A 288,358-nucleotide genomic window follows, 5' to 3' on the forward strand; every position below is an offset into this window, starting at 1 on the left:
TGCCTTCCACTATAATGACTGTCTTGCTGGGGTAGTGCTTCAGTCTGCCATTCTTTATCAGTAACAGCTTTTCAAGCACTTTTAACCATTCTTGTGGCAGTGGAAGTCTTATGCGACATAAGGACAAAGCAGAGCTATATGTTATCATTATAATGTGAGCACTTGACTGAATGTCACTTGAACAGTTCTCCTACTGACTGCATGTAAACATTCAATATGATAGCTTAAAATCATAGATCTCACTTCAGAGTCCTATGGGATAGTCTAGTGGTAGATACACAGTTTCTCATACCTGAACTCTCCTCCTCCAGTTAAGCAAGGCTCACACTTGTATAATATTTCCCAGGTCTCGGACATATTGTTCAGACAGGACGTAAATACAACCTGAACAAAATTGTAAAGCATAACTCATCTGTGGTCATCTAAAACTGTGATATTATAGTGTATTGTATGTCCTTGTAGAATTTTTTTACGCAATTAAAAAATTGATATTCTGCAGCAATTAGCCAAAATAAGTAGCACATCCTTGATGTATTTATTAGTTTGTATTAGAATGAAGGGACGGGGGAAGAGGAAAAGCACCACCTTTTCGGGTTGCATGAACAACTGTTTGAAGAGGGAATTAAGCCAGTCTATCTGCTTGACAGTTTAGGGAACTAAAACAGCTGTTTGACAAATCTTCTCTGTCGTGTTCAGTGAAGTAAGAAGATCAACACCAAAGGTTCAATCAGCACCAAAAACTGGCAGAACAGTTTAATCCTATAGTTCACTGGCAGGTTTACTGAATGATAGGGGAAATATTTTTAAGGTCTTAAGAAAAGTCATAGCCAAGGAATGAGGATGAATTCTTCATGTTTCACTAAGACTGTACCAACCTTCTATTTCCATCAGCTTGAATCCAAACATTGTTCTTCTTTGGTCCAGAAGGCATAGCCAGATGGCTTTCTGCATACAAAATCCAATGTTTTTATAGAAAAGAGAGCGATAAATACATAAAAATAATTTCTTGATTTGCAGTGTCACAATTCTGAAACTGCTCCTAGTTATACATAAACCAGCAAGTTTTGGAATAGAAACCTGTTCCTCCTACAATAAACTGAGGGTCACTTCTTTTGTTTGAATTTATCTTTGTACAATCAGGACAAGAAGGACTAACTTTCAGTCTTCTCAAAATCAATGCGAGTAGTCTATTACTAGTTTCAGGTAGTCTATCAGATACGTGCCATCTGAGGAAAAACATCTAAAATCACCTGAAGATATGAACCACCTATCTTATGTGAGATAGACCGTATGGTTACACAGTACTTTAAACCCTTACTTGCATTTAAATTCTTTAAAATTTCATTGGAAACATAGATATTTGTAAATTACAAAACCAAAAATACCAAACATATGTTTAGCACACCATATAGAACACTTGTCTGTTTAAGGTTTGAAGCCAATTTGAAGCATGTAATGAATTTATATCTGGGGTACAAATAGATATCTGAAGTGACATCCTGAGGCACAGTTAATGAGATTGTCTTATGTTAGGCTATCTGGTAATATGATAATCTCTAATGAAATTACTTTGAAGTAATCCCTTTATAAATTAAATTAATGAATGATATACATTCACAATGTAAGAATACAGAACTGAAATGTGCTCAAAACATTTTAAGGTTAATGTAATAGGCTTTTTCTATCTCTCTTAGGGCCAAGTTATTATGTATATAATAATGCCTTGCATTAACTCAGAGAAGGCAAAAAAAAAAAAAAAAAAAAACCAAAAAAAAGAGACACACAGGAAATAAAATGTTGCCAAGAATAATATACAACCTTTGTAAGTGTCACGTCTTTTGGAAATGATAACAAATAATTAAACAGAAAACACCTCCTGCCTCAAGCCTAGTACTGGATACTGCAGATACAAGATTCAAAGAGAATACTAAAAATTATTATTGAATCTTCTGAGTTGGAGAGGAAGGTCAGGGGAAAATGATTTCCCAGTCTGCTGAAAGACAGACACATAAGGAGAAGAGAGAGTAGGCATCAAAAAAGTACATTGCAATGAGAGGTTACATTCAGCTCTGTCAATCAGAAATGGAGGTGGGTGGGAGCTTGAAAATGGAAGGTTAAATTGGAGGTAAGGGAAGATGGATTTCAGTCATTACTGGTTTAAACTTTTTATCTATATGCTGTTTACTGTTACGAAAAATGAATCTGGCTATAATCTTATTTCAGCCACTTGATTGTTGTGCTATTAGGATCTGTAAAGGCTATCACACAAGCTTTGGTAGGGATTTTGTGAAGATCTTGTATTTATGTCATTGATAAGCTTGAGCAACCATTAGGACACATAGCACAAAGTGTCTCTCTTGTAAATTTTCTGATATAGTATTCAGTGATGCATTTAATTTCCATAAAGGCAGGACCCAGTATGCTGTGAATATCCTGACCCACCTCCAGTTTTGCCTTGCTGGAAAATGTTCAACAGCATTGTTGTTCTTCATGTAATAACTGCACAAGAGCATTTCTGCCTTGGTGGGTAATGCTTATTCTCTGCCTGTTTGTCAGACTGATCTGAAGGTGCTTAGTATTAGAGACTTTTTTTCCCTGATAGTAGAGGCATTTACCCAGCAAGGGAGTTGAAATTCCCTCCACTTGAAGCATTTGAAATATCATTTAATCTGGCTTTGAAGAATTTAAACCTAAGCACTGAAGTGATCTGTATCATACAGCCAAAGTCAGACATCTAACAGAATATTTTGGCTCCTGGGGTGCAGTATCTCCTTTCTTCTCCTTGGCTTCCTTCCAGCTACCAGAGAACCCATGCTCTTCCCTGTGCAGGCAGGAGGGCCAGTGGCAAGCAGGACCCCTGATATTTGTCATCCCATGCAAGAGTCTCTTTGTAGGTATCGTTACCCTGATTCTACAATAGGTTTATTTTAGGTTCTCTGGTGACTGCTTGGTTAAAGAACATTATGTTTTACTACATAAAAGTGGAAGATTCAAAAAATCTCCAAGTGAAAGAAAAAGTAGCTAATAAAAGCAGCAAAGGGTGTCAATAGACAAGAATATATAGGAGATAGCACCATTTTTATGTGCCAACTTTCACAGAATTTTATGTGTTCAGTCACTCTAAAGGGCAGGCAGAAAAGGACAACTGCAACACTGCAAATTGGTAAGTGGAGGATAGTGTCCTCCAGATGAAGTGAAAGATTACATGGAAAGAAAGCCGTGAAATCTAACGATGACTCTGAGATTTTAGTTTTCCAGTTGGGCAAGGGACTTTAAAGCTTTCATCACTGTGCAATACCATCTGAAACAAGGCAGTAGGCAAAGGACATTGCTTTCACACATTGGTATTTGGTAGAGATGTCATGTAACTATGACACCAGTATTAAATTAAATCACTTCAAATTAATGCCAGCCTGCTTCTGTGAGTGGACTGCCTGTCATAAGACATTAGGTGTGGTCCTGGAATGTGTCTCTTAATTTATTATCTTTTCAGAAAAAAAAAAATCCAGTGCATGAAGCTCTGCAGCTGCTGGGTGACCCTAGACAAAGCACACCAAATGGAATGGTGGGGACATTTGCCTGATAACTGCACTCCTGATCTCAGCTAAAACATTAGTGTAAAAACACCCCCAGAACTGCTGAGGTGCAACCAGTTAAGTTAGCTCCTTTTTTGATTCTAACGCTTTAGTAGGAAAGAAAAGAACAGCATTACTTCTAGTACAGGAAAGTGACTGACTCTATCCTCCCCTGCAATTACAGGACTATTCTGAAGTCAGTTGTGCCTAAATGCTACATTAAGCAATTTTCAGATCCCTAAAGCTGGCTCATAAGGCAATTTTGCATATGATTTTTTAAATAGAATTGGTCAACAGTATTAATTTAAATCAAAGCAGGAAGATTATAAGAACCAAGACAGATTTTTTTTCATGCCTGTAAAAAGATGTTTAATATGACAGGTAGGAATCTTCTCTCTGAATAGCAAAGGAAAGGGCTATACACTGTTTTGAGAGCCTATGGCATCAATAGTACTTGCCAGTCATGACTCTGCAGGTGGTATTTGTATTGAGTGTACAGTTGTCCGGAGATAATGTTCTTATTCAGTCCTAGGCAATAGGCTACTGAAGTAGTGGAATGTTTAGGTGTGGCAGAGAATGATAAGACCTGTCTGCTTGGCTTCCTTATTTACTGCCCGTTCTGTGACAGTGAAATCACGGCAGACACGGTAAGTAACAAGACTTCTCTGTAACTGAGAACTTTCTCTACCTAAACTAATTCAGCTTGCCACAAAGCAAAGTACTTGCCTAAACTAATTACATTCTGGCTTAATTTCTGCCCCTTTGCAACTACTCAAAAACCAAAATCTAATAATAAATTACTGTAAAACATAAAATATTTCTGTAAATGTTAAAAGTATAAAAAAATATTCTAAGTAATAATCAAGAATAATTTTCTATTTCTCTGAGAATATCCATGCCCAATTTGCATTACTGGGAACCCCCAAAAAATGTAGTCTATCTCGGTATCATAGTGGGTTAAATAATTACATATGTATTTGGTCATATTTATGGCTACTGATCTGTCCTGGTTTCAGCTGGGATAGAGAAATTTTTCTTCCTAGTAGCTGGTGCAGTGCTGTGTTTTGGCTTTAGTCTGAGAATAATGCTGATAACACACTAATGTTTTAGTTGCTGCTAAGTAGCAGTAAGGACTTTTCAGTCTTTCATGCTCTATCAGTGGGGCAGTGCACAAGAAGCTGGGAAGGAGCAGAGCCAGAACAGCTGACCCAAACTAGCAAAAGGGATATCATACCACAGCACGTCATGCTCAGTATATAAACTGTGGGGAGTCACCCAGAAGAGAATGACCACTGCTTGGGACGGGCTGGGTATAAGTCAGTGAAAACTTTTATTGTGCATCAGTTGTGTTTTCTGAGTTTTCATTTCTCTTTCTTCTGTTGTTCCCTCTTATTCTTATTATCATATTGTTATTGTTGGCATTATTTCCAGTATCATTATATTTTAGTTTATTTCAATTATTAAGCTGCTCTTATCTCAACCTGCTGGTTTTACTTTTTTCCGATTCTCCTCCCCATCCCACCTTGGGGGAATAGGGGTGGAGAGTGAGAGATCATCTGTGTGGTACTTAGTTGCTGGCTGGGTTTAAACCATGACATGGTAATTGCCTTAAGAGTTCCTGCACTTAGAAAGTGGCCAGAAACAGGACTGTATCTCAGGTCTTATTGACTGTTATAATAAAGCAGGCATGAATATAGAGCAAACATATATCCTACAACAACTGGACAGCTATTCCAAAGAGTTTGCTCTCTTGTGAACAGAGAAAGCAACTGACATGCTTACATTTCTTTAGAATGAATGCACGTTGACATTATAAGGGTTTAATGCCACTTGCAGATATTTCTTGGTAGAAACTGAAATGAGTCGAGGGGTTTGTAACAGTGTGCAACGTGACAGCTGGTATCCCTGAATTTTTTGAATGGTACAGCAATCACCTAAATAGACAATTACTGCCCCTTTACCTGATAGATTTTTGTGTATCCAAAAATTTTTTCCATTGTTGTGCATGCCATAATATTTATAGTCATGGTTCTACCCAAAATTTTATTTACCAGTAACATCAAAACCATGTACTCTGAATGTGACAAAAAATTACACTAAATGCAAAGTAAAATAATACTGTTTTCTGCTGTGGTTGCAAGTATCATTTATGCCTTTAATTTAAAGTCAGCTAGATGTTCACCACTGCAGGATGACTTTTGCCTCATTCTTGTGCCCACCTCTTTGAAGAGCAATTTGCAAGCTGGTTTTGAATTGTTGTCCCAGGAAAGTGTCTGGGAATGCCATCAGACAGAACTAAAACTGAAAGGTCACCAGCACACTCAACAGAGTGGAGGGTGCCAAGCATTTCTTTAGAATGTTGGACAGCCATGCCATGTGTTACCTAAAGAGGTCACCCCACTACAATCCCTCTTGTTCTCTGAGTACAAAAAAAAAAAAAAAAACCCCCACACTTCCATGCTGGATTATTCTCTTCATCAGTCTTAGGGAAGACTCTGCCTCCCACTGTAACAAGATTAAGCCCATTCCATAACTATCTGGACACTACCTTGGGATCTTGGCTGGCTTCCTTCCATCCTGAAATCAAGACGAAGCATCTTCTGTGCCATTATCCCGACTTGACATCTGCATCCCTTAAGAGAGGATGTTGTGACATAACCAGTGGTGGTGCACAAAAGCCTTTACTGATTTAAAGAGCCAAAGGGCTATTGCCATCTGTTTATTAATTAGGTGCACTAGGTCCTGATTGTTAGATATGGAATGAACCATGCTGTTGGTGTTGCTGTCCGCCTGAATGCTATGATTATAAGGAAAGGAGTTTCAAGAAATGGGAAAAAAATGCCCTTGTTTGAGTTGTTTGAATGTCATGCATAACTATGTCTCCCAATGTTTAAAATCCAAATCATTATTCCACTCATCTACTAAACATGTTGGATGAGCCCTCTGTTCCTATCTTGCTGTAAGATCTATACTTTATAAGGGAACACTACTAAAGGGTAGCTTGCTAGTTTCTTACTTTCATGTTTTTATTCACCATGACATATTAGTGGGTTTCTTGGTTTTAATCAGTCAAGACCATCATTACTGCCATGTAGAATCTCTGCCAATTACTCATCAAGTGAAAAATAAAAACTACCTCAGAGAATCTTTGGATATTACAATATATATCACTATATATTCTTTGTTTGTTTGAAGGACATGCCCAGCAATGCTGCAAACTATTCGCATATCTCTCCTCGGTCACTCTAAAACCAGCTGTAGGTGTTTTGTTAGACTGATTATTATTAAAGTTATATTCCTTACATAAACATATAACTCTCATAGTTCATGATATACTCACTTTGTAACTTACATCCTCTACCCCTTGGAAGACAGGGTTCTCTGCTAAAGAGGAGGTGTCTTGTCTCTTGAGTTTTTTAGGAGTATCCTTCAGTGTAACACGAAGACAGTGCCATTTCCAATTGGCCCTTCTCTCTGTCCCTCCAGGTCAGACAGAGCTTCCATGTGGCCAGAAGGTAGATCACAGAGTCATGGAATCATGGAATGGTTTGGGTGGGAAGGTACTTTTAAGTATAATCTAGTCCACCTTCCCCTGCAATGGTCAGTCATCTTTCACTAGTTACTGTGTATACTCCACTGCACAGTAGGAGCCTAACAATTGCCATATTTTTTTAAAAACTTTTAAGTAGTAGAGTACTTCCTTATAGCACCTCTCTAGATAAATAGTTATGATCCTGTATTACAGTGGTATAATTCCCAAACATCAGCCTTTCCTATAAAGTTATGGCAAATACTGCAGAAAACACACATGTTACTGCAGAACCCCCTTGATGTTTCGTTCAGAATAAAGGCAATTTTAATTATTTCAATGTAGATGCATTCTGACCTCAAAAATATTGGCTGATTTAAAACTCCTAAAGATCTTTCTTAACTACCACACTATACTATCTCAGGTACGACAGATTATTAAATAAACCAATCCATACTGCTACCTCCATAGTATTTTTATTTTCAAGATCTAAAACAGTTCCACAAACCCTGGAGCAAAACAGAAGGAATCTTGAAACATAGCAAGTTTGAACTTTAAACCTCTGTGGAAATGAATTATGCATATGGGTTGTGTGCACAATTTTTAGCTTTGGAAATAATCCTGTATACCGCTATTTATGATAGAGATGTTGATCTATACGATTAATGTGAGTTAACATGAGTCTGTGGGAGTTAACATTGCTAAGGAAGGGAATGAGACAAATAAAACTGGTACTAGATAGGAAGGGATTTTTTTCCTCTTGTAATTGGAATAGGAGATATATGAAAATAAGGAACTTCAAAGAAGGGGAAAAGGATAGCCTGTTAATTTATCAGCTGTTTAAAACGAGCATGAAGAATTTTGAACTATTGAGTCAAAAGAAACAGTCAGCATGCACTCTGATTTTGAAGAATTAAATTGCCAATAAAAGACCCAAATTGAATGGGGGAATGGGGAGGGGAGGAGTTTTAGAGATTTTTGCAGTGAGGGAGATAAAAATATTCTCAACAGGTTTGAATAATATTTTTATTGTAAAATAGATGGAACTGAAATCCATACTTTCTACTGAAATAGGAAAGCTTGTGTATTGTTGTCAGTACATTGAAATTTGAATAATAAATCCCTACAGGTTTAACCCTCAGCCTCTCACTGGTCTATTTAGCAGGTGAAAAGTATTTTTTTTGTCAGAGAAAGGTGGTGTACAAGCTGCTTTTTCAATTGCTTCTTTGTTCTAGTATGCATTTAGGAAAAACTTTTTTTTTTTCCACATGAATCAATGCATCTTTAAATCAATATGAGGCTTTTTTTGTAAAATAACTTTTGTTCAGGCTCTGTGGTTGCGTATATAGAATAAAGGCCAAAGTGCCCACAGTGTACAAAAGCAGTTGTCCCAGGACTGTGCATTTCAGTAAGAACATGGTGCTGATTACTTTTGCTGTTATGGAAATATCTACCTGTAGATGAGGTTTTCACTTGTCATATTTGTTCATATACTTCTTATCTGTAACCCAACTACAAAAATCGAGTAGTATTCAGGATTTATCCCCCTTAGACCTTTCCACAGACAACTGAAGGTTGCTCTGTTCCAGTCAAACTTTCCAGTCTTTAAAGTATTGGGAAAATATTCTAATGTCCAGCAATGATTACTTGTTTAACTAAAAGGCTTTGTACGGCCATACCATGATACATTTGAGAATAATGCTGTAAATTTAAAGGCATATTCTACATCACAAAAAGCTTTAGGCAAACTTAAATTATTCATTTTACTTGTAACTATTTGTGCAAGTATACATATATATAACCCTTATAGTTTAAAAATAGATTATTTATAAAACATTTTCACCTTATAGCAAACTAATGATTCCAGAAAAGTATATTCGCAAACCTTCCAAACAAGAAAAGCAATTTTTAAAAGTGTATTGATTTGTCTAAAGTGTTACATGACATAATAGCCATACACTAAGGCATTGAATAATTTAAGTAAATCAATGCTTTCTGAATTTCATGCAACTACAAACTGTCTTGGGCGATAAAAAATAAATCAATATAATAAAAAACTTGTGTAATATATAATGATGAATGTATGGGCTGATAATAACCAGAGGTAAAAACTCATTTTATTATTGTAACAAAAAACTTCCAGTCATCTTTTCGCTATAATTTCCATCAGAAAACATGATACTCCATAGCAAATTGATTTTAGCTCTTAAATAACTTTGCATTTGAAGGATGCCTCACTGAAATCTAAGTATAACTTTTTTTAAATTACCAACGCGGATATCGAATGGTTATGCAGATTTACTGCTATTAAAGGTGTTTCATACAGTTTAAGGTTCCTAAACAATGACATATTCTGTAGATACAAATAAAGCATCATTTCCATTCTTGAATGAGTGGTATAATGTTTTCTTTAATTAATATCTCCAGGGCAGAAGGACACTGTTTCATACGTTGTAACTTTTTAAATGTTATATTTTTTACATAGACAATACTTTTAGATACCTTCCAGAAAGAGTTAAAAAAGAGTTAAAAAAAACCCTAAACTAGAAATGCATATATTTTAAAACTGTTCATAACGTCAATTATGCTGGTAACTGTTCATAACGATCAATTACTTTCTAAAGTGAATAGAGATAGTGTATTTGTAGGTAACTGTTGATGATGTTTGTTATAACCATATTTGTGAAAACTATTAAATTCTTGATCAATGATAAAAGACACTTAATGGAAACTTTTGTTTATAAATTGCATAGTAGTGTATTGATTGAGAAATGTGTAGATTCAAAAGTCTTCCAGAAACACAAGAGGAACTTAGATACCTCTGAATACAGGTGGACACACTACCAGAATAACTAGAGTATTTTGCCTTTAAGATCCACATCTGAAACCATGAAGAAAACTGAACCAACCCTTGGGATTCTGTGATTCTGTGATTCTGTGAATAGCTGATTCTGGGAAGCCATATGAAGGAGAAGAATGGTTTGGGGTTTGGTTGGTTGGATGGTTTCTGCTTTTTTTTTTTTTTTTTTTTTTTTTTTTCAAACGAAGAAGCCTTCCACATTAATACTGGAAATATATCCAGCGTCTACATTACCCATATTTTAAATATCCATCCCAAGCTGTATAGAAGATGCAAAAGGATTTCAGACCGAGGATTTGCGCTTTTTTTCAGCAAATTTTATTTTTACAAAACCCTAATTAATCCTTAAGAATTGAATGGTACTTTTAAATATAAATCATACTTTCTGCCTCATCTCTCTGTGGATTCTATAAGATTCAGCAGAAGCTAGTCACATCAGTTTAATGAAAGAAAGCTGTTTTGGCTTTATTTCAAAGGAAGGAATAGAAATACTATATAAACATGAAGTATCTGGGTTTTGTTCTTATTCAGTGTTCCTTCATATAAACAGTTCAGGGCAAATTTACGGCAGTAAAGGTGCTATATAAAAGAGAAGATAACAATTCAGCTTGAAGTGTCTTGGAGTTTATATTAGATGAAATTCACTATTTATAAATGCAAAATATCTGTATTTACTGTTATTTTTATAAAATGCACTCTTAAATAAAATACCAAGAAAGATTATATTAACCTTGTATGAAAAAATGCTTTATAATTTACTTTCTAGAAGTACTATTCAAATTTTTTTATTAGATTTAGAATGAGAAATTAGGTCTATTTTTCAAGCTGTTGATAGTCAAAACACTTTGTTACAATCCTTCTACTGAGAAAGATGAACAAAGTAGTATCAACTATTTCTTAGATTAAAATCTTGCTTGAACTAAATACATTATGCTATATATAATTTTGAAAGGTAGATGTAGTCTTTTTTTCTATAGATAGGTAATTACAAACCTATTTCTGAAGGATCCTATTATCCCTGAATGCCAAGTTATTTACTTGCTTCTCTACACGTTAAGTTTTTATTTTTGGATTATTGCCATCAAATAGTAATTTTTCTATTTTCTTAGCTAATTCTGTACCCAGAGTTCATGTAATTAGATGTGAATTTCATGCAGTTATCTCACAAAGATTTAATATAGGCATGCAAATGTGGAATCCATTTAAGAAAAGGTGGAAAGTCTTCATTGGACCCAATTGGCAGCAGAAACAATATTATGCTTGTCAAAAAAAATTATGTACTCTTTCTAAAAAGGCAGCAGAAAATTAAGTTGTTTCTGAAGTGACAGATTCTAGAGCTTGCTTGCTTTGCCTCATCATGTATTCCTTTGTAATTTAGCATTTACTTCGTAAGTCAGTGCAATTCGTATCCAACCAAACTTTACAATTGAAAATGAAATTTTGAAAAACTGTAAAATTCAAAACATCGATATTTCCAGTTTAGCACAGACATATGGCTTCCTTGGAGATCCAATATTGTAGTCTTCAAAATATGTTTGTCCCTGACAATAGTGGGGCTAAACATTAAGTTTTGTGACAGGACAGCCAACTGTGAATAGTGGAGAGCATTTTAAAAGAAAAATGGGCCGTATTCCTTAGTTATTAATTTCCATGAATTCTAATGTATACAGATATTTTTTTTTTTTTACTTTGTATTACACACAAATAGAATTTTAGTTTATCTTTGGTAGAGATATATCTGGATTAACCAGCCACAATTAGTGAGAAAGACCATCACAAACATCAGTTTGAAATAGTCAAGGACTCCATACAGCAGCAGCAATTTACTTCAGTTATTTGTTTGGAAATTCCCTATTCCTGTGAAAATACTTACCAGTAGTAAAAAACTTAACATGGAAATTCAGTGTTAATAACAGAACATATAAAACCATTGCACGAAAGTTTAATATACCCGAACAAACAAACAGACAAGAGTAAGCTCTGCAAATAATTTTGAAGAATATGACACAAATGGGACTAGTTAATTTTACCTTTATGATGTATGGGTAAATAACAAGGATGAGAATCTTCCTGTTCTAAATTAAAGTCACTACACAGCAGCTCTTGCCTTCATAGCCCAGCTTGTGCTACAGCTACTGATAAAGACTGTATACCTAGGACAGAATAAGAGAAATAAATTCTGGCAAATCTTCTAGCTTCCTTCGTTAATTCAACCAGCATAAAATTACCAAGATGTCTTGGGTTTTCAGTTTGGTTTTGTGCTGGTTTTGGAGATTTTTTTTTGTTGTTTTATATCTTGGTTTATATCTTTCATAACTCACATTCATTATGAATTTTTAAAGAATTCTGTAGGTAGCACTGACTTTGTTATATGAGCTGTACAGTTATTTGTTTATTCATATGTCAAATAAGCTTGATTGATAGGAATCCTGCCAGGAAATACCCGTTTTCAAACCTAAATATATGTTGCTATACCTAGTCATTCATGTGACTGTGGAACTTTGTTTCAGGCAGTACTCACAAATCTTGATCTGGCTGCACTGAGAAGTAGGACATGACCATTTTATGGTAATGAAAACCAATTACAAAAATTATCACTGAGCAATATGAAAAACAATATAACATTTCGTATACAAATAAGAGAAAATATTTATCAACCTTTATACACCTGCTATGAATCCAGTATATATTGCCTTTAAGAAGATTTCTCATTTATTTTTCACAAACTATTTCCTTTCATTTTTTTAATAAAGAAACATTCATCAAATTATTTGACTTCTGATTTATTATCTTGGCTTTACAATTCAGTTGCACATTCAAAAATATTATCCCTGTTTGCCTTTTAAGCAGCTATTGTAACACAAATACTACCAAAAGCTTTATGTCTTTGTCTTCCAAACATAGTCTACTTAAATGCTTATCATGTCTTCTTGTGCTTATCAAAATTTTTTCTGCAGCTGATCATGGAAACAAAAAAGGCTCCATGTTACCAGCATAAAAGCCTTCTGTCTTGCTTTTTGATTGTTCCCTTACACTTTCCCTACTTACTCCTTGGCTCTTTACTGAAGTATTTTATGATCTATTATTATAAATATTTATTATGAGTTAGAAAAGGGATTTTTAGTTATGCTCATTTACTTAATATTTTTTCACTTCATCATTTTTTTTATACTGAAAGTTGAATGTGTCTTTTACAGCCTTCTTTTCAAAGATGTTGTTTTCAAGAGGATAAATATGCAAGAGCATACCTAGATGCATTTTAGTTGCCTTTATGTTTATAGATTCCTATCTGTTGGTAGTGAAATGATAAAGACAAGCTAGGTGATTAATATTTCCACTGTGGTAATCACATCGATTTACTTCATATTCATGACATTTCATATTGTTAACAGTCAATGACCCCAAATTAATATAGGAGCAGTTTTGGCAAAACAAAGCACAGTCTGACAATGCATTTACAAAAGTGATTGTGTTTTTACTGTGCTGAGACCAAAATGTCAATTATATTGGGAATGCAGGAATAGTGCATGTATAGGAGAAAAAAAAAAAAAAAGACATATACATTTATACTTGAAAGTTAAAAAACCTGCATTCTAATCATAGTGCGTACAGTGACTGAGAACAAATAAATACTAAACACAAATATTTTAGAAATACAAGAGAGCATAGCACAAGTATAGAAAACCTATCAAAAGCCATAAAATGTACCTTAAACAATTAATGAAGCAGTGTGCTATCACTTACCTCATGCTCTGCAACCATAAATCACACTAATGATGGTGACAATAATGTTACACAAAAATAAAGTTTCTAATCAAGCTTTTGGAAGTTGAAAACCAATATAGTCACTTCAGAAATTTGGGTTTAGAGCAATGAGTCAAATCCTTTGCAGCCAACAACTGTAGAGTAGCTACACATAATTTTTGTACATTTCACTGTGGCTGCTGTTTGAGAGCTGTTATCATGTACTTAGTTTCTGTGTGCATTACACATCCATCTGTTCATCCTTCTGGCAAAGAAAGAAAAAAAAGAAGAAAGAAAAAAAAAAGCATAGTAGGGCTCCATAACTTCCTTTCACCAACACACCAATTGTTAGCTTCCTGCTGGTAGCCCTGGTATAGGCTTCATTGGGTAATTATTTCAATCAGGAAACAACCAATCCAGATGTTCAAAAGTAATCACTAGCTCAATTAGCTATCTAGAAGCAGGTGATTTTTTCTTAGGATGCAGAAACAGAAATATTATAATACTTGCATATCTTTAATGTTAGCCTTTAGATAGTATCTGTGCGACTTATACACCTGAACATATTTTTGTAAATAAAACAAACATTTAATAGTAATAGACAAACATTTAATTAAAAAACATTTAAATAGTAATATAATAGCTCTATATAGATAATAAATCATAAATGGTCACAAAGACATTCCTAGGTACTTTTTGATTCAGGTCTAATATTAGTTTTGTTGTTATTTAGTATTTTCATTAATGATTTGATGGTAAGAAAACAGCAGAACTAAATTCACATATTAATTTGGGAAGTACTATACACTCAACTGAGGACAACAGCAGGGACACAAGAAGACTGAGAAACACAGACAGGAAATAGCTACATAGACATAAGAAAAGCACAGTCAAATACATCTGGGGAAAAATAAACCAAAACCAGGACAGTATGACTGGGAGGAACTGTGAAAGCTGGCACACCGAAAGAGATTTAGGGGTAGTAGTGAACAGCAAACATGAAAACAAATCTGAGACAGAAATAATAAAGATACACCTTATCAAGGGCTGTAGTAATCTACTTGCTTTCTTTGAGCAGTTAATTCCCAGCAGATACCATGCTTCTCTCCATCTACTTATCTCTATTTTTTGCATATTACACTGAAGGAGAAAGTAACATTATTATCAGAATACAGGCTCTCATGTGGCCTTGTCTTGACTGATTCATAAAGTTTTAGATGGTATAAGCTTCATTTTGTAGGGTCCCAAATAACAGAAGAATGAGCTACATCATCCACTATAAGTAACAATGCAGTATCAATGCACTGAGAGACAGCCTTATTAGCTTACCTCTGAAATCTACAGCTCTTCGTTCAGCACTTTTTCACTTCAGAAGCTTGAAAATGCAGTTGTTACAATTATTTTGCTCAGTGCTAAAGGCACATCCAGATTCTTAACCTCAGAAAAAAAATATGCTTTCTAATATTTTATTTGGGATTTGCAAATAGAGAATGACATTCTCAGGTGATGCTATATGTGGCACAGAATGAAAAAAGTTTCAATCCTTGAGAGAATTTCCCTTTTCAAAGCAAATTCTTTTTAATTACTATGAAAGCATTTAAGCCTGCCTATTCTGCACTTTAGCTATCAGGCAGTCAGCATTTTAAAACACATTTCCACATCTTAGTATTTTTTTCAACATTTAATTTCTGTGTGATTATATGCAATCTATTTATTTGCTTTATTGGTGCTCCAATTGCATAATGTTTTTATAGTTCAATGATATTGAATTTATTCTCTTCTATGCCGTCTATCAGGTAAACAGATTTAACATTTGATACACACCTATCCAAACACTATCCCATGTGACTTTTTTTTTATAATTAAAAATAGCTACAAGACATAATTTAAGTGAGATTTGTTCTACAACATTATGAGAAGAAAGTTTCCTCATCCACTTGCCAGCAAGAGAGAAAGCTAGGAAATATCTGAATAATGGATCTGGTGCAAGCTGTCACAATCATCCTATATATTCTAATTCATCCAAATGCAAGAGACCTCTCATCCAGAAGGTGATTAAATATACAAGTATGTAACTGTGCCCATAATGGTGAATTTTATCCCTCTATAAATGATGAGACATAGCTTACTACAAACTAAAATTAACTTCCTAGACATTTATAAGATTTGATTCACACCTATCTAATGCTTTACTGAGCTGAATAAGTAAGTATCCAAAATTCTAGTTTGGCTGCAATGTAGTGTAGGAAAGTCCAAGTAGCTTCTAGTTTAGTAGCAATTAAACTAACTAATTTGGCTACTAGATGAACTTCAGGTATAGGACTGCACAGATTCATGTGGGATACTCGAGTAAGAACAGAATTTCAATTTCAGTGTCAATAAACTTTCACCATAATAAAAAAGGTGAAAGTGAAAATTTTTCAAAGAAGAAAAGTGAAAAACAAAAACATCTTTCAAATAATCAGAGTTTTAATATGATTTTGAGAAGGTAGGTTTAGAGGAAGTGAGCACTTAGAAACCAAAAGCTAATCACTTGCAGCAGCTTTGAGAAAAATCTAAGCTAAGGTTCCAGTCCAGTGCTTTCCTTTCTCCAGATATAGTTTAAAGAGCACATGCACATAAGAAAGGCGATGAAATTGTTTGATACACCAATCTTTATTTCTGGCTGAGATATGCCACTACATCGTAATGTCTATTCTTAATCACTTGAGAGGTGTGCTGTTCCAAGAGCCTCTGTTTTTGTGGACTCATTTGCTTTTTCCCAAAAATACTTCCCTTCTCATCATAAAAGCTTCCTTTCAAAATGGAATCCTCTGATCTCAGGACTGAGGTTTATTTTCTATTCTGTTCATCAGTGAAACTAAGCTATTTAATAAAACATCTCTTTTTTTACTATTTTAACTGGCTGTTTTTTTGCAAGACTTCAATATGGACAGCTTTTTCCAAATGATAAAAAAATATTTTGTAAATATCTCACAAGCCATAGTCTAGCATGGCTCTTCTAGGTCACGAAGCCAAATTTGTGTCTAAGTTACCATCTGATGCCTTTCATGGTTTTAATAATCTATAGCCTTGCTTTTTAACCTGCTGTTCCAGTGCATCTGGAAACATAGTTACTGATCTGCATAGAATACGTATGTGTGTGTGCATGCACAAGAGTGAAAGAGTATGCATATATAATTTCAATTTCACCCATTCATTTTTTGTTTCACTTTAAAAAGAAACTTTTCAGAAATACAAAAGAAGGTAGTGCTAGAGAAACAATTTTCATTATAATTTCTCCAAGAATAGACAATAAGGGTAGAAATATTATCCTGCTAACTTGTTCAATTAATCTAGATTTAGTTACTGTATAATACAAACAGCAGCCACAGTGAGACTTCATCCTTGTTTTATTGGTATGCGAATGAACAGACTGCTTTTGTTTTGTTTATTCTGAACCATCTAGTGGATTTCTCTGGCCAGGATTGCCTGAGTCACCACTTATCTTGCAATAGCACAGACAGAGCATATCCCTGCCGTGATCTGTGCCATGGGAAGAATTCAGTATGACTGAAACAGATGGCATCTCCTGTCAGAGAAAAGTTAGGTCTTGCCTGATCATTAGCTCTTCTCCTATCCAACTTTTTCCATCACACTCAACTAGTTGTTCAGTTGCAGATTGATGATCAGATATGACACAAACTGGTGGAGAAACTCCAGTCTTCATGTATACCTCACAAGGTAAAATCTTAGCTTTGTAGAAGAACCTGAATGAGACCTTTGTGAGCAGTCTCAAAGGAAGGGATGAACACCAATTGGACTCAGAAGTTATTCTTTCATCTGCAGAGAAATTTGCCTCAGCTTAGGCCTTTGGCAAGGAAGGGGGGAGAAGTTTTCATTGTTAGTGCCTATTGGACTTTCTTTCTTAGAGGGTCAATCTTCTGAGTTCAAGAAATTGCTTGTAAACTCAGAATGCCTTTTCAGACTCCAGATTCTATGCATGGATTGAAACACGAAGAGGTTTATAAAATAAAATACTAACAGTGTGAAAGAGAAAAAGATAGATACTGAATTTTTGAAAAGTATCAGTTACCTTCAGCTTTCTTTTGTTTCACAGGTAGTCCTAGGTCCTTGAGATATTTCAGTAAGGAGATTAGGTGACATTGGTGCAGAAGACAAGTAGTGCCACTAAAATATCTGTCCAGTACTTCTGTTGCTATGCTCTTCCCTTTGCTAAATGACACACACCCTAGTGAGATTGAAATTGAACATCATAAAAAAATTAAAGTTTAGAACACAATATAGCACTGGAAAAAACCCATAAAATTTTATAATTTTGTAATTGCTTTAAAATTTAATTGTGAATTTGAGAGAGAAAACCTTTTTTGTGTGACAAATTTCAAAGCTTAAATAGTGAAATCTTTCATTATATATTTATAAGGAAATTTATTAATGTACTTATTCATGTTTTGTGGTGATGCCTGAAGTGCTAAATAGTGCATCAGGCAAGCAGAGAATGCTTAAGAAGGCACTTAGAGAAGCCTAACTGCATTTAAAATACCATTTTAACTTACCATTGCTAGCAAGATGGTTTGGCTGGGGCAATTATTTTTCTCCACTTTACAAAGCATTTTCAAACTCTATTTAATTGTACTGCTTTGTGCCTATCTTGCACAGAAAGAGTATATCCTTTCTCACTGTCTTACAATTACTAGTGATAGGTGAATGAATTGCCAACCTGGTGCATATTGTAAAGGACAGAGTTCCTGTTCCAGAGGACAAAAAGCCTCAACATTGTATTGTGTCTTTTCAATAAGCTCTCCATGGAAAATTGTCTGAGTGCACATAGAAGCAAAGCAAACTACCATTGAGATGACAATGAGATTCTGGGGAAGCAGCTCAGTTAGACCAAGGTCCCTTGGCTAGAAAGATCATGCTTCAGATTTCTTCAGATCATGTGGAATGTTTCAAATGAACAGCTGGGGAGAATACTCCAGGCAGTTCTTTCACTGTTATGGCTAATTTAAACAGTTTCCATAGCACAGCACACCACACAACAATATACGTTGGTGCCTGCAGTTTAGGAGTCAGTCCTGCTGTTGTTTTATTTGCTCACCATTAGGAATGTACTTTTCACTTCAAGGGTACTACAGCAGTGGCCTGGCTGCCCGTAGAGTCTGTGGAACCTCCACCCTTGGAATTTTTCAGCACTTATATACACAAAGCCTCATCTGACCTGCCTTCAGGAGGTAGCCAGGAATACAAGATGCCCAGATGTCCCTTCCAAACTTTCAATGGATTCCATAATCACTAATTACCTGCCTGCAGCCTGCAGGGAGTCACTAGTGTAGGTGTGTTGCTCGAACACATGAAAGACACGAAACATTCTTTTTCCTTAAAAAAAAAAAAAAAAAAAAAAAGCTAGAATCAGGTATTTTTTAAAAAATAACAGATAAATACAGACTGCTTTGCCTCAATAATAGATAAATACAGATGGTTTTGGGAAAGTTCAAAGCAATATAAAAAGGAGAATTTAAATACATGGAATCAGAACAATATTTTGTGATCACAGCACAGACAACTCATGATAGTAGTGTTTTATGGTACATTACAGTGAAAGAGATATCCATTTTAATAATATTTTCTCTTTCTAGCTAGAATACTGTAGGATTAAAACAAAGAATTTTAATCTCTTTCTCACTACAAAGATATTTTTCTAAACATAGTTAAATGCAATGTCTTCCTGACTGGACAGGTAAATGTACTGAAAATACAGTTGAAATGACTCTTTGAGCTATCTGAAATTATTATCAACTCTATTACTCTAAACTCTTGAACACAGTCATCTTGAACCCACATTGGTCAAAATATATTTAATTGTGAAAGAAACAGTTGCAGATACCATGAATCTGCCACTGTTCTAACTATGTAATTCATCCACTTTTTACTTTATGGAAAGGAAAAACATACCTTGACAGCAAAGATTACAGCTACAACCACAATTTCACTCTAGATCAAAAAAGTAGCCTTTAGGCCAAATACTTCCTCCCACTCTCATACTCAAAATAAAAAATGTATACTCAATTGTGTTCAGAATTATCTACATCTAGATGACACTCTTCACATCATCATGTCAATGAAAGCCAAAAGCAACTGTCAGATATGTGATTAAAAGAACCCCAGCAGTATTTTTTTTTCTTCTTTTTTTGACATTGTAAATTAATGGATCCATCTGGGTATGTTAGGATTTCACTAGACAAACAAAAGAAACTGCTTTAGGTGAAGCTGAAAGTTTTGCATCATGTTATGAATTTCATTGATAATGTGCAAGTTAGTAAAATAATTAACCCTAGCCTACACTGGCAAATAATGGCTTTAATCCCTTAGACTGTATTAATTTCATTTTATCTAATTAACTAGATTTAATATGAAATTTAAGGTAGGGGAGTAACATTAACACACATGACCTACTGAATCCATTAAGATTAACTATTTCTAATTAGCAATGCTGTCAAAAATCATACTAGCAACATTTCACTTTGCTTTTTACTATTCAATAATAATAGATTGAAGAAACAATTATTCATTTACAATTCTGAAGAGGTAGCATTTAAAATTAGTATATTATTTGAAAATATAAATTACAGTTGACAACATCTGTATTAATGCAGGTTGATACGACACTGATAATAAGATCAAGGTTATAGATATTGACGTAAGTCTTCCATAGAGAATAAAAATTAAATTTTATATTTTTTAATCTATGACTAAAATGTACTGTATCTTAGTACTCTTTGAACTCTTTGAGCTGTTTTGCTCCTTCTTAGTAACTGGTGCAAGCTCTGTGTTTTGACTTCCAGCCTGGGAAGAGAGCTGATAACACCGATTGTTTATTCTGGCCAAGGACTTTGTGAGTCTCATGCTCTGCCAGGGACGAGGGGAGGCTAGGAGGAAGCAGAGACAGGACACCTGGCCCAAGCTAGCCAAAGAGGTATTCCATACCACAGCACGTCATACCCAGGGAGGTAACTGGGAGTTACCCGCAAGGGCACGGTCTCTCTTCAGGGGGGTCGAACTCGTTTGGCGGTGGTATCGTATTCTCTTGTTATTTTCTCTTATCAATATTATCACTGGTGGTAGCAGTAGTGATTTGTGTTATACCTTAGTTACTGGGCTGTTCTTATCTCAACCCGTGGGAGTTACATTCTCTCGATTCTCCTCCCCATCCCTCCAGGAGGGTCGGTCGGGGGGGGGGGGGTGAGTGGACGAGCTGTGTGGATCGGTTTAAACCACGACACCATGGTACAGTAGTGGCTTTGAAAAGATTTACACCAAAATTGTCTTAACACTGCAGATTTAACAGTTTATCATGTATTATTGTAACCTGTCTTTATATGCTGACACAGGGTAAACTTTAAAAAAAAGAAATAATTGGTCATCTCAATTTTTATAGAGAATTATTAAAATTCATAAAGCTACTACCTAATTTATTATGATCTAATTATGCTAACATTTGGCATACTCTAGTATGCTTTATAAATAATACTTTGGGAATTAGCAGGAAAAGATTAGTCATTAATTCTTAGACCTCAATATATATATTTTTTTCATGCTAAACAAGACCTTGTCTTTGATTGATTATAAAATGCAAAACCACAGTTTTATGACAGCACAAGTGACCATTTTATGACCACACTTCACCGGTGAAATTCTAGCATAAAATGAGAGAGATAAAAAAACCCAAACCAAAGCACTTCCTTTCCACCTTCTGTCATTAATATTTACCTAAAAAAACCCACAAAACTATAGCTAAAAAAAGCTCTTCTCAAAGCTCTGCTACTTTAAAAGGTTAAATTTCAAGAAAAAAGTTAAATGAGTAGAAATGCATTGTCTTTCTTAGTTATGTTTATACTGACACATTTTTTGAGCAAACTGCTCAAGAAGAAATCACTTCTTCAGTGATCATTATCAGTATGAACTCTATGTTGTTAGTGTTGCTTGTGTAAGGTTAAAATAATTTTTTTTTGTTATCTACCTAAGTAAATGTAAGTATTGAATACAAAACCAAATTTTCCACCAAAAAAAGGTAAATGAATATGTACCAAAACTTAAAAGTGTTCCATTCTGCTAAAATTCTATCCATCTGTTTACAAGTTATTAGAGGTTTCAATATTTTCAATGTACTCTTATGAACAATGGTAAGAGCATATGATTTTTAAATGATTTAGTAGGAATCCAGAGAGACAGGAAAAACAAAGGACGCAATTAGAAGTGGCAACTATTGATTAAAAATCCTTAACCAGTTCACTTAAAGAATGAAAAATGATAAATGACATCATTTTCTCATTAGACAGACTGTCAAAAAAAAAACATTGTTGTTTCCTTTATCTCTAGTGTGAACTTCTCAGGAGAAGTTCAATAGGCTTTTTCATGTTTGAGAAAGACGAAAAATAATGTTATTGGTTTTTCGCAACAGAGGTGTGGGACATTAACATCATGAATGAAAAGATAGGAAATTAAAGGCATAGGTAAAAAATCTGACTGATTCTATGACTCTACAGAGGCCCCTTAAATAATATTTTAAAGAAATAGACTAGTGAAAGGATGGATTATTATTGCTAAATATTTGTTGATTTATTCTATTTTACAACTTTACTAAGAAAGTCATGCAGTTCCAAGAGTACAAATCTTAATAGTTTGTTTTCATTGCCAAAATAAGAACTCAGGAAGTCAAATAAATCTCTGGCATAACACTAATGAATGCAGTGAAATAGCACAAGGGGTGATTTTAAGTCATAATGTTTGATGGATTCCAATTTTTGCCAAAATAATTTATCCCAAGCCTAATTATTTAAAATGCAGCGTGGAAAAACAAAACACCCAAACCAAAATAAAATTAAAAAAAAAAAAACCACAAAAACAAGGGAACTAGGAAATCAACCAAAGCTTTGGGGTTTTTTTATTATATTAAAGCAAAACAAAAGAAATAAAATATGATACAGCCAAACCTCCCAATTCTAGTTTCTAAACAAAAAAATGGCAAATGAAAAAAAATAAGACAAAAAGTTCAGACTTAAGCAGAAGTCTGGATATACTGATTCTCTATAGACCACTGTTAATCATATGCACTGTTTTGTAGCCAAGCAATAAAACCAGTGTAGTGGGCCAATAATCCATAAAAAAAGGTGAACTGTAAATTTCTCATGCATAACTGAATCAGGTCTAGATTAAATGATGGTCAAAATATTTCTCCATGTCTAGCTTATTAATGCTGAATAAATGTTTTTATTATTATTTCTCGTAATTTAATAACCTCTTCTGCATGACAAGAAACAGTGCCGGAGTTGAGCATAACCTGCTTCATTTCCACTTCAACTAGTGCCATAAACAAGGCAGTCCCTGGAACATGCAAGGACAATTTGTTCTTCCTTGAAAACTCACAGTTTAGAAAAACACAAAATAATACAATAATATCTTAATCAATACTTATGTGGAATTAAGTCAGTTTTTTGAGTGGGTCAGCAGTGGGTTGGAATCATCCAATTTATATTTGCAGCTCAGTAGAGGAAGCAGTTCTTCCATACTCTGCATTAGGTGCATCATTCTTTACACATTTTACACTTTTTTTTTTTTTTTTTTTTTTTTTTTGTGCATCCAGATCTTGATTATGGAGACATTGTAATCTAACACCACGATCAATGCAACTAGGCATACTGATTTGAAAAACAGTTGCTAGTAGCATGGAATAAGCTAATGGAGGGCTTAAAAAGATCTAATTTGAGTTTATATTCTGGCATGTTATGCATTATTTCAGTGAAATGTCAGTATTTCTGTTACCCAATTGTAAAATGGAGATAATACTTCTCTGTACCTTTAGACCACTGTGCAAAATTCTGAAGTGCTACCATGCTAAGGCAAAATACCTTAAATATATTTGGACTCTTGTTCAGGCACTTAATAGGCACTGCTGTTAAGTAAATAGTATGGGAACCTGGATATTACCCAGATGAGGTCTCCCTCCATCAGCATTCAGAAAAAGGCAGAAACTTGCCTTTCAACCTGCTTGATTATGGCCCTGAAGAGGTGCACCACTTTTTATACCAGAATCTGCTAAAATAGCCTCCTGGCTTCTCTGTCTAAAATCAAGGCTTCAGCACCCATGAAGTACAGTGACCATCAGAAGACTGAGTGAAATTCATAAATTCTTTCATGCATACCATGTCCAAATGCATTAGTTCCTCTTAATTTATGCTTAAACTCCCCCTTTCCCTGCTGACAGGGAGTGGGTAATAATCATAGCCTCTATACTCAGAGAGAGACTTGTACAGCACTGTAGCAAGCCCTAGAAAGACAGAGTGCTAGGAATCAGTCAGTGTTCATTGTAATTTCCAGCAAAAGAGTTTCAGCATGATCTAGTCGGTGTTTTTAAGTGTACTTAAACGGTTTTAAATGCATACAAGGGAAATGCTTGTGATAAAGGAAAAGTTACTGCTCTGAACTTGCATTTACCAAATTTTAAGTTTTTCGTAGTGTTTTTCAGCAAGAAGAGGACGGAAATGCAAATACTTCAAAAAGAAATAATTTCCTACATTGAAACCTTGAAAAATATTTATTCCTTGTCATTATCTTCAGTACTTAGTTAGTGAGGAATTTTCACTGACTTAGTGAAACTATCTTTATTACTATTAGAAAAAAATATTAAGGTTTTGCATCTCTAAAATTAGTTTTTTAAAAGTACTAGATTATATTGTAATTTTTTTTTAGTATGCCATGTGTGATGTAGTAATCATGTAGTTATTACATCAGTTATGTTGCTCAGTGTGATTTTCAAGCTCAGACCCTTAGAGCAATTGTTAAGCTCAAAATGTTGTACATGGGCAAAGAAGTACCACACCTTGTGTCTAAGTAAAGTGAAAAATGTAGTTAGAATAACTGAAACTTTGATAGTCTAATCAGTATTAGCCCAGATTAAATTGTAACAAAAAAAAATTAAAATAAATCAGTTAATTTTTTTTAGTTTCTACTTTTTTCCTTGTTATGTCCCCCTGCCTGTACTCCTCCATGCCACACCCTGAGTTTTCTCAAGGCTCCCAGTGTCATACCAGACCTGTACATCTCTACACTAATATGCGATAGAGTAGTAAATACCTTATTCTACCTGCAACTGCTTGTTACTAGTTCCCACATGAAACTAACTGTATACATGCTAACTGCATAAAACCATGTATGGCTGTAACACACACAGCTAAAAAGTAAGAGAAATTAGCCTCAGACTTCTAGTCAATTAGAGAAATTGCTGTCATGGCCAAACCAAGTAAGACAAAGCTGCAGGAGGGTCAAGAAAAGTTCACATGGAGCAAGACTGACAAACCCAGGCCTGAGGCCTTGCAAGCTCAGTGCAAAACTTACAACCAGTATCAAGCCATGGCAGTACTGTATTACAGAGCTACATGGTTACAAACTGCATATTTTCCTAGAGCTATTTCTGATTCTCTTATTTATATTAGTTCATTAAAGAAATTGCATCATATTTCAAATGCTAAATTAATTTTGTGTGTGTGTGTGATTCCTCAAATGCTGCAACATTGATTTTGGCCATTTATTGTTGTTTTGTTTAAACTACCAAAATAAGTATTTACATTTGTCTGTACAAGAAATCTTTATCCTCAGTATATTGTAATGGGGCTTTGAGCAACCTGGTCTAGTGGAAGGTGTTCCAGCATACGGCAGGAGGGTTAAATGCTGGAGATGGATTATTCATTAGGGACTGTAATGATAGGATAAGTGGAAACGGGTTCAAACTTAAACAGGGGAAGTTTAGATTGGGTATAAGGAAGAAATTCTTTACTGTTAGGGTGGTAAGGCACTGGAACGGGTTGCCCAGGGAAGTGATAAATGCTCCACCTCTGTCAGTGTTCAAGGCCAGTTTGGACAGAGCCTTGGGTGGCATAGTTTAGCGGGAGGTGTCCCTGTCCGTGGCAGGGGGGGTGGAACTAGATGATCTTAAGGTCCTTTCCAACCCTAACTATTCTATGATTCTATGATCTTTAAGTGCCCTCCAACCCAAACCATTCTATGATTCTATGATTTGAAGACTCCAGCCAATAAGTTTGAAAGAGTTAAATCATCTCAAGGGTACCAGAGACATCTTTGCTGAATCTAAAAAAATATTTTTGCTAACATTGGAACATAAATACTGCTTAATAAAACTTGGAACGGAAATTTTGATGCCAGCAAGGCTGTCACCTCTGAGGGAGGAAGGAAGACATAAGATAGAATCATAGAATAGTTAGGGTTGGAAAGGACCTAAAGATCATGTAGTTCCAACCCCCCTGCCATAGGCAGGGACACCTCACACTAAACCATCCCACCCAAGGCTTCATCCAACCTGGCCTTACAGAGATCTTGAAAATAATGACCACTTCTGGAAAACTCAGGTCTGGTTAACTTAAATAAAATCTGCTTCATTACTAACAATTTTTACTTGCAGTGCAAAAGCTAGACTGTCACATCACTCTGTATTTCAGAAAGAGACAAACCAGGCAAAACTTGCAGAACTCTGGAAAACTTCATGAATGCTTAAGTTCTAAAAAATAGGAAATCTACTACAAAGAACCAGCAAGATTTCTGTTAAATTTTCAATAAATAATGCAAGGTAAAATTAGCTTTTTCCTCTTTGTTTTTCACATCTTTTTTTTTTTTTCTTTTTTTTTTTCATGAATTCATTAGAACCAATCGTTTTGTTATTACTATTTCCTACATGGGACCTTTATGTCCCACAATGTCAAAAAATGTTTCTCTAACTGTACTTTAACAGACAGACTTTTTCCCCCTAATCAAAGCTCTTTGCTGTACTCATTCTTCTACAAGCCTAGAAGTCCAAGCAGACCACTGAAAGACATATTTTTTCCTGCCTAAAATCCTTTTCTTTTAACCTCCTGTACCACCTAATAATTTTTGTTTTGAGCATCTCCCTCTTTCCCACTTTCTCATCTGATTATCACCCCTAATGGTTGGTAGTACTTTCTTTCATAAATACAAGCTAAGCAAAAGGAAATATCTGCTACTAAATAGAATATACTTTCTAATTTCAAAATATACATGCAAGGTAAACTCAATATATGGTTTCCTTTGTTTAAGAATAAGAAGCAAAAAACACCATCTTGGGACAAAGAAATTAGCCTGGGAATATGTGTTAATACTGAGTCTTAGTAGATGTTTTTATTATTTCTAGTCTCCCAGGTATGCACTGCTTCTTCCAAATAGAAAACAGTGACAGACCTCTGTCATTTGGCTGTTACACTCTAAATTAAACATTGCAAAGATCATACTTCATACCTGTATAGAAAGAATCTATAGGGAGAAGGAACATGAAGGTTAAAGCAGTGAGAAGTTGTGAGCTAAGAAATTAAAATCATTCTTGTGAGTATATTGAAAAAGTTGGAAAAAAAAATAGATCCTTTGTATTTATTGCAAAATCATAGAATCATAGAATCATAGAATGGTTAGGGTTGGAAAGGACCTCAAGATCATCTAGTTCCAACCCCCCTGCCATGGACAGGGACACCTCTCACTAAACCATCCAACACAAGGCTTCATCCAACCTGGCCTTGAACACCGCCAGGGATGGAGCACTCACAACCTTCCTGGGCAACCCATTCCAGTGTCTCACCACCCTAACAGGAAAGATTTCTTCCTTATATCCAATCTAAACTTCCCCTGTTTAAGTTTGAACCCATTACCCCTTGTCCTGTCACTACAGTCCCTGACAAAGAGTCCCTCCCCAGCATCCCTATAGGCCCCCTTCAGGTACTGGAAGGCTGCTATGAGGTCTCCACGCAGCCTTCTCTTCTCCAGGCTGAACAGCCCCAACTTCCTCAGCCTGTCTTCATACGGGAGGTGCTCCAGTCCCCTGATCATCCTCGTGGCCCTCCTCTGGACTTGTTCCAGCAGTTCCATGTCCTTTTTCTGTTGAGGACACCAGAACTGCACACGATACTTCAGGTGAGGTCTCACAAGAGCAGAGCAGAGGGGCAGGATCACCTCCTTCGACCTGCTGGTCACACTCCTTTTGATGCAGCCCAGGATACGGTTGGCTTTCTGGGCTGCGAGCGCACACTGCCGGCTCATGTACAATACATATACATATGTATATGCAATACATAGTACAGTATAATAAAATGAAGAGTATAGTAAAATGTCCTACGCATTAAAAAAAAAAAAAAAAAAGAAGAGTAGATGTCTCAAATAATATCATGCAAGTAGATACATGGTAGTATTAGAATTAACTTTTTAGTTTATATACTCTTGCTATGCAGTAAGGAAATGGGTGGCAAAACCGGTTATTCTTAGGTACAGCAGGCTGAAACTGAGCTATGCAGTGTCTTCCCATCTTCTGTATTTCTACAGAGAATGCTCTTCAAGTCAAAAATAATTTCTATCATGAATTCTCCTTTTAGCCTATACTAACTTTCTAAACTTTGAAATCCAGAACAGCATGCACAAGATGCGTAATACTGTTGTGCCTTTAAATTGAGCAGCCAATTTATAGAGGATATCATGGCAGTATAATTGGATCTCCTATAACAAGCATCATTAAAGATTATAAAATACAACATTACAGATTATAATCTGTAACATTTGACTGCCTTTTTAGAAGTGTACAAGTAATTAATAAGATGTAGTTTAATTAATGTGGTTCAGTGTTAGCAATTTACGTGTTTGCATTAAGGAATCGTTGAAGATAATATATTAATGGCTCAAATTATCTTCTCAGGAGTGTGTGCAGTTATGTTGGCATAAACCTGGAAGACCTTGATTGACCTGTCAATTTAATAACTAATACTTGCTGAAGTATATTATGCGCAGTTATAATTTTTTTAATGTTTTCCTATGCTTACTTAGAGAATTCTCATGCATTCAGTCTTAGCTCTCTTTCACATTAAATCAAACTATGTGCACAGTGTGACCAAAGGACTGGGAGCAGAGGCCCAACCTGAATATGAATTGAGGAGAATACAGTTACTCCACTGAAAAAAAGACTTTTTTCTCTTCCATAAATAAAGGCTTGTAAGATCAAATAATCCTTCTTTCTTATAACCTTCTTTTTTTTTTTTTTCTGAGTCTTTCGCAAACTCTGTGCAATTACTTCTTCCATTAGATTTAAGAAATAGTAAAAGAGTACTTCAGAAGAATGCTTTAGGCCTCATTTTTATTTTCAAGATTTATGTTCAACTTAATTTGGTTCTAATGCTACAATGAAAGAGAAATGATAAATTTATCTCTACTGATAGAAGTTACTTTGGCCCATATTTTTTTCTTGAAGGTACAAGTACCAAATATCCATTTCTCTATCTCACTCAGCATCTTTTTTCATAACACTTAGCAAGCATCATACAAGCAGTCCTTCATCTGTATTGATCGGAAACGAAACAAGTTTATTAACTAAATATAACACAACAGAATTTTAAAAAGGCATTAGTGCCTCAGTACTATCTGGAGCCCATTTGACAAGTAGATTCATAAACAAAACCCTCAGCTGTATTGATCTGCAACTCAGAAGAAAAGAAGGAAAAGAGAGGTGACCTGATCGAGAATTCCAGTAAAAAAGATGAAAGACTATCTACTGGAGAAATTGGATACACACAGGCTGAGCCTTTCCACAGTCAGAGTCATAACCTTTTCCAGCCTTGACCCGTAACAGAAGAGGAACAGAGTGCTATTTAATTCTACAAAACAACTTGCCATCTCTGGAAATGGGATCACCCATTCTTTTGGTTGAAATAATACCTCTGGTACAAACTCTCCCATTTTCCAAAGGAGACTCTTAAAGTTTGACTGGCTTGACTTCTTGATATTACATTTCTGTCTGCTTGAATTTAGCAAACTGCAAACTAAATAATAATTTTAACAAATTCAGAGTATGAGAAATACTTTTGCCAAATCCCTTTTTTAGAAAAAAGTAAGATAGTTAAATACTTCAAATCATCTTTATTTTGTTCTGATTTTCAGTCATGTTTGATATGGGAGGGATGAAGGAAGAGGAAATAAAAAAGAGAAGAAAAAACAGGTCTTAACATTGTTCAATTTTTTTATTTTTAAAGAATCTTTAAATGGAAAAATAACGTACTTCGATATTATTATCAAAAAATAATAAGATAAAATATTAAGTGAATTAATAAAATTATTTTATTTAAATACTTATTTATTTCTTTAAATATTTATTAAAATGAAGTATAAATCAAAAAATGTCTAATGATTGTAAATATTAAAACCTAAGTGGGCTCTATGCAATATTTCCTTCAGCTGCAGACAGATTATTTTACTCAGAAATAAAAGGAGGAAAAAAGAGTTTTAGCCTGAAATAAATATTTAAAATATCTGGAGCTACAGTGAACTGAGTTCCACAAAACACAGTAATAAAAATCTATCTTTATGAGAAGTACTGTTCTCATCTGGAACACAAGAGCTATAGCAGGTACTGCTTCATCATATACTCTAATAGAGAATCAGCTACACTCTCAATTACATTTTAACTTTACATTTGAATTTGTGTGGCTTCATCTTCCTGATAGCTGTCTTTGTTATGCCTTCTCTTGTTAAATTAATGAATCTTTTATTTTCACCCTGTGAAAATATTTATGGACTGTAATCAAATCACCTCTTAATTTTGACAAGATAAATAGATGGGGACCTTTCACCATCATTTCTCTTCAAATCCATCAAACTAATGTCCGTATGTTTCCTTTTTTACCTTATCAATTCTTTTAACAGTAATCATCACAAATAGATTTCAATATTGGCCAGATGTATACTATACATGTATATGCTATATATATATGTGTGTGTGTGTGTATGCGTATATATATGTATATACTATATATATATTAAGCATATAGATAGTAAATATTTATGTATAAATATTTAGAGATAAAACCAGGTAATTGACTCCCTAGTGCTATCCCCTGCTTATACACCCAGAGATTTCATTAGGCCATAGCTATGTGATCTGACCGTCAAAGTGTGACACACAAAGTGTTTTATATCCTCACTGGCCCTTAATTTCAGTTTATGTATGCTGCATTCCTTTCTGAAAGTAGGACCATCATTTCTGTGCATGGAACATAGCTTTGCATTCAGCTACTTTAGAAGTGCACTTGGGGTTTGTTTGTTTTGTTTTTTTTTTTTTTTTTATCAAAGAACTGGCTCATCAGATGGCCAGTGACATTGTGAACATCATGCCCCCGATAAAGTCTTAGTCAGCCGGCAGTCACAATCCCAAAATGTCAAACTGAAAAATTTCATAAACTGCTTCTTGACCCATTCTCCTCAGATTCTGAGAATAGAGTGCTTCTTCCTGAAATTCAGTGGCTGACAATCCAAAGGAGTTATAGACAAACACTTATACATCACTCAATTCATAGGAAATTCACTGCAAACTCCCTTCTGAAGCTTGCTTACTGACATAATTTGCTGACATTTAAAATTACAAGCATAATATAGAATTGCCACTTTTTTTACCACAAAAAGATTTCAATTAGAAAATGCAGTAGGAGGGAGAGTGGAGTCTCAGTAGGAAGAGATAATATGTGCTGCAATGTCTTGGAACAATAGAATTCAATCTCAATAGGAAGTCTTTATTTAGAACATTCTCCCTTTTGTGTGAATATCTTAAGAACGTTATTTAAATGTTTCTTTACAAAGGGGTCAAAATTAAAAATGTGCTAGATTGGGCCAAAACCTATTTACTCTATTCACACAAGGAGACTTTTTCCTCTGGAAGCCAATAAAACATCTCTGCTATGAATGTCAAATACAGTGCAGTTCATAATTAATTGATTTATTTTTCTATGGTCACCTTAGTTTGCAAAGTAATATGTTTTGGATTTAAAAATAAAAATAGTTAAAATACAATATTGTTGCTTACTCTGCTGTAAATGCAGAAAAACCACTGCCGTCAAGGATCTCCTCGATTTTAATCAAGGTAATTCTGGACTGGTGTAACTGGCCTCCCATTTCCAAAAACATTTGGTGAGAAATGGAACGTATCAATGATAGAAATAATGAAAGAAAAAAACAGAGCAACTGAGTATGCTTAAACCAGTAAATTCACATCATATAAAAATCTCCCATTTTTGTCACCAGAACACTTAAAAGCTTATAATTTCAAAATATTTGTAATATTTTTGTTGTGTAGAGAAATATTAATGCCTGTTTTGTGAAGCAGCAGCTAAGGCACATGCACTAGGCAAGCAGATAGCACAGCATGAACTGGAAATTATTGGCAGAACAGCACTTTCAGCCTATTTCTTTAAACCTTTGTTTGTCTCCAAAATCACTGGCTTGTCACTGGAGTACTGATTTTTAGCTCTGTCTGAATGGAGAAGCAGAGGCAAAAGTTGTTGAAAAGTGTAGCCTTTGTTTTTACTGAAACAGTCTTCAAAATATTTCAAAGTGTTCTCAAATGTGGTAATTAATTTACTTAAATAGCCTTGTGTTCAGATTCTATTCCTTATTTTTCTTTTTCCAAAGAAAAATAAAATCATCTTACAAGGAAATTTTTTAATGCTTTTTTGGTATGTTTCTCTTTTTCTCACCAGTTTTGCGCTTTTTTTCTTCAGGAAGGTTGTCTTCTCTCATGCAATGATTAATTTATTTCTTCGGGAGTAAAAGAAAAGGAAAGGCCATGATGGAGGTGAGGCATGAGACCACGAAATATGGGACCAAATCTCACAATTAAATACTTTCTGAACTCATGTGAAATATAATTGGGAAGGCAATGTAACACTTCCAAAAGCTTTACATGATTTTGGCTGACTGTCTTTAAATAAAATTAACAAAGAGCTTTTCAGGGAAGACTTGTAGTTGTAGTTTGGGGGGGTGGGGGATGGAAGAGCATACAGAGTCCATTGAAGTTATTTTAGATTACTTTTACAAACAAGCAAGATTCTCCAGGAACTCGGTTAGAAGAGCATTGGCTGAGTTTTCTTTTTAAAGACTGGCAGATTTTTTATCATGCGCTGATACCTATTGTTCCGCAAACATTTCAGCAAGTGATAAATATACTGAGATATATATTTGCTGATTCTGAACAAAATGTCTTTTTTTTTTTTTTTTATTTTTACATTGATAGATTCTTCTCCCAGAATTTTAAGCTGCGTAGGCTGCTAGGATCCACACTTGCTTTAGAGTTGAATCACATGCTCTCCAAAGAAGTCTCTCCTGTTTTTATTCTGAGTTTATCCCTTGATAGTTACATTGAGTGGCACCTAGTTCCTGCACCAAAGAGTCAATGAACAGCTCATTCCTGTTCTCCTTCTCAATGGATTTAACGAGTTTCTAGCTTTATATCATATCTTTATATCAGACCTTTCCATGTCTTGAAAAGTCTATTTATTCACTGTTCAAGGGAAGCTCTCTACATTTGATCATTTCATTTCATGTATCTTTTCCTTTATTATTATTATTATTTTTATTATTTCTGCTCCACCTTTCATTACGGCACACACTAGTCAAGCTGCAAACACACTATAAATTTATCCAGTGACATAATCATGTTTCCCATTCTGCTCTCCATTTCCTTCAGTCCTCACTATCACATCAGCTTTTTAGCTACTACTAAAAAGCCAAGCCTACGTTTTCAAGTTCCAGTTCTTGACTGAAAAATTTTTCTGTGAGGTATGATTCAAAAAAGTAAAGTATATGTTTCATAAAATCATAGAACACCAAATTGGAAGGGACCTCAAGGATCATCTGCCACCTTTCTTGGCAAAGCATGATCTAGACTAGATGTTCCAGTACACTGTCCAGCTGATCTAGTGTCCAGTGTTGGGGAATACATCACTTTCCTGGAGAGATTATTCCCAATGGCTGATTGTTTTCAATGTGGAAATTTTTCCTCTAGTGCCCAGTTGGAATATCCCCAGGAGTAAACTTGTACCCATCAACCTTCATGTCTTCCATGTGACTCCTTGTATAAAGGGAGTCTCTGTCTTCTTTGTAACCACTTTTCAAATACTGGAGCATGGTGATAAGGTCTCCCATGAGTCTTCTTTTCTCCCAGCTGAACAAAGCCAGCTCTCTCAGCCTTTCCTTACATGGCAGGTTTCCCAGTCCTTTGATCATCTTTGTGGCTCTCCTCTGGATCCTCTGCAGCCTGTCCACATCTTGTTTTGTATATTGAGAACCAAAACTGAGCACAGTATTCCAGGTGTGGCCTGACAAGCCCCAGATAGAGTGGGATAATGAATTCTTTGTTTGTTCTGGTGATGCCTTTGCTGATGCAACCCAGCATCCTGTTGGCTTTTTTTGCCACAGCAGCACACTGTTTACTCATATTGAGCTTGCTGTCCACCAGGACTGCCCAGTGCCCTGTCCACAGAGCTGCTCCCCAGATGGGTAGATCCCAGCCCGTGCTGTACTCTTGGATTGTGTTTATCAGGTGCAAGACCTTACACTTGTCCTTGTTGAACTTCATAAGGCTCTTCTTAGCCCACTTTTCCAGCCTATCCAGGTCATCCTGCAGGATGGCTCTCCCTTCCAAATAAAGGAAGTCCCCACTTCTTAATAAATATTTATTTTAAATATACTAAAGAGCTAATTAAAACTTTGAATTTTATATCATTCTTCAGTCTTGGATCAAGTATTTAATACTTTCTCACTTTTCTAATATTTACTCTTCTTCGTAATATATTTGAATTAATTTCAAAACAACACAGGAGAAAATTTGGCTAAAGGAAAACAGAGGACTATATACTCTCCTGTTAATACTGAACACACCTCACTATAAAAAAAAAATAAAAATTGAATATAGAGTACTTAGTTTGGCAATACTATTTTAAAACTATGCATTTGGGTCCTTAAAAATAATTCTAATAGATTTACTAAATACAAAATTAATTTCTTGTCATTAAGGTCATTTTCAGACATAAATGTTTTGAGGTTACACAAAAAGCCATTTATTCGAGATACTTCTCACAAGCATAGCTGAAAATACTTTTTAAAAGCCTTTTAAATTTTCAAAATTATTTAATCATTCCTAAAAGAAATTACTGTTTTATTTGATATGACAGTTATGACACCTTAACTTTAAATTGTGGGTTTATTCCCAATTGCAATCATTGTGAAGAAGGCCAGAAGAAAATCCCACACAGAGAATAAACCACAGGAAAATGTTTAATCCAATACCACTGCCTTCATCGTTAATTACCTCTCAAGGGGCTAGGATGTCAATAGATAGCGATCTGGTATCTTGGAGTCTTTGCTGTTAAATGCGTGATCAATACTAAATAGAATTTTAACTGCCCATGATTTAATTAGGAGTGGTTCCTTTTATCCTGCACACAATACCAGAATCTCACTCAATAAAGTACGAAGAAAGATTGCCATGTTTGTTTTGTATTTACCACATTCTGGGACTTTGCACAGAAATTGGGAGACTGTGTTGTTACGAATTTGTAATTGGCCTATCAGATGAAAAGAGTCAATCTTCTTCCCTTCACTCTAAATTAATCTAGACATTTGCAAGTACAGAAGACTGAGAACTACAGTTTTATATCCTTAATACTTTGAAGTTTCAAGAAAGAAAATTCAAATAGTATTTTAGATGGAGGCAATAAATTTTAAATAGAGGTTAGATGTATTTTCAACTGGAAATAACATATTGCTTGAATATTCACCCTGTTCCTGTCCCAGTTGGGCACTGGAAAATAAAATCTTATTACTAGCTGTGGAACATCAGGTCTTTTATCATGCATAGTACAAATACGTTCAAACAAGACATTTTGATCATCCTTCTGCATGACTTACCTAAAGACCTAGACTGTTTCTGTAGAAGGTAACTGCAACAACTAAATAAAAAAGAAACATACAAGAGTTACAAAAGGGACTGAGGCTATTTCTTCAGGAATATAATTAAGGGAGCACATATTACCAAAGATAAATCCATGGACTGCAGGACTGCAGAATAAGAGGTAAATGTGTGAAGAATATGACAGCAAAAACATATTAAGAAATACTAATTACTGGAATACAATCATAAGGCAGTTGATGGAAGAAAATAGTAGAGTTCAATATATTTTTCTATTATTTACTCAGAAGGAAACAGCATGATGAATCTTCTTATCACACAAGGAAGACAAACTGCTTTCCAGTCCACTAGTAAGCAAATAGGTATAAAACAATATCTACATGTTGTAAACATTCGATGATGATATAAATTTTTAATAAATCTTGGAATACCATGGAATTTCCAGCAGAGTGAAGACTGATAGTATTATACAACACCTTAAAAAAGAAGGGAAGTGACCCAAGTAAAAGAAGGGAAGTGAGCCAAGTAACTGAAGTCCATTATTCTTTCATCAAGTCTGAGGTAAAATGATGAAAAAATGGAACTGAGGTTCAATTAACAAAGATTTAAGAATAGCAACATACTTAATCTTATTCAACAAAGTATTTTCAAAAATAGCTGAAGTGAAACAAAGTTCAATATATAATAGACTGGGAACTCCACATGCACTTAATAGCAATCTGATTTAAAAATAAGCAGCGTATAGCACTTCCAGAATATTAAAAACAAGCACTATGCTAAGTGCTGCTAACTGACAAATCTTAAAAGTTATTGAAAGCTATTTCAATTAATTGATATGCTAAATATTTTTAAGTAAAATAGAAACAACCTGAACTAACTAAACCCTGAAAGTTTTCTTTCATAAAAGTACCCACAATGTAATTTATTTTGAATAGAACAAAGGAAAATTCATTTAAGAATCTAACTTTTAAGTTTGGGGGGGGTTCTTTAAAGATTTAAAAAATTGTATTTCAGAACTGTGTTTTCCTTTACATTTTTATTTTTACAAATTTGTTCGTGAAAGTAGTTGACACTTACTACTGATTGAAACATATGTGGTTTAGAAATCTAAGGCTTTGTTTGTCCTGCAAGCAGCAAAGATGCTTTGATAAACATTCTGGCAGAATGTCAAGTTATTTTGTTCCATGACAAACATGCTTTGATCCAGAAAAATATGTCTGCCATGTCCAAGTAGCAACTGTCCCTTAGTACTAAAAATTAGAATGTTCAGCCATTATGGCTCATCAGCACTTTCACTGCTCTAACAAGAAATTTTATATTCACAAATTTCTCAAATTAATGTTCCCTATAATAATTTTTTTTTGTTTTTTACTCAATATCATGTAAATAAATGTGACTTAGGGATTTTTGTATAGAAGGAAATTTATCTTACTATTTTTCATCTGCTTCTTGTTTTACCAGTAGTCCTTCCAGTTTTAACACAACCATTGGAAATTTCAACAAAAAGAACAATTGACCATGATAGGAGGTCATGAAAATGGAAGCTAAATGTACAGCCAAATATTTTTAACATTATTCCAAATTAAGAAATATAACAACCTGTCAGACTAAATTGGGAATTTCTTCTTCTTTTGTCACTAATGTGTCTCTGAAAGTTCGGTTTTAGAAAAATACATGCTATGCTTTTTCCAGACAACACATTTAATACAGGTGTGGATACAAGGATAACTATGACATTTAGGCCCCTGTAAGCACAAGAGAACTCACAAAATGATCTAGAAACCTGTCTTTCCAGTCTGTTTATTAATAGCCTAAACATGTTTTATTAGATAGGTATGCAGGAGTGGGAAAAGACTTTGTAGTAAAAAATTATGTTAGAACTTTTCAACTTCAGGAAGTTAAACAAAAAGAAAGAAAGAAAACAACAAACTTTGGGATTGTAGGTGGCTGATTAATATTTTCTAAACTTTTTCTGAATTATTCAAAAGCTTTTATTTTTGCTCCCTCAAAGGACAGGGAAGATTTGCAGCCTCTGGATACAGTACACACTGTCTATATTGTTACAAAGTTTTACATACAGGATGTATGTAAATCCTTTTGACATAAAGGATTAAGTTTTACATACAGGAAATTAATTACTTTTCAGATAGCATTTTGATACATACAGAAAAACAAGCAGATCTTTTAAAGGAGTACTGATTTTGACACCTTGCACGAATGAGAGGTACAAAAATCAGACCACTGTTTTTCTTGTAGTAAATCATTTTAAAGTTAAGAGGGGAGACAATTACTTCTGCAGCCCAAGTGATTTTGGGTCAATTGCTGAGGTGAGCAGCTCAAGAAGACGCTTTCAATACCTGATCAGGGGGAAGATCAGCGTCCAGGAGCCTCAACTCAGAGCTGCAAGAGCCACCGGGCGAGCCCCAAGACCACGACAAGACCTGGCCAAGCAGCCGGCAGCTCAGCTGACGCGAGCAGCTGACTCACAGGGGGGCGGAGCCAGGAGGAGCAGCACCAGCCCTGACTGGTTAAACACCTGCCCAGGGAGCGCAAATGAACCAGAGCGTGGGGATGAGGGTGGGTCGAGGCAGTTTGTGCGGGATGGTGAGCGGGATGGTGAGTGGGATGGTGAGCGGGATGGTGAGCAGGGCCCGGTCTAGGAGCTCTGCTCCGGCTGCCTCGGCGGTGGCCAGCGTAGGCACCCAGACAGAGCCGATGAGAGGAGAGGCTGCAGCGCAGAGCTTGGAGTGTAGAGGGTGCCTGCACTGGTCCGGTGAGGGGAGGGTGCACCATGGGCAGGGCTGTGCTCGGTGCTCCCTGGTGGAGGTCCTCCTGCAGCAGGTGGCTGAGCTGCGGAATGCTATTAGCAGGCTGCAAGATGTCAGGGAACCTGAAAGGAAGCAGGGCTGCTTGCTCCAGGCCCAGACTGTGCAGGGGCCTCAAGCATCCCCTGTAGCTCATGGAGGAAAGAAGGAGGCCATTAGCCCAGGGAGCTGGGAAAGAGCAACAACAAAAAACTATTATCCACTTCTAGTGATCCATGTGGATTCTAGTGATATAGGCAGCAGCAGAGTTGAGAAGGACTACAGAGCTCTGAGAGAGGTGGTTAAGAGCTCTGGAGCTCAGACAGGCTTTTCGTCAATTCTCCAGGATACAGGGAAGGACCCTAAAAAGGCTAGGAGGATTGGCAAGGTTAATAAACGGTTAGAAGGGTGGTGCGATAGTCAGGGGGTTGGGTGTCTTGAACACGGGACCCAAGTTAGTAGGCCAGGTCTACTGGGGGCTGATGGAGCTGGTCTAAGGAAGTGGAAGAGTGGTTGTGGTAGGAGGCTTGCCAGTCTGGTCAAGGGTGCTTTAAACTAGATGTGTTGGGGGTGGGGGGCATCATTCCATCCCAACACTCCCAGTCAGTTGCCAGCACCTATAATAAATGCTCGGAACAATGTAGATATATTCCAGCCGCTCCAGCCAACGAGCCGGCTTCAATTGGAGCTTGGCTCAGATGCCTCCATACAAACGCCCCTCGCATGGGGAACAAACAAGAGGAATTAGAGATGTGCACACATCTACGGCGGTGTGATGTAAGAGGCATCACAGAAACACGGTCTGATGGCTCCTGTGAGGGAGTGTTGGGATGGAAGATTACAGGCTCTTTAGAAAAGACAGGCCCGGCAGACGGGAAGGGGGAGTTGCTATTTATGTTAAGGATAGGCTGGAGAGTATGGAACTCTGTCTGGGGACAGGTGAGCAGTCAACAGAGAGTTTGTGGGTCAGGGTTAAAGGGAGAATGGTTATGTGGGACATTATTGTGGGGATCTGTTACAGACCTCCTGATCAAGAGGAATCTGCGGATGAAGTGCTTTACAAACAGGAACAGCCTCACGCTCACAGGCCCTTGTTCTCATGGGGGACTTCAGCCACCCTGATATGTGTTGGAGCGACAGTACGGCCTGTCACAAGCAGTCCAGGAGGTTCCTCGAATGTGTGGAAGTCGATTTCCTTCTGCAAGTAATAGTGCAGCTGACAAGGAGAGGTGCCGTGCTTGACCTCGTGCTCACCAACAGGGAAGGGCTGGTTGGAAATGTGACGCTCCAAGGCAGCCTTGCTTGCAGCGATCATGAGATGGTCGAATTCGAGATCCTCAGGACAGTGAAAAGAGCGTGCAGCAAGCTCAGTGCCCTGGACTTCAGGAGAGCAGACTCTGGCCTCTTCAGAAGCCTGCTTAGTAAGGTTCCATGTGGTATAGCCCTAGAGGGCAGGGGGGCCCAAGACTGTTGGTTGATATTCAAGGATCACCTGCTACAAGCTCAGGAATGTTGCATCCTGACTAGAAGGAAGTTAAGCAGGAGGGCCAGGAGACCTCCTTGGATGGATAAGGAGCTGCTGAGGAAACTTTGAAGGAAAAAAGAGGCTTATGACAGGTGGAAGCAAGGACAGGTGGCCTGGGAAGAATACAAGGATGTTTTCTGAGAACCTAGGGACCGGGTTAGGAAAGCTAAGGCCCCGGTTAGAATTAAATTTGGCTAGGGATGTTACGGATAACAGGAAGGGATTCTATAGGTACAAAGCGAATAAAAGACAGACTAGGGACAATGTAGACCCCCTCCCGAAGCTATCAGGAGAACTGGCTACCCTGAATGTGGAGAAGGCTGAGGTTCTTAATGACTTCTTTGTCTCGGTTTTCACCGGCAAATGCTCTCACCATACCACCCAAGTCTTGGAAGGCAGACGCAGGGACTGTGAGAATGAAGACCCTAGGCCCACTGTAGGAGTAGATCTGTTCCGAGACCATCTTAAGAACCTGAACGTACACAAGTCCATGGGACCTGATGAAATCCATCCGTGGGTCCTGAAGGAGCTGGCAAATGAAGTTGCTAAGTCACTGTCCACCATATTTGAAAAATCATGGCAGCCAGGTGAAGTTCCCAACGTCTGGAAAAAGGGAAATATAACCCCCATTTTCAAGAAGGGAAAAATGGATGACCCAAGGAGCTACAGACCATTCAGTCCCACTTCTGTGCCTGGCAAAATCTTGGAGCACATTCTCCTGGAAGGCATGCTAAGGCACATGAAAAACAACAAGGTGCTTGGTGACAGCCAGCATGACTTCACTAATGGGAAGTCCTGCCTGACCTATGTGGTGGCCTTCTATGACAGGGCTATGGAAGTGATGGACATGGGTAGAGCAGTTGACGTCATCTACCTGGACTTGTGCAAAGCGTTTGACGCTATTCCACGTGACATCCTTGTCTCTAAATTGGAGAGACATCAATTTGATGGATGGACCACTTGGTGGATAAAAACTGGCTGGATGGCTGCACGCAAAGACTTGTGGTTAACAGTTCAATGTGCAGTTGGAGACCAGTTATGAGTGGTGTCCCTCAGGGATCGGTGTTGGGACCGGTTTTGTTCAACATCGTTGTCAGTGACATGGACAGTGGGATTGAGTGCGCCCTCAACAAGTTTGCCAATGACACCAAGCTGTGTTGTTCGGTTGATACGCCAGAGGGAAGGGATGCCATCCAGAGGGACCTTAACACACTTGTGAGGTGGGCTGATGCCAACCTTATGAAGTTTAACCATGCCAAGTGCAAGGTCCTACACCTGGGTCGGAGCAACCACAGGGACAGCTACAGGTTGGGCAGAGAGGAGATTCAGAGCAGCCCTGTTGAGAAGGACTTGGGGGTGTTGGTCGATGAGAAAATGAACATGTGACAGCAGTGTGCGCTTGCAGCCCAGAAAGCCAACCGTATCCTGGGCTGCATCAAAAGGAGTGTGACCAGCAGGTCGAAGGAGGTGATCCTGCCCCTCTACTCTGCTCTTGTGAGACCTCACCTGGAGTATTGTGTGCTGTTCTGGTGTCCTCAACAGAAAAAGGACATGGAACTGTTGGAACAAGTTCAGAGGAGGGCCACGAGGTTGATTAGGGAACTGGAGTACTTCCCGTATGAAGACAGGCTGAGAAAGTTGGGGCTGTTTAGCCTGGAGATGAGAAGGCTGCGTGTAGACCTCATAGCAGCCTTCCAGTATCTGAAGGGGGGCTATAGGGATGCTGGGGATGGACTATTCATTAGGGACTGTAGTGATATGATGAGGGGTAACAGGTTCAAACTTAAACAGGGGGAGTTTAGATTGGATTTAAGGAAGAAATTCTTTCCTGTTAGGATGGTGAGGCACTGGAATGGGTTGCCCAAGGGAAATTGTAAATGCTCCATCCCTGGCAGTGTTCAAGGCCAGGTTGGACATAACCTTGGGTGCCATGGTTTAGTGTGAGGTGTCCCTGCCCATGGCAGGGGGGTTGGAACTGGATGATCTTAAGGTCCTTTCCAACCCTAACTATTCTATGATTCTAAATTTCAGAATCAGATAAATCACTTAAGATGTCTGTTTTGTTCAAATAACTGTAATAGAAGCCTAAGATACTTCATTATCTGCAGAGGTCAAAAGAGTTAAGAGGAACCCCACCAACTGTGCCTTCCTGAGGTATCTGTTAGTACTCCCCTACAGCAGTACAGTGATATACTGCCTGCTACAAATATACCCTGCTCTTTAATTCTACATACTGTCTCTCCATGTAAAATTCTGAAGTTATTTTTATTGGTTGCCATTGAATATTTATATAAAACAGCTGGTCTAGTTCTGTTGATATTTTTTGTGAGACTGTGTTCCTCACTTCGTCTGTCACATTTCCTGTGGAGCTGAAACACTACCAGCAAACAGAGACCTTCATCTGGGTGGTTCTGGAACATTAGGCACTATATTATTATTATGGCTTTAATAATATGCAGCACCTGGGAGTCCTAGTTATCACCACCTACTGCAAACCAGGAGGAGGAACTCCATACTCCCAGCGTACTGCTGCAGAGTTACTTCTTAGATTTTTCCTCATTTATCAGGGATCTGTGTGACCGCTGCGTACTAATTCTGTGTTATTAAACCAAGAAAACCAAAACAACAGCAAAAAAAAGAAATTAAAAAACCCCAGCACTGTATGCACTTTAGAATATTGGGATTCAAAATTATTAAATTACAGTTTTATAGATATCATTAGCATTGTAGACTTTTCAGAGAAGACTAACAAATTCTACTAGAAGAATTATAATCTTTTAAACTGGTTGATTGCAATATTAGGGATTGAATGAGAAAAAGCTGTAAATTGAAGCAATCTCTTCATGTGTAAACACGTTATTCCTGTATAGATCCTCGTATTTATCAGTTTTAGCAAAATATATTTGTTATTTATGAAGGAATAGTTTCTTCCTAATAAAAAAACTTTGTGAGGAGGTTGAGCCTGGAAATCACCATTATTGCTGCAAAAGTATGCTATCTCCTTCCAGAAGGTCACACCTGACCATTTTCCATATTGATATATGAGCTGTCTAATAGAAATATTATTCCTGTTAAGAAAGCAACATTGTATCCACATTAAAAGGCTGCCCTCCAGGCCACTGATACCAGATCAAACACCTGGTAATTTAGAAATGTCAAGAATTTACAGGTAGTCTAAGTCTAACATAGAGTCTGATCATAGCATTATTAGTAGTATTGTTATGATTATATTAACATTTACAATTATATTAACATTATATTTCTATTAACATTTACAGTTCAGATTGTCGAGTTATGCAGCTCATTCCCAATAGTGGCACAGTGAAAACTGATATGCAGAAACTTTCTAACGTCGACACATTTCTGCAATGAATTCACCCCTCCTGCACTCCCAGGAGTGCTAGCAGGACCTGCAACATACCAAAGTTAAGTCCCATGTTTCCTAAGAGCATAAATATTTATTTATTTTATTAACACAACCTTATCGTACATGCGTCCTTTCTCTGAAGTCATTAATAGTTCCCTCTATGAGAAATAGTGCACCAGACAATATGCGTGCATAAAACAAGCGCATAGAAACTCATAGTGCTATGATAGGCATTTGCTAGCAAAATGTGGTTTCAGTTATTTCTGTCATATTACCAAAACAGCTCAACACCAGTAGTTATGGCTAATATATACCTAACACTTATGACTCTATATCTAATGTAATCATAACATTCAAGATATTTTAAATATTTCTTGGATTTCATAGCATTAAAGAGGAAGCATACAGGAGGGTGCTGACTACAGCAATATAAAGAATAGCTACGTGTGTTTCACTGGCAACCATCTGGAACCAGCATACTGAAATAAATCACATTTTCCACTGGTGAAGTAATTATAAGTAGATTGAAAAGACCATTTGAGTAAACCTTATCAAATGAAACAGTTTTATTGAAATTAACAAAATGTTACTTGCAACTAGGAGATAAAATTCACTGTAACATTATTCTTGTTGATTGCTGGAAATAAATTCCATATATATTATAAGGATTGGCCTTTCTTAGAGGAGGGCCTAGTCAAAATAAACTCCCTCCGTGACAAATATAGTACCAATTATAAAATTTATTATTTTATTATAGTCACACTTTTGAGGGAAAAAAATAAGTTTATAAATAAAAATAGTTTACTGTTATACTGAAATACAGATGGAGCCTGTACTGGAAGAAAGAAATGCAAATGAAACACAGGAAGCATGAAAACATTGCTGCTGATGTTTATATGACTGGTGTAATACTAACCACATAATAAGGACTCTGTAATAAGTGTCAATACAGCTTTAAAAAAAAATTCTGAATGATGCAAAAATCAGAATTATTTTCCCAGTAAATTCAAAAGACCTTGGTGTTCTTAATACCATTCATGATATTTGATGAAAATGACTCATCCTGCACACAGGATTTTGTAATAGGGTTATGCAGTAACTTCATTAAAAACTTTGTAAAAAGAAAACTATTAGTTAATTAGGTAAAAGAGGCTGAAAAGCTAGATTGGAAGCTATGGAGAATTTAATGAACCTAACCTGTTTGGGAATTCCATTGCGAAAGCAGCAGAAATCTGCTGAATAACTTCCATGTAAACAAATCCAATGAGGAAGGAGAAGTCAATATATAGCATTGCAACTTTCAGAAAGTAGTGCTTATTATGGCAGCTAGCATAGCTTTTCTTGGCCTATTCCTAAAATTTTCTTGAAAGATCTCTTATTAGTACTTTATTTGTGATAGTTAGAACATATAAAACTTATATGCCTGCTTTCCAAGATTCTGATAGACTCTGCTGGTATTCCAAAATTTTCCGTTGGCTCTATTTCTTGAGAAGTAATTATGACTTTTATCTATTTAATTAGTTTCCATATTTATTACAAAATGAAATATCCACTTGAATTAATTTGTTCCACTCCCAATATATTATCCAGTTTATGATATCCCAACTTAACATTACGATTTTTTACTAATCAAAAGTCTAACAAGCCAAAATTCCAACTTATATCCTGTTTCATTTACATTCAGCAGAAAACTACTATTCCGGATAACAGACTTATATTTCAGTCTACCAACAACTCAATTCACTTTGCTCAAGGAAACATTTCAGAAATGCAAGCAGCATACTGCCAGTGTTCAAAGTTAGTAGAACTCAGTGGAGTCTAAACATACTAGCAGTATTTATGCCAGTAGATATGCATTCTTCCATTTTCAGTACAGCCTGTTTTGTTGGCAAAACTTTCACAGTATTTCAAACACCACTGATATTTAGAAAATGCTTCTTCCGCTTGAAAGTGTATGCAAAAGCAGCTTTCAGTATCCTTCAAAAGTTTGAGTTGGAAATTACACTTTTCTTAGCTGCAGCTGGTTTTGAAAAATACTTATAATAAAAGCTTGCTTTACATTTGATGGATTGTGCATCTGGTTTAACAGTCTGCCAGTCCCTTAATTCTTCAACAGAGAAGTAGTTTGTTTTTATTCTAATTAGAATTCTTACATTTTTCTTGGTTTTCCTGTGATGGCAATGAAAGAAATGCAAAGAATTCTTTGAAATAGAATGTACCCCCTCTTAATATCTATCATTCTAACAGTGTATTTCATCCAATATTGAATCATAATAAATTACCAGAAGTTTAACAATGATATTCTGAAAAAAACCCCCTAACTATAGTTGAAGTATTAACTTTTTGTCAAGTTACAGCCATAGCTATATTGTTAAAACATCTCTTGTCCATACTAAGAAGTAATGCACCTGTTAGTGAATGCAGTGCAAGCAACAAATTGTTGTCATAGTGCATAAATAAGCTAAGCTTGGAAACCCACTTTATTGAACATTTTGCAAAAATAACAGAAATAAGCAGACGAGACAGAAGTGGGAAGGGACATCATTAAACGGCATATTTAAGAGGTATGCATCGTTTCAATCGCTGATTTGGGAACCTGGAGGTGGGGACTCAGTAGGCATGGGGAGGTGTGATGGAGGCAAGGTTTCCTGGGATGAAGCCAGTGGCGTGTGCCTTTCCTGATGGCCACACCAGAGCCACTAGCCTGGCCTGGCGACAGCAGCAGGCTGCAAAGAGGGAGACCCTAAAAAGCCTGCTCCGTGAAAGCCAGTGAGGGGAAGTGGGTGGCAGATAAGAACGTGTTGAGGAAAAACATAAACCAGAAGCTCCTGAGGAATTTTGGAAAGGAAATGTGGAATTAACTCCAGAAAGGGGAGGGTGAGGGTGGGAATGCAGAACAGTTCATGGCTCACAACAAATAGTCTCACCTAACTTCTCAGTTTTAATATAGGCCAGTATTTGTATAAGTACAAAAGTTAAAGAATTAATGAAAAAGTGAGTTTACAGTGAGTATAAAAAACAGACTTCAGGACTTACAGAGCAATTTAGTTACAGGTTTTGCTGCTACATGTCTCCATAGAAGATGTCAGGAAGGTGAGAAGAGATAAAAAGATGCAGAGCTTATACAGACAAAGTCTACAGAGCAGAAGACAACTTAGTGAGCTACTTTGGGAGTCTGAAGATATTAGTGCTTAAAAGAAGTTCAAGATGGTAAAATATTATAAAATGATATACCAAGAATACAGTGGAATTCCTAGGGAAAAAAAGATGTTTATTTTCAAAACCTATGTTTATCGTCACCAAAGCAGGAGCCTGTTCTTTTTTGCAGACGCAAAGAACAGATAGTATAGAATAGAGGGGGTGACTGGACTCTTTCAGCGGGGGTATGTAATGAAACTTAGAAAGGAATGCCTACAACTAACTGGAAAGCATGTGATTTTAGGCCATCTAAAAAAAGAGAAAAAAAGTTTTGTTTGTCTGTTTTACCTCTTTCCTTATCACTTCTTTTGTCAGAGTGTACATTTTGCAACACAAGCGCTTGCTACATTACTGAGCATACCGATGTTACAGGAATGGAAAAGGCTGCTAAGTAATGACAGTGCACCTTCAAAAAAATGTTTCGTTATTAAAAAGGATTTAAATTCCCACAGCATGTACCATGTATAGACAGATACATAGTATCATGATATACATTAAGATACTTTATAAATAGGGAGAAACAGAAGGAGTTAAAATACCTTACTTGTTTTACTACCCCAATGTTTGAATACCTTCCATACAAAGAAATAATTTACACAGTAATTTTAATGTGAAAACATATCAAAATATACCAAGTGTAAACACAAAGCTACAGAAAGCATTTTTTCTGCAGTCAACAATTTTTAGAGAAGGCAGAAATTCCAGGCAGACTTTCCAAGTATTAAATAATAAAGAAAAAAATGTTGGTGAAATATATGAAAGAAATTCTGTATAAATACGATGTTTTTTCAGACAAAATTACAGGTATTTAAGGAAAACTTGAGAAATTAGTCTGATGAGAAACCAAATAAGACCATGCTGTTTTAACTGAAGCTTAGACAAAAGTTAGAAATATACAGAAAAAATGGATCTGTAAATTCAGCAAAGAGCAGCATTGGCAGAATGGTAAACAGAAAGCATCATATTTCAAGAAAAAGAGTATGGAAATACTGGGAAATGCAAACATTTATTTCACTTCATATAAATTTGGTGGAAACAAGGACAGGTGACCTGGGAAGAATACAGGGATATTGTCCGGGAAGCTAGGGATCAGGTTAGGAAAGCTAAGGTCCAGTTAGAATTAAATTTGGCTAGGGATGTGAAAGATAACAGGAAGGGGTTCTATAGGTACAAAGTGAATAAAAGACAGACTAGGGACTATGTAGGCCCCCTCCTGAAGCTATCAGGAGAACTGGCTACCCTGAATTTGGAGAAGGCTGAGGTTCTTAATGACTTCTTTGTCTTGGTCTTCACTGGCAAATACTCTGACCACACCACCCAGGTCTTGGAAGGCAGACGCAGGGACTGTGAGAATGAAGACCCTAGGCCCACTGTAGGAGAGGATCTGGTTCGAGACCATCTTAAGAACCTGAACATACACAAGTCCATGGGACCTGATGAAATCCATCGGTGGGTCCTGAACGAGCTGGCAAATGAAGTTGCTAAGTCACTGTCCACCATATTTGAAAAATCATGGCAGCCAGGTGAAGTTCCCAACGACTGGAAAAAGAGAAATATAACCCCCATTTTCAAGAAGGGAAAAATGGATGACCCAAGGAGCTACAGACCATTCAGTCTCACCTCTGTGCCTGGCAAAATCTTGGAGCACATTCTCCTGGAAGGCATGCTAAGGCACATGAAAAACAACAAGGTGCTTGGTGACAGCCAGCATGACTTCACTAATGGGAAGTCCTGCCTGACCTATGTGGTGGCATTCTATGAGGGGGCTATGGAAGTGATGGACATGGGTAGAGCAGTTGACGTCATCTACCTGGACTTGTGCAAAGCGTTTGACGCTATTCCACGTGACATCCTTGTCTCTAAATTGGAGAGACATCAGTTTGATGGATGGACCACTCAGAGGATAAAAACTGTTGTGGTCAACGGCTCAATGTGCAGTTGGAGACCAGTTATGAGTGGTGTCCCTCAGGGATTGGTGTTGGGACCGGTCTTGTTCAACATCTTTGTCAGTGACATGGACAGTGGGATGGAGTGCGCCCTCAGCAAGTTTGCCAATGGCACTAAGCTGTGTGGTTCAGTTGATATGCTGGAGGGAAGGGATGCCACCCAGAGGGACCTTGACACGCTTGTGAGGTGGGCTGATGCCAACCTCATGAAGTTTAACCATGCCAAGTGCAAGGTCCTACACCTGGGTCGGAGCAACCACAGGGACAGCTACAGGTTGGGCAGAGAAGTTTTTCAGAGCAGCCCTGTGCAGAAGGACTTGGGGGAACTGTATCCTGGGCTGCATCAAAAGGAGCGTGCCCAGTAGGTCAAAGGAAGTGATGCTGCCCTTCTACTCTGCTCTTGTGAGACCTCACTTGGAGTATGGTGTGCTGTTCTGGTGTCCTCAACATAAAAAGGACATGGAACTGTTGGAACAAGTCCAGAGGAGGGCCATGATGATGATCAGGGGGCTGTATGAAGACAGGCTGATAAAGCTGTCTGTTCAGCCTGGAGAAGAGAAGGCTGCGTGGAGACCTCATAGCAGCCTTCTAGTATCTGTATGGGGCCTATAAAGATGCTGGGGAGGGACTCTTTATCAGAGACTGTAGTGATAGGAGAAGGGGTAATGGGTTCAAACTTAAACAGGGGAAGTTTAGATTAGATATAAGGAAGAAATTCTTTACTGTGAGGGTGCACTGGAATAGGTTGCGTGGGCAAGTGTTAAATGCTCCATCCCTTTCAGTGTTCAGACCAGCTTGGACAGAGCCTTCAACAACATGGTCTAGTATGAGGTGTCCCTGCCATGTCAGGGATGTTGGAAATAGATGATCTTAAGGTCTTTTCCAATCCTAACTATTCTTTGATCCCATGATTCTATGAATTACAATACAGAATATATTTCAAAATACATTAAAAGGTATGTAATCCTTGTGTATATTTCTCCAGTGTTATGCTCATCCTTCCACTGTCATTCCAGGTCTTAAATAAAGTTGATGGTCTGAGAAGGGTCTGTACAGTGAGCTGTGAACATCCGAAGTCCTTCACCAGAGGAGTATCATTCCTACGTTATCTTTTTCCTCCTAAGACTTATTCTGGCTAACATGCACTATAGCTTTTTCCTTTTCAGTCTGTAAATCCATTTTGCAATTGAATTTTTTATCTATGGTGTATTTTACATATCTGTATATTTATGTGACTTGTGGGTTTTTTTAAATCTTTTTGTGACCTTCACACTGTTTTTACACAGCTTTTAACACTAAATCTCTTTGATAACTAGTAATGTCCAGTGGCGAGGCCGTATGGCATCCAGTATTAACTGGTGCCTGTTCTTTTAAAGTTTCTGCAATAACCCCATGTGTGTACTTAATGCCGTATTGTAACCTAGAATTATGCACAGTTCTTGTTACATGGAGAAAATGACATCTATCACTGTTAATTACAAAATATATGTAGCAAGGCATTACGCCAAGTTTTACCAGAGTAAGCAAAAGCTAAAACCAAGTGTATAATAATAATTTGATCATTAGATCATTGCTATTACAAGCTATAATACAACTCCAAGCTGGTCAAGACCAGTCCTGATACGTGTGAAGCCTGTGTTGTTAGTTTAACACAAATCCTGTAAGCCTGTTACAACCGTACCTCAGTATTCCCTGGGTTACAAGGCTATGCTTGCACACTTGTCAAAATAGCAAAGGTAACTAACAGTGAAGGAGATAACAGGAACAAGAAGAAAAACACAAGCAGCCTGCTGTCCTCAGGAATTGCCTCTCAGTACTGAAAGTCTCACCTAATGCTGTATTGCATTGCACTTAGAAATGTCACTGAAACTAAATGTAAAGAAATTTATTTCAGAAATATTAAAACTGGAAAAATTCTGATCAAGTTGTTTTTCAGGTTAGGAAAACCTATAAATTGACAGAAAATATTTTTTAAAATAAATGCACTGACACATATACACAATTATAATAGATGAATGACTGATAATAATGTTGCTACTTCATATATATGCCTGAAATTAGTGTAATGACCTTTAAGATACCATTACAGTAAACCTACCAAACTGACTTCTCTGTTTAAGTCATTTCAGACTTAAATGAAAAGTGAATGAAAACCTCATAGTGAAAGTGAATAAAGCGTTACAAAGGTGAATCAGAAACATTTAGCCAGAAACAGTTTAATTCCTAGAAACCGGTTGAGTTTTAGGAATGGTGAGATAATTAATCTAATGGCAAAGAATTCATTATAATCTTAATATTAGAAAAGATAATTTGCCTTTGAGAGCTTTATTACATCATCTAAAGAATATTAATTTCTTCAGTCCTCAAGATGTTTATCTTTTTGTCTGACAATTTCCAAACTGACCCTTTTAACTCATCGAATAAGGGTTTCCCATATATACACTCAGTATTTTTCATTCTGAAAATGCTTTTCTTTAGTCAGCTCACCAACTATCTCTTCATAGGATTAATCAAATAAAGATAAACACCATTCTTTGTAACTTTAATGCTAAAAATAGCTAAACACAGGTCTTTTCTGTGTTTTCTAGAAACATACATCTTTACAAGGAACTTAATATTGATATGTGTTTCCTTTCCCTCCAATCAGTTTTAGGATGACTGGAGTAATCGTTACAGAAATACTGCTCTAAGATACAATCATACCCTCCAAACCGTGGCTGTCACATTTTGCACAGAAGTGTTTGGGTGCTAGTAGCTTCATTGAATCACAGAATGGTTGAGGCTGGAATGGATCACTGGAAGTCGTCTAGTCCAACCTCCTTGCTCAGCCAGGGTCACCTTGTGCACACTATTCAGGACTGTGTCCAGGCTGGTTTTTAAAATCTCCAGAGAAGGAGACTCCACAGCCTCCCTGGGCAACCTGCTGCAATGCTCAGTCACACTCACAAGAAAGAAGTTCTTTATGTTCAGGTACACACATACATACACATGTATATGTGTACATACACACATAAACACACACACAGATATATATATGTGCAGCTTCCCCTGCATACAGCATTTTCTGACTCCTCATGTCAGTTACAAACAATGCTTTGGAGCTCTAGGTACCCATAAACACTGTTCAGTATTCATAAGCATGAAACAAGGCCACAGTGGGACATGACACATTAGGGCTTTTTCCATCTTTTACCTGTGCAGTTCATTGTTTTTCTATCTGTCTTTTATTGCTGTTTTAAGCCTGGTTTTATTTTCTGATTCATCTTAAGCCTCCCGAGTCTTCATTGTTGTTCAGCTTACATTTTAAATTGCTTCATTCATTAAGACAGTGGAAACCTTGTATATCATTTATTGAAATTACTATTATCATATTCTTATATTCTTGTACATACAATGCCATCATCATCCTCAACTGAATAATGCTGATCTTCCAAATTAATTTCAAATGTATGTGCAGTAACTTTCCTCGTACCCTAAGAACTTGGGTATTCATACAATACCATACCTTCAAAGACATACTGGGTGATTGACTGAATTTGTTGTGAATCATTTATAAATCCAAAGTAAAGCCAGAGCTGCAATGCGATACATATGAATGTTATCTCTGTGTACACAGGACTCGAGCAATACATAAAAGCAAGAACACCAAAGCAACAAAGGCCTATAGTACTAAATAACACGGAGTTTCTGCCATGGCAGCATTAATGATGTTGCTTTGTCAGAGCTGCCAACAGTTTAATTATAAAATGGGAACATTTCTGGTGGCAATCGATGTCTCTTACAATTCAGAGTTTTTTTGATAACAGGACTAGAGTGCTGGTTAAAGTGAGTGTGGATGTAAGTTACAGATGGCAACAGCAATAATAATTCTGAAATACAAACATAATCCAGGGTAATTTTTGAAATAACAGTTAAAGATTAAAAAAAACCAAACAAAACAATATAGAAGCTGAACTAAATTCAGTTCCTACTGTGATAAAAAATTCATTCACATGAGTATAAATGAACCTTTATCTGTCTCTAGCTGACCAAGATGCCTTGAATTTAGCAGTGTTCTTTACTAAATCCATGTTCACTATTGTATGATTTAATTAAAATATTTTCTAATGTAGAATTGTATCAGCAGGAACTCAGAGACATCTCTAAAATCAGCTACCTTGCAATCAGAGATAATGAAGTATATTATGAGAATTTATAGAATAATTCTATAACACTAGAAATTTACTGCATAACTAGTAGACAACTTAAATTTGGTAATAGTTGATGAGGATTATATTGTCTTTTTAGATTTTGATAAAATACGCTAACAACTTGGAAGACTTGAGGTGGGTGTATGCTCAATAAGGAGATAAGCCAGAATTGCCTTGCCTGAAGGGCAATATCAGGACTTATACTGCTGTTGCAAAAAGAAATAGTTCCTAGGTCTTAGGAAAGTATGATGAATTACTGAGTTTTCTTCTTCTTTTTAAAGGGTATAGTCAGGTCTTTTTATTTTAAAATCTTCCCAATACACTTTATTCTAGTTTCTAAAGCATTACTTTGGAAACTAAACACCAGCATGGCTGGCTGGCTGGAAGACTCTTTTTTTTTTTTAAAGTCCTATTCTTCTTCTTCTCTTTCTACCTTGAATTCAGTTGCAGCTTTTTCCTTGTACGTAAGTGGAACTCCAAATACTTTAAAAGCATCCAGACCTTTTCTTTGTGCATATATAAACACACACACACACACACACACACACACACACACACACATACACATGTATGGATGTATACATAAGCTGGGATACACTAAGAAAAAAACAAGAATCATCCTTATAATAATAAAATGAGGAAAAACAGCGGTTGCTTAAAATCAAATATAATTAAAAATAGAATTGAAAGCAATTATCTCAGCTGAAAAAATGAAGTGGAATGTATACAATTATCACTTGTACAGATGTTTCATTACTTCAGTGATAAGGAAATGACTATAACTGAATATACTACATGAACTTCACCATATCTGGATTAAAGCTTTGACAAGGAAGATGTACAGTGTGGTACTTCATGTCCTGCAAAAGGTCCCACCAGCAAGAGGATTCTCTTTTCGCAAAACTGTAATATGTACATCATATGTGTTTTCTGAGGAAAAGCAAAAGAATTTGTCCATAAAGGAATAATAACTGTCGAGTTGGTTATGTAAAATACAGTCTATAGTCCCTATAGTCTTCCAACACATAAAAATAAATGGGTTTTCTGTTGTGTATTTTTTTTTTTTTTTGGTGGTGGTGGTAGTGGTAGTGATTTTGTGGTTTCGTTTGTTTGTTTGTTTTAAATAGTGTGGTTAAAAACTCTTACCACTCATAGAATCATAGAATAGTTAGGGTTGGGAAGGACCTTAAGATCATCTGGTTCCAAACCCCCTGACATGGGCAGGGACACCTCACACTAAACCATGTGACCTGATTTGGAGAAAACTCCAGGAACAAACTTGCCAACAAAGTTTTCAAGCTGACAAGCAGGTATTCTTTATTGAGGCACCGGGAGACACGGGGGATAGCTCCTCCTAACGTGTGTCCCCGTGTTGCTACACGAGCTGTCCTTATATAGTCACTGGGCATACATACATTACGTCATTTTCCAGAAAGTTCCCCGCATGTGTACAGAATTGTGGTGGTGGTCTCTGAGGGTCGTTTACTTCTTCCAACAATCTTCATCACTTCTGGCAGCCTTTGGAGCACGCACAGTAGATGTTCATACCAGTTTAATTGGTTCGTTAGCACAAGAGACATAATAATCCTCCTGTCCTCCTACTTACCAGTTAGTTTAACTGTGGCCCATTCTGCCATTCCCAGATACTCCTTATCCCTGCTTCCTGTTCTTCTAGGCAGTTTTTCTTAAAACTATGTCAACTATAACGATTTATCTTGTACAAGAATTCTCAGTATATTCTCTAGCTGTACTCTATTTTTTTTCTATATATCATGCACCTCAGTAATTTTCCATTGCTACTGTTACAAAGCCATCAAACTTAACATTACTTAAAACTGATTCTAAAGGTTTATATATTCCATTTTGTGATTTTCTGCCCCCCTTGTCTCACTCCTAAGGCTCTGTCCAACCTAGACTTGAACACTGCCAGGGATGGAGCACTCACAACTTCCCTGGGCAACCCATTCCAGTGCCTCATCACCCCCACAGTAAAGAATTTCTTCCTTAAATCCAATCTAAACATCCCCTGTTTAAGTTTTAACCCATTACCCCTTGTCCTATCACTACAGTCCCTAATGAATAGTCCATGCCCAGCATTCTTATAGCCCTCCTTCAGATACTGGAAGGCTGCTATGAGGTCTCCATGCAGCCTTTTCTTCTCCAGGCTGAACAGCCCCAACTTTCTCAGCCTGTCTTCATAAAGCACCCTGATCATCCTCGTGGCCCTCCTCTGGACTTGTTCCAACAGTTCCATGTCCTTTTTATGTTGAGGACACCAGAACTGCACACAATACTCCAAGTGAGGTCTCACAAGAGCAGAGTAGAGGAGCAGGATCACCTCCTTCGACCTGCTGTCACGCTCCTTTTGATGCAGCCCAGGGTACGGTTGGCTATCTCAGCTGCAAGCGTACACTGCCGGCTCATGTTAAGTTTCTCATCGACCAACACCCCCAAGTCCTTCTGCACAGGGCTGCTCTGAAAAACTTCTCTGCCCAACCTGTAGCTGTCCCTGTGGTTGCTCAGACCCAGGTGTAGGACCTTGCACTTGGCATGGTTAAACTTCATAAGGTTGGCATCAGCCCACCTCACAAGTGTGGCAATTCCTCCCCTCCGGTGTATCAACCGAACAACACAGCTTGGTGTCATTGGCCAACTTGTTGAGGGCGCACTCAATCCCACTGTCCATGTCACTGACAAAGATGTTGAACAAGACCGGTCCCAACACCGATCCCAGAGGGACACTACTCATAACTGGTCTCCAACTGCACATTGAACCGTTGACCACAAGTCTTTGCGTGCGGCCATCCAGCCAGTTTTTATTCACCAAGTGGTCCATCCATCAAATTGATGTCTCTCCAATTTAGAGACAAGGATGTCACGTGGAATAGTATCAAACACTTTGCACAAGTCCAGGTAGATGACGTCAACTGCTCTACCCATGTCCATCACTTCCATTGCCCTGTCATAGAAGGCCACCACATAGGTCAGGCAGGACTTCCCATTAGTGAAGCCATGCGGGCTGTCACCAAGCACCTTGTTGTTTTTCATGTGCCTTAGCATGCCTTCCAGGAGAATGTGCTCCAAGATTTTGCCAGGCACAGAAGTGGGACTGACTGGTTTGTAGCTCCTTGGGTCATCCATTTTTCCCTTCTTGAAAATGGGGGTTATATTTCCCTTTTTCCAGTCGTTGGGAACTTCACCTGGCTGCCATGATTTTTCAAATATGGTGGACAGTGACTTAGCAACTTCATTTGCCAGCTCCTTCAGGACCCACGGATGGATTTCATCAGGTCCCATGGACTTGTGTACGTTCAGGTTCTTAAGATGGTCTCGGAACAGATCTACTCCTACAGTGGGCCTAGGGTCTTCATTCTCACAGTCCCTGTGTCTGCCTTCCAAGACTTGGGTGGTATGGTGAGAGCATTTGCCGGTGAAAACCGAGACAAAGAAGTCATTAAGAACCTCAGCCTTCTCCACATTCAGGGTAGCCAGTTCTCCTGATAGCTTCGGGAGGGGGTCTACATTGTCCCTAGTCTGTCTTTTATTCGCTTTGTACCTATAGAATCCCTTCCTGTTATCCTTTACATCCCTAGCCAAATTTAATTCTAACCGGGGCCTTAGCTTTCCTAACCCAGTCCCTAGGTTCTCAGAAAACATCCTTGTATTCTTCCCAGGCCACCTGTCCTTGCTTCCACCTGTCATAAGCCTCTTTTTTCCTTCAAAGTTTCCTCAGCAGCTCCTTATCCATCCAAGGAGGTCTCCTGGCCCTCCTGCTTAACTTCCTTCTAGTCAGGATGCAACATTCCTGAGCTTGTAGCAGGTGATCCTTGAATATCAACCAACAGTCTTGGGCCCCGCTGCCCTCTAGGGCAATACCACATGGAACCTTACTAAGCAGGCTTCTGAAGAGGCCAGAGTCTGCTCTCCTGAAGTCCAGGGCACTGAGCTTGCTGCACGCTCTTTTCACTGTCCCGAGTATCTCGAATTCGACCATCTCATGATCGCTGCAAGCAAGGCTGCCCTAGAGCGTCACATTTCCAACCAGCCCTTCCCTGTTGGTGAGCACGAGGTCAAGCACGGCACCTCTCCTTGTCAGCTGCACTATTACTTGCAGAAGGAAATCGACTTCCACACATTCGAGGAACCTCCTGGACTGCTTGTGACAGGCCGTACTGTCGCTCCAACACATATCAGGGTGGCTGAAGTCCCCCATGAGAACAAGGGCCTGTGAGCATGAGGCTGTTCCTGTTTGTAAAGCGCTTCATCCACAGATTCCTCTTGATCAGGAGGTCTGTAACAGATCCCCACAATAATGTCCCACATAACCGTTCTCCCTTTAACCCTGACCCACAAACTCTCTGTTGACTGTTCACCTGTCCCCAGACAGAGTTCCATACTCTCCAGCCTATCCTTAACATAAATAGCAACTCCCCCTTCCCGTCTGCCGGGCCTGTCTTTTCTAAAGAGCCTGTAATCTTCCATCCCAACACTCCCTCACAGGAGCCATCAGACCGTGTTTCTGTGATGCCTCTTACATCACACCGCCGTAGATGTGTGCACATCTCTAATTCCTCTTGTTTGTTCCCCATGCGAGGGGCGTTTGTATGGAGGCATCTGAGCCAAGCTCCAAATGAAGCCGGCTCGTTGGCTGGGGCGGCTGGAATATATCTACATTGTTCCGAGCATTTATTATAGGTGCTGGCAACTGACTGGGAGTGTTGGGATGGAATGATGCCCCCCACCCCCAACACATCTAGTTTAAAGCACCCTTGACCAGACTGGCAAGCCTCCTACCACAACCACTCTTCCACTTCCTTAGACCAGCTCCATCAGCCCCCAGTAGACCTGGCCTACTAACTTGGGTCCCGTGTTCAAGACACCCAACCCCCTGACTATCGCACCACCCTTCTAACCATTTATTAACCTTGCCAATCCTCCTAGCCTTTTTAGGGTCCTTTCCTGTATCCTGGAGAATTGACGAAAAGCCTGTCTGAGCTCCAGAGCTCTTAACCACCTCTCTCAGGGCTCTGTAGTCCTTCTCAACTCTGCTGCTGCCTATATCACTAGAATGCACATGGATCACTAGAAGTGGATAATAGTTTTTTGTTGTTGCTCTTTCCCAGCTCCCTGGGCTAATGGCCTCCTTCTTTCCTCCATGAGCTACAGGGGATGCTTGAGGCCCCTGCACAGTCTGGGCCTGGAGCAAGCAGCCCTGCTTCCTTTCAGGTTCCCTGACATCTTGCAGCCCGCTAATAGTATTCCGCAGCTCAGCCACCTGCTGCAGGAGGACCTCCACCAGGGAGCACCGAGCGCAGCCCTGCCCATGGTGCACCCTCCCCTCACCAGACCAGTGCAGGCACCCTCTACACTCCGAGCTCTGCGCTGCAGCCTCTCCTCTCATCGGCTCTGTCTGGGTGCCTACGATGGCCACCGCCGAGGCAGCCGGAGCAGAGCTCCTAGACCGGGCCCTGCTCACCATCCCGCTCACCATCCCACTCACCATCCCGCTCACCATCCCGCACAAACTGCCTCGACCCACCCTCATCCCCACGCTCTGGTTCATTTGCGCTCCCTGGGCAGGTGTTTAACCAGTCAGGGCTGGTGCTGCTCCTCCTGGCTCCGCCCCCCTGTGAGTCAGCTGCTCGCGTCAGCTGAGCTGCCGGCTGCTTGGCCAGGTCTTGTCGTGGTCTTGGGGCTCGCCCGGTGGCTCTTGCAGCTCTGAGTTGAGGCTCCTGGACGCTGATCTTCCCCCTGATCAGGTACTGAAAGCGTCTTCTTGAGCTGCTCACCTCATCGAATCATAAAATAATTAAGGTTTAGAAAGAACATTAAGATCATCTAGTTCCAACGCCCCTGACATGGACAGGGACGCCTCACGCTAAACCATGTTGTCAAAGGCTCTGTCCAGCCTGACCTGAACCTTGACAGTGATGGAGCATTTACAACCTCCCTGGGCAACCCATTCCAGTGCCTCACCACTCTCACAGTAAAGAACTTCTTCCTTATATACAATCTAAACTTCCCCTGTTTAAGTTTGAACCTGCTACCCCTTGTCCTATCACTACAGACCCTAATGAAGAGTCCCTCCCCAGCATCCTTGTAGCCTCCCTTCAGATACTGGAAAGCTGCTATAAGGTCTCCACACGGCCTTCTCTTCTCCAGGCCGAAGAGCCCCAACTTTCTCAGCCTATCTTCATACGGGAGGTGTTCCAGCCCTTTTTCATCCTCGTGGTCCTTCTCTGGACAGTTCCGACAGCTCCTTGTCATTCTTATGTTGGGGACACCAGAACTGCACACAGTGCTCCAAGTAGGTTCTCAAGAGAGCAAACTAGAGGGCAGGATCCCTTACATTTTATTTGTTAAATATCTTTCTTATGTAATAATTTGTTATAAACAGTACATGAGACAACAGAATAAATGACGAATTCTGAAGCATTTCAGGTGCTGAAAATGGATCCTATCTTTACGGTATTCAGAGGCATGACTTTTTTTTTTTTTTTTTTTTTGCATGAAGCATTTGCTTATAGCACCTTCTTTTTCACATTTTTTTTTCATAATTGTACATTCTATAAGTGAAATTAATAACATAAGTTGTCGTGGATAAACAAGTGCCACCACATAAGCTAAATGAATCAAGCTGCTAAAATGGCTGGTAAATGAAAGTAAGTGATGAATGAAAGGGAGAATCTTTGCAGGATTTAAAACCAAATGATGCGAAAGCCTTTGGAAAGCAGTATAGCTCATATTTAGCAACCTGAAAAAGCATTTTATCAAGAAGACCAGCTCTAAGATATAGGGTCTGTTAGTAGGTGTTCTAAACTAGTTTCACCATTCAACATTCTGCTTATCTTTCATGGAGTATCTTCTTTCTTAACTTAAAAATGTTTATACTCATTTGGCACGGCTGTTAATTCAAGTACCTAGTAAATGCAGAACAGAATGCAACTCAGACACACATCCTGCACATGCGGTTGCAGTACAGTTCCACTTCAGTAAATAGGACTAGTTCCATATTTTAGACCACATGACTCAATGAAGGAACAAATAGTTTGAAGCAAAGGACCATGATTCTTGAGTAGCCACATAGTATACCTCATGAGTGTGTTGGAAATATTCATGTAAATATTTATTTATGAGGAAGTTAAGACATTTTTTGTGCTACATGTACATGTCTGCGTATATACTCAAGACAAAAATATTTTATTTATTTATTTTAGGGCAGAATATGTTATGCACTATTTTATTTTAGGAGAAAACATAGACTAGCAGGAGAAAAAAATAAAACACGGAAGCATAGAAGAAAAAAGCAGTGGAGCTTGACTCACAGTGCTAGCAATGAAATTTGATTATTGAAGAAAACATGCACGTGAGATAAAGAATTCATCTAATGTGAAAAACAGCTTAAGTCTTTCAAGCTACCTACTGAAATGTTAATCATAAATGGCTCAAAATGATTTTCAAAAAGCCTATAATTTTTCATTAATGCTACAGCCATTATTTTTCCCCAAGGTCAGTCATTCTCATGTTAATAATTTATTGACAACTTCTTACCATAGAAACCAGAATTAGTGCTACTTAGTTATTTTTTCATGAAGGCAACTTAAAAAACATAATAAAAAAAAATAATGGCCATTTGCTTTCAGTCTAAACCAAGACTCAAAGATAAGTTTCTGAAAAAGGAAATGAATGTGCAATAAGCGACATGATGCCTATAAACTATTTATGAGAAGAAGTTTAACCCACAAATTAAGAGCTAATGGGTCAGATATTGCTAAGCTTAGTCAGGTGAGTAATGTCATCTATTTCAGTGCAACTCATACAAGTAGCACTATACAATTTGGCTAAAATTAAACCTTGAGCAACATCCGTGCCAACACTAATGTGTGATAGATGATCACCACAACAGCAATTAACTACTCTGCAGATTACCTAGTACTTTGAATATCTGTCTTATGACTAGAAAACAAATGTGTTCTTTTTTGTAGTCCATCTACTTTTTTTTCCCCACTTGCTGACTTTATTTTAAAGGCTTCACTTTTGTGACTAATTTCAGTGCAAGTAGTTTTCCCACTCTCTTCACTTTACTTTTGAGGTGATAATTAGAGACAGTAAACTGTAGCATACTTTTAGATATAAATCCAATCATATTTTTGCCTCAAAACAGACAGGTGTTTTATCCTTTGCTACTTTAAAATTAATCTTCTAGAGATTTTGTCTTGGTTTAATTGTTTACTATCATTATAATTTCATTGTATTGTTTGATAGAAGATAGGATCAAATCTCAGACCAATAAATCTTGTAGTCAAGCTTCCTGCTCTATCTGTTTCTGCTTCAAAATATAGGAAAGAAATTAGGTTGGGGAGCTTTAATTTTTTTGGTGCCATTGTCGCTTTCCTTACTGGTGAGTTAGACCCACTTTCTTGTAGAGCTACTTGTCTAATGGTTCTATTACATTTATTTTCATTTTTGTTTGTGTACAGTTCAGGAGTATTTTTAACAATGACACACTGTCATTTCAGACTGCTGTAGTGAAATTAATAGTTAAGAATTTTGAACAGCTAACTCAAATTCTGAAAAAAATATTTTTTAAAATAACTCTTAATTTCAAGTTTGCTGATTTGAGAATGTTCAGGTTCATATACTATATTCATTTAAAGGTTGTCATCAAACTGTTCAGACAATATTATTCAGTCACTTTTAAACCACAAGAACTGTTCTCCCCAATCAGTTTAAGCTGCATTTTTCATTAGTGAAAATTCTGAAGACCTAACTGGCTACACTAATATTCTGATATGAAGATAAAAAAACATTAATACACGCCAAGTTTAAAGCAGTTGCTCCTGTAAAAAAAAAAAGCTTGAGAACAAAGTGGAACTTCAGGAAGTGTGAGCTAGATATCATAAATAAAATGTAAGCTTGTCTTAGGACAGTTGGAATTGTTTCTCTAGAGGTTAGATGGATGCATCTACATGGTCATTCATTCCTTGAATCAACTTACTACATGGTCATTCATTCCTTGAATCAACTTAAATATTACTAGCAAATGTTATCTAGCTCAAGTAGTAATCTCTTTCGATAAAGATGCAAGAATCACATTGTATACACAGAAACAGCAACAAAATAAAAATAACAACAACAAAAAGAAAACAAACAAACAAACAAAACAACACAGAAACCTGGTACTTCATAATAAATCTGGAGAATCGGCACTCCGTAACATATTTGCCATTTAGCTAACCTTAGTGTTCCCAGTTTTTCTTAAAGAGCTCAAATATTACAGCATATAGTGCAGTCACTCTTACTTATTTTCCTCATGAGTTTTATCAGAGCTATTCATTACTGTAATATGGACTAGAAAGCTATATATAATAGCAAGTCAGCTTCTCACATTAATTCAATATAAAGATTTTAAGTGATCTTGCCTGTGAATTCTTTAGGACAAATACAATGCCTTTGTTTTTTCTTCACTTTTTAGTTACTCATTCATAGTTGGAAGGTATAATCTACAGAACACCTCAACTTGTGCATAAAGCAAAACTTAAAAGGTGAAGTTCCCCCCATCCCCCCCCCCAACAATCATTGACAATTCTCTTTTTAAGAAAAGCTGTGACCTCTGAGAGAGAAACAGTTCTATGAAGCTATTATTTTCTGACACCTCAGCCTGAGTGTTTTCAATTCCGTCTTAAGCCTGCATGTAATGACTGTTGCAATACCACCTAAAAGTATGAGGTTTGTTCAATTTCATGAAAATATATAGTTCACTCATACAGATACCAACATTCCTAAAAATTGCATGCATTAAGCCTATGCTGCCATTATTTTTTTCATTTTAGCAGATACATTTGAGACAATAGCCAATACACATATACTTACACATTCTGTGAACTTTGATGCCTCTCTTTCCCTAATTAAAATTGAAGTCAAATGGGTATGAACTATTTTACAATTAATTTTCTTTTACTGCCATGAAAGCCTGTGACTTCTGGTTGTGTATTTGTCCTGGGTTCAGCAGTAGCAGTAATTTTTCTCCTTCTTAGTAGCTGGTGCAGCTGTGTTTTTTGACGTTCAGCCTGGGAACAGCACTGATAACACTGATGTTTTTAGTTGTTGCTAAGTCATGTTTACTCTGACCAAGGACTTTCTGAGTCTCATGCTCTGCCAGGGAGGAGGGGAAGCCAGGAGGAAGCAGATACAGGACACTTGACCCAAACTAGCCAAAGAGGTATTCCATACCACAGCATGTCATGCCCAGTATATAAACTGGGGGCAGTTACTTGGAAGGGCTAGATCACTGCTTGGGTTGGGCTAGGTATCAGTTGGCAGGTAGTGAGTGGTTGTATTCTCTTCCCTTGTTATTTCCCTTATCATTATTATTATTGGTGGTAGCAGTAGTGATTTGTGTTATACCTTAGTTACTGGACTATTCTTATCTCAACTCGTGGGAGTTACATTCTTTCTATTCTCTTCCCCATCCCTCCGGGAGAGGGGGGAGGAATGGGGGGAAGTGAGAGAGTGGCTGAGTGGTTCTGGGTTACTGGCTAGGCTTAAACCACGACAGTATTCAAAATATTGCCATCATTCTGCATTTGGCTTATCCACGCATGACTGTTTCTGATAAGATTGCTGTGAGTGTCAAGTTGACAGGTGCATTCATCCCACAAGTGCAGAGACTATTTGAAAGGCACCTTGTCCCAAGCTCACATGTAGTAAGTCTGGGAACATAGGACATGCAGGGAGAGAGGTCAGACTTGCTATTTCTGTGCTTCTGCCTTAGACTTGTTCATAAGTGGCACACAGGGCTTGCATTGAGCTAAGCCTTTGAGGCCTGAAGACACAATTAACTAAGTCAGACAACACACACATATGTGATGCCCAAATATTCCCATTTAATAGGCTTTTACGAATTGTTCAGAAATAACTTCATCAAGTAACAGGTTATGGAAACTGCTTTGAGTTAAATTTCCCACCTCCCTGCTTCAGGGCTCCACTACTTCCTTTTAATAATGCAATAAAAACCTTCATGATCAAAGAATGTCTAAATGCAACGAAGCAAAAGGATGTCAGTCTGATACTGCTGAAAGAGTCACTTGCAATTTTGTATTCTAGGAGACCAGGGATTTAATGTCTGAACAAAAATTTTTGAGAAAGCAGGGAATTCATGTGTCATCAGGATTCTTAACCCTTTCTGAATTTTGTAAAACTAAGAAATAGCTTTTAAAAAATTTCAGTGTTGAATTACAGTAAGGTTTATTTATTATTTATTTAAAAACAGTCTTTCAGGATGGTGTTGTATTTGAACTTTCAGGGGCATAGCATTTAATAAAACCGTGGTAACCTGTTTAGTAGGCATAACTGATTTTCTAAGGTCAGAACATATAATAGCCATGGGCAGAATTCAATGATGTCAAGAAATGGCTCTTTTAAAATAATGAATACTGTCTTGGGTTCAGCAGTAGCAATCATTTTTTCTCCTTCTTAGTAGCTGGTGCAGTGCCGTGTTTTTACTTTCGACCTGGGAACAGTGCTGATAACACCGATGTTTTCAGTTGCTGCTCAGATGTTTAGATTGACCAAGGACTTTCTGAGTCTCATGCTCTGCCAGGGAGGAGGGGAAGCCAGGAGGAAGCAGAGACAGGACACCTGACCCAAACTAGCCAAAGAGGTATTCCGTACCACAGCATGTCATACCCAGGATGTAAACTGGGAGTTACCCGGAAGGGCTAGTTCACTGCTCGGTTGGGCTGGTGTCCTGGGTTCAGCAGTAGCAGTTATTTTTCTCCTTCTTAGTAGCTGGTGCAGTGCTGGTTTTGATTTTTGGCCTGGGAACAGTGCTGATAACACCGGTGTTTTTAGTTGCTGCTCAAATGTTTGGTCTGGCCAAGGACTTTCTGAGCCTCATGCTCTGCCAGGGAGGAGGGGAGGCTGGGAGGAAGCAGAGACAAGACACCTAAGCCAAACTGACCAAAGAGGTATTCCATACCACAGCACGTCATGCCCAGGAAGTAATGGAGAGTTACCCAGAAGGGCTAGTTCATTGCAGGGTTGGATGAGGTATTAGTTGGTGGTCGGCTGGGGGGAGTGGGGCGAGTTGTAGTCGGCTGGTGTTGAGGTGTTGTATTCTTTCCTCTTGTTATTTCCTTTATCATTATTATTATTGGTGGTAGCAGTAGTGATTTGTGTTATACCTTAGTTACTAAACTGTTCTTATCTCAGCCCGTAGGAGTTGCATTCTTTTCGATTCTCCTCTCCGTCCCTCTGGGAGTAGAGGGAGGGCAAGAAGCTGGGGGGAGTGAGTGGACGAGCTTTGTGGCTGGGTTTAAACCACGACAGTGTATTGGTTAGCGGGTGGTATTGTATTCTCTCTCCTTGTTATTTCCCTTATCATTATTATTATCAGTGGTAGCAGTAGTGGTCTGTGTTATACCTTAGTTACTGGACTGTTCTTATCTCAACCCGTGGGAGTTACATTCTTTCGATTCTCTTCCCCATCCCTCTGGGAGCAGAGGGAGGAAAGGTGGGGGGGAGTGAGTGAGGAGTGCATGGCTGATTTACAGCTGAGCTTAAAACCACAACAAATGCTTACCACATAGGATTGAAATTATCAGGATAAAACCTTCCTGCAATAGCTAGAATGATCTCCTTATATGTCAATTACTGAATTTTGCAGAATTTAACAGAAAAGAATTTCTCTAGCCCATGTCCTATAAGCAAACAAAAGGAAAAAAAAAAACCAACAAAAAACCCCAAACCAACCCCTCCACACCCCCCCCCCAAAAAAAAAGAAAAGAAAAAAATACAACAAAAAAAAAGCCCCCTAACCCCCCCAAGAAACCCAACAGGTGCACAGATCAGGAGAAGCTGGGCAAAGTATAAACAGATTCTAGTGGGATTTGAACCACAGAAAAAAAATGTAGGGAAAAAAGAAACCTATAATATTCACTACATGAAAAATCTACTGCTATCAAGTTTCTGTAACAGAGCAATAATTCTGTGTAATCCTCTATAGATCCATAAGAACATTATGTATTTATCTCATACCTACATATCTGTAAGGAGCAAATAAATTTTGGGGGAGCTGTTAAGCTGCAGCTCTCTGTGATCTATAATTGGATTAATAAATATATTCATTCATGAATGATTAGCCAGAAGCTGAAGTCACAGAGCTGAAACTCAACTCCACAGCCACCCATAATAATATTCTTATATTGCTACTTAAAGGCAAAGGATTTAAAAGGTGTCAGGTTGTTGTAAATTTCTATTTTTATATATATGTATATATAAAATATATATATTAATTTTATAATATATTCATTTTATTTTTCCACCTGAAGAAAAAAATAGATTAATATAAACACTGTTGAGAGCTTTTTAACAAACAATGGGCATGTGGGCGATCCAGGACTCTTGCCATTAGTTAGAGTTTGTAGTAATGGTTAACAACCTAGTTCACCAATTACTTCAGAGCAAAGTTGTGGCCACGTATGCGGATGTTCTGCAGGAGGGAAACAACTCCCGGATGCGGAAGAAGGAACCGATCAGCTAGTGTTGCTCCCAGATGCTGAAGAAGAGACCAATCAGCTGTCTTTGCATTGTGTGTAGAAACCGATTGTTATAAAGCTTAAGCGCGGGACCAAGCTTGGAAGCTATAAAAGGCAGTGCTCTGAAGTGAATAAAGGTCAGTTTCTGATTACATTAATCAGCATGCTGTCCATTGATCTTCCGCAAAACATGATTCATAAGATAATACTCTGCTTTTCACCCTACATTTTAAACACGAGTTATTTATGTTTCATGGAAAAACACCAGCCCATACTTCTTCTTCTCCTTCATTTATTCTGCATTTTTGTGAGAAATTTAAAAAGTCTTTTTTTAATTTTTTTTTGTTAACAGAATTTTATTAATTGAGCTGGGCAGGTTCTGAGAAGAGTAAACATAGAAAAATTACAGTAGGTTATAGTCACTCTTTTTGGAGTCATTCATATATCTAATGCTGCCCTATTCAGTGAATAATGAAAACTGCTCCTGAATACAAAGATTATAAATTGAGATTCTTCTTTTCATTAAGAAAAAGGTTTAAAAATACTGTGGTGAAATGTGCAGCTTTTCTTTGTATATGGTTTCATTATAGAAGCAGTATCAGCACAGGATTTTTATTTTATTAGTTTTACAAGGCTTTTTACTCTAAATAATTTATTAAAATCTTCAGTACAAAAAAAAAATAAAGAAAAAAAGCTCAATCTGTGACTTAAAGATAGAGGCGAAGGTGTCCTAATCTTTCCATTAGATGCTGAGAAAGAAGTTATTGAATTATTACAGCAGTCAGGAAGTACAGCGTAAGTATTGTTAACAAAAGTAATCTCTAAAGTATTTATGAGCAAGTGAACTTTTGTGTCTGATAGATGAGCAGACAGCCATAAATTAGAGTTGGAATTGTACAGAGAGATCTGATGGGACCATATCTGAATTGACAGCATCACAAAATCTAATACAAGTTTATTGTCAAGGCTACCAGTTTTGAGTTCATACTTTGGTATTTTTGAGTTCATACTTTGGTATTTTGGGTTTAAGTCAAGACTTATGACCCTGCAACTACTAGGCACTACATTATTGATTAGTGTTGCTCCTTGCACCACAGCCAGTTTGGTTCAGCTCATGATCTGTGACAAAAGGAAGTAATTTTTCTGAAAGACAAACCCAAAAGACAGGTATAGGATTTCATTCCTGCTGTTTTCTTAATGTAGATAATTATTTCATCTACCCAGGTCAACTGGCCCTTTAGAGGCTTGGGCTGAAATGAAATAAAGTGTTTTGTCTGAGACACAGTTCATTGGTATGTGATGGAAGTTTGAGGCTGTATACGCCAAGTTCTGCGAAACAATGACCGTGGTTGTGTTGAGACAAACACTGCACACATTTCAGGATTTTGTTTAGTTGTTGATGGACTTCATTTGTTTTAAACTGGCTATAATCATTGACTGCCTGCACATTTGAAAGCAACATGCAATGCACCTCTGAAGCACAATTAATTAAACTTTATCCAAGACAAATGCAGTTCATGTGTTTCAAGACCAATGTGAATTAAAGCACAGAAAGTGAGAAAAATCAGGAAAATTGCTTGAAAAGTGCTCTCTGTACACTAAAGGATATGCAGCCTTCCCGCTTAATGTAGACATCCTTCCTCTTTCTTCCTTGACAAAGACATTTCTTTGCTGTATGCTAGTTTTACATTGTATAACCAGAATGGGTTAACAGCTACCAGCTTAATAAATTCTCATTGCCAGCTGCCTAAAAAACAATACTAAGTTCATCACAGAAACAATGGTAAAAGACTACTCAAGAAGGAAAGAAATAAATCTGTCATTCTCATTTTTCAAAATAATTTTTGGAGTTATATTCCATCTTTCTAAGCCCATGAAACAATCCTCAGTGTCTGATGCATATTCAGACCAGTGAGAACTGGGCACACAGGCTCTTTGCCAAAGGCTGAAATGGAAATCTGTGCAGACTGTTATGACAGAATGGATACAAGTGCCACAGTCAGTGCCACAGGTGGCACAGTCAGTCAAGTGCCACTAATGTCACAGGGATTCTGGTTTATTTTCATATTAAAACAAAAACTTTGGCTGGAAGTTTGGTGCTCACTGAAGACAAAAAAGCATATGCAATCACCGCCTGACACATGTTAACTCCCACAGGAGAATTATGTCATAGAACTGTCTTTTAACGTTAGAGAAAAAAGTGTCTCAAGACAATGGTTTAGGTCCAATGTTTTGGAATTATATAAATGCTTACCGCTTTTATGGTTCTAGAAATAGAATGTTCTCACTGCAAAAACTCTCACTGTTGCTGTTCTAGTGCTGCCTTTCACACTCTACCTAAAAGCTGAACTCTCTATTTCACTCTTCACTGTCTAGCAGATGCTTCTGCCCTGGCACAAATCTCTCTGTCCCCCTGTATTCCAAAACCTGGTTGTCTCTTCTTCTGGTTTCTCTATATTTTCTCTTAAGTACCTCCTTTTTAAAACTATCCCATGACTTCAAGGGTATAAAACAGTTGGTTTCCTCCCCAGTCTTTACTGGACATTTTTCCCCTCCTCTTATGGAAAGAGATTTGCCACCAGGTCTAATAATCAATATTAAGAAAAGCCAGTACTGTTAACATGCAACATGCACATTGTGCCTTCCCACACACCCCCAACAAAACTCAAAATATTTTAAATACAGCAATCGTTCTGTACTTTAACACCCAGAATCATAAAACATGCTTACACAAAAGCTGTGATACTAGCATGTCATTTTCTGTTGCTGTGGGTGCCAGGAGAAAACACTGGAAAGTGTCTGAATCCCTCCTCCAAAAATCTGGAACTGTGTGCATTCAAAGAAAGATTTGGAGAAAGAAATAAATACTTACATACAAATATATTCCAGACATGGTAAGGGTTTTCCTCTGTCTGTTTCTCAGAGGCAGAATAATAATTCAGTACTATATTCTGTAAATAAAATTCTCTATCCTATCTGATAAAGACTACAGAATGAAATATTTACACAGAAGTTTTAATTTATGACTACTAACTTATAAGTGACATGAAATGCTTTTATAATCCCAGCAGTTAAACAATTTACACTACAGACAGAGCATATCCCACAGACTCTGAACTGAGCTCTCTGACCTGAGGGCAGCTTTGGTGCAGTACAGCCGGGTGACCTTGGCTTAGTCTTGCTAAAAGGTTGTCGTTAAACTTTGAGAGTACATGAATGGGAACCACGTGAAATAAGTAATAACATAGGCAGCACAGTAATTGTTGCAATGACAACAGCTGGCAGCTCAGGGAATTACAAAGGGGGGGGGGGGGGGGAACCCAGACATGGAAAATATAACATCTTAAGGAAAAAATAGGCAACTTGAACACGAGAAGTCAGCAAGATCGAAGGTCAGACATTTCCAGGATTATGTGAAGTGACATTACACACCTGACTGACCGCTTACTGTCCAGCAGAGATTACTCAAGTTCTGCAGCTATATCAGCAGAACTGATAAGTATATTAATGCTTAACATCGAACCACATCTAGCAACTATATGAATTAGCCACACACATAACTGCTGTGTTTTTAAGTTGTGTATACCTTCCTTGCACAGGGCCTCTTTGCATACACTGGACAAACATGCATGCCTAGAGAAAAAATCGTCTCAGCCTGAAGGGTTACAGAAATGCTTAGAGAAGGATTACAGACCAAGTTCTTTGGGCTGAAAGCTAGACACTTCAGAAGTAGCATAATGCAACTTTGAGGAAATTCACATTTTGGCAGAATTCCTGCGCTTGTACAGTACTATACAGCAATTTTCCTCAGTGAAATTATGAATCCTTATTGTCTTAAATCAAAACTTATTGGAGAAAGGATATAAAGAAAAAAAATCAATGTAAATACAAGCTAAGCAGATTAAAACATGTCTGCCAGATGTTATGAGGTATTTTGCTAGAAAAGAAAAATAGCATAATAATCCTGTGTTGATTTAAGTATGATTTAAATTCTTGAATTTTGAACATCCTTTATTGCGCTCATGAAAGTGGGTACCTCTAGATGCTGACAAGTCATTGAGCTGCCACATTTTCTTCTTTAATTAAATATGGAAAATCACTGAACATTAACTCTCCTCTAACTCAGGTATCATTCATTCAAATTATTCTCAAAAGTTATTGAATTTAGTTTATTACTGTTCTCCTCAATCTCAATAGAGATTATCTTGCAATAATTTATTCTGTTCTACACACCAAGCTCTTTGATGAGACATAGTTTCAATAAGTGGTGATAGTTTCACTTCATTCAGCGAGAGAGACTACTATCATTTTTTAAATGTCTAATTGCTTTTGAAACATAAGTACACACATTTAATTTAAAGAAACAAATCAAACCCAAGCCTTTTTCTTCTTGTCTCCCAAAAGAATTGTGCTCCTCAGATTGCTGAAACAAAATATGCCGAATCGAAGTGATTCACCAAACCCTACCACATCTTAGCCATCAGATAATATTGACTAAATGTTTCCACTGGTTCTCTCCAAGTGAGAAAGAAATATTTCCATGCATCTGATAATTCCAGGGCTAACTTCTTAATTCTAAAAGTGCTTTTTATGAAGGAATTGTGGATAGTTAGCTGGAAAATAAATAATTTAAAGCATAAACTTTTAGTGTATTTACAAGCTGTTTGAATGCAGATGTCACAATATCTGACATCAAGATAGAATAATGTTTCTTGTAACAAAAAGGAATAGGTGTCCTGGGTTTACCAGTAGCCGTTTTGCGCCTTCTTAGTAACTGGTGCAAGCTCTGTGTTTTGACTTCCAGCCTGGGCAGAGAGCTGATAACACCGATTGTTTTTAATTGTTGTTAAATAACGTTTATTCTGGCCAAGCACTTTGTGAGTCTCATGCTCTGCTGGGGACGAGGAGAGGCCGGGAGGAAGCAGAGACAGGACACCTGACCCAAACTAGCCAAAGAGGTATTCCATACCACAGCACGTCATGCCCAGGGAGGTAACTGGGAGTTACCCGGAAGGGCACAGGCTCTCTCTTCAGGGGGTCGAACTCGTTTGGCGGTGGTATCGTATTCTCTTGTTATTTTCTCTTATCAATATTACCATTGGTGGTAGCAGCAGTGATTTGTGTTATACCTTAGTTACTGGGCTGTTCTTATCTCTGCCAGTGGGAGTTACGTTCTCTTGATTCTCCTCCCCATCCCTCCAGGAGCGGGGAGGGTCGGGGGGGGGGGGTGGGGGTGGGTGAGTGGACGAGCTGTGTGGATAGGTTTAAACCACAACAATAGGATATATTTTTAATTTTTTCATTTTTTTGAGTAGGAAGTGAAATTTGGGGGAAAAAAAAAAAACAAACAAAAACAAACCCAAACCACAAAGAGCCTTTTTCATGTTTTTCAAGCTTCAAACAAGGGAAGAGAATTTCCAATATGATGGAAACATAATTCTTTCAAACAGAATATACAAAGCCTCAATATTTTACAATTTCCACATGATGTTTTACTAACTAGTGAAATAAAAATAACCACAAAAGTTCATTGGTTTTGTGCTAAACAAAACAAAGCTTAAAAAAAACCCCAGCTTTCCAGCTTTACTAAAAAAGAAGACATGTACTTCAGAGTCATATAAGAAGAAGAAGACTTACTGACTGCAGACAAATTTTGGACACCACTAAACATTCTTCATTCTTCCAGTAGGAAATGTGTTAATGTAAAAGACATATTCAGTCTGGAAACATGCTGGTAGTGCTGCTTACTGAAGAGAGCTGCAATACTATTAACAGTAGCATAATAAAAGCTCCCAATAATTAGTGCAAAACAATTAGGAGGCACTTGAGATTAACACTTACCTGGTTTGTATCTGTCTCCTCTTTTTGCGTTTAGATTTCTACAGGAACTAATGTGTTTGACAAACATGGACTAATTACTTAAATGGGGAAGTCCCCTACATAATGTGCCCTTTGGAAGCCAATATAATTAATGCCAATTAAAAATCCTGACTGAAAGCTATAATAGTCCTCTTATTTTATTCCACCTTTTACTAAAGCTTATGGCAGAAAATAAACTGAAATTAAGAAGCTGCCTAATGCCTCTTTGCAAGTGTAGAACTCCAGAAAGGTCACAAGACCACTTCAGTATGTGCATATGTCTAGCTGGATGGCCGCACACAGAGTTGAGGTTAATGGCTCAATGTCCATCTGGAAACCAGTAACAAGTAGTGTCCCTCAGGGATCAGCATTGGGACCGGTCTTGTTCAACATCGTTGTCAGTGACATGGACAGTGGGATCAAGTGCACCCTCAGCAAGTTTGCCAATGACACCAAGCTGTGTGGTTCAGTTTATACACTGCAGGGAAGGCATGCCATCCAGAGGGACCTTAACACACTTGTGAGGTGGGCTGATGCCAACCTTATGAAGTTTAACCATGCCAAGTGCAAGGTCCCACACCTCAGTAGGAGCAATCCCAGGCACAGCTACAGGCGTGGGCAGAGAAGAGATTCAGAGCAGCCCTGTGGAGAAGGACTTGGGGGTGCTGGTCGATGAGAAAATGAGCATGAGCCATCAGTGTGCACTCGCAGCCCAGAAAGCCAACCGTATCCTGGGCTGCAACAAAAGAAGCGTGACAGCAGGCTGAAGGAGGTGATCCTGTCCCTCTACTCTGCTCTTGTGAGACCTCACCTGGAGTATTGTGTGCAGTTCTGGTGTCCTCAACAGAAAAAGGACATGGAACTGTTGGAACAAGTCCAGAGGAGGGCCACGAGGATGATCAGGGGACTGGAGTACCTCCCGTATGAAGACAGGCTGAGAAAGTTGGGGCTGTTTAGCCTGGAGAAGAGAAGGCTGCGTGTAGACCTCATAACAGCCTTCCAGTATCTGAAGGGGGGCTATAGGGATGCTGGGGATAGACTCTTCATTAGGGACTGTAGTGATAGGACAAGGGGTAACAGGTTCAAACTTAAATAGGGGAAGTTTAGATTGGAAATAAGGAAGAAGTTCTTTACTGTTATGGTGGTGAGGCACAGGAATGGATTGCCCAAGAAAGTTGTGAATGTTCCATACCTAGCAGTGTTCAAGGCCAGATTGTATGAAGCCTTGGGTGACATGCTTTAATGTCAGGGAGTTTGGAACTAGATGATCTTAAGGTCCTTTCCAGCCCTAACTATTCTTTGAGTCTATGTTTCTAAGTAATGAAAATTAAATTATTATTTACTACCTTTAAAATATTCTTGAATTAAAACATTTCAAAATGGAATAATTTAAAAGTAGAATCATAACTATATTTTATAATCATATATAGATAATGATGATGCAGAGAAATGCATTGCTAATATTTTTAAATAAAGTAATCAACCTATGTTTCCCATCCTATGCTTTCTATCCAGTAGAGGGACAACACAATGCTTTTTTCTAATGTTGTAGATGCTTTACATATATATATGTTTTAACTAAAATACGTATTTTTAGAAGATGTGTTGAGACTTTTAAAGAATAAAAATATTTCAGAGTAGAGCTAAGTGATTAAAATGCTAATTATTTAATTAAAACAATTAAATTACTTAAGAAAAACATGACAAAACTGTGTAGTTTAATTTGGCTCAGCTTTTTCTAGGTTGTCTGACACAAAAGGTAAATACAAAACACAAGGAATAATGCAACTTAAGTGATGGATTTCTTTTTATATGCACACTCCTGCAATACAACTATTACTTTTCTTGACTCTTCATGCCCTATATTCTCTTATAACAACATTAGTCATCAGCTTCGCTGCTCTTTTATTTTTTCCTTGACCTTCAAGCTGTACAAGCACTGTTGTCATTTCTTTATTATTATCTGCTTCTATCTTTATCCCCTTGGCCAAGCCCTGGCCAGCTTGCTCATTTTTATCATTGCTTTGTTTTCTTTCCTGGCATAGGATGCATCATTATAAATTGGACAATTCTATTTACACTCAGTATGTAAGGAATTTAAAAAATGGTGACAGAACCCTGTAGGTTCAACTATAGGCAGTTCATTTCCTCATTTCCCTTCCTGTCCCTCAAAACATACGGGTAAGAAGCAAAAGAAGTTAACATCCGCCTGTAACAGGGATTGGATTTCAATCATCTTCTAGAAAAAGCCAAGACTGTGGTAAAAGAATAAAACTGAGACTGGAACAAAGAAAATTCCATCCAAAATACTGCCACGTCTTTCTTGAGCAGTGCTGAACAAACAGCTACTGTGTCCCGCATTAATATTCCTCTGTAAAATGGATACAACTTTTGTGACTGAATCTTGTGATTCATTTCTGTAAATTAGCTCATCAATTAGAAAGTGACAGTGCCGTATACAGTATGGGAAGGTCTTTATGAATGCCTGAACCAAAGACTGAAAAATATACAAGTGGGCAGTGGAGCATGATAGGCAAACTTGACTTGCAGGGACACTGAAAACTGAACAATGTTTTTCATTTGAAGGTAACAGAAATAACATTAAGTAGGTCAGATTTTCTGTCCTGTTTTCAAGCCATTAAGGGGGAAAAGTCCAGTTTAGACCTAGCTGCAAGAAGGGAAGACTGAGATCATAGAATCGTAGAATAGTTGGAGTTGAAAAGGACCTTAAGATCATCTAGTTCCAACTTCCCTGTCATGGGCAGGGACACCTCACACTAGACCATGTCGCCCAAGGCCCTGTCTAACTTGGCCATGGACACTGTCAGTGATGGAGCATTCACAACTTCCTTTGGCAACCCGTTCTAGTGCCTCACCACCCTCACAGTAAACAACTTCTTCCTTATATCTAACCTGAACTTTGCCTGTTTAAGTTGAAACCCATTACCCCTTGTCCTATGGCCTGATACTTTTAATTGCATTTAAGCATTTGCCTGATACTTTGCATTTTATTTAAGTTTTTTCCAATTCATCATCATCACATATGGTCCATCTTTACTTCGTGTAGCAACGTTTTTTATGTTTCCATGTAAGAATGTTTTCATTACTTGTTTTAGAGACAGCAGACTTGTACCCAGCCATATAGTAAACTCCCAGAAACTGTGACCTGGGTGACCTGAGTGGATCTCATCAGCAGCATGTGGTATCTTGTTCAGACAGTGACTAAAACTACCACCATGTTCACTGACTTTACTGCCTTTCTGCTTCATAGAATTCACTGTGGTGCTACTGGAATAGTTTTATTTGTGCTTTACACACAGCACCAAGCAATGCTTTCTTGCTACAGCAGTGACTAGCCATTTATCAAATGTCAAGCTTGGTCTATGTCAATATTCCCAGAGTCTGCTGTTCCTACAATTGTCAATAGGGTAAGTTTTGACAACCTCATTTTGCAAGAGTGCCATATAATACGGTAGCATTTTTGAGTGTGCTATAGCTGGTTTTTATGAAACAATATCTAAACTTTGGCTACAACTGTCTTGCCTACATAAAAATAGAGCTTCTTGAATACTGTTGTGTTTTTGAATGTAAAATAGCTTCCTAGGTGATCCATGGTAACTTTCAGGTAAGACATTATATTTCTATTCTTAATGCTTTGAAATTCTGTTAGACGTCTGGTTCAGCAAGCTGCAACAACAGAGTCCTGCTGACTATCATTTGTCACTTCTATTGCTTTTGTTAAGTTTAGATTGGCTCTTACTACTTTTATACACGTTCCTTCTGATGATGGGACTGTTCTGAGTAATTGAAGTCACCAGAAAACTTTATCATATCTCAGTTTTCCATCATATTTATAGTTTGCACTTTATGTATCAAATTACTAGTTTTATACATACACTAAGGTATAATTTTTTTTTTTAACTAATTAAAATCAAAGTTTGTTGAGATTTAATGAGTAGTCCCTTTCATGACCTATTCTTGTCTACTAGAATTTGAGTTAGAATTAGAAAACATTTTGTCTTTACTTTACATGTCATTATTTAGGTTCCCACCTTCTACAGCAGCACTAACCTCTGGAGCACTGTTCTTGCCTTTGCTCCCTTATAATTAATCAGACAATAGTTGATTAACCAAGGCTCTGAAAGTACATCTGTCTTAACACTGTCTACTCTAAGTTACATACCTATATCTAAAACTCTATGAGCTAAATAGATATAATAAATATATTTCCTATAGGAATTTAGTTATCAGTTATAGCTCCTAAGCTCTTTCTTCAAGGTGACTTAAATCTGTTCCAGTCAGTTTAAATCAAATTAGAAGAATGCTACTTTAGCACTTAACTAGAACATCCAGAATAAATTCTGTAATGGCTTAAACAAGCAGTTTACTTTCAAGTCTTCATGGAAATCGGTACAAATGTTCTCATATTCTTTCAGACAATTCAACAGATGAAGCTTTCAGGTATTCAGGGCTCTCTAACAGCAGCTGTAAGGAAGATTTAAAATTTCTGCTTTATATATACCACAAATATATTTCTTCCTTTTATATATTGTATTTCTTTTCTTATGCTGTTTGAAGTTATTTCCAGCTCAGATTTTGAGTTTGATGCCGTTTGTCTGTTGACTTCTGATGGATCTTGCTTGAACCCAGGTAAACATTATGGAACCTCACCACACTTTGGCAAGAAGGTCTGTATGGCTATCACCTATTTAGTGATAAACTACATTAGTTTCCTAGTTTTGTGTATTATTATACTGGCATCTAGTTCTTGTGAATGGTTGCTCTTTAGCCTTTCTCTCCACTACAGTCCTGTTTTGTAAACAGCCAGTGAGTCACATCTGTTCTACTTTGCAGAGTCTTGGCTTACCCTATCAGCTCTTGTATGAAAACCATTCCATTATTCTGGAACCTCTCCTGGACCATCAGTCTTTTCCAGTTCTTTCATATATACCCTGAGATAAAGGAAAGAATAGTACACATTCCTTTAAGGATGAGCAAGCCAAGAATCTAGAAAGAGGTGTATAAGGAATCTATAATCACATCTTTTGAATGTGGTTCAACAGTATTAGGTATGTTGAGCCAATATATTGTAAAAGCTTAAAGCTTAAGGCTTAAAGTTACAGACAAAATTGTGACATTGATCATCTTGCTGTAAGTTTCTTCCTGTTAATCTAAAATAAAGGCATAAGGCAAGCTTTTCATTCCAGTATGTTATGTGTGCCTCCCTCTTCAACATTCTTCATGTCAGTGTTGTGCTTTAAGCCCAGATGGCAACTAACTATCTGAGCTGTTCTCTCACTTCCCTCCACCACTTCCCAATGACCAAAACCAGGACAGTCAGGAAACTCAAGGTAGCATCTGTTTGTTGTTTTTTTTTTAATTTCATAAGCCCATTCCTCCAGTTCACCAATGTTCTTATTAGCTTGACTCCAGCCAACAGCTGCACCCATATGGCCACTTACTCACTTCCCAACCCCCAGTAGGATGGGGTAGAAAATAGGAAGAACAAAAGTGAGAAACTCATGGGTGAAGAGAAAGACAGAAAAAAAAAAAAAAAAAAAAAAGAAGAAAAAGAAAAAAAGCCAGCAATACAAACAACAATAAAACCAAGTTGTGCAAAATCAATTACTCACCCCATCCCATCAGCAGACTAATGTCCAGCCTGTCTCTGAGCAATGGCCACTTTGGAAGAAAAAACCTTCTTCCCCTGCCCTCTTCCTCTACCCTATCCTCTACCTTCTTCCTCTGTCTTTTATTGATTTGATATCCCTAACAAACACCTAACCACCAGTTAGGCTGTTAAACTGTTGATTAGTCCTTAAGCCCAGTGATGTAGTCAGTCTACACCCTTTATAGAACACGTATCCAAGCCATCTCCCCAGTTTGGCTACTGTAATGCTATGAGCTATCTGCTATTAGCTAAACTCCATTGTTCTCCTTTTGCTTATAGGGCCAGTCACCCTGAGGATTGAAAAGAAGCTCACAAAGTCTGTAGTACCTTAGATACTCCTTTTTTCTCTCCTACAAGAAGGGTGTGATATTTATGCCTTTTACTGTCATCAGTGAAATTGCAGGCCCCCATGATCTTTCAAAGTTAATAGCCTTGCAATGACATCAACCATCTCCTTCAACAGAACACCAACTAGTCTTATTTCATCTGTGGTCTTCTGTATGCCCAGTTTGCTTAAGCAGTTCCTAAATTAATCTATATCTCCTTCCAACAGGTATTCAAAACAAAGTATTAATATATTTTGAGATGCTATTCATCTGAGTTTTTAAATGCTTCTTCTATCTCCAAATAGTTTTGGGATCATTAACTGAGAAAAATATAAAAACATTTTCTATGCCACAAATAAATAAAAAATCTTCCTGTACGAACATACTATATCAAGAAAAGTATCAGCCAACATTATGCCATATATAGGAATATCTCCATCATTTGATTTTAGAATCATAGAATAACAGCATAGTAAAGGCTAGAAAGGACCTTAAGATCATCTAGTTCCAACCCCCTTGCCATGGGCAGGGACACCTCACACTAAACCATGTCACCCAAGGGGCTGTCCAACCTGGCCTTGAACACTGCCAGGGATGGAGAATTCACAACATCCTTGGGCAACCCATTCCAGTGCCTCACCACCCTCACAGTAAAGAATTTCTTCCTTATATCTAATCTAAACTTCCCCTGTTTAAGTTTGAACTTGTTACCCCTTGTCATTCTTCTTGGGGTAACATTCAAGTTAATTTTAAGTTATACGAAGCACAACCTGTAGATGAAAACAACTTTGTAAAACAAGCTCACTTGAATATCAAATATACACAAATGCTGTAACACATTGCTAAATTCTCAGCTTCAAAATATATTTTACTAGAGTATGTTTTCAAATATATTTCTGTTTACACTTAAGGAAACTTCACATTTTAATCTGCTTAAAAGCAAATAAAGATTCTAGCTGTGGACACCATTCTGTGCTCAACATGATTAGTCACATATTGATTGTTAGGCATAGACACAGCATGTCAGCCTTTGGATTCTTTTTCCCTAAAAGCAGTTTATTCAGACTTAGGTTGCTGTAATGCACTACTGATAGTTGTTGTCCAATTCAATTTTTCTTCTTTATTTCCTTTTAGCCAACTTTCATGATGTTTAAGAGTACAGTATATTTATCTTCACATACAATCTTATTAACTAGTGTTAAAACTAATCATCATTTATGTCTGTAAATCTCATAAATCTGTTTTGAAATCTTCAGCACCATTTCTGCCTGCAGCTGCATCAGTGATATTTTAACACCACAGCTTCCCCAATTCAAGGTAAACACTTATAAGAGTAGGTTAACATCGTCTATGAGGCCCAAAGATTGTTCTTTGGAAAAACATCATTACTTGGCAAATTGTCCACAGACAAATTAAAAACTCAGAAGATGGAGAGCTAGGACACTGCTGACACTGATTAAGAAAATGAAAAGTAAGGAGGATAACACAACATTACTTGAACTGACTAGTTGGGCTTAAAGAGTACACCTGTTGTGTTTGTAAGACTGATGCCATAGGAAAATCATGCACTATCCATGCCCAAAGCACTAGATGTGGATAATTTTTGCCTTCTTTAAAAAGACTGAATCAGAAAAAAAAAAAAACCCACACCAAAAATCTTCCCAAAACCAAGCACAGCTTTCCAGTCTGCAGCATGATATTTACCCCTGACATAAAAAAAAATTAAAATGCATGGGACAGCTCAGCTCTCTTTCAGTCTGCATTCTGCCATCCGATTCTGATTATGTTCACTAGAAATCTTTCATATGAAGGCTAGCAAATACAAAGGAATCTATCAATTGGTAGATAAATACATAGGTAAGTGAAGAGAGAAAGAAGAGTAGCAAATACTGCAGAGTCAGGCATGTGGTGCTGTTTGCTACTGCATGAACTCCTGCTATGGTTTATCAGGTTTTACCAGTGACTTAACCATGAGCCGTAGCTCTAAAAATCAATAGAATTATGCATGATCTTAAAAGTAAAGCTACTTAATTTTTTTACTGTGGATTACCTTAAGCCTGAACTTTCTCATGTTGAAGTTATTAATACTAACCTTCTTAAAGCTCCTCTAAAACTGGGAGTGTAGAGAGCCCATCGGGTAGTCTTGAACATAGGTTTTACACTATGTAAATGGTCATGTGCAACCCTTGCTTGTCCCGGTGATTACTAGAAAACTCTGAACCTTTACTGTGCACGTTCCCATAGGATGTATAAAAATACAGGTGTGGGATCCAGGAAACAATCCAACTCTGTACTCTGTCTTTTGGTGCTTTTTCTCCCTGATGATTATAAAGCTTTGCAGCTGTCAGTTCTTGGACGAGAAAGGCTCCTGGAAGCAGTGCACAAAAAATTTCCTCCAAAACTGAACACTGAATAAGCTTTCAGTACTTTTTTTTTCTCCTTCATAATTTCTTTATGTTCTTTCCTGAATTTCTTCCCCTATTATTTAGACAGTCCAGCATTTAAGCCTTTCTGCTCTGTAATAGAATTGAGAGAATAATGTTCCTTAATATGAATGTTAGCCCTTCTGTATTTTCTTACTGTGCTTTTATATATAACTATTTGACAGCCTGCGAATCTTGAGCAATTTGATACTTTCTGTGTCAAAAAAAAAAACAGTAATTATTTACAGTTACAGACAAAACTGTGGGAATTAAGTAATGGAACACAACGATGTTGTATGGACTGGCCCCACCAATCAGAAAAAAGCAGCAAGATATTAGAGACACAAAGATTCACTTCATGTGATATCTCAGGACATCTCAGCAATTTAAAGGCTATACTATAGTTGTGGAAAAAAAATCCATAAAAAGACACAAACGTGTTATGCCCTGCTTATGAAGAACATATATATGCTACCAAAATTAAGCTTCAAACCTCATGAAAGGAAATCAAGTTCGAGCTTTGACAGAGATCTAGCTCACATTCTAAGGTGATGTAGATCCAGGGGTAAGTTTTCTTTCAATAGATTTATTACAATTTATGTGAGTTTAATATCTGTTGATTGGCTGCCTATCTAACCCCATTTAAAGAATAAATTTAACAAAACAATGCAAGTTTGAGAGTAATCAGAATGAAAGGTGAAAAAAAAATCAAAAATCTGGTGACTAAGAAAGTTTGAAGATAGAGATACTATCCGATAGAATGCAGTGTCTAAAAAGACCCAAATAAAACCAAAATAAATCTAGGTGCAATTGTGATGGTACCTTTAAAGCCATCAAATACAAGGTATAGAAATATAATTGAGTTTTGGAGACTTTAAAAAATATACAGTATACCAGTAGTAGAAGCAATCTACTTAGTGAAACATATTTTAAACATACATATTTGCCTTTTTCTTCTAAAATATGCAGGTTTTTTGGAAAACTGTCATCTGAGGATTTTATACTTTAAAAATTTATGCAAGGATCTTGCCTTTCAGAGGACTTCCAGTTCCAGAAATTTATACAAAAATGGTATCAAGTAATTGATTTTCCATCAGATATGCAACAATATTAACGTATATAAATTATATGTATATATATATATGAGTTGTTACACATTTTATATCAGTGAGTTTCTTGTTTGCTTTCGGTTGGGTTGGGTATTTTTGTGTGGATGTAGGATTTATCCTTGCTATTCTGGTTTTGACTGGGATAGAGTTAATTTGCTTCTTAGTAGCTGGTGCAGTGCTGTGTTTTGACTTTAGTCTGCGAACAATGCTGATAATGCACCAATGTTTGACTTGTTGCTAAGTAATGCTTACCCCAACCAAGGACTTCTCTGTCTCTCATGCTCTGCCAGTGAGGAGAGGCACAAGAAGACAGGAGAGATCAGAGACAGGACAAACTAGCTAAAGGGGTATTGCATACCACAGTACACCATGCCCAGAAGAGACACTTGTAAGGGACCGACCACTGCTGAGATCAGGCTGGATATCAGTCAGCAGGTGGTCAGCAATTGTATCCTTTTTCCTTTTTAGTTTTATGTTTTCCTCCCTTGTTATTTCACTTACCATTATCACTATTAGTAGTAGTATTAATATTATACTGCATTTTCTTGTACTTTATTTCAATTATTAAACTATTGTTCTCTCAACCCATGGGGTTTACATTCTTTTGATTCTCCTCCCCATCCCACTCAGGAAAGGGGAAAAGTGGGGTATGAAAGAGTAGCTGCGTGGTACTGAGTTACTGGCTGGGTCTAAATCGTGACATTTGCTTAGTTTTTTGTGGGTTTTTTTTTTGTTTTTTTTTTTTGTTTTTGTTTTTTTTTTTTTTTTTTTTTTTTTTTTTTTTTTAAGGAAATTCACAAGATTCATAAAAATCACTTAAGTCAAATCACTTAATATCCTGTTCCACAGTGTTTTCTATTTATCCTTCTTTAGTTCAAGGGCAGGTTTTATAAGCACAGTGTCTATTCCATCAGGTTTTTCTTGTCCCACGGTTTAGGAGTTGAAATATTTAAGATAAGGGCATACAAGGAAAGTATGCTGAGATGGTGTCATATAAATTATGTAGTAGGATCTATCAAAACTAATCTTGAGTTACTAAATCTCTTGCTTTGCAGGACTACTTCCCTTACATGATGTTCTAAGGAAGACCTAGCTTCAATCAACATATACAAACCTTTAGTATATCCTGAAGTTAAAGCAGTCCTTTGTTACAAGTGGCTGCCAGAGTAGAAGCTGCCAGTCCTCTACCTTATATCAGTCATCCAGATTGCATTCATTTGCAGTGGATGAATTCAGATTCCATTTTTCTTTTTGATTAATATAATTTTAATGCATTTTCCCAATCCACAATGAACATCCTAACCAGCGGGTGTGCTTTGAGAGTGCCACAGAGGCAAGATAGTTGGTGAAATACATGACAGGATTATATGAAATAATCAGAAACAGAAATACGTGACATGAAGGGACCTTTAAGGTCCCTTCCAAAACAAACCATCCCACGATTCTATGATTTTTTGGCTTACTGCTATTAAAAGCAACAGTTCTTTAGACTGGATTCAGGCTTACTTTGGGTTACCCTAAAATGATCACGACTCATCTGCATTCGTTCAAATGCAAAATAGCAGTTCCAATGAAATGAAAGTTCACTCTAAATGATCTTAAGTGAAGCTTACTGCCAGCTGAAATACTCCTCTTTTCAGATGACAGTGTTTTTTGATGAGTAAATCATAACTTTCATATTTGAAATAAGAAAAATAATAATAATAAATCTCAGCACTACAATACTAGAGAAACCATCAGACACCTTTAGTGTACAGAGAAAAGAGAAATCTATCCATCTTAGTCAGGAAGGGAAACAAATCATACCTCCCACCTGTCAGTACAGATTATTTTCTTTGCATCTCCAACATGATGGAGAAGATCTATAAGACTACAATGCAAAGTAAATTCTGTATGATAAAGTCCTTAGGCATATGCTGTCCTTCAATAAAAAAAGATACTTTCATATATTATCCAAAATGAAGAGCTTGACATGCTGCAAATATAATAAGGAGAGGGTTGCCAATGCAATATGATAAAGTACTACGTTTTCTTTTTCCTAGAATCTCATTTTAATTAGTACACATACAAGAACTCTGCACTTTGAAAAAACTGTTATATAAACACAAGGTTAATTGTTTGCAATATCCAAATTAAATAGACTTCTCATATAATTTTTGGAAAGAGGATGTAGCATGGTTTATCCTCAGAACAATAATATTTAATACATACAAAACACTGTAAAGTAGTGCTTGACATTCTCCAAGGAAGAGTTAAAAGGAAAAGCTGTTAGTCTGAAAGTCTGCTGATAGTGACGCAGGAACTTCCCTCTTTATTGCTGCTACTTAAAGCTCACAAAGCATACTGAGTTATAACATAAAACACCTTTGAACTTCAATACACACATAGATGCTTCCCCTCTTGCTCACCTCTAGCAATTTTTGTTTAGAGATAGGAGCTCAGCCGTTATGATGTTACACTTCAAAACAGTACGTCGTTTAGCATCTTCAAACTTTCAGAAAAACAGGAACATACTCCAGAGCTCACAGTTAGCTGTGAAAAAGCAATCCAAAACTTCTGCGCAAAGTTATTCAACTACTGGGATCAGTATTTAAAAATATATCCACTCTCAGGATCTCCATATAACACTCACTGTATCCAAGTGCTGCCTCTTCATTTTATTCAATTCTGTCTCTGATTTTCATTTTTAGCAGAAACAAAATCATCTATTAAATCAGTTGGTGAACTATTTCCCCAACATTTTACAACTTGCAACATCTTCCTTCTCACTAGCTTAATAAAAACACACAGTGGTCTACCAAGTATTCTGTTCATAGAAAGCAACTAAAGTCTGAACAGCAGTTCCCTCTGTGCTATAATGCTATAGGTCTTGGAACCAATCTGTTGGTGTTACATAAATCAATTACAGTTCCTGTCTTTGTATTTTGTCCTTGGTTCTGATTGTCTCTGATCTCAGAAGGCACCTCAATGTAATTTGTTAGACAATTTCCTTACAGTGAATTCTTTTCTACAGTGTCAGCAACAGTTGTTGAGCTGTACTACTTCTACGTGACCTGAAGCTTATGTATGAATTGCAGTTCTGAAAACTCAATTAAAAAAAAAGAAAAAAAAACCCAACAGTAACAACAACAACAAAAAAGAGTAATCTTAATAAAATGAGTATGGGGTTTTTTCCATCTATTCCTTTGACCTGAATATACAAACTATTTAGAAAGCATGTGGATCATAGGATGAATAAGATATTATTAACCAGGTACAACTAAATGTTCTTTTTGATCTGCTTTTACAATTCTCAGGGTGCTCAGGTTTTGTCAATGAACAAACAAAAGCTTCCTAAACTCACAATTTCTGTTAGTAGCAGTAGAAGAAACAATGGTTTCTGTTTACAAGCCCATGAAGCTGAGATTCCTCTGCTTGTTTGTTTTTTGTCTCCTACTATGTCAGACACTCTGAATTAAACATTACCAAAACAGCTAAGGTAATGTAAATTTGATGAGTGAGAGTAAAAGTTCTTGGGGTTTGGTTTTGTTTTTTTAATTGGTTTTGGTTTTTTAATTGCATGTGCAATTAGTTTTGTTTGTCTATTTCTACATTTTGATAAACTGAATTTGATTTGGTAAATTTAGCCTCACTTTAAATGCTTAGGCTACAAGTGCATGGGAAAATCATCAGTAAAGAAACCCAGCCAGCTGGGAAGTTGTTTAGGATGAATTAGAACTTACATACTAAAGTCTGGTAAACACTTTTTGCTTAGTTTACTTAGTTTATACTACAGTTGACATACCATGAAGGAATGTCAGCAATATATTACAACAGTATTGAAGTTCTTTTAAAAAATTAAAAACCCTCGATTTATTTTGGTTTTAATTTTATAGGCTGAATTACCAATTTGGGGGGGGGGGGTTGCCTTCGAAATTTTTGTTTTATGTACTCTTATGCTTATGGAAACTAACTTGAGATTTATTTTTTGTTTGCTTTTCAATGTAGTAGAAGTCAAATTACCTAAGGATGCATATAAATCTGATTCCACTAATTCTCATGAGAGCAGAAAATTTGGACCCAACCTTTTCATATGTTTTCTTGTATGTAGCAAACACACTAAAAGAAAAGTATCAGTGAATTCTGGAAAAGAGGCCACAGACCTATAGGATGAAAAGTTATATAAAGAAATCTGAAAGAATAAAAAGGAGAAAAATGGAAGAGAGTTCTAAAAAAGGGACAGGGGTTTAGTGTTTGGTTCCATTAATCTTGATAAGACGAAATAATTCTCTAATTTAGTTAGGGGAACTAAATTAAATTCAACTCAACATTAAAAATTAGGCTAAATAGAGTAAATCTGGGGGGTTTGATAGTATTCCCTAAAATAAAAAAATATATATTTATTCCCCCCCAAAATAATAAGTATTTATTTGAGCAACAGGAGAATTAGTAAAGGAGGACACTTCTTCTTCTTTGAGTATTTTAAATTACTTCTAAAAATGATAGAACTTTTTGGGTTTCAAAGGTTTTGACATAATAAGCATTTTTTATTTAAAATTTAATTAATTACCTCAAAAGTTAAGTTTAAAATTGCTCCAGATTTGGTGAAATTCTACAAGTAGAATACTGAGTACAACTCTAATTATTGCAATTGCCTCTATATGTTTACTGTGAGGCATCCCTGCTCATGTTAGGGGAGCTGGAACTAGATGATCTTAAGGTCCTTTCCAGCCTAACTCTTCTACGATTTTATGATTGTATGTACTTAGCACAGATTATTTATCTACCAGAGCATGGACCCAAAGTGTGAAAGAGTTCTGTGCAGTACAGTTTCCTTTGCCACTGTGGCTCACCAGGGTAGACCAAGCACTGATACAAGCTGCAGCTTTCAGTAGTTTTATTTTTACTGTATAAAATTATTCACATTTTTCTTACTATACGCTATGAAAAAGGGTATGCAATGTTCATATAGGCTATTTCTAAAGCTCCAATATTGTTGGAGCTAGGCAAGGATTTTATTTAATGAAATCTCCCAAGTATCTAGGTAAGATAATGAAATTAAATCCCAATAAATTCTGAAACTTCAAAATGTGTTTGTTGCAGTCACATTTCAATTTTACCTTGCTTCCCATTTATTCTTGTCACTCTGACATGAAACAAAGCTACTGCTGAGAAACACTGCAGTGGATAACTGACTCAGTTGCTGCTGTAGTGAAAGGAGAATTTCTCTGCTGTTTTTGGTTTGCATCCAAATAACCTTTACCGTTATGGTTTACTGTTTTGTGTTCATTCCACAAAGGTGCCATAAGGAGAAAAACTTCCAATAGCAATACCAAACCTCCACTCTAGTCCAACTTTTCATATCATTTTTTTACAAGCAGTTGCTTGTGTCCCTTGAACTACGTGAAGAGAATGTGGAATATTTTCATTAAGTATGTCCCAGTAAGAAATGAAAGAAAGGATAAAAAAAACACACATAGATGAGAGCAGAAGAACACAAGACATTTTGATTAATTCATAATGACATATAGCTATGTAGAACAGAAGCTTTTATTAATGCAAATATTCACTTTTGCTTTTACTGTTCCTGCCCTTTCTAATATAATTAAGGATATTCATTTGAAGTTATGCTTATTGAGCTATTTGTTTAAAAATCAATACTCTCTGAAAATAATATCTCTGGTTTCTACATAAGGTTCTTTTGGATTAGAATTCTTTTTTGTATTAGGAAGAGTGAGGAAAAGTCAAAAAGCTTTCTTTAAATTGAGGACGCTGCTGTTCTTATGGAAAGAAATTGCTAACCAAAAGAAATGCAGTGGCAGTTCAAATAAATTATAAAATACTTGATTATTTATTTTAATCCATAGTTTTGTCTGAACACGTTGTTAACTCAAGAACATTTATTTAAAAAATACATTTTTCCTGATGTCTAGTGTGTCTCAGTTTAAATTACTTAAGCTCACTCTGTTTGATAAATTTATGTCTAAAAGTGAAAATAAATATGCAGAATTTCATAAATCTAGGTGATTGATTATTTGTTCCCAAGCTGCTGTGTTAAAAAAGAACTATTTTGGGATAGTACATTTAATACAATTTTTCAAGAAGTGAAGCATTTATTGGTATTTGTACCTGCTACCAGAACATACATCTTTTTCTTACATTTATTTGCAATTTCTACTCAAACAGGATTATTTACTCTCACAAAATCAGGAGATTATCTTTACAACTCATGAGACACAACCATAGGCTGAAGAAATTACTATTTCTTTTGTTTCTGCTTTGGGATTTGTACCTAATCTTTTCCTTCTTAACATGTTCAGCTTAATTCAGGTCACTCTATAAAACTTTCCCCATCTATATTAGAAGCATTCATGTCTTTGGTCTAGTTTTTTAAAAGAATAAAATAAAATTGATTCATTTTTCATCTAACATCATGATTCCTGGCCATGTGATTGAAAAATCATTTACGGAACTAGCTGTGCATCTATTGAAGCAGTTCTCACAACCCAATAATTCCATGCCTGTTAACACCCGAGTTTTTAACCATTTTTGATGTTCTCTAGATTGAAAACTAAGTTTCCTACACTTTTCAGTCATTTTTTTCCCCTAATACTGACTTATATGTATTAGGAAGTTCAGTAATTGGTTTCTTATCTCATAACAGCATCTCATTCCACTAAAATATAGACAACTGCATGATTTTCAGTCACATTTTTTAAAGTGTATTGAACATGGAATTTAATGATAAATAGCTATATAGTATTCAGCAAATAGAGAGTATGTTCTGTACTTGCACAGTTACACAACCTTCATGATAAATCATGGTCTTGAATAAAATTAGGTATATAGGTATTGTAACATGACATAAGTAGTTAATTGCTTTCATTTGTTCTTGAGGAAATCACATTCCTACCTGCAATCTTTGACTGAAATAGTATTTGTATGCAATTCAGTTACAGAAATTCTGTGATTGAAAGGGTTAGGTAAACTCTTGTGCTACCTAGTTTTTTAAAAGCAAAATCTATTTCAGGTTTACCTGAAATCCTTATTTTATTATCATAAGAATTACCAGGATAAGGATATGATGAATATATTTTTGAATACTTTTCATTTTCCATACAAAATATGTAAGAGTTTGTTTCTGAATAAAATAGATGATGTGTAAGTCTGTATCATGTAGGTACTTATCCAAAAACTACTTCTGCTACTTTCCTTTAAAAGGAAAAGAGTATTAGGCATATTTAGATCAAGATATACATCTTATAACTCCTAGTGATCTCAGCATGAGTCAGTTACTTATGACCGCAAATATTTCAATTTTTTAGGTATTTATTTTTAAGTCATTTTGAGATGGATTTTTGGTTGTTGAGAAATATCTGAAATAATACAGTCTCTATTACTAAGGCCCATATAAATGGCATTCCAAAACCAAATTTGGCTATAAGTGTCAATTTTTTGAGAACTCTATATCTGAGGCAGAAATTCCAGATTCTGTGGTGAAACTGGAAGTAGTATGATGGTCTACCAAAATCTATTTCTGTGATCTTAAGTCACTGAAGCTAAAATTCACTATTTATTGATTTTAGTTCTTCTGAGTAAAATTATTTCTGCTTATGAGATATTTTTTCATGTATTCTATAGTGTTTGAGCTTGTAAAAATGCTAATTTTTATAAGTTTCACTGAAAATTACAGTAAATCACCTGCAACACAACTCTCAAAAACAACTGTTATGAGTCTTTCTGTTGCTAGTACAATATCTTTTACTTCTTTGGTCAGACCTAAGACTGTTAGAATGCATTACATCTCTTGCTCCAGGACTATGCTGAGTACGCGTGATTTCATAGATGATCACAGGTATGTGGTTAAGTTCCATTCTTTATGAAGATGGCCTGTGGAAAGTTTAGCTAAAGTTGACTTCTGATTATTGAAGTTATTTCATTTCTTGTTTAAGCAGAGCCTTTTCCTGAGCTCTCACACCATCTTCAGAGAAGAAAAGCATATACGAGAAAGAACACTGCGAGAGAAATCTGGTCTTATCTTCTGTCAGTCAAAATACATAATCATAGAATCACAGAATAGTTAGTTTTGGAAAGGACTTTAAGATTATCTAATTCTAACCCCCCTGACATGGGCAGGGACATCTCTCACTAAATCATGTCATCCAAGGCTCTGTCAACCCTCGCCTGGAACACTGCCAGTGATGGAGCATTCACAACTTCACTGGGCAACCCATTCCAGTGCCTCACCACCTTTACAGTAAAAAACTTCTTCCTTATATCCAATCTAAACTTCCCCTGTTAAAGATTTAACCTGTTACCCCTTGTTCTATCACTACAGTCCTCATGAAGGGTCCCTCCCCAGCATCCTTGTAGGCCCCCTTCAGATAATGGAAGGCTGCCATGAGGTCTCCAGGCAGCCTTTTCTTCTCCAGGCTGAACAGCCCCAACTTTCTCAGCCTATCTTCATACGGGAGGTGCTCCAGTCCCCTGATCATCCTTGTGGCCCTCCTCTGGACTTGTTCCAACAGTTCCATGTCCTTTTTATGTTGAGGACACCAGAACTGCACACAATACTCCAAGTGAGGTCCCACTAGAGCAGAGCAGAGGGGCATGATCACCTCCTTCTACCTGCTGGTCATGCTCCTTTTGTTGCAGCCCAGGATACGGTTGGCTTTCTCGACTGCAATCACACACTGCCAGCTCATGTATATTTTCTCATCAACCAACACCCCCAAGTGCCCCAGCTACTTCAGAGTAAAATGTCTTACTCTTTCTTGATTTACAATCGATAGAAGAGCAGGACAGATACATCTAGTAACAACAGAAATATTCCTTCAACAGAAAAAAAATCTTTTAGTGAAGAAGCACTAGTTAAACTACAAGGCACCAGCAAATTGCAGCATACTCCAGTCGCTTACTGCCATTTTTAACAGAATCCTACTCTAGCTTTTAACACCATGCTTCAGGACATCCTAAGGCACAACGACAACCAGCAGAACTATTGATACAATTACCATCCTTACTCTGCTGTCCTCCACCACACTCTCCAACTAGAAACCTTTTATATCATAGAAATCAGGGAAAACCTATGAGTTGCTAGTAGTTCTCACTATCAGTGCAAGATTCCATCTGAACCCTCGAGTTCCAGTCTTTGAAATAAAAGCCTCTTGAAATAATACATGTTGTCCATTTACTTTGCAATTTTTAAGATTCTGTCTAAAAAAAAAAAAAAAAACCACAAAAAAAAAACCCTAAACCCAAAACCAAACAAAACCCACAAAAATCAACACATAAAACACCAAAAAAACCCCAAACCAAAAACCCCACAAAACCCACAGAAATAACCCCAAACAAACAAAAAAAAAACAACCAAACATAGCCTTTTCCCAGTTCCTTTTCTATCAAAAAAATTCATAAAACAGTAAGGTCAAGAAAGATAGGATAAGTTGGATATTTCACACATATCAGCAGATATATGTGAACTTAATCAAAGAAAAGATCACTACAAAAACAAATCAAAGAAAATCAGCCTATTTTCAGTTTATCATAGGAAATTACGAACTTTCTGCACTCCTTGAAGAGGATTGGCAATACCAGGAGAATATATCCCATGTAAGCCAGGATAATGAGAAGAGTTGAATTATCATCTAAGTATGAAGTTGTCTTCAAACCCATAGGGAATGTCTGTTACTAATCCGCCATTACTTGTCCGGACCAAGAGAGAATTCAGAAAAGACTGTACATTCTCACTACAGTGTACATTTCTGTTGGCTTTGGAAACTTTTTGATCCAAGATTCCGGGTTATCTCTGTACATTGCAGAAGTTGGCTTTGAGCTGCTGATAGTATTATATTTTTCTCAATATTTTTTCATGGTAGACTGAGCTCAAACGCATTTAGCATATAAAAACATCTAGTTTTAACATTAAATAATAATCAGAGTAGTGTTATTTTTAATGACTTTTTCACCAGAGTCCAATATGTAAAATTACACAAAGCACAAAGAAAGTGATACTTTCTAAAAAAAAACAAAAAAGAAAAAAGAAAAAAAAAAACCCCGAAACAAAAAAAAAAAAAAAAAACGCACAAAAAAAAAAAAACCAAACAAAAAAACAAACAAAACCCTACACTTTTTTTTGCATAGATTTGTCCTGGAAACTTTTTTCTCCTGGAACTTTCTTTTTTTTTCCACTGCCAAACTTTGTGAAAATGGCTCCACAGATCATATCATTGTCACATATGTTATCTCTGTGGAAAACGAAGGATGCCTTATGCTAGTTTATAGACAATTGCTTGATGTTCTGGGGCATCCAATATGAGAAGGACATGAGCCTGTTGAAGCAAAGCAAGAGCAGGGACACAAAAATTTTCAAAGGGCTGGAGCACCTCTCCTATGTAGACAGGCTGAGACAGTCGGGCTTGCTCAGCCTGGAGAAGGTTCAGGAGAGACCTTAGAGCAGCCTTCCCATACCTAAAGGGGGCCTATGAGAAATCTGAACAGGGACTTTTTACATGGACATTTAGGGATAAAACATGGGGGAATGACTTTAAACTGAAAGAGAGGACATTTAGGTAAGATATTAGGAAGAAATCCATTACTACGAGGGTGGCAAGGCACTGGAACAGGTTGCCCACTGAAGTTGTGGATGCCCCATCCTTGGAAGCCTTCAAAGCCAGGCTGGATGCTGCTTTGGGCAACCTGGTCTAATGGAAGGTGTCCCTGCCTGTGGAAGGGGGTTTGGAACTAGGTGATCTTTAAGGTTCCTTCCAAACCAACCCATTCTAAGATTCTAGGACACAAATATTCAGTACAGACAATGGGCAACTGTATTCCTGAAATTCACAACTGACTTCCTCGAATCAGTAACTTCCTTATAAACTACCTGTATCAAAATATATCAATTGTTTTATTGATATGTGAAATTAAAATCCCTTATACTTCCAAATTTCAAGAGAAAACAGATTCAGTTTATGAAACAAACTTTGTTTATTTTCAGAAATTTTGACTCATTAGCTGTCCAGGTATTCTAGGTATTTTGCTTAGGCACCCACAAGGTTGTATATGAGGTTCCTCAGTACTCAGAAAAAAAGTTAAGATCAGGCAGATTTGACAGCATGCACTCATCGCTTCCAATAAATTGCAGCAATGGTTGTATATTGTCCTGTATCTGAATGGTGTGCATCATATTTTCTTCCTTGTAATTATCACAATGTCATGTCACTGCTTTTCCAAAATTCGTACAAAAAACCCCAAAAACCAAACCCCACCCAAAACTCTAATAATTTTACAAAGGTCAGGTGGTACCTGCTGCAAAAGGAAACAGATAATGTAAAATTCAAAGAGATAAAGAAGGAACATAGCTTGGAAAAATGTGGTAGTTTTGTTTCCAAGAGTCCCTTGTAACACTGATTCAGCTATGCTGGTATGCTCCAAGTGTTCCTGACAATTCTAGTGAAAGTTGGTTTATTTGGCCAAAATATACCAGCAACTCACCACAGCTTGCTTCGTATTGTAGCCTAATGAGTTTGTTAGCCCTAATTTTTTTCAACTTTGAGTTCAGAAGTTGAGAGAGTAGCTCACAGCAGCTAATTCCATTCTGTTTGTGTCAAAGCATCTTTTTCATAATTTAAGTACAAAGCTATAAATCAGTATTATTGCACTAAGAAAATGGACCCAGAGTCACTCTAAAGATTTCTGAAGCATAGAAAATGTTTTGAGGATGGTCCAGAGGGCCTTTACTAATGTCTCAAAGTGAATAGGCTACTCTGTTAATTTCAATTTGATGTTGGGAAGGCCATAGTGATTATAAGCTTTTACCTCATAAAACATCCTAAGGCAAAAAATGCCACTTTGAAGTTGTTTGAATATTTGCATGATGGGATTTGGGAAACTGTTCAAATACTATATACAACCTTTTATCAGAAGACAACCGAATATATTGGTTCCTCAAAGTCAACATTACTGTTGAAGCTAGGTTACATTAGAGACTCACAGCTGAATTTTTCTCATTTATCTGCTTCTAAAAGTCAGGCTTCACATACTGAGTCATACACACACAGAGTTCTTAATCAAAAGAATTTTCAAAGATCAAAAGATAAATCAGTGGAATGAATTACTACCATGAGTTACTTATTTAGTAAATAACCTTGATGATAAATAACTAGACAGTTGTGTCAGACTAATGTAGCTTCTGAAGATCTGCAGAATTAGTGGTACTCTTTAAAACAAAGGAATTTCCAGTTATATAGGGAAACTTGCACCTATTTCTCTTTCCAGTATGTGAAAAAATCATTTAGCCTTTCTATATCTTCTTTCCTAACTTGTAGAATAAGTATAATGACACTTCCCCTTTTCTCAAGAGTTGAAAATATGCAATACTGTGGTCATGAGATATTTATAAAATTCATAAAAGTAATATAAAACTTAAAAAAATCTGTATTAATATTTTTCCCATTATCTTTCAAATTACATATTAGGAAAAGTACTTCAGTGTTTAACTCAGAATCAGAACTGGAAAATGACCTTTTTTTACATAATGAAGGTTTGTCTGTGGTCAGTGTCAGCCTTCTTTAATGTTCTGCTTTTATAATATTTTCATATAAATTTTGAATTTTTGATTTCTGATGATTTCCAGGAGAGATTTTTTGTTTAAGAAAAACTGAAATATATTAATCAGAAAAAGACTGCAGTTTGCCTTGAATTCTGTTCTCAGGTTTGTCTTTTAGTCTGCATTTGAAATTACTGTCAAAATGACCTCATGTTCTTACCTAGCAAAAACTTTTGTTTTAACAAAGTGCTTCCTCTGCTTTACTGTATGTCGTTCAGGCTACTGTTTAACAAGATACAGTATAGTCATATTTTGGCAAAGGGATGAGGATTAGGTTGTGGCAGTTTATTTCCTTTTTAATTATTTCATTATTGAAATTCTGTCATGCTATGTAATTTTGCTATATTTCTTTGCATGGAAAAGTTCATGCCAATTAGTTTGTATAGGTCAGTCTTGGGTAAAAACTGTACTGAATGACTCACAGAAAAGAACGAGGGGGAGCAGACAAATGTCCTTGATCACAAAGAACCTTGGAGTGTTAGTTTACTAACAGAGAGAGTGTCAGAGCACAGAAGAGTCCCTTGTGATGCACAGTTACTGTGTTTAGAGCTGAAAATCTCCACACACCATTTGCATAGCCAAAGTGACGAAAAAACAGCTGAAGGAAGGAGCAGGACAGGCCATGTGTATCTTAACAATATAAGCACTCAAGTATCCTGCAAAGTTCCTCAAAATGCTAGTAGATGGTATCTGAGACCTGTGACATGTTGCCTATCAAAATAGCTTTTCTGCCCTCAAAATGTGAATGTATCTTCCCTGACCTGTGTGTTCTTTGATTTTTAACTGCTTTGTGCATTCTATGGAGGCACATGGCATTATTCGTTAAATATAGTGAACAAGGGAACCAGACACTTGCTAATCATCCTAATCTACATTTAATGATCTCCACCGACAATTTTACCCAAGTTATTCTCTGAAATGTCAGTGACTGTGGTGGTAGGACAAGGGGTAATGGCCTCAAACTTAAATAGAGGAAGTTTAGATTAAATATAAGGAAGAAGTTCTTTACTGTGAGGGTGGTGAGGCACTGGAACAGGTTGCCCAGAGAAGTGGCAAATGCTCCATCCCTGGCTGTGTTCAAGGCCAGGTTGGACAGAGCCTTGGGTGACATGGTTTAGTGTGAGGTGTCCCTGCTCATGTCAGGGGCGTTTGAACTAGATGCTCTTGAGGTCCTTTCCAACTCTAACTATTCTATGATTCTATGATACGGGGCTAGACAGGCTTCTAGTCTGTTTAAGTATGGCACTGGTTATGTTCTTTTGTCTCATTGACTCCATGGTATAGGATTCAAAAGAACTAATTGAAAAAGCCTTTTAAACTACTCATTCAAGTTAAACTTTAAAAAAGTGTTACTCTTTCATATTAATCTATAATGACGTCAGTCTGCTTACATCTTCAAAGCCTATGCTTGCTTTTATTTTTTTGATATTTTCCGCTTTTCAAAGGCTCTCTTCTTTTAATAGGTATATGATATAAATTTCTGTCAAGGTATCAGACACAATAAGTCTAAGCAGAAAAATGTGTTTGAGCATTAGTTCTCTCTGGTCTATGTTGCTTATAAGGAAAGACAGCTCATATATTGCTTGTTTTAATATCCAAGAGTGCTGAATAGCAAAGAAGGAAACTTTTCTCTTACAGAAACCCTTTATTTTGACTCAGCTGAAAGTTAATATTCTATACTCTCAGTTAATAGATGATCAAAGATGCAACCTAGTGTGGGGATTAAAGAGAGTTCTACTGTGACCATCTTCATATATTCTGCACAGCAAGGTATTAATGCAAGCGAAGATAAGTCCAAAAAGCCAATATTGATTTTAGAAATGAAACCATCGTTTCATCTAAAATAGGTGAATATGACAAAATGTCACCATGCACTTGAGAAACAACAATGAAAAGACAGCAGCAGGAAATTAATTAGTTTACAGAAAAAGTAAGAATTTATTATATTAGGTTCTGTTTAGGAAGCCATTCCTAGTCAGCAAAACACATTATTCTATGTTTAACTAGAAACGTATTCATAAGTTCCATGAACTTTGATAGGCTATAACACATTCTTAAAGTTTAATAATAAAGCAGTGATTAATGCCTAATATTGTTCTTGCTAAACTCAATAGTTTTTGCCATGAACTTCAAAGGAAAAAGAATTATCCTTCTTGATTCTTGTTTATAATTTCCCTCATAAAGCTAGTGTGCTTCTGCTGTTCATACTTAGTCTTAGGCTGCTTTTCTTTTATTATCTGAATAGGAAAATAAAGTATTATGACAATATTTGTTTTTTTTTATTTTCTTCTAGATAATACTTTTTTAAATAAAAAGGCTGACAAGCATGTCATCTTGAATGTGAAATGTATGAATTCGTTTGCTAGAAGATCCATGTTTTTAAATGAAAGCCTAGAAGTTTTTCAGGTCTAAAAATAATTTCCTCCTTTATGCGCTTTATAAAGAATTCTATAATTTTACTCATAAAAATGGGGGGAGGGGGATAATTGAGGCTCCCAAATACCTACTTTTGATGCACGTATCAAGGACAGATAGATGAATGTGTAAATTTTAAAGGAATTACACCATGGAAATAATTATTGTAGAGAAATACTACTGTATGGAAAGCAGAGAAGTCAAGATAAAAATACAAAGGGGATGGCACTATGAAAAAGTTAACATGAGGCAGTTAGACTGTGGGTGGATTTACAAGTAGCACAGAATCTGTGGACATTCTTATGTCACAGTGAAACAGTATTTGAGACAATGAATTCATTACTGTAAATACAATATGCTCCTTTCACTATTGAAGATGCTGAGCATATGGACAGACAGATATTCTGAAGTAGCCAGAGCACTGGAAATACTTAAAATTCATAATTTTATTGTCAATTACTTGTTCAGAAAACCACCTTCTAAGTACTGTATGCCAAAGACTTAGACTCAAAAGAATTCAGGTATTCCAGTTATATTCAACTGACTAATAAAAGTGTTTTAGAACAAATAGATCCTAATAAATTTTTAATTTTAATTTTTATGTTTATGCACAATGCATACATGTATGTGTATATCTGTATTATGTAATTTTTTAATGATTTATATTATATTAGAATATTATGAAGCATGAGACTAAGCAAGCAGGAAAATAAAAAGTGTTGAGCAGACTCTATTCGTGAATGTATGTGTAATGGACATTTCAGTACCAATATACAATAGTGACGTGATACGCTAATCAAATGGGCAAAGCTAATATCAGTTGAGTACACCAAAGAGCACTGCCACAAAACACTCAGCTATATCTTGGACAACCTTCGTTTTTAAAAGCTGGAGAGGCTCAGATTGGTAATAATGTACTTTCTAAAATTAATTGTCCTTTGTGTTTTGAAGTTCTGTGATGAAGTAAGGCTTCAGAATATTGTAAAAGTTGCTGGAATTTTGCCAGTGAAAAGCTGTTGGAACAAGGTTCATGTATGTGTTTGAATTCCTTTCTCCACAGGACAGAACATTTGCTAGAGATTGCCAAGGAAAAGCAGTGTATGAAACATGCTTATGTTTTGTACACCAGGCTGCTTACAAACCTAAAACAGGACACCTGCTGATAGGAAAAGCAGTTTATCTTTTAGTTCAACAGATATTTCTACTGCTTTTGAATACAAAGGTGACTGCTTCCATTTTCCTGCAAGCACTGATTCCTAATAAATAAGGCTAATCTTTCATCTGATATTGTCCCAGTTACTTACTTTGGTGTAGCCTCCACTTTCTACATCAAGCTTTGTGATTTCTGCCTGTAACTTCTTTTCAATTTTTCATTTCCCTTCTTTTATTCACATTTACATAAATCATAACATGAATCAAAGGGTTTAGGTAATCAGAGCAAGAAAATGAAGTATTTAGAAATATTTTATTGCCTTTGTTTTCTCTTTGGATAAAGGTTTTGAGCTATAAAATGGTAGGTCTCATATGTATTCAATTATTCATTTTGGAACTAGATGATCTTCAGGTCCTTTCCAACCCTAACTATTCTATGATTCTATGATTCTGTTTTGTTTGGAGACATGTGGATAAAAAAAATGAAATTTACATTAGAGATTTTGGTAAAATTGTAATACCTCTGACTTCTGTTGCATATATATTGACTGAGACTTCCTAGGCGGCTGTTCTCAGAGAATTCACATAGATCAGAGGCCCTGATATATAATATAATCTTACTATATTATAAAGTGTATGAAATCTATTATATAGTATTTTATCATTCCAAGGAAAGCTTACCATTTTACTCAATTACTCTGTTTTGACTTGTTTTCTAATGAAGATGAATAAACAGATGTCTGTTCCAGATTTAAATGGAGGTGCTTAAGAAGGAGGGATTCCAACTGTTAGTGTTGACCTGGAGGAAGCCCAAATATAGTTAAATTAACACTGAACTGGATTGAGACCATTCACATAATTGGTAACTGTGGCTCAGCTGCTGAGAAGGAAATCAGTCATTACCGAAATGATTGTCTGCATCATATCTTAAATTTACATGATTACACATGGAAAAATTTTTAATCCTCTTTTGTGTAAAGAGTAACAAAATGGACAGGTTCTGCTCCTGTACACATGCATATATATGCATATACATAGAATCATAGAATCATAGAATAGTTAGGGTTGGAAAGGACTTTAAGATCATCTAGTTCCAAGACCCCTGACATGGGCAGGGACACCTCACACTAAACCATGTCACCCAAGGCTCTGTCCAACCTGGCCTTGAACACAGCCAGGGATGGAGCATTCGCAACTTCCCTGGGCAACCTGTTCCAGTGCCTCACCACCCTCACAGTAAAGAATTTCTTCCTTATATCCAATCTAAACTTCCCTTGTTTAAGTTTGAACCTGTTACCCCTTGTCATATCACTACAGTCCCTAATGAATAACCCATCCCCAGCATCCTTGTACGCCCCCTTCAGATACTGGAAGGTTTCCACGCAGCCTTCTCTTCTCCAGGCTGAACAGCCCCAACTTTCTCAGCCTGTCTTCATATGGGAGGTGCTACAGTCCCCTGATCATCCTCGTGGCCCTCCTCTGAACTTGTTCCAACAGTTCCATGTCCTTTTTCTGTTGAGGACACCAGAACTGCACACAATACTCCAGGTGAGGTCTCACAAGAGCAGAGTAGAGGGCAGGATCACCTCCTTCGACCTGCTGGTCATGCTCCTTTTGATGCAGCCCAGGATACAGCTGGCTTTCTGGGCTGTGAGTGCACACTGCCGGCTCATGTTAAGTTTCTCATTGACCAACACCCCTGAGTCCTTCTCCGCAGGTCTTCTCTGAATCTCTTCTCTGCCCAACCTGTAGGTGTATACATTTATATTTATATACATATGCTGCCTGACTTTTCTCATTAAACTTATGTTCATTATTCCCTACTAATTGTAGCTCTGAACAATGAGATTATTTCTGCATCAGAAAAATACATTCAGCATATCAGCAGTGGAAGTCCTGAAACAACTCTTCCATCTAACATCTTAAGGTAGCATAGCAATAACTTTTTCAGAAAAGTTAGGTAGCTGCACTTGTCCTATTCTGCTTATGGAAATCATCAAAACACTAGGAAATTTCTCTTATAAAAGAAATTATATCAAAGCTATTTACACCAGGTATAGTTCTAAATATTTTACCACGATTCTTCAGTATAGTTTTCATGTTCTGGATAGAAGTTATAGACTACAAAGCCTCTTCAGTTAATGAATCTGTGAGAAATATTTTATTATATCAACACAAACATTCTGAGGCTATTCGCTTTTATCTGCCATGCCACATGCCAAACCTTATATATAAGAGATTTGCTACAGAAGTAGCAAAACTATCAAACTCTAAGCAAAGAAAGGAACTATCTGCCATATTCTTTTAAAACCAGCGTTGTCTTACATTCACTACCACTTGTTTAACAGAATTTTGAATGTGTGATCTCCATGAGAACAGCATATGACAGATTATTTTCATAGATTTTTAGTTAAGTTGCTTCTCTCTAAGAAATCACCTGAAATTACCCTTCTTTCCAATTACTTATTATAAAACTTCCATTTTAACAAAACTGAATAAAAAGGTTTTGCCTGTCATTTTCATATAATGAAATCACTGATATTTGATAACTTTTACTGCCTTTCCATACTTCTAGGTTGTTGCAATATTTGCAGAGTTCTCCTGACATTTTGGACCTACTTCTCTACTGGCTTTGGACTAATGCAAATTGGAAGCAAAACATGACCTCTCAAAATGATTGTGTTTCATAAACTACTATCTACTCTGAAAATGACTGAAAAGAATGAAGCTGAAATCCTCAGAGTTCAATGAAGACTGTCTGGATTCGTGTGTGCAGCATTTCTTTTTTTGTTCCCCTTCTTTTCATGTTCCTTTGTCTGAAAATAAAATTCTAAGTATAACTGTTTCCTTTTTGTCTGTATGAGAACAAAGAAATGTCAGCCTGTTGCTTCACAACAGAGACACTATGAAGTTAAAAAAAAAATCCATAGTGTCAGAATAAAGAACTAATTACTTGAATTCAAGCAGAATGAAAATATTAGGTGACCATCTGCCAATATAGATATCTCCAACTTATGAGAAATATGAACAAGTAGAAATAAAAAAATATGACTAGACGGGATCTTGAGAACTTAAACTAAACATTCACCTTCTCAAAGCAGGACTAGTAATCCCTAGATGATTACTGTCATGGTTTAAGCCAGGCCAGCAACCCAGAACCACGCATCTGCTTGCTCACTCCACCTCCCTTCCTCCCACCGCTCCTGGATGGATGGGAAGGAGAATCTAAAGAATGCAACTAACTGCAAGTAACTACTACACATCATATTAATTGAATTAAACTCAATTTGTACCTTTATGTTTAATAACCATACATGTGAGTACCACTTTCATGGGAGTTTCTGCATAACTGTTCAACAGGTTTTTCTTTTCTTAGTATGAGAACAATATACCCTACTGATGATGTGTTGTTGCAATAGTAATCCTGCTCAGTACGAGAGGAACCACAGGTTCAGACTGCTGGTGCGTGTGCTTGGCTGAGGAGCCACTGGTGCAAGGCTACCATCATGACAGAACGCCTCTAAGTCAGAATCATGCCTTGACGCTTGATGTTGTGCTGTTGCACCATCTTTCACTTGAGATGTTCAGAATGCATGGGTTAAAGCCCTTCCTGAATCTTAGTTAGCGAAGACAGGCCTTCCTCACGGGAGAAGGAAAGCTATTGTCAAACCTGTGTGGATGGAGCTCATCTAGCCTTGTAAGGTCTTCCATCTAAGAGAAGGACACTCTTATAAAACCTACAACCTGAGGACTTTTCAGTCACCATCCTAGCTAGCTAGGCCATGGCAATTAAACCTCAGGTGTAAAGGGTGAGGCCAGTTCTGCGCACGCTGCCGTCACCTAAAAAAATACACTGCGCAGGCTGGAAGGGCTTATTCTCATTTGTCTGTATGGACAGGAGAGGGTCGAAATGGCAGGTGATAAAGTGCATGGGAAGCTGCAGATCCAACCTTACTAGCAGGTGGACCAGGGCATGGGTCGCTTGTGATTGCCCAGGAGATGTCAGTCCTGGTCATTCACTTCCTGATTGCCTAAGCTGCCTTTTTTCCAATCAGTTTTGCATATCCCACATGCCCTTGGTCATCATGCTTGTAGTGAGCGTAGGTAAAGCCCTTCCCAAATCTTCATTCGCCAAGCCAAGCCATCAATCAATCAATGAGAACAATGATTCCTGGTCAGCTGGTCAAATACCACCTCATTCAGTCCTGTTGTTCTCCAGAAGACCCCTGAAATGAGATATCAGAAATAGACACTGGTTTTCTACATTTTTATTTTTATTTTATTTTTAACAAAATAAAATGTTTAAAGCCCACATACCACAAGTTCTTTTAAAAAGTTATTAAAGCGAAGCATTAGAATAGCCAACTTCAAACGCCATAAAACATTCTTCCAATGCAGTGGCCAAATTATGAGCTGAATTTGCAAAGTTTGGGTTAAAAATACCTAACATCTTTATTTGCTACCTGAATTCTGCTGTCATATTGCTATTGCAATAAGATATTGCTAAATACTCATCATGGATATGTTTTTATAAATTATTCACTACTAATACTCAATTATCAGATCCTGTAATACTATGAACAAATAATTGTGCAGATATGAAAAAATAATTATTCTGTCACATATTAAACGTTGACAAATATTGTATCCTGAAAAGGTGATCACAAAAATTAATATTAGTTGACATAATTTTAGCTGATGTTCAAAAGGTCACATTAAAAGCTGGAAAATATATCTTTTAAGACTTAAATCCAGGGATAGTAAAATGTATACTAAATGAAACACATAGTAAATTAAAATTTCTATTGTAAAGTCTGCATTAAGTTGCTAGGAGTTAAATCATATTCCTAGAAGCAAGAGATACTGACTCACTTGACTCTTGTCTGTATTATCAGGGTATGCAACTGACTACTAAATACTGTTTGAAAGCCCTCTACATGACTGTTGTTGATCATTTAGAGAGGAGTCTTCTGTGTTTTCACAACTCTCACTGAAGGTATTTCACTGAAGTATCCATGGAATGATAAAAACCATTCATGTTGTCACAGAATCATAGTAACATCATAGAATGGTTTGGGTTGGAAGACATCTTTCACTAAACCAGGCTGCTCAAAGCCCCATCCAGCCTGCCCTTACTAGGCACCTAACAAATAAAGATATTTTCCTTGTAAAAAGAAAGTTAAATTTAGTGATGAAAATGAAGTTAGAATTCAGACTACTGTTTTGCATTATCAACGTATTTCCAAGATTATCGAGAGAGCATAGCATGGAGTTAGACTGACATGTGACTGATGAGGTGGAAGTATGAGTATGAGAGCCATTGAACACCATGAATTTTCATAATAGATCATCATTATGAAAACACCTGTGCTGAAGGCCATTCTGCTCATGCAGAAAATCTTTTCTATGGTTGACAATTTTTATTTTGCCCTGCAATAGTTAGAAAAAAGGACTGTAGTGTCTGCTAGACAGAGTATTTGTAGACTATGTAAAAGCCTTCTACACTGATAACACATTGTAGACTTTTCTAGCAAAGAAATTAAGCTGAAGGAAATCTTCCCTGTCTTTCAAGTCATTGAACTGAAAAAGAGCTGCTTCAGCAGCTGTTTTTGAATGACTTTGCAGTTCTCATCTTCTGCCTGTCTGAGAGACGAAAGGACAAAGGTATTGAAAAAAAAAGAATTATTCATTATCTAGATGGGACAAAGTGCATCCTCAGAAAATTTGCAGATGATGCAGAGCTGCTAAAGTGGATGATGCACAACATGGTTGCCATTTTAAGGACCTCAATAGGCCGGAGATAATGAGCTACCAGTAACCTGTAAAGTTTAACAAAGGGAAATTTGAAGCCTTGCACCAAGCTAGTGAAACTTCCATATGCCCAGACAAGCTGGAGGACACCCAGCTGGAAAGCAGCTTTATAGAAAAACACCTGTTGATTGTGATGGACACCAAGTTAAACATTAGACAGTTTGCTCTTGCAGCAAAGAAAGCCAACAGCCTCCTGAAGTGCATTAGGTAGAAAACCACCAGCAAATTGATCCTTCCCCTCTACTCATCCCTGATAAGCCCAAATCTGAAGTCCTGTGTCCACTGCTAGACTTCTCAGTGCATGAGAGGCATGGAAATTTTGGAGCAAGTCCAGAGAAAGGTCACCAAGACGACCAAGGGATTAGAGCATCTCTCATATGGGGACAGTCTCAGATCTGGGGATGTCCAGCTTGGAGAAGAGTAGGCTCTGGGACAACTTTGTCAACATGCATAACTTCCTGATATGGGAGTAAAGAAAACAGAGTCTAGTAGTCATCCAGTGACAGGATAAAAAGCAATAGGCACAAACTGAACTACAAGAAATTCAAACATAAGAAATTTTTTTTCTACGATCAGAGAGGTCAGACACTGAAACAGGTTGCCCAGAGGTGGATTTCCCCTCATTGGGAGTGTTCAAGGTAAGGCTGGATGGAGCTTTGGGCAATCTGGTCTAGTTGAAGATGTTCTGCTCACTGCAGGGGGATTGGGACTAGATGTTCTTTAAAGTCCCTTCCAGGTCATAATCATTCTGTGAAACACTGGAACAGTTAGAGTGAACATGGAGTCTCCACACCTAAAGGTATTAAATAAGCAAGTGTATGTGGTCAGAAACCAACTGTATATGGTCCCGGATAACCTTTTGTACATGGCCCTTGTTTGAGCAGCTATGTAGGGTTAGGCAATATCCCAAGGTCCCTTCCAACCTCAATTATTTTATGATTCCATGAAAAAGAGGTTCAAATCCCAGCATTGCCTGGTGCCATTGAGCTGCCTGACTTCAATACAGTGTTTACGTGGACTTAAAAGAACATTGTTACTGTACATGTTGAGTCCTCTGTGTTGAAAATAAGGTGTAAAGCACTCCATTTTCTTCAAGGTTCCTTCTACACAAAGATCACAAAGTAACAAATAAGAGAGAAAATTAGAAACAGCAATATAAATAGACATATCCATTCTTTTAATTTTTTTATAGATAAATATGCAAGACTATTTCCTATTTGAGCACTGATCAAGAAACTACAAAGCTTCTTGAATATTCTGATCCTGTAGTCCAGTATCTGCAGAGAGCAGGATAATGAAGATCATCCATTGTTTTAACACCATCATTTCTGGATATGATTATGTGTTAAGCTAAAATATTGTTCGTTAGACTGAAAAAGTTGTGCTGTTGCTTCATAGATGGCATCTACCTTATCAGTCATCAGTAAAAATTATATATATCTTACTTTGGAGATGTTCACCAAATTATTTCCAAAAGTCATTTATTTCACAAGAGTGAATATAGAGAACACCCTTTCTTGGATATCAGACCAGGAACAAGGCACTCCTGGCTATAGTAAGAAAGAACACTGGTTCAATTTCTGTGCTAGCTTGTTTACCTACTATATTCAAGCAGTTTTGATTGATGGACTGGTCAGGAAAACACAAAAGAGTTATAGCTATAAGGACAACAGAACAAAAATACCCAGACAATTTCATATTTCATCACCAATGGTGCTTAGCTGTTAACTATAAAACTGGACTGAGGAGAATTAAATTATCGCCTGTCTTAATACTCCATGTATACGCTGAAAGTAGGACAGTAATTGTATATGAGCTCAAAATATTATAGGTGGTTATCAAAAATATTGAAGGTTTATATAGCTTTGCAGTCCAGAATTCAAATGCCAAGAGCTAACTGGATACAGATGACTGTAAACATCCACCACAGTTTCGTACTTAATTAGACAGTGACAGACATTTTGCTGTTTCATTCTAGTCATAGAAAGACTGGTACTAATTCTATGAACAAGTACTTCATAATTTTGCTTCTTTATGTCCAAAACATAGCCCTATCATAATGACAGGTAGCTTAATCATTTTTTTCACTCAATTTGTTGTGAAGACAGAATTATTTGCTATTCATGGGTTTTTATGATGTCCATTGCCAAAGAACGCAATGTTTCCCAAACTTCCCATCAGCTTGTGACCAAACTATATAAAATTATCCCATCTTCAATAACACAGATGTATTGAGGTTGTCTCTCAAATAGAAGCAGGCTTCTAATGTGAGACAACCTGGATGTCATTTTTAAAATACTTAGCTCTTTTGCTGTTCACAGCACAGCTTTCTTATTTGCATCATAAAGAGGGGGAGGAGGAGTATACTTTTGACTATATCTGGTATGCTTAGTGTCACATAAACCCTTTCATCAAAGCAGCAATGAATTGCAGTTTCCTGCCAAGAATCAGTAGGAAGATGAGAAGCGGCCCCTGTGCAGTTTGTTCAATAGCATGATACTCCTCCTGGATACACAACTCCTCCTGGAAAATCAGCCATGTGTCTTTTACTCCTTTCAAATTAAGATGAGCCCAGGAACTAGGTCTTTCTCTTCCTAGTTTAGTGCTCTAATGAGTAGGTATTTGATTAAAGGCTAGATTCTGGACTGCGGGAGCCTCTATCCTGAGTAAATCGGGGCACTTACTATTTGAGTCAAAAGTTTGTCCTTTAGGGAGATGCAGTACTTCTAGATAGCTTCCTACAATGGATTTCTGAGGATCCTTATGCTGACCTGCAAAGCTCGTTTAATTCATTATATATTTTTCTTTTGGGGCGTTTTCTTCCCAATTTGCCTGTTCAAGAAACTTATTCTTTCCTTCATTTGTCTTACTGGCATAAGTCATTGTGTCCCGTGATTTGTAAATGCCAGCAGAGTCATTCTGTAATATTGTATAAGTCAGTCTTTAACTATATATATAAGCATACATATATATATATGCTATACAACCTGTAACTTCTCTGAAATCACCATTCTGCTAAAGCAGAATCCATTGCTTCAGACTAACAAATAAATAACATCATACTTGTTGAAATTCTGTTTAAGAGTGATTTTATTAAAGAAAACAGAAATTGTCAGGTTAACTGTATTTGGTGCTATCTCTCTTGCTGAAAGTATTCTGATTAATATTTCTTCGATTGTGATTTTTACAATTTAAACACTTCATTCACTCAGAATAGGTTTCTAAGCTTAAGTGAAATAACTTTTATCCTGTGGCAGAGATCCAGCATATTTTACAACTGATTCACAATAAAAGCTTAGAACACAGCTCATCCACATGCCACATTTCACACAGTGTTTACCTCATTAGTGCCAGTGGAGAAAGCCTAAGAGCCAAGGTATTTTCAATATATTATTTTCCAATAACCTAGTTTTTTTACTAGTATAACATGTAGAATTAATACATGTTCGTGGCCAGAATATATCATTAATGCTTTCCTAAGTGTTCCTTTGTTATTATCCTAATGAGCTAACTTCTAGGTTGCTGACTTCCCTTGCCATCACATAAGCAATTCTAGCATCGCAGATTTATATGACTCTCTAGCATGACAAGCTGATTCTGTTGATAGGAAAGGGGAAGAAAGATTAATCATGTAACAGAAGATGTTGACAGAATCATTCCCACTTGGTATGAAGGTTATCTGAAAAATAGAATTTTTCTGAGTCAACCCACATCTTTTCAGTTTATACTTGTAACAGTCAAGCCCAGTCCTGCTAAACACATGCTCTGCTTCTGCTGACTTCAAAGTTCAGCATTTTTCAGGATCAAAAACCAAGGTAGCAGAATTGAAGATTCAATCCAACACAAAGCTGCTTTTTTTTTTTCATTATTATTATTTTCGTTCTGTTTCTTTTTCTATTCTGAGTTTCCATCAAGAATTAAAATATGCCAGTATTTGTGCAATTTTTATGCAAATATATATATATAATATGTATAAACACACACACAAACAAATTAACCCAAGTGACATTTCCTAAACATGCATAGATAATAAAATAGATAAGTCATTGCTGAATAATACAAGGAAATTGCACTAGTTGAGGAGACAGAGCAAGAACACTCCTGATACAGAAAAATTGTTAAACAGTCATTCAGAGAAAAAAAAAAAGTCTTTTCATTGATCATATCTGCTGTGATATTCTTAAACAACTTTCAAACTGAAGACTAGCTGAAATAAGCATATGTCTCCAGCTTAGGGACAATAATGCACACTGGATGAAATCGTTAAAAACACAGAGATATGGATTTTTTTTATGCCTGCCATAATTTAATAATGTAGACATACTGAATACCTGTCTTATAGGATAATACTTTTAGGGTATTACCTTTTACAGATAATCAAGTTTTCTTAGGTCTGTTCTCTCTTAACTGATTATTCTGAAAATATAAAAAAATTATGATGATAATACAAAAATGTATCATTTGTTTGGATATTTTCATTTTTAAGGTAATTTGCTTATACTACAGAAACTGACTACAGAAAGTATCATGGTATGCAATAAAAGCACATTTGGGTGGTCTCCGGTCTTGATGCTACTTCAGTAAAACAAAAAAAAAAATGGAAAAAATCCATGATCCCCTCCAGAATAGTTGTTGTCAGCCATACATAAATAAAAACAATTGAACACTGTTCTGTGAAAAATGAAAAAACAGAGCAGTGAAGAGCACTTAGGTCTGGTCTACAGGAAACCATACCTGAATATTCATATCTAGTCAACAAAACTAGCCACACATATCAGAGCTTATAAAGTCAATAGAAAAAGATGTTTCTTTAAAGAGTTTTTATAAGGGTACCCCGAATACTTGTGTGTTTCTATCCTTTTCACCTCTTATCTTCTAGTTTCAATATTTTCCAAACACCCTTAGTTTCTCTTTCTTCATCCTTCCCATAAGATTTGCAAAGAAATTAGAAATATTTGAATACAATTCCCATTTCTGAGTAAGTCTTTGTAACCTGCCCAAAGGATAAATTTTAAAACAAGGGATGCTGACTACAGAGAATATTTAGTTCTGTCGTATCTATGTTTCATATCAAAACTCAGTGACGGAGGGCAGGAGCAAAGTTCTCCCATGAGCTAGCAAGATATTTTCAGAAAAGTTGATTCCTTCTTTTTCAGAAATACCTATTGTAGCCACCATCAAACTTCATGGCTCACCAATCTGAGACAACTCATAAAGTCCAGAATCATGCTTTTCTGGAGCAGTGTTCAAAATAAATGCAAAAAGACTTTTGCTTGAGACCAGTCTCAATGCTGATTCGGAGAAAACTCCAGGAACAAATTTGCCAACAAAGTTTTCAAGCTGACAAGCAGGTATTCTTTATTGCAGCACCGAGAGACACAGGGGATAGCTCCACCTAACGTGTATCTCCCTAGTTGCCACACACGCTGTCCTTTTATAGTCACTGGGCATACATACATATTCATGAGGCCACGTATTGATTACATCATTTTCCAGAAAGCTCCCCGCATGCGTACAGAATTGTGGTGGTGGTCTCTGAGGGTCGTTTACTTCTTCCAACAATCTTCATCACTTCTGGCAGCCTTTGAAGCATGCGCAGTAGATGTTTATACCAGTTTAATTGGTTCGTTAGCACCAGAGACATAATAATCCTCCTATCCTCCTACTTATCAGTTAGTTTAGCTGTAGCCCATCCTGGACACCTGCCGTTCCCAGATACTCCTTATCCCTATGTCCTGTTTTTCTAGACTGTTTTTCTTAAAACTATGTCAACTATAACAATTTATCTTGTGTGAGAATTCTCAGTATGTTCTCTAGCTCTACTCTGTTTTTTCTCTATGTATCCTGCACCTCAGTAATTTTCCACTGCTACTGTTACAAAGCCATCAAACTTAACATTACTCAAAACTAATTCTAAAGGTTTATATATTCAATTTTGTAATTTTGTGCCCCCCTTGTCTCAATGCAATATAAAAAAGGCACCTAATTTGTAGTTCATGTACTAAGTTTCTACTAATACCTGCTCAAGCCTACATGAATTTACACAGCACTTTGTAGAGTTCACTGAATTATTTGTAATCGTTATTTGGCTACAGAATAGCATGATTAGTTAAGTAATATTGAAATTATGAATAAATAAATAGCAGCTTATTATATTAGGACCAATTTAACAACTTAAATATTAATTCTTCTGTTACAGATTTCTGAACAGATTTTTTTTTAAAGCAGTATTTTTCCTAATAATATACAAAATATTGAAATAACTATGACTCTGTCCTGGTTTCAGCAGTAGCAGTCATTTTTCTCCTTCTTGGTAGCTGGTGCTGTGCTGTGGTTTTGACTTTCAGCCTGGGAACAACACTGGTAACACTGATGTTTTTAGTTGTTGCTAAGTAATGTTTAGTCTGACCAAGGACTTTGTGTCTCATGCTCTGCCAGGGAGGAGGGGAAGCCAGGAGGAAGCAGAGACAAGACACCTGACCCAAACTAGCCAAAGAGATATTCCAAACCATGGCACATCATGCCCAGTGTATAAACTGGGGTAGTTGCTCGGAATGGCTAGATCACTGCTCAGTCAGGCTGTGTATCAGTCGGCGGGTGGTGAGTGGTTGTATTTTCTTACCTTGTTATTTCTCTTATCATTATTATTGGTGGTAGCAGTAGTGATTTGTGTTATACCTTAGCTACTGGACTGTTCTTGTCTCAACTCATGGGAGTTACATTCTTTCTATTCTCCTCCCCATCCATCTTAGAGCAGAGGGAAGAATGGGGGGAAGTGAGCGAAGGCTGCGTGGCTGAATTGACAGGCTGGGTTTAAACCATGACAGACTTTTTAGAGAAATCAGCCATGACTTTTATCTCAATTTCATTGCAATTTACTAAATTATTAAATTAATAGATTTCTTACATCACTTATATGCGTAAAGTATTATCACTTTTTTCTCAGTGTTATAAAAATAGCAGCCAGATAGCAATTATTAATAGATGTAATAAAAAAAAGTTTATAAAAAAATAAACAAGAAAAATTAGAGATTGGTTATGTGTGCTTTTCAGTGAACTATTTTCAAAGTACACGTGGCTCTCAAAACTCTTCAGATAGCATGTCATGTGGGTCTGAAGACCTATTCACACAATTAATTGCTTGGACCTGGGGAAATTTTGAGAGAGATAAAAATGTTATCTCTATTTTTCTGAAGTGGTCTTTGCTATATTGACTGTGGCATTTAATTAAGCAAAATTGCTGCTAACGATCTAACTATATATTTGCCAAAACAGGCTGCAACCTTCTAAACTAAGTTAACAATGAGAAGTTTTATTCTTTTCTCATTCAGGTATTTCTTTTCCTCTAGTTTATATAGCTAATGAAGTATACGCTTCTATTTCAAATGCAAGGTACTTTAGCAGTCCTTAAAAATGTAATAAGACAAAGTAAATAATGCCTGGAATTTTCCCAGTACCTTATTAACAGCTTAAAATCTGAAAGAAACCTAGAAAAAAATGATATAAAATTGTTTCTTTTTTTTTGTCTAAATACTCAGTCTTATGAAATCCTTCTTCTTTCTGGAAGTAGAAGTCATACCAGTATTTTACTTCTGTGGAATCTATTTTAAGCCTGTAAGTTCAACTTACTGTCTTTTTTCTCCCTGATACACTTCTATGGATACCAAAGTTAGCTGTACAAGTATAATAATCATAAAAATTAAGAAAATATTTACAAAAGTTGCATCTCTAGAATATTTTTAAAAAGCTCAAAGGGGACTTAAATTGAAGTCCTGCAATAAATTTTCCAGGTTCCTAAAGCTTGCACCTAAGTGCAGCCACAGAAGTAACTTCTTGTCAATGTCACTCCACTGGAAAGCTGATATTTGGAATTTCTTTATCTAACCATCTCTTCAGTATTCCTTATGAAAACTGATTATAAGCCACAAAAAGGTGAAAAGATGTTGTAAGATTTGACTTTATTTGTATTTAAATGGTAGCATAATGCTATATCTATTATATTCTACCTGAAGTTCCTCATTCCACTGCATACGGACTCAGCCCTACAGAAGGGAAGAAAAAAGTTACCTAGATCTGTGAAATTATTGCCCTCTTCTATGAAGAGTGCAGCCTGCATGTGACAAAATATTCTGACCTTTGTGACTATGCCCACTATAGGAACACTTAATCAGGAATGCAGATGAACTGGGAGAAAGATGATCAGGGGAGTGGAGCACCTCCCATATGAAGACAGGCTGAGAAAGTTGGGGCTGTTCACGATGGGGAAGAAAAAGCTGCTTGGAGACCTCATAGCAGCCTTCCAGTATCTGAAAGGGGCGTACAAGGATGCTGGGGAGGGACTCTTCATTAGTGACAGTAGTGACAGGACAAGAGGAACAGGTTTAAACAGGGGAAGTTTAGATTAGATATAAGGAAGAAGTTCTTTACGGTAAGGGTGGTGAGGCACTGGAATGGGTTGCCCAAGGGAGTTGTGAATGCTCCATTCCCAGCAGTGTTCAAGGCCGGGTTGAACAGAGCCTTGGGTGGAATGGTTTAGTGTGAGGTGTCCCTGCCCATGTCAGGGGGTTTGGAACTTGATGATCTTAAGGTCCTTTCCAACCCTAACTATTCTATGATTCTACGATTATACGCTTGTTAGTTAAAGTCCAACAGCATTTCAGCAAATCATACTACAAACAAATTGTCCTTTAATATTAGTGAGCCTTCAAGTGACTATATGTTTGCACTGGAAGCAGAATAGCAGTAAGTTTCCAGTCTGACAACTGATCCACATATTTTTTGCTATCTTAATTCTATGTGAGCATCATTTTAGTATCTCATATATTTAGTAAGAAAAATTAAAATATACTATCAGCCTTAATGAATAATAAGAAGCAATATCTGTTAGTAATGTTTGTATGGCTGTGTATTAAGATAAACTTTAAAACTAGAGTATATTACTACTCCAAACTTATAATTTTGTATACTGAATAAAGTCAAAGAAAAAAATCCATATAACTTATAAAAATAATTGGTTTGTTCATTTTTTGAAAGCTGTGCAGGCTTGATAGATTTGTTCTCCAGTCTCAATTTTTCACTGTATGGAAAAGTTTTAGCTGTTAGCTTTGCCTCAGGAAGAAAACTTTAAAGGATAAGTCTGTCTGAAAATTAGTATTTTTCAGTTACCTCTGACTATATATTTTTATAATCATATAGGCAGGATCAAAACAATCTTCAGATGTTTAATGCTATAAAAGTTACTTTAAAAATTCACAGCAGTAAATGAGCAGGAAGATTCTTAAACAGTCTTCCCTCTGATAGAGCTCCTTTAAAAGTTGAAGTATGACTTGTTGAAGAAAAATAAACACTAGCATCTTGCTACACAGACTTAGTATGATTCTTAAGAATAAAACCCCAGAGTGAGTTTCTGGAAAGTTCTAACTAATTGTAATGAAACAGAAACAGAATAAATTTTGTCGTTTCCTTACATTTTACAAGGTTTTATGAAATAAAAAAAAAAAAACCAAAAATAAACCTTTTTCAATGAGAACCATTTTCTTCTTGAATATTCCATTTTCTCAAGTGTGGTTTTTTTTTGTTTGGTCTTCTGTTTTGTTTTGTTTTGTTTCACCAAATGACTTTTTTATATAAGGAAAACATAAATTGGTTCAAACGCATAGGAAGAGGCATTAAATAATTTCTGATTTATTAAAGAGATGCTATCAATTTAAAAACATTTGCATTTTCCTGAAATATCTGCACCATCTACTGCCCTATACTTAACCTTGAGTCATATGAATATGCCTATTAAGTTGTTGTACCTTTTTTTCCAGAAGTAGTAATTTAAGATTACAAGAGCGTTCAAGACTATGCATTCTGAAAATAGTTAAAAGAGGAAAAATCAAAACTAAGAGCCAAGACATGTATCTGCAGTTCCATTTGTTCACTTCATAATTTTTGGCAGAATCTGTGTAAGGCCACTTTCTTTTTCTAAAGGCCACTAGAACGTACACCTCAAAAACCATTTCTGATAACCTCTCAACCACTCCACAAAGCTAAGATGATAGGCACACCAAGCCTTACTGAGAATTGTGCTTTTTCAATTTACATTCATCCTCCTACAATTTCTCCCCCTTCATATCTTATCTCTTGCTATATGTTTAAATACAAGCCCGTTCAAGTTCAGTCTTGATTTTTTCATCTGGATAACCAGTATAATGGAGCCAGCATGAACAACTGAAATCATTAAATAACACAAATGATACATGTCACCAATGATCATTCCTTGCTTGTCAGTTGGTTGATGGAAAGTCATCCCCAGTTTTTAGTTTGAGTTAGGTTTTTTGTTAACCAAGTCCTGATTAGTTATACAAGTCTTAATAAGTTTGCTATATTAACTAGGGAACTTTGAAAATTGTAGAAAAAGAAACTTTTCCCTTAAACTGACATGTTTGATTTTCTTTCTAAAGACTTATTTCCCACGTTGCTTTTCACTGTTATCACTGTAAACAAACACATCACTGAGTGTGGTCCAGGAAATTCTGGGTGTTTTGTCCCACTTTGTTGTCACTGCTGGAAACAGATCTTCATCTCTTGACAGCTACAGCAATGACAAAGCAATGCTAAAAGATTGAGAAAGACAGTAGCCATGTCACCAACACAACAAAATCTTCCAATGTAACTCTCACGTTATCTTAGAGATTTCTTCTAGGCCTTTCAGCAAAGTTAAAGCTTACATTAGGAAACCCATAGTATCAAAACTGGTAGTGAACAGTACAGTGCTGGCCCTGTGACAATAGATGCTCTAGCAGCACAAAGGTAATTATAAGACTGTCTTGGAAATGTATCTCCATGCATGTACTGCTGTGGGGCTCAGTGTTCTACAAGATTTTAAAAATGTTTTAAATGGGTTTAAGTTTTACTTCAGCTACAAAACCCACTGAATTTTATTCACAAAACTTTCATTTATCTTTGGGTATCTAAACTTCTGCTGCTAGAGAAGCAGCTTGGAGCCAAGGTTGATGTGTAATGCAAAATTTTTTCCCCAGTCTTAAAAGGAATGCGGATGAATTGCCCTCCACCTCCTTCATACTCTTTTCGTTCAGCTCTTCAAGTAGGTCTTACAACAGCATTTATTCCCTGATTCTGAGTCACAGCTAGATTCCTCATTTTTTTTTTGCTGTTACATAGGGCATAGAGAGATGGAATTAAATATAGACAGGTATCTCTAGGCTCTATAGGTAACGTTTAACTTTTCTCCAGAAGATGACTAGAGAACCAGAGTTCAGAAGGATGTGAATGGTTTAGTGGAGCTGTACTTTCTCTGCAAACAGGATGTATATTAGCAGTTTTGATCAACTCTACTTGAAACTGTGACTTTTTCTTTCTTTTTTTTTTTTTTTGGTTTGTTTTGGTTTGTTGTTTTGTTTTTTTTTTTTTTATTTTCTGGTGTGCTTATTATGATCCAATAGCCTATGGAAGAAAATTAAAAACTGAAAACTCATTGAGCTATAACAGTCATGTAAGTTAAATAGTACTAAGTCTGATAAATATTTACATGCACCTCTATTTTCTCTCAACATGAAAACATTTAAAAAGAAAAAAATACTATAACCAATGTTACATTGAAAAATAATTTGAATGATAAAATTTAATTAAATCTTAAAATTAGAAATACCATTAAACCTTAACATTAAAATCATAAAAAAAATAAATTTCTGTTAGCTCCTTAGGAGCTTTAATCCAGTGTAATTTCAGTGCACTTGAAGGGGACAATGCTTACATACATAAACAAATAACAGCTGTTTATTTCTTTAGTTAAGCACTTTTCATACTAAACCAGTAATAGTTATCTTGGTACATACTCTCTTAAGAGGTAAGAGTTTGTAATTAAAACCCTATGTAAGATGAAGAGAGGTACCTCTTCTTAAAGTGAGCACAGGCTTTAGATATCCTTCTTATTTCATGACAGTATGAAGATCCAGGTGCCAAGTCATGGAAATAGTCTTCCAGGAGCAACACAAGGCATCTTGGTAAAGTTATTTAGAACTTGTATCAAAGACTTGCTTTTTCTTAAGTATGGATGTTTTTGACTGACATGGGTAGTACAGTTTGAATTTTGCCAAGATGGAACAGATGATCCTTGAGGTCCCTTCCATCCTGGTATTCTATGATTTTAGGATTTACTCTGGTGAAGGCACTTTCCTTAGATGCAGCATAACTTCAGTTCCAAGCAAATCCTCTACTTTAATCTGACTAAGAATCAATGATGTGCAGAAAGTTTTCTTAACCTTGCAATAGTCTAAAGATTTCTAATCTATGGCCAGAGGGTACAGCTGGCAGTCATACAATTTGGCAAAGAACAATAGTAGTTTATTTAGCTGTCCTTCCTAGCAACACTTCCAAATGTGTATCTTTCTTCAATTTTAGAAAAATATCATCTGTCCCAGCTCCCAGTGTACTAGCTTTATCTTCACCAACAGGAATAACTTTTTCATTCAGAACATAGCTTATACTAAAACCAGAACTGTAATCTTGTCTGTCCACCTGAATAAAATATAGAGATATTCCTGTAGTACATCTCTAGATAAATATATTCCAGCACAACAGATGAGAAACCCAAACAAGAAAGGTGTTTAGGATTATGTTTTCTTTTTAAAGTTCATGTAATGTTCCATGACAAAGATAAAAATTCTGTTTGTATCATTATGCGACAGCACTTATTGTTTACAACATACCTGACTAGGAAGGAGAGATGCTTTCTATTTATCAAAACTTCTAGGTTCATATAGGAGAAGATCAGCAATTATTTATAAAATAAAAAATATGCATAGAAGTAAGGGAATAAAATTTTTATGCCCTCAGGTTATCTTCTGTATTGAGTGAGAGGGAAAGAGAGAAATAACCCCCAGATAACAAAAGCCACTGGGGAATGAACAGAAAACAGAAGAGAGAAAAGATTAAAGAAGAGTTGAGAACAGAGTCTGAGAAGTGAAGAAATTTCGTAGTTACTGTAATCAAAAAGGAAAACCCTAACTGACTGGAAGCCAGGAGTGGTGCATGAAACAGAAAAGAAATACTTCTTAATTTACCTGCTTAGATATCTCAACAGATGAAAGAGTGGGATGGTTAAAATGCTATGTCCCAAACAGATGCCTTCAAAGACACAGCTCATTCTCTCTCTCTTTTCTTCCACTATCTATCCTTAAACTTATCTATCTATTCATCCGTATAAAGCATTTTTCAAGTTATTATGGGAAGATTGCTTGTCTGCTCAAGCTAGTATGAAGTAATAAAATAATAGAGACTACAGCTTTAGATCTCCTTGACATTCATGAAGGGGTTAACAAGGCAGAATGTGGTGTTATTTCTGAGAAAATAAAACAACATGAAAGTGACTGTGTCATCATTAGGAAAGTATGTGAGAGCATTCTGAAGCATAGTAAAGCATAGAGTAGTTGCAGAATTACACTGAAAACCAAAATATTTAATTCTAAGCCATCCAGTCAAAATAAAAAATAACTATCTTATCTTTTATTTAGGTCATATTTCTTGTCAAATCCTATGATATTATACATGATAAAGTTAGAATTATAATTGATGGGAACTATTTCGAGGATACTAGGCAGAACAAAATTATCATATCTGTATATTAAAAGGATTGAAAATTCTGCACCCTTGCAACCACATAAAACCTATCCCACCATAGTATGCTCAGTAATATATGGTGTAGTTCAGCATTAATCTCTTTTCTGGAATAATATGTATAATTTTTCTTTGCAGAGGAAGTTATGTCAGAAAACAGTATCAGAGGGAAAGGTAAGACTTAAGGAGTGCATCAGAGATGGACACCGTCACAGCCCTGACAGAGAAGACATAACAGGAAGTCTACAAACTAGATACATTTCCTGGTTCTTTGGTCTTGTATTCTCACTAAAATCCTGACGAATTTATTTACAACATTCACTGCTCTCAGGGGATTAAGAGCTGTATGAAGATGCAAGCTCTCTCACTTCATTGCATGCTGCTGCTAGGACTTCATAATAACATGCTATTAAGACTTTTTTTATGTTTTCTTCAGAACACCTATGGCAGGATATCGTATTGTACAGAAATTAGACATCCAGAAAGACAATAAAATACAACAACAATCAAAGAAGACTTTCCACTTATAACTATCAGATTGATGCATGTTCTTTCCAAAAGTAGATAATACAGTAACACATAATTGATATACCCTCTTCGGACAACCCACTCTCAAGAAACCCAGAGTATGAGTTTTGAAGTACTAATAAGCTTTGCGAAGTTAAGAAACTAGATGACAGACCAAAAGGGATCACATCACAGTGAAGACTCCTCCTGAGAACACCCTGCTGGCATTCATTTCTCATTTAAGATAAAGTAAATGGCTTGAAGTCACACCATGAAATTTAGATGAATCTACTTTGTTTTTTTATGTTCATATTAAATAATAATAATAACAAAACCAAACAACCCCTCTTATTGTGAAATTAGCCAGGAAAAAAAAATTAATCTGTGCTTCCTGAATTCACCATTCATTGGGAGAATGGAACAACTGCAGCAAACATTATACATAATTCAAACTTTCTGCAACACAGTATAAAAGCCATTTTTGAATCTGTTCTGCCTCTGTTTCATTACCTGTCATAGACCAATAATCATGGAACTCCTAAAGATCCTGGTGAAAGCGGAGATCTCAGAGCGTTTAGACTCTTTCTTGTCCTAGACTAAGTCACACAACTCACAGTCTGTCAAGGAAGCAAGAATTTTGAAAGCTTACTATTAGCATTGCTATATACTGTTGAATCTCACCCAAGTTTTGTTGAAAACTCCTTAAAAACTATGAATGTCTACTCTGCATCTTTCTAACGAGTTTGACATAGGAATGAACACTGATTTGCCATTAATTTCCTTGGCCAGTCTAGATGGTAGAGAAGAATGGAACTGAAAATTACTGTATTTCTAAATAATGCAAGAAAATTCACTGTACAATATGTGATCACATGGCTGTGTGTAGCTCAGAGTGCACTATGCAAAAAAGAAACTTCAGATCTTGGAAAGAGTATACCTGAATTCATTTTAACAGAATAGGACTTTCTGCATGACAAAAGCTTATTTAAAACAACATTGAAAACTACACATGGCAAAGGATGCTATTCTCACATAGAAGTAGGAGGGAACAGATTTAATCTGTCGTTTATTAGTTTTAAATTGCACTCATTTTATTTCACTTTCAAGAAACAACAGTACAAAGAATTTAGTTAATTAAATTTATTTACTTTTTAATTAAAAATGTTTCTGGTTCATCACTAAAAATCAGTTAACAAAACTGGTGTTACCAGTTTTATAAAATATATCATTGCTGATATGCCTGTTTCATGGAGGCTGTGACTGACAAATAAACCCCTAAAATGGAAGAAGGAAATAGGGAAGGGTGATGTACCTATGGAGTTCAGGGAATAATATAGTGCATGACTGACCACATCTGTTGAAAAGGAGGCTGACTTTATTTCAGCACAGAAGGGACAGGAGGGTGGCCTTTGCTTTAGATAAATAGCTATGTCAGTTGAGTGGATTAATTGACTATATCACAATTGAGTGGATCAGCTGATGGTGTAAATGTTTCTCCCTGACTTAGACACACCACATTGGGTAGGTATGAATATATGGCTCATCTGAACATAGAGTTTAAAAACTTAATGATTAAGAAAAGAAATTTGAAGAGAACAATAGGCTTGAGCTGCCTTCTACCCACAGATTCCTTCCTGGCATTTGGGGATCCCTAGCACTGTGGCAGTGAGCATGTTACAGAGACCTGTAATGGGAATCACACTAGTATTGTGGCTGAACTTATAGCAATTGCTGTATTTCACTAAGTGCAACTTTTATTTGTGTTTTATTGTGTTTTCGGTATATTTCACTCTAAATTAGAAATCCCATGCAACATCATTTATCTTTAAATAAGTAAATGTTATATAAAATATTGCACCCTTCACAAATTAAATATCTAAAAGAAGCTTGTCAGAGAGCACCGAACTTTGACAGAAGCATGTATCTATGGGCTTCTTTCAGGAGAAAATGCACCTATTGGTTGCATCCAGCCATTTGAAAACCATACTACGGTATTCCAAGATATATGCCATTCCTGGATTTGTTATATTAACCAGATAGAAGGATGCTTACATTTTATCACATTGTATTATACATAGTTATGTTATAAAAGAACACCACCTTACTTTCCTTCAAGAAAAAGGGGTTATAATAGCATGTGTACTTCATGCCTTTTCATGGCTTCTTCCTATAAAATGTTCTTCCTAGAGGATACTAGGAAGGTATATGAAGCTCTGCACATCATCTTTTTTTTTTTTGTAATTCGAAAGTAAGAGGGTGAACTGAAAGCTGCATCACAAAGCTACAAATGGAGCTTCAGAATGACAAATCTCCCAAATCAAGAGAGATAATATTCCTATTTATTGGAAAGGAATATAAAAAGGACCTTAAGAGAAAAAAGGTGATACTAAGAAATAGGGGTGCTGATACTAAGAAATAGTTATTATTAGGCACACATGAACATACTATCAAACAAAGATAATTTTGTTAAATTCACTTAATATCATATTTTATTTTCATATTTTTGCCTCTTTGTGCTTTAATTGTAACAAAATATCAACAATAATATAATAGTTATGCCTGCAATATTTACACACAGTAGAGGGTGCCAGACAGTAGGCAAAACCATTTCCTATGCTAATAATTTCTACAACTAATGATTTAAAGTGGTGGAGAACGCAGATTAACATAAAAATATTTCTCAGTTGTAGCAATGTTTTCTAAGGAAAGACATAGAAAATCATGTACTCTTTTATATAAGTTGCTACAGACAACATGTAATAAAAATGGCAAATTTTTAGGACATAGATCTGAGATATTTTTGGTGGTTGCGTCACCATCTGTTTTTCCAGACATGTTAAAGCACAACTACTTTTTCCATTATATAGAACATTAACTACAGGAGTTAGGAGGAACATTTAATAATCTTACAACAATTATTTGTTTCTGTGAAGAAAATACTGGATTTGAGGAGATCTGCACTCTAGTCCCAGCTGAGGTTCTGATTATCTTATTATCCTTTGTGAGGATTTTTAACGCCCTATGAGGTCACCTGACTTTGTCAAGTATTTTTCTTGGGCATAATGGTGCTGAATGCTTGAAAGTACCAACGAAACCTCCACATAAAAGTTAAATATTATTACTGTCCTTATTTTATTGTTAGTATCTTAACAGCAGACCAATATAGAATCATAGAATCATAGAATTGTTAGGGTTGGAAAGGACCTTAAGATCATCTAGTTCCAACCTGCCTGACATGGGCAGGGACACCTTGTATTAAACCATGTCACCCAAGACTCCCTCCAACATGACCTAGAACACTGCTAGGTACGGAGCATTCACAACTCGCTTGGGCAACCCATTCCAGTGCCTCACCACCCTCACAGTAAAGAATTTCTTCCTTATATTTAATCTAAACTTCCCCTGTTTAAGTTTGAACCCATTACCCCTTTCTCCAGTAATAGGAAAGGTAATCCACTAATTAAAAACAACTTTAGTGAAGAGTTTATATAGTGCATGGTACCATGTTTTCTTCTAAAATTTTTAGTCATGCTGAAATCTCCAGGAAACAAGGAATAGAGACCTCGAGTCTGAATTCAAAGCTTTTCAGACCAAACATGTTTCCCAGCTATCCTCAGGGTAATGACCCAGCCCACTCTAAATAGGCACCCATAGCCCATTCTAATTTTTTAAGCAATTTATATTATTCAGGAGAAGGTGTTCAAGTCAATTTGTAAAATTAATTTCAACACTTCCCTTTGGCAGAGTAAATTTGGGATTCACATAACCAGTGCTGCATCAGAGATATATCCAGACACCCACGTAACCAGTGCTGCTCCAGAGATATATCCAGACTCCATCAATGATAGTCTCAAGAAATAATTTCTTATTTGCTGAATCGTGTGCTATCTTTCCCTTTCCTACAATCACTCCTACACAGTTAGTAAATTAATTTTTACCAGCCCCACAGAAAACTGCTGTATCTCAGCTCTCTACTTAAAATTTGAACACTAAAGGAAATTTATTTCTGATTACATATAAACCTCAGTTCTGAAATGAGGCACAGTGGAACCCTCTATGTTGCTGTATCACACACGGAATGGAAAAACAGCCTCCAAATCTGGTTATTTTACAATTGCCATGCTTCTCTAAAAATCCTTCACCTTTCAATATATTTACAATTTACATAGAAGATGTGATGAGTGGAGAAAACTGTTGGTGACAGTTCATATCTTGAAGTGGGTGAAAGAAGGTGGCAGGTTTAATTTTGTATCGCCATATATCTTAGCTTTGAATAATAGCAATTATTTTCAAATATGTGTGGTCAATGTGAGAAATCTAAGGGTCTGGAGGAGGACATAAAGAAAACTTAGACTTGCAGGAAATGGTCAGACCAGCTTAATGCATGCAAATATACTGTAGCAAATTTCTAAACAATCTGTAAGCATCTAGCAGACAATAAGATTATAAGAATCAGTCAACACAAACTTTAAAATTGTGTTGACCTAGTTTCTCCTTTTCTTATATTATTGGCTTAGGGTAGCAGAGGAATAACGGATCTGGTTAACAGCTTTGTTAATATCATAATGTAATACAATCTGATACAGAATTGACATAAAGAATAAAATATGATCTAGATCAGATGACTTTTAAAAGGTTGCATGACTACACAAGAGCTGAAAAAGTATTATTAGTAAATGTGCCTCAAACCGGATTGGTATATCAGTGGCACTATCAAAAACTTTAACATTGGGTTTGTAGTATTCAATATGTATTTAATACACTGGAAAACAGAAAGTTAAAGCCTGCACTTATGTACAGATGATGCTAATCAGTTTGGAGAGCGGTGTTCAATTCAAATATTTCTCATAAGTTAGTGAAATTGTCAAAAAGAAGAAGAAAATTCAATTCAATAAAAAAAATAATCATACATGCATTCTCTTAGAAGCAAACAATAACTTTTTGGAGTTCAAAATGGGAAGTAACAGTTGGTATCCAACTTGGAAAGTATCCAAGGGCACAGTTATAGTGAATCACAAATCTAAGAAGTTGTATTATGTTAATGATAAAAAAAAAGAAAAGGTAATGGATTCTGCTTCTTTATATACAAGAAGATTAATATCTGAGTTGACTTTCTACATGAGGCTTTGGCTATAATATGTTGCTATAACTTAGAAATACACAAGCAAGTGTACACAAGGAAAATCCAAAGAAAAAGAAACAGAAACCACTTTTGGTTTCTAAACCAAAAGGAATTTTCACAAATGGGTAAAAGAAATGTTCTGCCTATTCCAATATCTATTCCTCATGAATCATACAGCTGATGAAACACCTGCAGTGCAAATTCAGCTCTTTGCTCACAGACATTTTGCAAAAATGAATAAGCTGTTGAACTTTTGTTTTAACTTTGTTCAATATTTACCAATATAGACTAATATTTCATTGAGGCAAATGTTAGTCTAAGACTGACACAGCTCCTTACTGATCTTAGGAACTATTCACTATAAAGAGTAATTGAGTATTTATTATGCATTACTTAACCTAACTGACTTACCCAGATTCAGAAAGATTATTCTTCTGACTGGCTAGTTTTAATTTTACCTCCAATAATACTCTTTTCTTTGCATATTGATTCACAGAGTATAGTTGCACCCAAGTATGTTCTTTCATGTGTTAGCGACCTCCAAACAATTATGTAAATTAAGCTAAATCTACTTTAAATATTGGGAACTTGAATGTATTTGAACTGGTCTTCTGTTGTTGTCCTTATTGCCTCAAATGTTTGTAGTTATGTATTATTCCTCTTGTGAAGACAAATTGCTGACCACTCCATGCTATTCAAAACAATGTTGTAGATAAGTGCTTATGCACAATCTTAAAATGGTAAAATTTTTCATAAACATGCCCAGTTCTGTCTTATTTATCTTACTGAAAATGGTGAGAATTAACATTTTCACTCTTACTGTTTGAATTTACCTGTGCCTACTACGATGGTAAAAGTACATTTAAAAAAACCATACTGAAAGTATGCATATTTTTGCTGCATAATTGGCAGGCACAATATCATGTTACCTAATATCTCATGAATTTTGTACTTGCAAATTAGCTAGATACTATTTGTCACTGAAGACATGGAACTATGCTACCAGTTACCCAAAGATCAGGGCAAAAGCCAGGGCAAATGTACACTGTTTCTAACATGCTCTTTTGATTGCCATGCAGCCAGTCAGTCATTACTTGTTTGAAACCTGTTATCCAAAGTTCATTCGCACACACACAGCTATTCTCCCAAATGTTAGGAAAACGTGTTTTTACAAACCTGCTCCAGCTCTTATATTGATTCACATTCTGTCTCTAAGCATTCACCTTTGTGAAAATCTCTTTTTTTAACTTCTTCTTAGACAAGTGAAGGGCTTAAGGTAGAGAGAGTTCTCACAGCATGTACTGAAATGTGTACATGCTTGCAGCAAAGTGTAAAACAAAAGGATTTCCAAGCCAGACAGTTCTGCAGAAAGCTGTTTCTTCTTCAGGTGGCACATAGTCGTAGCCCCCATTATAGTTCTAGCAAGAACTGCCTCTGTGCACTGATGAGTCTCAAATGAACTGAGACAAGGAAATAAAATCCAAAAAATCTATACTTCTTTTTTTTCCTCATAATTGAAAAGATAATTGGTAGGTACTACAGTTAGCAGTCTACACTTGCCAGATTTGCTAGGACTACTATCCGAGACTGAAAAGAGAGCTTTATAAAGAGATTTGGATTCTTTATGTTTATTCTGTTTCTTCAAGGAAAACTTCCAAGTTTTTTCCATAAAATTCGAACAGTTAAGTCAAGCTTCAAGGTGTCAGCATGTTGATGATGCCAGCTGCATGCCAGTGCAAGTGAAGCTTGAAACCAGAAGTAAGCATTCAAGGTGATAAACACAGCATCCTGGTTCACTGGCAAGTACACAAAGAGTGTACCTACCTGTGAGACTGCTATTCTAAAACTTGAACACAATTCCTTTCTGACATGTAGACACCATCTCCAGCATTCCTGATACATCCAGGGAAGGGTTTTTTGGTGTTTTTTTTTTTTTTTGGTTGGTTGGTTGGTTGGTTTTTGTGAACAGAAAGACATTAAATTATGCAATCATATAAGAAATTTATGTAAAAAACAGTGTGTAAAGTCTATTCTTACCAGCTTGAAGGTAGCATAGGTTTTTGCAGTACCTTTAATGAAACCATATCCTTTAATCTTTGGTGAGTTCTACAAATACGAGACCTGAAAAATTATTAAGATATTGGCATTGAGAGCTGCTGCGTGAAAATAATTTGATACTGTGCAAGAGCAGTGTAAGATCTTATAACATCTAAATTCCTAATTGCCCTTCACACAGTAGCAGGAGTTGACTACTATGTTCTGGCAGTAATGGTAGACTTGTGTCTACTTTATTAAGCATTTTATCTGAAAGACTGCTTCCCCAAGTCCACATAGACCCATAGAAGTGGTCCCACATGGTCCCTATTTGGTCCCACAAGACCACATAGAAGTGCCCAGCAGCATTTCAGTTCCTTCCAGACCAATATATTACATATTTAACTAATAACTGGATTACCATGCATCAGGGCATAATGACTGAAATCATTTTGATATACTAAATCAATGGAGTGAATAGAGGACAATAGCTGTGATTTGAACAATAAATTACTTGTGATTCTTGTTTAGGTAGGCAGGCACTGCAGGAGAGGTGGGCCTGAGCTAAAAATTCAGACTCAAATTCAGAGATGTACCAGAATTTCTTCCAGTGTCTGTAGCAGCTGAGCCAAAGATTTTGGGTTTGAGTGATCTTTATACACAAAAACCCCCACAACAATATTCTTTAGGCTGGAATGCTTTGTTGCCAGATTTTGTTCTTCCATCTTGCACAGCACCCTTACCACAATAAGCTATGCACAGCTGTTTCGAAGGAACAGAAACTCCAGTTTACTGATATACTGGGCAAAGAACAGCAGTTTATGAGGAAGGGATAATTGACAACTGTGACATCTTAGGCACTCTTTAAAAACTTAGGTCCTGTCTAAAATGTATGTCTCAAGAATTAAGTATTACCTGTCAAAAAGAACACATTTAAATGTAATTCTCCTGGCATTAGAAAAAGCTTAGCAAGAAACTGTAGCATAAAGCTTTTCTGTTCATTAACAGAAATCTAAAATCCCATGTTTAGGACAGGGAGAAAAAATGCTCCTTTTCTACAATGTTTCATCAACTTGATGTCTTGAACTGAACAGTCCCACTATCTTTCGTTTGCTGAAGCTATGAAAGAGAAAAAAGCTAACTATTTAGACTATAAGTTAACATTACTCTTGGGGTTTTGGAGGGGTTTCTTCTGTTTCGGATAGAAAGTGGGATTAGAAGCTACTTCCCTCAAACTACTTACTTCTTTGTGAAAAGCAATGGAAAATCTAATAGCTACTTTTTGTGGAAAATATATTTGACAATTTGATTTTTCATTTGATTTCATTTCAGTGCAAAACAACATGGACTTCTGGACTAAAATCAATGACAGTATGTTCAAAGTTACATAACAAAGAAGAGTTGATGGCTTTTATTCTCACCATAGTGACACACTTCTTAGAAGTACTGGTCTGTGTGAGTGTATCCAAGCAGTCTAGAAAAAATACTTAGCACCACAGCTGAAGAAAGCTACTTATTTAATTGTAAAACTCTGGTAAACATATGGGTGATTTGAGACAGTCCGTTACAACCTACACTGAACTATTTTGGCCAGGTAAACTAATAACTACTATTTCTAAACTCAAATATGCCTGTGTAGCACCGCAATGTATATACCCTGTAAGATTTTTTCTTACTGTTGAAATATAAATGTTATTTTTTATTGTATTTCTGATCCTATAAAAGGTTTTAATGCTGAAATAGTTATATCAGCAGACAGCAGTAAAAAAAATGATACACAGTACCGCTGTTTTAAAGCTTCTACAGCAGCAAATATTCAGGTTATTACAAAGATTATGCTAGTATTTAGTTATTTAGAAATGTCTTCGAGGAAATAGGAGCCTTTTGGTTTTGAGAGTCAAACCTTTGGGTGATGCATTAGAATATAGCATAAAAATATTCTCGTCTCTTCAGGAGGCAAAAAGATGTCTTCAATGAAATAAAGGCACCAGTAGAGACATTGTGTAATACCTTTATCAATTTACGGAAAAGACTTTGCTCAACTACTTTGTGAAATTTATATTATTTCCTATTTTAGATGACACTGAATGGCATATTTCCTACCTACAGCATAAACGTCAGTTATTGTTTGCCAGTCGTACTTATTAAAAGCCTTTCAACACCCAGCTGAAAGCAGAAGTAATAGTGCATGAATCAAACAGTACTAGTGTCTGCTGTGCTCTTTTATTCCTCAGACAATAACAGGACATCAAGTAATGTATCCTCAATAGATGAAGAACTTCTAAACACTACTGAAAAACAAAATAATTATCACTGACTACACGCTACACATTGTTTTTATCTAGCTTTAGTAAATGATTAAGCTATTTAATATAATCACATGGATCATTTAAATTATGTGGCTACTATATACTCTAGAATGCAGCTGGAAAAGTGTTTCTTCAGATTAAATTGTCACATTAGATAAATACTTATGCCAGATATAGTAATAAGCATCCAAAACATGTATGTTTAAGTCAGTGAGTAGCAGTGTACTAATCTCTGGTATAACATCTGAATTTAGGGCCTCCAGATAATAAAAGAAAATCTATTAGACCTGAATGGTTGTCAAGAAATTCTTATTGTTCAAGTTGTGAGAGGCATGAAAGAAAATCTTTCTTATATTTTAGAATGATTAATTTTTTAATATTAAATAATATTTACAACTTAGAAAAATCTGTCACTAATGCTTTTCTTTAAAGAGTGCACAGTTGTAAAACTATCAATATCCCTCACAGTAGGATGATTGTGAGCAGCAAAAATCCAGCTGACTTACACAAAACTATTCTGTATGCTATGTTAACAAATACTGAAATCGCACTACATCTCCTGGTGGAGAATCATTATATTTCGGTGTTATCTCCCATTTTTTAATCTCCTTTACCTAGGAATATATGATGAATCAACTGTTCAGATTTAGCCTCTGTTATTCAAGTATAAAGCATAAAAGGATGTGATGACCTTAATGGTTTTGCCATTTATTCCTCCATATTTGTTGCCCAAGCCAGTGGTAGATCTGTTTTTCCAGTGGGGACTGTTTTTACACAATTGCTTTTATCAATTTCACAGCTGGGCTGGCTGAAGAACAAGGAGGTCAAACATCTTGTCAAAGCTTGCAGTCTATGGATCAGTTAGGATTATAATTTGCTCTGGGCAACTGGTGCCTCTGCGGTTTGCACTAAACATTAGATAATGGGCACCTGGGTATTTTGAGATGCCCAGATATACTTACGGATTGTAACACCAGACTTTCATATTAATTACTTGCTACTACTGCACAGTAAGGTACTTTGTAACTGGTCTAACTTCATTCCTAGTGAGCTGTGTAAACATGTATGCTTAATGTGACTAAGATTCATGTTAGAACTTCAATGACTAAAGAGTTTTGAAAGGCTAAAAACTGGACATTTACATAAGAATTAATGTCCCTCTACTCATCCCAGGAACAGTGATACCCTTAATGATGTTCAGCTATTTCTTTCATTAATTTCTTATGCTTCACTAAATTCTTTATTTCTGCGGGAAAAAATCAGAATGGCAAGGCAGTCAGCAAATCAAAACCCCAGAACAACTGAAGGAAGTATCCTTGACTATTTGTTCTTCAAAATCAGTTTATCTTTTTACAATCACTTTCTGAAAGCACTCAATTGTTCCGACTTTACTGGGTATACTTTTGGCTTGATTGCTTGAGTATTTGCTGAAAGTAAATTTTAAACTGAACATCTGATTATCAAATTTATAGTTTGCCTTCATGCTGGGTTGGTTAGTTACCATGAGTCATGTGATATCTGGATTTGATTGCCTGGCATACATTGCTAACACCTATTATAATCAAACACAGTTGGAAATTCAAACTGAATTGCTTCAGTTAGTCAAATACATGTGTTACTGCACAGAAGTTAGAGCACAAACTGATTGTAATATTCATAATTCACAATTAAAATGACACACCAAGAATTATTTGCTAAAGGAATTACTGAATCACTGAATAATGTATAAATTTGAGAAATTACTCACTTTCAAAGAGAGAAAGGTGAAATTCATCAAATAATTTGTTCTGAATTACTTTTAATTTTCAATGTTAAAACTTCATGATAATGATATAGGCCAATCAAATAAAGCGTAAAGAACTGGCTACAAGGAAGAAGTTCTTTACTGAGACAGAAGTGAGGCACTGCAACAGGTTGCTCAAAGAAGTGGTAAATGCTCAATCCCTGGCAGTGCTCAAGGCCAGGGTAGAGAGAGCCTTGGGTGACATGGTCTAGGGTTAGGAGGGCTTGAACTAGGTGATCTTAAAGTCCTTTCCAACCCTAACCATTCTATGCTTCTATGATTCTCTTATAATGCTCTGAATACTCCAAAGTGAAGGTGAAGGCAGAGATTGATAGCAGAATTGTAGGAAATCATAAACGTTCCTTGCCCTGAGCTACAATGTAAATGTTTTAGTGTTTATCTACCCTGTAGATTTACTTCTTTTTTTTTTTTTTTTTTTGGTGGGTGGGGAGCAGGGGGTGGGGGATGCAGGACATTTTGTAGTCTTGTATACATTCTAGAAATTTTTATTTGATGTGTAATTAATTATAAATGTGTGCATTATGCAATTTTACTTGATATCCTATATCAAGTATGTAAATATTCCTTTTCCAGAATTGTCTCTTGTGGAATATAGACTAAAAGCATGGTAAATACAGTTCTTAACAACTTGTAGCTCATGTAATGCACTGTGTAGATACTTCATACCACACAAAATTTTTTTAAAAGTATGTAATGGAGGAGTTATAAATTTCATCATCCTTAATAGACTTTTTTCTCCTGATCAAGCAGACTGCTGTAAATTAGACTCACTGCCTAATAGCTACCTACAAGTCACTACTGAACTAAAACCCAGTAAATCTGCCATTTATGTCTTCAACAGAACTAGTAGCACTTTTATGATAGAACATTTGAACAACTGGCAACTTGGCCAGGATCCATAGAGATCTGTGATTCTGTCTTTAAAGTTTACAGATAAAGCCAGGAAAAAAAAAACACAGTATAGTTCAGAACTTCAATTAAACTAATTTCTATCTAACAATTTAATGGTTAATCAAAAACATAATGCTTTTAAAACAACCCATGCACGTTCAACTTCATACTGAGCCTACACAGATGACAACTTCCTCATCAATAAAAATGATGTATACAGCATGCTGTGGAGTTATTCAATCAACAATTCCCGGAGATCATCTTTGCTATAAAGTATGAAAGATCTGGGAATCCTTTTCTAGGATGTTAGGCTTTATGGAGCAGCACCAGCACATTTACAAGTACTTGATATGAAAACGGTATTCCTTCAAACACGTCAGGGAGCATTTTCAGCACAACACACTGAGATTTAGCAGCTTGATTCTCATTAATGTTAATAGGAGTTGCATGCTGCGTCCCAATGGACTTAACTAAACTGTTGCCCCTTCCAGTTCACATCTGCATACCACGTGTCTATTCAGCACTGACTATTAGACTAGTTCTTCACAGAAGATACAAATCCAGGAGCTTGTGCTGCATTAACTGAATAGAGATCTCATGAAATAAAACTTTAAAAAAGTCATTGAGAAACATAAGCAAAGAATAGGGCAATGTAACAGAGAAATCCTCAATAAATGTGGATAGTTGTACTTTGAACAGAAGTCATTATTTCAGGCAGTTATTATAAACGGTATCTTGGCCACTGTGTACAGCAATAGGCTAGGACTAGGATGACCTACTCTCTATTCCTAACCGTGTAACTTTAGATAATTAATTTCATTTTCACTGCTCTGCTTTCTGTAGTAGTGAAACAGGAATAGTGAAACTTGCCTCTTTATTGTATCACTCATGAGAGAATTCTATAAAAGATATTGTATTTATCCCTAACTCGCCTGAATGTTTGTGTTCACTGGTGTGGTAAAGGTAAGAGAAAAAAATAGACTTAATGGTAACAATACAGAATCATTGAAAACAAACTATTCTGAAGTCAAATTCTGGCATAGGGAACACAGAGTTAGGTGTAAAAAAGATAGTCCTACAAAATACATGCTTTAAGCACAACACAAAAAATTCTAAATTTTAACACAGCACTACATGAATGTCACTGTACTCAGATCTGCAAATATTCTTTAATCAAACCATTTAAGAGCTGAAACACTCAAAAAACTTAACTTGGGAGAAAATCTGGAAAAATCTAAAGATTAGAAAATTAAAAAGAAATAGTAAGTATGTAATATTTATGGCCTATATCTATATATTATGTACTGGAAGTTTAGGTTAGCATTGTTTTATCAAGAATGAGTGCAAATGAACTTTAGAGGACTGCCTATTCTTTATGATGTAACTTCAGACCATTTTGCAAAGTTACAACTTTCATTACATGTTACCCAATATTTCTTTTATTAAGAAACTATCATCAGTTCTGTTGGGACCTCAGACTTTAGGCTGCAGAGTATTCTAATTCCTCTTGTCTGTAATAATTGCGGGTTGCCATGCACAGTCTGATTCTTAAATATTATTAATTTTTCAGCTTCCTTTATTTATTTGAGGGAAACTAGATATATAAAGAGTAATTCAGAATTACATTTACAGTCTCACAGCAAGTTCTTTTGCGATAAATACTGATCACTAAAACAAAGGTCAACCAACCAAGCAAACAAACCCTGCATTATTAATTAAATCAAAAATTCTGGAAAATACTTTATCATCCCTTCTCCCATTTTCTTAGAATACATGATGTATTTCATATGTTCTAGCTATATTAATTTTGAATTAGTCACAGCATACCATAAAAACAAGAACATTACCCAATTCATTAGAACACAATGAATAAAAAGATACACAATTTATTACTGATGTTACCAAGCTTATTATATTCTACAGAAAATAGTTGAACACGTATAAAATGAACAAACAGTGGGAGCTAGGTATACTTCTAATTAATGAAGAGAACAGAACACTGCCCCAACAGATTTTATTACAATGCTATAAATCTACTATATGTACATAAAAAAAGAGCACCCCTCTCCCCCCCCCCAAAAAAAAAAAACAACAAAAAACCCCAAAACAAAACAGAAAGCAACAAAACAAAACAGAAAACCTTCATGGATTGAATAGAACTTTGATCCATCGGCTTTCATTATTTCTCTTCAGTTAAACTACTTTGACTTCTAACATAATTTGCATAGATTTTTAACTGATTTTGAACTTATGCTGATAACTAGTTGTTGCTCACATGGGAAATTTACAATAATGAGACAGCTATACCCAAATTATTCACAGCAAGCCACATGTTTGCCAAATATGTTTTGGTTCTTTTCCTCAACAACTGGATAGATTCAGAAATGTAATTTTGTATATGATGTGGTCCTACTAGCTCCTAGAGGAGCAGAACTAGACTTGTATAGGTTTAGAATATAGAAGGCTATCAAAGTATACAGACATTTTGACACACTACTGAGAAAGATAGCTACACATTACAAAGTAAGCTTGAAAAAATGTAAACCTTGAGCATTCAGAAACTGTTGCAGAATCTGTGCCCCTACATTAAGTGCTAAGGGTCTGTATGCAGTTTATGAGTCAAGTTACCTGATCAGACAAGATTTACCAACATCTTATTGCTGCGTATGGACCTGTCTAGCCTAGATACTAGGTAAGTACTTGAAAGAGATATGCTGGCCTCATGTACACAACATGCATTGGATGATATTTTCTCTTCTGCTGACTTGCTGCCTAGAATTCGTTGATGAAGCTAAGCAGCTATGAACTTTTTTTTTGGAACAGAAGAATTTACTCCTATCCAACTGCAGTGGAAACTTCTCTTTCTCACATATCCCTGATTTCCCCACACATTCTACTTCTTCATCAGTTCAATAGCAGGAGTTATTGTCCAAAGTGTGGTAGATTCCCATTCATTTTCTTCCACTGCATGAGTTCACAGCCTCCCTAGAAAACATCATCCTTCCCTAGAACACTAGCCTTAGGCTGTTTTTGTAGGGAGAGCAGCTGTGGTACTATTCACTTTTTCCTGTCTTGCACTTGCATTCTACTTGTATAGTTGCATCTTGTGCGTGGTCCCAAAACACCCATTCAGCTGAAGCCCTTCATGTTCACTTTAGTAAAATAATAGCTACTTTTATGATCAAATTTGGCCTGAATTTGAAATAAAACTGCTCAGGTCTACAATATCATCTCAGGATTGAAATGGTTCTTACTTCTTGCTAAAAGAGAATATTAGATTCTGGAAGAATTCTAAATTTGAAAACCAGCATTGAATTACACCTTAGATTCAGTTGTCTGCTTTCCTTTTTTTTTTATTTTCATTTTCTTTTTAATCTGGTTTATTTATCAGAGTAAGGTCTTACTAGGATAATTAGGATATACTTAATATTTCCTATTCCTTCTTGAAACCTCATTGCAAAGAAATGTAATTTATTTTAATAACTTACTTGATAATATCAATTTTGGTGCATCATGTCCATCCTTTAATTGCATGTGGAATGCATATGCATTATGAAGCAAATGACAAACCTTGAAAAGGTGATATTTTTACAATAATCGGACCAACACTGCCACTTTAATATCTTAACATGTTTAAATAAATTTTGTGCCTTACTTAATTTATATGTGGACCTCTTACTGTCACACTAGCCCAAAATCTAATTAAGCCTACTTCAACTCAAAATATGAAATATAAAATCATGTGTCACTTAAACATGTACTCACATTTCAGACACAAACTATTACCAAAATCAAAGTTAATTTTCCAAATCATTGTGTGACTCTTACAGGAAATTCAGGCCAGTCAAGATACACAATAAATTCTCCAAAGGATGGATAAAAATTGTATTTCATTAGAATGAGAATTATTAACACTAGTTCAATAAGACAGCATGCTGGGACATAGCAAAGTGTTTTGGCCCTGAGCCTGTACATACCATGCTCTAATGTCTGTACAGCATTTTCCCACCTCAATCTCCACCCAGTTTAAAGATCTGATTACATTTTGAAACAGTGTCTTCATTTAAAGTCAAGAAAAATCTTCAACATGTTAGTCAAAGTGAATACTTATTGTCATATCTCAATTCTGACATTTAAAAGGAGCTTCATGTAAATGAGTTATGGGACTGAATTACCAGAAAAGGCTATCAGAAACACAACTATATTGACTGAAGTCCTTCATGTTCCTCTTCTAACATGCAAATTAGACTTAGATTTGTAAACTTTGAAGTTTAGGAACCCTTGGATGTATATTCCTTAGTGCATACTGATGTTCGTACTAAATCAAAATTAAATATTTACCTTTAAAAAAGAATCTTGCTGTTGTGTTTCCTGTGCTTGCAGACTGAGAACTGAAGAACTGTGTAAGTTGAACAAAGTTGTCTGATAACCCTGAAGACTGTCTTTAAAAGAACCACATCATTTTGTGCTGATTTCCTTTTTAATATTTGTCTTTATTATCTTCCACTGATCTGATTTTATTAATCATAGAATTACAGAATAGTTAGGGTTGGAAAGGACCTTAAGATCATCTAGTTCCAACCCCCCTGCCATGGGCAAGGACATCTTGTATTAAACCATGTCACCCAAGACTCCTTCCAACCTGGCCTAGAACACTGCTAGGTATGGAACATTCACAACTCCCTTGGGCAATCCATTCCAGTGCCTCACCACCCTCACAGTAAAGAATTTCTTCCTTATATCTAACCCAAACTTCCCTTGCTTAAGTTTGAACCCATTACCCCTTGTCCTACCACTACACTCCCTAATGAAGAGTCTCTCCCAGCATTCTTGTAGGCCCCTTTCAGATACTGGAAGGCTGCTATGAGGACTCCATGCAGCCTTCTCTTCTCCAGGCCCAACAGCCCCAACTTCTCAACCTGTCTTTGTATGGGAGGTGCTCCAGCCCCCTAATCATCCTCGTGGTCCTCCTCTGGACTTCTTCCAACAGCTTCATGTCTTTTTTATATTGACGACACTGGAACAACGCACAATACTCTAAGTGAGGTTGCAAAAGAGCAGAGTAGAGGGTCAGGATCACATACATTTATGTTCCATAAATTAAAGATCCTTAATGAAAGGACCTATCTTCCTTTGGTGCATAGACCCTTCTTTTTGGTGCTGTTCGTGGATCAAAGAACTCCACTGAAGACTCCTACATAAAACAGTTAGCTAAGAACTAAACTCAAGTTTTCTTTAGTTCTTAATTACTTTATTTTTTTTACTTGTTCTGAAGGTTCTATTAATAGGTAATATTGAATGCCACTCTTTTCCTTAATTAAATTATGCTTTAATAAACTTCAATGTCAATTATTGTTAGCTATGGTCATCTTATCAGTAGTTAATTAATTACAGCTACGTGTCTGGTAATATTTCCTCTTATTTACAAAAAGTAGAAAATACACAACAAAATTAGTGTCAGTTGCTTAAAAGTGTTTACTATAAAAATGTTTTTCTTTTTCCTTGAGGAATGACAGCTTTTAAATAAGAGTTTTACTCCTTCAGGAGTATAAAAAATATTTATTAACAACACAGTTGTGAAGGTTGGAATTAGAGCTGGCACACAAAGAGAAACACACAGAAGCTGAGGAACGGTAAGGCTAACAGTACTCTGACTTAAAAGCCTTCAACATACACTCATAGATATTCTACACAGCTGGAGATTGTAAATGTGGTTTTCAGCCTAAGCAAATTATCACATTTAATAGCTATTGTTGAACCAAAGGTATTTACTTCTGTTAAGATTTACAGAAAATGACTCTGTTGTAAATTATAAAATCTATTTTACTAGTAAACACTTGAATCTCAACACAAAATAAATTAACATGACTAGGATGAAAAGTAGTTCATAAAGAAGTTTTTGGAAAGTCATTGCATGGAACACATAAGCAATAGGAAAGTAATCAGAAACAGAACTCTGGTATCATTAATAATAGGTCTTCTAGTAAAGCATGAAAAAATATTTCATTTAGTATGTTCAAAGACCACTAAAGCAATCTATTTTCTACCAGTTTTACAGCGTCTAAGAGCAAAAATGTTATTATAGTCCTAATTCTAAAGGGAGAAAACTCTGTGTAAGATGAGAGTTAAAAGCCATCTCAAAATATTAAAGAGAACATTCCCAGGAGCCATCAATCTTCTGCTTTGTTTGGATTAATCTGATTTGCTTATCTGTAAATTTACAATACAGAAATACTTCCTATAAATTCAGTAAAATATGGCTAGCAAATTCTAAGTGTGATTATCTTTTTTCGCATTCTTTTCAGCCAATAGTGTTTAACAACAGATAAAGGCATTGCAGAGGTGATTTAGAAGACAGAATCCCTGGCAGAGACAAACTGAGATGTTAAGGCAATATTACAGATGGCTGAACACTGCACTAGTTTAGATATGTTCTCACCAACTCTGCAAATTGATAAACATGTTCATCATATAAAGATGATACAAATCTGAACCAATGTCCCTATTTCGTTCAGTGTCTACAATGACATAAAATTCTGGCTTAAATTAAGTATCCGAAGCACTCCATCACTAACGCCCTTTTCCTTTTGACTGCCAAAGGCCACATAGCCTTACTCATCATGATTTACAATTATAAAAGCTTTCTTTGTAGATCATCATTCTGTGATTCTTTGAAACTTCTACATGTCTACAAAATTGACCATCACAATGTTTCTTATAATAAAGGCAGAAAAATCTGATGGCTTTATGGATGAACTGGTTTTGCCTGGAATAGAGTTAGTTTTTATCATAGTAGATAGTATGTGGCCATGTTTTGGATTTCTGCTGGAAACAGCATTGATAACAAGGATGTTTTAGCTGCTGCTGAGCAGTGCTCAAGGCCTTTTCTGCTTCTCACGCTGCCCTGCAAGTTAATTGGCTGGGGGTGCACAAGAAGTGGAGAGGGGATACAGCCAGGACAGCTGACCTCAACTGACCTAAGGGATATTCCATACCATAAGATGTCACGCTCAGCAATAAAATCTGTAGGGAAAGGTGAGTAGGCGGCTGGCATGTTCATAGTTAATGGCATTTGCCTCCCAAGTAACTGTTACACATCATGGAGCCAAGCTTTCCTGGAGATGGCTGAACATCTGTAAGGAAAATAGTAAATGAATTCTTTATTTTGCTTTGCTTGCACATATAGTTTTTGCTTTACCTATTAAACTGTATTTATCCCAGCCCATGAGGTTTTGCACTTTTACTCTTCTGATTCTCTCCAATATGCCATTGTTGGAGAGTGGGTCAGCAGCTATGTGGTGCTTAGCTGCCAGCTGGGGTTAAGACAGAACACCAGAATAATTCTGTATTTGTGGGTTACATATGCTTGTATTCTTGTACACAAATAATAACAAGATATATTTGCAATAGCCAGAAATATTAATAACTTTCAAAATAGAAGGAGGAAGGTCAGATATGGTTCTACCAAACAGCAAAATTCTCAACTGATATTAAATATTAAAAAAATGTAAATTAAGCCTGTAAGAAGGAAAGCAGTAATGGGCCAGGTCACAAGTAATTAAACTGTATTCTCCATGCACACATCTACCTGTGAAAATGACATATTGGGATATTTTATAGATTCTATATTTTAAAGTTATAGAACCCATATATATTTATACTGTCATCCCTGCCTTGAAAAAAGGAAAGGAGAAGGATGCTGGGACCTACGGGCCAGTCAGCTGCACCTTAGTCATTGGAAAGGTGATGGAATGGCTCATCCTGGAGGCCATCTTTAAGCACATGGAAGACAAACTGTTCAGGGGTAGTCAGTATGGATTCACCAAAGAGAAGCCATGCTTAGCCAGCATGATTGCCTTCTAAAATGGGACAATTGCTGGTTAATGACAGGAAAGCTGTGGATGTTGTCTACCTGGGCTTCAGCCAGGCTTTTGATATTGTTTTCAAAGATATTGACACAGGCAAGCTCAGGAAGTACAAGCTGGACATGTGGATAGTAAGGTGGTTGAGAACTAGCTGAATGGCAGGTCTCAAGAGAGTTGTGATCAGTGGCACAGAGTCTAATTGTAACTAGCAGTGCACCCCAGAAGTCAATGCTGGGTCCAGTATTAACTTACTATCCTGGGTTCAGCAGTAGCAGTTGTTTTTCTCCTTCTTAGTAGCTGGTACAACACTGTGGATTTGATTTTTGGCCTGGGAACAGTGCTGATAATGCCTATATTTTTAGTTGCTGCTCGAATGTTTGGTCTGGCCAAGGACTTTCTGAGCCTCATGCTCTGCCAGGGAGGAGGGGAGGCTGGGAGGAAGCAGAGACAAGACACCTAAGCCAAACTGACCAAAGAGGTATTCCATACCTCAGCACGTCATGCCCAGGATGTAACGGAGAGTTACCCGGAAGGGCTAGTTCACTGCAGGGTTGGACAAGGTATTGGTCGGAGCTCGGCTGGGGGGAGTGGGGCGAGTTATCGTCGGCTGGTGTGGAGGTGTTGTATTCTTTCCTCTTGCTATTTCCTTTATCATTGTTATTATTGGTGGTAGCAGTAGTGATTTGTGTTACACCTTAGTTACTAAACTGTTCTTATCTCAACCCGTGGGAGTTGCATTCTTTTTTTCGATTCTCCTCTCCGTCCCTCCGGGAGTAGAGGGAGGGAAAGAAGCCAGGGGGGAGTGAGTGGACGAGCTGTGTGGTTTATGGCTGACTTTGTTTAAACCACGACACTTAATCATCAGTGACTTGGATAAAGGCATAGAGTGCCTCCTCAGGAAGTTTGCTGACAGTACGAAACTGGGAGGGATGGCTGACACCCAGAGTGCTGCACTGTCATTCAGAAGGATCTCGACAGGCTGGAGAGATGGACAGAGAGGAACATTTTGAAATTCAACAAAGGCAAGTGCATGGTCCTGGACCTGGAGAGGAACAACCCCAGTCATCAGTACAGGCTGAGGTCTGACCTGCTGGAAAGTAGTTCTGCAGAGAAGGACCTGAGGGTCCTGGTGGACAAGTCCATGAGCCAGCAATGCATCCTTATGGCCAAGAAGTCAAATGGTATCCTGGGATGCATTAGGAAAAGCACTGCCAGCACATCAAGAGGGGTGATCCTGCCCATCTGCTCAGCTCTGGTGAGGCCTCAGTTGGAGAGTTGTGTCCAGTTCTGGCCTTCCCAGTACAAGAGAGACATGGAGCTCCTGAAGCAAGTCCAGCAAAGGGCTACTAGAATGATTAAGAGTCTTAGGCATCTCTGATGAGGAAAGGCTGAGGGAGCTGAGCCTGTTCAGCTCAGAGAAGAGAAGGCTCAGAGGGCACCTGAGCAATGTACGTAAGTATCTGAAGGGAGGGTATTAAAAGGATGGGGCCAGACTCTTTTCAGTGATGTCAGGCAATAGAACGAGAGGCAATGGGCATAAGCAAGAGCACAGGAAGTTCCACTTGAACATGAAGAAGAGCTTCTTTACTGTAAAGATGACTAAGCATTGGAACAGGTTGCCCAGAAATTTGTGGCATCTCTTTCAGTGGAGATAATTCAAGAGCCATCTGGACACAATCCTGAGCAATGAGGTTGAACTAGATGACCTCCAGTTGTCCCTTCCAACCTCAACCATTCTGCAATTCTGTGATTCTGTGATATTTAAACAACAGTTTCAAATAAGCAATGGAGTAATCAGAAGATTATGCTATGTATTAGATCCATTCAAGAAGAAGGGTGAAGTAAACATCTTGCCAAAAAGACCCAGCTACAGTTGTACACGGTTTTTAGTGTCAAGAAACTCTGAATTTCCTTGGGAGTCAACAGTTAACTGGCAAGGCAAGATTCAGTTGAAAGAACATCATCTTTGAACCTGTTTTTCTTCATAATTCTGTTCCTTTCTGCAAAAGGAACCAACTACACTTTTGATTGCTAGAAGGGACATGTGATATTCACCTCAAACATATTCCAAAGTAATTAGAAGAACTCAGAACCGATTCAACTGTTTCACTGCAAACACAAATAAGTATTTTAGTCTAGAAGGGTTTTTTTCAGTACTAAGTAGCAGATGCTCTTCATGATTTAAAAAAAAAAAAAAGAAAAAATTACAGACTATCGTGGTTCAAACCGAGCCACACAGCTCGTCCACTCACTCCCCTCTCCTTTTCTCCCTCTTTCTTTCCTTCTGCACAAACGCCATTCAAACCCTTCAGAACTCTGAAATGATGCTGCTGTACTTGTCCCTGGGGCTGGTGTAGCTGTTGTGCTTGCCGGCTCTCCCACCACCAGCTTTTCTTTTCCTGAGTGCAGATCTTCCTCCTCTGCCTTGCTAGGAAATGCTGCGTGCACTCCTGCATCTTCCTGGGGCTCGGCGGGTGGCTTCCGGGGGATGCTTTCAGCCGCCACTGGGCTGGGCTTGGCCGCGGGGCTTGGCTCCTCCATCACCTCCTCCTGCTGCTCAACAGCCGCTTCCTTCCCGGACTCTGGCCCCACTCCCACCGCCGCTTGGTCCCTGGGGCCACCCTCCTGGGCCACTTCGGCCGCCGCCGGCTCCCGGGGCCGCTCCCCCTTGGCTCCCCACAGCCTTACAAAGGCGGAGGCAAGGACAAGGGCCTGGATGGTGAAGAGCAGCGGGACAGCCAGGTACAAGTCCACGGGCACGTCCATCCTGCCCTGCTGCTGAAGCCCACTTGTATTACAAGTCATTGCCATAAGGTACAATGAAACAAGAACCTTAGCCCAAGCCCCACACTTGATAAACACTAACACAGCAAATACCGGCTCTAAGTAATGTACAATATTCTGAAACTGTGAGATCAAGAGAAACAACTTTGAGAGCCAATAAATTAGCATTGTGACGAGTGACTATTAATCTAAAACAATGCATGCTTATCACAAATATGATTAGACACACTCTGATCAGATCTGTTGTTGTCTCAACCCCTCGTGCCCCATGCTGGGTGTCAAAAAGAACTGTCATGGTCCAAACCAAGCCACATAGCTCGTCCACTCACTCCCCCCCCCCCTTTTCTTTTTCTCCCTCTTTCTTTCCTTCCCCCGACCTCTCCCCCTACCCTCCTGCTCCCGGAGGGAGGGGGAGGAGAAGCGAGAGAATGTAACTCCCATGGGTTGAGATAAGAACAGCCCAGTTACTAAGGTATAACACAAATCACTGCTGCTACCACCAATGATAATAACAATAAGAGAAAATAACAAGAGAAAAGAATACAATACCACCGCCGAATGAGTTGGACCCCCCCGAAGAGAGACCATGCCTTTCCGGGCAACTCCCAGTTACCTCCCTGGGCATGACGTGCTGTGGAATGGAATACCTCTTTGGCTAGCTTGGGTCAGGTGTCCTGTCTCTGCTTCCTCCTGGCCTCCCCTCGTCCCTGGCAGAGCATGAGACTCACAAAGTCCTTAGTCAGGGTAAACATTACTTAGCAACAACTAAAAACATCGGTGTTATTGGCTCTGTTCCCAGGCTGAAAGTCAAAACACAGCACTGCACCACCTACTAAGAAGGAGAAAAATGACTGCTACTGCTGAACCCAGGACACAGACTTTATTAGATTTAATTAGATGTGCATCACTGCTGCTGTCATGTAATAACACAATTTTTGACAATTTATACTATGACATGACAATGAAAGCACACCATCAGCTAGATCTAATGCATTGAACAGAAAAATAAAGACAAAACAGCGTTACAAAATTCTTTAAATTTTTAAGACAAAGTGTTCTAGAAAGCAAAAGGGATGATTTCAAAATAAATGCTCTCTGCACAACTTTCACAAAAAAAATAGATTTTGACAAATTGAAGATTTCAATGAAAACAGATTTTTTCATGGGGAAAATTCCTAACTTTCTGACACACAAAAAATCTAACTGCTCCAGTGAGAGCCACTTTAGGGTTTACTCTTTAGGGTCTAATCAACAGAGTACATGTTGTTTTACACACAAGGTAACATGCTTTAATTAGCTGATGTAATATTATGACTAACAGATGGGATGCATAGAACAGTGCCAACAACACTTCAGCAATTCTTATTTAATACATTCACCTTTAGGAAAGTCACGAAGATTCAAGGATAATGTCATTACCTTTTGCTTTTATGTCTTCAAATGCCCTGCTTTAATACTGATATTTAACTGTGAAAATGATGTTATTCAGAACATTGAATTCATTTGTTCAGTCTAGTTGGTAAATTATGTCAGCAGTATAAAAATATTGATTATTCAGAGAAAAAATACCTGTGTTAATATAATGCCCCATGTAAATTTATATCTTTCTAAGAACATTGCTTTCCTCTGCATTTCAGGCATAAATGTTGGTATAGATTTCAAATTCAGAAGGGAGCCTCAACTGTGAAACTTTAATAGATGTTTGTGCTTAGTTTGAAACCAAAAAAATGCTGGTTATACTAGCAGCTATTATTGCATTACAGGTGGTCAGAGACATACATGGGTAAGAGAGAATGAAGTGAATAAACAGAAATGGACTAAAAGCTGCAGTAAGTTCCATGGATGATTTCCAAACATATTTATTGCAATAAAATACTTATTAAATGTTTCATGCAAATATTCAAATTTTAGAGAAGTAAACCTCTGAGAAAACAAGACTGCAAAAGCTTTGCAAACTATAATCTTATCCACTGACTGCTAGGAAAACAAAATACATAAAATAAAATCTGGGAATGCCATGGCATGAGGGTTGGAACTGGATGATTTTTAAGGTACTTTCCAACCCTAACTACTCTATGACTTTATGATTCTGTGATGATATGAGCAGAGATGAGACTTTTCCCTTCCAAACTGCAGCTCACAGGCTAAATGTAGGTTCTTCTTAGTCATCATGTTCTGGTCCCACTTTGCTCATGGATAGAGCAGGATGAATGGAATGCTCCTATCTTTGCTTTTAGCTAACTAGGAAATTATGATAACGTCACCAAACTCTTGTACCCAAATTACAGCATAGTCTGCTTGAATTACATGCAAACTTGCATGTCTTACATGCAAACTTGCTATCAGGAAACGGAACACACTGCATATGCAAAGGCAGTAATTTATTGTTAATCTAATTAAAGTCCTTTTTGAAACTCTAATGAAAGAATTCTTATTTGTTCTCCTCCAATGATACTAACATTGATACTTTAAATAACACAGAATCAAAATGAAACAAACACAAACTATCTAGTGTCTTCCTCTTCCTCTAGTGATATCTTCTCGCCTTCCACTGTCCCCTTGGATTTTAAAGTAAATGACCAGTCCAGGGGTGAAAAAGTGTATTGCTAGTTATCAGCATTCTAATTCAATGAAATTGTCTTATGGAACAATCTTTATTTCATCCAAATAGAATGTTTTCTGCATGTAGATATCTTTGTTTCAGGAACCTACTCAGGTTCAGATTTGAGCTGGGCACCTATAACATCTGTATATCCAAAACAAAAAAGTTCCCAGGACACATCAAAGTCTAGTTTCAAACAAGGATGATAACATTTTCAGTGTATCCAGCAATTGTCTGGTTTTGTCTATTTCTTATTTTGTTTTAGGCAACTTTGCTTTTGCTGGATCTAGTCACAAATAGGTTCCTGCCCAAGATACAGGTGTTTGTAGAAATGTTAACCTCACCCTACATTTGAATTGCAGGCTATAATCCATTGAAAAGATTTTTTCAGAATGATAAAGCTTTCTTTATTGGTATCAACTTGTACTGCATTCATTTCCCTGGATTACTGCAATCCATAACTAACATTGTTGTACAAAAGTCTGCATATTTTACCCTGGTGTTCCCTTAGCATGACAAAACAGTGTTGATTTAAAGTTATATGTGCTTTAGAAAATGTTCTTTCATAAAGACATGCCATAGAACTGCATATATATAATAAAGTAGTTCTATTAAGATGGCCCTGCACGCTAAGTAGTTCTTTTAAAAAAGGTAAAGGAATGAACATTTGAGGTGATCGCTAGTTTATAAATGTTCATGAAACACTTATCTTTTTATAAATCAGCTTTTTGAGCAATTCACTTTGTTTTTCAAATACAAGTAAAATATTTTAACAGAACAATTGTATGAATGTAAGAATAAATATTCCATTTGGCTGAACGCCCTTTTGAAATACCATTTAGAAACTCAGAATTAGGTTGAATCTAATTAATTACATCATTTATGTTGAGTTAAATAAGTGTTTAAATTATAAATTTGAGGTTTACCCCTTTAATGCTTATCCCATTTATAGGGATAAAGTAGCAGAACATTTCAAAAAAAGGAGAAGAGATGATATTTGTCCCTCTTAATGGTAAAGAATGTATGTATTTTAAAGTATAAGATGTACTCTAATTTTGATTAATGATTTAGATCATCTTGAGCAAGATTAAAAAGTAAGGCAGATTATTAAGATATTAATTTAACGCATATTTTATGACTTTTTCTTAATGAAGAAGAATATATAATTGGCTTAGAATGGAAGGCAATACAAATCAATAGCTATCATATATTTAATGAAAGTCCCAGTTCAATTTTCTGTTACTATCTGAATCCTTATTTTAAGTGCCTGAGGTCACAGATCATTCCAATTAACCAAAATGTGCAGGACATTTCCCAGTTGTGGTTAAAATTTGCTTCTATTTGTACAGTTTATACTTCCAGTACTAGTTCTATACAGGGGCAGAATTTTGCAAATTTCTCGCAGTTTCATCAATTTCTATGTGAAAAACAGGTCTGAATGAAGAGAGCTTCAGATGGACAAAACTGATGAACTTTTCTATGTAAACTTATAAACAACAAAGTGGCTGCCCTCTATGCTATTACCAGTGAACACTTCACTATCTAAAAATTGGATTCACATTCAAAGTGGTCACTTCCCAGAATTTACTTTAATGCTAATTTCAATTTACTTTAAAACCAATTTCTTGCAAGGATTTTGGATTCTTGTTGCTAACTTCCTGTTTACTCCATGCATCTGATTCCTTTCATTCATTAATATATCTAAAAATATAAACATATCCTTCAGACACTACGGATACTTTTTATGTCATAGTTGCAAGAATTATGCACAGGGAAATTAATGACATATCTTAAGACACATAAGGAAGTATTTCCCATAATTCCTGAGCATCCTGTCTCCAGAGTAAATTGGTTACTAAAAATAAAATATTACCTAGGAGAAATCACCAGTTACCTCAACACCTCCATGGAAATGCAAGCTTTAGGCCTATACATTTAGAACACATCATCCATGAGGCTCAGATCCACAAGGATATAATTCTTTAAAACTGAATTTGAAGGTTATAACAAGCACTACTCCCTAAACATGTCAAAACTTTGCAAGGACCTCCATTATTTTTCATGTGTAAATGCCTCAATGTTTGCTTCAGCAAACACATCAATTTGCCATGTAAGACCTATCACAGGACCAAGATACTCCAGCTGAGCAGCAAGGAAACCTGATCTAGGGGAGAGTCAATGAACGCTGGCCCTGCATAAGCATGGCAGCTACCAGGATGCTACTACCCCTTAGAAGGATGTTATAAAACAACTCAATTTTTCTCACTTGCTTGGCCAATGAATCTTCACATTATTTATTTGTGTGTTTTAGGTTTTTCTGCTAACTTATTTAGTTTCATCAGAACAGATTTAAAATAACTGCCAAACACCACAAGTGTCACTGTGAGGGTTAATGCAGGCCTTGGAGGGTGGGGAGAAGAGCAGGTCTGGCTGCAGGCTATGGCCCCCCATTCACCCAAACTGGAGGAAAACACACCCCTGTAACCTTGCCCAGGTACCTTCACAGCACCGACCCACAGGTCACTGGGCTAGACATGGCATTTTTCTGCTGCACATTTCTATAATTCAAGCACGCTAATTAAATTTCATTCCTCACAAGGGTTTTGCAATACTGTGCAGACTGCCTTCTGCACTTTGCTCTCCGTGGGCTCCCAGCATCCATACTAGTGCACAATCAAATCCATAAAACCCACAAAAGTCTAATTACAAGATTCACAGATGTATTCATTAGCAATAGCGTGGGGTTAATTTCTCAAGTATGCAGCTTGAAAACTAGTTAGCTACTTTTCCTAATGTTTACAGAAACACACACTTGCTCTTGCTAGGAATAATTTAAGAATTCAGGTTTGCAATGAAAACTAACAGCACTTAAAAGTGAGGGCTTTTTACCTCAGGACATGCTCGAGGCATGGGACTGTCCAGGCAGAGTAGCTGGGTGGGACATCAGGGGCAGCAGAGGCAGTGCTGCTCTCCAGGGTGGGCTGCCATGAGGCAGCTGGGCTGTCTCCTCACCCCCAGGCACAGTCCCACAGCTGGAGGCAGGCAGGCAGGGTACCTGGCTGGCGGTAGCAGGGCAAGTGAGCATTGGAAAGGACAGGAATAAGCCACGTCTGAGATTAGTGCAGGAAATCAAACTGCCCAGAGACAGGACTAGAGGCAGGAAGGACCAAGGTGCTGCTGGGGCAGGAACGGAAAGCCCAGCTGAGGGAGGCCAGCCAGTGTCAAGAAGGCTTACCATTGTACTGGAGGCCCTGAGGCAGAAAACGATCTTGTATGGAGTTATAGAATCATAGAATGCTTTTTTTTTAAGTTCATCAAGTTCCAACCCCTCTGCTATGGGCAGGAACATCTCAGACTAGACCAGGTTGCTCACAGCCCCATCCAACCTGACCTTGAACACTCTGTCTCTGAAGGTCCTAATAAGGAATCTGTAAGCTATAACGTCAAAGCATTGTGGAGCCCATTTGCTCAGCTGGCAGGGTTTCCTCTTCAGGTATATGTTTTCTTAACATATATTTTGCCAGACAATCCAGCATTTTCTTTTTCATCACTCAAAGATCATTTGCAGAAATATGGACTTGCCTAGCTTACAAACAAAAATGTTAATTATTTTGAGAGAAATATTCAATAAAAGTACATTAATATTTATTTCCATTAAAAAAGACTTTTAGAAATTACTTATAGTTATCTAAAAATAGTTTAACTAGCTTATCTTGAAATATCTGTTTCTCAGAAAGTGTTAAGAATAAGATATTTGGTCATGAAATGTAGCAGGATAAAAATGTTTGCTGTCTTTTTTTTTTTCATCAATAGATATAACAAAAACACTGAAACGGAGTTATGCAGATTTCATATCTGCTTTACTTTTATTTATTTTATTAGTGCGAGGTCCTACACCTCAGTCGGAGCAATCCCAGGCACAGCTACAGATTGGGCAAAGAAGAGATTCAGAGCAGCCCTGAGGAGAAGGACTTGGGGGTGCTGGTCGATGAGAAAATGAACATGAGCCGGCAGTGTGCGCTCGCAGCCCAGAAAGCCAACCATATCCTGGGCTGCATCAAAAGAAGAGTGACCAGCAGGTCGAAGGAGGTGATCCTGCCCCTCTACTCTGCTCTTGTGAGTCCTCACCTGGAGTATTGTGTGCAGTTCTGGTGTCCTCAACATAAAAAGGACATGGAACTGTTGGAACAAGTCCAGAGGAGGGCCACCAGGATGATCAGGGGACTGGAGCACCTCCCGTATGAAGACAGGCTGAGGAAGTTGGGGCTGTTCAGCCTGGAGAAGAGAAGGCTGCATGGAGACCTAATAGCAGCCTTCCAGTATCTGAAGGGGGGCTATACGGATGCTGGGGAGGGACTCTTCATCAGGGACTGTAGTGACAGGACAAGGGGTAACGGGTTAAAACTTAAACAGGGGAAGTTTAAATTGGATATAAGGAGGAAATTCTTTCCTGTTAGGGTGGTGAGGCACTGGAATGGGTTGCCCAAGGAGATTGTGAATGCTCTATCCCTGGCCATGTTCAAGGTTGGATAAAGCCCTGGGTGGTATGGTTTAGTGTGAGATGTCCCTGCCCATGCCGGGGGGTTGGAACTAGGTGATCTTGAGGTCCTTTCTAACCCTAACTATTCTATGATTCTATAAGCCTCCATGGATGTATAAAGAGCTGCTGAGAAAACTCAGAAGGAAAAAGGTAGCTTATAGAAAGTGGAAGTGAGGAAAGGCGGCCTGGGAAGTATACAGGGACATTGTCCAGGAAGCTAGGGATCAGGTCAGGAAAGTTAAGACCCAGTTAGAACTGAGACTTGCCAAGGATATCAAAGATAACAGGAAGGGCTTCTATGGGTTTGTGGCGAACAAAAGAGACTAGGGATAATGAGGCCCCTCTCCAGAAGGAAACAGGAGAATTAGCTACCCTGGACTTGGAGAAGGCTGAGGTTCTCAGTGTCTTCTTTGCCTCAGTCTTCACTGGTAAGTGCTCTAGCCACACCTCTCAAGTCTTCGAAAGCAAATGTAGGGACTATGAGAATGAAGACTTTAGGTCCACTTTAGGGGAGGATCACCTTAGGAACCTGAATGTGCACAAGTCCATGGGAGCTAATGAAATCTATCCACAGGTCCTGAAGGAGCCAGTGAATGAAGTTGCTAAGTGACTGTCCATCCTATTTGAAAAACCATGGCAGTCAGATGAAGTTCCTGATGACTGAAAAAAGGGAAATATAACCCCTGTTTTCAAGAAGGGGAAAATGGAAGACCTGGGAATCTACAGACCAGTCAGTCTCACCACTGTGACTGGCAGGATCATAGAGCAGATTCTCCTGGAAACTATGCTAGGGCACATAAAATACAACAAGGTGGTTGGTGACAGCCAACATAGCTTCACCAAAGGCAAATCTTGCCTGACCAATTTGGCAGCCTTCTATGACTGGGCTACGGAACTGATGGATAGGGGCAAAGCCATGTAAGTCATCTACCTGGACTTGCACAAAGTGTTCGAAACTGTCCTGCACAACATCCTTGTCTCTAAACTGGAGAGACATCAATCTGATGGATGAACCACCCCGTGGGTAAAGAATAGCCTGGATGGCCACACACAGAATGTTTTGATCAATGGCTTGGTGTCTAACTGGAGACGGGTAACGAGTGATGTCCCTCAGGGGTCAGTGTTGGGACCTGTCTTGTTCAACATCTTTGTCAGCGACATGGACAGTGGGATTGAGTGTATCCTCAGCAAATTTGCCAACGACACCTAATAAGCTGGAGGGTAGGGATGCCATCCAGAGGAACATTGACATGCTTGAGAGGTGGGCCAATGCCAGCCTCATGAATTTCAAAAAAGCGAAGTGCGAAGTCCTACACCTGAATCGGGGCAATGCCAGGCACACCTACAGGCTGAGCAGAGAAGAGATTCAGGGCAGCCCTGCGGAGAGGGAGTTGGGGATATTGGTCAACAAGAAATTCAACATGAGTTGGGAGTGTGCGCTCATAGCCCAGAAAGCCAACTGTGTCCTGGGCTGCATCAAAAGAAGTGTGACCAGAAAGTCAAAAGCTCTCTACTCTGCTCTCGTGAGACCCCACTTGGAGCACTGTGAGCAGTTCTGGTGTCCTCAACAGAAGAAGGACATGGAGCAGTTGGAGAAAGTCCAGAGGAGGGCCATGAGAATGATAAGGGCTTTAGAGCAGTTCCCATATGAAGACAGGCTAAGAAAGTTGGGTTGTTCCGTCTGGAGAAGAGAAGTCTGCGGGGGGACTTAATAGCAGTCTTCCAGTATCTGAAGAGGGCGTATAGGGATGCTGGGGAGGGACTCTTCATCAGGGACTGTAGTGACAGGACAAGGGGTAACGGGTTAAAACTTAAACAGGGGAAGTTTAGATTGGATATAAGGAGGAAATTCTTTCCTGTTAGGGTGGTGAGACACTGGAATGGGTTGCCCAGGGAGGTTGTGAGTGCTCCATCCCTGGCGGTGTTCAAGGCCAGGTTGCATGAAGCCTTGTGTGGGATTGTTTAGTGTGAGGTGTCCCTGCCCATGGCAGGGGGGTTGGAACTAGATGATCTTGAGGTCCTTTCCAACCCTAACTATTCTATTATTCTATGATTCTATGAGAAGAGAAGGCTGCATGGAGACCTCCTAGCAGCCTTCCAGTATCTGAAGGGGGCCTACAAGGATGCCAGAAAGGGATTTTTCATCAGGGACTGTAGTGATATGGGTAATGGGTTTAAACTTAAATAGAGGAAGTTCAGGTTAGGTATAAGGAAGAAGTTTTGTACTGTGAGGATGGTGAGGCACTGGAACAGCTTGCTGAGAGAAGTGGCAAATGCCCCATCTTTGGCAGTGTTCGAGGCCAGGGTGGACAAAGCCTTGAGCAACATGGTCTAATGTGAGGAGTCCCTGCCCATGGCAAGGGATTGGAACTACACGATCTTAAACTCCAACCCTAACCGTTCCAGATTCTATGATTATGGCTTGGGACCTGTTGCCTCTCAAGATGCATCTTGCAGAGGTTCCTGATTCATACCTTTTGCTGAGGGTCCTGAAAAAAGCAGAATTTACACCTGCTACTGAACTTAAAACCCTACCCTTACATTTTGCCCTGCCTGCAAACACCAAGAAAAAAATAGGAGCTTTCAAAGCAGGATTTGAGGAAGCAGGACAAATTTCCTCTTAATTAATCAGGCAGGTCTTTAAATACCATTTTCATGAGGGAATGTTTTAGATTAACAAAACTGATGTCATTGAAACTCAGAACATCACTCTGTCTTCACATTCCTGTTTAAAATGATAAGTGGCTAATTGTGTTTCTTTTTGACAAGGAAAACCTTTAAACATATGTATCAGAAGAAATAGATAATGAGTTTGAAAAATTAGTTACTCTAATTGGAAATATATTATCGGTAGTTATTCAAATGCAATTTTTCTTAATTGCCATATTTGTACTATAATTTCAACTACTAAGTCAGTGATCCAGATTTACAAACACCCCTTTCTGTGTTTGCTATATCCATAATTTATGTTCCCACATGCTTCTGTCCTTATGCTTCACAATACTTCTGTCTTTCTTATAGCCTGAATCACATAGGCTGACTCAATCATTAATCTAAGCCATCCCACCCACCTGCAAAAGATAAATAGCTGCTGAAGCTGCTTATCTTAAGGTTTAAACTTTGATCCTGGTCTAAAGGTCAACAACAAAGCCAAGCCAAAAAGCCTTATGCACCAGACTAGGGGGTACAAAACTACCTATCAACAATTAGTGTTTTTCCTAAATTCCTCATGTTTATCTTCTAGCTTTATATGTGTACGCTGATAGGCTACCTAAGACTGTTTGATGAACAGTCTTGTCCCTATTGTCTTCCTTCCAGATGTAAAAGTACTCTCAGTAGCCAGGAAAAATTCTGCACTGTGACACATACAATAGTTAAAAAATTAAGATATTATTTGTACAAATTTTGTAATAAATTTGTTTGTCACTTGCATGTATAATATTTTTATTTTCACTCCTGAACTACTGTGTCATATCTGGAATACTGTTTCCAGTTCTGGACTCTCCAGTTCAAGAGAGATATGGAGTTATTGGAGAGAGTCCAGCAAAAGGTCTTTTCCAACCTGGTTGATTCTATGATTCTATGAAAAGACTGACAGTGTAAGGGACTGAGGCGTCTGTCATAATCAGAGATAAATCTTACGTTATACCGTTCTCTGACTTTGACAGCTCTACAGTTATGTGTCTTTCAGTGTCTTTCATTCTGAACACTGATTTGAAAAAATAATTCTAATTCAAGTTAAAAATCTAGAAATAAATTATTGCAACGAGAGAAATATAAAAACTTCTGTATACTTTTAACATAATAGAAAGGATAGCAATATGGTACCACCATATTTCAACCCTACACTATTAAAAAAAAAATAGTACATGTAACAGACAGACATTAAGATAGTTAACTTTCTCTGTCAAAAGAATTGAAAGCTTTATGAGGCCTGAAGTGTCTGTGTTTCATTTCTTTTTTTTTTTTTTTTTCCCCTGCAAATTCAGACTGAGAGGGGCTATGACTGGCTTTTTAAATACATCACTGGGTAACCACTTAGGAGGAAAAAGAGCTATAGAGGCCAAAGCATGTTGTTGGCATGAAAACAAATGTGTAAGCACTAACTAAGAATAAATTTATGCTATAAATACGGGAAAAAAATCTCTAGTCATCAAGGAAGTGATTCTCTGGAACATTCCAAGAACAATACCTGGTGACCCAGCAGATCACTCTTCATCCTCACTCTGCAGTTTTCATATATTTAAAACATTGTGGGCTGTGGTGTCCCAGCACTCCCAAACAGCTGTGGCTTCTTGCTACATTAGCTAAACATCACTTTAAAGAGTAGAGGAATAGAAATGAGAAAGAATTCATGCAATACAAAAGGAAAATATATTTTCAGAATAACACTAAAGCTGAAAACCTCATTTTTATGGATTTCCAACTACAGTTTTTCAAGCTTTTTAAGTATTTTCCCTGTTTTTCAAAGGTAATGTTGTCCTTGAGGATTTGCCCTGCAGTTTTATAGCTACCAGCTTTTCTTATTTACAACTGCATTAAGCATGTCACCTGATAGTAGCCGAAATGGGTATGAAGCAGTAGTGATATTTAGTCATTCCTAATAAGAATGCTGGTTAGGAGATATGTGTTCCAAGGGGCCAAGAGAATGCAGATGAAGTATATTCTGGAATACAGAGCATGGAAACCCCAAGCAATCAAATTCTCAGTGGAAAGAATTGTAGATTATCAACAAGAGTAATTATTCTGAAATGCTAATGTTAAAATCTCTGGTAGACTATTAGGTGTTGTCTGTGTTAGACAAATTTACTGGAACAAGGAATGTTTGTGGAAAAGGGAGATGTTTATCCTCCATGCTAGCACTGGCTTTTGACAGGGCTGTAGCTGTTTATGCCTATGTATCAGTAGTTGGCACACCAGTCTCCTCTTTATAAACAATCATTACTTTTATTGTAATCACCACTACTTATCTTTGGTTGGTTGGTTTCATATTTCTACATAAGAGGACACTTGGGCTCCAACAGGACACTGAGAAGCAAAAAACGGGGAGATTGCCTGAGTTAAGACAGCTGCATTGTAAGGGTCTTGGTCATGCCATCCATCTAGGAAGGCACCCACAAATGCAGTGCATTTATGGAGCGACTTGATGCAAAGCTGCAACATCCTTCACCTCTTCACTCAATCCAGAAAGGACAAGGGCTGTGTGAAAGCACTTTTGTGTTCCACCCACACATATTTCTGGCAAGAAATCACAAAAGGATGCTAACATCACTAGCTTGTTCTAATGTACAGCATCTGCAGATTTCATTCCCTGGGGTCATTGTCTTAAAGGATACAGATTCCCAGCTCCCCATCATCTACTTGTATTTTCAGATCTAGAAAAGTGCAATAAGCACTGTAGTTGCAATTCTCATCTTAATTGGCAGTCTTTCAAGTGCAATTATATCTAAAAGATTGGCCTTTAATCTTGCTACACTGCTACTTAAAATGCCTGATTTTCTTTTAATACACTGACCATATTCACTCATTTTAACTATCACTCTGACAGCTCTATACAACAAAAATCACTGGGTTTGAGAAGTTCATTCAATAAATGGTTTTAACATTTAGAGAAATACAAAGTAGATATTTTTCCTGTAAAAACTAAAATTGTTTGGTTCTTTCACCTAATTAGCATGAAGTCAAGGAAAATAAAGAACTGAAGATATACTTTGTCCTTTATCCAGAACACTTTGAAAATAGCTATTTTCTTTATTTTGAACTACTTTTAGATTATTTATTTCACAGAACACAGTTGCTGGAAAAGCCTCTCTTGTTTTTTTCCAGTTGAGGGCAAAACAGGTAAAATATGGCTCCTGTTCAGGGTGTTGTAGTTGCTGACAGGCTCTGTATCTTGGTGACATTAAGCATAAATACACTATCTCTATGTTTCTTGAGTCATATTTGCATAAGATATTCAGTTTTCTTTAAAAAGAATGACACAGCCCTGAGTTTGAAGATATTTTTTCCCACCCTAGAAAATATGTTTCATCTAAACAGGTAATTTCAACTGGAAGACAGTTCTATTGAGACCAAAGTATTTGAGTCTAATGTTGAAAAAAATTAAGACTACAAATTGAAAAAACAAAACAAAGCAAAACAAAACATTTTTACAGACCCAAAGTATCTTTTAAGCATTTTTCGAGTTAGAAGAAATAGTCTTATTTGGTTTTGTTCATGAAAATATAAACAATGAAAATATTTCTGAAATTTCTAAAAAAAATGTAATTTAATTTTCTTTAACAGGTCAAAATAATTTGTATGAATAATGCTCAACTACTGCTACAGAAAGTCAAAACCCAACAATTCTGCAAAGTGTAAACTGACATATTTATCTCATGAGTATGTTAATTCTTCAACTTATTAGAATTCCTCGACCTACTACAGCATATCACAAGACTCCATAAAACTCAAATAAACGTTTCCATAGGGGGAAAAAAGAAATCAAGATGAGTGACCTTCATAGACAGCATGCTGACACCTCTCTGCCTTTGCAGGGTAGAGACAAACATATACACCAACAGCTGAGAAGAAAACTGAAAGATCTCCAGAGATAGACAGAGGTTTGTCTGCACGGGTGGTGTGGTAAGTTTAATTTAACATTTCCAAACCCTCAGAAACTGAGAGACAATTTATCTGTTATCCACAAAGTTGTTGCAGTTTTGATTTATCACCTTCTGTTCATTTTGTCTTTTCAAAGAGGCTTTACTCTGGCATTTTTTTTACTCTATGCCCACTACAAGATTATTGCGATGGATGTATTGCTTTTAAGCATGGGGGGAATAATAATTATAATAATTTTAACAGACAGTACACTTGACATAAGGGATCTAGTTTCATGCAGGTTATTCTGCATAATCCTGCAAGTACTAAGAAATTCAGATTCAAAATCAAGTGAAGTGAAGCAGCTTGAGAAAAAAAAAAAGAAAAAAAAGTTTACAATTTGTAAGGGCAGGTGTATGTAAGAATGAAAAGGAAAATTATCTTAATTTGATAAAGGTGATTCATAAATTGTTCTGAGAATAATAGTATCCTTCTAACATAGTAATTTTGCTTTCCAAATAATGTTTACAATAATGAGGAAGAGATGTGAAATCACAGGTTTTACTCAACATATTACCATTCTGTTTCTTCTTAAATCCAGTTGTTTAGAGATGTGATACAACTATACTAATGGAGTACGACAATTATAAATCAAAACATTACTTCGCAGTTCCATTTTACAGACAATATTTGCTATTTGTCTTGTAATCTTATTTATTTCTCTTTCTGTGTTGTTTAAAGGAATTTATCCCAATGTGGGTTCTTGTCTGTTTCAAATAGTACTGCTGAGATTTTGACAGTAAAATGAGAAATAGTAAGAATCATGAAGCCTGTCTGTTCATCTACCTGAGAGCTGGCGATATATGATTTTTCTATGATCAAGTATGATTGCTCTCAGGAACTGTCTCTCTTGAAAAGCCATAGTCTTTCTCGAAAGCACTGATCACACTGGGTTCTACAATTCAACCATATTTGTCCATACATCATCATATATAAAAACATCATAGCAGCCTTCCAGTATCTGAAGGGGGCCTATAGGGATGCTGGGGAGGGACTCTTCATCAGGGACTGTAGTGACAGGACAAGGGGTAATGGGTTAAAACTTAAACAGTGGAAGTTTAGATTGGATATAAGGAGGAAGTTCTTTATTGTGAGTGTGGTGAGGCACTGGAATAGGTTGCCCAGGGAAGTTGTGAATGCTCCATCCCCAGCAGTGTTCAAGGCCAGATTGGACAAAGCCTTGGGTGAGATGGTTTAGTGTGAGGTGTCCCTGCCCATGGCAGGGGGGTTGGAACTAGATGATTTTAAGGTCCTTTCCAGCCCTAACTCTTCTATGATTCTATGATTTCTGCATAATGATTCCAAATGTAATGCTATGCAATCTTATTATTATATCCTTGTGATCAAATAATGAAAGAGCAAAGAGGACAGACTGACTCACTTGTAAATATCTCCAAGTAAGGTCAATAGAGAAGCTGTTCTTGAATAGTTTCCCAGAACGTATCAAAGAGCCCTTTTTTAGAAAGTTAACTACATTATTTCACTCTTTTTAACTGCCTTTCATTCTTTAATATTCTTGTTGACCTGTCAGCAAGAACAGGCCTCACATCCTAGATGACATGACGCAAGTAGTATGACACAATGCCTTCAAGGCATTAAGTGCTCTTAGACTTCATAAACTCAGAAACAACAGCTCAGGTTTGTCAACAGTGAACTATCTCAGAGAAAACAGAAAGCATTTTATTGATCTGTTGTACAAAGAGTAAGATATATAAAGTATAATATTTTTCTTTTCCTTTATAACCAAGCAAAATGAACGCATCTTCTGAACATATCAACTGTGATAACAAAAATAGATGAATTATTATAAGGTGAAAAAACATCCTGAGTATGCTCAAGTCCTAGAATCATGCTGTCATAAAAGTCTCTGGTTTTAAACTTTTTTATTTATTGTAAAATAAGTTCTGAAATTCTTATGACCATGAAAACAACTTGAAAAAAGGACCACGAGGGATAAAAGATAGAAAATGCGTTGCAAACAGATGGTAGATAAATGATCAAAACTCTTCTGTAGTTTTGTGTGCCATGAGAAATAAAATATTTTCAAGAATGTAGGGACTTGCCTTACTAAATGGAGCACCTACTCAGTGATGTGAATATTAGTAAACTTCTTGCTAAGTACCTCTTACAGGAAGATAGGTTTGAGGTTCTGTTGAACTTTTAGGAAAGGAGGCTGCCTGAAATATGTGGATCTTCAAACCATCTCCCACCTCATCCTAGAAATTCTTGGTCCGGTATTCAGCCTCCCTCTTTTCCTGTGTTCAGGAGCAAAGTTCATCAGATCATAAAAGTTGACTGTACTGAAGCTAGCAACAAAAAAAAATTATAATTTACTACAGCGGGGTCAGAACTGATTTCTTCTTGCTTTGCAATTATTAAAGCAATTTAAAGACACTGTGATCACAGCACATTTTATATTTTCCTGTATAGTGATATCCCTGTGCCCTGTGCAGGGGGGATAGAACTACATAATCTTTAAGGTCCCTTCCAACCCAAACCATTCTATGATTCTACGATGCTGATGGTGATGAAATGGCCTTAAAAAGAGGTCTTTTTAAACTTATTTAGAGAGTACATTATTTAGATAGTATTTCCATTTGTCATATAATAACACATTCATTTCTAATTAAAAATATGTGGTCAGCTGGGAAACTGAGCACTTTTAAACTAATGGTGTACTTGAGAACAAGAGAAGGCCTCACTGAATATTTTTATTCTCAAAGTATTCAACCTATCATATTTAAAAACAGTCACACTCCAAAGAGCAGCAACTGCTGTAACTATTCAATTGCGTTTTATCAATAATCTTACATAATATTTAGCTAATATGTCAGTCCAAAGGTTACCTCTAAAGATATACAAGATTTGCATAATAATTACTCATCAGTTCAACAAAAAGGAAGAAATAATGAGCCTTTTAAAAACCTGAAAATTTCAATGAGGTGATAAATCCAAGTCTACTAGCAATATACTTATTGTGCTTTCTTCCAAGTCTTCCCAAAAGTTCTTTTAGAAGTCTCAGTACAGTATACTCTTAAAAAATAAATCACCTGACCATAAGCTTTCTTTTCTTGTCTTGGGAGATTCTTTGAATTAATTAATAATGATAATACTCCATGCTTTCATCTTACTTTCCCTCTATGATTTATGAAGTGTTTCATAGGCATTATTAAATTAAATCTCTTAGTACCCTGAGAGATGAGTAAATACTATTATTTCAGCTACAACATACAGAAGAGAAGTTAGGTATGGAAAGGTTAAACAACCTGCCCAGCACAGTGTGAATAAGAGAGTAATTCCCACCCCTAGAATTATGAGATGGGTTTAAAATCACATGGCTTATATTTCTTAATTCTAGGCTTTTTTGCTTTTGCTCCCCTGGATTGTGGCCTTCAATCATTTTTCTAATAGTTCTTTTTAAAGGTTCCTCTCTACAACTGTGGAGTCTACAGTTTTTTGTTGTTTTTTTTTCCTTAGACTAGAGAGAGAAAGAGATAGATAAAATTCTAACATAAAAACTCATCCCCAGGGGCTTAGACTTCAAGCAGAAAAACAAATAATTTGAGAATGAAACAAAAAATAAGAAACACACGTATGCACATGCACACACCCCCCCACACACCAAGAATCCAGTTCAGCAGAACTGAAAACAAATAATTTCTTGATTTTTTTTTTTCTTAGGTCCTAAATGCGAGCTTTTACAGCCATACTCGGGGGTGTACAGAAGCAACTTGACTTTTGCAAGCTAATTATACACACAGTGGTTTTCCTTGAATTAACTGGAATTTAATGAAGGCTCAGAATAACCGAGCACTCAGGCCACTTTTTAAGGTGTGCAATTAAAGGGTTCTGGGCTGAAGTTTAGGTTTTGGTTTTGAAAAATTTTAACCTGTATCTCCTGACTTTTACTTTTGGCTTAATGGAACATTTTTCTTCATCACATTTTTATTTATATTGCACTTGTCACCATAGCAGATTAGGGCAAATTAAATTCCACATTAATCCACCAAAAGCTGTGAGTTCTATTTTAAGATTAAAAGCAGTTGGTTCATTAAAATAAAATATTTCCATATTAACTACATTGTCTAGGAAATGATGAAATTATTTTAACAACAAAATTAACACTTTTGACACACACACCATAGAAACCAGAAAGGAGAAGTTAAATAAAAAAACGTTCTTCCTGAGGCTGTAGATGCTTTGTGAAGCCTTTGTTTATACAGTCCTTCTTGATGGATTTTTTTTTTTTAGAATGCTCTCTGTCTAATTAAATTCACTTTCCTCGTCTGCAGTGTAAACAAAACACATGTAAATTCAGGAGGATCATGATAACATCTGAGGCAGAATTGCTCGGCATGATGATATCCTTTAGTCCCAGTATTCCCTTCAGGCCTTTTATTATAAGTTCCTGTAAAATAAGGAACAGATAGCTTAATATTTTTGACCTCCAGGAAAAGTTTGAGTGGAAACTGTATGAGCTCAAGCACAATTAAGCACTAATATAATTGTCTTCACATAGCATAAATAAATTGTCCTTTCTTTGTAATACTTCTGTTTTATACTTGAGAGAAAGGTCCAAAAGGAATAAGGAATGCTTGCTTCAATGACCATATAGATCAAATATGAACTTTAGCATGGAAGTAAGCACATATCTAAAGGACTGTGCTCCTTGATTTACTCTTGAGCCTAGCACCATCAAAAATATGAGGTCAGTCTCTTTTTCAGAGTCTGAACCAGCCATTACTTTTTACTTTATGAATTGTATACTCCATCTCTGCACTGTATAGGAGTAAACCTCATTTTTCTCTGTTTCCTAAATAATTGATACACAGCCATTAGCACAACAGAGCTCTTCCACAAAAGTGTTTTCCAATACAGCCTCTCCACAAGCAATTTGATCTGCACTTGCAAAATAGTGAGGTAATTTATAATCCATTGAGGCCATTTTCCCTTCTAAATAAAATTATTTAAAGACAGTATAATCCAGATGAAAGCATCAACACCTGGCAGTTAAAAAAAAGAGAAAGAAAATTATCTGTATATAATAAATAATTATAATTTCTTGAAAATATATACATATTTTAACTTGATTTTTCTTGGAAAAATATGCCCTACATAATGATAGTGCAAATCAGATTTACTCCCTTAATCAATATTTAAACAGACCTCATTTAGGGATTCCATGTTTACCTTCTACTCTTTTGGGTCGGGGCTTTTTTTGCATTTCAGGAACTTTTTGCAACTGGATTATATTCCCAAGCCATTTATTTGTTTCTTGGATGTATTTCTCAGTGGGACTGGAGCTTTTTTTATTATTTATATTTTTTGGTAGGGACTATGTGGCAGTGAATCGCAAGTTCTACGGCTAAATTCAACTGAAAACAAAAAGATTGTCAACAGGCAACCTTTCAAATAAATAGGAAAACAATACATTTGACAGAGTGACACATGCAGCACCCTGTTCTGATCTTCTCCCCTTCCCATACAGCAACTCTTGATTGTTTTTTCCTCTTTTTCATCTTTCTCTACCTCTTTCATTCTTCATTGATGTTGTTCCTCTGGTCTTGTGTTTCTTCCTCTGCACCATTTCATGGTCTGTTCTCACAACTTACCTGCATTTACAGAATTATCTGCTTCCTCCAAGCTCAATGATTTACTGAAAGGAATAATGAAATATAATTATACCTCCATTTTACAAATTTTTCTAATTGTACTGTGTAATAATCAAATTGGCCTTCGTGTAATACTGTAATATTGCCATACAATTTGAAAAATCACCTATTACACAGGCAGGCATATATAAGAACAAAAAGTCTTTCCAAGATACACAGAGATGCATTTTGCATAATGATCTCAGACAACAGGATTAAGAACTACAACTTTAACCTCAGTGAGTGGTACCATAAGGGAAAATTTAAAACTGAAATATTAAAATGTCTTTAAAAGTCCCTAAGCCGTGTTCTTGCTATCCATACTAATAAGAATTCAAATAAGGATTTAGCTTTTAGCCATATATACATATATTTGTCTTTCTCATTTATGTTAAAGGTTCTGCAGTAAAAATCGATGTGTGGAAGGGTAACACATGTAACACCATCAATAACAATAAGTCTTATATTCTGCTAAAGGCCAAACCACTGTCAAAATGGGATTTCATATTATGCTTTCAACTTCTTTCAGATAAAAAACTATCCATTACATTTCTGTAGCATATATATTGTCATTTGTTACAGTTCTGCTGCATGTGCAACTGATGCTGTTCAAGCATTATCTGTTACAAAAGTAACCTCATCAGCTAGAATGTGATATATGTGCATATGCTGATAAATTGGCTTATTGTGACTTAGGTATAATTTATTTCATCCAGTATAAAAGGAAAAAGTAGAATATAGGACAATATTACAGATGTATCAAGAGCCTACATATACCCTAGGCAGGGTAATATTTATTATTAACCATCAATGTCTTTAGCATGCACAGATGATTCAATCAAATAAGCAACCCCATTGTCTTGGATGTTGTACAAATATACAGGGAAAACATACTCCAGTCCCACCAAACTCAAAATCTGAAGAAGTCTAGAAACAAAGGCTGGAAAACAGCTTAATGAAGCAAAACAGTTGGGATATAATGAATACAATCAGGTTGTAATCAATAATTTTCTATTGCATTTGTCTTCTTTTTTGCATGATGCATCCATTCATTTTGTTAACCCTCAGTCAAGACTGATGGGGGAAACCTGCTAATAGTAATGACAAACAGGCATGGCAACAGCAGATGTGAAAAGAGGGAGGAGAGAAAAAGGCCTGGCAGCTGGAACTGGTCTTCTGGTATATTTCAATCCAGTTGTAGCTTATGTGTGCAGTAAATTTTTCAACTCCTCTTACCATTGCTTTTCAGTGTTGCTAGAAAAACAGAAATTCCTTCTGCTTTAGTAATGTGGATAAATAAAGATAAAACCTGTTCCCAGTTTACCAGCTTTTACTTTTCCAAAGTTTTTGTATACAGACAAATAAAGTTATCTCCAAATTATCTAGATAACAGGAAAGAAAAGTTTTCCGTGACTACATACTATGACAATGGAAGAAATCTGAGATATTGAAGACTTTATATAAACTACAAAGAATGGTTTCAACATCTTTGTTGTGAACAATGCAATTATTTCTTATTTCACCTACTGTTGACATTAAGAGAAATAACCCTTATCATCTCTGTGTAATCAATATAAAAATATTGCTACATTTCTTTTTCTAAGATGTACAGTGGATGCTCCTCACTCTGCAAACTTAATTAAGCTTCTCTCTAGCACCAGAATGCAACAAAAGCCATTTTGTACAGCTCTTCTAATAGTATACCAAAACAATGTCACAGAGATATTATTTCTGAAGCATCAAACTTAGTAAGGCTGCTCAGTTTAAACCAAAAACTTAATCACTGTATGAAGCCAGAAATTATATGTAGTCAGATTAGCCCTTGTGGATTACATGAATTGTTTAAAACAGGAGGAAAAAAACCCTCAAACTGAGAAGCTACACATAAATGAAAGCCAAAAGGCTGTGATGTGTATATTTGACATAAAGTGTGCACCATTTCACTTTTTAAAAAATACTCCTAATTTCACAGTGATAACTCTAGAAGCCAGTTCTGTGGCACAGAAAATACAGTAGGCCAAGCAGTCAAAGGCCACATTTAATTACTAAAGCATGAACTATAGAAATTAAGATAGATAGGTTAATTAATGCTTTTACATGTTGACTGCTATGGAGTGGACATCTTGGAAACATGCTGGAAGGATATTAATGAGTGAGATGATGTGAATTCAAGTGAGTAAATAATGCAAGAATAACAGAACATTTCACAGGACTGTTGGACAAACACGCACCACTAAGAATTTTTCTAAACTATTGCTACATTTCTCAGTCATGCAGAGAAAGTAGATTGCCCAGTTGAAAACTGATCCACAAGCAAGAAAACTGTGGCTGTCCTGTCATTTTCTACCATAGCATTTTCAGAATACCTATTATGTTCACAAAAACCCCTCGTATCTCTAGACAAGACTGAGCTTTTCCAAAACATGTTGCGTGTCCTGCACAAACTATAACACCTGTCAACACCCTCTGTCAATCATGGCAGTATCATTACCTGTATAAAATGCCTACAAAAATAAGACCAACCTACAGATTTTCAATCCAACCATACTCAGGCCAACACTCCTCCAAAATTAACTCACATATGCATCCCACCAGGAAGCAATATTTTCTGTAAACAAAGAATCACAGCTGTGAATATGAAGATGGATTCACAGTGTGACAGTATCTTCATGAGTTCCTTGAATAATTCCATATACTTGAGTACCAAATTATGCTGTATCTAAGACGCAGAGATGACATCTTCTTGATATGAATTTAAAATCTGGAATTTCTTAATCTAGCAGAAATTACATAATTATGGGTACTGCCCTATACAGATAATTAAGCTAAAGCTTAATGTACCTAGCTAGATCTCTACACAGTTAAACAAGCTGAGAGTAGGAAGATGGAAAAATAGCTCTTCCATCATGGTTTTTTGATATCTATCTCATGTCCTTCTCCAAAACATAACGCATTTCTATATTTTCAAAGTCAAATGTTAGCAAAGCCACTTCTACATTATCTTTCATGTCATTCAGTTTGTAGTCTCTGTTGCTAGGCAGGTAATCCACTTTCCTCAACCTTTAACTGGTCTAATCAAACAGTAACAGCAGAATATTTTACCTCACCATCTTCATTACAGATACCCTGATTTTAGCCCATTGTTCATTTTACTAGTCTTTTCTTTGTATATAACATACTTATCCCATTAATATGTCCAGAAAGATTTCTTGTGCTCACAAAACATAAATTAAGCAAATATAGCTCCATCCTTCAGATGATGCCATGAACCCAATTAACCCTCTGCGCAAAAATGAGAAAAAAACATAGATTTGAACATTACATATTATTCAGATTTGTTTCTGACTGGACACACTAGTCTCATTAGTTTTAAACAGGAAGGCTTTGTTTAGTTTTAATTGTGTAGATATCTAGTTCTACTAATAGCTACTGTAGAACTGCTAAAAAAGAATCAGTATTTTAATTTCACACTTTATAGGTATTCTACTAATTCTGTTTATAAAAGAATGATTCAGATCATACCTTTGTCTAAAGCTGAAGCTTTTTCCTTTCTACCTACGCCCTACACTTTTTTTTAATCAGTCAGATGTCACGCAATGTACTGCCAGGTTCTGAAAAAAAAAAAAAATTAAGTGGAACAGTTTTTTTTTTTTTTTATCATACTGCAAAATCTTTATTGATACGAACAGATTCAATTATCTCCTTTCCCAACAGAATAATAGAATAATTTTTTTTTTTTAATAGCATACCAATTATGATTGGAAACACCAAAAGGACCATAGGCAGCTGTAATAAATATACATTTTTAATTAAGGAATGGTCATGAGGTTACAGTTACAGGTCAGGTGGAAAACATACTCTTTTCACACATAGGGGAAATAGCTAGATGAATGCAATGCCTGTGCATGACCAGCCACACACACTTCTTACTGCCTACTGACAACTCGAAGGACTAATGCTGTACTAGGAAGAAGGAAAACTCATCTTGTTCTGTTCCTTCTTGTATTCTATGACAGAATTTATATGTATTTCTGCATATATTTTCAACAGTGCAATGAGAATATTTGATCTACAGGTTGAAAATCACCAAAACTTATGTTAAAATTATTAAAAAAAAAAAAAGAAGAAAAAAAAGGCACAAAAAAGAAGCATAGAAAGAATATAGAACAGAAGTACAGAAAGAACATAGAAGTATAGAATGACTTTTCAACTTTTCACAGAGTAGCAGAGGAGCATCTAGAGTGGAAAAGACAAATCGGGAAACAGACATAAGTCTCACATATATGACTACATGAGTGAATAAGGGAAGAACTATGGATGTTGTCTATCTTGACATCTGTAAGGCCTTCGACACAATCTCCCATGACACCTCCTCTCTAAATTGGAGAGACATGGATTTGATGGATGGACTGTTTGGGGGATAAGGAATTAGTTGAGTAGTTGCACCCAGAAAATAGTTGTCAATCCTTCAATGTCCAGATGGAGATCAATGACAAGTGTCACTTAGGGATCCATATTAGGACCAGTACTGTTTAATATCTGCATTAACAGCATACTGGGATAGAGGGCACCGTCAGCAAGTTTACAGATGACACCAACCTGAGTGGTACAGTTGACACACTTGAGGGATGGGATGCCATCCAGAGGGACCTGAACAAGCTCGAGAAGTAGGCCCATGTGAACCACATGAGGTTCAACAAGACCAAGCATCACATCATGCATATGGGGTAGGTCAGCCCCTGGTATTAATACAGGCTGGTGGATGAAGCCCTGGTATCAATACAGGTAGGCAACCCTGCAGAGAAGGACTTGGGGGTACTGGAGGATGAAAAGCTGGACATGAGCCTGCAATGTGTGCTTGAAGCCCAGAAGGCCAAGCATATCTTGGGCTACATCAAAAGAAGCGTGACCACCAGGTTAAGGGAGATGATTCGTCCACTCTACACTGCTGTGATGTGACACTACCTGGAGTACTGTGTCCAGCTCTGGAGTTCTCAACACAGGAAAGACAGAGATCTGTTGCAGCAGGTTCAGGAAGGGGTCACAAAAAATGACCAGAGGGATGGAACACCTCTCCTAAGAGAAAAGGCTGAGAGAGTTGGGATTGTTCAGCCTGCAGAAGACTCCTGGAGACCTTAGAGCAGCATTTCAGTATCTAAAGGGGGCTTACAAAAGAAAATGGGGACAAACTTTTTAGAAGGGCTTGTAGAAATAGGACAAAAGGTAATGGTTTTAAACTAAAAAAAGTGAGATTCAGACTACATATAAGGAAGAAATTTTTTAAGTGATGGTGGTGGAACACTGAACAGGCTGCTCAGAGAGGTGGTAGATGCCCCATCCCTGGGAACATTCAAGGTCAGGTTGGATTTGGCTCTGAGCAACCTGATCTAGTTGAAGATGTCCCTGCTCACTGCAGGGGGTTTGGACTAGATGGCCTTCAAAAGTCCCTTCCAACCCAAATGATCCTATGATTCTATATGTTAGAGAAGACCCTAAATCAAATGTCTTGATAGGTCCTGTTTACTGAAAAATACCTAGCAGCTAGCATATCTAACAGCATGTACATTTAAGTGGAATTACTTGCCTGAGTGCCTAAGACCCTGGTTTAGTTGCACAAATGCATAAAAGAATTTTAATTTTTTAAAAAGCCTGGGCTTTTCTGTTTACAAAAATGTATTTTGTAATTATCAGTGACTCAGACCTTATGAATAATAACTAATTCAGTTCAAGGAAATCATTAACTCTGCTGTTAAATTTGAATCTGTTTCATGGATTTGAATACTCTTATACTTTACCTCAAGCTTCAAACTTTTGTTAAGCCACAAGAGTTCAAAATCCCTTAGATTAAAGGCAAACAAGCAAACAACTGTTTTTAATTTTTTTTTCCATTTGATACATTTCTGATTTTAAGTGCAATACTTTGACTCTGAAAAAAGTCACTTTCCTTAAAACTGCATTCACTTGCTAACAGTACTGAAACTGAGAACTGGTGATATTTCAGAAGAAGATTTATTTACTTCTTTTTGAGCTCACAGTTTTGGTTTATTTTCTCATACAATACACTGTACCAAATAAACAGGGGGGTTTTGGTAGAGAGAACATCAGTAGGCTCCCGCTAGAATTGTTGAGGGATGTAAACTGCTCAGCATATTCATAAATTATCTAGGGAAAGAGATGAATTGGAAAGTAAGTTTGCTGATACTGGTAAGTTATTCCAGGTAGTGAAACTGAATCTGACTGAAATATTGCAGAGTGTCTCATGATATTGAGTGACCAAACAGGAAATCCAAAGTTAAGTGACAGGCGTGTGGAACAGGCTGAGCCACCAACTCTATATGTGCAGAATCATAGAATTTTGGGGGTTGTAAGGGACCTTGGGAATCATGTAGCTCAACCTCCCACTCAGAGCAAAGTCTGCTATGAGATCAGAGATTAGCTATGAGATCAGTTACTCAGAGTCACTAGCCAGATTATCCAATGCTTTTTCTTGTCTGTTAGATATTCAAGACAGGATTCACTGTCCTGTGGCTCCTCTCGGGATTCCAGGAGTGTGTTTCTTTTGTCAAACAATGCTGTGTTATTCAAAACTATTGTGTGCTTTCTATTGTCAAAAGCATCTGACACAACATTGTAGATTTAAAGCTGGTACACTGAAACTTTTTCAAATGTTACATAGGACATGTAGAATTTTATGCCACTCTTTTTGTATTTCTATTTTCAGATGAGGTTTTTTGCCATCCTTTTTTTTAAATTTCTTTGGGCATTTCATAGCATAAAACACGTATTTGCTACTGGTTTAGTTCAATGAAATGTTGGCTATTAATTCGAGTCTCTCTTTTGAAAGCACATTTGAACCCAGTATGCATGGTGTCTAATTTCCTGTCATGTCCCAAATGTTGAAATATTTTTAGGAAATCTAGCCAGCTGAAATATCTGTAACTTAATATTCATAAAAATGGAAAAGCTGACAAGGAGCTTCGGTACAACACAAAATGCAACTTCACTCTGTTTCTGCTTGCACTGGATATATTGTAGTATCCAGCACCTTCAATGCAATCTGTGCCAGTCAATATGATTGATAACCAGTTGTATTAAAAATATAAGAATGAAGGTGACATCAGACTGTTTATGAAAATAAGTGAGTGATGTATGTCAAGTGAAACAAGTACTTCAAACTGTGGGCTAAATGTTGCTTGGCAACAAAATGCTTGAATAATGCTGGGGTGTCTTTGAGACTTATGCATTTGTTAGAACAGTGCAGGAGGGAAAGCATTGTAGTAACAGTAACAAACATCTCAATACTGTTATTTAAACATCCCATACCCATCTGTTGCTACTGAAAAAAAAAAAACAGTTATTGTGAAAATACAGCAGCTTTAAATCACTGCCTGTTTGCATTAGATAGCAGCTGCATTCATGGCAGGTATTCAGGTGGACATTTTAAGAATTTTATTTTCTTCTAGGTTTTAGATTAATTTGACAAGTCCAATTACAAAAATAAATAACACACAAATATTTGCTCCATTCAAATGCAATGCAGATGACTTATGTCTTATCCAAATGATGTAAATTTAAAACTGAATTAAACCAATATGTTCTGTCCAGCATTTTATGTAAGATCTATTTATAAACTACATACCCATGAATTAAATTAATTTTGCAGGCAGAGACTAAGAAATCAGATAATTTCTAAGGCCTTGAGATGTTGGAATATTTGCCTTAATCTGAGAAGGTGCTAGATCACCCAAAACTGAAATGAACATCGGTCAAAGTTCTGTTAAAGGTCCACATCCAAAAGGAAAGATTTTTTAATGGACAATTTAATTAATTTTAAATTGACAGCACAGAAAGCAGGAAGACTTCAGTACACATTTTTGTAAGACATTTTATCTACCTTGCCTTCTAGAATTTAATATAAAATTCTAGCCCTAGGGCATTGGAATAGCTGCCTGTGTAGAACTGCTAAAATTAGAATAGTTCTCCTAAAACGTATAGTCTAAATTTATCTCCATAATAGTAGGTTTGTATATTTCTAGCTGCCTGTCTTGAAATAACTAAATATGATCAAATTTAATAAGCTAAGAACATTCTGAACAATTTCCCACTTTAGAGTATTTTAATTTGGGCTAAAAAAATTGAGGCTGCTTTTGAAATGAGATTGTGTGTGACTTCAGAGTAATGTTCTTCTATGGACTCATATAACATATATCAAAAGACAATGTGTTCCTACAGATGGCAAAAATATGCTTTGTACACCATGACATAAATTTCAGAAGGGTGATACCTGTACACTGTCACTGTTAATGGAGTAATGATTGGTATCAGAAGTTATATCTTTGAGTTTATTTAAGGAATTTTTTTTTGCACTCCTTAATATTCCTTCAATTTTTATTCATACTTCTCTTGTGTGTGTCCTAATTAGACAGAAAAAAAGGCATTTAAATGCATTTCTGGAGAACCTAGAAATTCAGAGTTGAAATGGAAAATACGTTTGTATCTAACGCTACATCATAAACTCTTCTAGAGTGATATTTACTTTAGGTAAAGCATTGTAATACCTAGACACCACAAGATCACTAAAAACTGAAATTTTGATTTCAGCTATTAAGTTTCTTCTTGTTATAGGTTTATATTAGGCAGTGTTCAGCATTACTTTGATGTATGGTAGGTATTTTTGATGCTTCAAAAGTTAAGTGACCATATGTAAGTGCATGTATATACAGCAGAACTATCCAGTCACAGATTGCACACATCAGTCACTCCAAGAGCTTCACTTTCAACATCAGCAGGGAAATGAAATCATCATAGGGAAGAGCAATAATCTGAGGCTACAGCAAATGTTTTGCTCTAAATACAGAACATTCTTGTCATGTACACTAATCTCACCTTTCATAGGAGGAGGAGGGCTATTTTACACAGGTGTGCTACCCTCTCTCCTTGGTCATTTTCAGGCATCTCTAACCCTGCACAAAGACCATCTGCCAGCAAGATATATATAGCTTACATGTATAATGCAGTTATTTATTGGCTGATGCACACCGAGATATCTAGTATTTAACAAGCTACCAGATTAAGTGCTAATATGCACTCTGGCATGATAAGACGCCCAGAGTCTCCACTGGCCAGTCAGGCACCAGCCCGGAGGGAAAGGGCCAGCTTCCACTGCCCCTGAAACAGATCCTTTTACACTGACTCGGTTTTTTCCTTCAGGGTTTTATACCATTTTGTGCTGATGTTCTTCCTCTTGAAGCCTTGAGCTACTAATCCAGTCCCAACGATCCTACTCTGTCTGCAGTTTTACCTTCCTTATCGTGCATACCTCTAATCTGCCGACTTCCTCGCAATTTAGCAGTTTCCTCGGAGGTCTGAGCCAAGGTTATGGAGCTGAGCCATATCCAGTCTGGGTGTTCACAGGCAGCTGCACCCTGTGGAGAGTGAGGGAGGTGGTTACAGAAGGGATCAGAGACAGAGATAGGTACAGGTGCAATTCAGTTCATGACCAAAGACAGCAGCTAAAGCAGGCCTGACCCCAAAAAGCTGTTAAAGCTGCAGAGTTTTCCAAAGCCCGCTGACTTCACTTTCATAGTCTCCAAAACAATCAATGCTATACAGCACTCCCCACCTTGGTGTCATCTACCCCTGTACAGGCACTGAATCTCTTCAAATGCGAGGCAACACCTTGCCCACAGGCCCAAACCCTAGGTTTTGGCAGAGCTGATCTCTTACCGGACTCTATTATTTCTGTTTCAAATAGTGTCATGTTCACCACAGTACTAGTAATTAAAGTCTGTACGGGAAAACATGGTTTTATTTCTTCCCCTTCAGAGAAGAGAAAGAGAAAACACTTTTGTTCTTTACCCTCTGTATGGCAAAGAAAGATAGTTCAGAAGTAATGAGATCTTTCATCCTTTCACCTCTTTCACCTGTAATAGGAGACAGGAATAGGAACAAATGGAAATTCTTTTTCTTTTGGCAGAGGTGTCAGTCATCTCTGACATGAATACACATCTGGAGTTGCTGCAAGCAGAATAAACACATCATTTTATTTCTGATTAAAAATCTTCTAGCTAGTGAACATCCAGCAGTTTATTATCTCCTAGTTAGTTCTACAGTGGCCACCCTTGAAAATATAGGAAAGCTTGACCATGAGTAGTTTTGCAGAGGGAAGGTAAACCACATTCCCCAAAGTACAGAGTTTAAAACAATCATGTTAGTTTCATCAGGTAGTTTTCATGCTGATCCACTGTAGGTGAAAAATGACCACTGTGTCCCAGATACACATGTCTGTCTGAGTTTGAGAGTCAGAATGTGGTCCAGAGACTGAGGAAACTCTGTGCAGCTATGTGTAGTTAAATTATCTTCACTAGATAGGAAGCAATTTTGCTTGTTTGCAGGAGCCACAAATGAACTACAACAACAGGACAATTAATTTTCCATACCTTATCCCTTTCTAGCTTTAGCAAATGCCAGACACTTCAGACAAGACAATTGTATGAACAGTACTTTCCCAGAGGAAGACAGCAACTTCAGTTCACGTGTTAGGTCTTCTTATAGGCATTCAAATAATTCTTGTATTACACTTTATTTTATATCCATCCAATTATGGTTGGTTTGGATATGAATAAGCATTTATTGACTAAATCAATAGTCTTAGCCATGTGACAGTGCACATAAAATAGTTACAAGAATAAAATCAGTTGTTACATTAATCACTTGCAAAAAATGACTTTGAACTAACATTGCCTCATTAGGTTATATTCAGATTAAGAAGTAGACAGAAAAAAGGAAGTTTGTTTTTTTTTTTAATTAGTCCTCCATTTCCTTCCACACTTTAGAATAACTAGAATTTACCACTAAAAGAGCCAGACAGTACAATTAAGTTCTGCAGAAACCATATAAAAGTTTTTTTTAAATTGAGCTTCAACTTCCCCATAAATCCCAGGAGTACTTACAATTAAATTAGGCTTTGTCATCTGAAATAACAGAATGAGATACATAATATGCCACACACTCTCTGATGCAGGAACCCAGCTAATCAAGATCATGACCTAGCATATTGCTACTTCAAAAATACAGCAGCAGTGCAGTACTACTTATATATCTGGAAACACCTCTCAGCAGAGAATTTATGCATCTAGAAGTTATTTCATGTTCCTTCTTCCTGACATCAGCACTGAGTTACAGCAGAATGAACACTGTATGACAAGTAGGTTACAGAACGGATTTTGCCTTTTGTCTCTTTCCAGTTGTGGTATATCCATGAAATGGTCAAGTTCCTTCCACAGGTATTAGGTGTTAAACAAAATGTGAATAACTTCTCTCTGGCTTTCTATTCTGTACTCATTGCCAAAAGTCTGCATTGTATTTTTAGTTGACAACTCTTCTTCTCCTGAACACAATTGTTAGAGTATCACTGTATTTCAGAGGCAATATCCAAATTAATAACTTGTTCACAGAATAACTTTAGCATCTTGGTAAGTGATTTGGCACAGCTATCTTTCTGAGAAAGTCTTTTGTTAAACATTGAGTCCATAAGAGATAAGACAAGTCTGTGTCTTCTTCTAAGGAAGCCAGTGGGAGGTACTCAGAGTTCACATCAAATCCCATTCCCGTCAAGGAATTAGGTGACTTCCCCTAATGGTATAAATCTCTTCGTTCTCCTTCATAAAGAAAGCAAGAAACATCAGATATTTCTTTCAAAATATGACCTGAAAAAGACTGTGGGGACAGTGCAGCCACAAACAGCATTTGTTGCTTCCAAAGGTGAAAGTTCGAACTGCTTCGTCTGATATTTCACACCTCACGGGATATTAATCTACCTTTCAGGCTAAATTTTTCAGAAGTAGAGAGGTTTGAGATGAATAATCTCCTGTTATTCAATTAATGCTATACTGGTTAAGATGTTCAGTTAATACTAATTTAGGCACAGAGAGCTGTGAATGAGAGTTAGGCATGATACACCTTGCTGACCTACTCACCACAGGCATGTCTGAGGTATGTCTATTCTGCTCTTGAGAGACCTCACCTGGAGTATTGTGTGCAGTTCTGGTGTCCTCAACAGAAGAAGGACATGGAACTGTTGGAACAAGTCCAGAGGAGGGCCACCAGGATGATCAGGGGACTGGAGCACCTCCCGTATGAAGACAGGCTGAGGAAGTTGGGGCTGTTCAGCCTGGAGAAGAGAAGGCTGTGTGGGGACCTCATAGCAGCCTTCCAATATCTGAAGGGGGCCTATAGGGATGCTGGGGAGGGACTCTTCATCAGGGACTGTAGTGACAGGACAAGGGGTAACGGGTTAAAACTTAAACAGGGGAAGTTTAGATTGGATATAAGGAGGAAATTCTTTCCTGTTAGGGTGGTGAGACACTGGAATGGGCTGCCCAGGGAGGTTGTGAGTGCTTCATCCCTAGCAGTGTTCAAGGCCAGGCTGGACGAAGCCTTGGGTGGTATGGTTTAGTGTGAGATGTCCCTGCCCATGCCGGGGGGTTGGAACTAGATGATCTTAAGGTCCTTTCCAACCCTAACTATTCTATGATTCTATGATTCTATGTCTCAGTAGGCCCAGAAATAAAACTTTAAGCTTCCCGACAAATGTACAGACATTGCACAGTGACTTATGCAGTGAATTCTACAAGCCTGAAATGAAGCAACAGTTCTGGATTTGAAAAACCTAACAAGACTTTGGATAGACAATCTGCATCTTGAACAATCTCCAAGATAACTGTCAGGTATTATAATTGCTGTTTAGTTAGATACTATTTAAACATTTACATTACTATCTGATTAGTTGGTTGGGCTTGTGTTTGGCTTTGTTGGTTTGGTTTTGGGGTTTTTTTGGGTGGAGGGGGTATGAGTATTACTTGTTTGCTTTTTGTGTTTCTGAATCACTTAACGTATTTTTGTGACATTAGGCAAGGAAACTTTCTAGTGAATAATTTCACTTTCAGCAGTGTGCTATCCCATGTGTCCAATGATCATGTCCACAACCCCCACTCACCTGCCTAAATACTTTCTTTTCATCTCCAGGTTATCAGAAAATGAGCATGCAAATCCTACATACTTTGAACATCATTTTGCTATGCATGCTCCAGAAACAACGATTTCTTGATGCTGCTTTTGTTGTTAATGCAAAATAAAAAATACCAAGGCACAGGAAAGGTACGTTAGTTGCCTCAGAGCTGTTAATGTACATTTCCCCAAAAGTTAACAGAAGGACATTTGCTAAATGTTTTAAAGGCAGACTGTTGCAAAGCAAGTTTTCCAGAGCTGACAGTGGGTGACTGAAATGATAGCCAGACACAGCAGAGATTCAGTGTGTTTGGTTGCTGATAACGACATTATAGTCCAGACAGATATAGATATCTGATTGTTGTATGTAGCAAATTAGAGAGAGATTTTACAGCTGTGTTACATATTTGTCCACTTCCATAATTTCAAGCACAATTGGACTTGGACAGCTCTCATTCTAACAAAACATCTGCAGAAATCACTGATTAAAATGTAAAGAAAAAATGTGCTGCAATTCCTGCTTTGATGAGAATGACATAGAATATATGCATCTTCAGGTTTATCCATTTTAGTATGAATACTTGACACTTCACAGTTTATGGAGTTTTTTTAAACAGTATCTGTCACCCTCATATTTATCTTAAGGCATCTCACACATATGCTTCACAGTAGCTGTTTTCATTTCTGTAGTCTCTGCAATGGATGGCAATATATGATCAGCAATACAGCACCTTCAAAAAAACCATAAACAGGCAATTAGGAACTCAATGAAAGATTATACCATTTTCTAGTGGACAGAGTGCTTAATTCCATTAGTGTCATAGGTCGATTATATCATCCTACATCACATTTCAAATGCACTGCAACCAGTTAAGTCAGCCCCTTGTAGCTCAATATATCTCTATATTTCTGTGGTCATACAGGTGGTGTGAAAAATTTTCTGAGATAGCCTGTAAAGTGAAATGACTTATTGTGCTTTAGTTATGCCTAACAGTTTTGTGGAAATAAAAGTGATTAAGATGTTTAAAATCCGGTGCTTTTTGTATAGAAAATAACTGTAAAATAAGTCTTAATTGTGCACTTCAGACGTTTTTTCTGAACTACAGCAGTAAAGCAAAGGACTATGTGAACCAACCAACTGGAACAGAGAAAGAAATAAGCTACATTCATTTTCAGTCAGGTCCCTATTGTGGAAACATCTCCTTGTAACTTTGATGTTTCACCTGAATGATAGTATCACCAAGAAGACACTGAAAATGATGAATTAGATCCCCAGTGTAATATCCATCTAGATCCATCTAGCCAGCACATTTCAAAAGCATTTCTGGTTATTCAGTTTCAGTTTATTACCACATTTCTAAAGCCACACAGATGCTACGCTAGTATCAGAGAAATTACTGAATGCTTTCAGGAGTATCTCCAGGACTTCTCACATACTCACACTGAATGTTATCACTGTTCCTGACTGAAATAAAAAAGCAGGTCACATCTGTACATACCAGACAGCAAAGATAGAAAGTTTGGCACTAAGAAATGTCAAGTTTTCTAACAAAAGAACCCAACAAACAATTACCACATTCAATACTTGAATTTTTATGTGGGCTAGAAAAACCTAGTCTCACCACTGTCTCTGACCTCTTGTCATTTTGCAGGCACCACTGAAGCGTCGTTTTCTAAGACATGTGAGGACACTGTACCTGTTGAGAGCTTTTTAACAAACAATGGGCATGTGAGCCATCCAGGACTCTTGCCATTGGTTAGAGTTTGTAGTAAGGATTAACGGCCTAGTTCACAGATTACTTCAGAGCAAAGTTGTGGCCATGTATGCAGAAGTTCTGCAGGATGCTGAAGAAGGGACCAATCAGCTAGTGCTGCTACCGGATGCTGAAGAAGGAACCAGTGAGCTGCCTTTGCATTATGTGTAGAGACCAATCATTATAAAGCTTAAGCGCAGGACCAAGCTTGGAAGCTATAAAAGGCAGTGCTCTGAAGCGAATAAAGGTCAGTTTCTGATTACATTAATCAGCGTGCTGTCCGTTGATCTTCCGCATGTACCTATCATGCTCAAAACAGAAATAGATAATGCTCTGTCATTCCCAGACTGACTTGCATTTTATTATCAGTCCTCTACCATTATTCTACTAGTTTTTGAGATCTTCCCAGTAGGATCACTGGAATTCACTATGTGCAGGCTCTTCATTCACAAAGTTCTTCAAACTTATTTTGACAGAACCTGGATGTCATGTTGGTTAAAATGCCATCACTGTATTCACATAAATGCATTTGTTATACCTTTGCTTTTTGTAAGTAAAAGTTTGATACATGCCAAGTGTACTGCGTCTGGCTAGGATGGAGTTCATTTTCTTCATGGCAGTCCATATGGTGCTTTGTTTCTTTGTCCTGGGTTTTAGCAGTAGCAGTCATTTTTTCTTCTTCTTAGTAGCTGGTGCAACGCTGGTTTTGGTAACACCGCTGATAACACCGATGTTTTTCGTTGATGCTCAAATGTTTAGACTGGCTGTAGGACTTTGTAAGTCTCATGCTCTGCCAGTGAGGAGGAGAAGCTGGGAGGAAGCAGAGACAGGACACCTGACCCAAACTAGCCAAACAGGTATTCCATACCACAGCACATCATGCCCGGGATGTAACTAGGAGTTACCCAGAAGGGCACTGTCTGCTCGGTCATGCTCTTTTCGGCAGGTGGTATCGTATTCTCTTCCCTTGTTATTTCCTTTATCATTATTATTATTGATGGTAGCAGTAGTGATTTGTGTTACACCTTAGTTACTGGACTGTTCTTATCTCAACCCGTGGGAGTTACATTCTTTTGATTCTCCTCTCCATCCCTCCGGGAGTGGGGGGCTGGGGAAGTGTGGACCGTGTGGCCGACATCCCAACAGGCTTTAAACAATGACATTCTTAAATTTGTGACTACAACAGCATTGATAACACCCTAATGTCTTAGCTATTGCTGCACAGTGCTCTCACAGCATCAAGGCCACTTCTCTGTTCCTCCCTCTGTCCCCCATAAGGAATAGGCTCGCAGTGGGGAACACAGCTGGCAGAACAGAGCTAAATGGACCAGAGATTCCCATGCTATATAACATCTCAGCCAGGAAGAAAATAGGGGGATTGAGCAAGTAGCCTGTGGATGCTTAGCTGCTGACTGGGTCAAACTGACAGCAAAAAGCCTTAAGCTTTGCACCGTATTACATAGTTCTGCATTTCAGCAGAGATATTTACCTGGACAATCTTATCCTTTGATTACATTATACTCTAACAAAAAGTCTGAAATTCTCAGCTATCTGGTGGTAGACGTGCAATTTTATGCATTAAAAGCAGAAATGAGAAGGACAAGAAAATACACAGGAAGGTGATAGGTAGATGGGTAGATTAGACACCTAAGACCGTCAAAGTGAAATCCTACCATCCTTAATGACAACACTCAAATGGAGTCGAATGAAGCCAATAGTTCAGCTATGAAATTTACTATCATTCCTCCACTTCTATTCAAAAATTATTAGAAACAGACAAATAGGGGGGAAATGTCAGGTGTACTGATGCTAACTCCCATGTTCTAGAAGAGTGAGAACAAGTAATTGTCTCCATTTCCAAGGTGCATTGGCAATATTGGGATTTCGTAATAAGATATTGCCTGATGCATGAGAGGACACAGAAAAGTATCTGACCAAAGTATCAGCAGTTAAAGCAGAACTAGCATCAAAACAGGACATTTTCATGTTTTATGTAAATAGTATTGTACAATTAGTGTACAAGGAGGTCTTGAAGGCAGCTGAAAATGCTAGAAAGAATTTTCTTTGGTGGTGGAGGTACAGCTTCATTCAGCCTACCCTTTTTCCCAAGATTTTTCTGGGTTTACAACTTGAGGTGTGCAAATTAATGTGCTGCCCAGGTAGTGATGGTTTCAGGGCAAGACTTCTTTAGTGTATTATTTATAGTTTGCAGTGTGCTCCAGAAGAGAGAAGGAAAGAGAGAACTTGCATACCAAAATCAATACAAATAATAATAGCCTCTTACAAGAGAAGCCTCAGGGGCTGAATATCTCTGGGTTCCTTTTTTTACATAAATGATCGCAATGGATTATTGTTTCAATGTTTTGTGCTGTCAGTCACAGTCAGCTACCAGCTCTCTTTTTGTCCCATGGAAATATTCTCACTCTTACATGCCAAAATAAAACAAAATTACATAGCAGTAGGTAGCCCTTACTGGCTTTCCTGAAGGTCTTCAGCAGAACCATAATGCAATAGAGGCAGTAATCTATGCTGTTCATAGGCTCTTTTCAAGACACACACCCTGTCAGTCAAAACTGAAGTGACCAAATACTTTCCTATGTTTTATCTCAACTTTTTTATTTCAGAGCAACTTGGGGCTATGGCTCAATTATTTCTTGGGTTTTGTTTTCACTTCTTTTTAGCAAGTAAAACACACTGAAAACCAGAAATTATTCATTCGAGCCACAAAAACATTCATATTTTATAGCATTACTGCCAGCTTAACAGGAATGCGCATTAGGATTCTGCAGGATTCTGTATACCTTGATATTAGGTAAACCTAAAATTCAGATATCTCTGTATTTTTAATGTGTGCATATAATAAAAATACTTAGTGTCTATGTTTTTCCACAGACTTTCTTTGCCTGAGCAATGCACTTACTTCTGTTATTCTACTTAATATTGTACTATGCACACAGGAGAAATTACAATTTTTTATAATTCATTTGGCATCATCCTAATAGGTTTTTCCTTCTTAGTCATCTTTACATAAATATTCAGTGAAAATACATTCAAATTATTTTTAAATGTTATAATTTTTAGAATTGTATTTTATTCAGTGTACAAAATCTTGCATAAGATTAATTATATCTCCTTTAAAAAATAGATTATGATAATCCTGTTTACTGAATTATTCAGCACCTATAAAAAACATATTACAATCTCTACATTTGTGAATTTTTATTTTACTGTTGTACTAAAACAGTAACATTATTTTGCAACCAGAGGCATATTTTTCTTGCATTCCTTTTGATTTTTCTGTTCCCTTTCCTACTCAGGAGCATAGGAGGGAAATTAATGAAGATGTCTGCATTTTCAGGAAGAAGTTGAACATTTGGCATTTTGACTCATTTTTAACAAGTAAAAAGGCATTTTCTCTCCAGGGATCTTTTCATGGTAACTATCCAGCTTACTGCAGAAGTCATGGGTTCTATGCAACAGAGGCAGTCTTACAAACTGACCTCAAAAGAAAATGGACAGCAAAGGAGAGGTTTTGATGAAAACCAGAAATGCTGTGGGAAGGCGATGAAAAAAAATGGCCTTACTGCATCACCCACCCGTGCGTACTCACACAATTTTATTTCTTTAAAGACCACATCAGCTAGAGAAATGGGGGAGTTTACTGCCAGAAGCTACACAGGGAATCAAAAAAATAGGGAACAGACCAGCATATCAAATATGTTCGGGTACTTTTGCCTAGCTCCTCAATGTTGTATTGATGCCCGATTTCCACTGCAAGCCATACCTGCAAATGAAACCGAAAGTCTTAAAGTGACAGACGTCCTGAATGTGTGTCAAGCACAAAGGGTAGGAAAAACAAAATTAAAACAATTCTAGCCCTTAATGTTGCAGTCTTTGAAGATCAGCATTTTCCTTTCGTCCTTACAATGGCTCTCACTTAGTTCTAGGAAAAAAAAAATGAAAAAAACAACCCACAAACCAAAAAACTTCTTAACATTGTGATGTGACAGACTGATTGATGCTTATCTTCACTGCCTGCTTTGGCAGAAGTGCAAATGACTTTTGAAAGACATGATGCTTTTTCTGCCTACATTACCATAGCTACTTATGCAAAATGTATTTTTGCTTTATATTTAATGCTTCTTCCATTTACTGAAATCTTTTTCTCATGCAGACTATTCCATGATACATTTAGGAGTCACAGCAGAGTTTCTGTATTGTTTCTACTAATCACAATTACTAATCTTGTTGTCACAAACCTTTTCTCTGCAGCATAGTTTGTACTTCATGATTATATACTATGTCAAATTATCAATATTTATGTATTTGTTTGCATTCATGAGAAATCCAATTTGTCATACTCTGTACAATATTATGGAAGTTGTGTGTGTAAAACAGTGAAAGGTAAATGCTATTTTTCTCTGCCTTAATGGCAATTTAAAAAGCAGGGGGAAATAGCATTAATGCATTTTCAGCCAAGCTAAAACTAATGACTGTTAGTGCAACTTAATTGAAGTACAAGCTAATTGCCTTTTTCATTTAAGGCCCCTAGTTACATCTTTATCCCAATAAAAATAATAATAATAAAAAAAGATTTTTTGTTTTCCAGAGCTTTTTTTTCAATTTTTAACTAAACCCTGAAACTAATTTACCTATCCCAAGATCAGAATACAGAATGCCAAAATCTTTTTTTATTATGGTAATACTGCTATTAAATTTTTTGTAGTCTTATTAGAAATTTAGTATAATTATGTCTTCTAATATTGTCATTTCATTTTCTAAATCTGTAACATTGGGCATGTCAGATGGGAATTCTGGAGTAAGATATGCACCAGAACAGAAACACAGTACTTACTGAGGAGTCCTTTCCAAGGATGGTATAGCTGAAATGCAGCTTCTAATTTATCACATACACACATATATGACGCATAGGGAAATGTGCTCATACTAGTCAATGCCCCCACTCTTATGTCTGGCACCATGGAGTTGGGGGACATCTGCAGATGCATCTCAGGCCACCCGGAGCTATTTTCATTATTGTTTCCAAACTTTCATGGTTGTCATGAGTTGCCAATAGCCTTGTCAGTCATATCACCCCACGACAGCCACGTTGATGTTTCCCATGTTTAAAGTCTATTAGCTCTTGTTACTTAGGTCAACATCACCTTCTGGCTTCCTGCCTCAAATGCATTATAGGGGTCTAAGTATCAAAAGGCTATTTGTTTTATCCCTGTGCTTAACTAAACCAACAGAAACAAGCAGATGCAGTTGAAAGCTTTCAGACAATCCTCTCCCATAATCATTGTATTTGGCTTGTTTTCCCAGTGCATACCAGAATGACCTGATGAGTGAAGAGGTGGGCAGAAATAGTCAAGATATCACTTACCTGGAAAAACTTTCAGCTGGCATTTGCCCCATGGAAAGGCTTTTGCCAAATCAGGAAACAATCCGAATAGTCTAAACTTGTAAAACTGTTGAACTTGGAATTTGGCAATTTCTGTTTGTTTTGATTCTGTGTGTCCCAGTCTACATCTTTCAAAAATAATGAGTTTGCATTTCATATGCCTACGAAAGAAACAGTTCTAACAAAGCATCATGTTTTACCAGCTCTTAAACTCAAGTATGTTGCAGTATAGCTGAGTATGGCACAACCATCCTCTCTGGCGGCCACATGACTATGCGCCAGCTTGCAACTGTTATTTTGCATCTTGACCCAGCTCTGTTGATGAGTGAAGAAACAGCGGCTTAGATGATTTCAAAGCAGGTTACTTGTGAACGCTCTTCTCCCTATTTTGACTGATTTTGAGGCATCTGTGAAGCAAGATTTCCAGGGGAGGTGTCACTGACAGATACCGACCAGAGATATCTACAAGGCAGATATTCTTCTTACAGTTCATTTTAACTGTTATAATACATTACACATTTAACTGTGAATAGCAGACAGATGCATTTTCCCTGCAAGGACTCTCTGAGTGGTCAGACACATTGTGTTAAATGCATGAACTAAAATGGTAATAGGTACCATGGTAATTATGCTGACCAATGCACTAAGCTTTTCTGAGTTCTTGGCTATTTAGGATGCAATACTTCATGTGAGGGTGTCTCTATTGGCTTGCCGCCCACTGACCTGTTTGTAGCTGGGGTTTCTGCTCCTGGGGCTCAGGAAGGCAACACACACGCACAAGGCTGCTGCCTAATGCTTCATGATGAAGTACAAGCACACCAATATTTGGTGAGGAGGGGGTGGGAAGGAAACTATATAATTGAAATGTAATGTATTTTCTGCATCAACAGCCTTTAAGTTTCATTTTCAGCACTCAATGAATGTAAAATACTTGTCGCTTAGGATCTTTCATACTCTTTTGGTGACAACACAGAAGATGATAATCATGTGCCAATTTACACTCTACCAGAAGAAAAAGGGGAAAATTTACCCCTATAACTTCAGAGAAAGCATATTTTAATGTAAAGTAGTGTGCAAAACAATTTTTCTCTCTCTTGAAGACTTTGAGATATATGCGTTTCCATGTTTGTCAGAGGCAGATAAACAGAACAACTGGAACACTTTAAATGAGACCACTCAGTAACCTCAAGCAGCTAGTTCTCTCATGAAAGTTTTAACTCTTACTTCTTTTTTGTGCCGTTTGCACAGGAAGGGAACTGAAGATGGTTGCTGTCTCCTCAGCCACTCTGTTCCTCCTTATGACTAATAAAGTGAGTACAATTCTTATGTCAATACTAGCTATTTAAAAAAGTAAAAAAAAAAAAAAATTAGACAAACTATTAATTATTATTATAAATATTTATTTATAATTTATTTATTAATTATTTAATGGAGGCCTCCATTAATTGTGCCTCTTAACTGGCCTGCCTGCACATTTTTTGCTTGGCTCACTCAAGCAACCTACTTTTGCACAGTGGGTTATTTCAGCTAAGATTATAAACCCTACAAGAAAACGTCTTCATTTCCACAAAACACCTAATATAATGAATCTCTAATCCTAACTATAATTGTTTATTATTATTTATAAATAATACAATAGCTTTAAGCTGATACATTCTATTTGACCAAGAGAAGCTTAGGCACTCTGTCTGTATACAGTATCTCTTCATTTTCACTTATTATCCTTAATCTTTAAACCATGTCTTATGGCATGTGGGAAAATAGGTAAATAAGAAGAAAGAGTAAGGAAAGAATCCTCACCTACTACTAGCTACTCTAAGTTGACATGTATTGTGATAGTTACCTCTGGTTACAGACAGCTGTCTCTAAGCAAAATGAACAAAATAAAAATTTCTATTATGGATGTAAACACCTAACTGGTTAGTATCTGGATCCTGTATGCTGGAGGAAATGCTCTATACCTCAGAGGTGACAGAATCTGGCCTAAATGTGAGTCAGATTGACACTTCCATATTGTGGCATATAAGAATTTCATACCCTTCACCTTTTCTTTTACTTTTTAAACATCATTCTTCCCAAATATTTGGTTCCTTTAAGTTTTCACATAAATTCTCTATTCTCTCATAGTTTTCACTTTCGTATTAAAATTTTCTCTCCCAAACTTTAAAAATACTTCTTAAAAATGCATTAACAAGGAAAACCTTTGTCTAATTATGATCTAATATGGATTATTTAATATTAAATATATATAACATTAAAAAATAAAAACGAAACTGAATCTGTAATACAATAAGCAATTCTAGGCAGAGTAAAAAAAAAAACACAACCCTTAGAATTATGGCTGTAAGGTGGAATGACTGGATGTCTCTCCATAAGAATGTTCCAATAGGCTTGCCATCTTTTTGAGTTGCAAACAATTAACATAATACAGAAAGCTTAGTATTCTTGCTGCACCACCTTGTCTCCAAACGTCAATAGTATCCACGTCTATTTTTAGCCAGTCTCTAAAGTAATACACTGAATTCTTTCTAAACAAAATGTCACTTATGACATCAGAAGACTGCTAACAAATAAACTGTATAACAGTTTTCTCATGAAGCTCTCACAGGCTTTGTGAGTTACTGAATTCAGAGGAAGATGACTTCTAGAAGCAGGCACTGGAATTTGCAGTACTTAAAAAATTCCAGTCAGTCATCTAAACAGTTGTATAGATTTATATACACTCTATTTGCTCAGCCTTGCAAAGTTTGAGGCTCACTAGTGCTCCTGTTAGAAAGCTGCAGACATGCTACTGACAATTGCTTTTTAAACCCCTTCCAAGACTTCATCAGCACACTTTGATGATATCCTGTGTAACATGTTGAATGTAGAGAAGATGAACGACAATAATGAACTACTTTATTACCTGACTGCATTTTTTCCCTGTACTGTTATTTTTTCTTCTTTAGCACAGTTTACTTGGTATAACAAATCCTACTCTTATTACAGCATCATCTAAATCACATAAGCCTTTTTTTTTTTTTTTCCAGGATAAAGTTTCAAACTCATTCCCTTATTCAAAATATTTAGTATTTGATTATCTCATTGAGATAATTTCTAAACAAGTGTGATCTAAAGCATTTCCATTTTAGTTCAGAATATAATACTAAGCATGCAAAATGTTTTAATATGTCGTGCTCATGTAGCACAATCTTTGCAGTTAATTAAGCCCCAGTCTTACGACTAACAATCTTTTTTGGCTACCTCTCACTTGTGACTTTTGTTTCTGTGATCCCTATCCTTCTGCCATTCAGATTACAGAAGGCAATATTTAGGTCTGTATAGCTTTTCTGGAGAATTAAAGTGTTATGAAGTTCTAAAAAAAATGCTCAAGCATTATTAGCGGAGCTGTATTTAATTAAAGAAAAAAAAACATATTTGAAAAAAAAAAGAACAAACCATTAGAATGCAATGAATATCATATCTGAAGAGGCAAAACAATAATTCAATGGAATTAATTTTCACTATCTGTAACCATTTAGGTTGAAGACGATGCCTCCATTTCAAATGAAGTTAGAATGTTATACACAACCATCTTCTAAATACTGAACAGGTTGCCCAGGGGGGTTGTGGAGTCTCCTACACTGGAGATATTCAAGGCCCGCCTGGACAAGTTCCTGTGTGATGTACTGTAGGTTACCCTGCTCTTGCAGGGGGGTTGGACTAGATGATCTTTTTAGGTCCCTTCCAACCCTTGGGATTCTGTGATTCTGTGATTCTGTGTTGCGCACCCTCAAGCTCTATAGTCATAAAGTCTTTTGGTCCCTCTTTCGAAAACAACAGTGCTAATGAAGTAAAGGTAGAGTTTAGCTCAGGAAGCAAAGGGCTGGGATTATGAACTGATACACTACCTAAAGTTTACAAGTCCTTTGTGAGATCAGCAGCAGTAGCTCTGCAGCTTAAATATCTAACCTATTCTCATATAAAATTTCCATTTTCCTCAAGTCCACCTGCTTTCCCATCACCATCAACATTTTCTCACCAAAACTTCAATTGTTGTACCAGTGATTACAAAAATATAATAAAAAAATCATTATTGACTTCAAGAAGAAACTTTATAAACACTACAAAAATTTGCAAAAAAATCCCAAGTGGCATCTCTTGTTATAATGGCATGTGTGCACAGTAACTCAGAAATGTTATTTTTTCAGTTCCTTGAAACAGTGTTCTTCTCTTGTTTTCTTACATTCGATAAGAATACTTTGTGTTTCTTATGATCAGTTTTTAGTTTGCCGAACAAAAGCTATCGCTGATACAAGGCTCTTCTAACCATTTTGCCATTTCTGCCTCTTACTTAGATAAGCAAAATGAAGATGAATTGTCCCCATCTCTGGATGGCTTGAGATATAGGAAATTATCTTCTTTTTAATTGGAACTTAGCCTCTGATCATTTATTATTAATAAAATTCTGCAAACATTCTAGAAATTACAAGTGTGATCAATAAGCCTTTACAGGTGTTTTAGAAGAGGTGGACTTTCCTTCAGGAATGAAAAGATTTAGGAGATTAGTTGTAGCCACTGTTTGTAAAGGTAGCATAGGAGCCAGGTAGGATAAAGCAATCTAGCTTGGAGCACTGATAAAGGATGTTTTTCAACTGTATTTTTACTAAAAAGTTAGTGCATTAAAAGTTTATGGGCAAGTAAGATTGCTTAGCATATCAGGATACTGCATATCCTTAACACATTCATAGAGGCTACTTGAAGGGCACTTTCAGTGCCTGGACCTGCGTACATAATAGAGCTTTTTATTGTTGACAGAGTCTGGAGCCCTGTGAGTATTTTTACAGTACATTATTTTTTAGAACCAATAAATTACTCATCTGAACTATCCAAGTATAAACATGATGACTTTTTGTCAGGCTTGACTGTGGTACTATTACGATGAATTATGGATTTCAGCGGTTATCTGCTTTTGATGTGGTGCAATAAATCATGATCATTTATGATTGGTTCTGAACTTCATACAAGTTTTTCGTATAGTCTGTCCTGTATTTGTAAGGTTCCTCAGAGTTATACTTTTAAAGATGTCAGACAATTTCCAGATAGCATTAGGCTGGTTTAAAATTCTTTGAAAAGCATAGACAAGATAAATCAAAAGAAATTTAAACAGATTTTCAGACCTCTTTTTTATTCTCCTGTCCTCCTGTACAATTATGAAAACCCCACAAATAAACAGAACTCAAAAGCCTAAGTTTTTGTTGAAGGATAAGAGATTGAAGTATTAAAAAATAAAATAAATAAAATAAAGTTAAAATAAAAATGCTTCAGTTACAATGAGTAAATTGGCAGTTATTGGCAGATGATTCATCCAACAGCAGCTTCCAGGATTATAAATTAAAAAGAAAAAAAACCAAGCCATATATGAATGCATCTATCCATATCACAAACAAACCCCAGAGTAAAAAAAGGAATCTACTCTTAATCTCACCTTCTCTACATCCAGTCTGTCATGTTTTCCTGTATACTCTGTACTATGCAGAAATGGCATCACTGGACAAGGAGCAGACCCAGTCCTCCAGCAGAACTGAGATTTTTACTTTAATTCTCTTTTATCGTGATTAATTACTCTCCTGTTCTATCATCTACCTCTGAATTTCTACTTTTTTATTCCTGACCTTTTATATTACTTCTGTTTGGCAGGATGTATCTTTCTTTGCTTCCATTTTTATTTCCTCATTTGTCTACCTTCTCCTGTATTATACTATGTTTTATTATTTATTACAACCGGGACTAGGCCCTTCCTTCTCCATAACACTGAGGTTAGATTTAAGGGATATATCTGGTCACTACATTTGACAAAAGAAGACTTTAAAAAAAAATTAAAAAATTGTAACAGTTACATATTCATAATAAAAAGTGTTAAGTAATATTTTTTAATGAACTAAAATAAAATAATTTCTTCCCACCCTCCCCAGATTGAATAAATCCTTGTATGTATTTGAAGTTACATAAGACCCATAGGACACAAAAGGAGTGACTTCTTTCTCTTAGGGAAGCATTTGTGCAGGCACAAAAGAAAATAATTATCTCCTTGTCTGTCATCTCAGAATTTGCAAGAAAAAACGCTTTTTTTTCCAGCACCAGAAGTACCCATCTCAGGTGTTTTGATGTCCTTCTTTTCAGAGAGGCTCGATGACTCAGTCACCATGACAGACTTGTTGCACACATTTGTGGTCAACACAGCTAAATGCATTGAATGCAGATCAGCAGTTTCTATTACAGTTTATTCCAGCTTTATTTCTACTATGCATTACCATAAACTATCCATGGAAACATACTACTTACACGTTCTGCAAAGTGGAACTTTTTGATGGAGGAAAGAGATGGGCCTTTTCTCAGTTTACTTTGTTCCTACACTCAGTGAATAGGCCACTTTCCAATTTCCTTAACGTGTTTGCCCTAATAATTAGAAATAGGTTTTACGTTCCAGAGAATGTGTAAGTTTTAGATATGCACAGATCCTACATCAAAGGGAGAGGAGGGAATAGAAACTCTTAACATTTGTAATATACATGTAAGGGTGGGTTTTTTCCTGCTCTTAAGTTTGGTTAGAAAATTGCATTTTGGTATCCTTTTGAATTTTTAATCACACTGTGAATTCAAGAAGCATTTCAAGCATTTTGTTTCACATTAAAAGAACCACAGATCCTCACTTTTCACCTCTCTTTAGCCCTCCTACCCTTAAGTCATTCAGCAACCCTTATTAAATAAGGGTTTAGTTTATTAAAGAAGCTCGAGACAAATTCTCTTTAAACAAGGCATTGCAATAAAGTTGACCCCAAGGATCCAATTAGGCGAAGAAACAGACATTAAACTGCAAATGCCTATTCTCCTCAGTTACACATTAACCCTTGTTTGTTAATATTCCATTATCACAACAGGAATGCTCCTCTGTGTTGTCTCTAACTTCCCTCACCTTTGTAAGGTAGCAACACTTCTTGATCACTGTCCCCCCTGTAACCAAGCACAGGAGGACTCTTACAAGCAAGGGGAAGAATAGTACCAGGACTGCTGTGTATCATTCTCAGCTATCAGTTTCAGGTCCAGGAAATTAAGCTTTGCAGAGCTCACAAGACATTTTAGCTACAATGTAGCAACTTAAAAAACTATTTTCTACCTGAAGCCTATTTCCTGGCAGCATCCAGCAAAGGAAAAGTACCAGCACAGTTAAGCACATTCTCCATTCTAACTCATTCCAGTGCTGAATACTTAGCAGAAAACCACTGAGTAAACAAAACATCCTGAAAGGAAAACTCATCCAAGCAGACCCCAGTCTCAGCAGAAAGACAGTCAATATGACCACCACCTCCAACCTGCAATTGAAGCCTGACTGTGCTGCTTGTTAAACTAAAACCATCTGGCTGCAGGGGATAATCTCTGCTGAGAGATAGCTAAGGCTGTGAGATTTTGCTTCCTAGTGAGCCTGGTGGTTGCTCCTTCCTAGCTGGAACATGAGCCTCATGTGGGACCCAGCTGCTGCATGTCAGACAGGCTAAGAAGCAAAGTCAAACACTCAGTAGGAGTGGGTGAGTGTAATGCAGTTATTGGCAAGCAGTTCAATCTCTCACCTGTGCAGGCCTGAAATCCACTAGTGGTTCAACACTCCTAGGAATGTTACGCTCTTTTAAAGCCATAAATGCCTGAACAGCTGAGCAGTTTGATTGTGGTTTACAGTATTCTACAATGTTTTCTCATACAGATTCTGCAAAACCTTACTTCAGTAGCTGGAAAGGAACCAAGCAAGCAGGACCATTCTTTAATTGATAGCCCTTCACAGTGTTTCCTTAATATAACTTAACTCTGTTTCCAGGATTTAACTCTGCACTGTCAGGCAGATATATCAAGTAGATGATTAGAAATCTATGTGATACTTATAAAGCATAACAAGGGCTTTTTTGTTTTCTTCATCATGCCACCAGACTTACTGCAATTTGTTGTAGTGAACTGATGGGCTTGCAAAGAATTAGCTTCACAAAAACCTGAAGGTAGAAAGGTACTTGGACTTCAAATTTAGTTTAAAAATTCCTGTAAACCACTTTACAGTGCCCCTGGTTCTTCATCCATATACAATAAACACTGCAAAAAATTTCCCCAAAGAAGCACTTAAACACATGACTTGCTTTGGCTCATGATTTTATTAGATTAAATATTTAAAGCTGACAATAAGCTACTGTCAATAATTCCTTAGAAAGCTGAGATTTTATATTATGGTCTGTATTACCAGGACCTCTGATTCCCAACCTGAGCCTTCCTGGTATGCCTTGCCAAATACACAGCATCTGTACCTCTAACAGACTCCAACAAACATTACCATCAAAAATTGCCGGCAGCTCACATAAGAGATCCAGTGTGGGTTAACAAAAGAGCTGAGATATTTTTTTAGTATTTTGTTGGCACTTTCAAAATATAATGCATCTAAATAATGATATTCCCTTTGGAAGAAAACATGTAGATTTTTCTCACAGTTTTCAGTGGCTATTGCAATATCTCAAGAGTTTAGAACTGGAAGATATCATGGTCATGGGCATCCTCACTTCTTGCAATGCTAAAAGATGCCTACTCCTTCCTAAATAAATACAGATGATGAGATTTCTATAATATGTAACTTATGTTATAATATGTATGTTGCTCTGAATTCTGCTCTTGTTTGCTAGCAGGTAGCCTAAACAATGTGAGTGTGCCAAGTCTACTTCATCTTTAGCTGCTGCATGCTTTACCAGCTTTTCCCCTATTTGACTGGAAATTAAAAAAAAAAAAAAAAAAAAAATCAACATCTTAATCCCATATGAGGGCACAGAACACAACATGATAATTACACAGTTATGGCACACATGGAAACGAAATAATCCACTACTAAATGAATTACTGGGTCAACATATCTTAAGGCCAGTAGGGGCCCTCTGTGGCACTACTGACTTACACTGCGAGCCCGGGCCAAGATTTTAGCTCCTTTATGTGCTTGTAAAACCAATGCATGTGGGAAAGGTTGTTTTTCATTCACTTAAAAAGAACTGCTCTCGGTTTTGGAAAAATGTCAAAACCTGAAAACACACCTAAGCAGAGCAACATAAACATCAGCCAAAAGAGCAGCAGCCTTGTCTTCTAAGGATATATTGGATGTCAGTGTAAGCCTGTAACGTATGGCCAGTTCTTCAATGGGCCCTGCTGACTGCAGAGCTGTGTATACACGCCCAGTTGGGCCTGGTGTGGAAGCTCTTTTTGTGTATATTAAAAAGATTATGTCAAACACACCCTGGAAATAGTAAGGTGGAAAATATTCAATGTGATATAGATAACAAAATCTACTGGTTTGTGTTTCTTTTACATATATAGATATATATAAAAGGCAAGAGTGCTACTTTTTATGCATATTACATATGGATATGGATAAAAGGTTAATAACCAAACAAGCTATAAACAATATTCCAGACATGTAGATACAATAAATAAACTTCATTAAAAACCCGATAAGGAGTTCAAAATAGATTTGAAAACTCAGTGCAGAATGCACTAATAGCCATGATTTTCCTTTCCAACTCACTAGTCAACAGCTGCCACTATTCAGACAAACAGCTTCTTGATCATAAATTCAGCAGTGCTAATGTTAAAAAAAAGGTAACACTATGCTCTTTTCAAACCATCAGCACTGAGAGGTTCTTGCTTAGTTTGTACTCATCAACTCTACTAGTGGTTTCCTTGGAAATTAGTTCAAGTAGGGTGAGTAAAGACCACACAGCAGTTCCAGAATAATTAACACCTCTCAGTACTGAATGGCAATGATGCATTATGAACAAAAGGACATGTTCCTTGTCCATGAGTACTTCAGGGACTCCTGAAATAGAATATGTTTTGTAAATGAGCAGAGAACAACAGGTGCAAGCAGAGGAAGCAATACGGAAGTAGTACTGAATTAGAAAGTTAGGACAGATTACAGCATGCCAGCAGTACAGCAAGTGAAGTTACAGTAATTCTGCTTATCTTCTGTTACTAATACCACATTCTATCAGTACAGGATTCCACCTCCAAGTAGAATCCAACAGGATTCCGCCTATTCTTCATAAATAGAAAACATGTCAAGACTGTTAGTGTTACAGATGTTCCAATGAGGCCCAAATCCTAGAAATATAGGAGACACTGAATTCTCAGGGGTCAAGTTATGCACCTACCTAAGAATTTAGTACCTTCAACACTTTGCATCCAAGTTCATATAGGCAAAACCCAATAATGGCTTCCACATTTGTGGCCATTTTCCTTCAGGAAATGTGTTTAAAAAAATTAGCTTATGGAATAATTAGGTAAATAAGATAGTACATTAACTGCTAGTCATTTAACAGATTTTGGTTTTATCTTGCCTTTTACTCCCACATCAGGAATCCACTGTGTGCTACTAACCATACATTTTAGCTGACAGCCGTTATATTTAGTAAAAGTTGCTTGTGATTCATTATTCATGTTCTCAAACACCCTCAGAGATCAATTCCAGTGAAGTTCAAAGATTCATCTTAATGGCTGCTGAAATGACATTTGATTGTATAAGAGTGCGTTGTACATGTCTAGGTAAATCTGATGCTACGCTATTATAACGCTCTTATAAAACGTGCAAGATATTCTATTACTAGTAAGATGCACGATATACAAGACTGTCATCAAATATAATTCTCTTCAGAGGCAAAGGTAAAGGCCAAAGTATGACAGAGCAGACTGATCTGCTGCAAAATCTGACTAAAAACCTATTGCCCATGGATGACTGGCAAGATGTTCTAAAGCCCAAAGTCATAAGAAGCTGCCTTATCAATCAGAATTAGTGATGGGGAAGGAATCAACTCATATGGAACAAACAAAGCTGTTTATATACAGTATTTACAGTGTGAAATGGTGTGGAAAAGTTAATGCAATTTGTTTGCTTCCTTTGTCTTTTTCAAGGATTTTGTGTCTTTCTATGAAATGTTTGTCTCTAGCCAGTAACTTCTACGCATAGGATCTGTAAGAGTATCATGTATATATGGAGTTGTGTCTCATGTTTCTGTCAATGCAAACCTGTAGAGAAGTATAATTCTGTTCATGTTACCATGGTTTTTGTGCTTAAGGAGTAGGAATTTAAAATCATTTTAAACATCTGCAGAAATCTTTTAAAATTCATAGCCCTCAGGTTTATAATACGTTCAATTATTTCTTCAATGCCCAGGATAATCTCTGCGTGTGCTCTTCAAACATGCATGTCTGACCTCACTTACACATATAAAGGCCTTATTTTCTGCCTCCATAAATATGGATAAGCATATGACTCAGTTCAATCTTTGAACAAATGTTCTCATTATTACTTCCTGCATCTGTGGATGAATCATGGCCCTCACTATTCCTTTGCATTGGACAATGAAGACTGGGAATAGCTTTTAGTGTGGTTAATGGCCTAAGAATATGGAAAGAAGACAGAACTTCTGCAGAATTGTGGATTTGAAATTTGCTGAATCGTCACATTGAATATGGCAAGGAAACATGAGCAGTGATTACGATGGCAGCCTGGGGGCTGCAGCATAAGAAATCACAGGATGCATTTTATGCAAATCTGTTTCTGTACTTATGTAGCTTTAACAGTATCACAAGATACATATCAACAAAATAATAATGATAAATTATGTAATATTTTTTAATGTTATTGGCAAGATACAACTGTAAGACTCAAGAAGATAAATTTTTCTTTAGCTACATATTTCAGTAACTTCATAATTGAAATAGTATATTACAAATTATTTTGGAAATATTCTAATTTGAAAGTTTTATTGGCAGACTGGGCTTGGGGTGCATTTAAGTGGAGACTCAGCCTCCTTCTGAATTTTGATCTGCTATAGCAGAACTACTTTTAGCACTTTATAAACCCAAACTTTAGCAAGCAGTTACCCAACTGGTAACTGCATGAGAAGTATTTGTATATATAATTGTACCTGCCTATCCGTAATTGTGTTTCTGTTTCGAGCACAAGTCAGCAGAACAATGGAAAACAAAATAATCTAAATACTTCACGGAGAATCATGTTGTTCTCCTATTGGAAATCTATTTGGTGTAATTTCTTTAGTGCCATTCACTCCATGCTTCTGCTTAGGTATCTCCATGTCCTCTGCCTGTGGCACAGAAGTAGTATTTTAGTCTAGTTTAAGATGTATCTGTTGGCTGATAATCTCAATTAAAAAAAAACATGATTTAAACACTGTTTGGTGAATACTTGCATCAAGTCAAGACTGATTCTACACTGCTTCAGACCTCACCTTTCAGAGCAAAAAAGATACATAAAATAATCTATGGTTCATGTGGATTCATGAATGAACCATCTTTGAAATAATTTGGAAATCATTTGTTTAAAATCAGTCGAAAGTTTAGTGTACACAGCAATGCTGCTAAACCCAGCACTCCAAGATCAATATATCACCATTAATCAGCACTAGATCATATGCTCCAGAGGATGGAACATGTCTCAAGTGGTGCAAAGTCTGCTAAGTAATGCTGAAACTGTAGGTGGATAAAAGTAACTAGGTATTTGGGACAATCCCTCCCCTTTATATTGTTACAAGGGGAAAGGTGCAATAGAGTCAATATATCTGCGGTAGTTACAGGGTCTCACAATACCTGTTACATCACTAGAAAGGTGAGGGTTTTTTCACCAGTCATCTCTAATGCTGCTAGCAACAATTCATTGCATATCTCCAAATTAATTATGAACACACCTTAATTGCATGAGTCATAATCAAGTCAAATGATAATCACAGACTAGTCATAATTACTCCTAAAAAAGTTGCATTTCAGTTCAAAAATCGTTAAGTGAACTCAGATGGGTACTTTGTGTAAAGTACTTTTGTTCAATAATGAAAACAAATCCTTTGATTTTGAGCAAGACTGTCCCTTATGCCAAGAGTTTGTTTCAGAAATTATGGGTTTGCTGGTACTGAACATATTGTTATTCAAGAAGAACTTGTCAGTATAGTGCTAGATATTTAGAACCTTAAGCAGATATTTACAGAAAACACACTTGTAGCTTTGCCACAAAAAAAAAAAAAAATGCATCTGAGAGAGAAGGATGGAAAACAGAAAAAAATCTAATTCTGTTTGGTCACACTCTGTTTAAACAGTATCCCTAACATAAGAACAATCATTAAAGACATATAATTAAAAACATTTTTGATACTATATTATGTTACATTACATCACATTATATTACATTTACCATGTAAAGTAGGATTTCATTTTTTTTTTCTATTGCAATGAGTAAGATTTTATTTTTTTAAGCCTGAACTGAAAGCATAATCTTTAAACTAAGGAAACCATCAATAGACACATATGGTTTTGCTGACATCGGTATATTCCTTGGTGGAACTGCCTGCTCATGTAATGAGCTGTAGCAGTGACAAACGTATTACAAAGAGAGCTGGTAGCCAAACAAATAATTTCGCAAACAAAATATCTAAGCAAGTTGAAGTGTAAATGACACACTGAACATTTTTAATAATTTCTGAAACTAGATAGGCAAAGGTACAGATTACGTCTGCTTACAAATTAAGTTGCCTGAAAAACTTCTGGAGGTTCTCTAATGACAGACAGAATGTTGCATTGTTTTTGTTTAATTCAAAGTAGAAGTAGTATTGAGAGTTACTAGTTGTTTAGCTTGAATAAGTCTTAAATAGAATGAGTTACTTAGAATTATAATACTATGAGGTTTGGTATGCTGTTTGCTTAGCTTTACTTGCTTAACACGAGCAGCTAGATTTGTTGAGGCTGTAAGCTGTAAACCTTTTTGGCTGGAATAGAGTTAATTTTCTTGCTAGTTTTAGTAGTAGCTCGTACTGTGCTGCATTATGTCTTAGTGTGAGAAGAATGCTGCTAACACAGTGATGTTTTAGTTGTTGCTAAGTAATGTTTATCCTAGGTCTGGGACTTTCAGTGTCCTGTGCTCTGGTGATGAGCAGGTGCAAGAAAAGCATGAACCAAAAGTTAAGGAGGCAGCTAGCTTTCAGCAGAAGCTGCAACTCACATGATCAGTTAATGGCCTTCCTGTACGGTGATTGAGAAAGAATACAATAAGGTGTTTGAAGACCCCAGACTAAAAATCACCACTAGGCTAAGAAAGGAAGTGAGGCACAGCTGCAGAAATCATAAGGGTATATCTAATTATCCAGGGATTTCTTTGTTTGGGGTCCCTCTCTGGAGCCGCCCAGCTTAAGTGTACCTTTCACTGTATCACTCAATCATTATGGTTTCCCAGAATTGGACATCTGAGACTCTGCTTCAGGAAACTTAGAGTCACTCCTGAAGGAGGAAGAAGTTCACCAAGAGTGACTGTGTGTGAGCAAGGAGCAGAAAGGGCTCACTGAAGCCTCCCCCCTGTGAAGGGATACTGGTCCCAGCAGTCTTGGGTGGTGTGTGTGCTTGGGCAGTGGATCTCCCCTAATAGTAGCTGTCTGAGTGTATTTATGAAGAATATTATTACTATTTGCTCTGGTAACAGACTGAAAGTACAAGGATCAATTCTGTATTGATGCATTCAAATGATGTCTAGTAACTACCCTTTCTTTCAATGGTAACATAATCATCTGCTTCTGTTGAGAATAGTATTTCTTCTAATCTTATCATGAAACTCAGTCTGAGATTATAAATCTGGTTGCTCTGACTGTGTAGGTAAAGTTTAGGAAGTAATGTATTACCTAAGAGCACAGATGGAAAAGTTTAAGCTTAAGCAGAAGCCTTCAGATATAGTAGGTTCTGGGCAGCGAAAGGCCTCTTCCTGTTCCTGAGATGTTCTGCAGGTAAAAATGTCTTCTAGAAGTCAGGCTGAAAAGACAAATGAATATTTCTTAAGAAATAGTAAGATTAAATACCCTTTTCCATAAAACACTGCTTTAATTAATTTTAATCTCAATGAAAAAAATTCTGGACAGTTACCACAAAACAGATAATCAACTGTAAAACCTGAAACATTAACTTGTCTCTAGGTACTTTTCTTAAAATTATATTGGATTTAATTTGAACTTAAGTCACTAATAATAGAAATAAGAAATAATGGTAACTGGGAATGGACTCAAGATTGAAAAGTTCCAGCGAAATAACAGTGCAGTTAGTGATTTGTTATTTCTTTGTTCCGGATTCGTTAATGAGCTCTCCTTTTCTGAAAACACTGTTGTCTAAATGAGACCCTTTGTTCACAGAGTCACAGAATGGTTAAAGTTGGAAGGGACTGCTAGAGCTCATCTTGTCCAACCCCCTTGCTCAGCAGGGCCACCTAGAACCTGTTGCCTAGGACTATGTCCACATGTTTTTTTAGTATCTCCAAGAATGGAGACTCCACAACCTCCCTGGGCAACTTGGTACCAGTGCTCCATTATTCTCACAGTATAAAGTGTTTCCTGATGTTCAGGCAGACCCTCCTGTGTTTCAGTCTGTGCCCATTGCCTCTGGCCCCAACAGTGGGCATCACTGAAAAGAGCACAGCTCAATCTTTTATACACCCTCCCTTCAGGTATTTATACACTTTGGTGAGACTCCACTGACTAATTATTTAAATTGGAAAGGCTTAAATATCTTTGGTTTACTATAGCAAGGAAGTAAGAAGGTTTTCTTCCATTTTATTTGGAAAATATTGGAAAAAAATATAGAAGCAATGGACATATGGTAGGAATTAGGATCATCATATCCGGCTCCTGTTCCTGCTCGCAACTATGCAAAACAATTATTTCAGAAACTTATCTCTTTCTTAGCTTAAAAATCCCAGGTTTCTTCCCCCTGGAAGATAATTATAGAGTGATCTTCAACTTATTACAGTTTTAACTACTGCTTCATAGAAAGAAACTTCTTATAGATTTTCTTAGAGCATCTTGACTTAAACAGTTATCTCATGCCTAATGGATTATAAAAGATACTCTTGTTTACTCCTACCCTCTACTTTGTGAATTTAGTTACATTCTGTTAGACCCTTCATATAAGGCATATTTTCTATGCCTCTTATGATCCAGCATCTACTGCAATTTGAACTCATCTTTCTTGATTATAAGTGATCACAATTTATACTTGATATTATAATTAGTATAGACAGGTATGAAATTGGTATGTTTGGATAAGAAATTCTAAATTAGGCTTTTAATATAGATATAAGAGTAAATGAATTATTCTGAAAAAACTGGGGCACCAGCTTTACAGACAGTAGGTTACGTCATTAGGTGTTCTCTCTTTGGCTATTGACTGTGTATGGAAAAACTGTTACTAAGATCTAAGTAACTAGCAAGAGACACGTTAGATGGCAGAATGGCATCAAATGAAGATCATGGCTGTAATAAAATCACCTTTCATAGGTTTAATAGTGCATAAGTGTATCACATGATCATAAGAACAGTGAGGGCATAGGCACAGGGTGGCACAAAATCTGTCAATAGCAATAATGAGCTCAGCACAGGTGCTGTTAAGTTGCATATTGTTAAAGTAAAAAAAGGATAGTTAAAACTATTTAACTTTTTGACATTCAAGCTGTTAAAGATGATTAAATGCAATGTAGCAGTAGCTATAGGGCCTATAAAGATCATAAAAAGATGAAAGAGCCATGGCGTGATAACCCAACAGTGCATCAGAAGCAATGGCAGAACAGTAATAGTCCACATATTCTTCATACAGCTCCCTTGCTGCTCAAAATCCTCTCTGTCATAGAGTAGATTAATGAAACTGAGAAGAACTGTACAAAGGTAGCACTTTGCTCCTAAAAACTGTTAAGTATCTAATTTTTCTGTGACACTAATGCTACCTTTTTGCACTGTAAATTCTTTCCTACAAGAATTCTTCATTTTCTGTGTACCTAGAGAGCTTGATTGTTACAAACTACTTGTCCAGCATACCTGGTAATTTTGTTTAATCCTAGCTACTTATTCATCTGGCAGCTGATATGGAAGAAACCGCACGAAAAATACAAAGAAAAAAAAAACACACAAAAAAAAAACAAAACTCTGCAAGGGAAGAAACACAGGGCTGAATTCTGACAGCTTTTTCCCTACCAACTAGGAAGTTGTAGCCTATTTTGTGAATTGGATTGAATTTTCTGGACACATATTTCTTCCTTAGAATTTGTATTTAAATGAAAATAGTATGTTCCTGTTGGATTGCTTGAAAATAGTCCTCCCAACAGTTTTTCAAAAAATTTAATGTTAGAAAATATTTTGTTTACAAAAGTTTAGTGGATAGCATAGATGAATTTCATAGATTTCTCCAGAATTAATATCAGATCTTCTTGAAACATTATTAAGTTTAATATGCTATTGTGGTAAAGAAGAAATATTTCACAAATCTGTTAAAAGTCCTGTAATACTTCCTCAAAATCTGTATAGGTTCATGCACTCTTTTTGACAACAGTGGAATTACTAGTAGAAAGGCACTCAAGAATTCAAGTTTTGCAGTACTAGCCATAAATTCTTGTAATACTAAATCTCACTAAACACAAAAGGCATTTAATGGATTGACCTTAAGAATAAAAATAGAGAACCCAAATTGTCTTCCATGAAGAACTGAAAGTCAGCATTCTGTTTCCACTTAATTCTCCTAGAGTCAGCATCTTTTCTACAATTTTTTTTTTTCCTATGGAGATCATATCTGTTAGAAGCCTCTTCAGTTCATGTGCTCTGTCCAACCTTCTCTACCCCAGTGTCTGAGTTTCTTATCAAAGCCGCATTTACATACATGCTTTCTTAGGGAAGCAAGTCTTGGTTTCTTGTTACGACTCAGCTGTATTGTAAATCAGTGTCAAGTTCAGCCAGAGACAGCAAGAACTGTGATTCAGAAGCACACTACTAAAGCCCTGAAGGTACTGCAGCCTTCCACTAATTTGTGAGCCCTTGCCACATCTTCTTTCCTCCAAAATATCATTGTTTTTTCAGCACCTAATGCTACTATCCTTGAAAGTGCTTTATTTTGTCAAGAAAGTGTAAGCACTGCATTGCATGTGTGCTACTGGAGCAAGAGAGACTGTCTTGTAGTTTCTTACTTATCACTTTATCCAGTTTAGCAGGACAAACATAAATTACTGAATGGCACAGAGGTCCACTGCATAAGGATAAACAGACATATAAAATTTAAGAGTATTCCTTTGGATAAAAATTCCAACTTTTTTATTTAACCAATCTTATGGGGAATAGTCATTATAGGAAAACCCATCATTTTTTGTTTCAGAAATTTATCGAGGAGTACCACCTCTTTACTGTAGCTAAAAGAATAGGAGATAATTCTGAGAAATGGAAATGTATAAAACCATTACAGAAAGATGGCCAAAGCACCTGGTCAGACAGGCCCTCTGATTCAGTTGTGTCAGTCAACAGTGAGATAAAGGGCAAGTTATCTGAAAATCAGAGAATTTATTCTAAAGCCAGTGTGTATAAATAGCAAATGCATTTTAGATTCCTGTGTACATAACCACACAACTGTAAACATAAAACTGTACTTTAAAACTTAGAGTGTTTTTTTGATGTTTGCCTTTAATGAGAAATTCAATTTTCCACAAATGTTTATATGTGTGTTGTACATGTTTGATTAGGTGAGTTTTACAGCTCCTGGGTGAAATTTCTGGATAGGAAAGAACGGCACAACAGCATCATGCTTTAGTACCTAAAATGCAGGAAATCTAAATTTAGGTTTTTGTTCCAAATCTTGTAAACTGGGAACTCTTTCACATTTGAGAAAAGAAGTCTCATCCCATAGGCTACTATAGAATGCATTATGTCTTTTGGGGAATAAAATGTACAAATATTTTGGAAAAACCTTGGGTCTCACTTTGCATTAGAATAAAAACAAACAAACAAAAAAAAATCTGAAGGGAAGTTTCCCACCAAAATAGCCTGTTCTTTTTATAATAAAAGTATCTTCCCCTCCTCTACCCCCCCCCCCCCAAATTCAGAAGAAATGAGTTTTGAAACAAAAGTAAGGGCAACATGCACATGCACAATCCTAAGAGTATATTAACCATTATTCATGCAAGTGAAGTTGTTATAATTACTTTCAGTTTTGATTACTGCTCTAGAAATCCCCCTTTTGATACAGAAAAGGGTGGGAAGGTCATTAGTTTTCAGTCCATTCCTAATAATGTAGGAGTGCTTTGTGGTTGGCATAAATCCTTTCAATGTGCCATGATTAAGATAGTACAGGAGCATGGTATTTAAGGTTGAGATGATTAACTTTATGCTCAAGAAGGTATAAAGGACTTTCACAAGTATGTCACAAATGAAGCATATCCTTCCAAACAATACTACTTTTATACTAGGTACACAATATTTTTTTTCTCTGGAGAAGTTACAAAATAAACTAATCAATTAGTCTGAGTTAACATAATTTAAAGATATTTAGTACTATGTTGAATCATTTGTTGGTCCCTAGTGATCTGTAAAATGGAATAACCCAATCTTTCAAAACGAATGCTTACTGAAAGTCTGTGCTATGGCAACATCTCTCTCTCAATCTCTCCCCCTGTTCTCCCCATCTCCCTGCATTTATATTACAATTACTACTAATCCAGGTTTTTTTTTCTGAATTAATGACAGGCTTTTTAAAGACTAGAGGGCAAATGAAAACAAACAAACAAACAATTTAGCATCATTTTTCCAATACCAATCAATAAAATCAGGTTAGGATTTCACAGAGATCTTTTCTTCCTTCCAGAGATAAGTATTTACAATCAGCGGGAGATGAAGATCTGCTTTTCAGCTGAGACTGAAACCTGAACTTCTAGAGTTATCAGTGTTTTACATCAGTTTATTTTTGCCTTTTGTTCTGTATTTCATGTAATAAATTTCATTGTGAAGCAAACTGCAAAATGAACTTCTAGTTCAGTAAAAATAATATCTGAGCTTGCCAAGGTAAAAGCTATCAGCTGCAAAACACGGGGACTGGCCAGAATTAAACAATAACCATAATTATAATATTTTTTCATCTTTTTTCATGTTGCACCCTTTTTATATATTATAATGTGCTAATGATTGCATAGTTAAAAGTCAACATTTTAATAAAAAGTACCAGATAAGCCATAATGCCTCTGTCTTTTACTTACAGCTCTAAAGCTACCACTTCAGTGCCACTTTTCAGATTTACATTCTTGTTAACTTTTAACGTCAAAATGTGTAGTTTGTGGTCTTTCCTACGGTTCAAGCAATAGGTTGACAGAGATAAACAGAAGCTATGGCTGTTGTGTTACATTTGATCTGTTACATTTAAATGTTAGAAGACTTAGCAATGCTTAGCTTTGAGGTACTGTCCTGCATTTCAAATACATATGCCGAGTGGTATGAATCTGGATTATGTCTAGAAAGCCAGCCTCTAAGGCTGAACCTCCTTCTATGCTTTATGTTTGAGAACAAATGTGCACATTATATGAAAAATTCAGAACAAACCATTACTCTTTCATCAGCTGTCACAATATTAAGGTTTTACAGATGTTTTACACAGGAGGACATGCTGATGTTGTGTGCAAACTGCTGATTACAAAGAGTCCTCCATTTGTTTTGTTTAGAGTGAAACACCATTTTTGGTGTCAAAGTAGCTCTGTGTGTGTGTGCGTGCATTTACTTGAGGTGTGGGCTAGGCATTACCATGCAAGTGGAAAACTACATTGTTATTACACATTCTGGAGGGGGAATTAAAATGCCATGAAATGTAAAGAGCTTGAAGAATATGTGTTGCAGCTTCATTTGACAAGGGAGATTTGTCAAGCTGTCAATTTTGCTGATTAACTGAAAAAACACACAGTATCACTTTTTAACTTTCCTTTTGTAGAAATTATTTCAAGTAGCATTTCAAACCAATACACACTGCTAAAGAGTTTCCACTGGACCAAATTAAAAAAAAACAACAAAACAAACAACAAACCAACACACAAACCAACAGATAGAATTCAGGATTTGTTTGACGTGACTTTTCTTCAGAATTAAGAACTGTTTCTGTTTGCACTTACACTGCAAAAGGTGCACTCAGGACGACACACTGCACAATTTAAATACAAGATACAAGAAGATGGAGAAAGGTGGTGTTTTAAAACAGAAAACAGATAACACAGGGCTTAATCATATTGGGTAATTATGCTTCTTATTACCTCTTCCTTTTGGTGCCAGGTTGGTTTGTTACTCCACAGAGAATATAGGTAGGCGCATTATTTTCAGGATTGCACTTTATAAGGCTTAATGTCAAGATACATAGAGTCTGAGCAACAGATGTTATAATTCAACTGCTCAATAAATGAAACATTTTATCCCCATTAAACCTCAACACATTTATGAGAAAAATAGCCCTTTATGCCATCACTATGGCTGCTGTCAATTACAGTAGTGTTTAACATTGTAGGAAAATTACAATTGCAACAAGCCAGCGGCCACCGGGAAGCTGTCTTCTAACACCCAGCTAACACATACGCTCATGCCTGCACTAACTAGTCATCTCACAGACCCAGCCAAGTAGCCATGTAAAGAATTTCTAATACCCATTTTTAGAGACATAGCAGTGTCGGACAATATAGGTAATTTCGGAATCCAAGCCTGAAGTTATCTTGTTAGAGTTTTAAAATTTGGTGAACTCAAAGCTGGTGGATGTTTCTGAACTCAAGTCAGCATTTCTCTTCCTTCTGGCCTTGCTATTGTGCTGATAAACAAGAATATTGCCTGTAGGATGGGAAATCTGCACTGATACAGATTTTACAATTCTGTATAGTGGGTCATCACACTGTTACAGCTATAATGTGCAGCCCCTCTTCAGTACCCTATGCACCCTTCCAGGAATCACAGCAGTAATGATAACAAGAAACAGAAAGGATTCAGTTTTCTAAAGTCCTTATGTCTAGTGTCATTAAATAGCTTAAAAACATGAAGAAGTTCTTAAAAGTTCAGTTCTTAAGAACAGCCTAGAAGAAATATGAGGAGAGACTTTTTTGCAGGGCATGTTGTGACAGGGTGCTGGGTAATGGCTTTAAACTGAAGCTTTAAATGGCTTTAAATGGCTTTAAACTGTAGAAGACAGGATATTGAGACTGTATGCGAGGAAGAAATTTTTTACAGTGAGGGTGGTCACAGGTTGCCCGGAGAGGTGGTGGATGCACCATCCCTGGAGACCTTCAAGGCCAGGCTGGATGTGGTTCCGGGCAGCCTAATCTAGTTGAAGATGTCCCTGCTCATTGCAGGGGCCCCGGACTAGCTGAGCTTTGAAGGTTCCTTCCATGCCAAACTATTCTGTGATTCTACGTCTGTAAAAAACAAGCTGTAGGTCAGCATCATCCAGCTAGAGTACAGGCATCTAACTAGTGTTCATTCTGAATGGATTTTGTTGCCTGAGGTATTTTATAAGCATGTGGGAAAATTTTAGTTTCTTACTGAGTTATTCAATCTATGCTAGTTTATGAAAAGTCATTCTTCAGAGGCACATCTGGTCTGTGGATTACAGAAATGACAATTAGCACAATTCTAATCAGCTTAAGTTCACACCTCAAACTTATACAAAGTTTTAAGAGTATATTCTCAACCAGCACACTAAAGAAGATCATCATGTAATTACTTAAATGGTTACAGCTTTAAGGGGTCTCTAAGTCTCAATGGCCCTTCATGTCAGAGGCAACAGAATGACTTCTAGTAAATATTTCACTAGTATAATACGTGCAGTCTTATTTTTTGCAATGAACAAAGCACACCCTTAATTTCTCAAAAGGAATCATAATTCTCTTGTTTACATTTCTGTCACTCAAAGAAAAAAGTTTTGCCTTCCTGCTCTATTTTGTTTTAAGAACAAATTATAATAACAAATACAATTCCCCCCTGATTTTTTTCCCCTCACTTTTCCCTCAATTCTTTCTTGCTTAAAATGCCTGTCAGTACTTTTAACAGTTCCTTGTATCTCCAACAAGACTGGCCTTAGGCTGTCGCTTGACAGAGACACCCAGGATACCTCCATCACTTCACAGATAGCAGCTGTCACCTTCCCAATGCTCCTTTAGTTAGGAAAAGTGTGTTGCTACTTGGTCTTCTTCTAGTTGTCATAAATTTGTATAACCAGGATGTTTCAACACGGTAGTATCACATGGTGCAACTCTTTAATGGCTTAGAAAAAACATCAAGAGCTGGTCTTACAAGTATGCCAACTTTGTTACTTAGGTTCTTGGTACTTTTTATTAAAATGTTGAATTTTAACTATGCAACCATTAGCACAGGATAATATTTCAGAAGGGTTCAAAATACAGTCTTTATAACGAAAAGAAAATGTCACAATCCAATACTACCTCACTTTCTCCACAGCCACCCTTACATGTATATCTGCATTCTTGGAATGACTCAGTATGTCATCAAACATAAAAAAAAAAAAAAGAAAAAAAGCAAGGACTTTGTGAAGATAATTTAGTCTAGACACCTAATCCAGCATCAAGAACTGCAAAAAAACCCATCCTAAAGAATGGCGATTTCTCTATCTGAGGCAATGATCAATGGTGTCCCCCTCAATAAAGTAAAAATTTACGGAAAATATAAATACTTTTTGTAAAACAGTTCCCTAGGCCAAAACAAGGAGGTAATTTGAAAAAAAGAATAGTCTTACTTACATTTTTTTCCATTAATTGTGGGACAACAGAAACTTGCAACGGTTGGAGATTGGATGTTGCCCTTAAAACAGTAGTGCATAAGAAATCTTCATTCCCTCATCTCACAGATGCACTGAATTATGGGAATATTTAACAGTATTTAACAGTATAATTCTTCATTTTGCCCATGCTACCCTAAAATATAAAAGTCCTTACCATTTCACTTAATCTTTAAGTTCCACATTCTAATCACTAATCGTCTCAAATCTTATTTTAATTGAAAACTAAAGCTGAAGCTCAGTGCTCTGAGTCCTTCTGAGAGGAGACTGGCTACAAAGGCTTCTGCCTCCACTCCAGCAGTTCTATATTCAAGCTCTAGATACAGTCACTGTTACCACTGTTTCTTCCTTTAGTAACTCCTGAGATATTATTCAAGAGTCAATAAAAACCACAACAAGAAATCCATATTTGTCCATTTGTGCATTTGGTAAGCATAACAACAAAGTTATTGATTTGACACCATGAGGCAGGAGTAAAAACAAAGACTTGCCAGTGAAGTCTTTGTACATAACAGATCATACTAATTATCTTGTAGGGCCAAATTTAAATTCTAAGTATTAACTCTTGGTCATCCCAGGTGGGAAAGATAAAGTCTTTTTATAAATAAAGAAGCAAGAATAAGTAGGTTCCACAGAGGAGAATCACTGGATTTGTAACACTTACTATGTGCTTATAGCTTTGCATACTCAAGGCGCTGTTCATCCCCATGTGACTGAAATAACTGGTCTGTGACATTATTCTGCAGGTAATGGTTTCCCATAGACATGCTGTATTTCTGTGGATGTCATTACAGTATGATGCCATCAATACTGTGAGTTGCTGCAAAATCAACCCCTCAGTTGTAATGAAAGCCTTAGAGAACTCCCCTATTGTACAGCTTCAGGGTCTTTCCTCACCCCCCACCACCCCAAACCATGAGCTGTATGCTACATAAAGGCTAAAAAATTTAATTCCTCTTCTTCCAAAAAGCATACAACACTATTACCTGAGCTACCATGTAATCTCAATTCTGTCACGTTACTGGGACTTGAAGTATACAAAGAAGCAGACATGATAGCAGGCACAGTCTCTAGACCAGATCTTTGGCCTTCAGCTATATGGGAGTCATTAAACTCACAGCAGTTTAAAGCAGCTCAGGGTTTGGCCCATTGCCATTTTCAGAGTCAGGAGACAAAAAGTTATGCCTTGTGGCTTCCGTCTTTCTTCAGGTCCTGTGTTTGCCAAAGATTTGGATCATCTCAATTTACTATCCTCTTTTTGTTAGCTTCTTCCCTTAAGCCTTTAATTGGCTTTGGTCTTGAAACTTTGCAAAGCTTTTTAAAACCTGTTGTATAGCCCCCTTTTTTTAGTTACCTGGAAAACAGAAAAAGCGGCTTAGTTTGGTAGGCTTGTGAAGCGACTTGAGTCACTGAATGTGGCTTTCTTTGTGGCAATACCTGTAGAATGGAAAGAAGAAAGAGGAGAACAAGGAGGGCAGTGAAAAGAAATATTCCTGAGTAAAGCAATCAAGACAAAAGAAGACAACAAAGACAAAGCTATAGTTGTAAGGATGAGGAATTTTATACGGTGCAGAAAAAGCAGACATATCTTTATGGACTTGCAATATTATGCATCTATATACTCCTCATTTACAAAACTAGTCCTTGCAGTTGGCCTTGCTGACCTGCCCTGTGGCCTTCATTTTTCATGCCACCTATATAATATCTTTAATTAGGTATACTGAGGCCAAGAGCTTAGGCTTTTAAAGGATTAGACATTTATGCAGATAATGACAACAACTGTAGTTGCATTAAGTAAGATTAAACACTCCTTCTGAAGAGACACAAGCTTCATATTTTATAGAACAAGAGAAGTTCAACTGACAGAAGGCAGAAAACTTCCCAAGCGGCAAATTATTTCATAATTGTTCACTAAGGGGATTCTTTTGCTTTCTTTAAATACGATGCAAGACTGCATCCCAGATAAAATACCAGACACCACAAAACTAAGTGTTTGATCCCATATTCCACACACAAACGAGGACTATTTTAACTAACTTATTTCTGTACTTGGTATCTCAGAACTTTATGGCTCTTCCTTTTTCTGCACTACAGTCAATTAAGGCAGTAAGATCCATTGCCGGAAGCCTATTACTATTTCATTGCCTAACCGTGCTACACTGGTAGTAATAATTAAAAAGTATAATCATGATATTAAAGCCCATAGATGGTAATTCTACCCATAAACACAGGTGCATAATTTGAGGTTTTAGATATATTTACCATAATAAAAGGTATTAGTAGCAATTGTAGTGCATTTAAAGTGGGATTAATGTACACGTTAATTATGTTAGTCATGCTATTTAAAAAAAAAAAATGGAAAAGGTCACCTCATTTTTCTCCTTCCACCTCTACCTAAAAACTTTCTTTTCCCAGCATGTCATCAGCTGTTAGGCAGTTGCTTACTGCACTGTTCAGACTTTATCATTACATAGTACTTACCCTTGCGGCTTTCTCGCCTGGTATGTCTGAACTGGGCTGATATTACAAAGCATAGGAGAAAAGATCAGTTTATGGACCAGTAATCTGTACTGATCAGGGTCTCAGTATAGATTTTTCTTCCAAATTTCAGATACATTGCCATGAAAATAATAATGAGGCAACAATGAGGCAGTGTGTTACTGGGATCTACCTTTGAACTAAGAACACAAATTGCATACTATCAATCTACAATCAATACACAGGGAAATACATGTATCTCAGTGAGTAAGCAAGCATTGGTTACCTGGACTGTCCAATTTCTCTTTATTTTGAAAAGTTCTGAACTGAGGTAAGAAAAATTTATTGATGGAAATGGATGCTGCATTTCAGGAAGAGAGATATAGAAGGCCACATCATCCTTAAATGACCAGCTTTCCAAAATTTATGTGGAAATATACTCACCAGTAATCACTTAAATTAGGTTCATCATACTTGTACCAGATTTAATTCAGCAGCAGCGCTAATGCCCAGACTGATCCAGGGATAGAACGAATCTCTTTAGAAGGGTCTCTTCAAGGGGTGCAGCTGAGTTTAACTATTAAAGATGGTAGGCTAGCCTTCTCTTGCACAGGCCTAAGGAGAGAAAGGAAGCGTAATGCAGTGCCAACCAGTTACATATCTGCACAACTGAGCTTTCACAAGTTTGAGCCTTTAAAAATATGAGATAAAAGTTAAGGTCTACATGAACACAGTTTTTTTCAGTTTAATTAAAGTAAAATATAAATATGTTAACTTCATTATATATATATTAATTGTACCAGTTCCAAACTACGCCATTCTTGTGGTAAAAATTGCTGCATTTAGGTTTAACAGTCTCAAGAACAAGGATAGCAGACCAAGTACCATATGCAATTTATTTGGTCTGAAGAAACACACCTTCTACACAAAGCCACGATTTCATTGTTACTCATTAAAATCTTAACAATCTAACGCTGATAATCCAAATTATTCAATTATTACAGCTCATGGCCAATAATAATACAGCTAAAACAGATACACACAAAATTTCTAGTATTTTGTCCCCCTTTTTCTGGTGTTAATGCTCACCCTTCCTATGCTGCCAGGGTACTGAAACGGAGGGGAAGAGAGGACACGTGTCATGGATGGAGCCCTGCAATTCACTCATAAGTGCACATTGCAGTAGCATGGTCAGTCATCAGTATCTCAAGTCAATGCCCTGTTATTTCTTCACTAGCCTTCAAGTTGTGGTTTCCCAATAACATATCTAGTGTTCAAACAGCACATCACATCCACATATACATTCTTATTCTAGGTAATTTAAATTTCAATATGCAAACCAAATAATCTTTTAGAGCTATTAAGGTAACCTCTTATCACCAATATCAGCTAGCTAAGCAACATGATTGGTAAGTTATCAATATTACTCCACAGAAGGACATACATCATAAATATTATTCTGCAGAAAGACACACTGGTTTTGCTATAGAGAGGTCTAAAAGAAGTGGAATATGAAGATAGTGACCTAGGTATGTTTTGTTGTTGTTCTCACAAAAAATCTAGTGCTGGGACCCTGACAGTATTTCTGCATCAGTGGGGAGGTTTGGCTGGCAGAGCTCGGGCCCAACATAGAGAAAGTAGACAGTAGCCTTGAAAGAAAGAGAAGCTTCAGTGGAGGCTCTCCATGAACAGCTCTGCTAACAGCTGCTTTTACCTTGGGCTTTTGTGCTTGTTCCTTGCTTGAATGACATTGGAAGTGCACTGCAACCATGCCTGTGCCTGGCCATGTACCCTGTGATCCAAAACCTGACCTATCCCTTAGACTTGACTCCCCTGATTGAGCTCAGACCTGCCTTATCACCATGAACTTCCTCCAAAATCTCATCTTTTGGCTCAGCTTGATTACCGTCACTTGGACCTGCTCTTCACATCTTGCTCAAGAACAGCCACCTTTGCAAGGCCACTGTCTCTGCCTACCTTAAGCTAAGCTCCCAGCAGCCTTTCCCTTTGCAGCAGCCTAAGCTTGATGCACCCTGGCAGCTAGGTACAAAAAACCCTGAGACACCTCGGGCACATATTTAATGGGGAAGTTGTGGATTCCTCTCCCAGCCTGAACTAATGCTTAACCTAAAATCTGCAAACCTTAGCTGAAGAAGAAATAAAAAATTTAGGTTCCCTTGCTATGCAACTAACTTTCCACAGGCTAGCAAGCAAGTTCATCCTTTTCCCCTTTCTCTTCTGTACTGAGTAAATCTTTAATTATTCTCTGTAAAGTAAAATGGTTTCAGTGAACAAGGTAAAGAGAGTCCTATAACCTTGTTACCATAGGAGTTAGAATTGGCATACAAGATAGGATTGGTAAATTCAAATCCCTTCAGGCAGGCATAAGAAACTGCAAGTGAATTATCTAACTACCTTTAGTGAAAATGGGAAGGCATTTATTCTGTCTCTTAGGATTAGACTATTAGATGTTCTTTAAAAATACCTGTTAGATTTGAGTTTGTAGGCAGGAGGCCCAAAGCTCTACTTCTACCTTCTTAAATTCCTAGTAAGATGTATTTTAATAAAGCCTGACAATATTTCAAGCTTATGCAGTCATAGGCATGCTAGGATGAGAGTTTCACTGGTTAGGCAATTTTATCTGTAAAAAAATTAGACAATAATGGACTTATGGTATCTCCAGGGTTAGACAGTAACTGAAGAGGAGTTCTGGATATTTTGCATCTGGGTTTACATATTTCTAGGAGAAGACAGAAATTAATGAACACACTTCTATTTCTGATTCACTTCACAAAATTGCAGAGGATGCTCGCTGAGATTTAAGAGATCTGCAGAACGTAACTCTTTACCTTTAACTACTTCAGGGTCTTACAAATTTTCTTGCCAATACTAACTGTTGAAAAAATATCAAGTGATGTTCCCCAAGTCACAAGTTTAGCTTAATTAAGTGTATACCATAAAATTAACTATTTTAATGAGAATACATTTATTTTTTTTATCCTGTCTTCAAAATTCCATGTGCATTTGTGTTATTCTAGGGAGATACCAAGGTAAAAACTTACTTTTGAAAAAAGTAACTTAACTTTTTGAAAAGTGGCAGAACTGCAAATGCAAGACTTCTGATTAAAAAACTCAAAGAGTTGGAGATAAAAAATTGTATTCATAAAAATTAATCACATTTCTAAAATGCAGGATGTAAAAGTATTTAATTTATTTTTGGTGACTAAGATGAAAGGCAATACTGTTGACAGAAATTGCAAGGTGGTATTTTAGAAATAATGTTATTACTGAAGTTGAGGTTTAGTCAGTTAAGCATACCTAGTTCTAGTACAACTGCTGGTTACATTATGCAGCAAAGTTTCTTATCCAGTTATGCTGCACTGTACAACCCCACTTGCTCCTGGCAGAAGATTTCTGGTCCTGCAGGCATATGCTTCAAGGAGTACAAACCAGATGTTTCTGTTCACAGTGGGAAAAAGGTTTTAAACAACTTAGGTTTTCTTTACAAGAGTAAAATAGAAGGATCCTTCTCTATGCCCTTTCCATCCCATGGGTACAATCATTGGATAGGTTCAGATGAGTTTTGTCTTTGCATAGAAGTATATTATTCCTGCTTTTTCCTTTCCTTTTCACCTATGATTCTGTGTACCCAGCCAGCAACATGTATGGGTTTTTCTATAACTCATAGTGCTGGGTTTCTATAGGAAGGGGAATGGTGCTGATGAGGAAGGTGCTTAAATGCTTTGAGTTTTACTGAACATTGGCTTGCTTCAGTGCAAAAGGCTAGGCTTGAGGTTCAAAGAAATTACATACAATCAATCTCAAATTAAGGCCATAAGGGTACTAGGCAGTGAGCCGGAAGAAAGATTGGCTGGCAGAATGAAAGAGGGAATTAAATCTGCTTCTCAGTAAAAGTGAATTGCTACTTTGTGCTGAATAGTTAAGTAATAGAGAAGTGTGAAAGAAGACGAGAAAAAGGTGAGCCCACAGTTCAAAGATCATCCAGAGCTAGGGTCTCTCTTTCTCTCAGCTGATAGAAATATGTTGTCTCTGGTAAGTAGAGACTTCAGTCTCCTACCAGTCATGAATACAGACAAAATTGGGAAACAAAAGTTGTTTTTTTCTCACAGGGGAAAGATCAAAGCTCTGTCAGGGACAGGTTTCCTATTTTCCAAAGAACTGTCTTCCCCAGAAGATTAACTAAAGGGAGGCTAGAAATTGAAAAGAACAGATCAGATTCCCAGGCAAATACTTTTTATCTTTTCCTAGGATATTAAATATCCTAGGATTTCCCTGTGAAAAAAAAAAAAAAGAAAAAAAGAACTGCTCATCATTCACACTTCTCCCAGCAAAATCTTTTAATGCTCAGCAGAATATTTCTCTGATTACACTTCTGCCTTTCACAGTCGTCACAACACAGTAAATAGAGAACAGACTTCTATTTGCAGCTTCATACACACAGATACAGAGATACATCTTTCGCGGCAGGGTCCAGTTGTCATTTACATACATCTCTAAGGCCAAACCAACCCAAATTTCAGGGGAGTCTGACGTCTGTAAGTGTCAGGAATTCTGGTTTATATTTCATACAAATCCAAACCTTTTAGCAAGGCTTTGCATGTTAGTCTATCAAGGGACCTGCTTTAAAGGTTTCAAGAATGATTTGCATCTATCAAGTCAATACAATTTTCATCAGCTGCAGGAATTGCCTTGGAGATCCCCTATCCAACTAGCAATCAGCTTTGCATATCCAGTTTGTCTGAAATGGTAAAATAACCTGTATCAGCCAACAGTTCTAGCTACTACTTAACTACTAGCTTAGTTAAGTCGTAACTTTAACTACTAGCTAACTAATTCTAGCTGGCCAACCATTTGCATTCCCGTCTTTCTGAAGCTAGATACTGCCATGATCAGCAATGCTCTATTGACTGGCTACAAGTGATGCTCCATTTTATTTACTGAAGGTCACTGAAGAAAACTGAGCTGCATGAAGTAAATAGGAAGTGTTTACAGACAGACATGGATTCTAGGATGACTTTATAATTGAAATAAAGACATAACTGAGGAGGGATAAAAAGATCAACCCACAGTTGAAAATCTTTTTTCAAGTGAGATTTGATGATCTGAGATCATAAACTGTTCATCAAATAGATCACTGCTGTGCAGAGGAGATTAGGAAAATCAATTTCAAACTTAAAATCAGGAGTTTTGCTGATAGAATTTTTGATTCTTTTTTAATTTGAGCCACCTGTCTGCCTCGGAACTGTTGTGCACTACGAAGTTACCAGGGTGGTTCTGTGAGTCCTTCTACTCTTTCAGGGGATCTTTCCAGGCTGAACGTTGGGGATCAAATTATTTGTCACTGAACATATATGTCATTGCATCCAGAAAACAGTTGTGACTGATTGATAAAAAACAGAAACTCTGCAGAGTCAAGTCACAGTAGCTATGGAGTGCAAAGACTACAGCTTTCAGTTGAACCCATATTTGTTTGCATTCCACATATGCTGTGTGATAGGGTTTTATGTTCACACACTGGCTATTCTAAACCATCACAATGGTCGTGGGACCTGGACCCCACGTCTAGAACACAGTACAATGACATAGCTTATGTGTGTCTATAATTTGTGGGGACTTCCCCCGGGATAACTGTTTCAGGCATTGCAAAAGGCAGGCATCTTTTTCTTCCTTGCTAATAGTTTCCTATTTCTTTTAATACGTAGGTCACTCAGAGCCTCCTCTATGGGGTTTGCATGGTGAGGTTTTGGGGGGGGGGGGGGGTGGGGGCTACAGGTGTGGTTTCTGTGAGAAGCTGCCAGCAGCTTCACCTGTGTCTGACAGACCCAGTGCCAGCTGGCTCCAAGACAGACCCACCACTGGCCAAGGCTGAACATGGTGGTAGCAATGGTGGTAGCAGCTCTGGTATAATGTATTTAAGAAGGAACAGTGGGAGAACCCTGCTGCGCAACAACAGCAGCAGAGAGACAAGTGAGAATATGTGACAGAAATAATCCCACAGACACTCAGGTCAGTGCAGAAAGAGGGCAGGAGGTGCTCCGGATGCCAAAGCAGAGGTTCCCCTTCAGCCCATGACCGTCCATGGTGGAGCAGATATCCACCTGAAGCCCCAGGATAATCCCATGCCAGAGTAGGGGATATTGAAGGAGATTGTGACAACGTGGGCAGCCTGCGCTGGAGCAGGCTCCTGGCAGGAGCTATGGCCCCATGGAAAGAGAATCCCACAGTGGAGCCGGTTTGCTGCAGGACTTGTGACCCCACGGAAGGGACCCACACTGCAGCAGTCTGTGAAAAGCTGCAGTCCATGGGAAGGACTCACATTGTAGAAGTTCATGGAGGACTGTCTCCTGTGGGAGGGCTCCCACACTGGAGCAGGGAAGAATGTGAGGAAGAAGGAGCAGCAGAAAGAATGTGTGAGGGACTGACCATACCCATATTCCCCATCACCTTGCACTGCCTGGTGGGAGGACATAGAGAAGATCAGGAGTGAAGTTTAGCCTGGGAAGAAGGGAGGGGTGAGGGAAAAGTGTTTTAAGATTTGGTTTTATTTCTCATTATCTTACTCTGATTTGATTAGCAAGAAACTGATTTCCCAAGTCAAGGCTGTTTTGCCTGTGGCAGTAATTGGTGAATGGTATTTCCCTGCCCTTATCTCAGTCCATGAGCCTTTTGATCTACTTTCTCTCCCCTGTCCAGCTGAGGAGGGGAGTGATAGAGCAGCTTTGGTGGGCACCTGGCATCCAGCCAGGGTCAACCCACACCTCCTCGTATTCTGTTCTAGTGTTGCCTTCACCCTCTCTTCCTGTCCTGCCCAAGTATTTTTTTCCCTAGCTGTTTTTCTCTTTTATCAACCTATGCCATTAACTTTTACCACTCATTCTCCCTTCACCTAGCAGGAGAAGCCTTATAAACACAACTGGAATTGTCCACCTCATTTTGGCCCCAACACTGGTGCAAAACTGGTCCCCTACTAGCAAGCAGACGGAGTACTGTCTACTTCTTTCTCTTTCTGTTGCTTACTCCTTGCATATATTTGGTACAGAAAGAATTCTAGTTGAATTTAGATTTAGCATGTCAGAGTCCTATGACTCTCCTTTGATGCACTGAGATTCAGGCAAGGGCATCTTTTCTCAAGTGTGTTGAAAGATACCATATGTGATTCAAAACTTGTAGATAATGGACATGGTAAATTTTCATGACAAAACAGTTCTCAGATTTCATTACTATCTGAAATCTAGTCAAACAAATATATACCCCTATGGTCCCTAAAGCAAAAGATGAGTTATTTTGGCTAATGAGGATAACCTGTATAAAAGATTTTTCCATATAATTTCACCTTCATAGACTGCATCTTCACGTTTCAGATCAAACGTGTCAGGTATTGCAGAAAAAAAACCAACTGAAAACATATTCTTATAAGGGTACGTTAACAAGCAACCTTGAAAGTAATCAATAAATGCTTCCTAAGTCACCTTTTGTATCACATATGCTCAGAGAATTTCCATGCAGAAGACAGCATGGACCATCTGTCCTGATCTCTTTCTCTAATCTGTCATCAGTTTGCCACTTATGTATAGTTTACAATATTAATTTCATGCCAATAAAATCTGTAGACCACATCATAAAGTTTTATTCTCTATGTATTGATAGACTAATAGCAATTGGCAGGCTTAAGCATTTTCACTATAATAATACTTATTTCAGTCATAAACCTTTAACACATTTTTTCATCCACTTTTCCCTGTGTAAACTAATAATCTTGAACAATTCTCTCTACATTATACTATTCATGAGCATGAAAGAATCTGAAACACAGTGGGTCCCTTCACCTCCAGTGAAAATGAATTGCCATTAACATGCAGAAGCCCAGCAAACAAGACTCTGTCTGGAAAGAAAAATACTGTTCTGCTTAGTTAAAAACAACTACTTGTGTTAACACAATAGATGAAATAGAACTAATGTTTCATTTTCACCAGAAAACTATTGACCTTCCACAATACTTGATCTTCAGAAAAAAAAACTTCATCTCTGATTACACACGCCTTCAACAGTAGAAAAATAAGCTAATAAAAAAAGCACATATTGAAAACTGCTTGCCTGAACAACAAAAAAATCACTTAATTACTGTATTGCTCACTTTTATCGCATGCTTCCACTTGCTGTTGGAGTAGTTTTCACTTTCGCAGATACTAGAACAATGCAGGAACATAGAAAAACAAAATGAAATTATGATTTTTTCGTATCGACTAGAAGCCTTTTTCTATTCTTTTAACTCCCTCCTTATTTGTCCAATAATGAATCAATGAAATATTATGTAGTAGGGATGGTGATGTTTGTCAACACATTGCACATAAATCACTGAAGTCAGGTTTCCCTGGTTGTTCTGGAAACAGTCCTCAGAAGTCAACAGCAAAACTTCTGTCGATTTTGTTGGGAGCAGAACTGATCCCATGCTCAGTGACTTGCATCAAAAAATTATCAAGATTGTACCACAACACTGCTACCTTGTGGCATGACATAGAGCAGAATCATTATTGCTTTTGTGACATGCCTCTTACTTCAGTAACAGGGATGCCATATGTCACAAAATGCTAACACATCATCTTACACTTGAATGTATAACTCCCTTTCCATTCTAAGTCTTTACATTATAATTAGTGGAAAGCTGTGCCCATTTGACTAATGTTAAGACTACAAAGTTTTAAAAGCTGATGCCAAATTACTTTTCTGTTACAGTTTCAATTCATAATGTATTCATTCATAAAGATGCTAATTATCTTGCAAAATTTTGTAATGCTGATGTTAGGAAAATTGATACAGTTTTCCATTAATGACCTGAAGAAGTTTGGAACTAGTTAGTATATCACAGATAAAAATACCTTTCCCTACTCCACTATATTTATGTCTCATTAGTTTATTATGGACCTAAAGCCCTCCAGGGATTGTCACTCACAAATCCACCTAATGTTTATGAGCTCTAGATTTTGCATCTGGATCTCTAATTTAGCCAACAGACATGGAAAATCATATAGATAGAAAACTCCCTGGTGATTACAAAGCTCTAGGTTTTAATAGAGAGAGCAGAAATAGCATAAGCATAATGTTTAATATGGCATAATGCTTAGCACATTAGTGGCAAGCTAAGTGTATCACCTAGGAGGAAAGACATTCACAGTATTTCAGATAAGTGTAATACTGTTCTTTCCAGGACTGTTGGCTTCTAATGATACAGAGCTTAATATGGCTGTGTTAATGCCATACAGTTCCTGTTGAAGAAGGCTTTTTAATGGAACTCTTTCCATAAAAGGTGAGGATCAGCTTTTCTAAACTGACAGCTCTAAACTTTGGGGACTAGTGGCTCACTGTCACTTCTCCAAAGTCTTACAGGCCACAGCACATTCTTAATTAATACTCTTTTTATTTGCAAACCGTACACAAACAGCCCAACCATAAAAGTACAATGGCAGGAGTTAAGCACATTACTCCCAAATTCCAAGCTCCATAAGAAAATGAAAATTATGTACACTATTACTATTATATTTTCTGAAACTTCTATTAAACATATATAAATTTAACTCTTCTTTCAGTTTCCCACAGCATAACACATGGTGCAGGTGATGGATCCTAAAAAATGTAGAGAACTATCCTCTTTCCCATTGGTAATACTGGACACATAGCTTCAAAACAACTATTGAGGTACCTCTGAAGTAAAATATAAAAGTGATTTTTTCATCCAAAGAGACAGCTATGTCCTAAAAAATGCAATGTAAAGTTTGGGAAACTGAACTGGAAATGTGGGATTTTCCTAAGCTTTTTGAATGGATAAGATACAGGATAGATATTTAGCAAGACTTTTAAAATGGTGGATTTTCAGCAGAAGTGTCTTAACAGTGAATGCTAAATAAACATTCCCAATAGACACTACAGTTCTGAAATATGGCTAAGGTAATAATGCAGTTTTATACTTATATCAACCTGTCCTGGTCAGAGGAATTTATTGAGATAGTACCGTCTCCACCTCACGATTATTTTTGCATTAACTATATATCAGTTGGGTTTTTTATATCAAATAAAAAAACCCTCAAAAGAAATGTGAGGATGTCATAGAAACTATTTTTTAAACTGTTTTTTACTACAAGGTGGTATGTCTTATGTAAGTATACAGTAGTATTTAAGGATATTTTCCCAGCTAAGGTCTCCTCTTTCTTACGTTTAAAATCATAATGTTTTATTACACTTCCTTTACCCACAAAGATATAACTGAGTAGATATTTCCTCTTTTTTTTTTTTTTTTTTTTTTTTAGGGGATTACATTTTTACAAGGATTATTTTACTCACCTAAAAATCTTGAGGTGAAAATGGTATGCCTGGTAAACTGCAATGTATCACTTGTATTCTCAGTTCAGCCCTGTGAACCACAAGACAGATACTTACATTATTGTTCTGCCTGCTCTGTGTTAAGATGAATTCAAATATAGTATTACTGCCCTGATAAATATATTGAGTTGCATAACGTGCATAATATACACATCTCTACCATAATTCTCTGCACTAATACTGAAGCTAGTGGATTAGGTATTTTATAAAAGTAGTATTTGTAATAAAACTTGCTGGCACTAGCAACCTAACAGCAGATGGGGTTTTATAGAGGGCACATAATGATGATTCATTTCAGTAAATACACATGGATTCCTCAGACCTTCTTTCAGTTTAGTTCTTTCTTTAGTTTACACAATGATTACCTGCCCGCATAATTATTTGAAAAAGCAACCAAAAGTGATGTCAGCTATCTGCTAAATTACTCGTAGATATAAGCAAGCTTTATCTTTCAGAAGCAGATTCTTTCCTGTAATGCCACTTACTGATGTGAAATTAAATACTCATAGTTAAAATGTTTCAACTGATAGGCTCTCTACTGTTAAGTTGGCAAGCGATCCTTGACTGATAAAATACATTTCAGAAATGTATCAGTGGGGAAGAGAGGAAGACGATTTAATGATAAAAATAATGAAGTGACTTTGAAAATCTGGGACTGGTGTCCACAAACTCCCTACGTGTCCTGAAGCATGCATGTCTCTTTCTGTTTCAGTTGTTCTGACATGGAAATAAGGCTCATACTGCTCCATCTCACAGAAGCAGTGTGAAGAAAATAACACATAAATAATTGATAGATACTTTAACCTTCAATAAATGATACTTTACTGAGTTGATCCCACTCTATCTCCTAATACAAATAAGTAAATAGGTTCCCTCTAATTAACTGCAATTACTTATCTAGGGGAGACAAGTAGGAGGAGCATTTGAAAGTGTTACAGTAAGAGTTCCCATGTGCTCTGCATCCAGACACCCCATTCTTGAGACTTGCTTTTAACTTCTGAAGCAATGGAAAGTTTCCTTTTGAGCCTCGGCTCCATCAGTTCTGCTACAGGTGCTCTTCCAGCCTGCTCCTCAGGCCTGCAGAAATAAAAATTAAAACAATAAAAGCATGCAGAAAGAAGAGCCCAGGGAATGTATTATATAAGCAGTCAGGCCTGAGTTTTGACTACCTGAGTGTTGACTGGTTTTCAGCTCAATTGCACTTGCAGTTTCCTGAGGTAGATTATGCATTCTTAAAACAACTTCAGAAATCACCTATACAAGACAAACTGAAAGGAACATCTGAAGTATAGTGTTCTGAAAGAGCAGAAGACTCTAAATGTGGGGGGCTTTGCAGATGGTTGCTTCACTTCAACAGATTTCTGTGCTACCTCTTGTGGGGTAACATTCAGGGCATCTGCTGCTAGAGCGAAAGTGCTCATAAATATATTTTTCTTTTTCCAGATTAAACAGCACTAAATTCTTTCCCCAATTCATTTTTACAAGCGGTTTTAACAACAGCCTTGAATTTGTTAAACGGATCTTCAAGACTAAGCTTGTTTTATGTGTGAAAATAAACAATGACAAGTATGAATACCACTTACCATTTTTCAGATTTTATACACAAGGCATTAATCAAATTAAATGAAGAGGATTAAACTCATTGCTAACTTAATAACACTGATGTCACTGGATTTAGAGGGAAAAGGAGTTTGCTCTCAAATTACTACAGTGATATACTTCCCTGTTTCTGATTGATTTCCTGTATCTCACTCTGTTTGTTTCAATGTAGGAGCACATCACTGAATTAAATGGTAAGTCAATCAAAGATGAGAGGTTTTATCTGAAGACACAACACTGTGAGAGTAATGTGTAGAGAAGGAATACATTTATCCAGAGTCAAATGCAAGAGGTTTATGTAAATTTGCTCAAAATCATGACAGATGTCATCCATAGAAGATTACTCAAGTTACACATTTGTATCTGACTAGGAAAACATTTTAAACAAATATATTTTATCTTTTGTTTAAGAAGTCTTATACATTTAAAAAATAAAAGTTTTATTAATAACCAGCATCCTGCTCAGGTCAATAGGACTACATGAAGCAACATGTAGGAGAACTGGAGCCAAAGTGAGGTCAGGTTTGAGGGTTTAATGTACTATAAATCTACAGAAACTCAGACATAGAAAATTATTAACTTAAATATCTTCTACTTGTATCATATCTGTAAAAGCTTTTGAAATTCACCTGAAGCCCCCTGAAAGGAAGGTTTTCATCAAGAAGCAAGTTTGAGGAACTTTCAAACAGTCACTTTCCAAATATTCTGGCTACAGCTGGTAGCATTTCTTATTTTGAAGCATATTTTTTCTCCTGTCTGATAAACAAACATATTGCGAGCATACGCATCTGCTACGAAAGGTTTTGCCACACAAATTGTCCTGCTATTCCTACTTCATTTAATCCTTGACCTCATAATAGGTCCCTTCTTATTATGGCATAATGAACCCACATAAGCTCTGCACATATCTACACCCCTAAATTACTTGCAATTTGATAAACAGGATGCCCATAAAATGATGAAGTACAAATACCAACTGAAAGACTGTAGCACATGTAAACGTCACAATCAAAATCACATATACAGAGCTAACATAAAAACAGAGCTTGCAAAGTGACTCGAGCATGATGGCTAAATCATCATGTTAATTAAAATATTTATATGTTTGTTTTTGCATGAGTCCATTTCAGGAGGAACAGGAAAATGAGAAGTTAAGCTGAGGAGGGAGAAGAATAAATGATGAAGGTTGAGGATGAAACTGAAGTAAAGTATCTGTGTGGAGGGGAACTGAAAGCAATGCATCTGAGAGCATACGACACAGAAAATCAAGTTAAAGCTGCTGAGAACTCTGAAGGAATCCTTCATAGGGTCCTCAGGGCTACTGCCTCCAACTGACAGTCCAGTTTCTGCCTAGAAGACTAAGTATCGACTGGCTCTAAAGCTCTTGAAACCTCTCCTATATATCTCTGGGCCAGTAAAGAGTGTGGTCAAGTGGAGAAAACACAGCCTTGGAATACAAAGATCAGCACTACGTTACTGGTCACTGACTGCATAAAGACTTGGGCACAGTTCATAATCATCTCTCACTTACCTAAAGGAAAAAATCTGGTACCGTGACTTGGCTCACTTAAATGTTATTACTTTAGATAAATAGGCAAAGTAAACGGCAAAGCAGCACCAAAATTAAAAGGGTGAGACTACTACAAAAAAGTTCTTTAGTGTGACACATTAAAAAAAAAAAAAAATTGTTGACCAAATCCAAATAATTTGTGCAGCAATCTTCCAGGCTCAGCTTCAGAAGTCCTCATGAACTGAATGTCAGGCCACATGAGACTGAAACACATACAGCTGTACTGCCAGGTCACCAAAACATTAAAGTCACTAAAATTCTAAGACTGACTTAAAAAAATTTTGGAAATAAACAAAAATTAGGTAAATTGGAGATCTATGAGGAATTGGGTTTATCTTACGTATTTCTTAAGCAAGTATCTCATCTCCCTACAGAAATTCACACTAACTATGAAGTTAGCAATTAAAACGTTGCTGATTGACTTCTTAAGTACCTGGCAGCCATAAGGTCACAAAGAACTCAGTTAAAGGATTTCTATTCTAGGAATACAAACCAACTGCAACATACGGTTGTGAGTAGTTGCCTGTAAAAACAGTGTTCCCTTGTTCCTCTTCCATGGTCAAGAAATTTTTGGAATAGCAGTTCTATAGAGACAATCTACATCCTGGGACCTTTTTGTATCAGTTCCCTATACCTGAAAGATCCTGCACATGTGTTTGTTAAACTGCTTGTAAATGAGCATTAGCAGAATGTGATTGTGACTTGTTTCTATCCTTACAAGAGAAACCAATGACAATATTATTTCAGAGAAATATCTCTTCTGTAGTAATAAACTTTAAAACCTCTTTATTCAGGGTGATTTGACTGGTTTTAGTAGTACGCCTTTGTATTTACTAATAAGAAAATTTCCATTATAAAGTACCAGTAGAGATGATCACAGATAAACACAGATTGAAAGCTTTATATTTAAGTATTTCAGGGTGTAATAGCATTTCCTTAAAATTGCCTCTGTATTTGGAAGTGATAAAAATGCTCCCATTCCCTGTTCTTCTGTGCTTCATGATAAGAAACTGGTGATGCATTTTTACTTGATGCTTTGGACGATTCATGTGTACATCCTTAAAGAGGAATACAGGAGTTTTTACTTCCCTTTCAAACACTGTGTTTTGTGTTCTTCTGAGTAGCAATTGCAGCACTTTCACTCTATTTGTCTAATAGAGATGTGTTCTTTGCTGTACATAATGGCTGAGTTTAGAAACTGAAATATGAAATTTCAATTTATGAGGAGGTATGTTACAATTTCTGGCACGAAAGTCAGGAGTAGCAAAAAGCTACCATCCTATTTCAAAAAGTTAGGTGTGCTGCACATAAAAGTCGATTAGAATGTTTGATTCTTCCTTTTTTCCTTTTGACAGATGTAATTTTCATAAAGAAAATGATCCCCTGAAGAAAAGAGATGGAGATGAATTCAGTGATTCAAGAATGTTTAGGAAATGTCTTGTGCAATGGGAGTAATTCATATAAACAGGTCCTTAAGGAAAAAAATCCTTAAAAACGTCCATATGTTTAAAAAGACATTATAAACACCTGTTACAAGCAAAGTTGGAAACTTAGGATTTTTTTTTAAAGTTACAGCTTATATCCTTATAAAGAGAACTCCAGATCTTTCCAGGTCACTCCTGTCCTCTGTGGCCACATGTTCAGTGTCTGCTCTCAGCCAGGCTGTGTGAGTAGGGAAATCTCTTTCTGTAGTTAAAATGGAAAGCCTGATCAAGTGCGCTTGAGTTTGAAGCTTTCCTCCCTCCATCTTAATTTGTAACCTTGGTCCAAGTTCAGTTAAGCTGTAAGGCATTCTAGATCAATCCCCTTGTGAATATAGATGTACCAACTTACATATATCAAAACACTGAGTAGCTGAGATCTAGAAATGAGAAATACAGTATATTTTTCCATGGAACCCATGGAGTCTAACTCCCACAGAGACCAATAAAAGTGAGGAATTTAAGCAGCTTCTTTGCCTTGGGCCCTAAGAGTTAAATCATTACTTCAGTGAAACCTTAGGGAATTTCACCCAAAATCTACTTCATCTAAGTAAAAGATAGCCACTAAATTATCCATGAAAAGATAACCACCTCTATCTCAGCTGCAGCAGCTTTTCTTCCTGAAATCATGCTATACCAGGATTTATTAACATCTGTTTTTAGGCAGCACATGAAATTAGAAATAAGTTTTACAGCTGAAAAACAAGTGGACACGCAGGCACTTCTGCAGCACACTATGATTTTAACTTTCATTTTATTCTTACTCTTTTCAAGGAAGTACTAGAGTACACAGTAAAGTAGAAACACTAGTTTAAAAAATACCCCAAACAGGTAAGACAGACATTTGTCAGGAACAAATCAGGTATGACTGACCTTGATTTGGAGGAGGATAAGAAGGGCATTGAGTTAATAGCCACTCAATGTCTCTACTCATTGTATTCTTCTATGATTTCTGTGGAAAAAGAAAACCGGAAGCAAACTTCAAGCAACTGCTTGCAGTCATAAAAATACTTCTCTACATCTGAAAAGCAGCTGTTTTAGTATTTGAATTACCATCATAAGGCACATGTTTTCAAGAAAATGCAATAAAAAAGTCATCAGAAGTCACCCATAACACAAAGGATTTCTCTGGGAAAACCTGTTCCCATTACTTAAGATATATTACTCTGTAGTGTGTGTACATTAAGGTGCTTATATTCACTGAATGTGAAATCTTTTCTAATTCTGTGCTCAAAATACATTAAGAGAATGCAAAGCTCGCAAATACAGAATTAACTCTGTTTTCTTGAATATTTGCACGCAAATATTACATTCTTCTAATAGGACATTCTTCTAATTTCCACAGAGACAGAGTAAGCCACTCAAGCAAATTCTGCAGGCAGCAGTTGTTGCTTCCATATTATGTGTCACAAAGGGAAGAATAAAGCAAGAGATAAGTATCTATTATCTCTTGAAATATTTTAATGGTTATTCACCTATAACAGCTTACTATTCTATTTAAATAAGATGCTATTAGTGTGATTAATCCCCTTACGCATTGAATTTTCTTAACCAAAACCACAATTAAACAGTCAGTGGTGGTCTTGTTGGTCTGAAAGGTCTTGATTGAAATGTACTGCTAATGTCTGAGTGTCAAATTCATAGACTCATAGAATCATAGAACACCAGGTTGGATGGGACAACAAGGATCATCTGGTCCAACCTTACCAGGCAAAGCACAGCTTAGACAAGATGTTCCAGTACCCTGACCAGCTGAATCTGAAAAGTATCAAACATTGGGGTATTCCCCACTTCCCTGGGGAGATTATTCCAATGGCTGATTGTTCTCCTTGTTTAAACTTTTCCTCTTGTTTATAATCCGAATCTCCCATAAGTAACTTGCAGCCATTACCCCTCATTTTTTCCATGTGACTCCTTGTAAGAAAGGAGTCTCCATCTCCTTTAAAGTCTCTACACCTTTAAAGGGTGTAGACACCCTTTAAATACTGGAGCACGGTGATAAGGTGTCTCAAGCCTTCTTTTCTCCAGGCTGAAAACCCCAGCTCTCTCAGCCTTTCCTCATAAAGCAGGCTTCCCAGTTCTTTGATCATCTTTGTGGTCCTCCTCTGGAGCCTCTCCAGCCTGTCTACATCTTTCTTGTATAGCAGGGAACCCAAACTGAACACAGTATTCCAGCTGTGGCCTGACAAGCCCTGAATAGAGTGGGATAATGACTTCTTTGTCTGTGCTGGTGATGCTTTTGGGTGATGCCTTTGTTCATGCAACCCAGCATACTGCTGGCTTTCTTTGCCACAGTAGCACACAGTCCACCAGGACTGCCCAGTCCCTTTCCACACAGCTGCTCCCCAGATGGGTAAAGGCCCAGCCCGTGCTGTACTTTTGGATTACGTTTACCAGGTGCAAGACCTTACACTTGTCCTTGTTGAACTTTATAAGGTTTTTGTTAGCCCACTTTTCTAGGCTATCCAGGAGATCCAGCAGGGTGTCTCTCCCTTCCGAAGTGTACACTTCCCCACTCAGTCTGGTATTGTTGGCAGTGATCCTTACCTAGTAATGAGGGATATTTAGTTAAAATCAACTTTTTAGCTACTCCATAGCTGGAGCTAGCCAGTCTAGAACTTGACATAAAACTCCAGCAAACAGTCAGAAACTTTTAATCTGAGACCCCATGGAACTGAGGATCTTAGGAGGAAATAGTATGTGCTCATAGTACCAATTTCTGTCTCTTTGTGATTCACAGGAAATAAAAGAAAGATCTCACCAGCTCTGCCCCATGTGCCAACAACATTCAAGGCAGGTTAAATTCAAGCTTCATTTGAAGCTGATTTCAAGCATCAAAAAAGGTCTAAACAAAATGTTTCACTTTGTCAGTAGACAATGTTAGAAGCTCTGCCATTTCAGATGTGGTAAGAAATTTATGCTACCAAGATCTTAAAAGCAGTAAGAGATTCCCCTTGTTTAAATCTGCTCTACAAATATTTGATCTTTCATAATGCACTACATACTGAATGGCTAAACTAGTAATAAGGAAAAAATATAGAATTAATTTTAAAATTAATTGAAAACTGATCAATGGACAATAAGAAGAATTGACCTGGATTTTTCCTGTAGGATTTTTCTGCATTATTATGCAAGATTTTGGGAAACTTGTGATTCCTCTTCTATGGCACTTCAAATGTCAAATCTTCTGATCATTTCAGTGTCTCCGAAACTCTCAACATGCCTCTATGTAGGCACAAATGCAAACTTTGCAGATCACTAGACAAGATCTTGCTAACATTACCCTTTAAGATCATAACAAAATAGCAAAGCAGAGGTCTCTTCACAGACATTACATTGCTCTGTGATCCCCGTCAGTAATTTTCATTCTAGGTTAAGTTAAACATGCATTTACAAAATAATTACCTAGTTTTAGTACACAGAGTATGATTTTTGGTACCTTACAAAAGCATGAAAAGCTCAGTGAGGTTTCCTATTTGACAAATACAAGCTTTCTACTGCAATTTCTTTTTGTGTGTGTGTGTTTGGTTTTTTTTTTTAATTAAAAAATAAAAGTAAAAGCAAAACCAAACTGCGTTACACTCAGAAAAGCCTTTTACTTCATTTAAATTAAACTGGAAATCATCTGAGCTGCTGTTATGTGAAATGGCACCAGGCACAACAAAAATCTTAATTTCTCAGTAAATGAAAGACATACTAAAAATATTCCCAAAGATTAAATAATGTGACTAAAAACATGAACATGAAAGTATGTTCTTTGGCAATGATCTGCTTTCAGATTTAATTTACAATGTATCTTTTGAACATAGTAAAATTCTTACTGAATGAAATTAGACTCTGCAGAGTACTACATTATAGCAAAAGTGATATACTTCGTTTTAAGGATGTTAAATGAACAGAACTCTGTTTTTGTAAGGAAGAATGAGCTCCGTTCAGTTATGCAGCATTTCAGGCTAATCTTCAGGAGCACTGATTAAGTAATTGCACTGTAAAAGAACCTACGTTCTGCTTCTGACTCCAAATGAAATTGTCTTCCTAGACTGAGAGAAAGTTCTTCCAAAAGCCTGAAACCTCTCGTAATTATTTTTTCCCTAGAGGTCACTTGAAAAGTTTTGTCCTTGAAATACAACAAAGCCAATATTTTTCTTATTAAAAAAAAAATTGATTGTGCTCTCCAGCACTTCAGCTATCAGTGGTTTTTGTGTCACATGAAAAAGCCCTTGTGGAAATTCTAATCCATCCAGTACAATATAACATACAAAAATGTATAATCTATTATTTTGTGCCAAAGGGTATTTTGAGTATACTGAATGATGATTGTAGTCTTTTAAACATTTAGCATCTTTCTGGATATATTTTGCCACAAAGCGTAGACAGCGATTATAGATAAGCTTAAAGATAGCATATAAAGGAAATGGCAACTACCCAACCCCTTTACATTTTGTTGTATGATTTTGAAGATAATGGGGAAGTCTAAAAGCCACAGCTATGTTTATGTTTTCCATACAGCAACAGGAAATGGCAGAATGTCACATAGGCTCACTGGAGATTCAGAATAAAAGTGTCAAGATGGGGATAAAGGAGCAGAGGAAATAATTTTGAAATGAACAACACTCTAGATAACAATCACTAAAGTCAGACAACTGCGAACCCCAGTTTCAGGTGCAACAATAACTGAAAGCAACTATTGTTGTCCCTGTAATAAAGGCACTTCCATATATAGAGAGTCTTCATGCTCAACGGTGATTATTACAACAGTAGATAGAGGAAGAGAAAGAGCAAAAAGGTATCAATTCTTCAGCTACCTGCCCTTTATCAAGACTCTGGCTCTTTAGAGTGTCGATAATCAGAATGGCATTGCACGGATATCTTCCAGCACAACAGGGTCGTCTCCACAAGAGGAAAAGTAATCAGAAACTGATTTGACTCAATAGACCAAATCCTTTCCTGATATTACTTCAAACCACTGGTCTTTTCAAAACAGCCTGATACACTAGAATTGCATGGTCCCTCTCTGAAGTGAACATGGTCTACCTCCAGAAAGAATTTTCAAAGGCTTATTTCAAAACTAATGAAGTACAAATCTCACACCAAAAGAGTACAGTTTTGGTTTACTGCAAGAGAACTTTAGATATCTTCCTCTTCCTGGATGAAAAGAAATAAACCGATTTCAATCTTCAATAAGATGAGGGTTGGGGAGGGAGGCAAAAAAGCTGATTGGTTTACAAATTATGTAATGAAGGTAACATGACTTCTCTAAATTTGACCAGAACCCTGTTTAATCACACTAGGTACTAACTAGCAACTAACTACTTGTGAACTCTAACATACATTTTTACCTGCAAAATTGAATGTAAAGGTCTAAGCCATACAATAACTGAAAATAATGGGGGAAGTGCAAATACCTGAGCAACAGTAACTTCTTAGATACTAAGTGTAAGTTACATCCATTTGGGATGGATGCTTACATATGAACATATATCTTAGTGCCAGCTGAAACAGAGACATTATGAACTATTATATGTTTACTGGAAATTAACCTGAGTGCTATAATTCAGTGTGAGAAACAATCCATCCAAGTACTGCCAGACACTGCTAGTGTTTTGTGATATATCAAAGATCTTCAGCTTTATTTACAAAACCTAAACAATGAGAACAAATGCCAGTGCAACCAGAAAGCAGCACACTTATTACAGGACATTGATTATATGGAATAAACCATAAAGGCAGTTCTAGATAGACTTTCACATGACAGGGAAGGGAAGGGTTCTTTTAAATACACAGATAAAATCCTTCATGTTATTTAGTATTATCCCCTTTTTTTTTTTTAATATTGAAAATATGTATGACCTTTATTAATTTGGTTATATATTCAATGCATGTCTCTACTTAGAATCATAGAATCATAGAATAGTTAGGGTTGGAAAGGACCTTAAGATCATCTAGTTCCAACCCCCCTGCCGTGGGCAGGGACACCTCACATTAAACCATCCCACCCAAGGTTTCGTCCAACCTGGCCTTGAACACCGCCAGGGATGGAGCATTCACAGCTTCCCTGGGCAACCCATTCCAGTGCCTCACCACCCTTACAGGAAACAACTTCCTTATATCTAACCTAAACTTCCCCTGTTAAGTTTTAACCCGTTACCCCTTGTCCTATCACTACAGTCCCTAATGAAGAGTCCCTCCCCAGCATCCCCATAGTCCCCCTTCAGATACTGGAAGGCTGCTATGAGGTCTCCACTTTGTACATAAATACATAGAGATATATAGCTTTGTATGTGTAAATATATAAATGCATATGCATATAAGTATATTGATTTTATTATATATCCTTATACATCTTCATTTAGAATCCTCTGGTTTTAAACAGGTTTTTTTGCTTATTATTTCTTCTTTATCCTTAAGTTACTGACATTCTTCTCTAATTTTAAAACTAGTTGAATCTAATCACTTATGAATGGCAATGGTAGGAGAATTTGAGAACAGAATAATTTTTCCTTAATGAGTGGTCTGCTCACAATGAATACAGAATGCAGTCAAAAGCATTAAATTACATAAAATATATATGCAAAGTGTGGTTCTTTTAGTGATGGATAAAAGTCTATTTCAAATCATTGACCTATATCAGGATATTGTTCTGTATAGAAATTATTTATTACAACATTCAGCCCAAGACTGAAAAATACTAGTGTATTAGGAAATCACTCATAAAACAGTGACCATAAATAATACGAATATATAAAAAAATCTTGACACTCTGTGTATTTGTACACATGAAGGATTCTAATAGATTTATTATAAAAATTATTCCGCATTCAGTGTACACATCATGTAAGGAAATATATTCAAGCCATATACAGAAAGAAGAGATTGGTTTAGGCCACTGAGATTTTCCAAGGAAAAAGTCTTCATTAAAATATATATACATATATGAATAGTAGACTGCCAAACTGAATAATTCAGTCAAGCATTAATATCCAGAAACAAATTCAGAGCTCTCTAAGTGTTCTATATGATCAGCTGGCTGTTGAATATTAATGCATTGCATCCACAAGGCAGCTGTTTTTAAACTTAAATAATTTGTTAACTATGGTTATGAATTTTTTTTTTTTACATTTTTACATTTAAATTTTACATTTTACATTAAATTTACATTTTACATTTTTAAATATAATGTCATGAAAAGACCTTCTAAATACAATATACCTTAAAGAAAAAAATATTTTTTCAATACATTTCCAGACGTTCGTAAGCAGATTTACAAATAAGACAAATAGACGTGAGAAATGTGACCTCATAGTAGCCTTCCAGTATCTGAAGGGAGACTACAAGAATGCTAGAGAGGGACTCTTCATCAGGGACTATAGTGACAGAACAAGAGGTAATGGGTTTAAATTAAAAAGTGGGGAAGTTCAGGTTAGATATAAGGAAGTTCTTTACTGTGAGGGTGGTGAGGCACTGGAACAGGTTCCCCAAAGAAGTGGTCCCTGTATGTGTTCAAGGACAGGTTGGACAGAACCTTGGGTAACATGGTCTAGTGTGTGGTGTTCCTGCCTATGGCAGGGGTGTTGGAGCTAGATGACGTTAAAAACCTTTCCACCCCAAACCATTCTATGATTCTATGAAATATTTTTCTTCTGTCTTGCACTTTTCTTGTAAAGTTCTAAACACCAAAGGTTTGAATGACTGCCATGGATTAAACAAATTCTTGTCTATATCATTCTCCAAAAATCTGAAAATGATACTGAAGAATAAACTGCTTGAAAAGTATTGCATACTCAGTCTTTAATTTGCATCTTCAAGTTTTGTGCTTAATTATGTTCTTAAGAATAGTGACTATGCAGGTGTTGTAAGAAAAGTCTTACTCCTTTCTTGACTGAAAGAAAAAGTGAATGGTAAGAGCAAAACAGTGTCCCTTCCCAGGCCTCTGCCACATGGGGTTTTGCTCAGGGATTTGAGTTGACAATTCACCATTATTTTCTCTGTCTCATTTCACAACCTCTCTGTTGGGGCAGACAAGCTCTGAAGCCTCTTTATTTTCTCAAGGTGCGGTAGCTCAGGCTTGAAACAGCTACCCCTATCACATGTTAAGCTTGCCATCCCTTGTCTGGTAGCTATATTATAAGATCCTAAAATAAATGTTTAATCTTTCTGTATTTATTTAAAAGCAATACTGATTTTAATTTTAATTCAAATTTCAGAAGCTAGCTTACTAGAAAGAGCCAATTCATTCCATGTTTCTTCCTAAAGTTATTCTCAATGATTTGCTTTGGATCCTTACTCCTTAGGAACTGCCAAGTGTAACTTATATTTGACAGACTGGGTCCTGCTTTTGATAGTTACTATTGATTAATTCCCTCCACTACAATTTTCCACCTCTTACTACAAACATTTTTCTGTGTGATTTCACCACTCAGAACCTTCCAAAACATAACCATGATCTACTTAGCTATTCACCATTCATGGTTTGCTACTGGTCACTTAAGTTGCAGAGATTTGATCCCCTTTCAGAATGAGTGAAACACTTGAAAAAAAGGAGACTAATGAAAAGGGAATAATAAAACCCCAAACATTTATGTTTAAATGGGAATATTCTCTTTTAAGTTCATTTGCTTATATAGACAAGAGAAAGATCTTGGGCAGCAGAGGTCACAGAAAGCTCACTTAATATTCTGGACAAGTATCAATATATTTTTTCCTACTTTCATACTTTCCCCTAGACTCTGTCAGAAACAGGAATCTAGACTTTCACATAACAGATATTTTTATGTTGTGTTTGTATCACCACCCATTCCCAAATCTTTGTGTGAACAAATACCTATGAGAAAAAAAATCATTAAGTATTTCTGGATGGCAAGTAATGAGCGATCACAGTCAAACTGAGCAACAGTTAAAAAATGAGTAATTAACAGCATTCAGAAAAATGTCTTTATGATTTTTAATAGTTTTATCTCTTTCTCTGAATTCAAGTTGTTGCAGTACAAATTGAATAATGCTGTAATATTCACATGCTGATGGGAGATGAGCACTGGCCATGGAAGAAGAAGTGGAAATTGTACTGATTTCAATTTGTTAAAGATGCTCATTTAATAAGCTAGAAAACAGAATTTTCACATTGCAAGGTGTTTTATCTTTTTGTTAGATAAAATGTTTGTTATTATCCTCTGGGTGGTATTTCTGTAGCTTTTGTTTTGACATTAGAGTTATTAAACTTCCCTTTTCTATTCTCATTACCAGAATATTTTATGGGTAAAACCACTTAAGGAACTTATTGTGCTTTCTGATCAAAGGGGAAAACGAAGCCAGGTTATAATAAGCAATTTAATTTTTAATGAGCTGATTGAGGCCCAAGGTCAAAACAAAGGGCAGAAAACCAAAAAAATACAAACAACAACAAACTTTCTAGGACAGAACACTAATGATAGCACCCTACACATGACCTGGGCAAAATAATATTTGACAGACTACATCTAAAAGCTATCCCAGTTTTATTTTTATTTTCTTTCTGAACTCCGACTAAGTCTAAGTAAGGTGTAGCATATTAAATAATACAGAAGCACATAAAAATGCATGAGACTTGTTTCCTGAAAAGAACTTAGCTAGGATGTTTATTGAATTTAAATTTCCCAAGCTCAAGTTTAAATGCTACAGCTACAAGCTGAGTGTTTAACCCTCTAATATCTCTTATAAGGACTTAGAAGGTAGTTAACTACCTTCCTGAAGTGTAATTCTGCCAGAATCGTGCATATAACTTCCACTGAAGCCCTTGGGACTTGGCCTTTCAGTCTTCAGAAATAATAAATCATATATAAGTAGAATCTTTACATAAACATGGTGCCCTTTCTTTCTTTACAGTTTGTAAATTATGTCATGAAACTTTATTATTTTTGAATACAGCCTTGTTTAAGATCTTATTTAGCATATTCTTCGATTTTCACTGGTGGACTTTCTTACAGCTTTCTCTAGCAGTAGAAATATTTATGTCACTACCCCCTATAGAAAGCACTTTATGTCCAAGACACACAGCATTTTACCCTGACAAAACTGCTATACCTATTGCAAGTAATGTCCTTATGAAACATACTCTGTCTCATTAAAGGAATATAAAATTTAAAATTAAATTAGATATATCTTTACATCTAGCAGAACATAAGCAATAGAGGAGATGCTAATGAGTTCTGAACGTTCTACAGGTAGCCCACGTATCAAGTCCAGCCCATACGATGCTTTCTTCTGCCTTATTAGCTTTTCCCTAAGGGACAGAAGCAACTGTTTGAGCAGGTAATTGCTGTTGGCACAGCCAAACACTTCATCATTGCATTCTCACAGCCTCTACTCTCCCAATGAGAGAGGAAAGAAGCAAAGAGGACAGACATTTCTTTTGTGTTCTGCCAACCAAAGTGGTTGGCAGAACACAAAAATAACCCCACTGAAAGAGGAGAAATGGGACCCCTGCAGAGCTCTTACTAAGTGACAGCATCATGAAACAGGAGTCACATACATATGCTGGTATCACCCAACAGAGCCGTGCAATTTTTATGACAGAGTCTGAAGGCAAAAACTGAAACCTGTCTCCTGTGGTTGCTGCAGTGGTGCTGACAGTGGCCCTGATTAGACAGTTCACTCACTTCCTCAAAACACTTTTTCTTAATAAAATGTATTCTAATCCTTCCCTTTCTTCCTATTACTAACAACAAATGCCATCTCAGTTCAACTGAGAGTTGGAAAATACAACAAATAGGAGAGCTGGCTATCTGGTAAAGTATGATTAAAAAATAGTATCTATCTGATGTATGTCAGCTGTCTTCAGGTTAGAACTGGAGTAGCACATGGGGACAACAGTACAATGTGATAAAGAGGCTTTCTATGGACTAAAGAACACAGTTTGATAACCTCTGACTTGTGTGATCACTGATCAGTCATTTAAATACACACTACCGTGAAAAGCATTAAAAAGAATTTTGTTATGTCTTATTTGTAAATTATGTCACCCATTTCAGGTGTGTTGCAGAAGTGTAATCCCACTTGTTAGCTGTACAGAAGCTAGACATGGCCCTTATCTCTCCTGATAACAAGAACAGCTTGTCACAACAGGTGTATACTTTGAATTTTACACTGAATTTTATCAAAGGATGTTGTTTGCTGTTCTTTGGGTGATTTTCTTTCCCTCCAGTCTTCTTCAAAAAAAACTTACAGGTCAGTGCTCCTGAGATTTTGTCTACATAATTTCTTATTTCTACTAAAAGTAAAGAACAAGAAAAGGAGGAGAAGGAAGAAAGCAAGACAAAGGGAAAAGGAGAGAGGGAATAAGAGAGGGAGACTGAGTCTCAGTGAGGATGTTTGGTTTGTTGAAAGGACCTAAAAGAATGAGGACAGAGGAGTAGAAATGATAGAAAATATAATGAGCATGTAACAGGACTCAGAGAGTCTGAAGGCAATACCAAGTTAAGTATGCCTTTCATTTGTTATTTCAAGAGAAAGAATATGTGCACATATGAACATTATACATTACTTGCACAGCACAAGCTTCTTTACTGTATTTTAACTATATATTCTTGCCATAATGTATTACTCTGGAACGGGAATCATCAGTAACTCACCAGCAATCCCGTAACTGGACTGTAAGACTGCTTCAACTTCCTTCTTCTGAAGGTGCACAGAGATGGCCACACTGCTTCACACATTTCTGGGGGAAATAATACAGATCAGACAACTCTGACACAATGCATAAACGCGTTTCTTTTTCCCAAGCTGCTCTTTAAAAAAAGCTTTACAACAGCTTCACACTTGCTGTTGTTAAAGCTTTAAGAAAATCAGAATTAATCACTTATTTTTTAATTGATTAATATTTAGTTCAACATATATGGATGATATTCATATTTATTTACCTTTAAGTTGTACTATACATACTCCGGGTTTAAATTAAAATAGGTTTTTTTCTTTATTTGGGGGCACTTCAAAAGAACCCTCTTTTTACCATTTTGTTCAGACAGTTATGTAATTGTAAAAAAACTACAGACTGTTTCCTCAGTCTAAAAATCTTACAAAGCTGTACACTGCTTGCTGCTATTTTTCCCTCCAACTGTAACTTATCCTGAGCTCTTGTCAATTTTCAGGAACTATACCTCTGTCTTCAAGCATTGTCATGAATTCTGGATTGTCAGCTGAAAACACAAACAGAAAACCAACAGTTGCAGGTAATGAGATTTGGTAGCAGCACAAATTATGTATAGGACAGATGCCCAAGACAGTATTGGACATGATGGAAGAAGATGTCCATTAACTTAGAATGTAGTGACAAAATGTTATAAACACATTTTTAATTAACATAAAACTAACATCACTCATGAAAGAACTCCAGAATGGCATTGAATCTAGAGAAATCAATACTGCTCACTAGAGAAAAGAAGCACAAACCTCAACCTGTATTTGTCATTATCAGCCTATTCAACGCAATCTTTGTACCAGTATTATATACATGCTCAATGCACAAAACAGTGACAGCATGCAGACCTCTCTACGTATTATAGCATGCAAAGTAAATAAACTCAATACAATATTTTGGCAAAAAAAGTGTAGAGAAAAAAAAAATCCTTATTCACAGCCCTGGGAGCAACAAAAATTTGTTGTAGCCTGAATTTTGTAGTCTCCTGTGTCTGAAATACAAAGATGACTTGTTTAATTTTTCAGTCCAGGATGTTCACTCTTTTACAAAGCCTTGACATTGAACCAGTACACTCCATGATGTACTGCCTTTGTACAATACAGGTATGGAAAAGACCCAATAGGAAGTTACATTTCAAAAAGCAACAGAAACACCACATGATCTTTTCACATTATCTGAAAGCAAAAGTCAATTTCACAGCAATTCAAAGATACCAACAATACTTATTACAAATAATCATGATGCAAACTGTGATAATTGTTGTGGCATTTCTCTTCTCTGATTCTAGGAAAATCCTAGTGTACCTAAACTGAGAATTCACTTTCTGGTTTGTGTACTCTTGCCTTCCCAAAACTTCAACATGGAGTTATTAAGAAAGTAATACTACATACATGACCCTTTACAAACAGTATCAAGTCAAATTACAGTCTTTGCTTGCTGACAATTGACCTAACTAAAGGTTTTGACAATGTAAATTATAAGGCACTCTTAAAGCTTTTGCTTCAAGTCCTGTGAATGCCCTGAAAATTTTATTTCTGACATATTTAAGTCTTCTGTAATAAGATGATGGTTAGAGAGGTGGAAAATGGCAAGATCTCTATATCATAAATAGTTTCCATAATCCTTTCCGTCTTGTTTCTGCCATGCAGATGCAATGGCACTTTGTGCCTTTGGCAGAGCTTTATTTATTCAGTTTCTCACTGATGCAAGTCGTTCAGTTTGCAGACGTGTGGTTGATTTCTTCATTAGTGAGCTTCATTTTGCTGATGACTGTGAGTTGGTAGCTCATGCAGTCAATAATGCTCTATTTCCTATTGATGACTTTCCTTGCGCATACTGTCCCTTCACTTTTCCAGTGAACTTAAGACAATGGAAGCACCAAATCGATCAACATAGTGGCATGACCACATGAACTCACATTTTTGTACTTAGCAAAATTTTCTCAAGCCTATAGAATGTTTTTTTCTAATTAGACATCATTCAGACATACTGTGAAACTCCTTCCAAATTGCTAATTTTAACTCTGAATTTGAAATACTAGCATACTGACCATGTAGTCATGGGAAGGTCAATACTGGACACTTGCTTTCAGAATGCTCCAGCATGTTCATGAGGCACACAATTTATTCTCTCTACACAGGAAACTCAGTTTCATAGGCAGTACCTCTAGTATATCTGGAAAATTGCATGACTACCAGGTTCTAACAGCAGAATCCTTAAATAACAACAAATATCGAAACTGATGTCCTGATCCCAAAAGCTTGGCTATGATACCAATTAGACAGTATGGCCAAACTCTAGAAAGTTATAGTTATCCACTGGTGTCTTCTTGCAAGACAGCCAATACAAACTGCAATATTCTTTTGAAACATAACGCGAGTTAGAGAGTTTACAGGGCACCAGGTTCAATGTATTCTGGCTAATTCTAATTAGCCTATGACACCTTTCTGAAGTCTCGTAATGGTATTTTGTGTCACAATGCCATAGCCTCCTCTTTTCCTCAAAAGGAATTGAATAAATTTTTCTGCACTCACTGGGGTGACCAGAGCAAGAAAAGATATTGCTGGCCTTTCAGCCATCCTGGAGGTAAGTCCAAAAGAAAAGAGCTGCACAGAACCCTGGACTCTGGCTACTCCTGCAAGTACTCTCTTCTGCTATGGTATTTTTCCTGTGACACTGATGTGACTTACAGACTGGGTGATGGTGGGTTTTTGGAACTGCTGGGATAGCCCAAGGGCTCCTAGTGACCAACAGTCAGATACCCAATCATAGGTGAAGGAAGCTCCAAGGCATATAGAAATGCATCACAAAGTTCAGTAATTTTCTCGCAGCTTTTCTTTCTCCACAGATCAGCCCCTAAGTAATAAACCTTTCTGCTATGGACAACAAAGCTAATGAGCTCTGCTACACCGTATGTCCACCAGCTGGGCCATAACTATGTCCCATGTCTCCTGATATTAATGGCTACAAAGCAGGAAATAACATTACAAAGGTTGTGAGGCAGTGGGAGAAGGTGCCCAGAGAAATTTTGGATTCCCCATCCCTGGCAGTGTTCAAGGCCAGGCTGGATGGGGCTTTGAGCACCTAGTCTAGAGGAAGGAGTCCATGCCCATGGCAGGGGGATTGGAATTAGGTGATCTTCAAGGTCCTTTCCAACCCAAACCACTCTATGATTATAAACTTTTAAAAGAGTAAAGATTTCATTTCCCCTGGATTAACCCAGCTAAAATCCACACACATTCTTCTGAGGCCTGTAAGAAACCTTCTATAGCCTAAATGAATAAAGTAAGTGTTTTCTAAGATTAGACCATTGACATCTCATGAGAAAGAATTTTTATCCAAGTTTATTTCCTAACTCTTTTTTGGGTGATGCAACAATACCCATGTCTAATCGCTCTCACTTCTTAAATTTCAAATAACTAACCTCTTATTGTATGAGTTGTCACACCAACTGACTGAAAACCTAAATTCTTCTTGCAAGCAATCTGAAGATTTTGTGCCAGTATCTACAGTTTGACCCATTATTTTCAGTGGAGTTCAGCCTCTTTGGAAAGCAACATTCCTTTATATGAGAAGTTTCAGATGCCTGAAATTTCCTGAACACAAAGACATGGATATGTTGAAATTCTGAACATTAATATTGATGCATTTTTTATTGTATATCTCATCAATGACTATTTGTTCAGACTTCCAAATCCACTACTTGCTGGATACTTTTTAAGAGTGATCATGATGCTTTTAAGTACTGTTTTAAAGCACTTGACAATTTGCAAAACACTACAAAAAATGAAAAATAAATAAGTGACAGAATTTATATATTTTACAGCTTTTAAATTTAGAGAGACTACGGCTTTCATTTTACAGTCAGCATAACCAGGTGAGAAGCATGTAAGGAGCAGGGACGCACTCACTGTGGACAGAAGAATTATTCACGCAAAAACATGCAGGAAATCAATAGAAAATCCAGAAATTCTTTGTTTCTAGTCTCATGTCACTGTTAAATGCATTTTTGTAATACTCTGAATAAAACATAATTCTTACGTTCCTTAGCTTGCATTGACTCATGTCGACCAGCTAAAGAAATGGATTACAAAAATATGTCAAGTGATGAAAAAACAATTTATAAAAAAATTCTCTCCTATAAAGCAATTTATTTCCTAAATTACACAATGAAGAGAAATAAATTATCTCAGAAATAAATTATTTCAGTTGCAATTCATGATACTTTTTTTTTTTAGGAAAGGTATTTTGCACTTTATTAGCTCTATACTGCTAAAGATTGTTTCAAGACTGTTATTATTTTAAAATGTTTATAATAATAAACATTTGTGTATTTCCTGTTTTGAAAAGAAAGTACTATTCAAACTTCAAATGTAGGGAGAGAATGAATTCCGCATCTTGACAATCTTTCAAATCTAAGCATGGTTGTCTATTTTTTCCTATTTCAAAAGCTGCTGTATTACCTCTTTAATATACTTCTTCACTTTCTGTTCCTGCTCCCACATATGAATCATGAAAGCATCTTTTTTTGTTTTGTTCTGTTTTGCTTTAACCGACCTGTTAAAAGGAATCTTTTATTCTTAGTCATTGAGAAAAGACAATGGCTCACTGAAAACAGTATTGAGAATGTAAGACATAAACTAGATCTTAATAAAGAATTATAAACCCCTTCCTAATGAACTCAATGCAGATCTGTAGCTCCACCTAGAGGAGGAGCTCCAGCTAGAAGGAGGAGTAAAAAGCAGAGGAGGAAGATGAGGTATCTTGACACTTGTTAAGTACTTGTTTTAACTCTTTTTTTTTTTTTTTTTCTTTCTTCTTAATATGTGATACATTGAGTAGTGTTCCCTGGTCTGTGAAACAAGAAAGAAATACCTGACAAAGAGCAGTCCCAGGGGGGTGGGGAGAAAAGAAAAATATCTTTCCTAGAAATCTTAAGTATGGCTTCTAATTGCTTAAATATTCTTAATGATATGATTCTTTGATACATTTTGAAAAGTGCTGCAAAATTTAGTCTAAAATCTTACTTAAAAGTAAATTAAAAAGGTTTTAATCAATAGCACTTTATCTATTGATTTTGATTTTTTTATGACTTTGCCCTTGAGCCACTTTTAAAATGGAAAATGTAATATGTAAAATATATACACTCGTTTTGACATAAAGATAAATTATCTTATTTCTGTAATCTATTGCAGCCTTGGACAGACACAGGAAAATTCCTAGGAGGCAGATACCAGGTCTTTGAGGCAACATACAACAGTTTGAAAGTCAGAACACAAATAACCTTGATATGAGAAACAATAATGTTTCTCTGCCAATTTATTAAATTGCATCTTTTTTCTATTCACATAACTTCACTGGCCTGGGTTAAGCTTCAAGTGGTTCTTCCTTCAAGTTCTCATTTCTTCAGCACATAGTCAGGACTGACAGCTTTGTTTCTTCTTTACAAGAAACAAAAAGCTTGGTATCAATATATAGATTTAATAAGAACCTCTTATTTTCAGTATCTTGGAGTTGTCTAAAACGTAATTTGAATTGGAAAATAGACAGGTTCAATCAACATGTGACAGGTTTTGAGAGGACTCATACTTCCTTATTACCATCTTTAAAAAAACAAAAAGTAAAGGGGAAAAAAAGCATATAGTAAACTGAAAAGCAGTTAGTTGAAGGATCAGTGTGTAGGACAATGACCAACAACTACTGAATGTGATAATGCATATATATGTAGTGATTTCAAAAAATAATCAGGTAAGCAAGATTGTTTCATTATATTCTGCGTGTTCACCTGCAATAGTACATTTTTATATTTGTTTTTTAATATGTTTAAGAATTGGCTCAAGAATATGCCAAGCAGTATTCAGCACTGCAGTACTCCCATTGTCTCAGAATACATCTAAGCTTTTCAATTGTAAGTTTTTGCTCCTTTGGCTCATGACAGATTTTTTCAGAGACTTCAACACACTGGAAAGGTGGCAAGGACAGAAGGGGATAAAAGCAATTAACTTACTGAAATAAAATAATCAACATAATACCAGACAGCAAGGGGTTTCTTATGTAGCTACAGAATTATCAGTACCTGAGTAGGGAACTTCTAAGCTATCTGCGGCCACACTGCTGAAGTACTGATTGTATTAAACATGTATCCCAGATGCTTTGCGCTCCACTGACACAAAGCAGTCATACGGAACAGTGTACAGCAACTGGGACAGACACATGAAATGAGATTTCTCAGAATTTATATATAAATTCCTGAACTGATAATAGTACTAGGTGTAGAACAATCACAGCCATTGTAATTACTCCTAAATCCAAACCTGCTCTTTTATTTCCTTTACTACTATGATTTCTTTATAATCTTTCTCATCACACTGTATACAGGTATTACCACAGAGCCTGCTTCTGTAGAACAATGCAAATCAACAGCAGCACCGGTACACCGAAACTTTCCACTAGTTGATCCCAATAGCTTGTATGAACATTAATAGGGAAAAAGCTTAACAATGCTGTGGATGATGCACACATAACACTGCTCCAATTTAAATGTGACATGTTTGACTGGTGGATTTTGTAGTGACACTGGGGAACCTAAATTGGATGTGGAGACCTGGAGTACCTATTTGCATGTTAATACACTTGTATCCTGTATGACTCTTTCCAGTAGCAACACTATGGCATGGGATCCAGCTTCAGCACATTTTAGATGGATTTTCTGCTTTGATTTCAGTTTAAGTAAGTTCTTTGCAGGAAAACAGGATAAACGTTTTAAAAAAAATCAGAAATATATGTATTTATTTCTACGTATACAAGAATATAAACATACATTTCAGAAGACCTTAAATGATTCTCATTCATAGAAAGACCTTACTATAAGGGTACAATCATTCCTGCAGAAAAAAAGGTAGTATGTGCCTAGAAAATGTAATTTGTATAAAGAAGTTATGAATTGCAATATGCAGTACAATTAATTTATGCACAAATACTTCCCATAGTATCATCTTGCACTTTTCTGTGACTACAGAATGTTTGCCTTGGTCTGAAAAAAAATGTGTTTCAATCAATTCATTACTTCAATTTAATATATTCTATATATTATGCTCCTTGATTCTAACAAATGCATCAGGTCCTATCTATTTCTTGGGTCTACCAACGCGTAATCATTAAGTATGGACTATATTATTTTGGTCTTTTCTAGAACTAACATGACTTCCACTTTCCTCTGAACTTTAGTTAAGTGTTCTTTAACCCCTACTTTCCTGCATACTGAGCACTGTCCTTCAGATGGAGAATAGCTCAATGGAAAAGACATATGTGCACAGGAATATAACAAGACTGATGGAGGGGAGATGAAACAGAAATTACATCTATCCTCAAATGAAGAAGTCATGATACTATTGACCTACAGGTGTTTTTCATCATGAATCGGAGACTTAACCTTCAATTTTCCATTGTCGTGGTTTCAGACTTCCTTGAAATAGCAAATATCTCACAATTTCATTTTCAGTTTTGGTTTGTTGTTTTTTTTTTTTTTTTGAAATCTTCCAAAAAAGCATTAAAATGTCAGTCCATATGGACAATTGTGGAAATACCAGATTTACACACATACTCTTAAGGTACCTTACAGATATTAGTATAATGATACCAAATGGATAACATTATCTTCTTAATGCAAGTAAGGATGAATTTACCAATCTTTTACTCTTCTTTGTAAAGAAAAATCCAGAAGTGAAGCTGGCTTAACAAAATGAGTGGAATTTGAAATAAAAAATCCTCTGATATCTCCTGGAAAAATCATAAAAAGAAGGATGCCCCCCAGCCTGATCCCTTCCCTCCCAACTTAATCTAAAGTAAGTATAGATAATTATTGATTTTTTTGTAAGAATGCCTACATAATATAAATCAATGAATAAATATACTGATCCATATGCTATAAGGCATAAATATACTCTTTTCCTCTGTCAGTGACAGATACAATCTTTCTTTTGTATTATTCAATCATTCTTCCCTAGAAAGGAGCATAATTTCTGACAGGTTAAAAAAGTAAGAAAGATGTAAATTAGAAAGACTCCAAAACAGACCATGAAAAGTAACCAAAGACATAAACAAATCTTGAAAGTTTAAATAAAGAATGAAGGAAAGTTAAGACAGAACTGGTGGTATGGCTGGATTTTAAAAGACAACAACATTGGAAAAAGCAAGTAACTGCTTTATTAGAATAGATACATAGAATAGTTAGGGTTGGAAAGGACCTTAAGATCATCTATTTCCAACCCCCCTGCCATGGACAGGGACACCTCACACTAAACCATCCCACCCAAGGCTCTGTCCAACCTGGCCTTGAACACTGCCAGGGATGGAGCACTCACAACCTCCCTGGGCAACCCACTCCAGTGCCTCACCACCCTTGCAGTAAAGAACTTCCCCCTTATATCCAATCTAAACTTCCCCTGTTTAAGTTTTAACCCATTACCCCTTGTCCTGTCACTACAGTCCCTGACAAAGAGTCCCTCCCCAGCATCCCTATAGGCTCCCTTCAGGTACTGGAAGGCTGCCATGAGGTCTCCACGCAGCCTTCTCTTCTCCAGGCTGAACAGCCCCAACATTCTCAGCCTGTCTTCATACGGGAGGTGCTCCAGTCCCCGATCATCCTCGCGGCCCTCCTCTGGACTTGTTCCAAGAGTTCCATGTCCTTTTTATGTTGAGGACACCAGAACTGCACACAATACTCCAGGTGAGGTCTCACGAGAGCAGAGTAGAGGGGCAGGATCACCTCCTTCGACCTGCTGGTCACGCTCCTTTTGATGCAGCCCAGGCTACGGTTGGCTTTCTGGGCTGCGAGCGCACACTGCTGGCTCATGTTCATTTTCTCATCGACCAGCACCCCCAAGTCCTTCTCCACAGGGCTGCTCTGAATCTCTTCTTTGCCCAATCTGTAGCTGTGCCTGGGATTGCTCTGACTATTTTATCACTTCTCTCCAGAAGATGGAATAAATAATGTACAAAGTTTCTGAATATCAGTGGTAAGAAAATACTGGAACAAACAGATAAATTGAAAAGCTGTACTTCATTAGGTCTAGATACAGTTATTCACAAGTTCTGCTCAAGCCTCAGAGTCATCTGGCTGAACTGTGAGCTCTAATGCAGTAGTTAACAGAAAATGAAAAAGCCTGCAGGGTAGAAAATCTACTTGTCCTCTGCCAGCTATGACTCCAAAATTATGGATACCAGCAGTCAAAAATGGTTGCTTTAAAAGGGTTTGATAAAGGAAAATATTAAAAAACAGTCATGAATTTCTGTCTAATCTGTACACTGTAACAGGTATATCTTCTACTAAAGTGAACTAAAGTAAATACTTTCATATTATATAATTTTTTTTTCTTTTTCACAAAAAATATTTGACCTGGGACTGCTTATGGGACAAGAGTAAAAGTTTTATCCTGGTTTAAGCCTTAGTTAATTGCAGAGACGGAAAAGAGACAAGAGAAATTAAATAATCAGTTTTCATTCTCCCCAGTGGTTAGTGTGTTAAGTAACATGTTATTTACTATATATTTATTCCTGTAAAGGGTCAAGCAGATACTAAAATTTGCAGAGGACATAGAATTTTGTGAGCTGTCTTGGCGAGTGGAGAAGAAAAATGAAATTCAATGCAAAGGATAAACTAATATACATTAGGAAAAATATTTTAAGCAACCCACAAACAATAGATGGTTATAATGGTTATAATTATGTATAGTGACTCAGCTGAACCTCCTCCCACAACGTTACATTTCTGGCTAGTAGCATGTACAGCTTTGCAAAGTCCTGCAGTATTTAAAAAAACCCAAACAACAAAAGAACAAATATCTCTAGAGAAGTAATGTAACATAAAAAAACCCAACAATTTACAATGTTCTTCAATGACATTCTTTGCCCAGCATGTGACCTTTGGTACTGATTATCCCATCTTGAAAAAGACAGAGCACAAACAGAAGGGGATTAGGACTGAAGGTTGCATATTGAAACATTTTTCTTTAAGGAGACACGATAAAGATTCTTAGTATGAGGGCATACAATGAGACCATACAGAATGACAGATATCACACAGGCAGAGCAGCATTTCCAAAATACTTTTGTGCCTTTAATCTTTTCATTTCATTTTCAAATATCTAAGGAATTTTATATGCCATATTTAAGACAGCCAATTTTCTTTAGATTCTCTGGTAAACTATACACAAGAAATCAGGTGTTGTTTTACAGAAAGAATATAGAAAGGTTCATTGACACTGAAAGACAAGAAAATGAAAACACACATTTACATACCTACAGTTACATATGTGTGCAGGTAAACAAAATGCAAAATTGACTTATGTAATGTAGTGCATTAAAATTTCATAGCAGAAGAGTAGGAACATACATAAAGAACAGGATAAAAAAAGAAAGATGTAACTATGGATAATGATATTTGTCACAGTTACCATAAGAAAGGCAACATGTTGTGTGTCAACCTTGTAATCTATTTAGTGGTGAGCCCGCACAAGTAAGCTGAATCCTCTGGCAAGTAATACAGGCAGAAAGTCAGCAGATGACAAAATAATGTACATTCAGGGAAGGAGAAAAGGCACCTTTCTCTCTCCTCTGCAAACCAGCTTGTTTTCCTTCAGAGGTCACTACCAGAAATTCCTTCTCCAAACTGATAATTTTACATGGAACAAAGCAGTTGAGAAAGGTGTTACCACAGGTCCATCACTACATAACATTAAACATGGTGAGGATATATTTTTTTTGGCAGCTAGAGCTCAGATTGCTAAGACTCATGGAAAATATACTCAAGAGTTAATGTTTAAGGTTGGAAATTAACTGATTATGTCTGATTATGATTCGGAAATATAAAAACCTAAAGCACTGGAGGATAGCCATGGGAGCTGGACACCAGAGCTTATGTAGTTTAGTCAGGAATACCATCTATGTAGAAATCTGTTTTTCACTGGTTATCAGACTGCTTCAGACAGGTACATTGCTCAGGTGGCATGGAGGATCTTGATGGAAGTAAGAAAGAAATATAAATTAAGCAACACAAACCAAGTTTTACACATGGCTTATTCGGCATCCTTCATTAGTGGGGGTGAAGTACCAACAGAATAAATAACACCCTTTATGGGGAACTTACCATACACCTGTCCAGTATGGTATTTCTTGCTGATATAAAATGAGAGAGAGAAAAAATCTTACGACGATGATCTGATCTAATACTGTAATTTTTACTTTCACATTATTAAAAGCGAGGTTATAATCCTCTAATACAAGTCTTTGCTCTAAAATTCCAAAATGTAATAAAATACCTTTCAATTTAAAACTTTAACATATCTATAAAATAATTTAGTATCTAGTCTAATGCAATATTAGAATATTTAGTACCTATTTTAATTTAATATTAGAATATAAGGACATAACTTTGACCAGTTCTATGCATATGAAAAGTTTAGAATCTTCTAAAATCGTTAACACTTAGTTAAGGGAATATTAGAAGGTGAGAGGGGAGCATGAGATTGAAACATTAGTGTTAGGCATATTAGTACAGGAAAAGTATGTTACATGCAAATTTGGTGCTAAATAACATGCATTAACAATGTTCCACAAACCTAACTCACACAGATTTTTTTAAAACAATTACAATTGTATACTAAAAATCACTTTGATGAGAATATTCACGAACAGAAAAAACCCAGCTATTTCATAGCCCCTTATATTTGCCTCAGACATAAATTTAAATGTTTTATTTGGTTAAAGCATGATCTGCACCTGATTAAAAGACAGATCCAGATTTTATTTGAGTACCTGAAGTAATTCAGAATTTATTGTTGTTTTGGAGAGTTCTTAATAGTTGCTTTCACCATGAAAAATACATATTATTTTTACATTTTAAAGATAAATGTAAATATTTTTATTTTTAAAATTATTTTAAATCTCCAGAAAGAAATTCTATCAAGTCTTTTCTCTATTAGATTAAAAAAAGTCACTAGTAACTGATATTTCCCTCTCTTAACAGCTAACTAATCATCTATTTAAATACTCAGTATTAGAAATTTTCTCCAGTTTCCAAGCACTTATGGATCTTTTCTGTAAGTTTTCTTCTTTTCAGTTTCATTTTATTGTCTGGGCATAAAGAGCTGGTATAACATTCTTTTATCAGCTTTACCTATGCTATACAAGTGAACAATTTCATATATTCTCCTAACCACTACTTATTTCTACAAATAACAAAGAGAAAAAAACCCTTAAATGCATCATGGTAGGGTGTGTGTGTGAGATAGCGACTTAATTATCTGTTTTACGACCTTTTAATTATTTTCAGTATAATTATTTTCAAGGGTACCATCCCAATTTTGAAAGTGACGCTTATGTGTCTAATTTCTATCCAGGCAGCTGCACAAAAGCACTTACTTTTATCAGCCAAACTTCTAACATTCTCAAAGACAGAATTCACATTTGTTTGACAAGACTTTGTCTTCCAAAACCCTTTTGTCTTGAATTCTAGCAGTAATGCTCTGTATGCAAAGCTTTTGAACCATTATGTACAGAAACCCACCTTACTGTTCTATTAGCTTCTCTTTCACAACATGGGTCATGTTGCTTGGGTTTCTATTTTAGATTTTTTAACCTTTAATATTATATTTACTGCTTCCAGTAGTTCCTAGAGTATTCCAAGATTTCTCTAAAATGCTTACGGTATTTATCTACTTTTGAATTCAGTTCACTTGAATCAGTTGCTTTCAGATTTTCATCATAAAAATACTGCTGAATGCTTTCCTTAGAAACTAGTTTATTGGAAAATCTTCACCATCATTATGGAGTACGAGCGCACCCTCCTACTTCTTTCCAGAAACAGAAATGAAATAGGTATTGAACACTTTCTTTTTTTCTGTCATTACTAGCAATTTCATTTTCTTAAACTTTCAATGGTGCCATTTATATAGATGAGATATTCCTTTTTCTTTTTTTTTTTCTAATATAATGTAATATATATTCTATTGTCCTTAGCTAAGCCAAGGAATGTTCCTTCATCTCACTTCCACTATACTTCACAGCTTCTAGTTCAGAGCAAATTATATTTGCTTTCCTACTTTTTAAACTGATATTATGTACACATTTTTTCTAACTGGTGTCCTCATATTGTCACCAAACAAGGTTGGGTTTTTAGGAGTTGCTCTTCTCAACCATGGCAGTGGCTATTTGGCTAGCTACTAAGCTTCCTCTTCTTTAATATACCTTTCAGTCACACTCTCATACCTACTTACACTTCTATCTATCTCCAGAGACCAGAATTCAGAACATGTTTAACTTTGAGAAATTAGCCTCCTGAAGGTATCAGTTCTCTGTATTTTTACATTCTCCACTCCACTAAGGACCTTTCTCTGTTTACCAACAGTAAGTATGAACAACTTAAAACTACTGGTCCCTAGACAACTGTAAATTTCCATTACAATGATTAATTCATCTATATCAAGCCCAATAAAGTCCAAATTGGAATGAGTACACAGAGAGTATCTATACATCTCTTAAACTGAATTCCCAAATAGCAATTCCAGTTTTCTTAAGAAGAGGAAAAAAAAAAAAAAAGAAAAAAAAGACGTATTTTAGGTTTTGAAGAGTAAATATTCTAAACACCTTTTTTTACCCCATAGCTACAAATAAATTGCTTAGAAATCTAATTTCAGGTTAAAAAACTGGACATGCATGTAAATGTTTGCAGACTAGGATGTCCATGATCAAGGAAGGGATTACTAGGAATTAAAAAGTGAAGTGGTTTTAAATATCAAAATTATGAAAATTACAGAATGTAGTTCTTTTCTGTGGCAACCTAAGTTTTTCAAACTTCACTATCTACATAGGTTCTGTGTCTATATTATTCTGCAAACAGTTCATTGTAACAGATATTCAGCTGCGTACACTGGAGCAATACAGACTGTAAGTCCGTAAGAAGTACCAATTTCAGGTGAACAGTGCTGAATGTAAAAAAGTGTAACAAGTAATTTAATTCCCTTATACAAAGCCAATAGATACAATAATTTCAGAAGGCAAACCAAAATAAACTAAATGAAAATTATGACATCTATTAGAAAACTCATAGAAGCCCAAATATTTTCTTTTCCCCCTATGTCAAATATCTATTATTATAACAAAATTCCAGTTGTGAAATGTATTACTTCAGACAAATAATTGTAACAGTTACGCTCTCTTCCAGACACCTCTATCATATATGAGCTTTCACCTTTAATTACTGCTTGCTAACATCAGTTCTTACTGTTACAGTGACAGAGTTTCCATTGCAACTTCTTAAGTTCAAACAGCATTGAATCTAGCTTTCTAAATGTGTTTTGTCTATTTGGGTTTTGTTCCCTTGTTCTCCCAAAAGTGTTTAAATTATTATAAAACACTCAGTAGGACCACTACAGTGAAATTCTATTTATTCCAGTCTGAGCTGTAGAAGAGGTTCCAAAACCAGGTAAGAGCAGACAGACTGGACCAAATCAAAGATGCCCCTCACCTAAAACCCTCCTTGTCAAAAAGCTGTTTGACACTTAAGGCGATGTCTAAGCATAGACAAGCATATAGTGATGATTTCCTTGAAAACTCTCCCAACATCTGACATTATATAGATCAAAAAAGAGCTCAAGTTAGAGATGTTGTCTATTTTTTTATACTTTTCACTGTATTCCTTTTCCTGAGAATATTTAAGCACAGTTAAACTGTCAGCATTCACCACATCCTACTGTATTTAATTGACTAAACTGGAAATTGTAACAGATGTCTTTCACTTTTGATTATTTCCCTATTCCAGGGAATTAGAAAGCTTATCTTCTCTTAGACCTTTATATCAATTAATCTTTCCAGATACAAGACATTTTTTGTGCCTTGCTTAATAAGATGTATACCTTCATGTTAATATTTACATGGCCAACAGGAAGTATCCAAGTGCTGAATAAAAGGTACCACCAGGAGAAGATACGGTTAATCTGAACATTTCTGGCATTTATGATACCAAATGTTTTTAAAAGACAATGTATGGTGGAGAAGGCCTAACTGGCAAGACGCAGAATAAATATCTATCCATTACGCATGACTGCCCAGTCAAAGACAATTCCTGACTTAATGAATTGCTTAATGCACCTGATGCCTTCTAAAATATGTCTAAAAAAAAAAAAAGAATGGAAAAATAGATGTTTTACAGAGAGGATTATAGGTATTGATTCACTTCACATCAGAGAAAGCACACTTCTCAAGATCAGCAGAATATTTCTAATCCAGCTCACACCAGTTTCAACTTCACTATTTCAGACATGTTTAGTAGCAGTAGGCTGCTATCAACATGCTCATAAACACATCACTACAGAAGCTTTTTGGTTCAGCTCTACAGTTTTTACCTGGGCAGAGCTATCCTCGGGACAAACGCTGGACAAATGCCAGAGAGTCATGACAATTACTCTCCATCAGCTGACAATTACAAGATATTGCTGCAGTGAATGTTACTCAACCATCCTCAAAATGCACACACAAAAGTACCCTTTTCAGCTCCCGTTGTGATATACACAAATATTTACCAGTGCTGAGAGACACAGGTGACACAGGGCCATATGTGAATGTTTTACAGTTACAGTAATGACAGCAGCCCATATGACACCCTTATCTTTCATAGAATAGCATCATAAAATATCTCAAGCTGGAAAGGACCTAAAAAGATCAAGTCGAACTCCAACTCCCTACTCCTCCCAGGACTACCTAAAGCTAAACCTTATGACTAAGAGCACTGTTCAGATGCTCATTGACCTCTGACAGGCTTGGTACTGTGACCGGTTTCTGAGGGATCCTGTTCCAGTGACTGACCACCCTCTCAGTGACGAGCCTTTTCCTAACATCCAACCTGAGTTTCCCCTGACACAGCTTCATTCCATTTCCTTGTGTCCTGTTGCTGGTCACCAGAGAGAGAAGATCAATACCTTCCCTTTGCTGTACCTCTTGAGGAATTATAAACTGCAATAAGGTCAGAAGATGCAGATGGTCTGAGATACCAGAAAAGATACAGACTGCAAACAACTGCCAATACAAAAGGCAGCTGCTTTTACTCTTTTATCTAAGAGTCACTAACCTCACCTGTAGTTGTATAGTTGCATGTTACCTAAGAAGAAGTTATTTTCCCTTATGCAAACAGGAAAAATAAGAGGTGGTCAGACCCAGAGCTCATTTCAAATCTATTCATATCACCTCAAATGAAGGTTTACTTTACAGGGAAGCAAATCATCTTCCTCCAACACAGCAGCCTGAAAGTATCAATCAACATTTCCTTAAAAGGCTACAGATTTTATTTTCCAGTCTTTATGATGTTATTTCCCTCTTCCAGATTTCTTTATAGGCATGCATTTATTTTAAAATATGCAGCAGTAACACACATCTCCTAATCAGTTATTTATATATATACAGTTATATATATTCATCTTTGTTTACAGAAACTGGAGAACAGGCCTAAGAGTGAATTCTTTAGTACCCCTTGGACAGGCTAAGGTAAATGCAACGCTTTGCTTATTGGGTATGAACAAGGGAGAATTCTTTCCTTTTCTTGCCTTTGAAATGCTCACAGTAGTAAAATACTACAAATCCTGGCTAGCTGAAAAACCTATACATTAAATCTTTATAAGACTGTAATAATTAGGTAAGATTTCGTAATATATTAAATGTTATCCACCATAAATTTAACATGTACTCATGTAGAATTCTGGACTCTCTGTATCATATGACAATGTATGATTTTTGACACGTTAAAACTCAAACCATCCAATATATTCTTGCTAGTTTACTCACAGCTTTGCCTGACATATTTATAAATTGTGATCAAAAGCATTTCAGCTACCTGAAAAGAAATTGGAAAAGGAGTGGAAACTTGCCTGTTCAGCTGTGGAAGAAAAATCCATCTTTTTTGTAAAAAGCTTCCTGCACAGATAAAATGGCTCAGGGTAGAAAACAGTGTTTGTTTTGGACATATTTCTTACCGATGAGCTGTCTCTCTTGATATTTAAACAGAACTTGCTCAGATTTGAATGATGTGAATATCCGAAAATATTAACACATACATTTAATTTTCCACCAAGATCATTAGATGCATTTCTGAAGTACAACCTACTGCACAGGATGTGTATCATACAGCATTACCAGCTCTTTAAGCCCCTAGAAGGACTTTAAGAGTTCAGACAGAAAACAGGCCATTATATTATAATAAACAAAGCTAGATTTAAGGTTTTATCAGTGTTGGTGGGTGGCAGCAGGGGCCACAGGTTGGTTTTTTTTTTTTTTTTTAATATCTTTTCTTTAGCTATCTTGATTTGAAACACTTTAAACCACCAAAATGCCAAGCGTGAGATCACAGGAATTTAAATGATGAAAGAAGCCAAATGAAGGCAAGTAAACAACACGAGATTTTCAGAAAACAAAGCTTTGTGTTCTCTTTTTCCTTTCTGTTTTTGTGCCTTTTTTTTCTCCTGGTTTTCCTAATTTTATCTATTTATTCCTACCCTTCTTGTGTGTTTCTCAACTTCGATTCCAGAATATGGAATAATATTCCGCTTGCATAACTTGGGTGAACAGTGAATGTATTACATAGCCACTAAATTCATTATTAGCTTGACTTAGTTATGTCAAAGTGCTGTTGAGGTAGGTATACCTGCCTAAGGAATTCATTTTTATGGAAGCAGATAAAATATGCTAGTGTACGATCAGTCTTGTTAGGGGCTTTACAGATTCTAGATAGTGCTTCTTCCTTTTCTTAGAATCCATGTAAGAATAAAAGAGTCTCAGTTTACTCATAAGTAAATTGCTCTTTAGGATCTGTGAAACAGTTGAAATTTCAAATAGTATTAGAGTATAAATGTCAAACTAAATATAACTGAAATCACTGAGGGTCTTTTCACTGACTGACAAGTGCTGTCATAGGCCCATCATTAGTAAAGTAGTATCTTCATTCATCTCCTGTATTTTGAAAATACAGTAGTTTATTCTAGTGTAAGACACTCTGTGCTCTTCTGAACTAATACTTGCTGAACACCGAGAGCTTACAGTTTGAAATAAGTCTGGCAGTCAACTTCTTTTTAGATATATCTCACTAAACTTTACCTAAAGTTGGTGGCATTCCTTCAGTCATGGAACACATCTGTCATTTGCATTCCATTGACCTTGAAGCTTACTGGTTAGAGATGAAACTTCACCTACTCAAAGCAAGCCGTTTAAAACATTCAAATAGATTTTTTTTAAAGTGCATTTCGCTTTTTAAGTTGCTACTGTTCTTCCATAGAGAAAGCACTGTCTGCACCCAAAGGGATTTCCACATCTAGCTTTCATGCTTTTTGTTGCTACATGGCAGTGACCGCTAGATTGGCAAACAGAATAATTGCCTCAGAGAGATTTCTTTAAGGATGTTAAGAGCATGAACTTTATTCTTTTTAAGTAGCTTCTCAAATAAACGCTTCAAAACAAAGTCAACTATTGATCCAATTCTTTGAATAAAAAGTTCTCCCCATTTGACAATAGGATTTACTACTTCAGACAAAATATACATTAATCTTTCTCATTTATTGTCTTCAGCTGACAAAGGTAGAATTACAGATTTGCTGCACAAAGACTTGTACTTTCTGTTTGAAATGCCAAATGTACATAAATTCATTGACTGACAGGATAAAAGCACTCTTTAGATCTCTCTGTCTTGTCACCTGAAAAGAAACAGGGATATAATTTATGCTTTATTATCTAATAATATTATTGAATAATTGCTTATTCCCTAAGCACACCTGTAATTTCCTTGTTTGTTTACTGTAGTGCTGGAGGGTTTTTTTGGTTTTTTTTTTTTTTTTCCTGGAAGTGAAACAGAACATCCAGGATTTCTATCCCCGGCCAGGGGAGAAGAGTGGAAATTTTAAATAGGAAAAGCCAACCAAACAAATAACATCACTGACCACCCCCCATCAAAATATCTGGGAGAGTTTGTACCAATTTCACAGATTTTACGTTTCAGACTTCCACCACTGGGACATCTAATTGAACACTAATTTCTAAACAGAGAGGGATGGGAGAGAAGACGAGAATGTCAATATTCTGTCTGTCACGTGTGTGTACAGCGGGATAAAAACAGCCACTGTGGGACAGAAACGTTTTTTTCCACTGACAGCTGCAATGAGAAGCTGAGCTAGGACGGATACTGCAGGAGCACTGAAGGGAATCCTTCATGCAGTCTCACCTCTGCAGCTTTTAACTTACGTTCCCTTTCCTTGCGATAACCGTAGTGATGTACTTGTGCCTAAGGAATGGACAGGTGAGACCTGCTGTGTTGCTCGAGTTGCATGTGGATTTGGGGGACGGGGGAGGAAAAGGGCAATAAAACCAGAAAACAAAGGTTCAGGAGCCGGTAAGACAAGATGTTTGCACTGGTCAGGCTTAAAGCTATAGCAGAACGCAAAAGCGATGCACACAAAGTACACTGCGGCTAGCGAGCCTGAGTCTCCTTGAAAACAAGCTTCATGGAGCGTTACCGCAGACACACGTACGTAAATACACATACAGAGGCACTTACACACACCCGAGCGCGCCCATACGCGCACCCGGCGAGAGAAGCATACCCCGCACCGGGGCTGCCGGGCGCACGTTCCCAGCGCCGCCGCTGCCGCACCTTGGCGAAGCCCGCTCTCGCCGCACCGCGGCCGCAGGGGCTCCCTACGGCGGGGGCCGCAACACACCGCCACGGAGGGCGCCCGGGCTCCCCGCACCAGCGGCCCGGTGCGCGCCAGCCACCCTCATTCCCAGCTCCGGTCGCCAAACATCCCTCCCCCCGGCCCGACTGCCCCGTCCCTGCGGGGGCCGGGGGTAACGAGGGGGTCACCCTCCCGGCCCCGCACCGCGGTGTGAGGTGTCCGGGATCACCTCCCGTCCGCTCGCCCTCCGCTCTCGCCCGGCAGCGGCGCGGCGGCTGCCCCGCTCCCGCCCGCCGCTGCGCCTGCCTCCCCGCTGCGCGTCCGCCCCTCGCCCGGCACCCGGCGCTGCCGCCGGCCGCAGAGCTGCCGCGGCCACGTTACAAGGCGCGGAGGGACAGAGGCTGGCTGGGAGGCGTGCGGGAGGGAAGGGAAGGTCGGGGAGGAGGGAGGAAAAGGAAAGCGTGAAGGAAGGGAAGGGGGATGTGCGGAGGGGGAGGGGAGAGAAATCAAATAAATAAATAACCTCCGCACCAATAAGAGAAGCAGCGGCTGGCGAGCAGGCTGGGATCGGATGGGAGAGGTCTATCTTAGGCTGTATTTGTTTGTTTGTGACTGGAGCTGCAAAGTTCAGAGCCAAACGTGTTGCTTTCTGGCGGCGGCGCCCACCCCGCTTCACCTGCTCCGCTAAGGGGGTGCCTGCCCGGCCCGGGGCGGGGCGGCCCCGCCGCTTCACGGGCCCTCCGATCGGCGTCCTCTCGCCACTGGGGTCGAAGGACGGGAGAGGAGTGAGGGACTGCGTGTCTCGCCTTCCCCCCCACGACTGCTGGGGGGCAACGGACAGGTGAGTGCCTCTATTCCACACTTCTGCCCTGCACCGCGCGGAGAGTGCCTCCGCTCCGTAGTTATCTGTCACTGCAGGAGCTTCTCGTTACCAAACTTTACTCCTGTTGCCTTCCGTACCCCGTGCCTCGGCTTTTGAGGGAGGACGAGCGCTCGGGGTTAATTGATTTTGCGCAGACGGAGGCTGGGGTTGGATATGTGTGTGGGGGGGGTGGGAGTTGGGGGTGTCCCCCTATGCGGAGCGAGGTCCAGCCCTTGTCCGGAGCGGGGTTTGTCCGAGCCGTGCCCCGGCAGCCGTCCGCAGCTCTTCGCCCCCTGCCCGAGTTCCAGCGTGGGCGCGGAAGCGACTCGAAGTTGGTTTTTTTGCCCCGGAGGGAGCTTGCCTGGCCCGTGCAACAGGCACCCACCTGCAGAGGGAGGGCGGGCGGCCGAGGGGCTCTCGGCAGCCCTGGGCGGACCTCTGCCCTTTTAGGTAATTCCGTTTTGTTTCCAGTATCTCCTGGCTGTGCTTTGCTGGCAATAGGTGCCGTGCTGCTGCTACTGAGTGCCTGCAGCACTCGGGGGCACGCCGCCTCCTCCGAAGGAGAGAAACTTGCCCGCCTGTGGGATGGATGGATGGGTGGATGGATGGATGGGTGGATGGATGGGTGGGTGGATGGAGTGTTTCCCCTTGGCTGGGCGGAAGACGCGCGCTGGGGCGCCGGGCAGCTGTGCCCTCCCGGTTGTGGGGGCAACCCCTGGTGAGGGAGGGAGGGGATCTACGCGCCGCTGCGCGGGCGCCCGGCAGTTGGAGCCGTGGGGAGCCTCGGCAGTGGTGATTTATCGCGGTTGAGCACCGCTGTCCGCGGAGCCCCGGGCTGGTGGACGCGGCCCGGTGCCCCTGGTCCGCACCTCCGTGGCAGGAACGGGCCCGTCGGCAGGATGCGGCGGGCGGTGAGCGGGGCTGCGGCGGCGGGCGGGAGGGAGGAGGGGGCGCGCCCTCCCCTGGGGCTGCAGGAGGCTGGGGGAGACGGTGTGCTTCGGTCCTACCGCTGCCCCTGGTCATGCACGTATTTTTCCAACAGCGTCTGTCTTGCTGTTTGTCGCTTTAAACTGGAAGAAAGATGAGAATCCAGGGTTAGTCTGTTTTAATTATCACATAATGTATAAAAGCCTAATTGCTAAAATTATTCAATAGCGGTTAACAATTAAAAGATTATTCCAGTTCTCTGCAGCTAGCAAGGAGCAGACTGTACTAATTGGATAGTTAATGACATTTAAATAGACAGGCTTTCTTAAAATAGTAAGCTCCACTCTTCCAGGGAACTGAATAGGGTGTTAGAATGTTTAATAATTATATTGCAATGATGGTAACACTTCTGAAAGGGCTGTGGTAATTAAGTTGTTAGCTTGGCCAGCAGCACTGGGACAGATTTTGCATGGTGTCAGAGCATTGGCTAAGGGAAGGTTGTATTTTCATCACTTTTCCTTTGATAGGTAAATACATCTGAACACTACAGAGATTTGTATGAAGCCAAATCAAAGGGAAGGCAATATTTTACATACTGTCCAGTGAAATCTTCCATCTTCATTCTTCTTCTGACATAATTTAACTGAATTTATAATTGAACTTGAGTTTTAGCATTTACCACTTGAGATTTATGTCACGTTATGGCACTTACACTGACTGGAAATAGTTACTGTTAAATATTGTGACAACTGGATCAGGGATGTTGTCACAGTACTCCTCTTGTCATCCTTTAAAAACTAAAGAGCTAAGGTAGTATTTTTTTTTTTGGCAGCAACAACATACCAGTTTAAGCATTGTACTTTAATGACACTTCTGTGTGTTTAAACTTTATTTTCTAAACTGGCTGTTCTCCACAAGAAACACGAGAGATAAAAATGTTCTATGAGAAACTCTTACAGTAACTGCATAAACTTGTTGCTTTTTGTTTTAAAAGTTTTCTCAATGTAACGTGTAATAAAGACGGCATAACGAGAAGCAGCACAATGTAGTCTTATGCTTGCTGTGTGGTTTTTTCCTACAGAGAAAATGTTTCCCACTGTCTTCATCAAAGACATACACTTAAGGAAAATTCCAGAAATTAAATGGAATTAAGAGATTAAATTTAAGAAATTGAATAGGATATTCTATTTTCATAACTACTGTAGAGAATAATACATAATTAAAATTGTAGAGGTTGTATGGGCTCATATATTTATATGTTTTAATCAGTGAGTCTTGAGTTTTGTCATCAATATAGTTTTGTCTTCCTCTGAGGTAAAAAAAAAATACAGGAATAAGTAAACTGAAACTCTGGTCTAAATACTTAGAGGGCTGGGAGTATGTGTCTCCCGAGTCAGGGAGGATGCTAAGCTTCTTGAAAGTTACATTCACAATTGTAAAACTAATCTATGTTCTTCTTGTGTTGGATTCTGCAGTTGTCATGTCATGTTGTTTCCCAACAAGTGCTCTTTTCACTATTATAAATACATTCCTCAAACACTTTTTTTTTTTCTGGCATTCAGTGTATTCAGTATTACTTATGAGCATTGCCGCTGACTTCTGAATCTGAATTCCATTCTATGCTTTCCCAAATGAGGGTTTCTAAAAATCAGAATAATAGAGCTTTTGGGTTTTTTTCCTCAGTTCCTGTAAAAATGTTAGTGTGACTGCAGATAGGGTTTAATGTTAAGACTGGATTTCCTCCAAAGCAAAACTATGACTTTCCACACAGCTGATAAATAGTTAGCTGAATGTGTCACCAAAGATTTGCAAAACACTGATGTCTTGACATCTGGATTTCTGGAGTGGCTTTGATGGGATGTGAGAAAATGCCATACAGGGTTTTTGTTTTGTTTTGTTTTTTAGGGGGGGAAAGACTCCAACCCGAAAACAGAAGGAACATAAAATGTTTTCCATGACATACTGGATTGTGTAAGGCTCTTTTGGGGAGTTGCGTTTGTATATTTTCTATATATTTTAATAAAAAGATACCAGCAGAAGTTTTATAAGAAAATGAAGTCTGCTTGAAAAATCCTCCTAATGAAATGCAGATACCTTCTATAACGTGTACATATTTTTTCCTCTGATCTTTCCCATCCCTTTATTGGTAACTATACAAGAAGGTTCCACAGCATTATTAAGTATATCCTTCTGTATTGCTTCCAAATTATACCACCTGAAGTCCTTCTTTCACCTTAACATTTGCAATACTAATGTTAATGTCCATGCTAGGTTGAAAGTACCTACCAGTGTTTTACACATAGTATATCTAGAAATGTTGTATAAACTTGCATCATGGGTCAATATGGATAAACCCAAAAACATTGCTCTTGTAAAGTGCAGTTTTGACTGGAGATGGGAGAAATTCTTAAATCCTTGCGTAATTACTGTACTCCTATTGTTAAATGAGGGAATGCCAGCTTCTGGGCACATGCCTTTGTTATAACAGTAAAATACCCAGTGGTTGACTTTGAAGCTACAGTGGACATTACAGCTCATTCCAGGTAAAATAAATATTTTAAGAAACATGCAAAATACTTGTTAATGCATTGAAGTAAATGGGCTACAAAATTCAGGATCTGAGATTATTTCTGGTGCAGCAAATCATAATGATTACCGGTGATACTGGAATAAGACTTCTAGAAGCCAGTACTTCTGTTTTTTTTGGTGGTTTTTTTTTTTTTTATTTTTAATCTTTGGGGTTTTTTTAAATAGGTTGGTTTCATGAATGCTGAGATTTTTTTTAACATTATAATCACATTTTACTGCGTTAAGGATAGCAGTTAAAGTTAGAAACTAGTGAATTCTATAGGCTTAGCAAAGTCATGGTCTGCAAATTATCAGAATGACTAAAGCATTAAATTACACTTTTATTTGTGCAATAAATATAATTTCATACAAGACTTGACTTGTAGCTCTGTTATGAATATGTTCTTAGCTCTGAAATGGCATTCTTTCTTTCAGGTCTGTTAAGAAACGAAGTTTTACATGTGGACCTGTTACTTCCGGACTATGGATTTAGCAATTTAATTATGGATACTGTAGGACTAGGGTTTTTTGATAACTTTACATTTTCTCAAAGAGAAGACTTTGTGGTTTAGCACATACGTATGCACTGCTACGTATATAAATATGTGCCTATAAATGCTTTTTCTGTGAAAGCCAGTCCTTTGTTTAATAAATCTGAGCAAGAGAGATAATCTATCTGCTTTACAAATTGCTTTAGAGATTTAATGTATCTAGCACCTTGTACCCTAAACAATACATCTATGATAAAGTCAGGCAGAATTTGCAAAGATTCTTTTAAAGCATGAGAAGTATTTTAACTGTAGCATGTAGCATGGAGTATTTGCAAACAATTCTCCTCTAGAAACATGAATGAGTTGAAGATGGTGTTAGTTTTGTTAATTCAAATCGTGCCTCTAATCTTAAACTATTGCACCAAAGGCAGTCTGCCTGTGAGCTCCGCTGAAATCTAGAACTCTTGAGAATGTCTCTTCTAATAGTTGCTAAATGTTCCAGTGTTAATTAAGAGGTAATGTAAGTGGAATCGAATGTTATGACAGCGTAATGGTCTCCTGTTGAATATAAGTTCTATGGCTAAGCAGACACACTTTCAGAAAACAAGCACTGTCTGTTCAATTGTGTTTCTACAAAAGCCTTAAATAATCTCCACAGAGAAATATGTTCATCATGTTTCTATTGTAGCAGTCTAATGAGAGCAGCATCGATTTCCTTTCATTAATGGAATGCAGGGACAGTTTACAGAAATCTGTAGGGTCATATAGGTGGTTCTCTGCTCTAGTCCTTGTCTGCATCAATACCTAAGACTTCTGCTAGCTGAAGCTTTTACTTCCTCCAAGGGGAAGAGAGAGCAAGAAAGGTTAGTTGGATTCCAGGGTATACTGACTGTCAGTGCAAAACTGCAGAGGGCAGACTTGCAGCCACCCTACTGTGCATGATCTTGACCCATATGGAGTATTTGGAGTAGGAGCATTTTGAACATAAAAAGGGGGGGGTCAATCGGCTCTACCTTTCTGATAGACACCTGTACGCTGACAGTTTTTCTGTTTGATTATTCAAGAGGTGTTATATCTTTAAAGTAGTGTTAAAAATCACACTGATTTGGTCTCTGAAGAAATAACGTGACGAATCACTCTGTCTGAAGTACTGTTCACCTACCGATCTCTACCTTTTTATTGTAAACTTGTTCTCCCTTAGGACAGGGTAACACTAAGATGTAGCCGTAATGACGTTTGAAAGAACATCAGCCATTTCTAAGGGCAGGGAGCAGGGCATAACTGGGAGAAGGCAGCCAGCCAGCAAGGATTGAGCTCATATTTATCCACTTTCAGAGCAAGTGGGGTGAGGAAGAAAGAAGGCTGATGTGTGTGCTAATTGACAGTGGTCAGTGCCCCTAGGTCACAGCTGGAGTGAAGCTTCTTGAAGTTTGGACTGAAGCACCTGAAGCTCAGCCCTGAGAGACATTATCTTGGCAGCTAATTCCACTTTATGGTAGGCTGACCATTAGATGTACAATTTCAGATGAAAGCATTTGAACTGTTAGCAAAATTATATGAAATTGCACTGATTTATGCAGTGACAAGCATCTAGCATTATGAATGATAAAACCCATTTAAGCCCTGTTCCTGGGGACACCGCATACATGTTAAATCTGATGACAAGTCCTGCTTGTAGTTTTAGGGCTACAACTAGATAAAACAAGAGATACAGAGCATAATCTTTTAATGGAAGCAAAGTCTGTTTCATACGTTTTGTTTTGAAACTAACAACATGAATTTTCATTTTGGTGGATACCTGACTGGCAGTGAGTCACACCTCAGCAACTGTATATAGTCCAGTTTCAGTTACACGCTAATGCCTATAAATCATTGGGGTATAGCTTGATCTTGGACAGCACAGTTTACTAAACATAACCTAAACCTAGTTTTATGTTACACCGAAATAAAAGACCACATTCAAGGAACATACAAGTTTTGTTAAGAAAATTTTTAAATATTTCTAGCCATTTGCTACAGTGAAGAGGATGAAATACAGGATGAGAATCAAAACAGGCTAGCTGATGGTCTAAGGGGAAATCAAGCTTCGGAGAGAAGAGGTGATAGTTAATAGTTAATAGAGATTCCTTTTTTCTTTTTTTTTTTATTTCAGCAAATCTGCTGCTAATTTAGGGTGCAGGCAGAGGACATCCTGTGAATTAGGTACTATGGGTAAGAAGGTACTGTCCATTCACTTAAAAGCTACTGTTAATTGGATTTTCACCTTCTTTTCAGACTAAATTGCACATGTGTTCCTAGTTCATTGCAGTAGGAAGTAAAATATGTTCATTTGCAACTGCAAGTCTAATTAATTTTTCTTCACTTTGCAAAAGATTTACTGTGGCTTATGTGTCCCTGGGAAAAGGAATTGTAGATTGTTGTAAAGTGCTCTAGAATAATTTTGGGTGATGGTGTTTTTTTGTTTGTTTGTTTGTTTTTTGTTTTAATTTTTTTGTTTTAATTTTTGTTTTGTTTCAAATAAAGGTTGCATAGTTAGGGCTTCCTTCAGCAACAGATAAGGTTAGCAACACCAAGGGACAAGTAGAATAAGGGTTAGGCTTTACCACTAGTGAGTGCTTGTAACTTAGTATTTGCTCAGATATGCACTTTGATTTGTCATACAAAAATGGGAAAGAAACTACACAAAAAGAATGAGAGGAGATTGCATGGGACTGATTGGCAAACTAGCAACAACTGTTACAACAATCAAGGGGGATGACAAGTAGTTATTCTTTAGTAGGGACTGAAGGAGTGAGGATTGGATTTAACATAAAAAAGAAAAAGGAGGAATGATGAGAAGAGAGAGCAGCAAAAGGTGGCTTTAAAATGCCACCTTGTCAGAAGTTCTTGAGACGAAGAGGTTAGTCAACAAGGGAGATTTTTATTACTTTTTTTTTAATGAAGAAAAAAACCCTGCATCTTTTTTTTTGAGCTGGAAGTATGAAGTTGGGTAAGAAGTTTCTCTCTTGAAAAGCTTGGGATGTGCAGTAGAGGACATGGAGTGAGTGTCTGAATCTCAAACAGGTACACGGATTCTTCGGGTTTAAGCCAGGTGGGGGAGAACTACTCTTTATATGCAGAGTTTACTTTGTGTTGTGTAGACCCTTGTGCTTGGAGAACAGGAGAGCTTTTAGCAATTTCTAAAATTTCTGCCCTTGTTTCCTCTTTATAGACTTTAATCCTACTGTCTTTTTCTCTATCTTTGTTTTCTTTACTTCTGTGATTCAAGAGCATGAGATCTGAAGATAAAATTGACCTAAACTGAAAACTCCCTGAACCAGTAGAATTGACGGGGGCTGTGATCACACTCAATTTCACACTGCTGCTAGTGTCATGTAGAGTAATATTGTGAAGGATTCTGTCAATTTTTGGTTCAGCTGCTAGTTGTCATAATGGTGAAGAATCATAGGGAGAGTCACTGTCTTCAGTCAGTGAATGAGAAACTTTATTAGAGAAAGGAAAACTGGTATTTTCTCTGAAGCTTTCTTTTTTTCCTCATTATAAAGCTTTCACGTAGAATCTTTTCATTTCCTGACTGAATATCTGCTGCTGATTTTTCAAAAACTGCACATGACAGTTGAAGCCTTGGTTCCACACATTTTTCTTGATGGAAAAGTTAAATTGTTCCAGCTCTTTGGCTATTCCTTTCTAACAGCTCTTCTCAGTTGAATTATTTAGAGGACCGTACACACAACCAATATAAACTAAGTTATTCTGTGGTGTCAAAAAAAAAGGTAAGATTTTTTTTTAGCCACACTGAATCCCCTCAATCACCCACAATAGTTTTGCTGCAAATGAGAGTGCAGAGTAAGGGTAGGATTCCCTCCTGCGAGCAAAGAGGAGGTGCATCTGCTTTAGCTGGTCTTGCCACCAGAAGAAAGGTTTGTAGAACTTCTGACTCATGCTTGATATCATCTATACTCTGTAATCAGAAGGTTTTGTGATAGTTTCATTATTATCTGAAATCTTCTGTCTTTTGCTGTAACAAATAGTTAGAGAGCAGGACAGGACTCTCTTAAGCTAGATGACATTTGTATTTAATGAATACAGATTCTACTTTATACTCGTAATGGACATAAGATTCCACTGTCTTGTCAAGATATATGCACTTGCATATGCGGCACATCTAATTGACCATGTAAGAAAATTTGTACCTATTTAGAACTTTAGAAAACGTAGTTAAACTTTAAGCTTACTCATTTTTCCATTGCTTTTTTTTTTTTTTTTTAATGGGAAATTTCATGGCTTTCAGATTACGTGCTGAAGATCCTGTTTGCTATTTACGTATTGATAACTCTTGCGATAGCATAAGTAGTGTGCAGCTATCCATGGTAAATAATTCTTTGCTGAGGAAATTTTCTATTACTGCTTTTGTTTACTCAACCACAATGACTTTCTCCATCCAACCAGCAAGTCTTCCCTCTTGCTCTTCTATTTTGGTCCCATCTGTGTCTGAGGTGCAACTGTATTTCTGCTATTATTGTAGCTATCTGCATTTACAACTTGTCGTTGATTCATTGTGGTCAGCCCTGACTGCTATATCCTGGGCTTTGTGAGTGGCTATCCTTTTCTCTGAATCGTTGTCTGACTCTGCCTCATTGCCCTTCACATTCTTACAGAAATGCTCTGAAGTTGATATTTTGGGAGCTGAATCCGAGTCTCAGACAATCCTTTTTGAGAATAACCTGTAAGCCTGGAATAAAATCTATTGTGAAATCTGACTGTCAGCCCTTCTTCCTTTCTTTTCTCATAGAAAGAAGAAAGCTTGAGGAAAGATGAGCTAGCTAGATAGTATTTTTAAGATTAAAAACACAGTCTAGTGCCCAAAATTGTTTCTTCATTAGTGCACAAATGATGATCTGCTTTAGAGTTCTGCTCAGTGGTCACACTTGTTCAAAATAACACGAGAAACATACTGCTTGGGTTTTTTCTGAAAGCCAGTTTGAAGCCAGTGAAAGAGGAGTGTTAGTTGTATGAAAAGCTTGTCAGTTTACCTAGGGAAAAGGTGCACACTGGATACATATGTGTAAGGCTCTGTTTCATCACTGTTGTGGTAAACAATTTCAATCTGACTTTTGGGAGGCCACTTGTAAGTTTAATGTCAATTTACATTTCAGTGAATACCTTGTTTCTATTTCTTCACTGCAGTGAAGGTATCCTTACTCATTACATGACTATTTTTGAAATGCCTATCATGTTTGCAAAGTATCTACAGTGACAAAACATACTCGGTAAAATGTAAGCTGTAGAAAAGAATTTTGCATACTGAACTGCCAGTAATTTCAGCCCTAGTTAAACAAAAAAAATCTCCTAAAGTTATCCTATGTTTCCCTGACACTCCTTCAGTACTCTGGGATGATGAATGAATGTCTTTACATGTTTAAAGCCTGCTGAGTCTGGGCTCTGAGGAGACTTGCAATAGAAGTCAGTAGGAAATCTTTTTGTTTAAATGCCCTCAATAACCACAGTAGAAATATTGCTTCACGGGGATAAAAATGCTTTCCATGAGCAGGATATTTCAGGAATTATGCATTCAAACCAGTATCATGAACTTACTTTTTTTCAAAACAAAACAAAAGCTTTCATTATTCAGTGTAGACAGTACTTTGTGCCATCTTCAGAGAAGAATAGTAAACCTGTCTGGCTAAATTCTCCATGAACTATCTTTTAACTTTTCTAAGGTGTTAAGGTATGTGATATGGAGAAATAATATACTGTATTATACCTACAGGTCCTGGAAATCAAGAATCAGTCTGTTATTTAAAGTAGTAGTTTTTTGGTTTTTTGGCTTTTGGGTTGTTTTTTTTTTTTTTTTTTTGCAAGGAAACACAAGGACAGTATGTGACACTGCAAAGTAAAAATTATACATACACCGCTTTCTATGATTTTCCTACAGCAGCTTGCTCTCAGTGCCTCAGAACTTTACCAAATACACTGCATATTGTAAATATTAGAGATAGGTCCTCTATATTTACTGTCTTTTCACTGCTGTGAAAATGGCTAAACACAAGTAGCTTTCAATGAGAAATTAATTTTAACTCACTGATGACTTAAGGGTCTATAGGATTTGAGAGTTGTCATTGTGTACAGCATATGTACTTAGTTCTCTGGCTATGCTTTGTGGGGAAAAACTGTTTGCAACATTCCTTTCACATTTGACATAATTACATAATTATCACATGCCTTGCTCTTTTCAGTTTCTTTCTCAGGACTTTTCTTCATAAAACTATCTCTAGTTAAAAGAAATGCCACATTTACTCCATGTATGTAATCCTTCTCTTCTAGCAGTATCTCATAATTAAACAAAACAAACCCAGAAAACAAAACAGCATTTGTATGTCTTAAAAAAAAAAGTTTTATATATGTATTTTATAAGTGTATTGGACCTGAAATCCACTATGAAAATGCTGAAAGGTAAACTACATCAGACTGTAAACTTTAGTTTTCTGTTGCACCAGTAATTTTTCTTGGTTATTTTAATATTGTGAACTTTTATTTTTTCACGTTTTCTCTGAAGGTACTCAAATGTAAATATAAAAGACTCAACAACGTCCTTTAAATGGAAGATTGATAGAAATTTAATGCTTTCTTGTTAAAATTCACATGAACCTTTTCTGTAATTTTTATAAACTGTAATCATTTTGTAAACTCTCAGTTGAAAGAACTGGATTAATGTAATGATTAATAACTGTGCGATACATCAATTTCTTTCACACAAAAAGCACTCTATGCTTCTGAAACAAAAATTGCTATTTCTAATTTTATGTTGTCATTTACAAAATGGGCATTGTTTAATTCTACTGGTTTATTTTGTATCACTTGTCAGGATCAAGCTGGTTTATAAAAATTATAGGAACCAATCTTGCTAATATCCATGCATGTTCAAGCTAGAGTTAAAAACATGTAAATGAGAGTGTGCAAAGAATAACTTTCAGTACTGTAGCTCCAGTATCAATCTAAAAATAGATCACATTCAACTTTCAGAGGTCTGAAAAAATTCAGTATTTGGAAAAATGACATGATGCTAATACTTTTTTCTTTTTCATTAGTTCGTTCTCATCTCTTTAGTACCCGTGGTTTTGCTGTTAAAATTATATTATCATGTGGTCCCTTTCTAGTGTAAAATATTCCCCAACATACAATTGAATAAGTTAAATTTAAGATCCTTCATGTTTATTTCTGGCTTTCGGTGTTACCTTGTCCATGCAGAAATTATAACCTGCTCTGTATGTGCAAACAGTTACACAAACATTTTGAAAATTCTAGCTGGCATATCAGAAAAAGTGAAAATCATTGTCTGCTTGAAGACCCTCTATAGAAAGAGCAACTTGGAAAATAGTGACAGTAGTTTTCCATTTAAAAGTAGCTGTAAGGTGTGCACTGTTGAGTACATAATATAACCCGCTGAATGCTGAAGGGCTATATCGCAATTCTTTGTAACTACAAGGAATCACAAAATTTATGTGAGAACTTAAAATGCAAGAATAGCTGGTAAAACATGAACGTTGCTCAACTTAACTGAATTTCCTCATTTGTTAGCATGTGTATTCTAAAGTGTTGAAGAATTCACTATTCTTACAAGAAGACTTTGACACCTTTGCCTTGTCTGGGTTTTGTGAAGCATATCTGTGGTCCAATTTGGAATTAAATTTAAAATCTTTGAATAGTTTTAAGGTGATAAATACCTTGAAACCTGTTTTTTAGATTCCGTTAAATAGTTGTCTTATTGTCCCATTTATTCTCCATATATTAATTTCCTGTTAAGTTTAAGTTGTTAAAAATGTCAAGTAAATAATTTATAATATTCTTTAAATTGGTGAAGGATCTCTTTTTTTTTTTTTGTACTTTTATTTGAAACAATTTTATTTCTGATTTATTTTTACAGTTAATTTAGCATAAATTAGTATATTAATTCCTTATTACCTCAGCGAATTTAGCAGCTTCACTAATGTTAAATTTTCATGCTTTAAAGTATGTGTGTAGAAAAGAAATAGTGTCAGTGAATTTCAGATTCAACTCATTTTATTTCCAGTGCACTTTTTTTTTTTAATTATCTTTTGGATAGAATATGAAAAGCTATGGAAAGAGTTTTATCATTACTGAATGTTCTTTCCATTGTTTGATGATTTGATATACAGGAGGCCAGCGGAAGTCTCATTTGCTTTTACTGTGTGTTAAAAGAGCTAAATGTAACCTTTGTCACTGGCTCTGGAGAGCTCTTACTCAAAGTAATTTTCTACTAAATTGAAAGCTTCTTATAGTCAATAATCACTTTATGTAATAGACATATATCTTATCTCGTAGCTCAATTATCATATAAAGGTGCTTTATTGGGAGGAATTTTCTTAGGTAGGCAAGTTATTAGGTTGAAATCCAGCAATGTGGTGAATCATTTTCTTGGTATCCATGTAAAAATCTTGTAGACTGTAGTCAGGCAGTGAATGGCTCTATAGTCTTCTCAGTCTGTCATTGATATTACTCTATGGATTAATGGTAAAAGTTTTACTATGTTGGTTTGGGAACCTAATTTAATCTGCTTTACAATCTGAATGGCTTTTTCTCTTGTTTACTAGTTACCCTTTATCCCTGTATAGTGTCACCTTTAATACGGATTTACAAGATACTTTTCTTCCTGTCTGTTATGCTTTCCTTATCCAAATCTGTGTTAAAAATAGTGTGAAAATGAGCTCAAGATGCCCTTTCCTAATAAATATGTATTTGTGACTGACTGCCTTTGCTGTGTATGGTCTGGATTTTCTGGATATACCAAGTATGGTCAAGCACTCAGTTTATTTCAGGATATTTAAGCAGAATGATCTAGTCTGCCTAGATCAGATAGTCAGACAGATAGTCAGCTATCTGTGCTTCATGGAGAAACTGTCTTTTGAGATATGGCCAGAGGACTACCTACTCATTGAGCGGCTGCAGTGAGCTGGTCAATAGAAAATGCCAGGTGTACAGCGCGCTCCGTCTGAAATCTCGCATCACTTTAGGGCTTGAAAGACTGCCTCATGGCTGTACACTAGAAATATCTCTTCATTCAGGAGCCAGAAATACGGTGTTCTTTTTATAAGAGGAAACTCCTGAGTGAGAGGAGCTTACTCTGTTTAAAAGGATGGTAATAGGGATTGCAGGCACCTCTTAGTGCTTAGGGCAGTTTCAAAGACAGTGGAAACCCCAATCTTTGTCTGTTATCTTTTCATTTCAATTAATAACTCCTGTGTCCTGCAGAATCAGCAGGTTAGTTAATTACTATTAAAGTAATTTTGAGAGAGAAGCAGAAATAAACAGAAAGCATTACTCCAAGATGCAGTGAATGCAAGAGGAAGTCTTGGGTGTGCTGCTAGATTGTGCTTTTTTTTTTTTTTTTCCCTTTCTTTAATCCATTCCATAGTTATTGGGTAAACAGATTAAATCCTATGAGCAGGAACTAGAATCTGAGTCTCAACTCTGAAGTTTTGAAGCTGTTCATCACTAAGGTCATAGACACACAGGCACTCAATGTCAGAACCAGGTATGAAAGACCTGGCATTTTGGCATTGTTAGCGAATGTCAACTATTGTATGTGAAGAATGAATAGCTTTAGAAATACGTTTGCTGAAGTATATAAGCCACCTTTCTATTATCACAATATTCTTATACACTTAAAAAGAAAAAAAAAAAAGAAAAAGGAAAACAGAATTACCTTTTTTTATGTAATGTGTTAGAGTGTTGCAGTTATTTTGGCTAGCAGCTCAGGGGAGGGTTTCTGTACTGTTCTATTGTCAAATGATAATGTTTAACAATCTGCTAATAAAAAGGAAGAAAATTAAGACTGTGTGTAGGAGCCTGTATAGTGGTAGTCCTATCAAAGGTCCCTAAATAATCAACACAATTACTTTAAAGAAAAAAATGTATTGAAAAGAAAGTGTGTATCAAACTCCATGGCATTAATATATGCCTCTCCTGCTAAAATACAGTGAGTAATTAATGCCTTCTGTATTTCAAAAAGATATATATGGAGGTGAAAATATATCTCCAGTCAATTCTCTGTCATGACACATACAGTAGAGTATCTTACCTCACTTATTATTATAATTTGCTCTGTTACAACTAACATATTTTTATTAGTCTTCAAAGTCTTTAAGTCTCAAATGCTCCTTTGCTTTCTGCATCTGTATGTACTGATTTTTTTCATTGTGCCAACATAGTTGTTGTCAATATTATCCCAGTGCTGAACAGAGTAAATGGCCAGCTGTCTCTTTTTGTGTATGTTTTCCCTTATTTAATATTCTCATGAATATTCATAGAACTCCTGGATCCATAATTTGTCCAACTGTTTAACCTGAAACCACAGGAATTTTTAGTTCACTAAAAACTTACTTGTGTTTGTTATTTGAAGAGACCGGTGCTGTGCGAAAGATTGGACTGCTAATTGTGATGTGTTTCTTTGTGGTATAAAAATCTAGACATTTGTATGTGCTTAAGCTTCAAATATAAAGGAAGATGATTTTGTCTAATTACCAAAACAAGAAAGAGGTTCAGCTCGTAAGCCATAACAAAAATGCTAAGTACTGTTTATTTTTCTTTATAACGGCAACTGGCTGAACTGTGCTTTTAAGATAAATGAGTGTAGTCTTCATAAAATTCATCTGTCTTGCTACAGTTGAATGTTTGTAAAGTGAAATGATGACTTGCATTTGTGTAGGGAGCAGGTATTAAAGAAGACTTTTGAGGCATTACTGTGCTGTAACCAGAATTCTAAGTATTCATAAGGATAGTGGAAAATAGTTTTAAAGAATCCAATTTGGAAGTCTAGAAAACGGTTTCTTATTAGTGTTTCATATTGTGCACTTTTCTTACATGAACAATTTGCAGAAGGGTTTAGTTATGTGGGGGAAAACAAATATCCTGCAATGCAGCCACCCTTAAGATGTTACCAACGGAAATGTGTCAGCCAGTTTACTAGAAGCTAATGTACATTTCACAATGATGAGTGAGAACTGAAGACATACTGATTATTGTTTATAATCAATAAAATGATCAGCTATGAAGTGTCCTGAATATTTATGGGACTGGATACTACCCAAAGCTCCCTGCTTCACTTAGTGTGAAGGGTGGTTTTTTTAGAAGCATTTCAAAAGTGGTCCCAGAGTACTTCTGCCTCTGTTACATGTGTTGTGAGATATAATCAATGAAAAATGAAAGTGAAATTCTGTTACATTGTCTGTTGCAGAGTAAAATCCAAGTAATAGACCTATAAGTACAGAACATTCTGATATATTTGTAAGCATCTACTTTGGAATAGCCAGAGTGTATGCATGTGGAAAATCCACCGTTATATTATTAGGCTAATCTCTGGCATAAATTTTTACATAGCATAACAGTATTTGCAATAAATAACGCTGAGGACATAAGGATCTAGAGCAGCAAAGTTTGTTGTTTTAGTTGCGTGTAAAAACTATTTTACAGTATCAGTTCCATGCCTGTTGTTCATGTGCCTAAATGTAATAGTTTATAATATTAATAGTTATCATTAATAACACATAGTATTACTGTGCGTAGGTAATTGGCATTGTGCAACTAAAATACACAAAGTTAGGCTGTTGGAAATCATGCTTTTAAATATCGGCAAATATTTTCTAAAAAGGTGGTGTATGTTAGGTCAGGATTAGTACAACATGGCATTTAAGCCTCAACCTGTTTTGTCTCTTTCTACAAGTATCCCATCAATATATGACCCCAAAATCTCCCCAAAATCCAAAATCAAAAAAGTGTTTTCACAAACAATTCAAAATTAATGCACTGGGGAAACAAGGAAAAGATGGCTTAAAAATTCTCACTAGAATTTTAATCAGACCTCTTCTAAAGATGAGTCTATTTGTCTTTAGGGTGTTCATATGATCAGCAATTCAATTTTCTTTTCTCAGGCTTTTATTTCTTTTGATGAATGTTTTTTTCTGAATTGGGGCACTTGCTTTTCTTTGTTTTCGGACTCTGGAGAACTGGTGAAAGTCTGATTTAGCCATTGTTTCCTGAGCGGGTTAACTTAAGATGTAATTTTGTGTTATAATGTTCAGACGTATTATATGAGAATGTAAAGTCATTTTATTTCATTCTTAGAATCATAGAATCATAGAATCATAGAATAGTTAGGGTTGGAAAGGACCTTAAGATCATCTAGTTCCAACCCCCCTGCCATGGGCAGGGACAACTCACACTAAACCATGTCACCCAAGGCTCTGTCCAACCTGGCCTTGAACACCGCCAGGGATGGAGCATTCACAGCTTCCCTGGGCAACCCATTGCAGTGCCTCACCACCCTTGCAGTAAAGAACTTCCCCCTTATATCCAATCTAAACTTCCCCTGTTTAAGTTTTAACCCATTACCCCTTGTCCTGTCACTACAGTCCCTAATGAAGAGTCCCTCCCCAGCATCCTTATAGGCCCCATTCAGATACTGGAAGGCTGCTATGAGGTCTCCACGCAGCCTTCTCTTCTCCAGGCTGAACAGCCCCAACTTTCTTAGCCTATCTTCGTACGGGAGGTGCTTCAGTCCCCTGATCATCCTCGTGGCCCTTCTCTGGACTTGTTCCATCAGTTCCATGTCCTTTTTATGTTGAGGACACCAGAACTGCACACAGTACTGCAGGTGAGGTCTCACGAGAGCAGAGTAGAGGGGCAGGATCACCTCCTTTGACCTGCTCATCACGCTCCTTTTGATGCAGCCCAGGATACGGTTGGCTTTCTGGGCTGCGAGCGCACACTGAAGCTGGCTCATGTTCATTTTCTCATCGACCAACGCCCCCAGGTCCTTCTCCACAGGGCTGCTCTGAATCTCTTCTCTGCCCAACCTGTAGCTGTGCCTCGGGTTGCTCCGACTGAGGTGTAGGACCTTGCACTTGGCATGGTTAAACTTCACGAGGTTAGCATCAGCCCACCTCACACGCGTGTCAAGGTCCCTCTGGATGGCATCCCTTCCCTCCAGCGTATCAACCGGACCACACAGCTTGGTGTCATCAGCAATCTTGGTGAGGGCGCCCTCAATCCCACTGTCCATGTCACTGACAAAGATGTTAAACAAGACCGGTCCCAATACCGATCCCTGAGAGACACCACTCGTTACTGGTCTCCAGACGGACATTGAGCCATTGACCACAACTCTTTGCATGAGGCCATCCGCTATTCTTTTGACATTATTACTGAGTGGTTGACTGAACTTGTTCAAGCATCTGCTGGTTATTTTTTATTTAAATATTCTAGGTCTTCTCATATTAAGAAAGGCTTAAATATTTATTAGCTATGTTAATCTTACTGCCTTACAGCAGTTTCAAGTAGTCTGATAACAAAACAAGAAAAAGCTGTAACTACACTTAGTAATGGCATGCTGACTATACCTGTATACGTATAGGTTCCTATAGGTTCCTGTGATGCATTACTCTTACACTTGTATAACGTGCTGTTAAATGTGTATGCTTGTGTGTGTAAGAATACATATATACTTAAACCTGCTATATACAGTTTTGTATAATTTGTAATTATTCCTAAAAGATGTCAACAGTTTCTGCAAGCAGTCAAAACTAGTAAAATCATGCCATATGCTTTCACCAGCCTGTTTCTAAATTCTGCCACTGAGACCTGTTAGTAATGAAGTATATAACAAGTTATATACTTATAATCAGTGGGCACTGAGTGGTCCTTGCATAAAGCCAACTTGAGTGATTCCAATGAAAAGCTACCACTCCATCAGAAGTTTTATTCTGCTGCCTTCTAGAATTTATTATCACAAAACTTTAAAGTGTGATCCAATGTCTTTTGTCTGCTACCATTCAGCTTCGCTAGCCAAGTTCAGGAGGAAGATACTATAATTTCTTTGACAGAAACATCCTGAGGGTGCACACTTAATCCATTGCAAGTGAGAAATTGGAAGAACTGTTTCCTGAGAGATTGTAATCAGTATGGACTGTATTAATATCCCTCAGTTCCTCCTTTTCTGTGTCTTCATGACCCCAGATGTCAAATTTTTAAGAGACCTGTGTATTGTGATCACTGGAGGAAAACCTGAAGAAGATAGGCTGCTCATCTAGTCTTGATAGACTTAGCAATTGTAAACAAAGTACTGCTCCTGAGCAACTGAGGTAAATGCTTAGCTATTGTGGGATCTAAATTAACTGTAATATCTCAGCTAGTTATTACAAGGAAGGCAGTTGTAAAACTTCTCTTTAGTGGGTGGTACTGTTCTAACTGTATATATAGGAGGGTTAGTTATTTTGGGTAAAATGGAAAACCGAAAAAGTTTATGCATGAAAAGTTGGGTTTTTTTGTTGTTGTTGGCTTAAAAAAACTCTCCAAAACAACAACAACAACAAAAGCAAAGAAAAACACCAAATCCCCCAAAACCCAAACAAAAAACAACCCAACAAAACAAACAAAAAACCCAACTAAAAAACCACCACTGCCAACAAAAACTACCGCAAACCAAAAAAACCCAAATAACCCTGAAACCCCAAAGAACAGTTTGAAAACATCCTTCTGAAGATACAGAATTTGTATTTCTGAAGAAGGAAGTATCATAGGAAAAAATTCTGCACTATAAAGGTGGTGAGACACTGGAACAAGTTGCCTGGAGAAGTTGTGGATGCTCCATGCCTGGAAGTGTTCAAGGCCAAGATGAACGGAGTATTGAGCAACCTGGCCTAGTGGAAGGAGGCCCTGCTCATGGCAGGGGTTTGGAACAAGGTGCTCTTAAGGTCCCTTCCAAACCAACCCATTCCATGATTCTGTGATATGAAAAGGGAAAGGAATCTGACCCATTTAAATATAGACATGCATTGATTAATTTAGACATAGAGAATAGTTGAAAATTTTGTTTAAATAATGTTGGTTGGAATATGAAATCAAAACACAACTTGGCAAACGTACATGTGACTTGCGTCAGTAATTTTATTGATTTTTAGCTGGAATTCTGAAAGGTTTATCTGCTTGGTTATCTTTTCCTTTTAAAGACAGAAATAAAAAAAAATGTGGTGTTCCTTTTGTGGTGGTTGTTGCTGGTTTTATTTTTTTAAGCAAATATAAAAAATTCTATAAATGTATCAGGAGCAAGTTAGACTGGCAGGCAGAGCTGAAGGGCTACTTAAAACCTGATAGAAACACTACATTCTCTGCAGAGTAACAGATATTATCTATCTATAATATCTAAGGGCTTGAAATGGCACTTGCATAATTCTGTATGTAAATATAAGGAAGTTATTTCAAAAAAGAAAAGGTTTTCAACAGTACTGAAGAGACTACTCAATAAATCAGTGAATATAATCTATGATCATTCCTGAGAATTGCTAACTCGATGTTTCAAGATAAATGTCTGGAATTACTGCTTGATGACTTAACCGCATAGAATTCCAGTTAGGAGTTAGCACCTGCAGCTTGTCGTACTGAATATAGTGGTGATGTCATACATAAAAGCAGAACATGAGTAATTACAGAATAATTAGACACTTACACAAAAGCTTTTTGATTATTAGCTTACTCTTATACAAGGAAAGTGTCCAAGAACTCTAAAACTTGTACTCCAGTTAAACCACTCAGATGTCTGGTAGACTGCACTGGAAAAAAAAGTTTAAACTTAAGCCTGTGCTAAAAGTGCTTCTGCTTCACTAAGTCAGAAATTGCCAAGGATGTGACAGGACTGACCTGGTGCATCGGTTTAGTTGTTAGTAGCAGCTAACAACTAACTAGTAACTAGTTGTTACTTCTGCTTGTAATGTCATGTGCCAGGATTTCAGGGAAGATGAGCAAGTGTATGGGCAAAGTTCTAGCCCCACTGAAGTCCATAGAAAAATTTATAACAATTTTTTCGAAGCTGGACTTGTGTGCTAACATTTTTTTTTTCTCCTATCTATAATGCTCTTGCAAGAATTACCAAAATATGAAGATAGGAAATGCTGTACAGTTATATAATGAACTTAATATGGAACACAGCTGGACTATTTTGATCTATTCATATTAAAGTTACAGTAGACTGCTAAATTGTAGGATGTTTGATTGTGGTAAGCTAAGTGGCAGTTACAGTGAATAATATGCCTCCATCCTCCAGCTTAGCCATTTTCCTTCATCCTCTCCATTTCCTCCTTTCCTTCCTTCCTCTTTCTTTACCAGAGGGTTGGCTTGCTCAAACAAATGACAATAATGTAGGACAAATCAAAGGAAATAATATTGTCTGCTCATTTAATAATGTCAATACAGACATATGGGACTATTTTTCATGCATTCAGGCAGAAAGATCAATCAGCAGTTGCCCGGTTTTGCTGCCATTGTGTTTCATTTCTGGTCCAGATTCTCTTCTGCTAATATCACAAATGCATGTTGTGTTATTCTTTTCTTTGTAGGAAAAAATAGTGTCTGGAACAAACTGTAAGTTTCCTGGTAACTTGGAAATTTAATTTCTTTTAACAAGAGTTCCTTTGCCTATTTTTTTTACAAGTTAACTGAGTAGAAAGAAATCTTACTGGTTTATCCATTAAAGGAAAAGAGATGACACTTATGAAAAATGATGGATATTTTTGTCTAATAAAAGGGTTTAGGAAGCATGCTGATTTTTTGTTTGTTTGTTTGTTTTATATACCTTGTAGGAGTAAAACTTTTCTCATTGAAGGAGAAAGACAGGTGACAAGTTTGATCAGTGTTTTGTAGCTTTTTTGCCCTGTAGAAAAGATTGGAAGATGCCTTATGTTTTCAGGTTTTGATCCAAAGAGAGATGTCTGAGTTGTGAATTGACATAACTCTTGCAAGTACTTATCCTGGAACTATTTGATACAAAATGAAGATTCAAATCCTGTGAAAGGTCAGTGCTATCCAAGGAAAGAAGACTGGGGAATGCGAAAATATGTACTAGAAGAAACAACTGGAAAAACTAAATGATTTGCAAAAAGCTACTTGGGAAAGCAAAATACTTAAGCCCTGGCTGACTCAAAGTCTGTATTGTTACTTGTAGGCAAAGCCAGGCTTGCTGAGTGGATGGAATCCTGATCATCATGTACCAGCAAAACTCCCACTTTTTTCCTATGTTCTCCTCATTTTTTTCACTTTTTCTCCACCTCTCTTCTCCACCCACATCCATTCTTTTACTGAATTCAGGCAAGGAAAGGTAGAATTTAAATATATTCATAATTATACATTCTGATCAGAACAGTCATTCATCAAAAAAGATGTATCAAATGCTCTTTTTCCCCCCACTGAAAAAGCCAGCAAGTGACGCACAAATACATTTTTATTTTTTCTGATTTACTTCCATGCACATTTTATGATAATAGCTTTATACAAAGCAAAATGCAGGGAAGAAAAGTTTCTTACATTAATTTTTCTAACAGCAAATATGGGATTTTTTCAGACCTGAACAAAGAATTTTAAACTCATGAATATCTCATTAGTTAATGTTTACTGGATTACAGATGGATAAAGTCTTGGGGTTGTTTCTTGGAGGGGTGGTGGTGGTGGCAAATGAAAGTTTGGCAAGAATGAAACCCTTTCATACTGTCTAGATGAAACATGGTTAATATAATTTTTAGTCCTGCAAGGAGGATATTTATTTTTAACTCCAAAGTCTGAATTACTTTTGGGCAGCTTTGTTTTTATACCAACTTTGTCTTGAATTTATTGCCCATAATTCTGGTATATTTCTTAGTGGATTGAGGGTTTTTGCCTGTTAACTGTATACAAAGAAACTTTGCTTAGTATTCTCTCTATGATAGAAGATAATGTTGCTAATGAATGCACTCTTGTCTGTATAGATTTAAAAAAATAATGTGTGCTATGTAGTTTTGAAAGCTTTGTTCTTCTGCCTTTGGGAGTAAATTGGATAGTTCAGCCAGCAGAGCTTACTTTCTCAAAGGACATAACAGGCATTGATAATGTACTGTAAACTGTAATTCTGTAGTGACATCAGACTGCAGACAGCAATCTCTTGGGTGCAAGTGCCAAGGTTGTAGTTCTTTCTCAATGGAGTGACTGATGTCGTTAGAAGGTATGTTTGATTTTAAATTACTTTTTTTTTCTTTAAAGATGAAAGCATTTTTACTTTTCTAATGAAAAGTTATCACCGTATAGTAATAATGAATAAAATTACCACTCTTTTGTAAGATATTTATTGTTTGAATGTAGTTAAGTCCATCTTGATTTCAGCTTCATTACTACACAATTAAATTGCGATTTTGTGAATAGAAATATAATAGGCTGCCTGTTTTCTATTAATATGAATTGAGAGCAAAATTGTAAAATTTTGAGTTAAAATATTCTTTATTGGTATTTTTTTAATAGGCTTAAACTATCCTATAGGTAGCCTTTATTAAGAATTGAAAGACAAGTGAAAATTTGATTGTTTTATTGTCATAATTATTCTCTAAAGGTAAGGGGCCTTGTATGTGGTAAATACAAGGAAGAACTTTTCAGTCGCAAATACTGTTCCTGTTTATAATACACATCTGTTAATAACTATGAAATCTATTTCATAAATACTGTCATAAATAATTTTAGTTGCAGCCTAAAAAATCCAATATATCAAAATATGGACCAATCATGGACCCATAGAAACTACATTATTAAATCTTAATATTTGAAAAACCAAGGAACATCGTCTTTTTTTACTGTAGTTGAGACAAAGTCAAAGATAAATCAGTTTCATATAAACTTTCCAAGTATTTATCTGACCATTAGTACCATAATTCATGTTAGCTCATTATAACAGTATTCCCTGTTGACAGAATGTTTTTTTTCAGGGGAAAAAAAGCCAACCCAAACAACACCTAAATTTCTTCATAACTTTTTCTTAAATTATATTCTTCTCTATTTGGCAATTAATTTTTCATCACACTTGGTGGATACCATGACAGCATTCCTAGTGGTTTTGTCTCAGCAGCATCAAGCTTTATACCATGTCTTGAGCAACTTTAGTCAGGCTTTGCTTGATTTTTAGCAGGTATTCGTTGTGTGTTAGAAAGTTTTTTTTCTTCCATAAGAAAATATTTGCATGTTCTTTTTACTTCGAAAGCTTTCTTTTCATTTCCGTATTTATTCATCTTTGTGAAGCTAAAATACTTGAAAATGGAGATCGGCTGGAATACATTAATCTCAATTCTCTGTGACCTTTCCATCTATTTTTTGACATTCAGCATCAAGCTGAAGACAAAGACTCTCTTTATCCTCATGATATTTTCAGCGCCACAAAGAACAACCTATGTCAAACCTAAGTAGCCTCCTGGCTTTTTTTCTATTTGTTTTGGGTATTTTTTGTTGGTTGGTTGGTTGGTTTTTGTTACCTAAGATGAAGAGAAACAGCATGTTCTGGCTTGAGCTGACCAAAGCTTGGTCATAAACTAATATTTATAATATTTACTGTTAATTTCTGCATGGCGCCTGCTCAAAAAAGGAACAGCAAAGCATAAGAAGAAAGCAGATGAAATGAATGAAACGTATTGAATAAGCATTCATTAAAAGAAGTCAGTGAATGAAGATTAGTAAGTACTAATTGCAGTTGTAAACAGCTAGAATTTAATACATACAAATCTGAGGATGAGAAATCTATTTTCTGATATTTAAAACATTTGTTCTAATCTTTCAGAACTAGCTAGTCAATTAGTGTTATTTTTCTTTTTGCTACCGTGGAAATGAAAAATTCCTTGTTACAATTATGTTGAGCTTCTCTGCTACTTTATATGTTAAAATCTTAAATAGAGCTTATAGGGGCACCAGTACTCTGTCTATGAAAAATATTTAATCTCGTTTTAAGCTAGAGATGTTTCTAAAACCAGAGAAGAAATCAAAAGATCTCTTAACTCTCTAGGTTTAACGTGTTACCCCTTTTTGTCTTAGATAATTTTTCTTGAGATGCAGCCAAAGAGGAATGTATGCTATCTTCTCAGCAAGAAGAAAGTAGTGGAGTCTTAATTTAAATATGAAAACACAGAAAAAAATAATATGGTCAAGACATATACGTTGACTGAATTTCACAGTACAAATTGCTCTGATATGCCAGGAAAAGTCTGAAGTTTACCAGTCACCAGCATAATTGTTAATTACTTATTCTTAACATGGATATATCTTTGTCATTGTTACTTGTCACAAACTTTACTACTCTTGTTATAAGAATAGAAGATACTACTTTGGGCTTTGATCTTCAAGTTGATTGACTATAGCTGCTTTGATTGATTTACAGTCCATCCCTTAAGATTGTTTTGTTCAAATAAAATCTCACCCTTTCCCAGAAATTACAGAGAAAACATTAAAACCAGTTGGAAGTTCTGACTGGGCTGCTTTTCTTACGTGAATGGTTACACTGTTAGAGTTTATTGGCATTTCTGTAGATACAAGTCAAACAGTCCTGAAATCCGTAATGGTGCATAAGTCTTCACTGGTGGAAAATATTACACTCTGGCAAGATTATCTGTGTGGTCTGTCCCAGTCAAGTGTCCTGTTTTGCTTTGTAACTCCAAGAAGTGGCGTAACGGCAAAAGTTTCAGTAGTGTAGAAATCATGACAAATAAAAGGAGAGGCACTTACTGATACTACTGTGCAACAGTATGTGTAGTAAATTATTTCTGTAATCCGTATCACTGTACTAGCAAGCAATTTTCATTTTGCATGCCATAATTCACCAGCTTTGCAGTTATAAAGAAGTTGGAATAGATTTTCACATTCATGAAGATTTGTTTTTTTTAGAGATCCATGTTGATATATAGACATCCTCTACTTAAATACACCCCTTGAATGATATTCCATATGCTTACATTTTCAAAGATGCAGAGTACCACCTTCTGCTTCAGTTTTCATTTATTTCACTGACCTGCAATCATTTATCTGTGAAAGTTTATATAGGCCATGTCAGCACTAGTCATTTTTAGGAGACTTGTACTGCAGTGTAATAAATGTCTGAAAGTACAATCATCTTCATATAATTTTTTGAACATGGTGATTTTTTTCCCTTCAGTTACCATGTTCATAACTGTATTTCGCTCTCAATATATCTAACATTGTTTTTCAGAGGGAGGGGGAAAACTGAAAGTGCCTGACTATTTGAAAGTAAAAGAAAAAAAACACCAAAAACCAAAAAACAGTTACTGAATTGCAGTCATTCACTTCAGAATTTTTTGAAGGAAGGAAAAGTGACAATTCAATCAAAAGCTTAACTGTTAGTGGTAGAAAGCTATGAAACAGAAATCTGTACTGGAGAGAGTATAGGAAATGCTCAGAAAGAGTAGGGAAGTTAAATGTAAAGTTTATGGGGATCATGTTTCCTTGGTTTAAAAACTTGCACATTTGCTACATCTCTGCATGGTAAGGTATATGGCACATGGAGGCAAATTTCAAGATATTAAGTACAGTCAAAATGTGTTAGTGGGCTGTCATATCTGGGGAAAGAAAAGCTTTTTCTTCATATAGGTAAAGGAGAGATCAGTTAAAATTTTTTTACATTCCATGAAAGAGTAATCAAGGCAATATGCACTGCTTGTTGCATAACTTGACAATAATTAGGATGATAAAGTAAAAATATCTTTTTGCATTCTGCAAGTAGTTATAAAAGAATCTTACAGTTTTTTAATTTAAAAAAAATAGGTTTCTTTACAGATGTGTAATAAACATAATATAAACCCCAAGCAATTATATATATACATATACATGGCAGTTGGGGAGTTTGAAAATTGCTGTAGTTTTTAGTGAGAAGTATGCTTGAGACTTTGATGGAAAAGAATTTGCAAAAGAGTTTGAGAAACTCAGATAAAAAACCACAAAGATGCATTTCCTAATAGTATTTTAGTTGTTTCGTGAAGACTGGAAAAATCATGGTCTTATTCCACAGTGTATGTGAGGCTACAAGGAAGATTTTGAGGAAGGTCTGCAATCCTTCCAAACTCATCCAAACAGTTTACAATTTTCAAGTGCTAGTGAATAAAATTTCAGAAACCTATTTTCTGTCATCTTTTAATTAATACTTTTATTGTTCATAGGGAGAGGTTCAGACAAGACAGATGCAAGCTCATTTGTAAATGCTCTGAGGTGACTGGTTGTGAACCTGGTAAAGGTCCAAAGCTGTATAGCTACATCAGTTGGGATTTTGTGTCCGCTTTAACATAATCTTAACCTCTCAAGAGACTTCTTAAGGAAGACTTTGAGAAAATGGAACTCCTCAAATATAAAGAGCAGCCTGAAAGGCTGGAGTAACTAGCCAATGCAAGGTGTGATTTACCTTTTCAGTATATAGAAATGCGGGTTAGTGATAAAAATGAAGTTTCTGTTAGATGTACTAGATAATCTGGCCAGAACATTGAAAGGTATACCATAATTAAATGGAGAACAATACAGAGTGGATTAGTGTTTTAGGAGATCTGAAAGAGAGCTAAATTTCCAACAAAAGCTTCTCTGTATATTTGAAGGAACCTAATAGTGACAGGACAAGGGGTAACAGGTTAAAACTTAACAGGGGAAGTTAAGATTGGATATGAGGAGGAAGTTCTTTACTGTAAGGGTGGTGAGGCACTGGAATGGGTTTCCTAGGGAAGTTGTGAATGCTCTGTCCCTGGCGGTGTGCAAGACCAGGTTGAACAGAGCCTTGGGTGACATGGTTTAGTATGAGGTGTCCCTGCCCATGGCAGGGGGGTTGGAACTTGATGATCTTAAGGCCCTTTCCAACCCTAACTATTCTATGATTCTATGATTCTAATAATAAAGAAATATGGAGTTTAAGTAGTGGATTTTTTTTTTCAGGGTTCTTAATAAATAGATCACTGAAGGTAGTGAATAGAATATTTTCAATAAAGTGCATGAGACAGAAGACAAATCGGAAGTAGCTGAGGATCAGAATAAAGAAGTACTCTGTTATAGCTGTAAAAATTTAATAATTGTAGCTATGAGAGGTAGATGGATTATTAATATGGGAGATAATTAGGATTAGGATTGCTTTTGTGTTTTAAAAATGGGGATTTGAACTTTATGTGAGTGGTAAAGGGAATAATAAAAGTGACAGTTCATTAAGGAAGATGAAGATGAAGTTAGTCCCACAAATGACTAACAGTGTTTCTGATTTGTACTAGAACCTTTAAAATGGGGTATGTCTTGACCAAAATTGTGACGATCAAGTGTGTGTGAAGTGTGTTAATGGGAGGAGTACCCTCCGCAAGCATCATCATGGAGACTTTTTAAGCTGAGTCAAGTGATGTGATAGAGAAGTAATTTTGGAATAAAAACAGGACTTAGAAAATTCAAATAAATGCTCTAAATTATTATTGAAGTTTTGTTAGCAGTTAGGATTAATGGAGGAAAACTCATATCCACAATATAATTTCACTGTCAAAAGTAAGTAACGGTGTTATGCTTCATCTTCAGCTTGAGCACTGACTCTTTGGTAGTGTTGGCATATGTGAACATTGTCTCTTTATTTTTCTGGAAAATAAGTAAGAGAAGGTAAGGGACTGTGAAGGCACTTCACCTGCGACTAAAGGTCAAAACGTACAGTTTTGTTACTTGAGAAGTCTGTGTTAGCTATTATTATTATTGTTATTAATAATAATATTAATTTTATTTTTTAATCCTAAGGTCCTTTCCAACCCTAACTATTCTATGTTTCTATTCTATGATTCTATAACGATGAGGTAAATTCCAGAAGCCTAGAATAAGTGTGAACAAATCTCAAATTATCACGAGTCTGAAGGGCTGATTTTGAGTAGAAAATATTTTTTTTAAGACTTCAAATGAGCCCCACTCTTCTGAAGTTCAGAAACTAGCTTTATTAATAGTTGCTTTTATTATGTGTTTAGAAATTCAAGATCCTAATACAGTTGATGTACAAGAAGTGTAGGAATATCATTTACATAGTATATTTCCATTCATTCTTGTCCTTACATAGAATCGTAGAATAGTTCCAAACCCCCTGACATGGTGTCCTGGGTTCAGCAGTAGCAGTTATTTTTCTCCTTCTTAGTAGCTAGTGCAGTGCTGTGGTTTCATTTTTTGGCCTGGGAAGAGAGCTGATAACGCGGATGTTTTTAGTTGCTGCTCAAATGTTTGGTCTGGCCAAGGACTTTCTGAGCCTCATGCTCTCCCAGGGAGGAGGGGAAGGTGGGAGGAAGCAGAGACAGGACACCTGATCCAAACTGACCAAAGAGGTATTCCATACCACAGCACGTCATGCCCAGGATGTAACGGGGAGTTACCCAGAAGGGCTGGGAACTGCAGGGTTGGAGGAGGTATCGGTCGGTACTTGGCTGGGGGGAGGGGGGCGAGTTATCTGTTGGCTGGTGTGGAGGTGTTGTATTCTCTTCCCTTGTTATTTCCTTCAGCATTATTATTATTGGTGGTAGCAGTAGTGATTTGTGTTATACCTTAGTTACTAAAATGTTCTTATCTCAACCCGTGGGAGTTGCATTCTTTTCGATTCTCCTCTCTGTCCCTCCAGGAGCACGGGGAAGGCAAGAAGGTGGGGGAGTGAATGAACGAGGTTTGTGGTTGGGTTTAAACCACGACACATGGGCAGTGACAACTCACACTAAACCATCTCACCCAAGGCTCTGTCCAACCTAGCCTTGAACACTGCCAGGGATGGAGCACTCACAACCTCCCTGGGCAACCCATTCCAGTGCCTCACCATCCTTACAGCAAAGAACTTCTTCTTACAACCAGTCTGAACTTCCATGTTTAAGTTTGAACCCATTACCCCTTGTCCTGTCACCACAGGCCCTGATGAAGAGTCCCTCCCCAGCATCCTTGGAGGCCCCCTTAAGATACTGGAAGGCTGCTATGAGGTCTCCACGCAGCCTTCTCTTCTCCAGGCTGAACAGCCCCAACTTTCTCAGCTTATCTTCATACGGGAGGTGCTCCAGTCCCTGATCATCCTTGTGGCCCTCCTCTGGACTTGTTCCAACAGTTCCATGTCCTTTTTATGTTGAGGACACCAGAACTGCACACAATACTCCAGGTGAGGTCTCACAAGAGCAGAGTAGAGGGGCAGGATCACCTCCTTCGACCTGCTGGTCACGCTCCTTTTGATGCAGCCCAGGATACGGTTGGCTTTCTGGGCTGCAAGCGCACACTGAAACAGGCTCATGTTCATCTTCTCATCGACCAGCACCTCCAAGTCCTTCTCCGCAGGGCTGCTCTGAATCTCTTCTTTGCCCAGTCTGTAGCTGTGCCTGGGATTGCTCTGACCCAGGTGTAGGACCTTGCACTTGGCATGGTTAAATTTCACGAGGTTGGCATCAGCCCACCTTACGAGTGTGTCAAGGTCCCTCTGGATGGCGTCCCTTCCCTCCAGCGTATCAACAGAATCACACAGCTTGGTGTCATCGGAAAACTTGGTGAGGGCGCCCTCAATCCCACTGTCCATGTCACTGACAAAGATGTTGAACAAGACTGGTCCCACCACCAATCCCTTAGGGACACCACTCGTTACTGGTCTCTAGCCAAACATTGAGCCATTGACCACAACACTTTGTGTGCTGCCATCCAGCCAGTTCTTTATCCACCGAGTGGTCCATCCATCAAATTGATATCTCTCCAATTTAGAGAGAAGGATGTCGTGTGGGACAGTGTCAAATGCTTTGCACAAGTCCAGGTAGATAACGTCAACTGCTTTACCCTTATCCATCAATTCTGTAGCCCCATCATAGAAGGCCACCAAATTGGTTAGGCAGGATTTCCCTTAGTGAAGCCATGCTGGCTGTCACCAACCACCTTGTTGTTTTTCATGTGCCTTAGCATGCCTTCCAGGAGAATCAGCTCCAAGATTTTACCAGGCACAGAGGTGAGACTGACTGGTCTGTAATTCCCCGGGTCTTCCATTTTCCCCTTCTTGAAAATGGGGGTTATATTTCCTTGTTTCCTGTCATCAAGAGCTTCATATGGCTGCAACGATTTTTCAAATATGATGGCCAGTGGCTTAGCAACTTCATTCGCCAGCTCCTTCAGGACCCACGGATGGATTTCATCAGGTCCCATGGACTTGTGTACGTTCAGGTTCTTAAGATGGTCTCGAACCAGATCCTCTCCTACAGTGGGCCCAAGGTCTTCATTCTCACAGTCCCTGCTTCTGCCTTCCCAGACTTGGTTGGTGTGGTCAGAGCATTTGCCAGTGAAGACCGAGGCAAAGAAGTCATTAAGAACCTCAGCCTTCTGCAAATCCAATTTTAAAATAATTTTAAAATAATTTTAAAATAAAACATTTTAAATAATAAATGATATTATAGGAAGCAAGAGAAAAGGTGCACTATAAACAATATAAACAGCCTGAAATGCACAAATTGATCTGAAATATTCTTGTTTAAATGCTTGAGGGAATATTCATTTTCTCTGCATGCTTCTGTAAAATTCCTGTTTTTCACTGGCAGTTACATATAAACAGAATTACACTTCGAGCCAGTATCTGTGCCTCCTGTCCCTGGCTCTTTTGGCTTTGGCAAGTAAAAAGGTGAGTCTGAGCCAGGAGTTTGCAACACTAGGGAAAATGGAACCTGAAGAATCAGAGATAATGAATCAATAAATATACAAAGTAACAAAACTGTTGTCATGCCAGTATTTTCATTGCTGTATGCTCTCTCCCTGGCAAGTGGCCACTGTCATACTATGTCCTTTCTGGTTAGACGATAGGGAATAGTAAAATGATCTCTAGAGGTACTAATGTGACAAATCCCAATACTGGATAAATAATGAGACCCCCATATTAATCCTTAATGACTTTTTGTAATAAAGCTTCAGTGCATATAAATTTAAATTTTGTGATCTTTTATCAGATGATAAAAGATCTCTCATAGCATTTTAGAGATAGCAGAATCCAACCCATTCAGCACAGAACCAAACATAGTTTTTACACTATTACAGCATTAGTACCAATCTTAGCAGCACATCCTGGATTGAAACAATTGCACATAACTTCCAGTAGGAAAAGGAATAGTCTTTTGCTGGTTCAGTGTATATAATACAGGCCTCCTAAAAGTCAGGGAATATCTAACATACCTGGTTTTAGGGAGTGCTGAATGTAGCTGTAAGGCCATAGGGATTAAAACCCTTGAGAACAACCACTTGTTTCTCATTTCCTGACTCTGTATGTGAATGTCAGCCTGTGTATTCTACAGTTCCTTTAGAGGAGAGTAATGTAAGTAAAGGTTGTGACTGAGGGAAAGTGAGTAAGTTTCTGTCCTGCCACGACTTTCCATTCTGAAGTACAGAAAAGGAGTTGGGGCTGTGCTATGTTGCTGTCCAGCAGGTGAATTGTTCACTATTAAATGTTGCTTTTTGCATCTCTCTCTGCCCTCCTCCTTCATTATGCTTAAGAACTGATGAAAATGGAAAATGATGTTATTTTTGAGTATATAAATACTTTAAAAAAGCTGAACCAGTGACATTCTGATAAATTCTGACACAGTAGGATGCAGAGTGATTTTTAAGCCAGAATCTTTGAACAGTGAGAAACTGTATGTTCTTCAAGAATGATATTTTTTGAAGGTGTAGTAACCTAATTCTTTTTCTCTAGTAAGTTATGAGGACTGAGTCAGGAAATATTTTGTAGTGTACAAGTAACAATGTCTTCCTATATTGTTTAAGGCTTTTTGGCTGGGGGAAGGAGAGAAGAGAGAAAAGCTATTAAAAACCTAGTGATTCTTTTGTCACATGGTTATATGACTCCAAATCTTTCTGAGTCTGTAGATTGCACTGATTATCTTTTTAAACACTTGTAATCCTGTTGTTTTAAACATTTGTAATCCTTAAATGCTCTAGGTCAGAGAAGACACCAGTTGCAGACATTGTTTTATCAGACGAATGTAGTGACAATTATTGACTGTGTGATAGTAATCAAAATCTGTCAAGGTAATTTGCTGCTTTCACAACTGGAATTTTCAGGAATGACATTTCTTGTTCCTAGTATACATAGAGTCATAGAATCATAGAATAGTTAGGGTTGAAAAGGACCTTAAGATCATCAAGTTCCAGCCCCCCTGCCATGGGCAGGGACACCTCACACTAAACCATGTCACCCAAGGCTCTGTCAAACCTGGCCTTGAACAGCCTTGGTACACTTATGCAGCGAAGTATGCATTCACCAATATATAAAGCCATCATGGAATGATGCGACTAAAAAAGCCCCAGTTTTGGACAGTTTTGGAATTAATTTGGTTCCCTTATATTTAAAAAATACTCTATAATTATATAGTATATATTATATATATATCTATATTAGGACTTTTCTGATCTGTGTATTTTAATAGGTGGAATGATCACAGGATCTGTAATTGCACTGAAACCTTCCTAACCTTATTCACGTTAAAGGTTTTATAACAGCAAAATACAGTGATCAAGACAGGACAGAGATAGTGACCTGGAAGGGAGGCAAGGAGACATATTGCAGTAGGAGATGAAACACAATAGAATCATAGAATAGTTAGGGTTGGAAAGGACCTCAAGATCATCTAGTTCCAACCCCCCTGCCATGGGCAGGGACACCTCACACTAAACCATTCCACACAAGCCTTATCCAACCTGGCCGTGAGCACTGCCAGGGATGGAGCACTCACAACCTCCCTGGGCAACCCATTGCAGTGCCTCACCATCCTTACAGCAAAGAACTTCTTCTTATAACCAGTCTGAACTTCCATGTTTAAGTTTTAACCCGTTACCCCTTGTCCTGTCACGACAGTCCCTGACGAAGAGTCCCTCCCCAGCATCCCTATAGGCCCCCTTCAGATACTGGAAGGCTGCTATTAGGTCCCCATGCAGCCTTCTCTTCTCCAGACTGAACAGCCCCAACTTCCTCAGCCTGTCTTCATACGGGAGGTGCTCCAGTCCCCTGATCATCCTCGTGGCCCTCCTCTGGACTTGTTCCAGCAGTTCCATGTCCTTTTTATGTTGAGGACACCAGAACTGCACACAATACTCCAGGTGAAGTCTCACAAGAGCAGAGTAGAGGGGCAGAATCACCCCCTTCGACCTGCTGGTCACGCTTCTTTTGATGCAGCCCAGGATACGGTTGGCTTTCTGGGCTGCGAGCGCACACTGAAGCTGGCTCATGTTCATTTTCTCATCGACCAACACCCCCAAGTCCTTTTCTGCAGGGCCGCTCTGAATCTCTTCTTTGCCCAGTCTGTAGCTGTGCCTGGGATTGCTCCGACCCAGGTGTAGGACCTTGCACTTGTCGTGGTTGAACTTCATAAGGTTGGCATCCGCCCACCTCACAAGCATGTCAAGGTCCCTCTGGATGGCATCCCTTCCCTCCAGAATATCAACCAGACTACACAGCTTGGTGTCATCGGCAAACTTGCTGAGGGTGCACTCAATCCCACTGTCCATGTCAGTGACGAAGATGTTAAACAAGACCGGTCCCAACACCGATCCCTGAGGGACACCACTCGTTACCAGTCTCCAGCCAGACATCGAGCCATTGACCACAACTCTTTGTGTGCTGCCATCCAGCCAGTTCTTTATCCACCGAGTGGTCCATCCATCAAATTGATATCTCTCCAATTTAGAGAGAAGGATGTCGTGTGGGACAGTGTCAAATGCTTTGCACAAGTCCAGGTAGATGACGTCAACTGCTTTACCCTTATCCATCAATTCTGTAGCCCCATCATAGAAGGCCACCAAATTGGTTAGGCAGGATTTCCCTTAGTGAAGCCATGCTGGCTGTCACCAACCACCTTGTTGTTTTTCATGTGCCTTAGCATGCCTTCCAGGAGAATCAGCTCCAAGATTTTACCAGGCACAGAGGTGAGACTGACTGGTCTGTAATTCGCCGGGTCTTCCATTTTCCCCTTCTTGAAAATGGGGGTTATATTTCCCTTTTTCCAGTCGTCGGGAACTTCACCTGACTGCCATGATTTTTCAAATATGATGGCCAGTGGCTTAGCAACTTTCTTCGCCAGCTCCTTCAGGACCCGCAGATGGATTCCATCAGGTCCCATGGACTTGTGCGTGTTCAGATTTTTAAGATGGTCTCGAACCAGATCCTCTCCTACAGTGGGCCCAAGGTCTTCATTCTCACAGTCCCTGCGTCTACTTTCTAAGCACTGGGTGGTGCAGTCAGAGCCTTTGCCAGTGAAGACCGAGGCGAAGAAGTCATTCAGAACCTCAGCCTTCTCCAAATCCTGCGTAGCCAGTTCTCCCGAAAGCTTCCTCAGGGGGCCTGTTTTGTCCCTAGTCTGTTTTTTGTTTGCTACGTACCTGTAGAATCCCTTCCTGTTATCCTTAACTTCCCTGGCTAGGTTTAATTGTAACTGGGCCTTAGCCTTCCTAACCTGGTCCCTAGCTTCCCGGACAACATCCCTGTACTCTACCCAGGCCACCTGTCCTTGCTTCCATTTTTTATAAGCCTCTTTTTTCCTTTGAATTTTCCTCAGCAGCTCCTTATCCATCCAAGGAGGTCTCATGGCCCTTCTGCCGCACTTCCTTCTAGTTGGGATGCAGCACTCCTGAGCTTGTAGCAGGTGTTCCTTGAATATCAACCAACAGGTTTGGGCCCCCCTGCCCTCCAGGGCTATATCCCATGGAACCTTACTAAGCAGGCTCCTGAAGAGGCCAAAGTCTGCTCTTTTGAAGTCCAGGGCAGTGAGCTTGCTACATGCTCTTCTCACTGTCCTGGGGATCTCAAATTCGACCATCTTGTGATCGCTGCATCCAAGGCTGCCCTGGAGTACCACATTCTCAACAAGCCCTTCCCTGTTGGTGAGCACAAGGTCAAGCATGGCACCTCTGCTTGTCGGCTCCTCTATTACTTGCAGAAGGAAGTTGTCTTCCACACAATCGAGGAACCTCCTGGATTGCTTGTGCCGTGCAGTACCATCGTTCCAACAGATGTCAGGGTGGTTGAAATCCCCCATGAGAACAAGGGCCTGCGAGCGTGAGGCTTTTCCTATCTGTCTGTAGAGTGCTTCATCCACAGGTTCTCCTTGATCAGGCGGCCTGTAACAGATTCCCACAGTAATGTCTCCCATGGCTGTTTTCCCTTTAACCCTGA

The sequence above is a fragment of the Lathamus discolor genome, chromosome 1 (genome assembly GCF_037157495.1).
Source record: "Lathamus discolor isolate bLatDis1 chromosome 1, bLatDis1.hap1, whole genome shotgun sequence".
Classification (NCBI taxonomy): Eukaryota; Metazoa; Chordata; class Aves; order Psittaciformes; family Psittacidae; genus Lathamus; species Lathamus discolor.